A 288,358-nucleotide genomic window follows, 5' to 3' on the forward strand; every position below is an offset into this window, starting at 1 on the left:
TGGTGCACAACGGATCGCGTAGGCCCCGGCCTTGTACTCAGTCATTGTCACGTTCTGGCAAATATGTTACTGCCTTTTTGAGACCCTACTAGTTTATGTGCATTGTAGTTTGTTGAAACGCTTTTAGAGTCTTGAGTTGAACGTTAGATAAAGATATTATTTTTCTATCCCTACTCAAGCTGTGTCCTTTTGTGGTGTCATTACTGCCTTATTGTGCATGGTCATAAATGCTTCACACACTGCCTCTGAGATAGGCCTAACTGCTTGTGCTAGGTTACAACAGAGTTGAGCAGGGGTTGTCAAAGGGAGTAGCTCACTGCTAACCAGAGACCCCCATTTCTAACAGTTCCCCTAAAGATTCCTCACGGTTTTCCAGTCCTTAAATGCCAGTCCGTTGTTCACTGGTGTTTTTGGACATCTGCTAGTGCTGGAGACTCTACAGAAGAGATTTGGAGTGTGTTCCTGGGCAATTTGAAGTGTAAGTGCTAATCAGTGCCACAGCATGAATGCTCACTGTGTAAATATGCCTGTATGAATTAGGATAACCATGATAGCTAGCTCTGTGTAGCGTGCTCTAATAGCGAGTTACCCTCCATTTCACGGTTACTACTGTGAAACGATCCGTCTCATAGGCCAGAATGGGCGGAATCAGGATTACCTTCAATAATCCTAACTGACCCAGGAACCTGATAGGAACTTTGAGTTTGTTTAGGCTCAGAACCTCGAGATACACCTTTTAACGAGAACCATGTATAGATCCCATGTTTGGAAATGCCTCTTCTGAAAACGCAGTAGTTTCTTGCCTAAACTTTACTCTAGGCTTCATTTGTATGTGAAATGGCTGTCTGGTTTTGGAGCTGCAGGGCCCGCTGGGTCAGACCTGGCTGGAGGGAGAGATCGGTATTCAGAGCCTTTGGAGGGGTGATCTGAGCAAGGCCGTGCCTGGCAAAGTGAATGATGGCTCCTCCTCCCACGGAGTGTAGGACCCCCTCGTTCTGAAAGGGCAGGATGTTGCCTCATAAACCAAGTGCTCCCCGACCACACCAAACTGGTTCTGACTGGACGGAGTGATTTGTGACTTTAGAGAGCAAAGACTTTTTAGGTATAAAACGCTGCGCTGAAACTTTGTTCAGTTTGTTCCTTCTGGAGGTCAAGACGATACTCTGTCCGAGTGAACAGAGGAAAGGACTTTGAAAACTTTCACCAAGCTTGCTGAAGAAACTACCTGAGGACCTGAAGTCTCAGGGACATTACACTTCACCCAGTTAGCCGTCGGTATTTCTGTGCGAGAAATTCTGCTTGCAGGTGAGGCCTCCTTCGAGTTATCCGGAGCCTCTGGTTCTACTGTGAGCAACTCTGACTTCGAACCTTTGCACCATCGCTGAAACTGTGTGGGCTGCTGCAGCTAAGAGAGAGCTGCCACTACTGAGAGCCCGACTGAATTTGAACGTTTAAAACTTCGCTGTATCTGTGTGGGCCACTGCAGCTAAGAGAGAGCTGCCACCACTGAGAGCCCATCTGAATTTGAACCTCTGCAACTTCACTGGATCTGTGTGGGCTGCTGCAGCTAAGAGAGAGCTGCCGCAGCTCAGTGCCAACACCTTTGCCAACTTTGCATCGCCCTTCATCCTGTGGGCTGCTGCAGCTAAAACATAGCTGCCGCCACTGAGTGCCCGCACCTGTGCCAACTTTGCATCACCCTTCGTCCTGTGGGCCGCCACAGCTAAGAGAGAGCTGCTGCCGCTGAGTGCCCGCACCTTTGCCACCTTTGCATCACCCTTCATACTGTGGGCCGCCGCAGCTAAGAGAGAGCTTCTGCCGCTGATGGCCCGCACCTTTGCCAACTTTGCATCACCCTTCATCCTGTGGGCCACCTCAGATAAGAGAGAGCTGCTGCCGCTGAGCGCCCGCACTGTTGCCGACTTGGTATTATCGTGATCCGTCCTGTGGGCCTTCGCGGCTAAGAAGGAGCTGCTACAGCTGAGTGCTCGCACTTTTGCCGACTTTGCATCAGTGTGATTTGTCCTATGGGCCACTGCAGCTGAGAGAGAGCTGCTGCCGCTAAGTGCCCGCACCCTTGCTAACTTTGCCTCATCTAGATTTGTCCTGTGGGCCGTCACAGCTAAGAGAGAGCTGCTGCCGCTTAGGGCCCGCAGCTTGTTCTCCATTGTCGAGGATTGCCTCTACCATCTCATGAGCCGCCGCAGCCAAGGGAGAGCTGCTGCCGCTGTGAGCCCACCACGGAGCTGCAAGACGTGAGTCATGGCCCCCACCATCCCAGGCTCCCTCAGTTGCGTGCTGCAGCCGGTGAGAGCCCGCCTGTCCCCAAGTGCCCGAACCAATGTGGGTGCACACTGCAGGCCCCTGCAGCCAAGACTTGTGGTTGCTGGGAGTCCGCCTGTCACCGTCTCCGCTTCTTCGAGAAGCTGCATGCTGTGTCCCCTTTCCCCGGCAGGTACCTGGTGCACAACGGATCGCGTGGGCCCGGGCCTTGTACTCAGTCATTGTCACGTTCTGGCAAATATGTTACTGCCTTTGAGACCCTACTAGTTTATGTGCATTGTAGTTTGTTGAAACGCTTTTAGAGTCTTGAGTTGAACGTTAGATAAAGATATTATTTTTCTATCCCTACTCAAGCTGTGTCCTTTTGTGGTGTCATTACTGCCTTATTGTGCATGGTCATAAATGCTTCACACACTGCCTCTGAGATAGGCCTAACTGCTTGTGCTAGGTTACAACAGAGTTGAGCAGGGGTTGTCAAAGGGAGTAGCCCACTGCTAACCAGAGACCCCCATTTCTAACAGTTCCCCTAAAGATTCCTCACGGTTTCCCAGTCCTTAAATGCCAGTCCGTTGTTCACTGGTGTTTTTGGACATCTGCTAGTGCTGGAGACTCAACAGAGATTTGGAGTGTGTTCCTGAGCAATTTGAAGTGTAAGTATGAATAGGCAGAATTGATTTGTGGCTGGTGTACGCATTTATGAAGAGTGTATGTTCCTGTTTTTGAGGAATGGATTTCTGTTTCTGTTGTGAATTGTTCAGGTATGTAATGGTAACTTCCATAGTTCACTTTAGTTGGTGTATTGATCACAATTGTGTTGATGTATTATTCATATTTGTAAACTGAATTTACTTTCTATTTGTTTGGTTATCTGATTCATCAAACTCTAAGATCTTGCCATATATCGGTTTTACTTGTCTTTAAAAGATGGTGTGTAGTACGAGACTCAGCATATAAATGACCAGGGATTCTAAACTAAAGAGTTTTCCCTCAGTTTTCCTGTGCTTAATTCGGGTTGGTGGAACCTGCTCTTGAGTGCACTGGAGCCGGCACACGGACTAGGGTGAATTGCCACTGGACAGAAGTCTACCTAATGTGAAATGTGGTTTAAAAGGGTCTTTCTGTTCTTGGTTTGGGTTTTATTCTTGTTTCTGAAGTTTCATGTTTTGAAGTTGAATTACCTTACTTGATTTACTGCCTTTTTTTCTATCTGGAGTAGAATAAAAAGGGGTTATTTAGTTTATTGGCTTAAAAGAGGTTTTAAAATTGTTTCCTGTTCATGGAGAAGTTGTGCTGTGATTGATTAGTTAGCCAGGGAGCCATGCTGGGAATGGTGAGACATCATACAAAAACAAAGGAGGAGTATCCCCTCGTAAGTAGAGAAATGTGTTACTCTAGTCCTAGGCTTGAGTGCTCCAATCAGCACATTATGCCCCAACCTGTCACTGGATAATGCATATCCTTATAGAAGACCCCTCACTCACCAACCTAGTTGGTGACATGCTTCATCATCGGGGTCCCACCCCTAGGCCGAGTGCCTATAGGGTGTGCTGCGACACCTGACTACAGTGGAGCTGGTTAGTATTCTTCTTTTATGTGTTCAGAAAACTATCAAAAAGTGTTTTAAAAAGGGCCAATACTACTCACTGCAAGTATTTTTATTCTTGAGTGCTTGAACCCTTGTTAAAATATAGTGTGGCACCTGTGCCTAATTAGGTAGGCTTTGGTGTCATAAGTAGGATTCAAGGTTTAAAAATAGCCATAAATCGGTGTTATAATTGTTTGGTTGCTGACAAAGCTATGCTCTAATTGACTGACCTTTGACAGAGTCGCGCTATGATTGGCAGTAGTTTGGTAGATCGTTTTTTATGATTTCGAAGTGATTTTGAGTTTTTTTAGGTGGAAATAATGGAGGAATGTGTTAAGAAAGCCGAAGGTTTCTTTTATATCGGATATGGAGGGTCTAAAATGCCTGCAGAAGGAATACCTGCATTTGAAATGATGTTGGACATTGGGTTTCACACATGAATTTGAATCTCTGAATGGCATGAATATACAACTTCTGACAAGGATTTACAGTTTCTGCTAAAGGGTCATTTTAGTACTAGAAAGTTAGAATTCCTTACACAAACTTTACATGATATGAAGCCGATGACCAGACCAACACAATTTGAATCTCTCAATAGGGGGGATTGAAGGTGATAGAGAGAGAGAAAAAAATTACTTAACAGGTAAAAGGTTTATTTAGACAGTGACTGTAGAACAAGTGGGACAAACAGGGGAAATGCTGGAGGGAGGACATGATTAAGTGTCTAGGGATTACGTGAGTGCCACACCATGAACTTTCACAACACAAATCATTACAACACCAAGAGAACATCACACTCAGGAAGGGTAGAAGTACCTCAGCAAACATACATTCAGATTAACCATCACCCACAGATGCTCAACTAAGGGAAACCCAGGGGCAAACAACATGACTAGAGGACTGTGCTACTCAAACATATGCACTGCACATACGCAACCATGACAGCAAAACTGTAGAAGAAAATAACACTTTACTAATTGGAAAACTGTCCTGAGTGGCACATTGGTCATGTACACAGTGCAGCCTCAAGCAGCATAGTGTCACACTATGAAGTGGTGGGGAGGCTCACACACTGGCAGGCCATGGGGTGGAAGGCATGAGATTGAAGTGTGTACTCAAGTAGTGGACAGATGAGGAGTGTACAGTACACAAACACATAGAGGAGTTACTCACAATGTGTAGGCATCAGAAGCACCTATCGGGGATGACATGACTCCACATACCATACTGGAGCCAAAAATGTGTCAATGCCTCAGAAAACTCACAAATAATGTCAGTGTGGATGAGCAGGTCTGCACAGTGAGCACAAATAGTAACAAGACACACGGCGGATCAACAAAACACAACACAGACCTGGCAGTCACACACTGTGCATACTCACAACTAGCAGCAACAACAAGTAGGTGTCCCCCGGGAGTGCAACGACACACCAACACACTGCACAGTGCGCAAACTACAACTCCCACATGTGCCCACAATCTGAAGCACATGGTAGACAATTGAAACAAACATGCACTCATTACCTTGAACACACGTGTGCAGGTGGCATTGCGGGGGCACACACACATCAACACTACTGACAATGACAGCCTATTCACACTGTATGGCCACTCAAGTTCATATATTCAAATGTACCCATGTGACTAGGAAGACAGGCCTACACATGATGACCACACTTCAACACCACTGTTCACACATCAAGAAAGATCCCTCAGATATGATGGATCCTGGCCACCCCGCAAGTAATCCTGTGGATAGAAGTCACCTCTGTTGTGGTATTACATCATAACATGACATGTGTATAATTTAGCAAACATGACCATAGCATGATTAGGATAACAGTAGATCATAATTACACCCTCAAGCCTCAGAGTCAACAAGAACAAAAGTGCATGTCACCTCTGGCAAACTCTGAAAAAGTAAAACAATCAATGTTAAAGTGGCTTACAGAGCATGTGTCACATGCAACCACACCGATACAGAAAACATTTTATTTGGCAAGAACACTGACAAAGCAGACAACATGGGTAACTGTCTTTATTACATATTACCCAGATAGGCATCAAAAGTAGAAAAGAGTAAGGTCATTAGCCAGTCACTAGTTCAAATTGCCCACTCCACTTCCCACTCCTACCAAGACAATTCTTACCTACTGAGTCCCCAAGAAGTGGAGAGGCTGCCCTCCACATTCACCCTCACGCAATGGGTCTCACTGTAGCATGTCTCCTTCCCGTGCCACCAGGCCACCGGGTCCAAACATCCCTCCGGCACCCAAAGACACTGATACCAGAGACGTAGGTTCAGTATAATGCCATACTCCCAAACATCATATGCAAGCAAAGCAAAAAACTAGAATATGATACCCCCTTGTTGCACACCACCTTGTGCAGTCTGCATGTGCAACCTTAATGCAAAACTCAGAAGATGCATGGAAACATGTATAGTTGGCATTAATGACCCATGTGACGTTCACACAGCCAAATAGCTTGTCCGTACCTCCTTGTAACCTGACATACTGATTTCTGTAAGCATATCACGTGCTTTTAGTTGAGATAGAAGTACATCTCAACATGTTGTCATAGTCACATATGGAGTCACTTTAAGGGGACAACACAGATACTGACTCCAGAATGTCCTTATACTATGGCCATGAGCTACTGATGTCCACCATGTTGTGCTTTGAAGCACAACGACCATTGCACATTGGTGTCAGATGTGTAGTTCTCACAATTTCCAAGTCAGGCACGGCACACATCGACGAAAGCACACTAAGATGAGGCTCACTGCTGTTCACTTCCCAGTGATGTCGATGACACCCATAATGCAGTAGATAGCATAAGGCCACATCTCATCTTGCAATGACAAGGGCCATTATATTAAACACATGGGAAAGGACATGAGGCGAAATGCATGACGGCTGCACTCAACACAGAGGCCACTTACAAGCATTTGCATCACACTAGAAACATCACAGAGCTCCGCACTGGCTCAGGGTTGAGATACATGCAGTCACTCACACCCAAAGTCACCCTTCGCAGAATACTCCCCCCAACTTGCTGCTGATGGACCTCAAACATCCATCCAGCTCTGGCTGTGTCACTGCCAAGATGCTGGCAATTAGTGGTGTCATGCTCCTGCGCGCCAACCTTTCAGTCCAAGGGAGCAGCCCCGGCGTCATCTCTGCCACGTTTTTGCTCAGCCGTCAGATGTCATCCCACCTCTTGTGACAGTGACAGTGTGTGTGTACCATCGTTTGGGGACAGCCAGAGCAAGCACCTTGTGTGCAATGACCCTCCATAAGGCCTTACGCTGGCGGTAGAGAATGCTAGAGTGATTCTGGTATTTTAATGACCTCTGCTGGGTGTTTTCTATCATGAAAGTTAAATAGAGGCAGTTGCCTGAAAAAAAAAAAAGTCCCTCAGCAGAAAGCTATTCTGGTATTTTACTGACCTCTACTGATCGTTTTCTTTCAAGACAGTTAAAAAAGTTAAATAGAGGCAATTGAACAAGCAGAAAGCAGTTCTGGTATTTTACTGGCCAAGACAGGTAAATATAGGCAGTTGAACAAAAACAAAGTCTCTAAGCGGAAGCAGAAAAGTCCTAGGGCTGATTTCCTGAGCCCACACAGTATCTACACATATAAGTATTTACTAATGTATATGCAAGAGGTCTTGAATGCTCGACCTAAAAAAGGTGCAAAGGCATGAATACAACGGAACGCATACCCTTCTGAAGTGCAGAGAAGTAAGTTTAATGCTTGACGCTTTTGGCATCTGCAGATCCTGTGAATTCTCATGACGCTGCACCACACACGCCACCTGCTTTCCAGCACTGCAGAATTGATTACGGCTGCTTATTTTGTGAATGCAGCTTTGAACAACTTAACAAGATTATGCCAAAGGGATAAGAGTGTGTGTATGAGAGGAGGGGCAGAGTCTGTTTAGGTTCCCTTACATGCAAAACCTTAAAAAAATAGTTCCACAAAAGCATATGGAAACACTACTTAGAAAGGAATATATGACGTTACAAGACATGCAATTAGAAACCCATGCTTTTACAAAGCAGTCTTTACATCGCAACTACCATTACATTGCATGATTTTACAACATATGCCATTACAAATCATTTTTAAAAACTACCATTACAACGCATTCTAACCCAACGCACACCATTACAATGCATACCATTATAACGCATAATACTTTTAGTGCAACAGTAGGGTAAGTGTTTTATAGTTTAGGGGTAAAAATGTCTAGGTGTTTGATACTGTAGGTGTAAAAATTACTATTCCCACTCCAGTGCGTGCAACAGTAGGGAAAGTGGTGGATAGTGTAGGGGTAAAAATTACTATTCCCATGTACCCCAAAAACCATACCCACCCTAATACTAAAGAAATCTACATTACTTACCTTATAATGTGCGGTAATGGTATGCCTTGTAATGGTATGCCTTGTAATGGTATGCGTTGTAGTGGCATGCTTTGTAGTGACATGTGTTGTAGTGGCATGCTTTGTAAATGCGTGCGATGTAAGGGCAGTTGCGTTGTAACAGTTGCATTGTAAAGGTAGGTCGTTATAATGACAGCAATGTAATGGATGTTGCCCCTGAGAAAGTGATGATGGCAAGGTGGCTACTGCATGAGATGGTCGCACAGCAGCTCCCTGACCTTCGGTGCAATGTAACATTGCAGGAAGGCCGCTTGATGGAGTAAATGCATAAGATACCCTGGAAAAATATTCATAGTGTTGTTGGGAACTGTATTGCCCTGCTTATAGCTCTGTCCGGGTTGGTGTGGGCCAGCTATCTACCACTCGGAGCTGGTTTGGGCGTTAAAGCATCTGTGGAAGGCACTGGTAAGCAGCGAGAAGCGTGGAGACTGCCGAGGCTGTCAGGGGTGACAGCAGCTCTATCCTCGGCGAGGCATGGGACCGAAGATCCCTGTTGGGGGAAACGCAAAACGGAAGTCATGGAGTGGTGTGGCGGCGGCTCCCTCTCCGAAACTGGGGAGGCCGTTGGACCCTCACGGAGGCACAGGAGCTGGAATGGGCACCACTAGCCAGGTGAAAGGAGAGGGCAGAAAGTAGCCATCAGGAGCTCTGAGACCCAAACTGAGACCACAGAGGAGAGGAAGTGCAAAGGCAGGGCTCCACCCCAGCAACGTTCGATTGAACCCTCCGTCTTGGAAATGCTGAGAGCTGCCACAGGAGAGAGTCGAAATGCAGATCAGCAAGTGCAGCCACAAGACGAACAAGGATCGCAGGAAAAAGGAAGCCAAGTGGAGAGCGGCAATGTCAATGCAGGGGGCACTGCAATTGACCAGACGAGGCCAGATACAAGAACGAGGTAACATTACCCCTTCCTCATTCTATGGAAGCAATGTCTGGGGAAGACTGTGGGGAACATGCTGTTAGATCTGGGGGCTATGTTCCAGGGCAGATAGGGGCAGTGGAGGAAGAAGAGCCTAGAGGTAAGGATATTGAGCTTAATGCCCTACATTCTTTGCAGGGAAGTGTGCTGTCAAAAAATCAGACTACTGCTTCAAACCATAGCGAACAGGACCCGGAGGCCAATGACTGTTTCTTTTCCCTATCGGACGGGGTTCGGCTGGAGTCTGTATCGGACTCACTATGTGAATCTAGTGAGGATGGAAATTTATCAGACACAGACAAAAAGGACCATACGACTACAATGCACAAAAGGGCAGGTCGACCTAACCCACATCGAAAAGATTTAAAATGGGAGTATTAGGGGCAGAGTTGCTTTGTAGCACCACAACACCGCCCCCTCCAGACAATACTGCTACCCCCGCAGTATCCCCCAACCCTATATACCGTCTTACAATGTATACTTTGCCACCGCAAGGATACCCATCAGGACAGTAGGTGGGCACAGACAGCTATGCGGAAACTTCAAGGGGCAATAAGGAAAGTGGCAAAGACTTGCAGCATAATGAGAGAATGCTTGACAATTCTCGAAACCAGACAGAGACTCTGGAGAGTTGCTTGGCTGATACACAAATACAAACCACAGCGCATGAGGCACAACTGGTCAACATTCAATGGAAGTTGTAAAACCAGAAAAATCAGCAGCGCCGCAATAAGCTGCGGGTTCTGGGAGGTCTGGAGGGCAAAGAAGGAGCGGATGTCCGGACATATATGGTAGAAATGCTGGCTAAAGAATTCCCTGACTTGGAAGGCTGGAACTGGTTGTTGGAAGTACAGAGGGCATATCGGGTACCATTTAACCTAAGGCAACCAGTTAGGCCAGATACGAAACCCTGCGCCATTCTTGTTTACTTTGGCAATTTCCTTTTGCGGCAGAGCATTCATGAGAAGGCTAGGTCAGAGGAAGTAATCAAGGGCGACCAAACCCAGTTCTTTACCTCAGAGATTAGGGCCAAAGAGTACCTAGAGGGATGGGGACAAACCCTTAAAGAGGTTAAAGTAGTATAGGGGGCGAGTACAGACCACAAAACTACTAGGGAAGGGTTGGATATTTACTATTCACGCTTTGCAGGAAGTTAGCCTTCTCCCATAGTTTCTCCTTCTCATCTTTTTTCTTGGCAGTACTGTATGGGTGGGCTTTCCTTTGTATTGTGCTGCCACAAAATAACGCAGGTAGTAGTGGTCAGGGAGCAGCACTCATCACTGACAAGCGATTTGTATTAAGTAAATGGGTAAAATAAGTATATGTTCAATCAATGTGGGGGTCTAAAAGATAAGATGAAACGTATTAGGGTCACAGAAGCTTTAAGAATGCAGAGAGCCAACATAGTATGCCAGCAAGAAACACATATTCCATGGGGGAGATGGGACACCTTAACAATTAAAAGGTACACTCTTGTAGCATGCTCTACACAAACTTCCACTATAAGGGCGGGTAGCTATTCAAGTATGGAACAGAATCAGCCCTGCTCATGTGTTGGAGGATAAATGGGGAAGATGGGCTATTGTGTCGCTACTCATAGGACTGACTAGTCATGGGTCAAATCAAGATGATCCGAAAATATTATTTGACCAAGAAATTGAGTTGGCATCATGGCCAGGCCCACTAGTAGTTTGCAGGGATATGAATATTAATTATTAGGGGAGCAGAAACCAAACACAAAAATACTTGGGATGAAAGCCACAAGTGTATGAGGCTCTGTCTGCCTTAATGGCTAGTTATTACCTGGCTAATGTGTGGGCCGCTAAATATCCTAGCGACCCAGGGAATACATATTTTTCATGCCCTCATGAAAAGTATTTCAGTTTGGACTACTTTCTTGTCTCCTCCTCCATGCTCATGGCGATAGGAATCAAGAAGCTGCCTAAATTATTGTACTATCATACCCCCCTAAATATGGAGCTGGTGTCACAAGGGGGGACCCAGGCCCAATTTAAATGGACATTTGACAGAAAACTACTTACTAATAAGTTATATGTGCAATATATTAGGCAGTGGGTGGTACAATATTTTGAGATGAACTGGTATAGCTCATCATGTGGTATGGTTTGGGATAGCTTCAAGGCGGGACTGTGGGGAGAAACAATCAGTTTGGTAGGAAAAGCCAGGAAACAAGAAAAAGAGGAACTCAATGGTCTCATTGAAATATGGGGGCGTTGGAAAGAGAGCACACCCTAGCCATTAGGCAAAAACAAGTAGCTGCTGAGTTAACATTACGATCAGAAAAAACAAGGGTGGCTGGGCCCGGTGGGATGGAGGGTAGGCAGGGCCACAAAATTGTAAATAAAGAATTATTTGCCTATGCCTCCAAATTTTTGAATTACACACTGATTCGGGTGAGGATAAACAACAATTTATTAGTTTACCCGGACATTGATTTCTGTCTTTCAATTGTCGCTCAGTTTACCCAAAAAAATTTTCATTTTACAAAAACAGACCTAAGACCACTATCGACCTCATGTCTAGCCATATACAATTTGGAAAAACAATTTGTGCATATGTACAGTGAAAAAGAAAACAATAATTAACGTTTTTACAAAAAGACTTTTTACCATAAGTGCATATTCATGACATGGACAAATTAGTCATACACATTGTGAGTGAAATGTGACTTTTTACAATAAAAGGATCACAAACATGGGTAGAAAAAGAGAAAGATAATATTTTTCATTTTATAAACAAAATCAACTCCCAAAACCTGAACCAGATGAAATCATTTTTGTTCAGGAAAATTGCCCATTTTTGCATCAGTATCGTTGACCTAAATGTAAAAAAAAAAAAGTGCCGACGCGTTTCGAATCCTGTTTGGTGACTTGCAGGATTCTCATCAGGGCGGTGTGATTCTAGTCCATGGGAACTTGTATTATTAATGCCCAAAGTTGCTCCTGCTTTAATGAAGTATCGTCTATGCCGTGGGGTTTGGACTTCAAAGTTCCTGACCCATCGGCTAGTGTGCCGGTGTCTTGAAACTAATCGAGTTGTTGGCTCGTTTACATCTTTGTGAATAACTCCGCGATGGCGGGAGGAATTCTTTACCAATATCGGTTGGTCTCCTATTTGTCTTGTTTTTCAAATCGTGAATGCGTATGGTAAACTCCTCTTGTGGAACTCACTGCAGCCCGGCACGCTGTGATTGTAGGAGTTAACATTACAGCAGAAAACAGTGGTCACGAAAGCTGAAATCAGCAGCTATTATAGCAGGAAGGGGGCGGCAGGTTTTCAAATATAAAAATGAGAGCTATGAATATGGGGAGTCATTGGGCAAGCTGCTGGTGCTACGTACTAAACAGAGGGCCTCCAGGAATAATATCATTGGGGTCAAAGGACAGGATGGGTGGCAAGTCATAGATTTAAAGGATATCATCATGGTTTTTGAGAGATTCTATCAGGATATATATCGGCCAGACAACCTTGACCCCATAACTTCCGACGATATTGTAAAAATTATGGGGGATCAATGAAGTATTGATGTGGTCATTTTAAAAAAATGATTGCTTACCTGCACACACACATCACGCAACCCCCGGAATTCCGGTGGGACAACCCAGGCCGCTATCTTGCTCGGGCCGCGCTCTAGTTGTTGGGGGGCATTTTAGCATAAATCATGCGGGCTGCGAGGATGCGCCACTGGCATACCAAAGGCATGCCTAAGGCAAGCCTGTCTGCATCCGTCAGCGACACGGACGGGCCAGCGCCAGCCATGCTGCCCGTTTTTCATCTGATTTGCACACTGTTTGCAGCTCCTGGAGCCACGCGGTAATGGTGTCGATTGGTGCATCCGTGAGTAAGTGCGGCCATAAATGGGCGGTTCTGGACAATATTTCTTGTACTTGTCCGACTTGTAACTTCCATTTCATTCACACCCTGGGCTCTATTTCTCTACCCAGACATGACTTTTCTGCCCCATTGAACGCTTGGTGTATTCAAGCTGCCTTAAATAATGCACAGTCCATGGTTAAACATGCTCCTGACATCTTTGAGTTGCTGGTGGATAGTCCGTTAGATCTGCTATTCATATCAGAGACATGGCATAACAAGCTCTCGGCTCCTGTTATTGCCATGGCTATCCATGTGGGGTATAAAATTGCCAGGGTTGACCGTAAAACAGGCAGAGGAGGAGGGGTTGCGGTAGTATTTAGGGAAAATTGTATTTTTTCACATGTAGAGTCACATGGTATCATGGAGGAGGAAGCTTTGGACTTCTCCCTCACCATCTCTCCACACTTTTTATTGGGGGCCATGTTGCTATATCGCCCTCCCGGTCCCGCTAATTCCTTCCTGAAAGCCTTTGACAAAACCATTGTGCATAGAGCCCAGCATGACTCCAATTATTTACTTCTCGAGGACCTCAACATTCATTTGGACTGTGGGGAGGCTTCTGACACAAGATATCTGAATGATTCTTTGGATCTCGCCCATCTGACTCAATGGATTCATTCACCTTCACACAATGGGGGGGCATAGCATAGATGTGGTCTCCTCCAACTTTCCCTTAGTTATCCAGGATCCTTTCCCTGTTCCCTGGTCCAATCATTTCCTAATTCAATTCTCATGGACCATCAAACCATCCTATCCGCCTACGGGGACTTCGAAGGTCAGACCTCCCCCACGCATTGAGCCTATTGCCCTGGGCAGAGTCCTCACCGATACTCACCCTGGTGTTTCTGGGGGTCTGTCAGAAGCTGTAGGGGGTTTTAACAACTGTATTTCAAGAGTAGTGGAAAATTTTTCTACACCTCTGGTCCATAGAAGAACGAGAAACTCCCCGTCCCAACCCTTGTTCTCCAACAAACTAAGAGAACTAAAAAAATCATGCAAAAAGCTTAAATGTTATTAGGGGCATGGCAAAGCAGGCTACGATGGCGGTCGTGCCCTGCTGAGGCACCGAGATCGGGCTCGCATATTGCCCATTTCCCCACATCGTTCCGGACTGCTAAGACACCAGCCAGCTGACGGACCACATACTGCGCCCAACGGTGCCGTGAATCCTTAACAACTGGGCGCACTCCCAACAGCAAGTCAGAAATATTGGAAGCAGGCTCCCGACTATAAGATGGCGCCTGTCCGTTCCTGACTGCAGGCTTAGGGAGACTGGACCGGTGCCGCGAGCCACACGCCTGCAGACGGGTGCAGTAAAGTAACCACAGCCATAACGGAGGTGAGGGGACATTCCGAAACTGCTGATACTCGGAGCGCCAATCACTGTCAGCAGTGACTCAGAAGCAGGGGGCAGATTGCTGCCCCAGCCCAGCAGCAGACTAAGAGACAGCCCTCGGCCGATGCCGCCTGACCCTAAAACGGTGCCCTGGGCCCGCAGCAGACAGCGGAATTGAAATTGAGTCACTGGAGACCCCTGGGGGCATACGACTCTGCTGAGACAGAGGTGAGCAGAGGATTCCCTGCATCGGGAGGCAACACAAAAGAGCTCCCCTCTCACTGTTGCAGGAACTTAACGCGCTTGAGGTGGATGCTGCCTGACCTTAAAATGGCAGCCCTTGACCCCTGACTATCCCTGCATCAGTCTTCATGCTAGAGAACTAGTGTGGCGCGCAACCTGGCTGCCAGATCACCTGTGTCCTGTGCAAGGACCTCTTCTCTGCAACAACACGCAATTCAGATCACGCCTCTCCTGACAGCATTCACCCACCCTCCACAAAAACATGAAGGCAAGCTGAGTGCTCCTAGACCGAAAGTCCCCCTCTTCCAGATGTCCACTGAACTGCTGCAAGCCTCTTCCCATACCCGGTGACTGCCAGTTTCCCAACGGGACCACCCAACTCAGCATCGGGACGTTCTCACAGAGAGTCGCACACTTCACCACCATTGGCAACGATCGCTACGTGCGAAATCCCCTCAGTCTCTACAATGGTGAAACCGAGAACATCACAGAATACCACAGTACCCGAGACTGCCCCAGAAAACATGCCAAATACCCGGACATGAGTCACACCTACAGCACCTCAGTCCGACCTACCAATTTCGGACAAACTGGATCAGGTCCTGACAGCCATTGAACTCTCCAGGGTGTCCATGGAGGAGAGACTTGGCACCCTCGCGACCGATATCAGCCTTTTCCGGGACGACCTTAGCAAATCACCAGACAAAGTGAAGGAGGGGAGAAGACTCTAACCGACCTGCAACCCACCATCAAGATGCACCAGAAGATGCAACAAGACGTCCCGAGCCGTCCGACCACTATGGAGGAACGTCGAATGATTTAGAAGGGCACTCGAGGCGCTGCAACAACCGCGTGCTGGGTCTACCAGAGGGAATTGAAGGCTCTAACCTGCTGGAATACCTAGAAGCATGGGTGATATCCTTCATCCCCGCAACAGATCGAACAGCATTCTTCTCCACTTCTCCACAGGGTCCCGGCCCGCAAACCTCCACCAGGAGCAGCCCCCAGACCAATGCAGGCAAAATTCCTACACTTTCGAGACCGGGATGCGGTTCTCCAAGCATGCCATTTGGTCTGTAGTTTGCCTATCTCGGTGGAGGTGTGACGCATCTCCTGCAAAAACGGGATCCGAGCGTTTTGGCGTTTTGTATATGAGTATATAGCATAACGTTTGCTCGGCGTGTGGAGGCCTCTGGTGTTGAACGTAAGAACGCTGATGTCAGTGTTCTGTGTTATTATAGCCATGTAGTGTTATTAGCACGCGCCAGAGTGGCAAGTATCAGTCGGAGTATAGCGACCGATGGTTCCCCGGTAGTGTGAGGTACATATGTGATACCTAATGTTGTCCATACATGTGTTTCGGGTACCCTGTTTTGTGAAGTTCCATGAGGGGGAGGGACGTTTCTGAACAGGGGTAACAAAGAATGAGGGAGAGCTAGGGGAGGCGCAGGGGAAGCAACACTTTGTGCCACGTCATACTCCGCATACACACACAGGGCCCTGATTTGGATTTGGCCAGGGACTCCATTTCAGGAACTCAAATGGGTGGTGGACAAAGTGGGTAGGTACCCCCTTCTAGAAGGGCTCCTGGATGGGCAATCAGTACTCCTGGGTAGTATATACGCCCAAAATGAAGAGCAAGACAAATTCTGGGACTGCCTCATGGGGGTTCTGGCCCAATTTGCCTCCATACCGTGGATTTTAGGGGGCGACTTCAACTGTACATTGGACATCACTTTGGACCTATCCCACTCCCCTCCTATAAGCAAACCAAACGGTTTAAGGCTTGGGTCACACAATGGGCACTCACAGACACATGGAGAATACATCACCCAGAGACTTGACTGTATTCCTTTCACTCCATCCCACATAACCTGCGGGTCCGTCAAGACAGATTCCTATGCTCCGCGGCGGTGCTACCCAAAATTCAACAAACAGACTACTTGGGTAGGAATATAATACAAAAAGAACGGGAAATAGGGTCAAGCACAATTGAACCTATCGTTAGTGATTCGCATGTATAAAGCTTGGGTGCCGCGGACGGGAGATTCAATAACCCCTAAACATCCTAAGACAAAAGTGTCTTACTCTCCAAACACAACAGACAATGGTCTAGCATACTAATTATGATTAGAACTCAATTTTCAAACAGTAATGGCAATTCCATTTACAGTGCTTATTCAAAATAGATGATAGTAATTCAGTGGTGTTGTTTGTAGTGTACTCTTCACCTGCCACTGTTTCAGCAGGCATCCCACTTAAATTGGATTATACATCTTTTAAGATGGCCACCCAGAAGTGTATTAGCACACATGTATGGTGATCAACGTAAAATGGGTATATAATATTTGAGCAAACTCTTTCAAAGATGGCTGCTGTAGATGCATGTGCATCCACAATGGCCATGTTTGAATGGGTCTGGTCAAATAATAGGAACACATTCTAAGATGTTTTCCATAGATGTATTTCATCCACTCAAGAAAGAACATATACCTTCTTTTTAATTCTCTAGAATCTCACTAATACACCATAGCAGTAGACAAAATTCTAATAACTTGGGCTTGAAATACTTGATGCACTTCACTACGCAATAGCCATCCAGGAATTCTATGTGATTTAAATATGCATCTGAATATTCGCTCAACAGTAGAGACCCCAGCCTTTGTCAAATACTGTGAAGACTGTTGTTCATCACAACTGATTTCCAAGCACTCAGCTGTTGATACTTTAGATGCACTTAGTTAGCTCTTTCCAACATGCTTCATACTCCACAGGCTATGCTTCTACTCTGGACAAATCATTTCTAAATCATCCATGAGAACACCATAATTTAATGAAAACTTTAAATTTGAAGGTTATTTTATTATGAGGTGACATCCATTAGAACTTAAAAAGTTGGAAAAGTTTGCTTGTGAATCTGTGTTCTTGGATCATGATAGTATTGCAAACATGGTCAAAGCCTGCCGGTCTGAGTTAAAAATTAAAATGAAAACTGACCAATTGGCCTTGCCAATACTTATTAAAACATAGAACTGAAACATTGAGCACATGGTTTAATAAAGTTCGTTGTCTAAGCATTCATTGCCAATATCACTGTGTGACCTAAAAGTCACATGTTCAAATTTGTATTTTTTATTTTAAGCATATGGCCACCATGTTTAGAAGTCTGCATGTAAATTCCATGACTTTCCTTATTTTACATTTGTGGTGTTAACATAGCAAGCCTCAGTTTGCAAATATTTTTAATGAATACACAAAATCAGGTGAAAATGCTTAACAATTTATTGGCTGAATAAGTGGAGAAATATTTTTAAACAGAACAATGAAAACAATAAGCTTCAGTTTATTAATTCACAGATGAAAAGTAAAGTAGGGGACACGTATATGCCAATTAATAAAAACCACAAAATTCTAAAAATGTCAACGTCATCTCATTCTGATGGCAGATCAAGCACAAGTAGAAGAATGTTTAATTTGTTAAGCAGTGTATCAGCACAGTGAGCTTCTATCAAGCTTTGGTTAACCTACACAAAAACAAGAAGTGCCCTGCATTTGGACACCTAAGGGCCCATTAGGATGACGGGTGGACGTGGTCCGCCCGCCATCCTAGCGGGGATTGGGACCGCCCGCCATAATTATGGCGGGGGTCCCGTGGGGGGTGGCGGGCACATCCTGCATTTCTACCATTGTGGCGGAGCACAATGCTTGAAATGCATTTCAGCATTTGCATAAACAAAGAGGCAGGCACGGCGCGGTGCCTGCCGCTTTGTTTTTGCAAATGTTGGGGGGTACCACAGGTACCCCCATGTGCAACACCCACCCCTCCTTCACTCTGGGGGCCCGCAGAGTGACGACCGCATGCCTTTCTGAAAGCCCATTGTAATATGGCTGGCAGTGTCTATGAGACACTGCCACCATATTAAACATTTTCCGCCCTGGACGCAAGGCGACCGGGGCGGAAAAGTGGCGGACGGTCTTTCCATCCGCTGAGGTCCCCCCGCCATACTAATATGGCGGGGGGGAAAACTAGTGTGGATGTCGGGCAGATTGCCTCCGCCAGGCCGGCGGTGGCTACCGCCAGCCTGGCGGAGGCAATCCGCCCGACATCGTAATGGGCCCCTTAATCGCAGTAGGTTGAGTCATTCTATATAATTACATTTTCTTATATGACAAGCATTGATTTATATTCAGATTAATAGATTAAATATCTGTGCAGTTTGAAAAACATATTCCAGTGACAGAGCTAAGTAACTTAAACATGTATTGCAATGAGCTCTGCTGGGCCCAAAGACCACAGATTAAGTGTGAGACAACCAGAGTTCTTTCAAAGCTAACATGTTGAGTACTGTTAATTGTGTAGTAATAACAATACATACATCATTTGCAGCATTATAAAATGGCAAAACCCTAAAACCAAGTTTTGTATCATTATAATGACATAGGGGCATATCAGCAACAAGTAGCGATAAACATCGCTAAGTGCCCCTAGCATGTTTGAACTTAACACCGGCTATCGCTGGATTCTATCGCAGAGATAACGCGCTATCAGCAACGCCTATCTTCAATGCTATAGGAAATCCAGCGATAACAGCACGAAGATAATCAGAACCTTGTTGATAGGGTAGGGCGTACTCATTTAATACATTCCACCTCCCATTAGATGTAATTGGTAAGTCAGTTCTGAAGCAGGTGTAAACAAAGCCTCAATAAGCGCGGTTGGTGATATTATTACCGACACTACGCGGTTTGCGCCCTGCTTGCTGATTGGAGTAGCTCGTGTTACCCACTTTTCTCGAGTTTATTTAGTGCTGAATGCTTACTATGCATCTCGTTAGCAGTGAGATGTTGGGCGTTGAGGAAACAGGCGCTGAGGCATGGATTCACGCGATAGCGTGACCTTGCTGATCATGCAATACTATTATCACCACTTTTCGCCCGAAAAAGGACGCTAAAGCTCGATAATTTTATCGTGGCGCCTTGTTGATATGCCCCATAGTTTGATAATACAGAAGTTCTGAATGTAATGACAAACATATTTTCATATCATGATATGATCAGTTGTTTCCCAAAACCGTTTACTAAAATGTAATGCAAAGTAAACAATGTATTAATTTTGTTTGCAATCAAAATTATTCAGGAGATGGACATGTACATTGTGGGCTGCTGGATTGTCATGGATATGACATTTTAATACCTATTTTCCATCTGTGTAATGCCTAATCCAGTCATTCAAAAAACATTGTTTTCTGGTGTGAACAATTTGAGAAGATTACCAACATTGATTTCTTCCAAAGCCACACACACAGGGTAGGGTTTTAAAATATGAAATCCTATAGATCTGTTGACCCCACACATGCCATGGAAGCAGTTTTTGTCGAAATTGATTCGGCATTTGCCAAGACTTTAGTTTTCTTACGATTTGATTACCTAATATTCTTTTTCTTCAAGATAAGTCTGTATTTGCAACAAATGTATATGCTTTTGCCACATTCACAGGTAAAATTTTAAATTAGTGTAGAAGTTCACAATTCACTAGGAATAGAATTTGACATAAAATACCACTACATGTGCTTTACAGTGTAAAAGTAAATTCTTCCATGCTCTATAAGGACATTGCGATTTAAAGGCCTTTCACCTAAGGCAACTAAAACTACCAGGAAAATCAAATTTACAAATCAGAGTCCTGGCAACTGGGAAACTAATGTAGGAACAATGAGAAGTTTTGTGGAACTAGATAATTCCGGTTACATATCACAAAACATCTCAAATGAGTACAGGTTTGGAGAATTCAGGACATTACACCTGTGGTAAATACAAATAAATGCTGTAGCTGGTGTTTTCACTCCATCAATCTGTTTGCCTTCATGCCGTCCACATGACACCCCCACAGCCAGCAGCCTTGTTCTTGAGTGATCAGGAATTGGCTAGGGAAAGAACAAATCACCCATTTAGCAAGAGGAATGTGGGATGAGCAGCACCAATATTTGTATACAGCAAAATATGTGTCCATCTATTTGCAACATGTGAAGCAAATGATTATTGCGCACCTGAGCCTGCACCTAAATAGATGTTGGCGGTATTTGAGACTGCTGTCTGTAGATGCTGTCAAGAGCAGTGGCTTAGTAGTGTATCATGGGTGCCTCTTATCAAGGATTACTGTCGGAACCTTCCCTATTTGCTGTACATACCGGGTCATTTGCTGCCGTTCTGCAGGTGTTCCCGTGGGGGCTACAAGGTGACGAGGGGTGCCGACAACAGCTGGCAGTCCCGTCCAGGTCTCCCCCGCTGCCGTTGCACTTCCATCTGCGTGCGCGGCCGCCGAGGGGGGAGACCACAAGCCCCACCACTCCCTGCGGCTGATTTCACATGTCCCGCCCACCTAAGGATTGCGCGCCAGCCGGCGCTTTAAATCTGGGAGAGAGGTGCTGAGGAGCGGGTGCCTCTTATCAAGGATTACTGTCGGAACCTTCCCTATTTGCTGTACATACCGGGTCATTTGCTGCCGTTCTGCTGGTGTTCCCGTGGGGGCTACAAGGTGACGAGGGGTGCCGACAACAGCTGGCAGTCCCGTCCAGGTCTCCCCCGCTGCCGTTGCACTTCCATCTGCGTGCGCGGCCGCCGAGGGGGGAGACCACAAGCCCCACCACTCCCTGCGGCTGATTTCACCTGTCCCGCCCACCTAAGGATTGCGCGCCAGCCGGCGCTTTAAATCTGGGAGAGAGGTGCTGAGGAGCGGGTGCCTCTTATCAAGGATTACTGTCGGAACCTTCCCTATTTGCTGTACATACCGGGTCATTTGCTGCCGTTCTGCTGGTGTTCCCGTGGGGGCTACAAGGTGACGAGGGGTGCCGACAACAGCTGGCAGTCCCGTCCAGGTCTCCCCCGCTGCCGTTGCACTTCCATCTGCGTGCGCGGCCGCCGAGGGGGGAGACCACAAGCCCCACCACTCCCTGCGGCTGATTTCACCTGTCCCGCCCACCTAAGGATTGCGCGCCAGCCGGCGCTTTAAATCTGGGAGAGAGGTCCCGCGTCGCGGGACGCGCGCGGGCTAAGCCCGGGCAAAGGGCGGGCCCTCTACGACCCTCATCGGCCAGAGGAGGCCGGGCTGGGCCAGAGGTCCTGGTTTCTGATCCCCGTAAGTTGCCCTCTACTTTTTTTATTGTTCCCGTTTTTTTCTATTGAACTCATGATGGCAACCGCTGCTACTAGTCCTGTCTTAGTGGGAGCAGATAAAAATGTGGCCACGTCAAACCGTACATTGGATGATTACTTCTTGAAACCAGCCCCTGAGGGTAATAAGGAGCTGCTGTTAGCAGAGAGGAGGGCAGACCGTCGTCGTTCAATAGAACGTATAAAAAACAGAACTTTCTCGGAACCTATAATGTCCGTTACTCTGGATGACGATCCGATTATTAGCTCTGCAGACAACTCAATACTAACACCCAGCGTGCCCTTGCTCCTTCAAGACTGTCTAGCCCCAGTAGTGTCACCCACTTTAAGTCAACAAGACTCACTACCTGTGTCGAATGGCCTCAATAACACCCCTAAGAACTTGATTTCACCTACAATCAGAACTGGCAAAGTTGTGAGAGGAAAATGTTTGCGGCCAGTGTCTCTCAAAATAATTGGCCCCCCACCGCCTAAAAGGAGACGGAAAACAACATTAGTAAATAAGCCCAAACTAAGCCATTCAGAGTTCGGCAATAAAGCAAAGATTGACTCTATAACGTCCTTGGGAGGCCCCGCCACTCAACAAGCAATAGTGGCCGTTTCTTTGCCTCCAAAAACTCCACCTCAAGCAACCACAGAACCAGATATTGCCTACACCCAATTGGAAAATGACTTACAACCAGCCTCTTTTAAGTCTCTTTTGGACAATATTGAGTTGATCGTACGCACTTACACACTTGCATTGGCTGAAAGGTTTAAAGGGTTGGAGCTAAGGTTGGGTAAAATAGAGGAGGATCTGACCAAGTTAGGGAATCCTGTCCAGTCAGAAGGGCCTACAAAAGTGCAACAACAAAAAGTTGCCACACTAACGCACCCTCCCAATAAAAATGTTGTCGTCCCTACAACTCTGGTACCTCTTAACGTTAATACCCAGGCGGTTGTAGCACCCCCAGCTGCCCCTATCTGGCTGCATGCGCCCACGATAATACCTGACGGCATCAGCTCAAATAAATCTCTGCCAATAGAACCGTTACTGGCCCAGGGAAGATCAACTGTTGCAGCTACAGAGAGTAACGTTGCCACTACAGTTAATGCCCTGACTAGAGAATCTAGCACCCTTACGGACAGACACCCGAGATCTGTTGGGAATGTGATCATCCGGGGGAGAGGCGAACAAAATAGGATACCACCTATGGAACTTCCACCAGAAGCGTTGCCGTACGTGGTTGTACTTACTGGGGTCCCAGAGCTGACGAAAGGAAAAAGAGAGGGATTTTTCCAACTAAAAAACAAAATAACGCACTGGCTTTCGTTGTACAGACCCAAACCCAACCTGGTAAATGGGGAAATAGTTCATGTCCGGCGCATGCCCTGGCTGGGGGGCAGAGTAAAGGATATAGGGGGAGACATCGTGGTCATAAACTTTAGGGATATAAAAGCAGTACAACATATACTGAACTGGCCTTTTGCCAATGAGAATAGTTGTATTGTACCACGTCCCTTGACGTACTTTTACCCCAGATCTGTTGTACTTCCCCCTCAAAACCCAATTAACAGCACCCATTTTCCCTCCCAGTCACTAATTTTGGAGTCCGCTTTGAACCCCGCATATATGCCCTATTTAGTACCACCACCTGCAATGCAGGGGTGGAATACGATACCATTAACCCATAAAATAGATGCAAAGGGTAGCATATCACACCTGATGCCATTTACTCCCCTAGAGCTTTATAACAGATTCGAGGCCTTTAGTGGTCTTGAGGAATGCGATTGATGTTTAAAGCGCATAGAGGGAGTTTGGGAGGGTGAAATTGTTCACTGTGATACAACGTCACAGGAAGAGAAGGGTACCAGTTGTGATGAAACTGAAACACATACTGCTGTAACATATGTTGACATGAATGGTGGTTTACCCGCTGTTTTATCTGCAATGCCTTATAGGTTTAATGCGGTGTCTCCACCATCTTTACCTGCCACTGTGTTTAATAATGGTGCTCTTGTAAGTGATGTTACCAAGGATACATGCAAGAAAAATTGCCATGACGAGCTTCCTATTACATCATTTGTACCTTTGGCCCTTTCACCCGCAGATACCAACTCTTCTGTCTTGTATGAGGTTCATGCTCTGATTCAAGAGCCCTTAGTATCGGCCGTAGCAAGCACTGCGGACACGGGGATCACACTCTCTGAAACACCAACCCCAACTCCTGTACCATTTATCAGTGAAAGTCTCACATGTCCAGCATTAGCCGACTGCGTGAATCTAATTTCATGGAATATAGCTGGCTTGGCCGACAAGTTATGTGACCTAGCCTGGTTATCATTTATTAAAAAATTTTCCATTGTATGTCTTCAAGAGACGTGGTCGGAGGATAGAAACACCCATATAGAAGGGTACTTAAGCTTCATCACTCCAGCGGTTGCCTCGACCAGGGGCAGAGCAAAGGGGGGATTGGCCACCTTTATAAATCTGGGATTACTCTGCAATATCAGTGTATATCATACTGATAATTCAAACATTCAGATGCTTGATCTAAAAAATGGCAAGAAAGCCCTGACTCTGGTCAATTTCTATAATGCTAGTGGTTCTGGTGGCTGTGACATTACATCGCTAACAGACCTATTGAGAAAAAACACACATACTACATCCCGGAACCTGCTGATAGCAGGTGACTTTAACGTTCACCCTTGTGGTAACCCAGGTTTTACCCCAATGGGCTCCTTGGGATGTAATAGTGTCGAAGGCTTTCATTTTTCTCATACTAGGGGTGGTAAGAGCCTGAATGACTTAGTAAACAGGAATAATCTAACAGTAGCTATGTCTATGGTTCCTGACACAAAAATCTTTGATATTCCGACTTTTAAAGGACATGGTCAGGGATCCTTTATAGATCACATACTTTTATCCTCAGATCTTGTACAACGGGTCCTGCAATTTACCATTCTCCTCAGTGTATACAGTGATCATAACCCCCTATCTATTGGCATGGGTGGGTCTTTGTTCACCAAACGACCGCCTGGTATTGATCGTGGTACGCTGAGTTGTATAAACGGTAGACGCCGTATCAAATGGACAATGATAAATCAAGACAGTTTATATCTTAATATAAACAGTGCATGTGAGGAGGAGCTGATAGCATGCTCATCTCTTGATTCATCCCCTACGAACATTTTGTCCGGGTTTGCGGGTATGGTCTCTAAAATAGGTGAAATGTTATCAGCACCAATAAAGGGGCAAAATAGTAAGCAGGTCAAATGGTTTGACCATAACTGCTCTAAGGCAAGTAGAGATCTGAAGAATGCTTTAAAAACTAAACCTAGACATCCTGACTTGATAAAAAGCCTTCGTGTGTCCTATAGGAAAGCATTAGCCGTAAGAAAAAAGGAAATTAAGGCTAATACCATAGAATCTCTCCTTGACCCTACAGTATTGGGGAATAGTAGTAAGTTCTGGCAAATTATCAACAAACCATTGTTTGATAACCCAAACGACACAGTTTTAGGTACAAGTATCTCAGAAGGAGAGTGGGTATCTCACTTCAGTACAATTTTTAAAAGTAATGAGCATAGGGCAGAAAACGCCTTTTTAATATCACCTGCAAACCAATTATGCTTTACAGTAAACGAGGTTGTAAGGGGGATCCAGGGTCTAACCAGTAACAAGGCTCCGGGCCCGGATGGTTTACCTCCGGACCTGTTTAAGTCTAGTATCTCTTTTTGGGCTCCCGTCCTCACGGCAGTAATAAACGCAGCTGCCACAACGGGGTGCCCAAAAACGTGGGGCCTATCGACCATAGTCCCCGTTTTTAAAAAGGGCGATCGCAGCAGTCCATTATGTTACAGGCCGATATCCTTAATAAATTCAGTAGTTAAAGTGGTAGGGGGGGTAATACTTAACAGGCTATCCACATGGGCTAAAGACAATAGTATCTTATCTCCCATACAATATGGGTTCAGGCCGGGCCATTCGACCATAACGCAATGTCTGAACCTATATTTGATTCTAAGTAAATATACCCTGGCTAGACAAGGTACCGTCTATATGGCATTTATGGACCTGTCGTCCGCCTTTGATTGTGTGGACAGAAGCTTACTATGGGCCACTTTGTTGAGAATGGGAGTAGAGAGGAATCTTGTCAACTTCCTAGCCGACTTGCACTCGGATACTAAAGCTAACGTCCGTTACACTCAAGACCTTAAAGTAACGGACGATTTTAGAATAAATCGGGGAGTCCGACAGGGCTGTATTCTGGCCCCATTCCTCTTTAACATGTACATAAACGAACTGGAGGAATTTCTTTTAAACACAGATGCAGACTAACCCCGTGTCGAACACAAGGGGGTGCCTGTGCTTCTTTATGCAGACGATGCAGTACTTATATCTAGGACAGCAATCGGTCTCCAAAAATTATTAAATTCCTTCTTTAAGTTCATGGAGTCACGTGGCCTTGGCATAAATAATTCCAAGTCCTACGTCATGAAAACAGGAAAGGGCACCCGGAAAACTGACTCCTTTAGTATAAATGGGGAGAAAATCCCTTTAACCAATTCCTTCTCATATCTTGGGGTCCTCTTAGACCATAAATTAACGTGGGGCCCCGCAATATCCAAAAAGAAGGGCGAAGTAACAAGGGTAAACGCGGCTATCCTTGGCTTTGGGAGAAAAATTGGCAATTGCCCCATGGCCGCATTGCTCAAACTTTATCAGGCAAAAAACGTTGCTGTTGCCTGTTATGGTAGCGAGCTCTGGGGCTATTGTAGGATAAAAGACCTAGAGGTCGCAGAAAACAACGTCCTGAAAAAGATATTGAGGTTGCCAAGGGGTACTGGGACTTACTCCGTACACGAGGAGTTGGGGGTTCCATATTTGAGTGATAGAATAGCAGTCAACCCGGTTTTGTGTTGGCTGAACTGTTGGCTTAACACCGACATTCCGCTTACACATGCCTTGTTGAAAGATGTCCTTTCCCTAGACGGTAGGCTTAAAATTCCGTGGGTGAAATATATAAGGGATTGTCTGTTGGCAATAGGCCGTTCTGATCTGTTTTATGCCCCTAACCTAATTACAAAACCTGATGTTGCCTTAGTAAAAAACGCCACACTATTGGCAAGATGTACCGACAGAGAAGAGGTGGAGATACAGAAGGGCAGTGTCAGGAAACACTTATTACTCAAAACCTGCCCACAAATGGAGCCTTATCTGACATGGCCTATGACCAGCTATGAACGGTTTCTGTTAATAAGGTTCCGTTTTGATTTATATCATCTTCTACTGGCGGTACCAAGTGGGGCACAACGGGGAGAAGTGTTGCCAGCTTGTGGCTGCGACAGTAAGTCTCCTCAAGATCTGGCACACTTTCTTTTTATCTGCCCTTACTACTCAAACCCACGGAACTTATACCTTAAACCATGTCTAAAAAAACTGAATTTTTTACAAATTAAGCCTGCACTTTATGACCTACAACTACTGAATTGTGAATGTACCTTATTTGTCTGTAACTTTTTAAAAAAAGCTATCTGTTTTAGGAAAAGTATGGACGGATAATTACGCTGCGAATATTTTAGGTGTCTTTTAACTAATATAGTAATTTATTTTTTTAACCTTACACTGCTCATGCTCATAGCACCCGCTGTACCTTCTCTTTTTTGTACTGTATACTGTGGCCTTTATTTGCCATATGAAATGTACTGTTTGGAATTGTTTTTAAAATGTGTATTTACGAAATGTACTTTTATGATTGTATGTTTACAATCGAATAAAGACTTTTGAATTGAATTGAATTGTATCATGGGCCCTTATGTAGGCACCAGAAATGGCCCTCGTTTGTTAGTAAAATACAGTCTTAACTGAGGTGCAGATGGCAATTCACTGCACCTGCTGCACCAATGATAGATGCACCTCTGGTCATCAGCAAAGTGCGCAATGATTGATGTTTCCGTCTCTGTTTTTACCCTGCCGTTGGTATTTAAATAAACATTTAGGATATTTTGGCATTAGACTTTGAAGCCCTGCTGACCATCTGTACTCCCAAGGATTGAAGCGATGTGCAGCGAAGGAGAGGGAGACTTGTGTGTGGTGGTCCCTGGGCAAGGAGCCTGCGACTGGAAGCATGGGAGTGAAGGGGTAACTTGTGTTCTGTCCCTCTGGGCCTTTTCTGTTGCTGTACACTCATCACTTTCTGTCTTGCAGAGGACAGCTCTGCCCTTTTCTTTTTCTCTGTGGCTTAACAAGATATCCTCACACCACGAGCCGTATTTACAACATTTTGCCGTAGGATATTACCGGTGGCCTTCCTGCTGCGCTGCCCTATGACAAAAGAAAAGAACAGGAATGCGCTGTATCTATCAAATTCCTGACCTTTTCCCCTGGGCTGGTGCACAATGGACTGTTATGTGCCAAGCAGGCACCTTTTCGCCATGGTGCAGGGTACCTGCGTTGCAGGGATGATTGTTTTTGTGCAAAAAGGGACACCTTCCTTCACAAAAGCAATCACAATAGTCTTTTTCGTCCTTCACTCTATGCTGCATAATGCAGCACACATAGAAAAAGGAAAAACAAGGAGAAATAAAGGTATTTTTGGCACTGCCTCAGAGTTCCAATTCCTTGTAAATCTGGGACAGTGTCAAAAAGCCATTGGTGATGCTGGAAACTCCCACAGCAACACCCATTGCATGGCCCTTGAAAGCAAAAAACTGGGCAACGATATGTACAAGGCCGCATTAAGCCACGCAAATTGGCTTAGTGCTCAATCATAAATAAGGCCCCATATGTGCTGGGTTATCACAACACACATAGGAGCTTATTTACAAGCCCCTTGCATCGCCTTGCATGGCCATTACTTCACTTTTTTGACGCAACGGCAGAGCTGCATCTGCTCCATATTTACATAGATGTGTCACTTTTTTACAGGCTGCGTCGGTCTTCACCTGCTTGAAAATAGCCTGTGCCTCTTGGGATTTTAATTTATGCAAGGTAGGGGTTCCGTCAGAAACAACTACCTTAAAATTGATGCAGTGTATTAACCACTTTTTTTTGTCAAGCTGCCTGCCGCTGCTCTGCCACTGCATCACAATCCCTACACCTACCAAACCCAGGCATAGGGATGATGCATTGGTTGTGCTCAAGGCACAACACCAACTGTAGTGACCGGATTGCAATATGCAATGAAGTCACAAGGTAAGTGAAAACATATGGTAAGTATGTGCACGTAATTTCACAGTTTGTGACATTACGTGCTGATATCACACAGACAAGACGTGTATGCGTCACAACCAGGACCAATATGTTTGGTCGCAAACGTTCTCACACTTAATCACATAGGTCCCTATTCAGTAGGTGATGCATGAGGCCCATAAAGTCCAGCCCTTTGTCCTCTTTCATTTCAGCATTTGAAAGAGATGCTCTGGCAGGATGTATTTTCATAGGTTCCTCTGATAAGGAGCTGATATGCTCAGATGCACGTTGGGGTTTCTTAAGTGTTAGAGTGCAAAAGAAAAGAGGTACAGTAATACATACATCTTTATAGGTGTCCCTCATGAAGGATGGTCACACAGAGTTCATCAACTCGTGCTTATTTTGTCCCTACAACCTCTGAGAACTAAAGTCATTTGGGTACTTTCCATTCAGATCATCTCATTTGCTAACAGACTTAAACGAGAAAATATAGTTTAATATAGTGTAAATGCCTTGTTCAATGTCAGAAAGCTTCTTCAGCCAAAAACTCATGATCAGGTCATTCAAGCATCTTTGAAAATCTGGACATGAGTCTGTAGAGAGCACCCGAATTAAGGCCCACGATAGACCTGCTTCCAAAATGGAGCCAATCAACAAATCCACCTTTGCTCGCTGATGTAAAAAAATGTGACTCGAAATCTAAAATATCCAGTAAAGGATTGTACAACGTCCCTCAGCTTTAAAGGTTCCCCTGAAAAATGTCTGCTGTTACCAAAAAAATCAAAGGTTCGGGTAGCAAATGTTCTGTCTTAGTGCAATAGAGTTCCTGTATCTCTGTTGTTGCAACAAATTAGGATCCATAGTGCTGGGCCATGCAAGACGCTGGCACCACCATCTGTAAGTGCAGGGTGTAGTGGGTGTTTCAACCCTCCTGGACTAGCCTGCTTGAAGAAGGAGTGACACACTTCAGTAGCCCTTTTGCCTGACCACTATAAAGTATGTGATATAAGTATTCTTCAAAGGGTCAATTTCAGGGGAAAAGGCTCAAAAGCAAAAAATAATCCAAGAAAGGCAAGGCAGCTTGATCAGCAGATGGGAGACAGAAGAGAGACCAGGCAGGGATCAGCCTTAACCAAAACAGGGAAGGACCAGGACACTCCAGAGAAGGTTCATTATAAAGAGAAAGTGAATCATGAAAAAACAACTTGAAACAGTATAAAAATATTAGCAGGAGGACATCGATGCCAATGAAAAGTACTTTCAACTGTGCTGCGGTGCAGTTTATCTTTTAAATCCTGTCATTGTCCATGTTCTAGAAAGCAACAGCTGCCCCATGTGAAAGGATACTGGCAAGAAGAGGGTCAGTGCCCATCTTACTTTGGGTAGTATTTAACAGGTGAAAATATGCACCATCTCTGATCAGACCTGTAGGAATGTGCCTATGGTTATATAGAAAGGACTGCTGCCTTTACAACCTTTCGGGCCAAATGTCTCTCAAGCACATTATTCTAAAACCAGCCATTCTTCCAATTCCTGATGGTGGAGAAGCAATCACTAAATTAAGAAAAGATTCAGCTGGATGGAAGAGCATGCCCCAATTCTAAGCGGTGTCCAACAGCCTCAGAGCGCAAAGTTTACCCAGGATGTTGTGGTCCCGCCAATCATGCACCAACTAAGGGAGACACGAGAGGACACTTACCCATTACCTAGGTAAAAGAGTAGAATATGCTCCCATGGTAATACAAGAACTTGAAGGCCAACTACAGAAAGGAGTCCCAGCCAAGGCACTGCATTGGGTTCATGTGAACAAGTCCTGAGAAACCTACAGCTTGCATTCAGGATTTATTTGACATGTTTTCCTAAATTTGACTCTTGGACATAATAGGGCCCGTTGAGGTAGTTTTGAGTCAAACTGTGTCTGTTGAACTAGCATAGGCTCTAGGCTTTAGTAAATACTACATTCAGTAAACAATTGCCATGCAGCATCACCTGCGCACTGCGTCTACAACTCACTTATGTGTCGGTTTAATCAACATCATCAAACTCACTTTGTTTTTCATTACCCCAAACGAGAAACTCAGCACCCTCAAGTTGGCTATAGGACGTTATCACCAAAACTCTAAGGCTCTAGTTGGTGTTTTTTGAGCCATCATACCAAATAGCCATGATTTGACATTACTTCTTTTGATGGCACACCATGGCTTAGAGCAATACTTTAAAACCATTTAGTGACATCGGATTATTTTTATTTGTATTTATTATTTTGCCGTTGTTTCTTTTTTGTTCATTTCTGTTCATCTTTCCTTAATTTTCGACATATCGTAGGTTGATAAATTGTTTACACTTTGACATACCAGTACTGTTGGGTAACTAGCTGTTGTATGTATTCTGCAAGCTCTTACTCTGAGGACACCTTGCTGCTTAGGTCAAGCTACCAAGAATGGGCCAACATATTCCTTACCGATTCAGTTTGAATGTGCACCAGAGTATTTGGACCTAATGATAGCTCATCAAGTTTGTTCTCACTCTCTCTCCAGGTTAGCATGCCTATTTAGTTTAAGTTTAGCTTTAGCTCTAATAAATGTAATCATAGATCCTTTAACAACAATTGTTAATTTTTATGGATATATTTCGCCAACATAGATTTAAACTTTGCAGCCATATTATTTAGTACAATTCAGGGCTGTTCAATTTTCACTAAGCCTAATTTTCTTTCTTTGTCACCTAAAATAAAGGTTACTCAAACTTTTGAGTATCAAGTTCTGCAGTCATCCAATATCACATAGTGGCTCATAGATTTCAGCAGACATGGTTAGGAAATTAAGCATTGTCCCAAATGAAGGATTGATATTGCATTGCCTCCATAAAAAATCCATAAACAATCATCCAGTTAATACCTTGCTTTCTGTGGACTTTTTCTCAGTGCTAAAATAATTCTTACGTTGAATTTTGTATAAAGCATGCATTTACACCATTTGACAAAAACATACTCATACCTAAAGATTCTTTCTGTTGAAAAACATTGGCATAAAAGCAATATCCTCAAATATCACTTAGAGGGATTAGACAAATTATATACAAGTCTAAGACTAATGAACAGAAAATGAAACACATGTATTTTAAAATACAAAATAATGCAATTGTTGAAAAGATATATAAGCTTGACTTTACAATACAACATGCTGCTTACATCATTGCTCGTATTTTGCGTTTATTGTGGAGATATGAAGCAGACTCATTGAAACTTAAAATCTTTAATGTAAATAAAAATACTTTTCATATACTTACTGCAGAGTCCCTTGTCACAGTTGTCAGGGCATTTACTGCATGGGATACCTTTTGTGTATGGTGTTTTAATTCTATCTTCATAATTTCCCCTAAAGCATTGGAAAGAAATATAAAAATTGAGTGGCATCTCCAGGTCAGGTGTCAGCATTACCCATCTCATTTCTAGACCTTTTTTGGCTCGGGTCACAAAGTTTTTTGGAGAGCAGGTCTGATTTACCTGAAATATAGTTATCACATTTTGTAGTTGTCTGTAAAACTAATTTTTCTACCAGTGTCTTTATGAATTTGGCTGTGAGGTGCTCTGGTTGATGTCATACTGGGTCAAAACTTGTGTTCTTCAAGTGGTAGGTGAAAGGCTGGTGATGGTATGTAAGGAGGTATTGAGCCTTGGATATGAGTTGTAAGAATAGAGTATTTATTCTCCATCAGTGGATGATATAGAGGCTGGGTAGGGGAGGTGGACTTGATGGGCACATTTCAGGAGCTTATGCCTGGTGTGAGCAATAACGTGGATATCTGAGTGGGAGAAGAGATGAAAATGAAAAGGGTGATAAAAGTAATGGGTAAAAGTGGCGATTAAGTGATGGTGTCTAGCGTGGGTTTACGGAAGTAGGACACCGCATGTGTGAGGATGGGGAAGTAAGTTAATAATGGGAAAGGTCTGTGCATGAGAGCCAGTGTCTTGAGGCCACTTGTATTAATCCTTCTAGATAGTTATTAATGCTAGTTTTCCATGGTGCCTAATATTGATGACTGTAAGGGTCTATCTTGTGTCATGGATATTTTAGTAATGTCTGTTTGGTGCCTATTACTCTCTCTGTTTTACCTAAAAAATGATGGTGCTGCATTCCATATTGAGGAATAAGTACATGCAATAACAAAGAGTGTCATTTTCCTTCCTACTTGAATCACATAGCCATTAAGAGGGGGAAGGATGCTCTAGCACTTATGGCCAAATAATGAGGACTTAGCCGAGATTCAATACCATGCCTTTCTAGGAGGTTTTGACAATAACATATTCCAATCCATCAGTCCACGTGGGACCCTCATAAAAGGGAGCTTATGCACACACAGAACATTCAAATGATTTGGACCATATTAAAGCCCTTATACCCTATCTGTAAAGGACCACAACATTAGTAAACAATGATATCATAATAGGTCCGTGACCCAAACCAACTCAATAAAGCAATAACTTTTAAAACCAAAGACAGAGCGGATGAAACACTTAGGGGACATGTATGACCGGTTTTAGCGGCATGCACCAACCCTATTTTGCGAGTCTGTCACCTATTACCAACTCGCAAAATAGGGTTTGTGAGTCTGTATTAGGAAGGGGTGTGCCAAGGGTGTCCCTTCCTAATAGCGAGTTGCGGATGTAGGATTATTTTGCAACCTGAATGCGGTCAGAAAACAATCTCTGTTTACCACCTACTTCAATTAGGTTGTAAGCCAGTCGCAAATAGGAAGGGGACCTCTGGGAATTGGGAAGGTAGCAAAACATGTTTAGGAGCGGGCACTGCCTAATTTTTAAAAATGTTGATTTTCCTTTTTGAAACGCATCCCGTTTTCCATTAAATAAAACAGGCTGCATTTAACACAAAACAGCTTTATTTAAAACTAAACACAGACATGGTGGTCTGCTGTCCCCCGCAGGCCACCATTCCTGTGTTTTGAGCGATTCCCAATAGGTTTGCAAATTGGGACCTACCTCATGAATATGAATGAGGTATGTCATTTTTGACCCTATTTGAAATCGCTAAATGTGTCTGAGACACATTAGTACATCGCATTTTGCGACTTCCTAATTGCGAGTCACAAAAAGTCGCAATTATGAAGTCACCAAAATGCTTCAGTCATACATGTGGCTCTTAATTTCTCAATGAGATGAGTGTATATGTGATACAAGCTTATTTAGTCTGTTTTACCTAAAAAAATATGGTGCTGCATTCCATATTGAGGAATAAGTACATAGCAATAACAAAGAGTGTCTTAGAACTCAACGCCAACAACAATTGACCCCACAAGTGCACTATCTGAAATAAAACAGCAAAGAACCAAAACGTCAAAAAAACCTGACTCAATACCCAATAGTAACCAAATATCCAAGTTAGATGAATGAAGTTTGTTTATTTTTGTATTGATTTTGGAGTTTCATAGAACACTGAGGTTCTTTCTTCAATTACTTTAGGGCATTGAGACTTTTGATATTTATATATGGTTCATTAGAATCTGATCATTAAAACATTCTCCTATTTGTGACCCATTTGCTTAGTTTAGCAAATTAATAGATGTTTTGTACCCCATTGTCCAAGGACTTGGACTATTTTTGTTGTTGAAAGGATTTTTCAATTATGTGATATGCAGCGATTAGAAAGAAAGTGAGAGTTTGTTGAGTAGTGGGGGGTTAAAGACTGCAAATATTTTTGCCCTTTTTATCAGTAACTTCTATCATAGGAACGTCAACTCTTCTCACCCACAATAAGTCAATGAACTCGGGGCTGGTTCCATGTGACTTGCAATGGTTCAGGACATTCTGTCAAAATAGTTCCATGGGAGGCAAGGCTTCTAGCCGCTGCAAATCTAGGTTTAGTTACTGCCACAGGAATGCTGAGAGAAACCATGTAGCTCTGAAGCATCAACAAATGCTGAATACCAGCACAGCACCCCCTAGAACAGAGTTCTCCAATGAGTAGCTCGGCTGCTGGTAGTCACTCTCCAACTACCTGTGAGTAGCTCACCTAAGTGCAGTGAATAAAAGCTTTTAGGTTGTATTAGGTATGTTTCCAAAACTAAAACGGATGTTTCTAAATCTAAATTTCTTCAGAACTGATAAGCTGATGTTTTCAGAAAACATATATGTCAGATTCATATTTAAAATATCATTTATAATGGTAGTTCAAGGTCTCTGCTCCAAGATGGCTCCCAGAATGGTCTAACACATCAGAGCTCCCTTGGCCCAGAAGAGTGCAATTGCTGCTGAGGTCCTGCGTAAGAGACGGAGTGCCTCTTTGCAAATGTGCGTGAAACGAGAGGACCCAATGTACAGGCAAACCAAGGCCACTGGTGCGCCTCTGGCCGCCGCAGCCACAGTGCCACTGCAGTAATGGGCCTAGTTACGATCCACACCGGCAGCCAGGTTTGGGCAGTAAAAAGCCCATGGGCTTGCTGACTCAATGAGATGTGGAAAAACATTAGAACTAACGTTGGAGGCAAGGCCCTGAATGCCAGGTGGCATTTGAAAGTGCAAATGAAGATTTCTGGTTATTACTAGGCTGATCTGCAAATAGAGTTGCCCAGGCTTGTGAAACGGACTATATGTTCTTGTAGGCCCGACCTGATGTAAAATTCCTCCAATGGGCGTGAAGGGAGCTTGAATACTGTGGCAATTACCTGCTGGGAAAAACTGGTAAACTTATCACGGTGATTAGTGGGGCATTTTGAAAGTTGCCGCTCTGCCTGCGAGGAAGGCGAAGAGCCATTCAAGATTACTTTGGAGGTCCAAGACACATCTCCAATTGAGCAAGCCCAGTGTAGCGCAGAACACATCAAAGTGGACGTAAAAACAACATGCCTGCCTTTAACGTTTGCAAAGACAGTCATTAGCCAATCAGCTAATGACTTGTCATCGCAATATACCTCGGTAGCACCACGGTTCTACAAAAGCAACAAATATAACTACATTTAAAACACTTAAAAGTTAGAAAAATACTTACCCTACTTACCTGCCATACCCCCACAGAATCATCTGCGTGCCACAATATATCATCCTGCCAAACTTCATAAAAATCAAATTGACGGTTTTTGCTTTAGACGAAAAACAAACTCTATGTAAAATGTGTTGGATTTTACAGCCGTTTTAGGACTCCCCTTTTTTCCTTGCACCCCATTGGCCAAATGCCACAAAACGTTCAGTTCTCCGAGAATGAAACGGGGCAGTAAGTCTGAAAAGTTTTGAGGGCATTTGTCAAATAGGTTCAAAATTATTAAGGGGCAAACATTTAAGAAATCCCTGTGTCCGGTCACCCTAACTATAACTAGAGAGTGGCTACTATCATACTACCACACTGTAATTAATTAATAGTTATGTATATATGTATGCATGTATATAAATATGTGTATGCATATATGTATATATATATATATATATTTATTTATATATGTGTATATGTGTATATATATATATATATATATATATATATATATATATATATATATATATATATATATATATATATATATATATATATATATATATATATATATATATATATATATATATATATATATATATATATATATATATATATATATATATATATATATATATATATATATATATATATATATATATATATATATATATATATATATATACTACTAGCGATAGCCAGTAGGTAGTTATAGTTAGGACCAAAGTTTCCATCCAAAAAGTGCTTTTGGTTTTGCCAATAACATTGGCACTGCTTGACGAATCTCTACGAAAATGTAACAAAACTTCTCCTTTTTAGGTCTCGCACCTGCGACACAGGGCGAAAGCCCTGTCGCAGAGAGATCTATTGCTGTCAGCTCTGCTTACAAGAGCCAAGAGGGAGACAAGAGATGGGCACGCGCAGCATGCCGGAATCGGATCGGGTCACGCAAGTGAACACGCGCTCCGATTCCGGCATGCTGTTGACACTCACAAGGGATCAGGACACGTGCATGCACACACAGACACATGCACACACAGACATACGTGCGCGCGCGCACAAACACACACACACACGCGCACACACACAGGCGCACGCACATACGCGCACACACCCTCCCCCACTCACCGGGCTCTTTCAGCTACAGGCTCCGTCACATCACCCGGCACACGCTCTCTGCGAGAGGGCTCCATGCCTCCATCACACGGGCTACAACACGCGGGGCTTCCTCAGCTCACGGGAGCCCCGGACACTGCCGCGTGCTCCATGCCCCAAGCAAAGTTGGCCACACGCATGCGCAGTGCGTAATGACTGCGTGTGTGTTACTGTGGTGTTGCGCGCTTTCGCTTTCACTTTGGCTAAACCCTTCTGCTGGTCCTGCCTAAGGAACACTCATCTCCACCCTCAGTGCACCAAGCTTTTCAACACGACCCACATCGCGGATTCTGATCAGGGCGGGCGGGCATGTCTCGAACCGGCGAGCGGCAGACACACCCACCTCGTTTAGTTACAAATCGGTGGCATGCCGGTTTTTAGGCTGAACGCAGCCACTGACATTTCCTCATTTCGCCTGGTTTCAAATTCGTATTAATGCAACTCCACCAAATCACGAATGTCAGCTCGTAGCACTTCCGGATAGTTTCCCGCACTAGTTTCTGGAGTCACTAGCAGAGGCTTTTAATAGGTGTTATCAGCTAGAGCGGCCGACTTTGGAGCCGAAGAACCGGGTCCGTGTCTCGGCGCGAGGCTCAACATCCTGTGAAGCTGGACAAATCGCTCCGTGCCTAAAAATTAATGTGTCTGCAACTCAACTGGTGATCACATAGAGCGCCCCAATATCTGCGGGTCGAGTTCGCACTATATAAAAAACAACTGCAAAAAGAAGAAACCAACAATGTACGTGGCAAGCAACCCACATCACAGGGCGGGGGTCTCGGATCGGCTCTCAGCAGTTGATTTGGGCAGGGTGTGTCTGTGTGTGGGGAATAATGAAAAGCAGAGGGGCTTTGCGGCTCGGGGAGCTGCCGCGCAGTCACCCGTTCATAACAAAAGGCCCTATGATCCCTGCAGGGGAGTCAGGCTGTTTGGGAAGGAGGCTAACCGTGATAGTGTACGGGGTGGGGAGAGGCAACAGGACATGTTTTCTCTTTTTTGGGGGCATGTTATTGCGTGAAAGTGCTTTTTTTTTCTGGATGTGCGATAACTTGGTGTGAATGCCTCAGCTTGTTTTTGGTAGGCACGGGGAGATTAAGTGAAGTGATTTACCCAGAATCACAGGATGCTGAGCAGAAGCCAGAGGCTCCAACCTGGTTCCCCAGCACCATGGTTGACAGCTCTGGCTTAAGCCACATCTCCTCCTGGCAGCGGACTCGAGCCCGGTTCTCATAAACAAGCGCAGTCCTGCGGCCCCATCTCTTGTCCACTTGTCCGGCTTCCATCAGGACTCTGCAGTGTGTCACGCACTGCACGTGCTGCGCTGCTCGGCACGTTTCAGGGGGGCTGGGAGGGGGGTGATTAGACACAAGGTGTGCTTAGCTGTATCCTGCCGGCCCAGACATTAACAGCCCATAAAGGCCTTTTAATGGCCCTCCTGCCTTCTTCAAACACCCCATCCTCGGATCAGAGGAGGCGATCATTGTTGGATTACTGACACCCCCCCTTTCTGCCCCCTCCCCCACCAGGCAGATGGCACGGGGAGCCCCTGGTGGGGCTGAGCGGGGATTATCCGGGCAGGGGGTGGGGGTGTCAAGTTACCACGTTCAAGACCACCTGGCAGAGGCCCCCCAGCAGTTGTTAGAGTTTGAGCCATTGCCATTGTAAATGGCAATGCCTTTTATTTATGTGTTGGTTTGTAAAACGTAAAATAAAAGGCATTGCCAATTACAATGCCAATGGCTCAAACTCTAACAACTGTGAGACCTATTGTATTGCAAATGCTTGTTGGTTCAGCTGCAGTGCTGAAAGTTTTGGGGTAATACCTCAAGCGGGGCAGAGAATAATGGGGAGTTCAAAATTGAATTTTCCCTATGTTAAGTCTATAGGGCTTTTTCACTTTTTGAAGACGACTACAGCTCGAACTGCTGAACAGAATTACACCAAATTTGGCAGAAAACTACATGTTGGTCCAGGAAGCATGCTTTTTGTGATTTGGTTTAAATCCGTTCAGTAGTTTCAGAGAAATTAAAGTTTAAAAAATATAGATCTCTAGGGACACGAGTCCTTGCAGTATGCACGCAGATCCTACTAAAATTTGATTAGCTGCCAAGACTTTAACCAGGAACTGTTGGCAGCCATCTTGGGACCCGGCATGAAGCTAAATCCACAGAAAAAAAGTATAACATAAAGAAAAGGGGGCAAAGTATGAATACCCTGACCCCCCCCCCCCAGATATGGTTTAAAAGCTTTTTCTTTTTTTTACTTTGCCGTGGACTCGCGGAATGATCCTCAAAACCAAGGCAAAATTTTAAAAATACGCGTGGACTCCTGCACATATTTTTTCTAAGCCCCTGGGTGGGCCTAATCTCGGGGGTATGGTACAAATAAAGGGCTATTAACCTCCTTGGGGCAGTGATTTAATTATATGCGGGGAGCCCCGTGGCTCCCCTGCTGCCCTGGGACCACCACCTCCCCAGAGCACAAATGTTATAATAAAATAATGCATGGGAGGTCCTATGGCCTCCCTTACAGCCCCAAGGACTGCCACCTCCCCGGGCAGCAAACTAAATATATGAGAGGAGACTCACAGCATCCCTGCTGCCCTGGGCACCACCACCTCTCTGGGGCATATGTATTAAATATTCTTTTTGAAAAACAATGCCGGGAGGCCCTGCACCCCCACACAGCCCCATGACCCTCTAATTTCCCCGAGACCGCCACCTCCTCGGGACAAATACAATCATAAAGGGGGTCTATTGCCGACCCCCAGCCCAAGGGACCACCACCTCCCCGGGGCTTACTTAACGAACGAGGGGAGCCACGCTGCCTTCTCATGGAGCCATAGGTGGCCCTTGGGACTGCCCCCTCCCAGTCCCCTAGGACATTGCAGTTTGCAAAGGCTTGGCAGGAGAACCACTTCCGCCAAGCCATAGTAAACACTTCTCTGCTTCGTGGAAGCAAGAGCATTAAAAATGCTCTCGCTTCCATGAAGTGGAGCAGAAGTGCTTTTGGACAGACGGAGCTGCATGGTAGCAGTTCTTCTATCCAAAAGCAATGCTGGCGGGGACGGCAGTTGCCTTCAGGTTGCCCATGCGGTCCCCAATGAGATGGTCATGCCCCGTGGGATGGGGTCTCTGGGGGCGATATCGGCCAAGGGAGGACGACCCCCTCCCCATTTTACAAAAATTATGAAGGCCTGGCCGTGGGAGATGGGGTTCCCGAGTCCGAAATAGACCTGGGGAGGTGTGCCGCACGGGCCTCGTTTCCTATTTTGAAAACCTATTTAAAGGCCTGGCCTCGTGGGATGTGGTCCCAGGGCTGAATGTGGCCTCAGGAGGGAGGCAGCATGGCCCCCATACCATGAAAAAATAGTAATAACATAGAGGGCATAACACTAGGGTTCCGGGGGACAAATTTGGCCCAGAAAAGGGTGGGCCACATGGCCACTGTACCTTTATTGAAAAAAAGGGGAAAAAAGAAAAAGGCTAGGCCATGGGGGATCGTGTCCCTGGGGCTGTAATTGGCCCAGGAAGGGGGGGCCACATGGCCATCCTCCCATTTCATAAAAGACTGGCCCTGGGGATGGAGCCTTGGGTCTGAAATCAGTCCAGGAAAGAGGGACTATGCACCCCCTCTTCCCTAAAAAGAAATATTTAATTAGAAAAACTCTGGTAAGTCACCGGACGCCCCGCCCCCTCTAACACCGCTCTGCAACCGCACCTCCTGGCATGCTTCTAATTGGGGAATGAATTCCACTTTACTGCGGAGGGCCTCAGGACTAAAGTCAATTACTTCTCCCATCCATTAGTGCACCAGGAGGCGTGTTTGCTGAGTGATAAAGAAAGAGGGCATGGCCTCTGACAACCTCTCAACAATCCAGCTGTGTGGGACTTATTGGCGGTGACAGGAAGCGTAGTTTGCCCCCAAGGACCCTCAAAAGCAAAGGGGACTTCACCCCCCAACTGGTAGTCCGCCAGGAGGTGGGTTTGCAGAATGGTGGAGAAACACCGAACGCCTCTCAGTAAACCCATTTTAATGGACTTACAGGAGTTAACGGGAGAGTTAGTTGGCCCTCAGTGATGTCACGAGTGATGCAATATGTGAGGCCATAAACAGTGCATTGCGGGGGTGTAAGTTATGGCTAGCTCAGGTAACTATAACTGCTGAATTTCACTGGTTTTATACAAGTGAAATCTGGCCCTAACTATAAAGTTCCTCTAACTTTTGGTTTATATAGGTAGATAGATAGATAGATAGATAGATAGATAGATAGATAGATAGATAGATAGATAGATAGATAGATAGATAGATAGATAGATAGATAGATAGATAGATAGATAGATAGATAGATAGATAGATACACAGTGAGGTCTAAGTTATGGTTAGGAAAGCTTATTTTCATATATATTTTTATATACAAACCCAACTAAAACTATACACACTGGAGAAATTATTACGTCATAGTTATAACTTAAATTTCTAGTTTACGCACACATGTCATAACTTACATTTATAATTCACGCTTCACCTTCAGTTTACTATATGTCGCGCACCTCCAAACACATTTTGTCGCATCAATCTCCACATTACATGCACTGGTTATACCCTTGCATATTATAAACTTATAGCACAATAGCACTTGAAATCATAGCAGTCAAAATAAAATTTATGACATCTAAAATCACATAATTTCTCAGAACATAGTGCATGGTAGAGTGGCGAGTTATAGGTATTGTAGTCTGGCTAGTGGGGTTTGTATATAAAGAATACATAAAGTTTTCCTCACCACAACTTAGATGCAACCTTTTTTTTATTAAATTCAATGTTTATGAAACTGGGTTTAAATCATAGTGTTGAGTGTTATTTGATTGAGTGTTGTTAAGTGAAGTGTTGTAGAATATAGTACAGTGGACAGTGTCATACAGTGTAGTGTCATAGAGTCTAGTGTTATGGAGTGGAAGACAGCGGAGTGGAGTGGCGTTGCATATAGTAAAGTGTTATGTAGTAGAATGGTGTGATGTGTCATATAATCAAGTGGAGTATTGTAGAGCGTAGTGGCATGTTGTACAATGTAGTGGCATGTTGTACAGTACAGTAGAGGGTCCTACAGTGGAGTATCATCGACTCTAGTGTTTTGGAGATAAGTATCATGGAGTGGAGTGTCATTATAGATTTGAGCAGAGTGTCATAGAATGGCATAGAGTAGAGTGTTGTAGAGTGCCGTTTAGGGGAATATAGTGTAGCACAGTGTTGTTCAGTGTCGCACAGTGGCATAGAGTGCAGCAGAGCGTTGTAGAGTGGAAAAACATACACTAGAGTGTTATACAGTGGAGTACAGGGGGCTCAACTGTCGTATAGTGTAGTTGAGTTGAGTGGCATAGTGTAGAGTGGACTAAAGTGTCATTTAGTGTACGGCGCTGTTGTGTGTAGTACACTGTTGTTGCATCACCAGTGTAACACTGTAGGAGACTTAGAGTCTTGATGGTGCTCCTGCCTTATCTGAGGCACTACGAAAAACTAATATGAAGTTTTTAAGAACCTCAGATGATTCTAGGGGGTTGTTTTATGTCTGTATGCATTGGTATTTATGTAGTGTAAACCTAGCTAGGTAGCACCAAACTACCTTACTCAGGTGGGATGGGAGACCATCTACAAGACTGTGTACATTAAATGGGGTGTACACAAATACAATTAATTTTACATTTACATTACATTTTTTGGGCATGTCGAATTCTGTGATTTGCCCAGAATTACCTTATGTGTAGTCAAGAGCCAAAGCTGTAACTCAAATCTGGGTTACCATGTTTCAATATCAGCAGCTAGACCCATTTAGCCCAAACCTCCCGGTCCGTTATCATCTAGCTTGCGTATTTTATAGGCAGCTTTGTGCCACTAATGATGATATGTTATTTCCTTCAGAAAATCAACCTTGCATCACATCTTTTGTTGAGGACGCTTGCCCCTGTCTCTCTATTGGAGCACTAGGTGTGCATCTGACTGGGGCTACACAGGAACACCACTCCCCACTTGACCTGCACAGCTCTCTGTGTAAAGCTTGAAGCTGCCAGCTTTTTGGTTCCCATTCCCTCCCATGAGAGCAGCAGCAATGGCCCTGTGCTCCCAGCCCTACCAGGCACGGACACAGGAAGCAAGGGGAAGCACCCAGTGTAGCTCATCGCTGAGCACTGGTAGCCCAGCGGACAAACTATTATAAGCGCTCACTTGTTTTTAAGGGGTGTAAGAAATTTGTGTTATTTGTTTTCCCATAATTACATGAAATTAGTTTGGCCTTAAGGAAAGCCCACTGCCCAACCCCCATTCTTTTTTGGGTGCAGGGTCCGGTCTGACAACCTACACTGCGTATATCCAAAGATGTGCATAGTGAGGGGCGGCCACTTGTGGAGCATTGGGTGCAGGTCGTGGCCACATAATGTCTATAAGAAAAGTATGCGAGAAAACAGTTTTTCACAGGGCGAGAGCACCTAACAACACCCAGACTTCCTAAAATGAGTATAACCCACCAATAAATGAAATATATTGTGACTACAATCTGTTATCACCTTTTATATGTGGCCCTTTTTGGTTGGCCCAATAAATTCTGTAATGTTTTTTAAGTGACATTTTGAATTATTTATGTATTAAAGCAACTGCAGTATTATTTCAATTTACATCAAGATGCATCAACGCAGTAGTTATTGTCACCTGTAATACTTGCAAAAGTTTATCCTTTTAGATTACATTAGTTAAATATTTCGGAAAGAGAAATTTGTTTAAATAGTTTTCAGATGAATGGTAATGTTATACTTCAAAATTACTTGCAGTGCAATCATATATTTTTATAGGTACTGCTTAGTAATAATGAACATAATGAGATTGTAAAGCGCCTTTCTCAATATATTCATTATTAATGAAGTAGAAACTGGTAATGTAGCTTCCAATGTCTTTTTTTCACAGCAATGATTTCTTATTACCTCTCTGTTTTCGGAAAAGTCAGATATTTACTGATGTAGGCTATTGACTACCTTTGTGCAAATGTCTTACTTCTTGGGAATTTATCAAGAATTTTCTTGGAAATCCACAAATGTGACACATTCTCAGGAGGACACAGAAATATGCACCACTACATTTCTGCATGTAGAAATACAAAGCCAAGGAGATTTTTGATTTAGTTCCCCTAAGCCATATTCCTCCACTTATATCACCAACATGTTGCTAGGTGCTCCATTTCCTTGTCCATTCTAAAGCAATATGTACTCCTTCTCTTATCAGAATTAAAGTGATGACCATTTTTAAACAAGCATTGCAATGCAGTAGGTCTAGCATTTACGAGAGTTTGAGCTATTGGCATTGCAAATGAGAGGCCTATTACATTGCAAATATTTTGTTTGTTGTCAAAGCCCCCATGCCGCACTTTCACGTGCATGAAGGCTGCGCCCCTTTCTGTAAAAAATCAGTATCTAACAAAAGTTGTGCAGAAGCTATTAAAGTGAAACCGCGGAATGGGGGCTTTTGCAAAAAAAAAAGCATCTGCTTTACAAATCTTCTTAATAAAGTGTCGCGGCCTTAACGCATGTGAAAGTGCGGCATGGGAGCTTTGACAACAAAAAAATATTTGTTTCCACAACCTTTATGAAGCTACCGATCTGTTGCAGCAAGCGCTATGAATAACAAATAGGAGCAGATTTTTAAAGCAGCAACACTCCATGCTGTACAGGGGATCCAGCAGCAGGGATGTGTGGGCACCGACTCCTTTAAACTACTACAGCACTGCCTTAGAGTCCTGATTCCTTACAGTGCTGCAGTCCCTTTCGTATTACCTCTGTTTACAGTGCATTTTCTAGTGATTACATAAACCCTTGCACAGAGCTGCTCTATCAATCCAGGTCCCAAAAACCAATGACATTAGAAAAAACATTGTCATTTAGACCCTTGCCTATAAAATAATCTGGGGAAGTCTGAGCTAGACAGTTCCTGACTACAGGCTGTAACTCAGTCTAAGGACAATACATCCCAAAAGGCCCACTGGCTTTAACATATGCTTTTCACAATAAACTGAGGTACTGGGTTTTTCCGAACCGGTACCGAACCGGTAACCCAGCGGTGCCAGGGTACACCCAAAGACCTCGGGTACTTTCCTGATTCAGACCACAGAAACTCAGAGTCTTCTAGGTGAAGTCAAGGATCGATTTTATTGGCTGCAACCAAGAAACAAGCGTCCTAGAAGTACAACAGCACAGGATGTATATTCTCAGGAGACTGCTCAAACTTACAAAGTCAGGCTTCTCTTTTTATACAAAATATTGTGCTTTAGGCAAACATTCCTCGAATTTTAGTATACCATTCAAATATTTTCGCTACAAAGGAAAAGCAGAGTCATGATGACAGCCCACATTTCAGTTCGTCCAGCCCACAACAAATCACCCGGCAAGGCCCAACATTTCATCAGATATCGGTGGACCCCCAATAAAAATGGGCACCTCCCCATAATAAAGCTAGTGAGAGAGAAAAGAGCAGGGACAGGTGTGAGCAAGATTCGGCAGGGTGTGAGTGATGAAATGGGTTTATGGCCTGTTGTGCCTTGATGCTATCTCATTTGGCCACTGGGAGAGGAACTGACCAAACAGGTTCGGCCTGGGGCAATGGTTCCAACTTGCCCAGGTCACAGGAAAGTCAATTAAGGTGTATGTGTCCTTTGGAATCGAATTTAGCTGTATCATAAGCCTATGTAAAGGGCAACTCACAAAATGGCTGCCGTATACAAAATGGAAGCCAAGGGTTCCGAACGAGAATGACGATTTCGAGGTGAAATCGTCACTGGAATATGACGAAAATGCTTGTACATAGTGTACTCGTCATTTTCGGTCTTTTGATACTAAATTCGTCATGTTACGACGAAGTTTTATTCTCAAGTCCAGAATTTTCAGAACCACAAACCCTCCTTTTGCCCTTACATAGGCAATTTAACCTAATCTCATGCTAATCTGAGTCCAGGTCTATATTCCTAAAGTCATTGAGATGTTGCTGTAACATCATTCTAGTACTTAGCTCGTCTCTTGATACAGGTTTCCTTACACATGATGCAGCACAGAGGCCACATATTGCAGGAACACACTGCACGCACAGACAGAACAGGAAAAGAATGGCTAGGACCATCCCAATGACAATCAGAATTTTCCATCCCCAGGCGGATATCAGTTCCCAGAACCATCCCATTAAAGACCAATCTCCTTTATCCACATGAATAGATTCGGAAATCTTATGCAGTTTAGAGATGGCCTGGTACACTGTTGGAGCGTTATCTGGAATGAAAACACAGCAACTCGATTGGATCAATCTACATACCCCACCTCGGTCTGCAAGTATGACATCTAATGCGACCCTGTTCTGAAGGGTCATAAGTCGATCCGACTGGAGCTCAGCAGTCAACTTACTAAGGGCACCAGCAGTTTCAATCACGGTGGATTCAACCACCCTTGTCAATTGCCTTATGTTCCTGCTGTTAGTCATCGGTCCCCAGAACGGCAGAAAACCCTTTACGAAGTCCCCAAATTCTTGTCCTGCAGTATCTTCTTGACTCAAGGCACCTCTAACTATCCTTGTCTTGTGGTAATCTGCCACTGCTGGGTAGGTGGGAGGCAACAGGAACGAAACAAAACATGAGCCCGAAAAGTCAGGGGGCAACCATGTATAGGCTCTATCATGGCAGATGAAATAGGTACCCTTAGCTGCTAAAAACGAAAGGGAAGTCTGGGCTGAAAAAACATACGTTTTAGTGCAGATACTCTTCCCTAACTGAGCTCTGGGATTCGTGCCATTACCTTGCAGACACAGATGACCCTGATGGGGTACAATCCAAATCGGGGAAGATCTCTTAGCTTGCTGTTTCTCACTCAGAGTAGCTCCATATCCGGTTACGTTCCATCCTATGTATACTAGTGTCTCATCTCTCGGGATAGTCTCATAAGAAATACCTTCCCTAATCATGTCTACTATACCCTTAACTAGAGCACTATTCTTAGGATGGTCTGTTACAGAACGTAGGGGGTAGACTTCATGTGCGTATATGAACATTGTTCTGTATGCCCACACAGAACCATTGTGGCTGAAAGGCAGGACTAGATAAGGGATACCTTTATCCGTTGTGTGAGGCATAAGACCACACACCCAACAGTTAGTTGTGTTCATTACAAGTTGGTGTTGGTGCAAGAGCTGAACAAAGGAGTTATTAATAAACTCTAGTCTCCTAGCTGATTCATGTTCAGGAAGGGGTTGAAAAGAGTGTGGGGAAACAGTAGAAGGAGGAGGTATAGGCGATGTAGTGGGTGCAAATGTTACTCGAAAAGAGAATAACACATAACTTATTAAAAATATCATCACACTGAATAACATGAAAATGCACAATATCAAAAAGCTTTTAGTTGTCATTATTTTACAAATCTTGTGTCTAAAGTTCATTTCCTTGGCAGGTCTCTCCATCTCGAGAAACTCCATCCTCTCTAAAGTGCCGCCCGCGATGGGAGGTTGTTTCTGCTAAGGAATGCTTCTGTCAGTCTAGGGCAACTCCCTTGGACCAACCAGAACTGCCGACCTAACGTCGTCAGCTGCACCCCAAAGACTTTGGGCAATCGCGGCCCTAGCAGCGGAACCCGGATGGCGGTTCGAAAAACAAAAATGAGCAAGTTTCTCAGATGGGAGAGCTGCACTTTCAAAAATAGTACTTGGAGGGAAAAAAAACACTTTTATTAGTTCGTATTTCTTGGCCTCAAATTATACCGTTGTTTTCCTGGTATTGTATTATCTTGGAAAAGGAGTTCAGGTTCTGAAGTGTCCAATCGAACTGATGGTTGCAAAATTGTATCACTCTCTTGTTCGGTAACTGTTCCTTTTACACGTGCATCACTGAAAGGCAGAAAACGTGGCACGGTTTCAGTCTCTGAGTCGGCGACACCCTCCTGGACCCACCGGTCATATGGCAGAGGCAGAGGGATCCGCTTGCAGTGGATCCCGTGGATCCAGGATTTCTTCCCCTTCACTCGAACAGCTGATCTTGTGGAAAGGAGAACGAGGTGCGGTCCGGTCCACCTGGGCTGGTCGTTCTTGGTTCGCTGGAAGTTCTTGACCAGCACCCAGGATCCAGGGTCAATCTGGTGTCCTGGAGCTTCAGAGACTTGAGGCAGTGAATCATGCACCTGTTGGTGAAAAACACGCAATTTAGCCGTCAATTCGTACAGATAATCAAGTAAAACAGGGTGTTCAATTTCACTGAACTTGGTGGGCCTTGGCACTCCCCATATGTTGGCCGGGCGGCCAAAGACTATTTCATAGGGACTAAGTTTCACTCGCGAATGCACAGTCATTCTGTTGGATAGGAGTGCTAAGGGTAGAGCATCAGGCCATTTAAGACCTGTGCTCGCTTGAATTTTGGCAGTTTTAACTTAAGCGTGCCATTGTAACATTCTACTAATCCAGCTGATTGGGGGTGATTTGCAGCATGGAACTTTTGCTGAATGCCTAGCCCTTCACATACTCTCTTCATCACACGACCCACAAATTCACTCCCATTGTCACTCCAGACCAATCTAGGCATTCCGAATCTGGGGAAGTACTCTTTCACAAGGGCTTTAGCTGTGGATAAGGCAATGTTGTCTTTTAGGGGATAGGCTTCCACCCATCTTGAAAAGGCACAAACAACAACGAGTACGTATTTTGAATTGTTGCACCTCTCCATGTGGATGAAATCTAGCTGAAAAACCTCGAACGGATACGTAGGAGGTGCAAAATGACCAGCTGGAGTTGGGGTTCCCTACCAGGATTGTGTTTCAGACACACCATGCAATTCTTGACGACGTTCTCTGCACACTTGGGAATTCCTGAATTTTGCCATACTGGAGCCAACAACTTACAAATCCCTTTCACACTGATGTGAGCCATTCCATGAGCCATTGTAACCACTGCAAGCACATATGCATCGGGTAACAACCATCTCTGATGCTCTGACAATTCAATCCAACAACCATTTGCATCCATTCTACCCGTACTTTCTCTCCACATGTTCAACTCTTTCTCTGTAGCCTCAGCTTGAATAGACTTCACACTCTCTATCGTGTCCTCACACATTCCAACATCACCAACCCATCTTGCAGGGCCTGCAACATACATTCGGCTCATCACATTCCTTGCAGTTTCTTTCGCGATTTCGTCAGCAAATGCATTTCCACGACCAACATCATCAGTCACCTTCTTGTGGGCACTACATTTCACAATCGCCACTTGCAGAGGCATGGTCAGTGATTCAAGAAGCTCATTCACCAACTGACCATGCTGAATCTTAGCTCCATGCGCGAAGTCAGGAACCCACGTTCTTTCCACCATCGTCCAAAACTGTGAGCCACACCAAATGCATACTGGCTATCGGTATAGATAGTCACTTTCATTCCTTTAGACAACACACATGCTCTTGTAAGTGCAATCAATTCTGCTGCTTGAGCTGAATTATGTGGAATACGTGCAGCTTCAACAATTGTATGCAAAGTCGTGACAGCATATGCTGCAGTCGTGTCACCATTCGGAAGCTTGAAGCATGAACCATCCACCCACAATATACCATCACATTCAGCAAGAGGAGTGTCTAGGAGATCTATTTTCCCTTTCGTTTCTTCTTCTGTTCTAAGAAAACAATCATGCTGTTCAGAAGCATCTAGTTCCTCTACAATTGGCAACAACGTAGCTGGGTTTAGAGTGTTGCATCTTTTTATATGCACATGACTCGCTAACAATGTCAATTCGTAACCTGACAATCGAGCACTAGTTAAGTGCTGTGTCTTGGTTCTGTTCAACAACGTGTCCACTGCATGTGGAACCATCACGACTAACATATTATTCATCACTAGACCAGCAGACTGTCGAATAGAAACAGCTGCTGCTGCTGTTGCTCTTAAACAACTCGGCAATGCTTTAGCCACCGGATCCAAAGTCGACGAAAAATATGCACATGGACGCTGCTTGTCTCCAAACAACTGAGTCAAAACTGACAATGCACAACCTTGTTTCTCATGGACATACGATGTAAAGGGCTTACTGTAGTTGGGGGTACCCAACACAGGAGCCAAACATAATGCTGTGCGCAATTCAGAAAAACTTTTCTGACACTCTTCAGACCAAGGAATGGGATTGGGTGTATCTTTTCACGTTAATGCCACCAAAGGTTTGGCTAATAACGAAAAATTTGGTATCCACTGTCTGCAATATGATGTAATACCCAAGAAAGCACGCACTTCTCTCTGTGTTCTTGGCACACTCAATTTCGCTATTGCCTGAATTCTTTCTGGGGTCAGTTTCCTTCCCTCCTTCGATAAGAGATGACCTAAGTAGGTCACTTCTTGTCGACAATATTGCAATTTTGAGAGAGACACTTTGTGGTGCAAATCACACAAATGATGCAACAATGACAATGTGGCTTCTTTACAGATTTCCTCAGTATCTGCAGCAACAAGCAAATCATCCACATACTGAATAAGGGTAGCACCTTCAGGTAAAACAATTGTATCAAGCTGTGTTTTAAAGCTTGACTATATATTGATGGACTTTCACAGTAGCCCTGTGGAGCTCGTTTAAAGCGGAAGCTGCGACCTACTAAACTGAAGCCAAAAATATCCCTACTCTCCTCAGCAATCGGGATGCTGAAGAAAGCATTCTTCAAGTCAATCACCGAAAACCATGTTGCAGAGGCTGGAATCATAGTCAATAGGGCAGTAATGTCAGGAACAACTGGAAATTGTGGCACAACTATTTTATTGACCTCTCTAAGATCAATCACAAATCTGTAAACAGGTGGCTGGGAAGGATCAGTTCGTTTTAAAACAGGCAGAACAGGGCTATTGCAAACGTTGCCTCTTGTCTCTTCAATGACATCTTTTTCAATTAGATCGTAAACGATCGCTAGCAAAGCTTTTTCACCTTAACTAGAAATTCTATATTGAGGAATTCGTGGTATTTTAACATTGGCTTTCAATGTTACAACATATGGTGGTATTTCCAAAAGATCCACATCATTAGGACCAGTAGCCCAAAGAATATTAGGGAGAGATGACAATTCTGTTGGAAGTTTATCCCTCGACAAATACATTGGAGAAACCACTTTCTTACCCAGTGTAAGTTGTACTCCAGAAGGAGAACAGTACAAAGTCGCATACAATCTTTTCAGCAAATCTAATCCCAACAAGTTTTCACCACAACCTGTTGTCAGAATAAGGGGTGCTTCGAATTCACAAGGTCCAACAGAAAGGGACAAAGGGTCAGAAATCGGATTTCTAACTGGGGCGCCAGAAAAACCTACTGATACATTCATTTTGCCAGACAAGGGTGCGCCAGGGAGTTTGGAGTGCATAATAGAACTCTTGGTAGCACCAGTATCCAACAGAAAAGGCTCTGACACACCTGATGTAATCACCTCAACGTAAGGTCCACTCTGATCTACTGGAACTGAAACAACTCCCTCTCTTTGTCTCTGGCTGTCCTAGCAATCATTACCTTCCCAATGCTCATCTTCTGTATAATAATCATCAGTATAGTACTGAGCTGTCCTACCAGATGCGTTATTCTGCTGATCGAACCTATTCATAGAATTTTGAGGTGGAAGAGACTGTGTGTTCTGGGGGAAATTTCCACGTCCTCTACCTCTAGACGCTTGTTGCACACCTCAACCTCTTACACCAGAAGCACCATTTGCACGCTGTAATAAAATGGGACAACTATACTTGAAATGACCCTCTTCCTTACAATATGAACACTGATTGGGGCCTACAGTGACACGTGGTTGAGTATACTCGATTCTTTGCGAGTTCCTCTGATACTGTTGAGGCTGCTGATAATTATTCTGATAGTTACTCTGACCACCATTATTTTGACCACCATTATTCTGGCCACCACCACCACGTGGCGGATATGCTTGCTGTAACAAAACCTTCGTTTTCAGCTCCTTCGTTTTCTTTTCTGCTCTATCTTTCTCGTCTTTGTCTCGATTTTCGTAATACTGTGCAGTAGCCAATATCTGTGCTGAAGAGGAAACTGCCCATGAACTCTCTGAATCTTTTAACTTCTTACACAACTCCGGAAGCAGATTGTGCACGAATTTATCGACGAACAAACGCTAACCACCTTCTGTGCTCATATCTTGACCACTGTGGTCGACAAAAGTCTCTTCAAACCTGGTGAAGAAATCTGAGACCGTTTCATCTTACTTCTGCTTACATGCAGACAAATTATCCCAATTTACTCGCATGGCAGGCATTAAAGTCTTCATGTAATTAATAATCCTACCAGGGAGGTCTGCTACTAAAGACTCGGGTTTAGCACCACCAACCTGTCGGCCATCTGCAGCAGTAATATTAGCCCATGAGTCACCTAACTCCTGATCATGATCTGTATGACGAATCTTTCCCCACAAAGGCTGTGGAACAACGTTCCCAAACAACATGTCTATGTCTGCTAAATTCATGATACATGATCCAGCAGTTTGTGACAACTCTTTGTAATACCCTGCGGGATTTTTACGGGGATCAGGCAATGTCTGTTTAAGGGCCAAAACGTCAGCTTGCTTCCAAGGAACATGTACCCACACACGCTGAAAATGTGCTGGCACAAGTGGTGGAACATTACCAGGACCAGCTGCTACTTCTTCCTTCCATACTGGAGGGACTTCCCTCATGGGGTACTGTCGCGCCTTTTCGCTACCGGATGCGTCATGCTCAAATAGTGATTGAGAAGTGCCCCCCTTACTCCGATACGACAACAATGTCTCAACCGCTCTCTCGACATCGGGACCTACGATCCTGCCCTCTGCGAACTCGAACCGCACAAGACACAACTTGGGCGGGTTGTATTCCAGATCATTGTCTTCCAAATCCTCACAGAGAAAAACACACATTTGTTCAAAAACATATCTCTGCTTCGGTGCTTCCCATTGACGGAAGACTTCCATGACAGACTCTACATCATACCTTACAGCGTCGATAACCCATTTATGCGCTAAACGATTCAGTAAATCTCTCTCTCGATAGTCAGGCAGTTGACTTCGCAACTGTCTTCGTTCCATGTTAGGGGTCATATTAGGCGACCCGAAAAAAGGTGAGAAAAGATTAGTAACAGTGTTGGCCATTCTTTGTCGAACAGAAGGAGAAACTGACGGAAGAACGGGCGGAAAAACAGGGTGAGATAAGGCAGGAGCAGAGGCAATAGCAGAGGGATCATTAGGAGAAATAGAAGGTGCACTAGGCAAAGTCGTAGAAAGCACAGGTGAAGCAGATGTGATCGGTGGGCCTTGAGGAGGCTGCACCGAAGGAGCAGGAGCCAGCTGAAGAACAGCTGGTGGGTGCGGTGGAGGAGCAGGAGGCAATGCAATCACAGGTTGCGCAACTAAAGGTTGCGGAGGTGCCGTGTCATTTTGCGCATAGGGGGGTGGCGAACTTAATAAATGCGACATTAACGGATCTTTTTCAAGCCCTTCGGCTGCATCTTGCTGAAGAGGCGGCAAAACTGGATAGCATTTATCTATCACCATTTTACGTTGCCTGTGCAACTGCTCACTCATCTGTTCTTCTTCATTGTCTTTAAACTGCATAGCAGCTTGCATTATCGAAATACCCCTTTCTCTCTTATTTTTCTTCGCTAATTTAATTTCCTTCTGTTTGTCTTCCTTACGCCATAGGCGGAAAGAGTCAAACATCGCCGGCCGGGCTTTCTTTTTAAAAAGTTTAACTTCGAGGTTATCTAAGATTTCTGTATCAAAGCTACCATATTGGGGCCATTTTAAAACACCATCTTTTCTGGTGTATTTGATCCACACTTCATTATATGTGATGGGACCCACGCCATGTTTTACATATAATTCGTAAGTTGGAGTTCCAATCGGAGGAACCGGACACGAGTCCTACAATCGGGGGTCCCTATTATTACAACCAAGACAAAACACATTTCCAAGTCTGCTAAGACCAGGCATCTTCGCTCACTAGTCTAGTTTCAAACTTCAAAGGATTATCGATTACGATATTGCTCGTGAATACACGAGTCCTTCGGCTTTGGCACTTGCAAGTTCCAAAAATGATCCCAAAGGGAATACCCAAACTAAGACCAACTAAGGACTTAGAGACGCTCCACTTATACTTAACTGAGATATCGATGACGTCACCAGAAGACTCGTCTTATCGTTTCGCTCTACCAAACTTCAAGGGTCCAAATCAGGGCGATAGCCAGGGCAGCAGTCCTTTGTAGCCGTCGGGAAGCGGGGAACCTCGCAGCAAAGACTTTCGGACCACGTCGACATGCAGGGGTCATTCCTCCAGAATTTTCACACAAAGCTCCTCACGAACCTCTGGCTGGACCGGAACCGCTGGTATCGCCCCACGTTGGGCGCCAACTGAGGTACTGGGTTTTTCAGAACCGGTACCGAACCGGTAGCCCAGCGGTGCCAGGGTACACCCAAAGACCTCGGGTACTTTCCTGATTCAGACCACAGAAACTCAGAGTCTTCTAGGTGAAGTCAAGGATCGATTTTATTGGCTGCAACCAAGAAACAAGCGTCCTAGAAATACAACAGCACGGGATGTATATTCTCAGGAGACTGCTCAAACTTACAAAGTCAGGCTTCTCTTTTTATACAAAATATTGTGCTTTAGGCAAACATTCCTCGAATTTTAGTATACCATTCAAATATTTTCGCTACAAAGGAAAAGCAGAGTCATGATGACAGCCCACATTTCAGTTCGTCCAGCCCACAACAAATCACCTGGCAAGGCCCAACATTTCATCAGATATCGGTGGACCCCCAATAAAAATGGGCACCTCCCCATCATAAAGCAAGTGAGAGAGAAAAGAGCATGGACAGGTGTGAGCAATATTCGGCAGGGTGTGAGTGATGAAATGGGTTTATGGCCTGTTGTGCCTTGATGCTATCTCATTTGGCCACTGGGAGAGGAACTGACCAAACAGGTTCGGCCTGGGGCAATGGTTCCAATTTGCCCAGGTCACAGGAAAGTCAATTAAGGTGTATGTGTCCTTTGGAATCGAATTTAGCTGTATCATAAGCCTATGTAAAGGGCAACTCACAAAATGGCTGCCGTATACAAAATGGAAGCCAAGGGTTCAGAACGAGAATGACGATTTCGAGGTGAAATCGTCACTGGAATATGACGAAAATGCTTGTACATAGTGTACTCGTCATTTTCGGTCTTTTGATACTAAATTCATCATGTTACGACGAAGTTTTATTCTCAAGTCCAGAATTTTCAGAACCACAAAATAATTCAGGCCTAATGCCTTTGTCATAGCAGATCAGAGCTATTGGATCTGGCATAACTCCCAATGAATCAATCAGTTTTACATTCTTAATTAATTGGCTTGTCACCATAACCGCCCCATGCCTCCTGTGACTGACAAGTACTCTTTCAGCGGGAAGCACACAAATCCTGCTCAAACAAATACAGTAAGAAGGAAGATTAATATGTGGGCAGAGGCAATGGCCCTCTGTGCAGTATGTTGTGAAGTTCTCTTTCTGTTGATTAAATCAAGTAAAGCAACAGCCACACCAGTCAAGCGAGGCCTAGAAAGCATGTTGGGTGGAACTTCCCCTTTAAAGACTAGTACCACAAAACAGCCTCTGCTGCCCAGTAATGTGGTTGTTTATGAATCAAAGTTGACAAGTGGGTTGCTTTAATGGCCGTCTTAAGGTGTTTTCTCATCTTGGGGCTCCTCTTTGCCCAAGGTACACACTGTAGCTGCAGGTGGACAGAAGGGCATGGGTGGCTGCAGCACTGGGATTCCTTGCTGCCGTCCCCGTCGGTAATGAAGAGGAACCACAGATGGCATTGGCGGAGCTATGCCAACCACCATCACTGCTGCGGAGGCTGATCCACTGCCCGCGGCTGCCGGCACCTCCCCACACTACACACGGTGAGCGCGGGCGCTCTCGGAGACCACCAGGACTTCAACGAGCCTCGCATAGCCACTCGCGGTGCGGGAGATCAGAGTGGAGTTGGCGGCTGGCGATCTGCTTCTGCAGGGGTGATCGCAGCGCTGGATGCATGGGATCTCCACTGTCTGCTGTCACGCACCATGGGATGGTAGACGGTGAGTGGGGGCACTTCTAATCACCATTGTGTTCCACCAGATGTTCTGGTATTGAAGGTGCAGGGCTCTGATGACGTGTCCCCTCTGGGTCAGACGCACACTTGCTGAGCACAAGATGGCGGAGTGCTCCTCGGTGCTCTGACGGCATCACCCCTTCCACCCCACTTAATGGAACTCTGCTCTCATGGTTTTTGGGTCCTGACCTGGGTGCATCTTGCCATTTTGAGATGGTTTCCATCGATGCCCACGACCCGGGTCCGCCATTTTGTGGATTTGTGTCCTATCCTTTGGTTCATTGGATTCCATCTTGCCGACTGTCAGTAATTTCTCTTTTGCTGGACTGCTTTATCTCTTACTCCCCCTCAGGTCCCCCTCTCTCCTCTCACCAATCTCAGCCTCCGACTCTTCTCCCCCACCTACCGCTCTCTACCCCTTTTGATTTTTTTTTATTTCCCGGTTAACTCTGTAAATATGTGATATATTCTTCTTCAGCCTAATCGCTAGTAAAATGTAATCCTGAGCAAATCTACTATTTATAGATATATGTATATAGCGATAACTCTAACCACTAGTATATGTAGTAGACCCTTGTACTCACTACCATTCCTATGTGATTCTTAGAGTTTATCCATTGTATCTCTTCCTTGAGTGACTTTACAACTTGTACATTTGCAATTTTTTCTGTTTGTATCTTTTATGTAACTCATGTAATCCTAAGTCCTTATGTATCACAACTGGCTCTTTTGTAAAGCGCTCTGACACCTTCAGGTACTGTTCGCGCTATATAAAAATCGCATTAAATAAATAAATAAATGGCATTGGCGGAACTACGCCACCCGCTATCACTGCTGCCGAGGCTGATCCACTGCCCGCAGCTGCCAGCACCTCCCCACACTACACACGGTGAGCGCGGTCCCCCAGCACTTCAGCAAGCCTCACCTAGCCACTCGCTGTGCGGGAGATCGGAGCAGAGTTGGCGGCTGGTGATGTGCTTCTTGAGGGGTGAGCGTTGCGCTGGATGCATGGGGTCTCCCTCCACTGTCTGCTGTCACACACCGCGAGACATGACGGTGAGCGGGGGCACTGGCAGTGGCACGCACATGATTTGCAGCTGTGGGAAAATAATGCTCCATGGTCTAAGAGTTTCTTTCCAGAACTTCCTGTGAAGCCTACTGTGGAGTTCGAGCAGGCATGGCCGTTGCCCGGTGGAGCCGCCTGGTAAGCTGTGGGGGAGTCTGACCTCTGGTGTATCATTGCGGCCGACACCTACCCAGCCAGGCAATGGGGACAGGTCCAGTCGCGACATTGCCAATGCCTCTGTGCTTTCTCTCGATGGCCGCGGATGAGCCGGGCTGGAGCTCTCTCCTCCTGACCCTCCTGATTCTGCGGCCGCTGGTTTTCGCTGCCGCCCCGTCTGCCTCGTTGGAGGCTTTGGCGGGGATGGGAACTGTGGCGTTGCTCTCCGGGATTTTCTGAGCCTGTCTGTTTCCATCCCTGCCAGTGAGGCGCCCGCTCTGGCTCGGACTCTGCAGCGTCCCGTTCTCTAGACGGCTGCCCTGGAGCCTGTGTCGATCTCCCTCCAACCTGTGAGAATGGATTGGGCACTGTTGCCACTGCTGCCCGGGACCTGTGCACATGGATGGCACGGCTGTGCTTCGGAGACCGCCTACCCCCCTCTTTTGTCTCTCTGGCTCCTTTCCCCTTCTTGTTCTTCCTCCGTTGGTTTGGCTCCATGGTTTTCTTTGGACTTGGCACTCGTAACATTTGGACTGGAAACACGTGTGCGCCCCGCCATTTTGGGACCATCTCCTGTTGTCGCTCTTGTCCTTGGTCCACCATCTTGCGAAACAGCAGCCATACTACTGCCCTCCCTTGGTGCTGTGACTGCGTCCCCCCTCCGACCCCACTTAATGGAACTTTGCTCTCTTGGTTTTTTGGGTCTTGACCTGAGAAAATCTACTATTTGTATATATATGTATATAGAGATACCTCTAACCACTAGTATATGTAGTAGACCTTTGTACTCTCTACCATCCCTATGTGACTCTTAGAGTTTATCCATTTGTATCTTTTCCTTGAGTGACTTTACAACTTGTACATTTGCATAAAAAATTCTGTTTGTATCTCTTCCTTGTGTGACTCTACAACTTCTATATTTGTAATTTTTTTCTGTTTGTATCTCTTCCTTCTTTGACTTTACAACTTCTACATTTGAAATTTTTTCTGTTTGTATCTTTTAGGTGACTCACATAATCCTAAGTCCTTATTTATCAGCAGCATTTACGGTATCATTTCACACAGAGTCTCAATCTTCAAGTATCGGGGTTTGATGAAAAATAACACTTGCGTTAGGAGGGTGGGGGGAGGCCTTATAACATGAAGCGGAAGGGAGAAGCAATCAAAACAAGTTATGACTGGCGGCAAGCAACAATAAAATAAACAAGCATTTGCAATGCAATAGGACACGCATTTACGTGAGACCTATTGCATTGCAAACGGGAGTGGGTGGGGAGCAAGAAGGCATGAACAACGGGAGTGGGGGGGCAGGAGAGAAGGCAAGGACAGTGGGAGGGGGGTCCGGGAAGAAAATAGTGCTCATGAAACACAAAGTAAAGGGGCCAGTAGCCATGGAAGGATACAAATGACGACATGGCAGTCATAAGGAGGGACTAGCAGCCTATAAACCAATCATAAGGCAGCATTTAGGAAGGACAAAGACACAAGCCAATGAAAAAGTGGGCGGAGTGGGCAGGGCTTCCCTCACGTAGTCAACTACCACAGATCAACCCCAGAGTAGTGCTTGCGCGATGGCTCAAGGCTCAACCTGAAAATGAGAATTATCTGCAAAATACTTATGAATATTTACAAATTCTTCACCAGCTTTTCTAGGTGGACCTACCATTAATCAACTTCACACAGGTCTCTGTGAGCTAGTTTGCTCATGTGAAAAGTCCTCCACATAATTTCCTTGCGAGAAAGCGATATTTACACATTCAAAACTCGACCATGGCTGAATACTTGATTCAGGTTTTACCCTCACAAAAAGATGCATTTTCACAGCAAGTTTTAGTTGTATCTCAGTACATCAAGATCAGTACTATCCAAGTACTTTATAGTAGGGTAGTAGCTTCACATCGACATAACTAGAAAAACCTTGGGATGTAGTGGTCAGATTGATGTACAGAACATGACACTAATGTAATGCAACATAACACATTTGATATATTGGTGACATGCTCAAGTTTTCATACAGGTGGGAACATCTGTTTGTGAACCAATCTTTAAGTGTTTAATTATATCTAGTAACCAGAACAACCTATGTGATGGTTTTGATGACTGATGCTGAAAAATTCACTGTATGTTTGAAAAGCTCAATGTAATATAATATATTTTATACTTGATATGATCGTTTTTCAAATCATTAATCCTTATTTATTTAAATGTAATTAAACAATAGCTACCCATGGACTCACTATTAGGGAACTTGATTGGGTTGTTATTTATTTCCTGTAGGTAATGCATTGAACTCTATAAAGAGTATCATAACATGTTTAAACTATTTGTTTTTCTTATAATACAGTTTGTGATGCATGATGTCCTTTTATTTCTTGACATCTTCGGACACAAATGCATGTATATCAATAAAAACAATTCAAATTAAAAACTGCAGGAATCCATGTTAAGTACTATCAAAGTACTTTAAAAAAATATATATAAGTGTAGTGTAGATAGTTATATACATCAACATGGATGTGGCACATTTGTGGCACAGTATAATACAAATGTAAAATAACATGTGAAGAAAAACAAACAGAGGGCTGAGGCAAAGGCAGAGATTTTGAATGGACATATAACTTATGTGTGTGGAATCCATATATTTTTGTAAATATAAAATGATGCATCAGCAAAACAAAATAAACAAAAAAAGATTCAGCCCTAGCTTTCAGGTTAATAAAACAGGTTATTCAGATGATCCTTATAAATAATAACATTCAATATCATGTTCAGCTGCCTTTATTACACTTATCAAATGGCAATATTATAAAATATAAATCAATTTAGATAAAAAAAATACTTACGCAGGGGCGTAATGGCAGACACCCAGAACAAAACCAGAACACTGCTGACTTGCGCAACCGATTTTGGAACTTTCATTCCAAACGACCTTTACAGTTAAAGATAAATAATAATTATTATTAGAGCAGCGGTATGTCCTCAAAATACTCATTAGATGCATTTTAACATTTATGTTTTCTCTAAGTTATGGATATACCTACTTGTTTTTTTCTTTGTAAGTATTCCATCCGGTTTTATTTTTGTACCAAAATGTAGTTACTTTGCTATTTATTACATTATTGTGTTAATACTTTCTTGTTTTTGAAGAGTTATGCCCATTTTCCAGTTAATCTATCATTTGTAACATCATAACACTACTTAGTCTATGGAATTAGCAAAAGTGACACTATTTTGTGGTCATCAAATTGCTCAAATTAAGCTCATCGTTGGCAGATTGTTTGTGAGAATGCATTTTTATTTTTTCGACTATCATGTTATTTCACTGAATCAATTTACCGCTGTTCAACAGAATACAGTCTTATGTGATGTATAAAGTAAAATCAGCACAGAGGGGCTGATTTATATTTTCATGAACAGATAGTACTCTGCCAGAGCGACAGTGTAAATCTCTCCACCACCCTGAAGGAGTAAACGTTTGCCAAAGTTAGAAATGTCTGGCAGCCTGATGGACATTTCTAACATTCACAGGAACCACTGTCAAGTAGTATTAATAGTAAAATAAAGATTATTAGGACAATTGTCAATAAATATTCGAAAAGAATAAAATATCTGTACATTGTAATATCAACTAAAACCCACAACCCCCAAAAACTGCACACCTTATTCAAATACATCCTCACAATTCTGGTTGACAGTGAGAATAAAACGTGCAATTCCTACTGCCACATCAGAATAGTGCATTTCAGACAGCAGCTCCATCGCCTCCAACCTGAAATATTTAGTAATTTAAAAATAAGGGTCTTAAAAACTTAATACAAGCAGAAATATAAAAGACACAATCCATAAGTACATAAGACAAGGAGCATTTTGCTTTCAATTAGTATGCATCGAATCCATTACCATTCCAAACCACACTGCACTGTTTCTAGGACAAAAAAAATGGATTTCACCCTAACCTTACCTTCAGAAAAATGTGTTTCGTAGTATAGGTTCAGGGATCTGGGCCCTGTAGAAGTATCCCGGCCAACAGTTTTTAATGAGAAGCTGATGGAAGGCTTTTGTCTCAGATAGGCCAGGTCCAGAGAGTTGTCAGTCTTTCTCACAGAGTCTCGCAAAGCCAGTTTACTGGGAAAGGGAGATCAAATTTCAATTGTACCCCAAAGGGAATGCATTTTTTCGAGATCCTGTCTCCTAATTCTTTCATGCCTGACCACACTCTTTGGCTACCACAAATTTCTTCCCAGCACAATTTAGACACCTTTGGGACTTCGCTATTCACAGTTAGCTTATTGAAAATTCTCAAAACACAGGAGTTCGCCAATGAGTTCCAGGCAACCAGATTCAATTCTCTTCCTATACCCTGAACCAAGCTTCCTAGTGGCTGTGCCAGAAGTATCCTAATAACCACTGTGACGGAGGTTCCTGTGAATTTATTGGAATTTTGTTGAATGGCTCAGTCAAACATGACATCGAATAGTAAAGTTTCAAAACGTTTCTTTTAAAAACAAAAATCTCCAAAGTGGGTTTTTGTTTTTGAAAATAAAAAAAGCAACGCTCCTCTCATCATTGTAGCCATCTCCCATTGTGAGGGGGTCATTTTTAGTTTTTTACTTCTGCTTACCACCAGGGTTTGCCTTGTGTCCCAGCCCCTTAGATCAGGGATCTGTTGCAACCCAGCTATTCTTCTAATGATCATTTTCTAATTTTTTATTTTTGAGGCACATTTCATTGGTCACAACTTAGGTTGTTGACAATATAGTTTTTGCTCCTTTCTGACAATGAAGTCAATTGATCGGATTGGTTTGATTATTTTGGACTGGCTCTAAGCTGGACATATTCATCACTGTCACCCAGCTTATCCTCCTTTTCCCCCTTCTTGATGTTGTGATATGGCACAACATGACATATAGGTGTCACAGACATGCTTTTGGTTTGTTTCTGTTTCATCGGTTGACAAGATGTGTTTTTTTTACACCTCGTCTCTGTAGATGTGTTTCCTTTCCAAGGATTTGTGTGCCTTGCATCCCTTCAGGTTTTCCGTATGGATCTGTCAATTTCTCACATTTGGGTGTCCTTCTTGACCACATATCTCTCCAGTGGTGCCTATTTTCTGGGTTGTTAGTATAGAAATGAAGCTGGATTTGTGCTTTGGCTTTCCCTATATCTTTCATCTTAATTTAAATGTACAATGGCCTGTTTTTTTATTTTATTTATGAAGCAGTTAGTTCTGCAAAAGACCCCTTGTACTTCTGAATTGTCTGATGAGATGGGTAAGTATATATTTGTCTAGTTATTTCCTCCTGGTATGTGAGTGCATTGCGTAGTGTTTCAAATTAAGTTCTGCAACTTGGTATGTTCTCCTAAAGATCTTCAGCAACAAAAGAAGTAAAGAGATAATATTTTGACTAGTTATTGAAGGATGGCCCCATCACACACCCACTCAGAGAAGGTGTGAGAATGAAAACTGCAGTATCCATCGCAAATGTATACAAGCTGTTTTTATGTGGATCCATGCAACTGTGTCAAGGATTAAGACCATGAATATCTCTTTCATTTGCTTCATGCCTGGCAGAGAAAAGGGCAACTCCTCCCAGTAGCCCTGGTGGCACCTTATGCTTAACACTAAAAGTTGCCGTGTGTCTTTTTAAGGGAGTCCTAAATAGGAGAAAAAGCTACAAAAGGGCAGAAAAAACTACTTTAAATACTGGTAGGTCTTCTTACATTCCAGCCCCGTATTCTGGATCATGTACGGAGAAGCCAGAGGAAAGCCTTGAGGCTGCTGTGGGCATGCTAGCATTGGCCCGTGGTGCTGGGTAAGGCAGACACGGAATCCTCACTGGGCCCCAGGCACATGGATCTCTCAGGGATTTTTTTAATTCAGGACATATCCATTTTTGATAGCTTGCATGGCTTGGAGAAGATGTTTGGTCTGCCCAAGTTTGCACAGATCTGCTTGATGTAATCCACCCAGGCAATAAGATGGCCCATTTGACAGCACAGACAGTCTTTATTGACCTCCCAGTTAAAGGAAGCACGGAATAGTTCATATTGAACACAACAGTAATAATAGGGCCAGTCTGGTCTTCCACATAATCAAGACAAAGCTCCTGGTGTATTACAAAGGTAGAACAACTTGGAGGAAGGACTAAAAGCTTTCTACCCACTCTGTTCTCCTCAGCCTACAATCAACTAACCTGTTGATAACCCCACAAACTTAATCCATAGTTTAGGACAGGTAAGCATTTTCTCCTGTACACTTCTAAAAAAGAAACTAAAGTCTTCTTGAGTATGGTCATGCCAAGTTAGTCATAAACCCAACACAGTTTGAAAAACGTAACCTGGCCTTTGCTATAAATGGGGCCCACGTCAAAAGTGATCCCAAGATACAAAAAGTCATTAGTTCTCACTATGGGTTTACCCAGAATGGACAAAGACCACAGTTTAGACTTCCTAGGCCCACAAGCCATAGAAAAGGTTTTAATGGGGTTTACTTTCAAATTGAGCATGGCCATGGTATCAGTTTAACTATTCTTCAGGTTTTTGAGCCAATTAGGTGTTCTAGAAAGCAAAATGGCATCATCTGCATATGTTAAGATGGGAATGGGTCTATTTCTAATTCTGGCACATTGCAGTCCTTAGATGCCAATACATTATCTACTCTACTAACATATAATAGGAATGATAATAGGAAGAGATTGGAAACAAGCGCACACCCCTGCTGGACCTCCCAGCTCAAACGATTCAGTGCACTCTCCATTTCCACCGCATCTCATGAGACCGGGTGGTCATAATGTAGGGCCCGCAAGAAACCTCACGAGAGGTCCATAAAGCCAATGAGTTTTGTCTTTATTTGCAACAACGTTTAATCCTTTTATTAATTAACTGTAATCTTCAGTGCTCTGAACTCCATCTTTCTAGGTCGGATTTCTGGATTGTGTCTCCCCTAACCTTTTATGTGGTCTGCATCATTGACATTAGGGCCTGACCATTAGTACCACAATTTAAAAACATCCAGGCTCACTACATTGCTTATCTGTACACATCTCCATCTCCACTAAACATGTGTGACCACTCTGCACCCTGAAGCACCTAGAGGTGATAGAGGCTCACTGTGTTCTCCATGTCATGACTGACCATGACTTCCACCAGAGTGTACAGTCACTACGTGTATTCACTTTTCTTTGCACGCAAGTTAGAACACAGTGTGCAGAAGAGTTTATCCTAATCAGTAACACTGACAGCTGAGAGGGCACTTCATGCTTTGGCACTTTCTTTGAGCCGTTGTCAAAATTGCCAGGCAGCTTCCAGTACCTCCCAATAGTGAAAATGGGCTTATTAGGCAGTTTCTTCCAAAATTTCTGAAGCGTGTTGGGCATAGGACTTGGATCTTGTCTTGAATTAGTGGTAATTTTGCCTCTGTATAGGGTCAGATCAGGACGATGGAGGTCTTACAAGTCAATGCTGATTGTCCAGCATTTATGGCATTTGGGATCCCCATGTTCCACTTGCAATGACAGGGCAGAGTATGTATACCTGTGACCATCTCCTGTTTGCTCACAGTCATCTGTCTAGTATATGTTGCATCACCCCAATCAAAGAATTACTATATAAGCCAGTCCAAAAAAGACTTGTCTAGGTTCCCAGGTCAATCGTATTTTTGTCCGCTCTTTGTGGTGTATAGCTGGACCTAACACATAACTTGATGGAATTCTACACTTTTTAATATGGGAATGCAAGTGACCCTTAGGCCAGAAGTGTGCACTCATATCATCATCATTTCAGAGGCTGCAGTATGTCAGAGTGCCAAGGCTCTCTTTAGAGTGGGAATTACTGATGAGGCATGTAAACAGGACTACTTTATTTTCATCCATTTCCGAAGCATTCTCTGCTCTGTGATTAGGAGCTTGTACTCATGCATGGTTGCCCAAGCACTACCATTGGAAGGTGATTTACTCATCTGTGGTGACATGCAGATGGCCTTCATCATGGGACAATCTAGCAGGCGTTTCACATTGATCTTTTGATGTAGTGGCAGTTTCCAAGTGTAAGTCTACTACGCAGTCTCACCAGTCTCCACACTCCCAAGGTACTAAAATCCTTGGAAAGGTAACAAATCTACCAAGCGGAGGTTGCAAAAAGAACACTTTGCTCCCATCTGTACTGCCAGGTATAAACTACTTTTGGTTGTACTTGGGTTACTTATCTATCATTTCCTTGAGGGTTGATGAACAGCTACCTGGTCCCTTTACCATATCCTGTCCTCAGCTGCTTCCTCCTGCCAGGATTAATAATCTGGGCGCTCAGGCTGATGATTCAGCTGGGTGTAACAAGCAAGTGCCCAGCCTTGAACCTCCCAGGTGCCCCTACCCACACACAACAAGAGTAACCTTCACATATTGTCAACATTCGCTTTTAGCAGCAATTGTACCTTTTAGTCATCTGACCTAGACCACTCACGTCTATGGGAGTGGTGGGAAAGCAAGCAACACCAAAAGATGACCATCCATCCTTCAAACTACCACCTATGTACCGACCTCTTGAAGGGCACCTAAGTGACTAATGCTCTGCCCTGTACCAGCAGGGCCACCCAAAGCAAAATTACCTTTCTTGGGTCTCATACACTATCGCAGCAGGCTTACTCCAAGCAGATCCCTTCTTATGGCAGCCACTTCCCTGTGAACTGCTCAATGTACTGCATGACACCTCTCCTCAAGATAGTGCTGCAGAGAGCCTTATGCTTACGGTTAGGAGGCATGTACACGCTGGACAGCTCTTTACAAAGTTTAGTCGCAGTGGTCTGGGAGAGTGCAGGATTACATCACAGACTCTACAATATAGCAGTACACATGCTGCACATAATCAATTACAGAAAACAATGCATATAGTTTGAAAGCACAATGACTACAACAAGCAGGTCAAATGGAAAAATACTAACAACTGGAGGGGTCACCTTCTAGTTTCATGCCCCCTCTAACTTTCCCCAATTTTCCACTGTAAAAGTACCCGAGTCTGGCACCACATGATGTGCATGGCTGGGCATCATTTTGTCTTTCTCTGCCTATAAATGTTCTGAGCATTTCCTGCAAGCCCCCAAAGTCCTAATCCATCAGAAGCTAGATGCAAATTAAAACGAGTGTGCATCTTGTTCTAGGTTCTCGGCCAGCACTGATGGTGGCTGAATGGGTGATGCAGGTTGCCTTGAAGCATAGACTATCTTGATGAGCAAGGGTAATGTGATCATACTTCTGGAGATGTAGAATCTATCTAACATTAAGTATGATTGTGCTGAGTTGGTGTCGGCCAGACATACATTTCCCAAGGTATAACCTGTTGACCTCATCTAACCTGGAGAGAACCACGGCGAAGATTGCCTGAACCCTGAATGGGGGAAACAAGGTGTGTAAAAATATGACATGAGGTCTTTAAGGTGAGTTAATAGGGTTTGGCAACCTACGTCTGATGGAGAAGAATGGAGGATCAAAATGTATGGTCATTTCTCAGGTTCCTTAATTTGTTGTCAGTTGTCAGTGGAAATTCTAGTTCCAGTGGGGTAGTAGGACCAACTTCCCCGGATGAGGGTTTATGGTTTTTGACTAGTTGAGCTTAAGGTGATTACACAACATTCATTGGTTCCCTGCTAAGAGTCAGGAGCCTAGGTCAGAGAAGTCCAGATCCAAATTCTTTTCCAGTTTGAGGACACTCTAAGTGTTGTGAGTGTGAGTGGAGCTGGTGAGATTGAATGATTTGATGATGTCCTGTTGTGTGCGAGCAACTGTGTTTTATAATAGTACTTGTCATAGACTATGAAGAGCATGAACGGAGTGTGAAATAGTGAAACTAGTTACCTAAAGCAAATTTTTGTTATAATCATTCCCATAGTGCACATGAGTCCATCATTGGAAAATTATCCCACACAAACAAGAACATATGCAGACCTGCAAGCAGGACACAACTTGGCGCACAATGGCTCACTGAAGTATTGCACCAAGAAAAAACAATAGGGCCCAGTCACTGGTCAATCACAGATGTCCATTGCAATTTCTGGATGTAGGAAAGGTCATATACTTTGGTTTATTTCAGTTACATTATAAATATAGATTAGTACCTTTTAATAAATATTATCTGAAGTGTAAACTAGGGGATTGTCTAATAGATTGGAGTGATGCGAATTTTTAGGCAAGACTGGGGGACGTGTGAGCATGCTTTTCCTACATGTTTGATAATGTTATATGTGGACTTGATGCATGCCAACATAGTCTAGGCCTGTGCTTCGAAAAGGGTTGGATGGTTGACTTATGTGTTAGGCTAGGAATGGTCTCAAGTACTGTGAGTCTTGAGATTTGATTTTTAATTGAAGAAAATGTTTGTATGTGATAATCAGTTACATATTTCATGTTACATCTAATGGATATTAGTAGGAGGGTAGCGGTTATAATTAATATTAAATTCGGGCCATCTTAAATGGTGATTTTGGTTGGTGCTTGGACCGTACCCAATCCTGGATCTGCCCAGATGCACAGCTTTGCCCACAGAAATGATGTTCTACTTGATAATCCTTAAATGTTGTCCATCTGGATATAATGGCCGTGTACCTCGTCATCCTGGTTGAAACCTGTCATGATCCTTTACCTCTTCATTCTGTGTCTGTGATACAGTACGCACTAGCTAGTGTTTCAAACACCTGGCACCCTTTTGAAAAGAAATATGACCAATTAATAAAACTTATTTTTAGAACTACAGTGCACCTTAAAAAAATGTATTCTGTAAATTAAAAATGAGGTGACTATGTCTTTTCCATTAGATCAAAGACCTGTGCAGAAATAGAATACACAACACAGGCCACGCACCTCTCCTAAGCCTAGGAGGTCCTTGCAGCTCACTCATCCCTCAAATCCAGTCTGTTTTCCATCTCCATCTCCCATAATGGCCTAACCTCTCCATTTCATTTAAACAACCAGAGTAGACAGACAATGGGTTTTAGTATCCAGAGTAAAATTTGGATTAAACCAGATTAAGGTCACAGCAAAAATAAATGTTTTGGTGATCACTTATTCACTTTGATTTTTCTCTGCCTGATGAGCTATCAGTCTGAGTACCTACAATTGTATCATGGTCTGGTGAGGCATGAACCAGCTGGGGAATTATTTTCTCCCAAACCCCAAATCCCGCTCTGCATGCGTACTCCCTCACACCAAACGTAAATAATGCTCCTCTGTAACCTCCCATTTGTACGTATCTGCACACCAGGAGTGGAGTCTCTGTGGTAACGCCGAGAACCTGTGCATGGCTATCCGCCTTTTAGCTAACAATAACCCCAGGTGAGCAAATCTATTACTAATTCAATGCCCTTTGTTGCTCTATGTATTAATTACAAAAGGCAATGTTTAATCGTTTCCTGCAGATGTACGGTTATCACCCCCTAATACGCTATATCACTGTTGTTTAATATCCCTTGCATTTACAGGTCAAATGAGGAAAAGGCTTCAACCAGTACTGCACTTTACACAAGCTGCTGACTTAGATGGGGATAGTCTCTGTTGTCTCCATGATGTAAAGTATGTGTGATGTAAAAATTACTCAGTTTAAGTTTATTATTACTAGCCACATCTGCAACAAAGTACACACATTGACCCATTCTCTATCAATCAGAGCCCTTTTTAAACCTGCACTTAGGTGCCAAATTATAGCTCCGCTGGACGATGCATCATGTGTCAATTCCAAAGGATGTGACTCTGGTGGCTCCAAAGTCAGTCTACATCTCTCAAATTATACTAGGGAGCTTTGCAATCTGGAGAAACTACCTCAGCCCAAAAATGTGGGTCTCACATCATCAAAAGTAATAAAAGTGTAAGGCATTACGCCTCAGTCTATTGTCTTACACTCATCACATTCTTCATGTGAGGGATTGGTCATAGCCATGAGATGTTCAACAACCTGGCTTAGGTAGAGTGCCACAGAACTACCTAATAGCCACTTCCAATGCTCACAAGACCTGTCACACCACTAATGGACAGTCTTCCTTTATATAGGATCCACACATAGGATACCTAGGGAGGAAACTTCCTTATTTCATTCCCTCTAGTAGCTTTTGATCCCACATGTGTCCCACAGCACTTCATTGTCTGTGTACTGCAGTAAACCAGCAATATAATGCTATCTCAAGTCTGGTTGCCCAAAGCTTCCCTGCTCTCTATCCATTTGCAGGGTCTGCACACAGACCCTATGTCTCCTGCCAGCCCACAACATGAGGTTGTTAAGCTCCATCATAGTCGACGATGGCATCATACAGAGGGTGTTTTGCATGACATGTGAACATCGGGGCAACAGTGCCTTTTTACTGAGGGTTATGCTGCCCACAGCCGACAACAGTAAAATGTTACCGAATTTTAGGGATTCTCCCAGTCCCTGTATTACCCTACACATATTGTACGCATACTGATTTTCTGGGGTGTGCCCTACCTTAATATCCAAATATCAAAACACCCTTGTCTCTCAGGATAAGCCTACACCAAGAAGCGGCAGGAGATCCCTGCCCACCAAACTGGGAAGTGGGAAAAGCACTGTTTTGTTTTTATTAGCATGGTGATCTGAGGCAGCAGAAAATGTATCCAGTGCCTGCAGCAGCAGAGGCATTGATTATGTGGATACTTCAAATTGACTGGGGTGTTATTGGCATACATTGAAACAATGTGTATATTGTTTTCAATCTGTATTTCCCATTCTCTTAGCTGACTCTGCAAATATATTGCCAGTGACTCCATTGTCAAGGCAAAGAGCATAGGGGACAGGGGGCATCCCTGTCTTGGGCCTTTTCATATATCCTAGTTCTCTGATACTAGTCCACCAGTGCGAGCTCTGGCCACAGGTTTAGTTTATAGTAGTCTTACCCATACTAACAACTGTGGCCTAAATCCCATTCTTCTCAGCACTGCCCAACGATATTCCAAATTTAAAGTCTCAAATGCTTTCTTAATGTCCAGCTTGGCAACTGCACCTTCCATTTCTTCCTCTTAGGTCATAAGCTGGACATAAGAAAGTCTCTGTAAATTCATCTGCATTCCCCTACCCAGTACAAACCCAAATTGATCATCACCAATCAACAGCATCATCACCCGTCGCAAGTGTGTTGCTAAGCCCTTTTACAAAACACTCATATCCACGGTCATCAATGAAAGGGGTCTGTAAGAACCTTCGGGTCCCACCTGGTTTCAGCACCATGGTAGTTAGTGCTTTGCACATGAATGGCGCAAAATATGCCGGCACCCTTGGCCTCCGTGAACTGTGCCAACAGTCTAGTAGCCGTCTAGGTCTGATACAATTCTGATGTTAAGCCATCAGGGCCCGGGGATATGCATCAAGGCTCACTTCTAATGGCCTATGACAATTCCTCTTCCTGCAGTTCAGCCTCCAATTCAGCATTCAGGTCTCCACTGATCCTAGGAACATCTACAAAGTCAAGAAAGTCACACACCTCTGTACCAGTTTGAGTTGTGAGTTTCCTGTACAGCACTGCCCGATGTTCATAGAGCATTTTGTTGGTGCTCGACTGGTTGGACACCACTGTACCATTGGGCCACTTTAAGGCCAATATCGGGTACAAGGCTGCTCTCTCTTCAGGAGCCATGCTGACAGTCGACTAGTCTTGTCTTCCTCCTTGTGAAGCTTCGGTGCATAATCACAGCGAGTAAATCAGTTTAATCTCTCCTACAGGTCTTCCACCCTAGCCTACCAGCAAGTCTTTCCTCATCTACCGGTTAGCTGTTGGAATGCTGAAACTGAAAGCACACCAGATTCAGCCCAGGTTCTCTGCAAAGTTTCCATGAATAGAATGATATATCATGTATGATCTGGGTATGTAACATCTGTTGCAGCAAAGAAGGTTGAATTGCTAAATAAAAAGGTTGATTACTTGTATCTTCCTCCAGTTGACACCAGGCGCTGCGTGTACTGGTAGGAGTGGTGGGGCAGTGGGTGGGGGGCATGGCAGGGGGGAAGTCGACAGACAATGGAATAGGGAAAATAAAATCAATAAATAAAACCACTTAACTTGCACTCACCGCATCCCCGAGTCGGCGATGTGGCGAGCGCAAGGTAAGAGGTTTTATATATTTATTTCTGTTATTTTTTCCTATTCCATTGTCTGCCGACTTCCCCCGCCTCTCCCCTTCCCATTGCTCTTACCTGTACCGGCTGCGCCTGGTTGCCACTATTGGAAGGTACAAGTTCTGACTGCTAATGGGAGTGGCTTATTGTGGTCCAACTGCTTACACAGATGCTAAAAGCTATCATGGTAACCCGATGTGTCTGTGTTTGGTGAAGTCACGTCAGAAGCTTTGGCATGGCCCAGGAAAACAATCTGAGTTTGAGCCCTCACCAATGCAAAACATTAAAAGCTAAAATCAGCAATGTTTTATATACATATTTTGGGCTCACAATTTTCCATAGTAGTCCGTGGCTCACAAGGGAACTACTTTGTGTGTGTATGTGCTCATTGGGAATGCCTTAATTCACAGTGAAGTCAGCCAATGGAAGAAGTGGGTGCCTCTTCATGCTGTATGCTTTAGTAGGCAGAGGAAAATCTGAATGATACAGCAAGAGGCCAATGGATAAAGATGGCTGGATGCTAAGTTATTTCATTAGATATATATTTAACTAAAATCAAAAGGTCTTGCCTAAGACCAGACCTAAATAAATAATAACTGGCAAAGTCAATAGGTCTGGTGTTATCTGCCAGACTTTTGGCTTTGCTAATGCTTGTTTTGTTTTGCCATGGTTTTGCCAAACTTCATTGTTCAACTACCAGGCCCTCATGAAGCTAAAAAAAAGACTAATGGCACAAAAAAATCAGACTTTAAAAGCAAAATATTGCTCAAGTACAGTCCCTTGCACTCAATATAACTACTGTGTGTGTGGATGTTCTGCTTGTGAAGGGTAGAATACCATTGCTCACAGTGAAGTGAGCCAGTGTCTGAAGTGTCCTGAACCAGTGAACCATGATGTTTGCTCTAGTGGGTGGAAGAAAATGTGAATGACATAATAGCAGATCAATAGATGAAGAGAGCTGCTCGAAAGCCCCCATAAGCATATTATACATATAAGTTTAGCTAAATCAAAGGGTCTCGGTTAAAGCCAGGCCTAAAATAAAACACGTATTGGCAAAGTCAATAGGTCTGGCCCTTAATGTCACCCTTTTAGCTTTTTCAATGGGGGCTTTGTTTTTTCATGGTTTTGCAAAATGTTATTGTCGGGGAAGCTGCTAGGACCTTATCAAGCTAAAAAAAAACAGGCTGAAATAGAAATATGTTTTTATCTCAAAAAGCACATATGGCCATAGTAGTCCCTGGCACTGAAAGGAGGTTTTTTGTGAGCTTTTTGTGAAAGGGAAGAATCCCATCCTTCACTGTGAATGTAGCCAATGGTGAAGTGGACTGACTCATTACCCCATGCTGTATGCTGTATCACGAAAAATGTGAATGACCTTACAATAGACCAATGGATGAAGAGGGCTGAATGTTGGCTGCATGGCTGAAAGTGGAAACAAGCATTTGCAATGCCATAGGTTTGAGCTATTGGCATTGTAAATGACAATGACTTTTATTTATGTGTTTTGAAAACCTGCAAGTGGTGCGTAAACACACACTTTGTACTTGCAGTCCTTGCTTATGAGAAGCAAGGCTTCTCAGTGGGGCCCGGCTGAGCTTCCTGTTTCTCGAATTTGTCGAGGAGAGCAGAAGCAGAGACACTGGACCCGGTGGCAAGGGATTTTTTTTTTAATGGATTGCCCTCCGCATGACTCCCATGCCTGACTCCTCCCCGTACCCCCTTCCTGCGCCCTCCCTGCCACCTGCGAGACATGCCGGCCACCGCTGCCCTCCAGTAATGAAATGACATTATTATTTATGCTAATTACATCTCCACAACATTTTATTGCACCTTTGTGGCCTAAAAGCACTGGAGTACTTTATAACAGAACCAGACTATGAGATATATATTTTTCAACTTTTTTAGGCACAAGAGATACAGTCAGTTGCCTAGAATCACAAGATGTTGAGCCGAGGTCGGGATTCAAAGATGACATTTGTAACAACTTCTCTGATGAAACACCACTTCCAATGACTTGTTTCCTACTCTCTGGGCTCAATGGGATGCAGCTTGGGTGGGCAGAACTAGATGGTTGGTGCTATACAAAATTAATAAACAAGTGACGTATCCACAGTCTTGAAGTCTGCGTCATTCATTCATAGACTGGTTCCCACTCCAAAACGTATACAGGACTGAGGGTATCCCGTGGGTCACCTTGATGGAACTGCCAATGTGACCTGGTTGGGCCCCATCAATAAGTCAGTGAATCCGTCTCTGATTAAATAGATTTGAGAAGATTACCGTCTTATGCCATCCTGTTGCTAGTTCTCAATTAAGAGGGAACATAGAGAAAGGCTTAGAACTTTGTACCCTGTGGCACCAGCACGCAAGCACAAAGATACGAGAAGTTCTTAGGGAACGACATGACTTACACTTTTGCAATACACCCTTCTAGAGATCAAAAGCTGCCCTTAATGACCCATGTGACTGATAAGTGTCAGTCATGCAGTTGGGATGAACTGCCGGACAATCCAAAGGCTGACAACTAGGCTCCAAAACAAACACAAAAATACAAGTTATAATTCTGGCTTCTCCACTTGATCACAGGTGTGCTCCTCATCAGTTTCCTTTTGCCAAGATTACTTTACCCTCTAAAACTGGGTGTGTTTGAAACAGCCTAAACGCTATAAAGAAGCATGGACTGATATATTTACAAAGCATGTTTTCCTGTGCATTAAATGAAGAAGTTTTGGTTGCAAAATAAATAAGTGTGTGGCTTACAAAACTCAGCCAAGGAGCAAAGAAATCTGCAGCTATAGAATGTTCCAGGCAAATGAAAGAGGAAACAAGTTGTAGGTGCTGTACCAAATAGCATTACCCAGATTAATAATACAGATTTCGCCTTTCTGATGGTTCAGCACTCTGACACACCCTGACTGGCACATTCTGTGGGTTCCATAAGGGTCTGTAACAAAGAGGAAAAAGTGTTGCTTTCATTTTTAAGTTGAGCCATGCAGTGCATGCGCTGTCTGTAAGACCTGAAGCAAGCATTATAGCGAGTGTAATCCCGCCTGGTGCTTGCCCATTGGTTAACTCCTGAGCTACTCTTAATGCCTGGCTCCTTAATGGTTGATGCCCCCAATGCATCACTTCCGTTTTATCGGAAGCAACACCGACCAACTACAGTCTAATGCTCTAAGCGTTCATGTTTTATGTCAAGGGACTACTTATTTTTTGTGTCACCATGCTGCCCAGCACGGCACCCGCTTCCATCATATTTTTTTTAAATAATGTGCTTGGGTACTGTGCTGCATAGCACGGCGCCCTTTTTAATATTTTTTTCATGTTTCCGTAACCTGGGGCCCTCCCGCACCCTTAGACCACCCGGGAAACCACATGCCCCACGCTTCTCTTCTGCAAGCCCCCTCTCCGGAGGGCGAGCTGAAGTTGAGCACGAGGGGTCTTTTTCCCCTCGGAGTAACTCCCTTCCCTTCTGCACACAGTGATTTATTTATGCAAAATGGTCGAGTGTATCATGCTTTTGATTGCATCGCTCCCTTCTCGAACACACTGTTCCTGAAGCACCACTTATCTGCTTCCCTCCTTTAATGTGACACTCGTGGGGTTATTTATTGGAACAGTAAACAATTGTAAACCCAGCAGTCACACTCCTGTCATGCAGGACGCTGCATCCTGACTAAGCAAACTAACGAGAAAAATTGACTGTAAGCAGAAGCAGCAAGTTGTGTGTCTGCAGTTCTTATTAGCTATAACTTCAGTGTGAGTTTCTGAGCAAAGTTTTGTCATTCATCACCGACTGCGTTCCCACATGACAATACCCTGTTATACAATTTAATGTGAAGTGCGTGTTCTAAATCGCCATTATAAAACGCCTCTAGGAATTAGTTTCTAGAGCAGTTGCTATATCATAGTCATAATACTTTGAGGCAAATGTGTATGTTTCATGATTACCTACAATAAGTGACTCCACACGGATTTTGTTTCTAAGCTCCATTCATGTTTTTCACTTCCTTATTAAAATGCTGAGTGTATTTACGGGATGTCAAGGAAGACTGAGGTGACCTAAGCTGAATCGACCATCTCCAAATATTGTTTAGAATCTTGTGTTGTCTTTTGAGAGTTCACTTTGCACCCAGACTCCATGGTCCAGAAAAAACTTGCTTCCATACAGAAAGGCGAACCCTGCAGTTGATGAGGATTTTCCATAGGAGAGTGGTGCACCCCTTTCATCTTGAGGCCTAAACGTACACAGAAGTTAGCCTCTACGATACTGGGGCCTGCCAATGACAGTATCCAAGCGCCACATCCTTGCTGTCACAGGAAGTGATGCTGGTAAGGGGATGCCAATACCCAGGTGCCCCCTGCATTCTAATCTAATACCCCCCTAAAGTGAGCAGTGTAAGAGAGGCATGAGGCTACCTACGGTGGCACAAGAGGCAACATTAAGTTACTGTCCCCTGCTGTCCTACTTAACACGTGGACAGCTTCTGTAGTGCTTGGTGTGTACTTGTTTAGTAAGAGTCACAATCCTTCAAAACCTTCCTATCCCTTCGGGAAGAAGCATTAGGTCATGTGTTCACTTTTAAAGACTGGTAAAGCTGTGCCGCTAGAGGGCAGTGGTGTTTTGGATGGACTATGTAAACTTGTGCCTAATCATTTTGTCTGTCTGGCATTCCTGGCAATAATAATCCACATTTGTAAGCACAATCACCCTTAAGGGTCTCTAGGCGCTGGGGGCCGTCGGGAAGATTAAGCAAGCTATTGCCCAGAGTCACATGGTGCTGGGCTAATCTGCCGCCGGAGCCGGGGATCGAACCGTGATCCCCAGATTACAACGTCAGTCGCCCTGGCCGCGGCGCCACACCTCAATACACACAGTGTGTGTTAAAACATTCGTCAGGGCTTAGTAACTAATGTATCTCATTTATTTTCCGATATCGGTCATTCTTATTAGAAGTTGTTTAGTAAAAACATGTAAATGACCTTTCTTGGAGTATTTCTTGAGAATCGTTTCATTCTACATTCAAAACCATTATGTGCATCTTTGTACAACTTCTAATGAACTCTGAAAGTAATTTACTTAAAAAAAAATCCTGCTTCTGTATGAGGTGTCCCTCATATTTTAGAAAATGAATACAAGGGAAAACGTTACAAGGCTAATAGGTAGGACAATATCTGTAGCAATTATAATTTCGTTTTGTTTATTGTGCGATGTGTTATTGTGACCCCTTAGATAAAGAAATGTAATGCCTGGATAAAAAACTCCTTTAATGCTTCAAAAGATTTTTTTAAAGCTATATTCAACTTTATTCCTAACTATAAAAATGTATGTTGGTCAGCAGCCCTAATAGCCCATTGGGAATCTGAGAATACTGTTAGGTTCCATTTCATTCACTGCAAATGCTTAGACTCCATTTGCTTAACCATGAACAATTGTGGCAAATAAACAGAGCCTCAAATCCTGCACGTCTCCAATGCAATGCTAGTGGGTGATTTCCTCCACGCGCTTTGATTTTGGTATGCGTGGCTCACCAAACAATTAAAACCACCAGGGGGGCGGAAAGATAACCATGCCGGTGGCAAAGGGGCACGCGGGAAACTGGAACGTGCAAGAACGGAGTGAAGAAGATGTAACAAATTGCAGAATGAACTGTCAAGAGCCAAACTAATTAAAGCCAATGTATATAATGCTTGACAACCCCCCACCCACCCTCCCCCCGGTGCGTTTTTCTTCTTTCTTTTTCCCCATGTGTTCTCCACCCAGTACCATGTAAATATGCTCTATATTTTCAATAAAAAATTACGGAAATAAAAAAATATATATATATATTATATTTAATTTTTTAACAGTGCGACACACCATTGTCATCTTGCGCGTCGGCTGGTTGGGTGGTACTATATGGAGAGGGCGGACAGAGGGAGCACAGCAAGGAGCAGCAATGTGGGCAGGCTCTCCATGGCAACGCAGCTGCCCGTGGCCACTCTGCACCAAGTCAGCGAGTGCTACTGGCCACCATGAGACATCCACAGCATTTTGTTTTGCATTCCAATAGTATATTTTTAAAGTATAACAACACAGGGTGACGCCAAATTATAATCAGTAGCTTTGTGGGCAGCTTCACCCTGGCAATGCTTTTTACAAGTATCCCCTGCCACCAGCATGTAACTCTACCTTTCTCTAACTCTCTTTCACTCTCTATCTCATTCTCTCTCTTCACTCCACCTCACACTTTTATACACATGTAACTCTAACTGTCTCTATATATCATCTCGCTCTACCTTTCTGTCATTTTGGCACTTGCGTTGTTTCTCACATTGGTAAAATACATTTCCATTTCAATGCCAATAGCTCTAACTCTAAAAGAGTGCGAGACATATTGCATTGCAAATGCTTGTTTAATATTTGCACCGAAGGCAGCTTCAGAGCTATTGGATAGTCAAACAGAATTAATCAAACAACCGCCTGTTGACGCTGTGGTGTTGCTCACTCAGGCAGGCGTCACAGCACCTTGTGATGCGCCCTAAGTCGCAGCTCAGAAATCAATGCACACAGACACTAGTATTTCTTTATGGGCCGGAAGTATTATTGTATGAATGTGACAAGCTGAAAGTTCCTTATTTTTTCCACAATTGTTGTGGGAAGGGGTATCCTTGAAATAGGCCGATAGTTGTTGGTATCTGTAGCACTAAGCAAAGGTTTCTTTAGAAGGGGAAATATCGATGCCACCTTCCATTAGGAAGAAAATACACCACTGGTAAACATATGGTGGAAAATAATTGTGAGAGATGAGGCAATTATTTATGGTGCCTGCTTGGCCACCGAAGGGAAGCAGCAGAGAGACAGACTTAGAGGATTTTAAACTATAGGTAACCTGCTCTATGGTTGGATCATTGAATTTACAGAAGAAGGTGGTGTCAGCATGCTTAAGGTGATGGAGCAAGGTCTCATACGTTAAGAAACTTGCTTGGATTCAATCCTCTCGAAATAACATGTAACGAATTAACCAACATGTTTTGTATTTACTAAAAACTGGATTACATGACATTTCAGTATCTAGTGGAAGCTTTCCTATATCCTAAAATGGCCACCTAAAATGCAGGAACATTTCTGTGCATGCGTCTACTACATCTACGTAGTGTAAAGTACTTTTGCTGGGAATATCTTGCAGCTGCGCAGTAGTTCCAAAGATGGCTGCTCTATACTTCACATACTAATACACATGCTCATGCTTGAACTAAACCTTGTGTGTTCTGCTAAACCATTAATGCTGTAGCTAAAATAAAATAATGGGGTTAGAGTAGAAATAAGTGGTATACAGTGCATTCATTTTTTTTGTATTCTAATATGTCTTTCTTTGACTTTATTGATAGCTCGCATTTGGGCCTGAAAGGTGTCTCAAACGCCATTTTGAAAATGTTACGCGTGCGCATAAAGAACATTGAATCACTGAAGCTTTGTCATTGAACTGCAGCCAATTCCCATCCTACCCGCGATGTCCCTGGGAACCTCATCCTTTGACCTGAAGAAAGAAGGAAATACTGACTACATTAATATATTGTATATGAATTGAAACTAAATATTGCTGGGTGGAATAAAATGGATAGGAAAGTAAATTATGGGCGGGAACATTGATCAATTACATTAAATTAAAATTATTTCATACTGGTATGATGTGATCACTTCTCCCCGTCTTTCTGACCAATCAAATTACAGGAGATGCACGAATTTGCAACACTGGGGGGTGGTACATGCCCTGGAAATGGTATAACTAAGGTAGGCTTAGTCAGTTAGTTTGTCCAACTTGTCACAGACCTGTCACTGATTTAACGTATACTGAAGGAGAATCGAGAGCAGAGGGCTGGTCGAGCACTCTGACAGAAGAATCGGGGATTTACTGAGGGAGAAAATCAATCTATCCAGTTGGGTCTGAGTTTAGCTGCGGAGAGGGGTGTGACGCTGGCGTTGCACTTAGCGGAGGTTACCTTTCCTGTCCTGCACCTGTCCTGACCTGTTGGCTCCTGATTAGTCAGGATCCCTTTCTTTCCAGCCCTTGGCCAGGGGTTGGTCCTCGCACCATTGTAATTAATATGAATCTGTGTGGTATGTCCTTGTACCGTTTTCCTTTTCTCACCATTCCCAGGTACCAATGTCTAGAAATGGTATTACTAAATCTTTAAACAATTTTACATTGATTGTTATTTTTCTACTTGAAAAGTCTTTGGTAGTACTGTTCTGGTACCTGACTCACAAAATATTACATAGATAAAGTGTTTAGAACTTCCCTAAGTCTGTGGTTATTTTATGATAAAGGTAAATTGTCATACTATTAACCTAACATCCTGATCCAAATTTCCTAAATGACATAAGTAAGTATAAGTGACAAGGAATTGGTAAGTTATGGTATACAGGTATTACAATATGAATCACTGATAGGCAGGATGGAAATAGATTACCAGTTTAGAGGTGTACATTTTTTTATGGGCCTAGGTGAGTATGTTAGTCCTGAACTGGTAATCTCGCGCCATCAAGGGGGAACTGGTAGTGCTGTCTGAGCAGAGACTGAAATGAAATGAAATGAAATGAAATTAAATGAAAAAGAAACTTAATAAAGCGCACTGCGGCCAAGCGGCTTCCTGGCTGTGATGGAAGAAAACCTGTTGTATGTTTCTTTAACTTTATTTTGAAAGAAGCCTGCCAAGTTGTTACAGAAGTCTTACTGATATTGGCTGTCTCTGCTTCTATAGTTGCAAGTTTCTTTACCGTAAGCAAAAGTTCTTTAACTGAATTCTTGGTGGCCTCGATCTTTTGGGTAAAGTACGAAGACTTCTCTCTCACTATCAATGCTGTGAAGGGGGCGAGCTCATGCTTTTATCTGATCTTTTCTAAATCAAGATACTCTTTCCTCTAGATACTTTTTTTCTTACTGCATTATTGTTTTTGGTTTCCAAGGCCTTCGATAAACGAAGGAGCTCGGGGAAGGTGTCTCTTGCTAATGGAAGCCTTTGCCGGGGCTAAAGATTTGACGGCTGAGGATAGCCACGAAACATAGTTGCCTACGTGACATTGAGGTCCTCAGATATTAAGGGCAAGGAGGCTGCCAGTTCCTGATTCAAATGGTCTGGATGTATTTTATGCCAAGGATGCCAAAGCAATTCCTTGGGGAGTGTTCTACCATTTTGAAGGGGTTGCGCTAGAAACAGATCGAATCTCACTGCCAGGGTGTCTGTTCAGAGTAATGGTAAAGTTGAAATAACTAACGTAGAAGAATTGTTGATAAATATAGTATCAAGATAGTACTCAGCAAAATGAGTGGATCTTGGAACTACCTGGGTAAGACCAAGACTGGCTGTCATTTCAAGAAAAATCTTCGTGTCATTATCAGTAGGATCCTCCAGAAAGGAATTAAAGTCTACTAGCAGAAAATTCCAAGATAGTGCTCAGGTCCTGGAAAAAGATGTGCCTATAGCCGGGTGGGCGAAAGATAGGTGGCCCATTAAAGGAAGTAGGTTTTTTTCAATACTGAAGGAGAGAGCATCACAATGTGTGAGGTGAACCGGAAGATGTGGGATCGATAAATTATTGCTAACTTGGGGGTGTAGCAGTGACAAAATCTGGGCCAGAGGACTGGTTGGCCCAGGTTACTGTTATAAAGAAGATGTCTAGCGCTTGGGACTCAATCAAGTCAGAAACTTCGAGCTCATGCCCAATGCAATTTATTAGAACTAGAGGTCTGAGTAGGTCCAAGCGAGGAATTGTCCAGAAGGTACCTCTTCCTCCCACTCCCCTCCTAATCTATATGAAGCTTACAGTGCTTACAAGAGAACATAGAGCAAGCAGACCAAGAGTTTAAGTCTAGGTGTATGCAGCCTGTGCCCTTACCTAAGACATTGTGGGCTAAAAGTTCACTTCTGGTATAACAGAATCTGGGAGTACAATCTGAAACAGAACCAGCAAGGGGACGGACCTTAGGTACGATCCGGGCACGGATGGACGTAGACGGGCTTGCCTTTGGCACTGTTTCTGCGTTAAAATATCCCGCCATGGAAGGGGCTGTGCCAGTAGGTAGAGCTAGAGCTCAGTTAGTGATGTATCAGCAAAGAAACAGGTGGGTCAAAGGTATTACATTGAGTGATAACTTTCAATTTGGAGCAGGTAGGGGAGGGGAGTTGAATTTGGTCTATAAAAATTGTAAATTAAAACACTCTTTAATGGTAAAGTTGGATTTTAAGTTACAATTCTAAAAATTCCACTTTTAAAAAGTTGTCATTTTCATGTCCCAAACATTTGGCACCTTTGTGTGCTGTTCCATAATAATATGCACTGACATACACAGAGTCCTACCTGTGTTATGAAACTGTGTGCCGTAAACACTATTATATACAGTGCTTAATTTGAGCTGGTGGTTTCAGGTGCTCAGCACCGGCACGTAATTGTCAACATCAGCACTTATGACAGCCTGACACATGGTGGTGCTGTTTGTGTAATTTGGAGATGAGAACAACACCAGTAGTTTATTAATTCAATATACAATAATAAATGACTAATACATGCTGTTTAAGCCCTTATTTTAGCTTTTGAGGTCTGGAATAGTCTGAATTAGCACACCTGTAGGAGTTTGATGGTTAATAGTTTTGTTGTTACAGGCACTGGCTGCACTGGCGGGGACAGTGAGTGGTGCAAGCTGCAGTGGGCTCCTGATGAGGGCTCTGGCACTTTTTAAAACACATTAATGATATGTATTTTTGTACTGTATTATAGTGAGTTTTTAAAGCAATACAGAATATAGTGCCAGCATTAACTGCTGAAAACAGTGAAATACTAAGCACGCGTTCATAGTCAATTTGGCTTACATTTATTTCTGAGGAAAGAACAGGTCAAAGTTAGTCCAATAGAGAAAGAAATAAAGAGCACAAAGTTTACATACCTGGGTGTAATGTCCAATCATCTTCTCTGGATTTATCGCACCAATGCCGTACTTGAAATTCTTGTACTCGTTGAACCAGGTTTGAATAATATGTTCCCACGGCTTCGGTTTTGTTGACTTATATAGGTTCTCCCCACATGCGGTAGCTGAAACATGACAGTGTTAATAAAAACACGTACAGTTACCTCTACTGCCACCACCAATGTACATTTTACATTAAAATTTGATGTGATTAATGTAAACAATGCATTGCTCAATGTAGGTAGAAAAATAGATTTTTCAGCGAAATGGGGCCGGCCGGCCATATAGGGCTGAAACAGGAACCAGACGAATGGCATTCGTACATCACAGCATGTGCCTTCTTGCAATCACCTGAAAGCTTGGGTTGTATTCCTAGAATGGGTCTGAGTGGATTATACCATTTTCATCAATTTCAAAGGGTATTCAATAGGGCCTCTTTTAACAGTTTACAATTAATAAGTCAGGCCGTCATAGGGGACGTTACAGGTGCACGTGTTCACAGGTCTTTTCGCTTTTTCAAGGCCCTGCTTTATTGCTGCAAGATCTATTGATAGATTTTACCTGTTCCTAACATCTAACATGGCTTAAAGCATTAGTTGGCACCAGACACTGGCTTGTGAGCACAGAAGGACATTTTTGACCCAGCCTCTACGGAGACATCAGACATACCTGCAATTAATGGAGTCAATTGAATTACACATTTTCTCATCTTAGGTATTAAAATGCTCCAGTTCCTATATGCAAGCTGCTTCATCACCCATTAGCAACTTTGGTGGGTGTGGTTGTTGGGGGACTTGTTACACTTGAAAACCCATGAGAATTAGTTGTGCAAAGGTTGCTTCTGCAACCATCTCAGTTTGTGGAAACCATTGAGTTAGGTACAGAAGCAGAATTTGATGGAATAAAGAGCAAAGGAGTTTCAAAAGTCAGCTCCGTAAGCAATACAATATTTGATTGCATCTTATTTTAAAGCTGAAATTGCGCCATCTAGCTCAATAATACAGAAATATCCTCGTGCCTCACGTTTGTATTTCATCTTCAAATGTGGCGCTGTCTCTGTCTGTTACAATGGGCCTCCTCATCCAGTGAAGAAATTATGGACTAGTGGGCTTTTCTGATTTTATGGGCCCTAAGTTGCCTAACAAAACAACTCCTCTTTATAATATCAAACATTCTAGGACTTCTTTGTCTTGCTACTTTTATGTTTCCCTGATTTTTTGGGATCTCTCATTCAACATAAAAATATAAGAGTTCCACCTATTTTCTTTCGCTGTCCCCAGCATCCTGGGTGCACTGCGAGCATAAAGGGTCCGGTACATAAAACCAGGGAAATTTCCTAAAGGAAGCTGTTAATATCAGGTAATGTACTCTTTCCGATTGCTTGATTTCACTGATTTAATTTTCTTTTTAACAGTGCATGAATGAAAACATCAGATGCTTGGTTTCTGGAGGATAGCAGGTCTCTCTTGCTCAACCAATCGTAGACCCAGTAATTCAAGACAGTGTATCCATTCCTTAAATCTCTAGATGGATTTGACATATCAGTGTTACAGGAATTTTCCATCTTAAGGATTTCTGATTCAATTGTATACATTAGCTCTCTTTTTTCCCCAAGTGCCTAGGATATAGCCTGCCTTCTAACCACCTTGGCCTCCCACAGTGCTACCCCTTAATTAAATGTATCCAACTTTTCAGCAAAGGTCTGATCAGACCCCTTTCTGTATTTTAAGTTTTCCTCTTAATTTTGAAGTATTATGGGTTTATAAAACACCTCTCCCTCAGGGCCCACCATAAATGGGGTGAAGTAAACCAGGCGGAGGTCAGAAGAGGAACTCAGGATGTTCGTGTCCTATGAAGGGGTGGATTGGGAAGTAATCAGGCCTACTCTCACCTGATGGAGCATGATTATTTGAGAATAATTCTTCTTGATCAAGTCTGCTCATTAAGTGTGTTTTAATAAACATATCTAACAGTGTGGAAAATTATTAACGTGGGAAAACGTGCAAGAAAAGACACGACACATTTAGTAATCAAAAGCTGCAAGGAAAAGCATGCTAAAAGATAGAAAACTAGTGTTTTGAGAAATGATAATAAAACGAGAGAGACATTTAATGAATGTACTAAGTAACTTACAAGTAGAATTGTAGAAAATTCGATAATGAAAAATGCGTAAAGTAAAAAGTTTTTGATTATGTTTTCTTTTGCATATTAAGAAAGTGATAACCTATAATTCAAAAACTAGACTATACTTATGAATTTAATTGAAATGATGATTTCAGTATATCGTTTTCTTGTGCATTTTCTCTATTTTCTTATACATTATTAATGATAGTGTTTTTTATTCTTATAAAAACTATGATATTATGATTTCTTTGCGAAGCTCTCAAAACCTGTTAGTGTTATTTCCTATGTGTAACGTAGGCCTCAGAAGGAATTTAGTTTGTCCTTTATTATTTCCCCGAAATTTTGATTTATTAGCTTTAGTTGTGCACATCATATCACTAGAGTTTCCTTCCTATGGTTAGAGTATTTCTCTCTATGAGTAATTGTGTCGGCTATATTGCAAGCCGATGTGGAAGCGAGCGCGCGGATATGGAGACATTTCAACTGTTTCCTACTTCCGAGGTGACTTGACATCTTGCGGTTGAACAAAAGACTATTTTGTAAACATTCCAGCTGAATTAGGCTGGAGAATGATCACTTCATGGATCCTAAACAATAGAATTGTGTAAACTGAAAAAAAAACTGTTGGAGATTGAAATTATGAGCATCTTGGAGTATAAATCATTTTGTGGGAAAAGAACACGTTGGCAAGCTTTTTGCTGCTGTACTCTCAATGCTACTCTGTCTGGCTACATCCTTGCAATCCTGTGCGTGACATACTGTCAGTCCAAACTTTAAAGTTCCCCTGAACAGAATTATCCCGATAAATTGCACTCCATCAGCTGGTGATGTTGCTCAAGCTATACCTTTTCGGCCAAAGGGTTGGCTTTTTCTGACTGTTGCATTAGCTCATTGATCTTAGGTTCCTAAGAATCTTGAATTGCATATTGATAATGCAATGTATATTTTCTTTTTTGTCTCTCTTTCTCTCCTCTCATGCTAGCTATTGATTTTATGATGTATTGACCATGAACTGTATTTCCTATTGTGATTTTACCTGTAACATTTGAAATAACAACAGCATTCACAATCTAACATTGTCTCCTGTATTGAGCATTCATAACTTTATGATTTAGATACAAGTACCTTGATAAGTATACAGATTTTGTCTTTATTTTGAAATGTGCTATTGACATGATACGTATTTTTGACTATTGTTGTTAGTTAGGCATTTATTTCGTTACAGGTACTCATGAACGAAATAGCATCCTTTTCTAATTATTTTAGTCCCTATTAGCTCATACAACGATCTATCGGAGGACCTTATGTTTGTAAGTGGTTATAGAGTTTCTATGGGCCCAAACTCTCTGGTATAGTAAACAGCAGATTCAGTGTTGATATCAGTATTTTGCTTCATGAAAAGTGGGTTGGGCTAGACAGAGGCAACATGTATCAAATGGACTGCTTCCCTTTCCTGATGTTATTTCTGCAGTTCTTTCTCCTGTGACCACTCCCTGTATCAGCCATTGTATACCATTTTTGTGTCTGATAGGAACTCCCTTTCATATCAGTGGATCAATATTTGGACTCATGAGCATAGAAATGTGGCAAAGGTCAAGGCCAATGCAAAACACCCTCTCAAAAGGGGTGTTCTGCCTGTCCACCTGCCTCATCATATGTCCAGCTCTGACAAAAAGAGAAACAGACTGATTTGCAGATGCAGATGTCCAGGCAGCAAATGATTACAGGGGATAATATGGGATGCCTATGTTCACCAAGGACACCGGAGTGACTGCACATTTCAGGAAGCTGGCTTTGAATCCAGGTGGTCACTTGGTTGGTCCTTACCTGTCACTGCTTCTAAACGTGTGCTGGCTATCTGAAAACACGATACAGAAAAGGGGGTGGTGATGAACAGAGTGTCTGAATTAAGCAGACCACTCTTACCCAGTCCAAAGATCAGGGCTTGATCCATCACCGTTATTTATCTCACTGCCCCATCCCAGCTCAGAACCTGGCTATATGCAAATTAGTCTGTCCCTGGCCCAGTGCATCATGGGAACAGGGCAGACCAAACTACCAAGCCAATTCTTCACCAGAAAGGAGACAAGCTACCGGGGACCGGTTTCTGGCATTTCAGCCTCTTCGGCCCGGCTTGCTTGAATCCTGATGGAGCAGTGAGAAAGGGACTCATGTCTGAGTATACCCTGCCACACCTATAGTGGCCAAAAACGATACAGAAAAGGGGGTGGTGATGAACAGAGTGTCTGAATTAAGCAGACCAGTCTTACCCAGTCCAAAGATCAGGGCTTGATCCATCACTGCCCCATCCCAGCTCAGAACCTGGCTATATGCAAATTAGTCTGTCCCTGGCCCAGTGCATCATGGGAACAGGGCAGACCGAACTACCAAGCCAATTCTTCACCAGAAAGGAGACAAGCACCTGCAGGATTCAAGCAAGCCGGGCCGAAGACGCCTGAAATGGCAGAAACCGGTCCCCGGAAGCTTGTTTCCTTCCCAGTGTAAGAATTGGCTTTTGTAGTCTGGTCTGCCCTGTTCCCATGATGCACTGGGCCAGGGACAGACTAATTTGCATACAGCCAGGTTCTGAAACTGGGATGGTGCAATGAGCTAAAAAACGGTGTTGGATCTAGCCCTGATCTCTTGACTGGGTGAGAGTACTCTGCTTAATTCCCATCACCACCCCTTGTTGTAAATAATTTTGTCCACCCTAAGCGTGGAAGGGTATACTCAGATGTGAGTCCCTTGCTCATTGCACCATCAGGATTCAAGCAAGCCGGGCCGAAGACGCCTGAAATGGCAGAAACCGGTCCCCGGAAGCTTGTTTCCTTCCCAGTGTAAGAATTGGCTTTTGTAGTCTGGTCTGCCCTGTTCCCATGATGCACTGGGCCAGGGACAGACTAATTTGCATACAGCCAGGTTCTGAAACTGGGATGGTGCAATGAGCTAAAAAACGGTGTTGGATCTAGCCCTGATCTTTTGACTGGGTGAGAGTACTCTGCTTAATTCAGAGACTCTGTCTATCACCACCCCTTGTTGTAAATAATTTTGTCCACCCTAAGCGTGGAAGGGTATACTCAGATGTGAGTCCCTTGCTCATTGCACCATCAGGATTCAAGCAAGCCGGGCCGAAGACGCCTGAAATGGCAGAAACCGGTCCCCGGAAGCTTGTTTCCTTCCCAGTGTAAGAATTGGCTTTTGTAGTCTGGTCTGCCCTGTTCCCATGATGCACTGGGCCAGGGACAGACTAATTTGCATACAGCCAGGTTCTGAAACTGGGATGGTGCAATGAGCTAAAAAACGGTGTTGGATCTAGCCCTGATCTCTTGACTGGGTGAGAGTACTCTGCTTAATTCAGAGACTCTGTCCATCACCACCCCTTGTTGTAAATAATTTTGTCCACCCTAAGCGTGGAAGGGTATACTCAGATGTGAGTCCCTTGCTCATTGCACCATCAGGATTCAAGCAAGCCGGGCCGAAGACGCCTGAAATGGCAGAAACCGGTCCCCGGAAGCTTGTTTCCTTCCCAGTGTAAGAATTGGCTTTTGTAGTCTGGTCTGCCCTGTTCCCATGATGCACTGGGCCAGGGACAGACTAATTTGCATACAGCCAGGTTCTGAAACTGGGATGGTGCAATGAGCTAAAAAACGGTGTTGGATCTAGCCCTGATCTCTTGACTGGGTGAGAGTACTCTGCTTAATTCAGAGACTCTGTCCATCACCACCCCTTGTTGTAAATAATTTTGTCCACCCTAAGCGTGGAAGGGTATACTCAGATGTGAGTCCCTTGCTCATTGCACCATCAGGATTCAAGCAAGCCGGGCCGAAGACGCCTGAAATGGCAGAAACCGGTCCCCGGAAGCTTGTTTCCTTCCCAGTGTAAGAATTGGCTTTTGTAGTCTGGTCTGCCCTGTTCCCATGATGCACTGGGCCAGGGACAGACTAATTTGCATACAGCCAGGTTCTGAAACTGGGATGGTGCAATGAGCTAAAAAACGGTGTTGGATCTAGCCCTGATCTCTTGACTGGGTGAGAGTACTCTGCTTAATTCAGAGACTCTGTCCATCACCACCCTTTGTTGTAAATAATTTTGTCCACCCTAAGCGTGGAAGGGTATACTCAGATGTGAGTCCCTTGCTCATTGCACCATCAGGATTCAAGCAAGCCGGGCCGAAGACGCCTGAAATGGCAGAAACCGGTCCCCGGAAGCTTGTTTCCTTCCCAGTGTAAGAATTGGCTTTTGTAGTCTGGTCTGCCCTGTTCCCATGATGCACTGGGCCAGGGACAGACTAATTTGCATACAGCCAGGTTCTGAATCTGGGATGGTGCAATGAGCTAAAAAACGGTGTTGGATCTAGCCCTGATCTCTTGACTGGGTGAGAGTACTCTGCTTAATTCAGAGACTCTGTCCATCACCACCCCTTGTTGTAAATAATTTTGTCCACCCTAAGCGTGGAAGGGTATACTCAGATGTGAGTCCCTTGCTCATTGCACCATCAGGATTCAAGCAAGCCGGGCCGAAGACGCCTGAAATGGCAGAAACCGGTCCCCGGAAGCTTGTTTCCTTCCCAGTGTAAGAATTGGCTTTTGTAGTCTGGTCTGCCCTGTTCCCATGATGCACTGGGCCAGGGACAGACTAATTTGCATACAGCCAGGTTCTGAAACTGGGATGGTGCAATGAGCTAAAAAACGGTGTTGGATCTAGCCCTGATCTCTTGACTGGGTGAGAGTACTCTGCTTAATTCAGAGACTCTGTCCATCACCACCCCTTGTTGTAAATAATGGCTATCTGAAAACAGGCATACAAATTCACCTTTTGACTTCAAGAAGTTATGTGCACCATCAAGAGGAACGTACAGAAGCAGGTGCAGAATTCTTGACTCTGTCCCCTGAAGGAGCAGGAATTATACTCCAAGACGTTTATTATGACCCCCAGCTTCTTTTTATTTTAAATAGAGGTCTTATAATACTAACCCTCCAAGGTGGAGCTAAATAGCCACAATGGACTCAAATAAATGAACAACAATCCCACCAACTTTGTAGATACTGTATCACAATCCTGATTATTCAGTTTGCGTTAGAGGCAGTATTAGATTTGAGAAACGTCATTATTTTTTGTCATATCATTTGTCAAACGTTTTAACAAATTATCATCCCGATGTGGCTTGTTGTACTACCAGAATACTGAGTTATTCACATCACCCTACAAAATATCAACTACAGACTACCAACTACTACTAAGTCGTTAGTGCTGTTAGTATTCTTAACTTCACATGTACATTCAAATAAGATATATGCATCTTTTACGTACTTAGATGTGGAGTTAAGAATTGTAAATCTCTAATGATCTATACATACCTACCTTAATGACAAAGTGGTAGTCAATATTGTACAGTTTGTAGGTCAGTATGTGTGACCATGAAATTCTGACATACAGCCTCTTGTAGCACTGGTGAACCATCAGGCATATTTCCTGCAAAACATTTAGCTACATAATCAGCCCAGATACTTTCTAGGATATCAGAGTCAGGGGTAGTTAAAACATCCAAAGTCCCTTGTGCAATCAGTAAACAAAAACCCTCAACAGGCAGTCAAATGAATCACATCTTCTAATAAATTCCAATGATATAATCAGTGAAGACTTTTTTGCCGAGTTATACCTTAACATTCTTTGACCTCCTACACTGAGGGATGCTTGTCCGTATGTTCTCTTTGCCAGTCATGAAGAGGATTTTGCAGAAAGTGTTTACGTTTCAGACAGTCTTTAACAAGCCTGAATGGATGGCTCAGTTGACCAAAACATCATCCATCAATAATTAACACATTCGGAATTCAGTTTTAAAATAAAAATTGTTATCAGGAACAATCTGATGATTGCTGCTATAATTTGTTGTCTCTATATTGTATCTTCCCTTCTCTGACAGCTGCTTATCTACAAAGCTGCTATTATCTAAGAGCAGTTTACTGCCATCAAGCAATTAGGATGCCGAAATAGCCACTTATGTCCATGCTAGGATTTTACAATCCCTAAAGTTGATAAAGTCCTCATACATATTAGCATGAAAGTCAATTAGAGAGTAAGTCCTACAGCTAAAAATATATGATCTGTTGGTCTATTAGATTCAAAGCACCCATTAAATAACAATGATGAAACTCCTTCCACAACTGCATCAAAATGTATCCTATATAACAAGATTTATATAAAAGATAAAAAAGTGGAAGAAAAAAGGAATCCTTTATAGCCTCAACACTAATATCTATTTCTGTTTACACTATTAAACCTACATTTCACTCCTCTCCAGTAACAGCACTGAAGGAAAAGAGAGCTTAATTTGTTGCCAGGTTGTCCTTCAAACTGTTTATTAAGCAATGTAGTTTTCCCCCCTCAAAACAGTCGTGGGTAGATATTCTAATCAACCCTCTACCCTGTTTTTTAATGTCTGGCAACCGGATAGCAACAGTCTTAGAGACCTTTATGTCAATTTCAGTCTGTTTGATTGCCATAATGAAACTAGGCTTTTCCAAGATTGCTGCCTCACCAATGCAACATCCATTTTGATGTTTATGAGCACAATGTGTTTGCACCACTAATTACATTTTTCATGTTATGGCAAAAGCTTGCCCAATCACCAAACAAATACAATCGAAGTTTTCATCTTGTGCTAATGTGTGTGTGTTTGAAGTGTGCTCTACTAACCTATGAAGGAGCGCGGTTAAAATATGAGTGGAAGTGAATACTAAGAACAAGAAGTAGTTCAGAAATTATTATCACACCTCATTGCTCCTCACACTTGCAGAAGTCAGATTAATACTCTATATGCATGTGTTTCTTTCCGAGGTTTTACACGGGTGCTTTGGCGACTGTTCAAGTTGCTTTGGCTGCTACTCAAGAAGTGTTGCTGCCTGCCAATCTGCATGAACAAGGAGTTGTGCCTGAGGCCTCTTCAGTATGAAAACATCCCAGCAGCCTCAGATATGATGTAACAGTTGATACAGCATAGGTGTGACTACGGGTTAAGGATAAACACCGGGACTAAAATTACATGCCAGTCCCCTTTCTGTAATTTGAACTGCAATATGTCATGCTGAGATCTTTGTCTGTCATATAAGGTACTTGGTACTTTTTAGACCTGCATATCAGTGCACATGTTCGCTCTGATCTTCAAATTATATTATTGTAATTGGATTTGAACAAATGAGAGTTCCTAAGTGGTGCCGTCCATAACTGGAGAGAGTAGATACATGCCTTATATCAAACTCTGGCTTTAGAGAATTAGGGTGCAAAAGTCTGCAGGTCAATGGAGTGCTTCTTTATTGTCTCAGCACATGTTGAGCGAATGATGCAGACAACTTACACACAGCCTGGTGATCCAACTTAAGACCACAAGGCGGTGTGTATACTGGCTTTCTTGTAGAATATGGAAAATTGGAGTGAAGGCCACTACAGGGCATATTTGTTCTGCTCCTCCTGTTGCTGATAGTTATGTGTGTCTATATGTATACTGCCTTTATTTAGCAAATTTACTAAACATTGATTAGGATAACTAGAGTAGGGTCTAGTTGGATTCGAAATTAGTGTCTGGGGACATGTTACCTCAAAGATGACCCAGCAATTGCAAATCAGCAGTTCAGCTGAACTTCCAGGCCAGGTGCTCTCTGAATGTGACACAAGGAACCCCAGACCAGTTTTCACCTAATTTGGAGGAAAAAATTGACGACTGGATTGTTCTTTAGGACATTACGTTTAAGGGACAGAACAATGTCTTTCTATAATATGAGATTAATTAACATCAACTCGAGTCTCAGGAGGGAGATACATCACCAAGCCAAAAATTCTTAGAGGAGCATAAAGCTTATGATAACAGTATCTGTCAGTTTTATGTTAAAATGTACCTTTGTAATTGAGGCGTTAGGTGATGCCTTTATCGAAGGCAATAAAGCTATATCAAACAATTAGATAATGAATTTTGAGAATAATCTACAATAGATTATGTCTACTAAGGGGATATTTGCCTTTGCTCAATTTTTGTATAGCTGAAAACAGTAGTGGAGTGGGAGAACCCCTTTTGAGGTCATCCAAACAGCAATTATCGAACTATTCCCCTTTTTAGGCACTTAATATATAAAATAAAAGAAAGAGAAACTTTTCCTGGAAGTATTTCATCAATTGGAACTCAAATTCAAGCTCTTTATTTTGCTGTTACCATTTTTAAATTCCACAGATTTTATATTGTTTCTTTTTTTGGTAAGCGTTGGGAGTCTCCTTTTACATTCTTTACTTGTTCTAGAAGTGGTGAATGAAAAATATCAGTTATGGAGCGGAAAATAGGGTTCAGAATAACCCTTTCATTTCTCTCATTGAGGGATACTTTGAGTCTAGATCTCCAGGTACTCCATCAAAACAGAGGTACTTTATCAATGACTTTTCTTTAAAGTTTAGAACTGGAAGCACTTCTTTCATGTACTATCCGAACTACACTGGCAATGTTTGAGGACTTTGCGAGTCTATACAATCCTTACACAGGTAACTTTGAGACTCTCTGGATGTACTCTAGTCCCATTCACTATGTCCCACCCCCATTTCTTACCGCTATTTTGGCTGATATCTTGTGTATTTTGAATCGATAGATGTAGCTGGACTGAGCCCAATGGTACCTCCAGTAATGTTTGATTAGGCCCATTGCATATTCACTTATTGTGTGCATTGGAATCCCGTACTATGGCCTTCTCTACTTTAACACTATATTTTCTGTGCTCTCTTTTAGTCCTCTATTTTTCTTGAGCTCATATAATCTTAGAGTCATGATGAAGATCCTTCTATATGTCTAAAGGATTGAAACAATGCCGACCAGTTCCATGAACCCAATTTGAATGTATATTAGAATAAAATGGGCTGTGTTGTTCTTACTTGATACACACTCATGATCATGTATTGTCACACATGTTTATCACTTGATGAGAACATCAAGTACATTTCTCACCACACCTCTAATGCGACGTCACATTGTTGTTAATGTTTTTTATATATAGTTGAATAAATTGATCATTTGATGTATTTGTATATTGATTGTGTTATCTTCGATGTAGGTACAACTGCTCTTTATATAAATGCTTCCTCAAGGTTTCAGACAACACTCGGGTTCACTTCTAACCTATAACCTTTTAAAGCAATGAGACAAATATTTCAGGACAATGGAAACTGTGATAATTGCACAATTGAAATCGATTTTCACAGGCTAAAAAGAATGTAAATATATAAAACAAATCCATGGAAATAATAAGAATGTTTTCAGGACCTGCAATAGTTCTAGAACCTATAGATACATTCTGACAGCTGTATTATGAGACAGAATTATTGGATTCCTCAGTTTTCCCCTGTTAGAGTCTGGCTGGTCAAACCTTTTGACTTTGTGTGGCCCTAGCCTAATTTAGAAGAGGGAGTGTGGTTCTCTTCTCCTTATAGCACCGTCCTAAGTAATTATTCACTGAGAATAACATAAGTGGATTTTCCTTTGTGGCGCCGATACCTAGAACCAATACCACCAATTGCGACCAAACAAACCTTTTGAAATGTATCAGTTCTGTAAAAAAGACAAACCATGTAGAATTTGGTGTGTTAAACACATTTTCTGTATGTTATGCATCATTTTCAATTCAAGACTTGGAGTAGAAGGTATCTACCACATTTTGTAAATGCATCCCCCGAGTAATGATATTTACCAATAGTGGTAATACACTATTCTATTTCATCCAAATTGTAATGAGGGCCTTAGAAGCAAATTACCCATAAATTTTCATCAGTGTGGTTTGCTTACTTATAAATTCGGTGAAACATCAGGCTTTCCTTCTGTTAACTACTCATATGAAAACATACGTGAATCAGGGCTATATATTCAGATGTAACTCCCATCTACAGGATGTTCAGGGGCAGGAGTGCGGATTGTCCGTGGTGTGGTGCACATGTGCCTCCTTCTTGCATCTGGCCTGGACATGTTCCAATGTGCGCGCTTCTTGTACGGGGTGGTCCAACCTCTGATCTCAGTATCTGGTATTACCATAGATGAGGGGTTGTTGCAATGCCTCCTGTGGGTCATAAAGCCTAGAGGGAGGAAAATACACTGGAAATGTTTGCAATTGGCCCTGCTACTGGCTAAAAGGCCAGTGGCAATAGGGTGGTTGGACAACAGGGCTCCCTTGGTTACACTGTGGTATAAGGACATGACAGAGTGGGCGTTTGCAGAGACGATACACACTAAAGACTACAGGCGGGACGACAAGCTGCAAGACAATCTTGAAGCATGGACTACACTACTGATGATGTTTCAAGATACAAATGGGGAGGGGTGCCCGCTAAGTGTACACACACAATCGCTTGAATCCCCTGGTAGCACACTTAGGCTACACCATAAGGAGGGGTTATAGGATGGGTTGAGTGACCTGGTGAACTTTGACGGCAGGGGTGGGGATTGCGGAGTCGACTGGTGGAGCAATTGGCTCTGGCAAGAAACCCTACCATATCCATGTATACAGGGAAATTATGAAGAATGTGGTACCCCCTAAGGAGGAGGACTCTCACCTGCCACTGATGATGTAATTAATGCAAATGTATTTATTTAATGCAATTTGATACGGCACAAACATTACTCAAAGGTGTCAGAGCGCTTTACAATAGAACAAAGCAAGTTACATAAGGTATTCGTGATGACGTTTACATATTAACAAGTTACACATACAACCACGATTATACAAATGGAGGGTGGCATAGTTAGGGTGAAACAAGTATAGAAAACATATCTACATAATTGAGCTCATGTGAATGCCATGCAGCCATGAGGGTCATGACCTGGATTTAATTATTCCTGGAAGTGTCTTTGGAAGAGAAGTGTTTTAAGATTGGTTTTGAAAGACCGCAAAGAGGCAGTGGTGCGAAGGATTGGTTTGCTAAATAAGTGGACACTGATCTATATGGTTCTTAATGATCTACTGCTTATTGTTGGTATAACATTGCATGTCTCTATGAAAATGGATATATGTATTTGTATATGCCTCACATCTAAGAAAGGAGAAATATTACTACCATCGAGGCCTGTCACTTTAAAATTGACCCCAATCACAAGATAAGAAACCTACTGGGCAGGTCAACATTTAAGAAAAGCCTCAAAACAGAAACATCACCCCATAGGAAAATATTTAACAAAATGATTCTCTGTTTTTGCTCATTTCTCTCATTGTGGCGGTAAGTTTTCAAAGAGCTTAGAAGAAGCTACTATGGCACGCAGAGTTCTGTTAAAATTTTGAGTGCAATTAAAATAAGAAGTTTGGACTCACTGCCAATCATACGTTCCTTATCAGAACTGTGTTTGAAAATGCATTTCTCAGCAACCTTTTTAGCATTCGCTGCAGATTCTTTGCTCCACACCTGCAGTGAAAGATAATACACATTGTATGTTATGCAGTTGGGGTATTGAAACTAAATGCCGCATAGTTTATAAACGATTAGCAAACAATTACTTGGAATGTCAAATATAGATCACAATGGTACTGAGTGATTTTGAAAGTTGGTTATATGTAACCAAATTTGAGTAATACCTTCCGTACAAACCACAAGAAGCTGAAGAAAGAAAGGGCAAGCACAGATATGGCAGGATTATTTATTCTAGTACAATTGGTATTCAACAGCAGTGCACATTTTTAGCTCTGCCTTAGCCATCAGACTGACCTCATGTCACCACACAAACCACGAGATTTCCAAAGCAAAGATCCACCCGGGACAGACAGACACGGTAAAGGTATTATAATTTGGTTGCCAAATTAAAATTGTCATGAAAGAAGAAATACAACTGTGGAGTATGCTATGAAATGTGCAACGTATACTCTAATCATAACATATTACATAAATGTATTTTCAAAAGATTTACTTCTATGGTAATGTATTCATGTTCTATTCAAAACACATCAAACATACAAAAAGGTGAACGGAGGAATGCTGACAAATTGTCTAACCACGGGCAATTGCTAGGGTAACTTTCCAACCAATCGTTCTTTTTCCCACCAAAACATATGATCGCAGATAAAGAAATTGATCGACTTGTGACATACTTGAAATGACCAGAGCAGCATGGGATTGGGAAGGTGGATTGAGAATTTGACTAGTTAATCTGGTGCAGTTTGCCTGAGATATACAAGGCTTCCGGGTAGGCTGCTGATTTAGCCACCAAGGTAAAAAAAATTCAGGGAACGCTCCCTGCCTTGGAAGGCTGGGATAAACGTAGTAGAACACCAGGTCCATCATGAGCTGCTGGAAGATGGTCACCTGAAGTGACCTGATATGCTGATGCTCTTGTAGATTGATTTGGATCCTATTCCAGAATGGGACATAACACATGTATTTGTAAAGCGCACGTATTACCCAAGGGTATCTAGGCGCTGAATAACAGATGTTTATTGTTAGCCAACGGTACTCATTTTATCAACCTCACATGGACAAAAGGCTGAGTGGACCCAATGGGATTTGAACCTGTGACCATGAGGTCGAACACAGGCCCCCTAGAGTGGATGCATCAGTCCACTGACCCATCAGCCCCAGCCAGTATGAGGGCAAGACCTCTGGGCCATCAAGCAGAAATGCCAATGCTATGAGTGTGTGTGGGAACCTGGACAGTCCCCTACCTTTTTTTGTAATTATAGATGCACCATTAGACCTTTCTTGCAGGCACAGCCAGAGTGGTACTAGTTTCAGAGAAGCGGTCACAGCAGCCTATTAAATGTGTCTTATTTTAAAACGTTATAAGGGAAAAGACAGGGCATTCTCACAAAAGATTAATCAACACTGCAGTGGACTACAAAATACTGATCCTTATGCTTCTACAGTCAGGAGAACCCCCTTGTGATCCTCTGACTAGGGTATGAGTCCCCTATGAAAGTCGTGTGATCAAAAGTAGGATAGGGTCCTGGCCTCACTATGTTGATGCATTTATGGAAGGATGCTACAGGCCAGTATGGCAGCCTTCTTCCGAGAGAGCATATACACATTGGATAATAGAAGAAGAATGTTTATTGTACGGTTAATAAAAACCTTAACAAGCAGACATATCAATAAAACAGCATGCAGAGTTCAAATGTCACTTAAAGTACAATTGGACTGAACTGGTTCAACGGATTAATGACTATGTGGGACATACCTAAGTTAATTCATACCTGGACAAACGTACTCCTCTACTAAAAGAAATCAACATTTATTCAGTTATTAATTTTCATGTTCATGTCACAGAAAAAAGAACTTTCATACAAATTCCCCCTACGCCTCTGGATATTCCATTAACTTCTTATGTCCAATAAAAGTTGCGGAAAGAGCCCAATTGGCTGCTCTGAAAAATTTCAATCAAGGATGTCCCCTTATCACCCGCCAGATATGCTGACATACCCATGTTGATCTATCCTGGGCTCCTATTGATAATGGAACACCTGATTCCTTGTAAGCTAAGGAAATTAGAGGACAAATATACCAGTTCAAATTTGGAACAGAAGGCTTCAACTGCCTTTTGGCTTGGCCAAAATTGATAAACAAATGATGAAGATAGTTTAAACTCTCCTACACTTTTGAGATAGGCAAGAACTGCTCCTTTTATGTCCAAGGAGTGAAGGCTAATATCCTTTCGGTGTTTCTGGAATGGGATATAACACTAGGAGAATTCACTCCTGCTAAAGATGGAAAGGAGAGTTCATTTTAGGGATAAATGACTGTCCGCGAAAAAGCAAAATATTGTTTTTGAATATTCTAAAGGAGAATGTTTATAAGAGAGTTAGCCTAGCTCACCTAATCTCTTTGCTGATATGAGCACATTTATGGTTGGGATTCTGATGTTGATAGACTGAAGGGGCACAACAGGAGGGCTTCTCAGGGGGGTAGAATAATTGAGAGCTTGCAAGTTGGAAAGAGACAGGGTACTCAGAGACAGATGTTAAAAAAAACTTGAATAGGCTCTACATCAGCCCTTGGTCATCCTCCAGATTACCTTGGGAAGCTCTGAAGGCCGTTACTGCTTCCAACTCTGTATTTTTAGGATTGAAACTCTTTGCCCAAGTGAGACGCCACCCTGAAGAATGTTCAGAGTCTGTGCTACACCCATGGACTGTGGAATTAGATGCCTAGCAGAGCACTGCTTCCTAAAAGTCGACCAGTGCTTAGCACAAAGTTAAAGGTCTCCTTGAAGCCTGAACAGAACTATCTACTGAATCAGAAATCCTCTTTATGATCAGCCCTGCCAGTTTATTCTCTTCGGCAATCAGCCTGAGCCTTTTTAATACTTCGATCTAGAGAAGAGAGAGAACTAAAGGGGACAGCACAATCAGTAAAAGCCATTCTTGTTCTGTCTTCATCGCTATTAGTAGATACAACCAACAAGAGCAAGCCAAACTGAAGCAATCAAGATAACCTGAGCACACTCTCTCCTCATTCTGACAAGATATTGGAGGATCAAAGGAAACAGAGGAAAGGCATTGAGACTGGCCATGGGTGTAAGGGGGCATCAATGTTCAAAGACTTGGGGCCCAATTAGGATGGCGGGCGGATCGCACCCGCCGGGAAGGCGGTAGTCATTGCAGGCCCGGCAGGGAAGATCCATCCGCCATCCTTGCAGAAATGACCCCCGCCATATTACAATGGCTGGGGGTCCGCGGCAGACGGAAAGACCGTCCGCCGCTTTTCCGCCCGGTCCACAAAGGGTTCAATATGGTGCCAGCCATATTACAATGTGTAATAATGCCATATTACCATGTGGCTTTGGAAATGCCTTTAATGCCGCCACTGAAAGGCATAAAGAGTCTTCTTGGGGGGCCTGTTGCGGGCCTCCAGGGACTCTGGGGGTGTGTGGGGTACACATGGGGGGTACATATGGTACCCCCCTGCATTCAATGTACAACGTGGCAGGCACCGCGCGGTGCCTGTCACGTTGTGCATTGAAAAGCACAACATGCATTTTTGGCATTGCGGCAGGCGGTGGTTTCAGCGCCGCCTGCCGTAATGTTAAAAATGTGGGATGCGCCCGCCAGTGTGGCCGGCGCATCCTAATGGGTTGTACGGGACCGCCGCACCCTAAGCGGGCAGTCCCATTTCCCATTGGTATGGCGGGCGGACAAAGTCCGCCCGCCATACTAATGTGCCCCTTTATCTTTTTTGCTTTTGAACAAAATCGATGAAGAGGAGAGTGTCAAATTGATGCAAACAAATCTATTGCTGGGAGTCCTCATGTATTAGGAGCAAAAGAACACCTCATCCACCATAAGAACAGGGTTTTCAGAACTGTCTTGGCAATGAGAAAGGCTGCACTGTGGCCGGGTGCATAATGCTGGTTCCTACACCGTCTGCGATGAAAGGGACCCCAACACTTCAAAGGAACTCGTTTCAACCAAATGTCATGTATGACTGTGAGATACGGGCGTCTCAGGGTGCCCTCACCACTTTCTGGAGCCCCATCATGCTTTGTAACATCACTGACTGTGGGTGATTGCGACTGGCACAATGCCTACCAGGCAGGTTATCAGCTGAGGCAACTCCATCTATTTTCGGGGTCAGTTCTGCTTTGCATTGAAAGGCTACATTTGTTTAGCATAAGCTTGTTTCTTGTTTTTTGCGGAATTATTGATTATACTGATGGGGCATTTGTTTTTAATATGGAAGGCAATTCCATTGCCGGGGGCAGTTTTGTGCCACTCAAGACGTCACATAAAAAGCAAGGATGCATCAAACCTAGGCCCACTGCAAACAAGGAGCAGTCTGAAAACTTGCCAGCCGAGTGTATTAATGTGGTAATTTCAGGGCAGGTCATGTGTGAGCTGGTTTAAGCTCAGCTACAGTGCGCATGCTCATTTGGTCATGCATTTGTCCTGTGCTCTCTAATGAAATAACACTGCTAGGGCATGCAGACAGGCCATTATACGTTTTTCTAAATCCCAATGATCCTATTTCGAAAACTTGCCCAATTTTTGACACATGCAGAAAAAAGACTGAACACACTCACCGGAGGCCCTGTCTATTCAGATATTAATATCACAGACTAAAATCGGCATACTTAGTGTGGTAAATGGTTCTATGTATTTTCCCTCTCTACCACTTTATCAGAATGTCCTGTGACATCATGGAATGTTAGTGTGCCTCCCTGTGTTGAGATTGTCAGTTGGTCATCTAAGGCTGAGGAGCTGGTAGCTCTCTCCTGGTGGGGTTTCTCCTTGTAACTTCCTATCCTGTAACCTGCCACCTAACTACCTGTCAATAAAGAGGGATCTACTACTACACTTGGACTACGCATCATTGTTTGTGTACCACAGTTTGGCGACGTTTCTTGGACTAACCTACGCTGCAAAGAAAGAAGATAGCAACTCAGCTATAAGGAAACCAAGGATTGTCCTAGTACCCAGTTAAAGAAAGACAGAAGTAAACTAACCTTTTTTTTAAAAAAAAATTGGAGTAACGCCCAGTAAACCCCACCAGCGTCCTTTTCATCTTGGACAGCCTCTACCCTGGGCGTTTGTTGTGTAAAGGAGCCAACTGCCATCTTGCTGTCATCTGGACATTGATTGTTTCCAGCTACAAAAGCGTTTGAGATACAACTGGCCTGATCAACCTACTGCATCTCTACGGATTTTGCATCTTGACAGTTCGCCTTCATTGCAACTACTGTGGGACAAGTGAGACTAGTGAGTACTCCCACAGTGTGGGCATGTTTTCTCATGTAAAACGCTTCTTGTGTCTATTTTCATGGAAGTGCTCCGGCGCAAGCAGTACTCCTTCCCTCACAACAACCATCACTCCTCGAACTAACATGCATGTATGGATAAGCATGTTTTACCTACATTAGAGAGATTTTTCTTTGACTATTTACATGTTCATTATGTTGCCATGGACCAATGACAGTTTAACGGTCAACTTTCGACCTGCCAAAGAGATCGCTATTTTCAAGCGATGTTTCTCACACTCAATGGTTTGTTGTCGGCATCGGTGAAGACGTAAAGAAACTGTCTGACAAAGTGATGAGAGATTAAATCTTTATATTCTTAAGTGACTGTAAGGAAGATTTGGATACTTTAACTTATCTACATCTCTTACCCCGTGTGAATGGACACACAACTTAATTTGTTTAATCTTTCACAGACAGTATTCTGGGATTCAATCAGATGTCATTTTTTTTTTACTGTACCTACTTGGTTGCTTCGCAATGACATTGATACTCGTCATGCATCTGTCCGCTCTCCAACGGCATTTCTGTCTTCTGTTGTTCCGTTCGCTCCGCTGACTGCTGCATTTCTCATGACGTATTAGAATGCTCGAGGGTGTTGGTGAACAACAGTGATGACGCTCTCATGAATCTTCGACCAGCGTCTACTGTGCTAGCTTCTCATTCTTTCGACGTCGCACGTTTGTCTACGTGACTTTGACCAATCTCTGTTCACGTTAGGCTCACGTCACCAGAGAATCCATTTTTTTGCTTCAATCTCCAGCAAACGTTTCCACAGCAACGGACTCCGCGCGTTGTGAGTTATGGAATTCATCACTACAAGCTGTTCTTGCGCACCAAGTCTGCCTCTGCGATACACACGCTGTTTGTGTGTCTGTCAGCTACAAGTTTCAAGATACTCTTTTCTGTGCATATGTTACAGACCTCGAGGTACCTTTTGTTATTAGCAGTGTTTACCTCAGCGATACACACGCTATTTGTGTATCTGTCAGCAACAAATATTTTGATCTCATGCACAGAGTTTATACCAGCGATACACACGCTCTTGATGATTTTAGTAGTGGTATAAGTGATTTACAGTAATACTCTAAAAAAATAATTTCAATTAACACCGGTTATATACATTAGTTTTTGTTTTACGAGGAGAGTTTATGTATACTCTTATCTTATAATTTTGTGCAGTCTTACAAAGTATAACCTTTTATTGGGGAAGTTATTGGTTATGTCTTATCTTTATATAGGGAATATTGTAGTTTTACTTTCACAGGATGGTTATCCTGTGTTTCACTCTGCTTGTGCAGTTACGGTGTTTATCTCTTATTAATTTCCCATCCATGTACTTAGGGTTAGTACTTATGGTGTACCCTTATTTAGGGGAAGTTGTGGGGTTGTGGTGCCAGTTAGTCCCTACTTTTGGTTTCCTAGGGCCTTGTTGTTACCCTTTTGAGAAGTTACGTTGCGCACTTTCACGTATTGTATCCTTTCATTAAGGGAGGTTGTCTGCATGTAACTAGTCTGTTAAAAAGTTTCAAAGATAAGTATCTTTGTGTACCCTCTTCTGGGGAAAGTGGTGTGCGTTGTCAGCGCCGCCATTTAGTGATGTTATCTTGAACAATTCCTACATTGTTCAATAGTGTACCCTTTTGTTAAGGGAGGTTATCTGAGTGATGTTATCTTGAACAATTCCTACATTGTTCAATAGTGTACCCTTTTGTTAGGGGAGGTTATCTGAGTTGGTCTAATTTGCATCACTCTGTGTGGGTAGTTGAGGTGCGTTGTCAGCGCTACCTCTTGGTGTAGTTGTGTCACAGTTGTCAGTCAGTGACTACTGTGTGCTTTGTTCCAGGGGCGTTTGTATCCTCTGGTGTACCCTTTCCTGGGGAGTTGTTGTGTTCCACAGTTTAAAGGTTACTCTTCTAAGTGTACCCTTAGAAGGGAAGTTATTAGTACATGTCATGCGCTAATCTTTATTACAAAGCATACCTTTTTCTATGTAGGTTAACATTTTATATCATTGTGCTTTCTTCCATCCGCACACAATTTGTCAATCAGTTGTTACACCCTACTTAGTTTACCGGGATCGCTACCTTGTTTTATTAAGGAGGGTGGATGGGCATGTTATATAAATTGCATTCTTGTGTTTTGTTCAACCATGACCAATTGTGCATTTTGTAAATATCTCTCTACATGCCTCTTTTAATTCTCTTATGTTTCGGCTCCCACGCTTGTGTTTCTTGCTTTTCAAACTGTCTCTTTGATTAGCTCTTACTCTATAGTCTTCTCTGAATTATTCTGCTCCGTCTTGACTTCTTACTTGCTGTTGTTTGTTAACGGAAGAGGATGTGTGGTAAATGGTTCTATGTATTTTCCCTCTCTACCACTTTATCAGAATGTCCTGTGACATCATGGAATGTTAGTGTGCCTCCCTGTGTTGAGATTGTCAGTTGGTCATCTGAGGCTGAGGAGCTGGTAGCTCTCTCCTGGTGGGGTTTCTCCTTGTAACTTCCTATCCTGTAACCTGCCACCTAACTACCTGTCAATAAAGAGGGATCTACTACTACACCTGGACTACGCATCATTGTTTGTGTACCACACTTAGCACTCCACGATTTTTAAACCTTGTGAGTTAGTTTTATTGATTGAGTGAAAATGTGATTACATATAATTTTTTTAGGATTAGTATGGACTGTCATGCAAAGATTTTAATTATTTGTGCATGAATAAATACATTTCAAATTTGAATCATGCATGTGTGTTGATGTGAGTGACTGCATGAGTAAGGTTCTAGGGGGAGCCTCTGTGAGTGGGAGGTTATTGAGAGTGAGTGAGTGCATGAGTATCTTGCTGCAAGTGAGCACATTGGGTGAGCTGGTGTGAGACAATGAGTGAATGTATGAGTTAGTATGAGTGCAGGGCCTTAGTGAGCTATTGTGAGAAGGTAGTTAGTGTGACAGTGTGTCAATGAGTGTGTGGTAATGGGTTAAAATGACTGGCAGCACAAACACAAAGGAAGTACCAAATCCTTACATATGTTAGTGGCAATGTGATTGTTTATTGTGATGGTGTAATATTGGCAATAACATTGCAATAGAATTATAGCACATATATCCTTTGCTAATTTGACAAAAGCATTTCTAACAAGCATTGGATTGGCAGAGCCACCATATACGGCTTATAACTGGCTTTGCTAATGTATTTTTCTTTGCAAAGCTTTGAGACCTTCCATTTTCCCAATTTAGTAGTGTTGCAAGCATTCCCATTTTAAGCTTGACTGTGCTATTATTTTCCGTGCCTTGCTAGGTAATTTTCATGATAGTCGTTAAGAGGAATCTATGCATAATTTTTATCTGTAGGTTTACTTTTGCAGAGTTTCATATACACAATGGCAAATGAATACAGAACTGTCTGGGCTGGTTCTCCTTCTGCAACATCAGTTGTAGAAAAAGACTGTTTTTCATATCTTTCTTCTTAAATCATAAAATATTGTAACTTCTCAAAGTTGAAAAGTTTCCAATATAACTTAACACAGCTTGCAAGACAAAAACTTGGCAAAAGCCACAGAGTGCTTTTTTATTGTTCGTGTTGCTAGTCATGGCCTTTGATAAACAGTCGACTCAAATACATCTATGATGCATGGGAAACCTCTGCTTTCAAACATCTACTTTTTATCTATATAGTCCTTGTCTTGCTGGCTACATTTCCTGTTGTCACACTTGAACGATTCAAACTGTGGGGCTAAGTCACAAACACATTTGGACACTTACATTTAATATAGGGGCACAAGTTTCTTGATTTACAAACTTGAAAGAACATTCCCAAAAATGGGGTGGGAGTACGGAAAGAGGTTACTCCACATGGAAATATATTTTCAACATGAAGAAAAAAGACAAAGCTGTAAAGTTCAATTGAACTACAGTGTTGCATTTATGTATCAGTGCATGTAAACTATTTGCTTTTACATTGGCCTAGGTAGAATACACAAAACTATTTCAGAACATCTACTGTGAATCAGTGACTGTTGCAGATTCAATGGCGTAGTCCTGAACTCTCCTTTTTTGGTAATGGGAGTCCAATGTTTACCTAGTCCTACCAACATTTCTGATCAAAGATTGGAAAAATTGAAGCATGGGTTCTCAGATGTCTCCTTCCAGTCGAGCCACAATGAATTAATGGGGTCATTGCTACAGTACCTCAATGAGTCATAACACAACGTTAGGTATATAACACACCATAAATCTTGTAGAACTCATTGAGAAACAATTATGATGGTGCAATACATTACAAAGATAATTTTTCTATTAGTCCTTTGGATGGATTTAAATCTTGCTACTCCAAACACTTGGGTACAGAGTTTTGTGGATTGGTTGCGCCCCTCTTTAGATTTGCTTCCAAAGTGAGGAACAAGCCTATAAAACAAAAAAGCTTCCCATTTATAATAGTAAATGTGTATCTGTGGTATTGTAAGGAGCAGGCTCTGGGGCATTCAGGGATTTAGCTCATGCAGAGAGCGGAAAACTATTTTGGGAAATAGTTGCTCTTGATTCCTGGTGGGTGGTCCACCTTTGTCTGCCACAATGAGCAGGTGCTTCCTCAGCCCAGGGATTAAATTAAAATCCAATCACTTTTATTGGGAATCATCATATTTGCTATTCAGGGGACACACTTTTCACAAGCTATGCTAATGGAATGTTTGCCCCTGGATAAGGCAGTATATAACCACTTGTTGGGTTGCATAAAATAAACTTTTTATATATTGGGAGTTCCAGGGCTCTTTTCAGACCTGGATTTTATGGGGCCTAAACCAAAGAGAAGGTTAAACAGCTGTATCTTAATCATTGTGAAAATGTTAGCCTGGTGTTGTGAAAACATCTGTGCTCTCTCACAGTGAATTACTAACATTTAAGGGACGAGAACCCTATCCTTTTTATGTAAAAAATCCTCAGCATAGGTTTTATATGACACGTCTCAGACTGAACAACATAAACAATCTTGTTCTGTTTCCTTGTAGTGTCTCCACCTCTAGAATCCACCTTCTATGGCAAATCAATGACCCTTCAAAGCAAAGGACATTGTACTGTTTTTTATTTGGTGCATTATTTTCTGCAGCTTCGAAACATTATCTATTTATGACTTTGAAGATTATTTAACATTAAACAATGCAGGCCAGAGCTGAAGGCACTACTGCACTACTTGTTTGGAGACAAGGAAGTTCCATGGCAAAGCAGACCACTAACAACAGGATGAACTATATTGAAACCTTAAGTTTTCGTTTCAGTTGCAATATATGGCGATGAGGTTTCTACTTGAAAAGGTTTATACATTTTTTACTTTTTTTGCATACAATCTGGAAAATTATACATATCTTAATGATGATTTCATTTCATTTCAATTTGAATCTGTACTTTTATGACTTTTTTAGGTCAAACAAAGATAAGAGGAGTATTTTGGGGCATTCAGTGACTGTCGTGGGGTCTGCCGACACAGGGGTAAGAATAATTTTGTCTTATCTACTTACATATGTTTAACTCCTGGGAACCACTTTAATTGGATGAGAATAATAGAAGATTCTCATTTGATAGACATTATGCTAGAGCAAAAGTTTGGCATATTTAATTCCTTGTGGTGGATTTTTCGCTCAAGGCAAATCTTCAGACAGAGGATTTGGCACTGCCACCAAATTAAAGGATTTTCCATTACCCAACCATAAATATTTCTCTACTGATTGTGGTGTAGCTAGAACAGGTTTTGGTGTTCTCAGAATATTAGATAAACAGGCATGCATGGGTAACCATGTTCAATGTGGGATTGTATATGTGTCTAACACTTACAATGAAGATATAAAACAGCCTCCTTTAGAGATATGCACTAAGGACATTAACAATTTCCTTTGATATAAGGTTAGAAATACTGAAGGTGAATATATTTTCCTTTACATCCATGAAATTAACATTTCATCCCTATTTGTTAATTTAAATATGAATGTAAAATGTATCTCACCATTTTTTGCATGTCGCTGGCAGGTGGGTCGACGCCTCGCCTCAGTTAATTGCATTTGTCCAAAATCGCCTTTTGAATGACAGCATTGTCAGTTTCCAGTCCAGGAACAAAGCTCTGAAAATATAATCAATGTAAATAATTGACCTTATGCTTCCAAATAGCATGCACTGTTGAAACATGCTGTGAGAACAGCATGCATACAGTTTAATGTACTCAGATGAGGTTTTGTCAACCCCATAAAGTGTACAGAAGAAATACAGTTCCCCTTATCCAGTCCTGCATCCCTGGAAATCACCAACAATAGGCATTGCAGAATGTTCCTTTGTTTGATGATGTCTGTTTGGGCTTTGACATCTTTCACAGATTGGCCCCTTTAAAGTACGCTCACAGGTAGTGGATGACATAAAGCTCAAAATCTGGTCCAATCAAAACAAGACAATGGTGGCTTTGTGGGCATCCACTCTGTCAGTGCTACAAATCCCTTATCATGTGCAGTATTTTTTGCAAGGCCTTATTTACCACATAATATGAACAGTGGTTTGCTAGCCAGTTTATAATGGGCCATACACCCTCATTTGAAATATTTGATGGAGCAGGGGAAGCAAAATATCGTGTGTGCCCCTTGGAAGTTAATGACCTCATAACTTTAATGACACTAATTGTTTGAATGCATGAATTAATTAACAAATGCACCTTGGTTAAACAGTACATGCGGCCAACTTGCTGAATTTGCAAATTCTAATTCATTTACAAATGTGAAGTAAAATAACATTGGAAATGTGACTTGCGTAGTAAAATAGAGCAAATTGCATGATGTTGTGTTGCGTAAAATGGTTTTAAGTGTCACTTCTGCTATGTAATAGCTACCACGGGTCTTTAGAATGGTGGGTGGTAAACAGAAGGGCTTATTTTCTATGTCTAATTTTAATGTGTTTTGTTCTTATACTAGTTCCAATCCGGCCTGTTAGGCCACGTTTTGAAAATGGCCGTTGGAAATGGTTAAGGTTACAGAAGGGCCCGCGCATGAGCAGAGTGAATGCTCCAGTCACGTGTATGTGGCCTATGCCCAGAGTGAGAGACGTCAAGGCCAGCCTGACCTGCAGCAAGAGTCGTGCCAAGAGCGCAGCATGAATGCATGAGAATGGATGAGAGAATCGAACTACAGAGGATGAACTAGTGTGTGACCATCCGGCTTTGTTACAAAATACACTAACAAGTTAAATTATCTTTGGACATTGTAGATCATGAGAACTACTGTATGCGTTATTGTCTGCAAACCGGTTCTAACAAGGAGGGCTATGAGGTGACCATCACCACCCCTCTAATGGAACAATTAGCATGATTTCTGCCTCCAAAGATTGCAACTTTTGAGTGACGTAAGAAGGAGAATAGGGTATAAGAGAGTCTGCCCTTAAGCAGTTGTCGTTGCAGCCGCTTCACCTATCCTGATGCTGCCAGAGACTCTGTCATTCCGGATGTTTTGAACTTTGACTGGGGAAGGAACGAGATCGTTGCGGGAGTTGCTCCAGGAGGGAATTGCGTCCGAGGAGGTTAGTGGGACAGACAGTCAAGTTTTGGGAGTCCTATCCTGTGATCTGTGGTTCATCTTTCTATCCTGGTGAACCTTTCTTGTCATCGCCCTATGGCCAAGGGTAAAGAATATTTTCTGTTTCTATGTTCTAAATCTTACCTAAATGCTGATTAAAGTATTAAATGTATTTTGCCTAATAAAGAACTTTACTTATCTGCTCAAAGAATTTAGATACACATGATATGCTAACTCTAAATGAGTCTGGTTCTTTGAAGTAAAACTATGAATTATAAATGTCAAAGGGTTAATCATGATTGAGCTGAACTTAATCCCTATCAACTAATTCTACTAGTTGGTTCATCGACCAAATAGCGGAGTACTTTGATGTTTGAAACTGACAGGACAGTGTTATGTTAGGGAAATTCATGTATGAATAGCATTGAGTGAAATAGCAACAGGTTGTCTTGTGAAACTTTGGCCTTAATTCTCAGGAGCAGTGTAGTCTCCGTATGTGTTTTATCCCCAGAGAAATGCGTTTACCTCTTGCTTGAGAGAAGGGTAAGGTAGAGAGAAGTGCTACACTTATCGAACGAAACAGTATTCTTGTAAGTTTGAATAGGCTATTTCTTTTGTTTAGAGAAACAGACAATGGTAACGTGTTTTACATTGTAACTAATCGTAGTCTCTCTGGACAAAAACTCCACCAAAGCAGAACAAAATCTTAAGATCTGCTTGACAGATGTATTCCGTTGGATAGACAATAACCATTTAAGATGTAATGCTGACAAAACCGAGATTCTACCTTTGGGTAAAGAGGCCTCCTTTTGTTCTAAGGACTGGTGGCCTGAAGAGTCACCCGCCCCGCCTCCTTCAGTCGAAACTGCAAGAAATGTAGGGGTCTTATTTGACTCCTCTCTGTCTTTCGATCAGCATGTAAGGAACACAGCTGGATGCTGTTTCAGCATTATCAAATCCCTTAAGAAGTTCTTTGACTTCTTTCCTATAGACTCTCGAAAATCGGTTGCAGTGGCTCTGATACTATCGCGATTAGATTACTGCAACGGCCTAATGGCCGGTGTTAAGAAAAACACGTTAAAAAAGCTACAGAGTGTCTAACACGCGGCATCCAGATTAGTACTGAAATTATCTAGAAGATCCTCTGCCTCTACCGCTCTTCAGACCCTTCACTGGCTGCCCCTACATAAAAGGATTCTTTTTAAGACCCTGCTAACCGCCTTTAGATCCCTCAATAAGACAGGCCCGAAATATCTTATGAGACGTTTCACTCGTTATGATCCTTCGAGATGCCTGAGGTCATCGGGAGGTAATCTAATGAACATCCCTAGATTCAAGCTTAAAACCAAAGGAGGAAAGACGTTTACAGTACTGGCCGCTAAGGCCTGGAACACCATGCCCTTGAACCTCAGACTCCTTGTACAGGAAAATGCCTTCAGCAGACAGTTAAAAACTTGGATCTTTAGCTTGCCAGACGGTTTCGTAATGGCAGCCATTTAGAGCCTCCTACTTGGTTTGTACACGTGTTTTTCAGCGCCAGGACGCTCCTTCCAGAGCGATAGTTAGCGCTCTAGAAATACCCTATACAAAATACAAATACTAATCCAAACAGACAAGGTAAGAAATAGTGCCGATAATTTTTGTAAAGGAAGGGTCAGCAGAAGCAGGAGTAGCGATGACGTCAACAAGGTCCGCACTGGGATTGGCCAGTTGTGGAGAAACAAAGAGCTTTCTGATTGGTGCGTTGGTGTGAGACGCGATGGAATAGGTAAATGCGAGAGTGACATAGAACTTTCTGATTGGTGCATGGGTGTGAGACATGCTGGTATAGGTCAGAATAGTCGGACAGTAGAAAGAATTATGGCTTATTGCTATGAGTGAATTATGAGCGAGATGGAGAGAAACCGTCATGGTTTGAGAAGTTCAAAAATCTTTTTAAGAAAGATAAAAAGGTTGTGACTAGGGAAGGAGAGGTACTTCCACCACCGAAAACACCAGCATCTTATATGATGGCTATCATACTTGTATGTGGTTGGAAAATTGGGTGAAATATACTAAACATGATGGGGTATTGGCATTTCCAGAAACTGGTTCATTTAGCACAGCTGTACTACAAAATTTGAGAGAAAGAATGATGAGACTTGAACCGAGACCTAGACCGACTTAGTTTGAAGCCTTAAGTGAATGAGAAGATGAGATGTATGAAGGAGAGAGACACAGAGGTGCAAAGAATTATAATTTTGTTCATGGAGCAGTATGGGGTTTGAGTCATGAAGACAGGATGAGACGGTGGCAGTGGGCTAACATGACCGATGGTATGTTTCCTACCAGAACGGTTGAGGAATTTGCAGGGCAAAAGTGTACGGAGAAAAAGAAGCATGCAGTACCAGATAAGTGTGGGTATGGAGTTAGTGACACAGATGATGAGTTATTGGAGGACATTTTTAAAAATAAAGCCCTGAGAAATTTTTAGTAATAAATAGTCCATGTAATAGAACAGAAACACCACAGACTAAGAAACATGATAATGATAATATGGCCGAACTAGCCAAAATCACAAGAAAGTTGACTGAAAAGATAAGAGAATTGACAAAGAATATGGAAGCTGTAACTGTGCTAGTAACTATAGGTCCAGTAATCCCAGTTTTTGAAAATCAAAAGATAGACGAACATTCCTTAACTATTCCATTAAATTCTAGCATGCAAACAGTACGAGAAGGGACAATTACAGATAATAAGAAGGCAAAAGATTCTGTTAGATCAACTCCACGTATGAATTTGACAATAAATCATAGTCCCATAAATCAGAATCCTATATTAGCCAAGTCAGCAACTGAAACTCCGGAGAGAAGTGTAAATAGGGTAGAAATAAATACGACCCCAGTGGGTCCAACTGCATAAGAATTAAATGAATGGGTAAGAAGTTTGCAGAAGAAAGACACAGAACCGCAGCCCTTGGATGTGGTTAGATTAAAGATAGACATGGAAGAGTTGATTTTAGGGGACAGATCGACTAAAGTCCTATCAAGATGATGAATTCATGTTTAGGTGTAAAAGTATTACTTGGAGAGATAGGAATTTGCATGATAACTTGGAAGAAACAGCAAACAAACTGCGAGTAGATTTTGAAAAAATTAGGGGATTGAAGAAGCCATACAGGGTAGATTTTACTGATAAAATGGGGAGATGTAGACAAGTGGAGAAGTTGGTGGATAAGGAGAAAAGAAGGAACGACTGATTAGGCTTCATTGGCTTTTCCAGTAAGAGAAAAGGAACCAATGGTAGTAATATGTTCAATGAGAGAAATTCCAGGAGGAGGTTATGTACACGTACCATGGTCCAGACACAATATATTGTCATTTACAAATGATTTTCCAAGATTGAGAGAAAAGTCTGTAGAATGGTATAGACAGGTAGAAAGGTTTGTAAAGGTTTTAAAGCTGTTGTGGGAAGATCTGGATGGATTGTTTGAGATTGTTGTTCCTGCTGATTTGTGGACAGAATGTAAAATTACAATTGGTTGGTCGAAGGAAAAATATCCTAGAGATGCGAAAACAGGAGCTCCAAGTTCAGAAGTGATGAAAAAATATGAGCAGGCAATCACATTCCTGAAAAATAAGATTCCACCGAAAGAAACAGACTGGGTAAAGATTGATAGAACAACTCTGGAAAATACAGAGTCTGTGCATGCTTATAATGAAAGGTTGCTTTTAGATTTTAAACAGTATAGTGGATAGGAGAATTTGAGTGAAAAAGGTATGAGCCATTTTGTGTATTGATTTGTGTATGGTTTGAAACCCTAGATAAGTGAAATGATTAAGCAGCATATGTTATGTTGGCAGACTTGCACAATAGATGAGGTACTACGGTATGCAAAATATTGCAGCGATGATATTGAGGCCAGACACCATAAACTCAAGAAAAAGACAATGTAGGCACAAGTAAAGGTTGCAGAACAACAAGAAGCTCAGATGAATAATCAATCTAGTGGCGCAGGACAGACCAAGTTCAAACCTAATATTGGTAAGGGAAAAAGTATGGAAGAAGCCAAAAAGAAATGTCCATGTCATAATTGTGGAAGATTAGGATACTAGAGGAACGAGTGTAAATTACCTCCGAGAGTTAACACCGAAAATCAACCATTGAATCCACAGGTGCATTGGTGAGTTACCAACAGCCGCAACAGCAGCAGGTAGTTACTCAACCGTATCAGGTACCGAAACCACCTCTCCCAAAGAGTGTAAATCCTCAAAGATACAGTACAGAGGCAGGATTCTTTGGAGAAGAGCAGGTAACAAAATTGCAACGCGCTGCTGCTGTTTCACAATATTGGTTACGGCAAGATGGAAATGAATCGGATGAAAGTTTATGATGGTGCCTAGGAGAGGAAGAGGAGTGCATGCTTGGCGCAACTCTAGAGGTAGATCAGTCAGGTCCATTTGTGGATGGAAAGGTGAATGATGTAAATGTTACTTTCCTTGTGGAAAATGGTTCTACCGGTTCTACTGTTAGAACAGTGGTAGTTCCAAACTTTCCTCTATCAGGAGAATACATCCAAGTTGTAGGTGTTTCAAACAGGCAAATTAAAACCCCACCTCCAAAACTAGTAGATATGTAAATTGGTCCATTCACAGATATGCACCGCTTTGTGGTGTGTGATTGGAGTCCTGTAATTTATTAAGACGCGATCTGCTTTGTAAAATGAATTGTACCATCTACTGTACTCCAGATGGTATTGCTTTCCAGATACCAGACAATGATGTTCTGTATAAAATGACAATGGCAGAACTAGAACGAGGAATGTTTGATATGTTTTCTGTGTTTGATGAGTTGAAAGGAACAGTTAGGTCTGACGTATGGGATTTCACAGGTAAAGATATTGGACTAATGAGAGAAGTTGATCCTATAAAAATTTCTGTAAAAGAAGGAACAAATTACCCAAACACCCTGCAGTACAAACTGACGCCAGAAATTATTGAAGGAATAACACCAGTAATTAATAAGATGATTGAACAAGGAATTTTGAGAGAAATAATGAGCAGTCCATGTATTTCTCCTATAATGGGATTGAAAAAGCCTAATGGAACATATAGGATAGTGCAGGATTTGAGAAAAGTGAACAAAATTGTTATTCCTTGCTGCCCAACTGTGCCTAACCCTGCTGTAATACTGTATCAAATTCCGCATGATGCAGAATGGAACACAGTTATTGATGTATGCCATGCATTCTTTTCTATTCCATTACATACTAACAGCCAGCCATTATTTGCATTTCAGTTTGGAGAACCTATCTTGGTGTGGTGTTGAATTCCTTAAGGGTATACTGAAAGTCCTTCTATATTTAATTAAATTCTGAAGAAACCCTTAGAAAGTTTGAAAATGCCTGAAAAATCTGTGATGGTCTAATATATTGATGACCTATTTGTGGCATCAAAGACCAGAGAAGCATGTGTTACGGACACAATTGCTTTACTGAATCATTTGGCAAAAGGAGGACACAAGGTGTCCCCATTAAAACTACATTTCTGTGAACAAGAAGTACAGTATTTAGGTCATAAGATTGAAAAAGGGATGAGGAAAGTAACAACAGAAAGAATCAGGATTATTAAAGGAATGAGAGCCCCAATGGCACAAAAAGAGGTGAGACTGTTCCATGGAATGGTTGGTTATTGCCGACAATTTATAAGTGGAGTTTCATTGATTGCAAAACCTTTACAGCAATTAACAAAAAGTGATGTGAAAGATCAGATTGTGTTGGATGAGGAAGGGATAAAGGCTTTTGAGCAACTGAGATCTAGTTTGTGTTAAGCCCCAGCATTAGGAATGCCTGATTAAGAGAAATAATTTGAGCTGTACTGCAGTGAAAGAGACGGATGTGCACTTTCAGTATTAGTGCAAAGGCATGGAAAAATAAGACGACGGATAGCTTACTTTTCAGCTGTTTTGGACCCGGTAGCAAAAGCGTTGCCTGGATGTCTGAAAGCAGTAGCTGCTACTTGTGTGGTTCTAGAACAGATTGAAGGCATTGTGTTGGGATATCCTTTGAGAGTATATATCCCACATTCAGTTGAAATTCTCCTGACCAGAACAAAGACACAATTTATGACGCATAGTCGGCTGATCAGATATGTGAAAGTGATCATGGGTGCAGACAATGTAACCATTGTAAGATGCACAAATATGAATCCTTCCACTTTACTACCTGATGCAGCAAATGCAGAGGTCAAAGATGAGATTGATCATAATTGTTTGGATGTGCTTGAATTTTGCATAAAGCCCCATTCTGACATACGAGATGAACCTCTAAAACAGTCAGATTATGTGATATTTGTGGATGGATCATGCCTGAGAACAAAAGAAGGAGTTATATGCGTCACGTATGCTGTATGTAAAGTGGCAACCATAATGGAAGCGTCTTGTTTGAGAGGAATAAGTTCAGCCGAAGTTGCTGAGCTGATTGCTTTGATTCCAGCTTGCAAACTGGGAAGGAACTCCGGATTAATGTGATCATGGATAACCAGTATGGCTTTGGAGTGGTCCATGACTTCGGACAGATCTGATCCCAGACGGGATTCCTGACTTCCTCAGGGTCTCCTATTAGGAATGCTAAGTTTGTAAGGATGTTGCTTGAAGCTATACAGTTGCCTAAACAGATTGCGGTGGTAAAATGCACTGCTCACAGAAATGGAACTGATTATATTGCAGTAGGTAACACATTTGCTGATGAATTAGCTCAATATTGTGCCAGAAATATGACTTCAATGAATCGGAGGAGGGGAAAAGAACATGTTTCATGTCCACTGTTGTTTACTACCCCAGTTGAAACGTGGGAAGAGGTGAAACAATTTCAGGAAGAAGCAAGTGATGAGGAAAAAGATACATGGATAAAAGCAGGCTGTAGACGAAGAGAGAGGAAGATGAAATCTGGGTTTACAGAGATGAAAGACCAGTTATGCCTGATAGCATGATCTCTAGCATGGCACGGATGTACCATGGACAGGTACACATAGGCAGGGATGCCATGATCAGACTTTTCAGACAGACCTGGTACAATCCCAAGTTTAGAGCTATAGCTGAAAGCCTTTGCCAAAGATGCCTTACATGCCAACAGATAAATCCTGGAAGGAAAACAGTAGTGAGTTTGGGAACAATAGGACGTGAAGGAGGGCCTTTTACCAGAATGCAACTGGATTTTATTGAAATGCCCCCAAGTAACAGGCTGAGATATGTCTTGGTGGTTGTCTATTTGTTCTCTCGTTGGGTGGAGGCCTATCTGACAAGAGTGAATGATGGAGTTACTGTAGCTAAGCTCCTACTGAGAGAATTCATTCCTAGATATGGCTGTCCAGTAACGATAGAAACAGATAGAGGAACTTATTTCCAGAAAGAAATTATCCAACTGATATGTGAAGCCCTAGATGTACAACAAAAGCTGCATTGTGCCTACAGACCATAGGATTCTGGAGTGGTTGAGCAAGTAAATGTCATGATAGGCTAGGGAAAATGTGTCAAGCCACAGGACTCAAGTGACCTGATGCCCTTCCCTTGGTGTTGATGAGCATAAGAAGCGTACCTGACAGAAAAACAGGTCTAAGTCCTCATGAAATAATAATGGGGCGAGCAATGAGACAGGCATGTGTACCTGTCAACAAACTGCTGACTATAACTGATGATCTCATCCTGGACTATTGCAAAGGATTAGCTGATGTGGTGCATTCTGTGTTTCATCAGGTTGGACCGGATGCAACCACTCTTGAGAGAAAACCAGCTCATGATCTGAGTCCAGGTGATTGGGTCTGCATAAAAGTACACAGAAGAAGAAATTGCTTGGTTCCTCGCAGGGACAAGCCACGTCAAGTGATTCTGATAACCACCACAGCAGTAAAGTGTGCCAGTGTGAAAAACTGAATCCCCGCCAGCCATTTAATCAGAGTTCCAGATCCTGAAGATCGACCTGTAAGTTGACATCTGGAGATAACGGATACCAGTTCAGCATCTGAATCAGACCACTCTGAGTCCAGTGAAAGACAAACACAATAATCTGAAAAATAAAGAACTTATATTGAAACAGGAGAAACTCAACCAATAGTCAGTGACAGTGAACAGCCAAGTACAAGCTTTGGGGAAATTCCTCCAGAAATTAAAGAAACAACTAAAGAAAATTCAGATTCAGACCGAGAGGTTGAGGAAATTGCGGAAGCAAAACAAAGAGAATTTGACTCGGAATTACAAGCAGAAGAAAACGAAGGGGATTCGAATTCAGACAAAGAGACAGAAATCATAAGATTCAGGGTTAAAGAAAGTGAGGTGAGATCTGAAACAGAATCTGAAGAAAGTGCAGAAGAAATAAGACAAAAAATAGGACCGAGAAAAATAACTTGGAGAGCGAATCGAAGAGAAAAGGAAAATTAACTGAAAAGACCAAGAGAAGGAGACAATTGGCCCAACAAAACTAAAAGACTGAGATATAAAATAGTAAACTTGAACAAAGACAAAGCAGAAGAAGTGAATGAAATAACCAGTCAAAGAAAACAGAGAAAATCACATAAAGGACAATTACAGAGACTAAAAAGAGTGAAAAGACCTAACTTGAAATACAAGTCACCTGAATGGGTATACATAGCACTGCCTGACATTAAAGAAGTGGATAGCAGTCACAAAAACCCAGACAAAGACTCTGAAGTACAGGGTGAGAGTGAACTGCACCCATCCTGAGGAGGAGGAAAGAAAAACAGGACCAGACACACTAACTGATAAAGTCAAAGAAAACTTTGAACGACCAAAAAGTATGCTAAAAGTATTTGGCTCTACTCAGCAAATGAGGGAAGGGTAAAACGGCAAGGGTCATTCTGAGGTGAGGAGATATACATTTTCCTGTATATATTTTAGATTATAGTTCACCATGGCAGACCCTGACAAAAGAAGACCTAGTTGTGAGTTCTTCCGTAGATGGTGTAAAATGTGTTTCTATTGTACAGGTTTACTGATGCTTATTTGGTTGATTTTAGCAATAATCATTCCACTTAGATTAGTTGGAGAAAATACATCTGAAATCAATGACACAAATTGGGACAACAAACCTAACATCAAGAACACCGCAACACTGATAGACAGTACTGAACTTCATAGAGACCAATCAATAACTGATTTTTCCAGTAATGTTTTTACAAAACTTTTGTACGAATATGTAGAGACAATGCATGTTTGAGATTGTTATGTATGTATGCAGTTACCTGCATCTGTGACAGAAGGTGTAAAGTGTTTGCATATGCAGACGATATTGCTGTAACCACCTCTGACCCCCCTTAGCGTTACAAGAGATAGAACGGCTTGCACTTCTGTTTGGTCAGGGGTCCGGTTATAAATTAAATGTCGCCAAGACACAGGTCTTAATTACTGATCAGGTGATTAAGCAAGATCCTCGTGTGGTAAAAGAAGTGACCTATCTGGGTATTAAAATTAAACTATCTATGGAGCAATTGGTTAATGCTAATTGGAATTCGCTATTATGGAATATTCAATATTCATTAGATAAATGGTCCAGAATGCAATTTACTTTGATTGGTTGAACTAGCATTATTAAGATGAATGTCTTACCAAAGGTGTTGTACATTTTCCGAGCTGTTCCATTAGAGATTTCTATGGCACAACTGCAGCATTTACAGTCAATTTGCTCTAAGTTTCTTTGGGGCCCGGGGAAACCCAGACGAGCAATGAAGTTCCTGACTTTACCCTTGGAGCGGGGAGGGCTTGCCATTCCTGACTTTGCTCTTTATTTTTATTCTTGTTTTTTGTTGAGAATGAGGATCCTACTAACCTGAGAAGATGTGGGTAATATGGTGGAGGCTCCGTCTATTTTTCAGATTTTGTTGGGTCCTGAGGCACGTCAATGCTTTTTTAAACAAATTGATGGTAGCTACTACAAACGCACAAGGTTTAAGGTCCTTATATCTGCTTTTAACGTGTGGAAAAGAATACGTAAGTTTTGTTCAGTAGGAAAATTATCTCGGTATACCCCAATTAACGCTGTAAATATTCTTCCGCCTATATTCTGGGATACTATTGCTAAAGGATGGAGGACAAAGGGTGTAGATTCACTTGGGGATCTGTTTTGTAATGACGGCTCCCTGATGTCTAATGAAGAAATATCCTGACAGTTCAATTTACCTCAAAACCAATTTTTCAAGTATCTCCAGGTTAGAGATTTTATTTTGGGGGAAAATGTTAGAGCAGACTTCAGCCCAATAGTTATTTCGGTTCAACAACAGCTCAAAATTGGGGCCGTTTATCAAATACTATCTTCTTGTAAAAAAGACGATCTTGATAAATATAGTACAAAGTGGACTGCGATACTGGGTATTGAGCACCGGAACTTAAAAGATTCTATTGTTAGATCCAGGGAGACTCTTTTATCTGCGATCCTGAAAGCTCAATGTTTCAAGACCTTTTTCAGTTTATGTTACACACTGGCTCGTATGATAAATTGGGGAATCGGGCAAGATGGAAAATGTTTTCGATGCCGGGGGGATAATGCAGTTATGTTGCATATTTTTTTTTCATGTGTCTGTTTGGCAAAATTATATTCGATGTATTGAGCACTTTTTGTCAAGAGTACTAACAGTTCCTATTATTATACCACCCGTAATGATGCTTTTGGATATCGGTCCGGAACTCGGCAAGGGTACTCCCTTATATAAACACATACATTTTCTGTTTATCGCAATGACTGTTGCTCGACTTTGTATCGCAGCTGAGTGGCTAGAGGTCGAACCTCCATCTTTTGAGCGATGGAGGGCTAAGTTGTTTAATTTATTTTCTTTGGAGTTTAGTATGTATTCGGTTAAAGGGATCAAGAATTGTAAGATTGGTTTAGGTATTTGGGGGATGCTTTCCGATTATGTGTCTGACTGAAATTACTTTGATCTGCTACTGTATGTAATGGTCCATTGAGCTACTGTGAAAAAAAAAGAGGGTGTAATGTATCATCACCTTCCTTTGACTTATGGAATCATTTGTAGTGTTTTAGCCAGCTTATTTTATAAGGTAGGTAACTTAGAATATTATTACACTGACATAGATGCTGATTTTGCCAGTAGTCCCAGAACTAAATAAGGTGAAACTTGCTATGATTTTTGGAGAATTTTTCTTGGAAACAAAAGAATTAACATTAGATTATGCATTTAGACACAATCTTACCTGTAGATTAGGAAGGAAGAAAAGGTCTTGTTACATATGTTAGAAGACAAAAGGGTTAAGTTTCAAAGAAAAGCCACAGGAGAAAAGACGAAAACCCCACCTTGGAAGTTATGGCAAAGGTGAAACAAATGCAGCCATAAGTTTAGATTGGCCACAAACTGTGTATTAGCAAAGATAACACTACGTATGATAACTATTTTATGGGTTCTAGTGAGTCTCGAGATACATACAAAATTATGGGGGCATGGGGATTTAAAGCAGGAAAAGATCCAGTATTCCCGGGAATCTATTATATTTGCGGGAACCGAGCTTACTATAGGTTGCCAGACCATTGGTATGGAACATGTTATCTAGGCCTGGTCTTTCCAAAGATATTCCATGTAGATACAGGAAGGAAAGGAATTCACGAGATAGGTAAACCATTAACCCGAAAAAGAAGGGAAAGCTTCTCAGAAATAATAGGTGACATTTTTGGAGCATTTATACCAGCAGTGGGTATATCATTTAATGCATACAAAATTCGGAAATTGCCTACTGTTGTAGATCGTTTGTCAAGAAATACTGCTAGGGGGTTCTTGATGGTAAGCACCGAGATGGTTGCCATGAGAGCTATGGTGATGCAAAATCGACTCGCCCTTGATATGCTTGTGGCAAAAGAGGGTGGAGTCTGCGGCATGTTCAAGGTGCAACATTGTTGCACTTACATTCCAAAATATAAAAAAGTATATAAAGAACATTACTGAGTTGCATAAAGAAATTGCCCCACTGGAGGTTGAAGGTGCTTGGGAGAAGCTTGGTAAGAGTTTTCCTCAATAAAGAAATGGTTCACCGAAATAAGTAGTTCTCTAATTGGGAAAATATTAATTCCACTGATATTAATAGTATTAATAACATTAATGTTGAGATTAGTATATGTGTGCATTAAAAGGAGACAATGACAAAATAAAGCAAAAAGGGAAAATAAGAAAAATAAAGAAAGTAAAACAAGAGAACAGGAGGTGGAAGAGATTGAGTTAGAAGAAATTAAAGAGGACATGTACAACAGGTCGAAAAAATCAAAATGGAAAGAAAACAATTGTCTGAAATAACAAGAAACAAGTGGACAAGAAACATATTCTAATAAATTTGTGGAAATAGTTTTTAGTGGTGATGTTAAAAATCACCAAAGGGGGGAATTGATGGAGCAGGGGAAGCAAAATATTTTACTTGGAAGTTAATGATCTCATAACTTTAACAACATTAACTGTTTGAATGCATGAATTAATCAACATATGCACCTTTTTTAAACAGTTGGAATGTTGATCGCTTCTTTGAAGACAATACAGTGCTCTGGGCTTCTAATGGCTGGTAGAAGCCCGGAGCATCAACATTCTAATGTTGCTGTGAACAAAGGCCCCATGGAGCCTGAGGGGATTTCCACTCCCTAGGTCTCCGTGAGGCCTTTGTTTTACAAATTAGAACATTGGAATGTTGGTAGCTCCATTGAAAACAATGGAGTACTCTGGGCTTTTAATGACTGGTATAAACCCTGAGCTCCAACATTCCAATGTTTCTTTGTTCACATCTCTGGCTGTGAACAAAGGCTTCAGGGAACCTGAGGGGATTTCATTCCCCTCGCAATCCCTGAAGGCTGTGGCAGAATGTTCTAAAAGCCTTATAGCCCTTCGTAGCTAGGTTATACCAGCTATTAAAGTCCCTCTCCCTTATTAAAGGCACTGGACAGGGATTTTAATAGCCGGTATAGCCCGCGCCAGTGGCCTATAAGGCTATATTAAAACATTCTGCGCTCTAGGGGCAGAATGTTCTATTCGTTTTAGAGTCCTCCGTAGGGGGCTCTATCGGACATTAAAGGCCCGCTCCCTTGATTACACTGGAGGGCTCCTTCAATGGCAGATAGAGACTGCTATATCAGCTCTACAGTTATAATATGTTTTTGTTCATTTATTGCAGGCAGTTTTTAAATAGACGCAAGCCGCTGAGTCTTGATTGTGTCTGTGAGGAAGATGTCTCTCTTCTGCTCTATCATCAACTGGCCTAAAAAGTGAAATGGACGCACAATATTCAGGAAGGGGCAGGCTATATCTTTAACAGGTTTAATATAAAGAGGGACAGGGGATTAATACTTCAGAAATGAAATTAAGTACTGCCTGCAGGATCCTCCAGGGTTGAACTTCATGCTACTACCGAAGTCTAGCACAGGGCTAGCTGTTAGGGTTCAAGGGATTGAATAGCTGATACCTCAGAGGGACCATACCTTAATGGCTATTGACCAGGATCCTTCAAAAGAAGCCCCTTGTAGCGTAATATTTAAAATATTGTTCCAAGGAATCCTTCGGTGTAGAGATGTTTGTTGTACATTGCCATGATCAGTTGAAACATTCCTTATATAGGTTCTGACTGTGACCACTTAATGAGGATAAAGTCTGCATAACAATAGTAGACACTGACACAAGCATGCCTGTGTTTGTGTATGCGACTCCTAATAGGAGCTAGGCTTGATGCATTTTACAGAGGCTTAGAGAATGCCAAGAGAAAGAAAGAAAACAACAAGGCAGAGAAAAGAGGCCCAAAAAATATTACAGCCCAGGAGGGTACATAGAGTCCACTTGCAGAAGCTGTAAAACTGTGCAGCTAGAATGTACAAGGCAGACTAAGACCTACGGCTATTGCGCCCTTGGGAGAAGCGACTCAATCGACATAAAAAAGACAAACCTAAGATCAATTCCTCGGCACAAATGCTGAGGGCTACAACTCACATTGGCACCCTCATTTGTGTGCCTCGGATACTTTTGCATTTTAGAAGGTTCCATAGACACTTGTTTTGACCCTTCTATAATATGAATCACACGGGCACACATATTGAGAAAGAGTTATTACAATGGAGTGTTCCCACATTGTTTTTTGCACCATAATTCAGACACGGAAGCAGAGGCAAAGAAGGTGTTGGAAGGTGTGCTGATTGAGCGGCACTTAGGGTTGGCACACGATCAGTGTGCACCCGATGGACATCCCAAGGAATGGATGGGCTGCCACTAGAGAGGTTTTCAAATACCCTCCTGGATGGGTGGATACCAACCCCCTCTTCAAACAGGAGCTCATCTGTCTCCACTGAAAGATAGAGTTCTGGTTTCAAGACTGTAGTGTAGTTCCTATCTTCCCAATAGGCTCTGCGCATTGGAATAATACCTACAGCAGTAAAGGCCTAGGCCAGACGTTAACTAGGTCTACTACTGTCGATACTAGACTTAATTTTTGGGTTTGCCAGCATAGCTCAGAGTTCGCTAGAAACTTTCTCGAATGTTCAAGGAGGAATTAACTTCCCTGATTAGACAAGAAGGGATTTAGTTTCTGACAACCATAGGACATAACAACTTTGCTCTCCCCTAATCAAGAGTCAATCTCGAGAGTCGTGTGAACAAAAGGCAAATTATTTTACTCAGTCAGTACGTGCATTCTTAGTCTCATCAGAATGTAGAGAAAAGGAAGAGACGGGCGTTTTCAATAAAAAGGTGTTATTTATTGATCAGTCTCTTTTCTCATACAAGAGAAATGGATCGATATTATTGCAATACTTATAGTTAAGTAAAGTGCATACATTAAAAGCAATAGTATAAAGTAATACTGTAAAAACATTGATATGGTTTCTAAGCCATATGAAGGTTTAAAATGATTAAAATATATTTACATACATATATACATTTGACTAAACGTACTCAACTGGTGTTTCTAAATACGCCTACCCCGTGTACCTGACCTAAGTCTAATACGTGGGCGGGAATAGAAAGTTACAGTTTAAGTTAAGTTTGTTTTTGCCAAGTGAATAACTAAAGAATTCTCTGCGAGGGGTTATTCAGTTCTGTACCTGGAAGTTAGGATGAATGAGGAATGGTATCTCGTTCTCTGCTCTCGATATTCCAGGCTGCCTGCGAGGGCTGCCCAGAAACGCCGGGGCTGGATTCTCGGCAGGAGAAAGCAGCGCGTCTCTCAGCGCGTCAGGAAGGCGGGGCTGCTGCCAGCGGGGTCTGCTCTGCTCTTGGCTTCGGCAAGTATGGCTGCTCCGTCTCGTCACCACGCGTGTGTTTGCATAGGGCAAGATCGGTAATATTTATACCTTTAAGGTGCCGAGATTGACGTAAGGATGGACATAGATACGTCAATAAGGATGTCATACGACTTGCTCGTTAGCACATTCTTTTACTAAAGTTCTCGATGAAATCAAAACAATGGCCGCAGGGTTTTGCCCAGGTTGTCATAGGTTTGATTTGTTATGAGAACTCCGTATGCCTTATCTGGGGCTGGAGGAATATCGCTTGTCTAATTAGATCGCAAGCGTTATGACCTAATCAGATAACACATTCCTGTGCCGTAGTGTGACTGCGTCAGATAACGGTATCTGCATCATGGGGGTTTTCTGCCTCATGGGCTGACTGCTAGTTAACTTGTTGGTTTGTTTAACTAGAATAGGGTCAGGAATAGGGGGATCGATTCAGAACCGATAGGAATACATGACACCCACTCCACGCTAACTATGGACATATTTACTAATCTAGGCATAGTATAACATAGTACAACATACTATAGAGTAGTGTGTATACCTTACCACCCCAAAATACATAAATGCATTTTGAAAATTTTCAAATATACTGAAAAAAATTGCAGACATATATATATGGTATGCACTCAAGCTGTAGAAAAATGCCAAAGTAATTGCATTTGTATACATTATTGCTTATTTGGTATATGAGAATTACACATGAAATGGTTTCTGACAGAAAAAAGTTTCGAGACCATTCCATCACAGAATAAAATATCTTTATGAACATGCCAGCGGGCAGCTAATGTCTATAAGCTATCTAAAATTTAGAAACCTTAGTTCTCTAAGAATAGTTCTTACTTTAAGCAGAAGATTGTGTCCCGAAAAATATGCAAAAATATTTGGGGCTGCTGAAAAAACTGCTGTCCGTGAACTGGAGCGAAAATGTTCATGTGACTTTATTTTTAAAGTTGAAGGCCTAATTCAGGGAACGCCGTGTGCGAGCTTGCTCCAAAGTTTCTATTTCTGTTCGGGTGAGAACATCATATCATTTAGGCTTTCGAAAAAACTGTCAACAGCTTCCTGGGAAAGTTCCACTAACTCGGAAATAGGTGTAATCATGCATTCTTGCGCATGATTGTCTCCATTGACATTCTGATTTGCATTACTGACAGAAGGTCGTACCTGTTCGATGCTGCTTTCATCTTGAACTTCACTACCCATCAATCGTAGTGGTGAAGCTTCCACGAATGCCGTCATCAGGATTGGTAGCCTTTGAGGGCAGCACAAAGCATGAACCTTTATCGGGCTCAACAATGTTTCTGCATCCATCGGCGCATCCGATTGTAGCGTCAGACAGGTGTCTAACACGCATTCTTCTCCGCATAGCAGACACCTCAATACAGGTAAAACACATCTTTGCCACATTGGTCGAAATGATAGAAACCAAGTCATGTTCAGGTCTCTAAGCCGGGAGAGTCCCAGGATTTTTGATATCCGGTCCCGGTATCCAATGGCTAGGATTGTTTCTTCCCTTGTCGCAAGAGTTTTGTCTGTGACATGGGTTGCCATAACGAAAAATAAGGACTAAGAATAGGATTCCTGCAATTAGTCCCAGGATCAGGGGAAGTCCGCCAAAAATCGAATGGACGAAATCTGGAAAAATACCCAGTATGGCTTTGAATGGTGTTAATGCCATCGAAAATACTGTCTTAAATACCCCTGAGATCCCATTGGTATCAGAAATATTTAAGATTTCGTTCAGGATTTCCGCGAAATGTACGGGGGAATTAGTTGATAATAATGTATGTATCTCTGCAGTCGTCCTTGCGACTTGTAGATCATACGTTTCTTTTGATGACGAGAGCCTGGTAGGCGTCTGAAGAAGGACTGTTTTCATTCTGCTTAAAGTATCTATTCGAATAGAAGTAATTTTCAAATCGGGCCATGCCCTTGCCTCCCTGTCTGGAAAGGAGCTGGGGAACAAAGAGTGTCCACAGCACTTGACCTTCGCAGTAGTAGTTACTAGATAAGGAGTCCCGGGCATAAGACTACAACATCTGCGGTCTACAATAAGAATGTAACTCCCATTATAGAGTCTTTGAAAGAATGGTTCTATTTCAGTTGCAGGTGCGCCTTGCTGGTGACATGAAAGGTTGTATGAATTCCCTTCACAGGCTCCATGCAAACTAATTCCGTTACACAGAAGCGTGCCGCTTAGTGACATCGCACAATTGTTGCCACTAAGAAACACTTTCTGTCCTTTATTACTGACACATGCATGTGAATAGGGCAGGTTCCAAGTTGTTTTAAGGTACCCCTTACCCAATTTCTCGTACATGCCAGCCTGTATATATTTTTGGCAGTATTGAAACCTGAAGGTTGAGATTGGAATATTTATGATTCCGTGTATTATCCATTCACTGACAGGTCGTTCTGACATTGTCATTGGTAATCTTTCAAGTTTTTCAATGCTCAAGATTGTATAATCAGCACCCTTTTGCGCCATACCGATTTGTCTATCAGTAAGGTTAAAGATTTGGAATAGTGACGTTGTGTTGATTAAACGCCAAGGCACATAGCCTGAATGCAGATTTTGTAACGTCCAGCCAAGCTGTACAATAGAACGCAATTGCGACTGACCATGTTGTAATAACAGTAAGTCTTGCGATAATATATCGATTGCTGAAGACACAATGCTGTCCAAAGAAAAAATTCTGGAGGACAGAGTCATTAACCCATTGTCCACTACAGAAAGTGATTTTTCCAAATGAATACGGTCAATTTCCCGTATTCTCTCTGCTGTTTCAATTTGAGTAACCTTCCAGGCCTCATTGTATGCTGCATATACAGAGGCTGCTATGAAACGCTTTTGACGCTGTTTGCGTGGTCCCATTATGAAATCACGCAAGTCAGCACCATCAGTAAGTAAAGTTAGGTGTTGCTTAATTTCAGGCAGTGTGGAAGTTTGTAGCCATTGAAGGCATATTTTGCCCACACTGTAGGTGGTAATTATCCCTGGGTGATGTCTTTGGGGATATCTAGGGTCTGGCCTGGTCATTTTGAACCCCTGTGTTTTGTTCAGGAATCTGTCTTGACAGTTATTAGTATCTGTGGGCCAGATCAACCACTGTTTCCAATTTGGATGTGTTCTATTTTGGTTTAATATATGGTTTACGTCTATCTCTTCATCTGTATCGGAGTTATTGCTAAACATTGTTGGCTTTGGAATAGACGTTTTATTTAATTCTTTGATTTTGGCTAGGCCAAGACAGGTGGTTTGTTGAACAGTGTCATTTAAAAATATCATTTGTTCTGGGATCATGCAGGCTCTAAACAGTGATTCTATACCCTGTACTTGCCATTCTTTTGTACCCCAAACACTTTTCAATTCAACATTTTTGTCCCAATAATCAAATCCAAAAGTATTCATCTGTTCAAAAAATGAGTCTGAATATATCAATTTTGTGTTGGTTATCATGGTCTTGGTCCCTGTTTTGTTTGACAATTTAAAATAAAATGTTTCAGCATTACTTGTGTTAAAACCAGAAAAATATGAATATTTGTCATAAACGGTTCTAGAGCTCCCTTGTGGAGGTGTTGCACAATGTTCCCATTGATTATAATTTAAAACATTTCTAGGTTGTGCAGATCTATGTAGAAAATGGTTACCATAGTGGTTATAGCAATACATACTATCATAATTTGTAGAACCCTGCAAATAATCATGTTTGGTAAATTTAGCAGACATTACTAAGTCAGACATCATATTATTAATGCTTTCGAAGTCCCAATCATCAGCAAATGAGTTTGGTTTTACAAAGTCACTCAAGGAGATCTTAATTTGGTGTGGATATTTCAGGATCTCGACTGGACCATAAATTTCATAGTCAGTGTTGTCCCAGGCGACCCCACCAGGTATTGGATTGGCTGTGAAGTTGGCTGAAGAAAGTTCTCTTTTCTCGACGTGTGAAGATGTGTGTGGTTTGAGGATCAAGTTGATGTTCTGACTTGCTGTGTCCATTTTAGCATATTTTCCCTCAATGAAGCGTCCCAAAGTAAGTACCATGATGAGCCAAAGTATGAGGATAAATGCACCAAAACCCACCCAAAATTCAATCCATGGAGAAATTAGATATGTTCCTTTCAGTTGTTTCAAAAGTTCCTTAGCTTTATCTTTAAAGGTTTTTGATGATGGCTGTTTCTTTGATTCACTGAAGCCTTCAGAGGAATCATCGAAGTTCATGAAGTAGCCGGATGCAGTTCTGTCAATTGTTCCAATTGGTTCAGGATTTTTGTTTCTTGCATTGTCACTTGGTACTTCATTATAGATTGGTGTGTCTCTGCTAAATGTTTTTATTTGGGTTTTCAGAGGTCTGAGTTCTATTGCATTGTTGCATAGTCCTTGTTGTTCTTCTGTAGGCGTTTCGAATGTGATGAGCCTCTTCGTTAGGACCTCTGTACTGGTAGCAAACCTTGGTGTTCTGCTACTTATTGGGAGTCCACTTGGCCTACTGTTTGTTATCGGCCACATGTTGTGGTTTTACCAGGTCGATGGATACAACTCGGTTCTCCTTTTTACCAGCAAGGGGCGGTAGTACTACTGATCTTGTCCCGTTGACAGACAAGACAGGAACTGCTTTTCTGTAAGAAGGCCCAAATTCCTTCTTTACCGCGATCTTTTCCCTGACTAGATCCCCGACTTTTGGAATCCAGACAGGTCTTGCTGGGACAGGTGGTGGTTCTTCAGTAGTTGTTGGCTGTTGTTTCAACTTTATGTTGCTCAGGTCTTTTCTTGTTTTGTTTAAGTCCTGCAAAATAGCCAAACGGTCTTTGATATCAAAGCTTTTTTCTTTCACCACTGAAGTCTGACTATCAAGGTCAGAGATCAACATCCTAGTTCCAAATAATAATTTGTACGGACTGAATCCCTTCAGAGAATTTCTTGGCAAGTTATTGAGACTACGTTGGACACTTATTAGATGTTTGACCCACCCAGCTCCCGAACCTAATACCTTTGCCGTTATAGATTGCTTTATGTCACGGTTTTTTCTTTCAACAATTCCGTTCCCCTCAGGGTGAAATGGACAAGAGTACCGCAATTGCACGCCCATGCTGACCATGGCCTCCTTATAAGCCCGAGAGCTAAAAGCAGGACCATTGTCCGAATGCAGCATGCCAATTGCGTATGTGCCGATAAAGACTCGCAAATCTTTTATAACAGTTCTGGCGTCAGCCGTTCGCTGGGGCCACATCCATATGAATCTAGTGCATGAATCCACTGCGACCAAGATATATTTATAGTTACCATCCCTTTGTAAGGGACCGCAGTGGTCTAGATAAACACAGGCTAATGGTTTATCCGAGATTAGAAGGGGCGTCTGAGCTGGACGTCTCACCGTTGATACTTTCATTTTTTGACATATTTCACATTCTAGAACATAGTTCCTAGTTTGTCTTCTCATTTGTGGCCACCAGTATCTCTGCTTTAATAATGATACTGTGGCTGACATGCCAGCATGTATAGAAGCAAGCCCTTCGTGTGCCGCTATTATTAGTCCTAACCTATGTTCCATGTTTGGAATTGCCCTATCCCCCACTCCAGGGATTCGAGCAAAAGGAACATTGTTTGCATCAGTTATGTATGAGTATTTTACTGGAAAGCCTTTCGGGAGTGGTTCTATCGAATCCTTTTCTGAAGCGCTGACAGCTTGTAATATTTCGCTGTCTATTTTTGTTTTTGACCGGGTGATGGCAGCTACGGAAGCCGTTTGCACAGCTGCCTTCGCGGCCTCATCAGCCAATGAATTCCCTGCAACGTGAACGCCATCACGTTGATGACTCAGCGTATGTATCACGTGAGTCTTTGGTAGTTCTTTTTGTAAAAGAACTACTTGTTCCCAGAGCATTTTATGCTTGATTGTGCCACCTTTCGCATCCTTGAAACCATTTTGAAGACAGATCTGCAAGTATTCATTGTAAGATTGGACGCAATAATACGAATCGCACACTATGAGTGTGGGGAATTCTCGATCGGTATTTTCAAGCGCCATTTTGAACGCTAGTAGTTCAGCTCGCTGAGCTGTACAATCTCCTAAAGATTGTGTTTTAGTGATTGCTGGTTTAAATTTTCCTTCGTGCCAGCGACCTTTAACGATCGCGCACTGTAAGCTTGTTTACCCCCAACTGCGGGTTGTGCTGATCCGTCTGTATATATTATACAGCCGTAGTGATCTAGAGGCAGAATTTCGGTCGGCGGAGGACATTCAAATTCATATTGGAGAAATTCTTGTGTTTTTAAGTAAGGATCAAATTCGTACGTCACGTCTGTTGCAGCAAGAGAATTAGCCCATTGTATCCATCTCGGATGGAGTGCTTTCGCATTTGGAATGCTTGCCTTTGTTACCGCCTCTAGGGCTGGTATCGGTGTCACGATTATTATTCGTTTACCTTGTGCCAGGGCTCGTTCTTTTGCTATAGCTGTCTGTGTTGCAGTTAGAATTTTTTCCGTTGGGCTGAATTTCATTTCAGCTTTAGTGTACAAGTGTGATTTGAATGCAATTGGTACCTTTTCTCCCTCATTAGAGGTCAGGTATGTGAATCCGCATCTCCCTGGGATGACTCGAATCACAAGATTGCGTGTGTTATCACGTGTTTCTAATTTTGTTTTAATTAGCATGTCTGTTTGTAAGGATCTCAGAATTTCTGTGTGTATTTGAGTCCAACTGGATCTTTTAAAGTCTGGTTTAATTAGATCATAAAGGGGTTTGACCCTTTCTGCGTAGTTTGCAATGTATGTTCTTCCGAAATTTAGGAAGCCTAGAATCGACTGAAGATTTTTTAGTGTTCTAGGTGCTTGGATTACGGCGCATTTCTCTAGGAAATTGTCAGCCAGGCTTTTGCCTTCACTTGATAATTCATATCCTAAGAACAGGACTTTCAGATGGGCAATTCTGGACTTTTTAAAGTTGAATTTGTAACCCTCTGCAGCGAACCCAAGTATTATGGTGTTCACTCTCTTCAAGTGAGTATCCAAGTCATCATCTGTTAAGTAAATGTCCTCGACATAAAATAATGCTTCATCATCATATAGTTGTAGTAATTCTGTTACTCTCGCTGAGAATACCCCCGGGCTGTTCTTGTACCCCTGGGCTAACCGACAGAATTGTTTTTGAGTGCCATTTACTGAGAATGCAGTTAAATATCTGCTCTCTGGTGCTATGTTTTGACAAAAGAATCCATTGGAGATGTCCAAGGTTGTTTTGTATTTTTTGCGCACTATGTTATTCATTAGTGCAGCACTGTGTGAGTTTTGCACTGCAAAGGTTTTGCAACATGTGTTAAGGTGTCGGTAATCCAAAACTAGACGATATGAATTGTCTGGTTTGGAGACCGGAAACAAAGGGTTGTTCATTTGTGAGGTGCAAGTTTCAATCACCCCCTGGTATTCTAGCTGATCTAGTATTTCATTTACCTGTTTTTTAGCTTCTTGCTTAATTGGGTACTGCCTTTGTGCAGTAGGTTGTGATTTTAACTGGATTTTGTGAGGAGGAGAGTCCTCATCCCATCCTACATGATTTTTATATAAAGCAGGTGCTAGAGCCACTGCCCACTTTCTAGCAAGTGTGTATTTTTTATGAATTGGAATTTGATTTGAGAAGGCAGGCATAATTACTTCTTCGCCATGAGGGCACTCCCTGACAAACTCTGGTGGCCAGTCTTTTTCAGCTAGAAGGATATCATAGCCCTTGGAGAGATTATCCCAAAATAGTCCCCTTATTTTCCTAGTCTTATCTCCCTCTATACGTAATGTTATCTCGTATATCTTGTGGGGTTTGCTAACCCTGGTGTCTGCAGTTTCCACTTGAAGATATTCATTCGTGTCCACTGTCTCCAGATGATTCATAAGGACTTTGCGAGCTATGCTCACTTCTGCTGCGCTGTCTAGCATTGTCTGAGCCCACTCTCCGTTTTTCAGTTGTGTCCTCAGTATTCTCGGCATTGTTAACTACCTTGATACTGGCTACCTTCTTTTTTGCAAATTGTAATTTCTTTATTAGATGAGCAGGTTCCTTGTCTTTGGACTTGGCGTGCTCTTCTCTTTGTTCTGATCGTCCTCTTCTTTCCGATTTCTGCGAGGAATTCTGAAAAGATTGAGAGGGACGTGTATCAATGTCTTGATATCTATCAGGCTTTTTTATATTATCCCTATTTCTGAGGTTATATTTTTTCCCAGAGGGGTCACTCTGGTTTGGAGATTTCTCCCTTCACCTAGGAGACCTTCCTCGGGACTGGAATTTATTTTCTTTAGGATTGGATTGTTTGTTTCCATCCCAGTTCTTTTTCTGTGATGTTGAATTATTATTAAAAAATATTTTTTCAGGACTTTCAATCAATTTTGGTTTTACTGGTATTCCACCTAAACTATCCCTACCTAGTTCCTCATAGGATTTTTCTATGATTCTGGCAATTTCAGCTGGTTGGTCTGCTATATCTGTCTCTTTTAACCTCTGGCGGATCGCCACGTTCGCTGCTTCTCCTTTTATGTTGGCTAATAGTATAGCCGATACCTGCTTGAAGTCTTTTAGTAATTTCATACCAAGAGTTAAAGCAGGTTCTGGACCATATTCGTCTTGAATTTGTTTTAGCACATCTGGTATTACCGAAATGGATGGAACACCGTGCGTTTTTGTGTAGATGGAAGCAAAGACTGTACCCCAAGTGTCACAGTCCTCAATGTGTGGTGCGATTCCCATTGGAAGACAGATAGTCAGAATCCTGTGTTTTTCTAATGGCGTGGTGTCAGGAAACACCGCCTCTATTTGGGTGATTTTTTGTGCCAACCAGAATGGTATTTGTTCCCGTTTAGCCGGTACTTTACCTAGGCAGATTGGATGTTCTGTGGTGTAATTTTATTTGTATTCCCCTGGTGAGGGGTCAGCTGTGGAAGTTTAATCGCTGGCTGAATTGTTGAAGTCCGCATCACATACTGGACTAATTGTCTATGTACTTTTATTAATTGTTTTAGCTGTATTAACAGCTCTGCTGCAGCCATCCTATCGATGTCTGGATGTGGTGTGTATCCGGCTAAGACCGGCCACGTTGCTCCTGGTCTACCTAAAGGACCGAGCCTTGTAATGTGATTGTTATGTATTAGGGCGCCATCAAATAAGAGCAAATGCTCTTGAAATTTGAGTGGTACTTCCACCTCCTCGAAAGGAGTGTAAATGTCAGGTGGTACCTCTATTTTGTAATAGTGGAAGTACTTTGTTACAGCATTTGCTGCTGGAAAATGTATCCATGTATAATATACCTCTGTCTGCCGATATTCGTGTGCCTCAATTACGAATATGACTGTGCCACCTCTAGGTGTCAGTCCATTTTCTATAAGTTTTAAGGTTATAGATTTCCTTTTGGTGACCGGGATTAGTATTATATCCCCGTCTGCATCTTGTAGTGCAGTATCAGCTGCTGCTATTTCAGCTGCTAATCTAACTGCCTCTCTTTCTTCATCACTGTCTGTCATTTTACTGACCGGATGGTTATTTTGTTTGTTTGCAGATCAGGTTTCTTTATGGAAACATAGATTAGATGCACAATATTTTGGAACTGTTTATCCTTCAACGTTGACTATACCAAGAACCATACATAGGAGTTCCCTCCTGCGAGGTTTTGGAGGATATAACCTTTCACCCACTCCAGACGTCTTTGGAGTATAATGGGAAAAGGGGTCTGAGTGAGAAATCACGACTGAGTTACTCTAAGTGTCTTACGTTAGTTTTATCGCCCTTTCCAAACGCGTTGGGCGCCATGTAGTGTAGTTCCTATCTTCCCAATAGGCTCTGCGCATTGGAATAATACCTACAGCAGTAAAGGCCTAGGCCAGACGTTAACTAGGTCTACTACTGTCGATACTAGACTTAATTTTTGGGTTTGCCAGCATAGCTCAGAGTTACTAGAAACTTTCTCGAATGTTCAAGGAGGAATTAACTTCCCTGATTAGACAAGAAGGGATTTAGTTTCTGACAACCATAGGACATGACAACTTTGCTCTCCCCTAATCAAGAGTCAATCTCGAGAGTCGTGTGAACAAAAGGCAAATTATTTTACTCAGTCAGTACGTGCATTCTTAGTCTCATCAGAATGTAGAGAAAAGGAAGAGACGGGCGTGTTCAATAAAAAGGTGTTATTTATTGATCAGTCTCTTTTCTCATACAAGAGAAATGGATCGATATTATTGCAATACTTATAGTTAAGTAAAGTGCATACATTAAAAGCAATAGTATAAAGTAATACTGTAAAAACATTGATATGGTTTCTAAGCCATATGAAGGTTTAAAATGATTAAAATATATTTACATACATATATACATTTGACTAAACGTACTCAACTGGTGTTTCTAAATACGCCTACCCCGTGTACCTGACCTAAGTCTAATACGTGGGCGGGAATAGAAAGTTACAGTTTACGTTAAGTTTGTTTTTGCCAAGTGAATAACTAAAGAATTCTCTGCGAGGGGTTATTCAGTTCTGTACCTGGAAGTTAGGATGAATGAGGAATGGTATCTCGTTCTCTGCTCTCGATATTCCAGGCTGCCTGCGAGGGCTGCCCAGAAACGCCGGGGCTGGATTCTCGGCAGGAGAAAGCAGCGCGTCTCTCAGCGCGTCAGGAAGGCGGGGCTGCTGCCAGCGGGGTCTGCTCTGCTCTTGGCTTCGGCAAGTATGGCTGCTCCGTCTCGTCACCACGCGTGTGTTTGCATAGGGCAAGATCGGTAATATTTATACCTTTAAGGTGCCGAGATTGACGTAAGGATGGACATAGATACGTCAATAAGGATGTCATACGACTTGCTCGTTAGCACATTCTTTTACTAAAGTTCTCGATGAAATCAAAACAATGGCCGCAGGGTTTTGCCCAGGTTGTCATAGGTTTGATTTGTTATGAGAACTCCGTATGCCTTATCTGGGGCTGGAGGAATATCGCTTGTCTAATTAGATCGCAAGCGTTATGACCTAATCAGATAACACGTTCCTGTGCCGTAGTGTGACTGCGTCAGATAACGGTATCTGCATCATGGGGGTTTTCTGCCTCATGGGCTGACTGCTAGTTAACTTGTTGGTTTGTTTAACTAGAATAGGGTCAGGAATAGGGGGATCGATTCAGAACCGATAGGAATACATGACAAGACAGGCTCTGCCTCTCACTACCAAGTTCACCTTAGCACAGGCACAAACTGTCAATGTTTGCACTAGCCCTGAGAGCAATTTATTTTTCAGTGCGACAGAGCAAGCGGTTCTGGTCTGCCCGAGTGCATTGAGTTAGAGGTGCAATCCAGTGCAAACGGAGACAGTGCTCTGAATATGTAATCCGGGCCTGGTCTTTTTTTTATATGTTTATCATCATCATGCCCTCCCAGACTCCACAATAGCAACACTTAAAGACATTCTACAGTGCACAGCATGTCTCATCTAGGGCCTGGATAAATATAATGACATCCCCCCCCATCTTGATGGAGCTCCAACTGCTTCCTTTGTTGGCCTGAAACCATCTTCAAAACTAGCTGCATCATTTACAAGGCCACCACGACTGGCACCACTGCTTATCTTGCAGACACGCTCACCATCTTTAGCGACTCTTGGCACAGGCACACCCACAGCCAAGACACCATGAGATTGCAAATTATGAAGTGTAAAAAAATAAAAAATAATGCAGCAGGCCTTTTACATCTATGTACCCAGGATCAGTAACAACATCCCCATATCTCCCTGGACTGCCCCTCTGCTGCGCCAATTTTTGAAAGATTTGAAAGCTCAATTCTTCAAAGAACACTTAGGGCCTGATTACGATTTTGGAGTACGGTTGCTCCATCACAAACGTGACGGTTATCCTGTCCACGTATTATGAGTTCCGTTATATCCAATGAAAAATATTGAAAAAAATTGACAAATATAGTTAGGCTTTCCACTTTGTAGTGTCTGTTGTGAATTTCCTGGAGTTTTATCAGTGTTTTCCAATGTTTTTAAAGTTGCAAAAACAGTGGTTATCAGTGTATGCTCTTGTATGCTCTTTTTACTCCATTCATTTTCAGTGTTTATAAAGGATTTTGCTTTTATTTAATTTCTTCCCTCAATTATTCCTTTGGTCACCTCCTTTCAGCTTCTAACTCTGGTAACCTTTCATTATTTATCTGACCTCCCTGCCTGTCTCATTTCTCTTTTATTCAAGCTCATTTTCCCAGCCCACCAACTCCAACCCAATGTCAAGCATGTGCAAGGATTGAGAAGTTTTTGCACCTCATTAACATGTGATTGCTGCATGTAAAATGTTATTGGTGAACATTTAACCATCTTCCTGCTGCTCTATTTTTCAGAAAAAAGGCAACGTTTCTATTTTAAATATATATTGTAGGTACTTCGTATATTATTAATGCAAGTCAGTGTCACACTGCCTTGTTTTTTATCTTGAGACACCAAGGAATGACAGTGCTAATAAATGTACTATTTCCGCCCAATTTGCCCTACTGCATATTGTAAACAGTGCTGGTGTATACAAAAGCTGCGGAGGTAGGAACGAAACTTCATGGTGCTGCATAAGCTCAGAAGGTGCCTGTGCCATAGCTCTGGTTGAAATGTTGGTGTCGGCGGCATGTACTATGAAACAACGAGCAATGTGGCACCTGCATGGGACACAGGAGATATTTGTGATAAGGTGCTTGACCCTCCTGTATGAAGCACAGCAGCTTCTATAGTCATGTGTTTAACACCACAACAGTATCAAACTAAGGACACATGTCTTTGGTGCAGCTCTTTATTGAAAGACATTGATTCTGAAGGCTTCAATAAGCACGATGATGTTTGTTTTCCACAATCCTGATATCTGAGTTTCAGAAAGTAAAACTCTATGATAATGATAGTGCCCCTTGACTTAGATTGAGGGTTTGCTCTGAGGAGTTCAGCTGTAAACAATTATTCAGAAACATGAAGTGAACAGAGAACTGAAGCCATATGAGGTGACCAAGGCTTACAATTTGAGAGTGGAAGTAGGGCATGGAGGTCCATGGACCTTGTGGATGGTCACAATGGCATGCTAAGTGATTTTCAATGGTCAAAGTAGATCATTGAAGCAGCATCCATCACAGAAAGATGCTTAGAGAAAGGCCTGCACTAGTACTGTTTTGAAAACAGATAGTACCAAAGATTAGACATACAGTGAATTTCAGTGCTTTTCAGTTGTTCCTGAAAAGCAAAAACAATCCTTTGGGGTTGTTTTATCTGACATACCAGGTCTGAAAACTGGAAACGCCAGATATATCCCTAAACAACGCAGGGCTCTGCATAGTTGTAGCTTTGTGATTAGTTCATTGAGTTTATGTACTCAGAAGTGTTTCCTTTTCTTTGATCACACCTTTTATAATATTTATTTTTCTTACCTGTGCAGTAGAGCAATGCAGTCCCAAACCCAGAATCACTGCTAGCAGTAGGGTATTCATTTCTGAAAAGGAGAGCAACAGTCTGTTTACCATTTACAAATCATCAAGTTACATTTCAAGTTCAAGTTTTTTCAAGTTTATATATTTAATTTGATTTGGTTCTCCTCTGAGGACCACACATATTTAATACAATATAATCAATTTTGAACCATTTTGTTAAAAGCTTTCATTCGAATACAAAGATAAAAGTGGTTTTAAAAATTGAAAAAGATTATAACATACAAATTCATTTGGCGGAGCTTTGCATAGATTAATCATTTCATTTACAGAGTTGATTTTACATTTAGCATAGACTGGGTCTAGAAACCTTTTCCGCGCTTTAACAACTGTTACTTTTGGGCAGGTAAACAAGAGATGCTCTAAATCCTGCTCTCTACCGTTACACAGATTACAAATAGTGCTTTCTTTTGGGTGCCACCTAGAAGTTACGGTTTTTCCAGGGAGTATTCCTAATCTAAGCAGGACAATCGATCTCCTAGCCCCGTGGTTAAGATTATATTTAATGTACTGTTGAGATTTCTTAAATTCAAAAGATTCTGCAACATTTTTATAGAGGGGCAGTTTAAGACAGTGCTGAGAGTTAAGGTCAAAGCTAAGTCTTGGCGTAAATTGCTGTAAAAAGAGTTTCAGGTGGGCAGGTGTCCAGGATAATAACAAGTTAGTGTTAGTCTGTGAGAGTTTGTAAGCCGTTAAAATGTTTCTTGAGAATACGTACTTCAATGATTCGTGGTCGAATGTTTCTATTTTAAGCAAGGCTCGGAGCGTTCCTTCCTCTGCATGTAGGAGATTGTATGCCCATCTGATTACATTGGCAATTCCTCGGGCATAAGCACTAGTTAGTGAATACTCTAGGCGAAGAGCTTGTACTGGTACTGCCTGGGACAACCTCGTTAGTTTCCGTAGTATCTTTCCTTCTCTTAGATCTAAAAAGTTCCATTGACTTATTGGCATGTATTCCAAAGCGTATGACAGAACTGGTGGAATTTTAACGCTGTATACTTTAAGCATGGAAAAGAAGTGTCTTTGTCCAGAAGCGGCGTACAGCCTAGAGAGTGCTCCCACGTGCATATCCGACTTCCGGATCAATTTCAAAGTATGAGGCCTATTCTGTAAAGACTTAGTAAAAATTCGACCTGGATAAGTATATTCGTTTGCGACTTCGACCCTTTTTTCTCCTAGGGACCAGTGATATTTAATACTCCTTTTCCTTTCTGAGAACGGGACTATTTTTGTTTTCGCAATGTTTGGAATTAGAAAGTTTTGCTCCGAGTATTTGTGGAGTGCCTGAAGGCTCCTTTGCAGGCCAAATGGGGTTAGATCTAATATAATTACATCGTCTGCATATAACATCGTGTGTATTTTGTGGGAGGCGATTTTTGGTGGAAAATTACTTATCTCCTGGAAGCGATGAGCCAGATCACTAAGGTACAGGGAAAACAGTAGGGGAGCAAGGAGACATCCTTGCCTTAAGCCATTTGGAGTCGAGATAGAACTGGTGAGACCCTTTTCCCTTCCCATTTGAACCTGGCACCAAGTTTTTGTGTGTAGTGATATTAGTATATGCAGTAATTTGTCTGGGATGCCCATTTTGCCGAGTTTTCTCCAGAGGATTCCTCTATCTACTCTGTCGAATGCAGTGGAAAAGTCGATAAATGCAGCGTATACAACCTGAGATTTAGCAGTCACGTATTTGTCTAAAATGGTTTGTAACACTGCAATGTTATCCGTGACTGAATGCTTTGATCTAAAACCAGCCTGATATAGCGGAATTTGACCAGATGAGAAGGCCCAATTTTTAAGGTGATCCAAAACCGTTGCAGTAAATATTTTTCCTGTTGCATCCAGGAGGGCTATTTGCCTGTAGTTGCCGGAATGTAGCCTTGTGCCCTTTTTATGTACATGTATTACTATACTCCCCTTCCATGATTTGGGAATTTCTCCGGTGGTGTAAATGTAATTAAAAAGGGGAGATAACACCTTGCTCCATTCTTTAGGGTTGCACTGGAGGACCTTAATCGGGATTTGATCTGGGCCTGATGCTCCTGTTGTGCGTGCCTTTCTAATGTGTATCTCAATTGAGAGAGGACTCGTTACTCCACTATTTAAAGGATTTGTTTCTTCGTTCATGGCAAGATTGTGGATCATTTCCGAATTGGTGTTTAATTTGTATAAATTGGTGAGGTAGCGATCCCATTCCTTTGGAGGGACCGGGATAGCTTGTAAGATTTTTTTCATACCCGTTTCTTTGGCAATTATATTCCAGTAGGCTCGTTGGTTATTTTGCTTTGCTGCGATCTGCAGATCTATCCAATTTTGATCTTGTGCTATTCTCTTGTTTTTTTCCTTTTCTCTCCTGCGTTGTTTTTTTAGTTTATTGATTTCAACCTGTTTAGATGGAGAATTTTTCTACAAACTGTTCTCTGATCAGTTTATTCAAATGTTTTGTGTTAGTAGCTAACTTTGGCCTTTTATTTAGATTCTTTATTGTTCTTGATTGGTTTAGTTTTTCCTGCAATTTTTGTGTTAACTTTTTGATGATCAGTTCAAAATTTATTATCGGATTTGCAGAATGAGATACTTGTAGAAGTTGCATTGAATCTATTATGTTGATTATTTTATTGAATGTAGCCGAATTCCAATAAATACGTCTTTGGTTAGGATTCACCAGTACTGAGCTGTGGTTATACATCATTCGGCTGGAGAGTTTGGATAGGGTTGTCCACTCTGTTTTTGCTAGTAGAATAGCATGATCACTACCATGAACAAAGTTTATATTAAGATGTAAGACTGAGCCGTATAGATCGTAGCTACAGATCATGTAGTCCAGTAGAAATGGGCTACTATTACCCTGCCTGGTATTTGAGGCGGGAATGTCGCCTTCTACATTGCCATTCAATATTACTCCATGAAGTATAGGGAGTGATGCAACTAGAATTTTTCCTCTTTTATCCGCCTTGTTTTCTTTCAGAAAAAGTGGTGGGGAGATTCCCAAGGCCTCCTCTTTGTGCCAGTCTGCCCATTTTTGTAATAACTCATTGGAGATTTTCCCGTTTAGGTCACCCAATATTAAAAACGATGGATACCCTTGACTTTCTATTGTTTGTTCAATATCTTTTAGGGTTTCAATAGCGAGTGTGTCCATTTTTGCTCGAGGGGGAATATAGATATTATAAATTAGAAGATCTTTTAAAGTTTCTAGAGGATTTGTCCTGAATTTTACCTTAATGCATTGATGGTTATTTGAATTAGTTGGTATTATTTCTTGGGCCCATTTGAAATCTTCATTTAGTAAAATCGCTATCCCTCCTTTCGCATGTCCCTGTTGAACCTTCTCTGCAGTGGTATCATATACAAAGTATTTCTCTTGATTAAAGTTTTGTGTGGACCATGTTTCTTGGAGGGCCACTACGGTTGGGCAATCTTTTACTATTTCATCCATTTTTTGTTTAGTTTTACCCGCTATGTTCCAGGAGGCGATCGACAAGCCTGTGCTAAACAGGGGACTTTTTGTCTTTGTTTAGATTATTGCAGTTCAGGGTCTCCGAGAACCAGTTCCATGAATATTCCTCCTTTGTTGTTTCCTCGCCTAGGGTATTTTTCCTCCAGACTTTTCTTTCCCCGTTCTTTATGGAGACGAGTATATTTTTTGAAGTTAGATCTGGAGGATTGGTCCTGACGTTGGAGATTTGCTTCGACCACTGTGTTTTAAGAGATTCTTCTATTTTGGGTTTTTTGTGATCGTCGTGCTGTACTACGGGGGTCAGATCATATCCATATTTATGGAGTGTTTCGCTCTCCTTCAATATAATTCCTGGTATTACTGGAGACCAAAATTCTACAATTGCTGTCGTTGTTTTGGATTTCTCCGGGAACGTAACTAATTTTATTTCGTTTCGTGCTAGCGATTGTAGAGGTTGAATCTTTTGTAACAGGCTAATAATTCGGCCGCGGTTGAGTGGTGCGTCGTCTACCGGAAATAATTCCGTAATTTCCAGAGAATTAGACCTGGTTATCTCTGCCTCTAGATGCTTTTCCTGAATAGAGACCGATCGTATTGGGCTTTCTTTTAGAGCCAGACTTGAAGATCCTTGACCTCCTACAGAAAAAATGTTTGCCTTTGGGTTTAGTTTACTCCGATGGTTAACATTATCAGTTTGCGTTAATACCGATGTGTTCTGCCCCTTTATTTTCATGGTCTGGAGGAGATCTGCTCTTTCCTCATTATCCGAAGATCCAGTTGGTAACAAGGGATCATTCTGGATTATTATTTTACGTGCTTTCTTTTTCTCTATTCTTCTTAACGCCTTTCTCCTTTTCAGCTTGGTCCTCTTTTGTTTTCTTTTGCCTTTGTTGCTATCTTGGCCCTGTGTGTCATTGCTTAGTAGCTCGATCTCAGTAGTGAGTTTGCATTGAGATGTGTCAGGGCTATTCACCGTAGATTTTGTTTTGCTTATTGTAAAAATTGGGTAGTACGCTTTGGGCTGATGATATAACGTAGATGTGGTTTTTTCCTTAAAGACGCTTCCAAGGGAATAAATCTGTTTGTTTTCCTGAGATTTCAAGAGAGGTTTTCTTCCGGTTTGAGTTGCGATTTCTTTTTTTATAGGGTGAGGCGTTTCTGCTGAATCAGCTTTTGAAGTATCAGAGTTTTGCACTTTACATTTTTCGCAGACTCCTACTATTTTTGTTGAATTCATTTGCTCTTTCTTCTTTTTTTCCTCTACTAGAAATTTTAATATTCCTAGTTGAGTATCAAGGGTTTGATCGGAATTTTCCAATATATTCCCTAGGTGAATGAGGACCGACTCCAGTATCTTTGGCAGAGTAAACATAGATTTAGAGACTGGGGTATAATTATTAGAGAAGCCTGTATTTTTGAAGAGACAGATCTGGGGATTTCTCCAGGTATCCCTCTATGTCAGAAGGTTTTTGCGGAGTGCTATTCTGTATTTTCTCAGTCTCCTTTTGGGATCTCTTATGAAATATTAGGTCTTTGATAATGATATCAGGGCAAGTGATATTGTACTCTTGAGATCGTTGCGTTTTGAGTGATTCTAATGTTAAACCTGGGGCATCGTGGTTAGTGATAGAATCCTCCAAGGCAAGTGGAATACTTTTTTGAGGAGCCTCAGGTGTTCTTTGTATTTGAGTGTTGGTTAGATGTAGACCTTCCTCTTCTTCCTCTTTACATCCTTTCTTTTCCTTGATTGTCTGGTCTTTTGTTAATTGCCCCTGTTCGTCTGACTTTAGGTTTTCAAAGTACTTTTTGATCTCTGGAGTTACTATAAGCTTTCCTGCTCTTGTTGTCTTGTTAGTGCTCCTCCGAGTTGCCTCTTCCGTTCCCATCCTTTTCATAAAGATGGTTCTTGACCTTAGTTTTTTATATGCCATAACAGTTTAAGAGGTCACTCGGAATTATTTTGGTTGTAATTTTTAATTGTCCTGTTTATAATGAAGGGACTTTCTCTAGGGGTATTAACCCACGGTGTAGTCGGAGTGCTATTACTTACTGTCCCCTTATGTTGGTCCTATATTGAGAAAGGGGTTATTGCCCGGTTCCAGGCTACCCTACCGGAGGGGTAAAGCTCCCAAGTGCCAGGTGACCGGTGCGCCGCTCATGCAACACCAAAACTGGCGCTCAGTTCGCGTCCCCTATCCCTGTTTTTCCCGTGGCTGTAATTTTTAAGCAGGTTTGAGGTTAGTTTGTAGTCGTAGTTCACTTGATCACCACTGCGTGTAAATCCAAAATAGATTATGGTCTATTTCCCAGTGAAAGTTTATTTAGTAGGTGGTTGATAATAGCTGTGGTCCACTTAAAATAGTTATATCATTAAAAATGAAATGGTCAGTTGGATGGTTATATGCTCCGTGCAGTTAATTAGCAGTGTTCTTTATCAACTTCATAGAGAGCAGAAATTGCTATCCTACTGGAACAGCTTTGACGAATAGCCACGTACCTGGGTCAGTTAGTATGTTCTGCACGTCCCAGGTACCCTTTCAGGCAACAGTCCCAGCTGGCCAATCCCAGGCCAAACCTCTGCCTCCCGTGGGTCCCACTGTGTCCGGGGGGGGGAGCCCCAGGGCACCTCTCGCGTCAACCTCTGCCCTCAGCTCGCAGAGGACTCGCGCTGGTCCAACCAGTCCCAAGTCACCGCTCACTTTTCTTGCGAGCGTTTGTAGAGATACCAGGCACAATTGCAGCCGAGTCCTGGGGTTTTCGCGGTTGCTGCGGCTACTGCCAAATCCGGGAAGTTCACTCGGCTCCAGCTGCTCCCAGGACCGGCCGCTCCCAATACTCCACTCGTGGCACCTTCCGCTAGCGGCCGAGATGCTTTTAGCGTCCTGGGAAAAACCTCGAGGCGGGGTGGGCTCTAAGTTCAGCCCTTCTTGTTCTGCTTGCCTTTCAGTTCAGGTGCAGACTTCTTCCCGCTTTTCGGCGCCGCTTTTCCGTGCCGGGAGCCAGGGGCTGCAGCCGGCGTCTTCCTCCTCGTTTTCGGCGTCTCGTTCCTCTCCGCTGTCAGACTCGAACAGAGTTTGCACAACAGCGACATCAAGTTACATTTGTTTATGTTTCTTCTGTTGGGCCATTAATGTGCATGGTTTCACCATTCTTAGAACTGGAATAACTAGCAATCCCATAGACCTCCCCAAGGTGCCTCCTCCTAACTGCGCACCTTAAGACATAAAACACATCCTAGTTGTGGCCGTATAAGCACACTACTTAAGTGAGCATGTGGGCTCCTGAGAATGCCCATTGGAAATTGTGGTGCCAATGCCACACCCTGACAGTGTGATGGAGCTCTTCCATGAATTCCGGCTGTGTATTGTGTCTGGAGAATCAAGCAAGAGTCGGTGTATTCCTTGATTGCATTCAAACTGGTGAGGTCCTTCTTGCCCCTTGAGTAACTGGTATATTGCCGGGCAGATCAAGATGGAACACCTATGGGTATTACAATCTAAATCTGTGCTGGAGGCTCTAAGCCTGCTTATTCAAGGGCCAGTGTTTGCAACTGATAAAACGAATTGTGCAACTCTTTCTGAATTGCAAATATTGTCAAGGAGGCATCTCCTTCCTCTTTGAGGGCCACATAGGCCCCAGATGCCTTTCCTGTCTGAAGTAATTGTTTTGTTGAAAGCAGCTCCTGTTCCTTGAAGGAGCAAAGGCAAATTTTCAAACAAAAAAATGTGTTTCCAGACAGAGAATGTGAAGGTAGGGACATAGGTATGCTGCCCCTCGTAAGACAACAGTTTTGCATCTGCAGCCATTCACAGAGGACACAAAATTCCTCTTGCCCATTTAGTTTCCACAAAGCTTAAGGTTTTGCAAACTTCTACCCATATACACTTTAGTGCTCCTGATTACCATATCAGCAGCATTGCAAAACACAGCCCTGCTTGCAATTTGAACCTTCTGGTTTGTGAACAGAGCTTCAAAAATCAGAGCAACAGTATCCTTAGGGCACAGTGGCAGGAGGTGAAATCCTAAATGTCACCTCACAGCCCCATTCTAAAGCCACTGGTACGGAGACACATTATGCCCAACCCAAAGTCATTTTCTCTTTTCTGGATACATGTCACATGGTGAGGTTTGGGCCTGAGAAAATGCATGTTTTGCATGAAGCTTGCCATCATGTAAAACAGGAAACTCCATTCAGTGAGTGAATCCCCACAGTATCCCCAGCAGCAATCAGTGTTACAGCAGCTGCAAAGATGCTTTTTTAACACCAAAGTGCAAAGTTCATGTGACAGTCCTGCAATACTTCTGTTTTGATGCCACGTTCTAGGCATAGGCCATTATGTATTAGGGACCACAATGTCGTTTGTTGTAAGAGGCTTTCAGGAACTTTTACAACTTATTTCTGGCTTGCATTTCTTTTACTGCATGAGCAAAGTATTTATAGAACTGTTTGCTGTCACCCACCAATGCAATATTAGGTCAAGAATTATGGACACTTTAAAAAGGACACATTTTCCACTAAGCTGCACATTTTACCTCCATTTCATCTGTGAGAATTCAGTTTACCTCGAAAGTGTGAGATGCACATAAATATTTATATTAGTGCTAATTCTCAAACTCCAATCGAACTCCTTTCAAACTTGGAAATACTCAAAGATTTACTCCAGCATAAGGCTGACACGATTCCCCTTCCAGGAAGGTGAGGAGCAGAAATTACCCGGGCATTTAGTGGAAGTGAAAGTGAAAGGGAAAAGCATTCTCCATGGGGGAGCGTTTACCCTGTAGATGACAAAAAGTGTGAGTTTGCCCACAGGGCTGCATTCCCTCTTTGCATACTTCACTTCAATGGAGAATTCTACATGGGGGTAGCATTGAATTGACCTTCCCGGTATACACCTAGAAACATGCACATAGCTCAACTTTCAAGTACTACTTCTGTGAATATTTATAAATAGATAAAGCTCTGAAAAATACACTCAAGCAGACACCTGACTCTCTGTCCCTACTTTTCTGTCTTTGCATGTGAATAGGGCCCTATGTGTGCTCTTGGACTAACTATGCACGTGTCTGAAATGAAATGTATCTATACTAATTCAAAGAAAGATACCTCTCAAATCCCTCTAGAGTATAAATCATAATATTTCATAAACAAGTTAACACCCTCTTAAAATATTTCCCAATAGTTATTTTCTTTCCTTGCTGCATAATTCACAATCCTTTTTAGTATCACTGAAGCATCTATAAAAGGTCAGGGACTTTAGTACCCGTCATGGATTACCTTGAGTTCTACTCCTATTATAACATGTAGTTTTTCAAAGTTCTCATTATTGTTGTTACTATTGTTAGTAGTAGAATTATAATTAGTAGTAGTATTAGGATTACTAGTATTAGAACGATAGGAATTGGTATTACTATCACTAGTATTGTTATTATTTATATATAATATATGACTTGGTTCTATGTGGTCTGTAACCACTTTAGAGATCTCAACAATATGCAACACTTCCAGCCACAAGTAGGACATTTCTTAAAGTTCCAGTGATAATCAACCATTTTCCACCGTCTGAGCTGCTAAAATAGCACTGTATCAGGTCTCCAGCTATTAAAGATACCAGTCTTCCCAAAACTGTGGCAGAAACATTTCTTAAATATTACTTTTGTGCCTGTGTTGCAAAAAAAGGCTTCACTTCCACAATTTGACTTTCTTTGTGGTAAGGAAAGGCACTTCTTGGTGTAAGCACCTTTTACCACTGTATTATGAAAGCAGGATTCTAGAAGTGGTCGTGTGTGATTAGAATGTATGTGCATATTTGTTTTAACGTATTTGCTGTAGTGGCTATGTAAATGTAAATGTAAATGTAGTTGAGCTTATATAGCGCACAGCTACCCGCAGTGGGTTTCCCGGCGCTTGCTTAGGGAACCCTTCCTGGTATTCCCCTATGAGATAGCAGGGTATCCACAAGGTGAAAGTCAGGCATCCCGCCGCGAGGGGCCGTTGTGGAGATTAAGCAAGCTATTGCCCAGAGTCGCAGAGTGTGAACCCGTGAGTCGGGTAGGCACCGGGGCGAGAATTATCGAGTCCGTGGAATTTTTAGCCCAAGACCATTGAACCCTGGTCCAGGACCGATCTCAGCTTCCGGGTCTGCTGCCTCTAACCCCTGAGCCACACTTCTCCACATGTGTAATGTAGGTTTTTGTAAACTTACCACTGTCCAAATTGGTAAAATAGCTCTGTTACAGCTCTTCAGCTAGTTAAGACATCAGACAACCTCAAACTGTTGGGGAGACTGTGTCGTACATTAGCACTTCAAGTGCTCACTTTGTAGCATACTGTCCTTCTTTATAAATTAATGCTTGGCGATGCCCATCTTATGCCATACAGTCCTATGGTAGTTAAAATGTATTCCTTTATGGAGAAAAGGACTTTCTGAAGCATGCAACTACATTTGTAAATAGATGAGTCTTTTAACAAATGCTCCTGCATTTGTCTCCTGCATTTGGATAACGTGGAACGTTGAACCTAAATTTGTGGGAATCACAAAAATAAGATACTTCACAAGTTTAACGGGAAATTTCTAGCTTCTCCAAGTGACAGTTAGTGAAGGGTTACATAAGTTAAGCATTGTGTATTTGTATCCCTGGAAACATAATAACTATAGGTTCTTACAGTCATATTTAAGGGATTTTTTGAGTCAGACACAGTGCAACCATCTAGAACACGTCTATGGGCCTGATTTAGATCCCGGGGGATAGGTTACTCCATCACAACAGTGACGGATATCCCATCAGCCAAAATATAAATTCTATAGGATACAATGGGATTTATATTTTGGCAGATGGGATATCCGTCACCTTTGTGGCGGCGTAAACCGCCCGCCAAGATCTAAATCAGGCCCTAAGTTCTTTGGACTGATGCATTTAATCATGAGAGTGTTAATAAAAGCGTACACTGAATAATAATTACATGTACTGTATGCCCATGGGAGCAAACATGGGAAATAGAGCAAAAAAGTGTGTGCACCCAATGGTGTGTTAGTTAAAGGCAATTGTATTTAAAAAAATAAAGAGAAATTAAACTGCCTCATTTTAAATGATGGATGAAATGCTTGAATTCATTTGTCGGTAATTACGTTGGGCAACATGCCAATCTATCATTATTCTGCACACCATGCTACCTCAGTTTGGACTTGGTAATATGCAAATCAGTATTGACCCTGCTCCAGTGGAACAGTCAAGCCTGAACTGCCAGGGCGGTCCTTCCCGAAATGGAACAGAAGCAGCCCAGGACCGGTTTTGTCCTGATTAGAGATCATCATCCATGTATAGCTTGGTTCCAGTGACACAGTGTGCACAGGACCCACGTCTGAGTATACCCGTCCCACTTAGATTGACAAACTAAAGAACACAAATAAGTGATTAAATGCTTGAATTAACCTCAGCGACTATTGATTACTGGTACTAACTAGGTTGCTTGTGTTGCATTTCAGGGAGGACCTGGCAAAGGGTGGGCAAAATAACTATGGACTAGGATAGGGCTGAGTAATTACCAGGGGCTGAGATTTATTCAAGCATTATCCATCACTTTTTGTATACTTCATTTTAAATCTGAGTATTGTTAAAAGTGTTAACAAAACCTGAGACATTTTCTATTTGGGTTATACTTCTTGTATTTAAAAAATGTCTTAAATGTGCTGAGAACTGAGCAGCATTGAACACATTCTGCCAAAAAGCCAATAAATATATAATCCTCCAAAATCCACATAGTAGTATTTCACAAATAACTTTTTACACATTACTACTCACCGTTTGATGGCAGGGTTAGTGGTGGGATGTCTAGATCCTTCAGAAAAATTCTATTCTGATGGCTTGGTGCTGTTGGGGTACTGAAGGTTATATAATTACCATAGATCCTGTTTGGTAATTTGCAGATTGTTCAAAGCAACCTTTAAAACTCACCCCAGGGATAGATCACAGGATGCCATGGAACAATATCATCAAATCCAGTTCTCAGAAGGCGTGCTATCTTTGCATGAATTATGTTAACAGACAGGGGGGCTCTCAAAACAATATGTTGGCACTGTTCTGAGAGCACCTGTTCATTCCTTCAGGTATTTCCATCTCAGTGATTCTAAAAGAACACGTAGGAACAGAGTTTCTAGATTTTCAATCAAAATAGAAGTTTCCTGTTGGAGCATTCATTCTGCATGCACTTAACATAATATTTTTCAGTTAATTAGGAGTAACTTCTCATTGCCACCAGGTGGTGTCTTAAATTTGCTTGATGTCTTATCTGTAAAATGAATGAGTGCCATCCAATCCAGTGGTTCTTAACCTTTTGACTTCTGAGGACCGCCGCTTAATCATTACTGATACTCTGGCACCCACACTGTATCATTATAGGAATCTGGGACCCCTCCCTAAATTATCACTGGCAGCCATGGACTCCAGTCAAAGCAGTTTTGATTATTTGAACTGCAAAACAACACACAAAAAATACAAAAATAATCATTTGTCACACAACATTTTAATTATAATGCAATGGTTGGAGTGTTTCTAAATACAACTAAAGCCACTGATTGTCCCTACTATATTCTGTTTGATTTACTTGCACTGCTCCCACAAATTAATCTGAAGATACAAAAATATTTTTTAGCCTTCAATTTAAAATTCCTTCACCTTTACAGAACGTTTAAATATGTATTGTGTACATTTTGCTTCTTTATCTGCACTTTAATAATCTCTTAATATTATTAAATTTTCTAGTCAGCTGCATGTAGAGTCTTGTGAATTAGTGGAACTGTGACATAAATGTTTGGGTTTGGTGAATAGAGTTAATGTTTAGAATGCTGGGTTCACAGTTAAACAGAAGGCAATAAAGAGGTGCACAACTAAGCTCCATTTGTGTCATATTCATTATGAGTACCCAGGCTGGGGAGGATACTACAAACTGGCGACTGTAACCTGAAGATCAACAGTGCTCTTCCAGAGAGTTTGAGAGTTTGCCAGGCCACACATGTCTCAGTCTTGGTGAAGATTGCTGTTTGCCGAATGTGGAGTCAAAATGTCACTCCATTCAGTGTGAAACTTTGGAAGATTATGAAAGCCTCACTGACGCTAACTCATGGCTAGCCAGAAACCTGCTAGTAAGGCCATGAAGAAAGTACTGTGCCACAATGCAACACTGAGCTATAAGTCATACTAAACAATAACACTAAAGGTGAACAGAACCAGGTACAGGGAAACACTAAAGGCAGCGACAACCAAGTGCTGACGTGCAACGAGTGGCAACAGTCAGGCACAAGAGAACGCTGTGGTTAGAAGCAGAAAAACACACAAAAAAGTACAGTGCTAAGAGGTGGGTGTGGTGAAGACCCCGTGCAAGAAAAAAAGCTGCTACTCACTGTCAAAGAGAAAGATAGAGCCACACAAACAGAGAGCAGGTGAAATGACCCAAATGTTAGCACACAGTTAGTGCTCAACGAAGGTGCAGATCCAAGTGGGCAGCTGACAATGCTGGAGTGGGCTCCACTCTTGTCAATAAGTAACACAGCTGGTTATAACACTGCTGCCGTCATGAAACCACCACTTCCATTCCATACAGCCAAGATTGGTGACAGATGGACTGCCTGGATGGAATCATTCAATGATTTAATCGATGCACTGAAGGAAACAAATAACGAAAAAATATATACCTCAAAAATCTTGCCAGTGAAGGAGTAAAAAAAGTAATGAAGAAACTGCTGCAAACTGATGAAGTCACATACTGTCAAATCAAAGAAGCATTAAATCTCAAATTCAATCCAATAGTGAATGTCGATCATCAAAGATATATTTTCAGTCAGGAATGACAGAAAGCTGGTGAAACAATTTGTTGAGAGACTTGATACGCTCATCAAACACTGTAAGTTCAATTAATTCAATGATAAAGAAGCTATACATCTCCAAGTTATCAACATATCAACAGATGTCTGCCAAGTTAATTGAGATGACAAATTCTGAGAGAAACCCTCAGTCTGGAGTGAGTTCTCATGGCTGCTGATTGACAAGCCGCTGACCTGGAGGCCGGAGGTGCCCAGAGTGAGTAGAAATACAAATCTGAAGGATGCAAAGTGATGTCTCTGAGGAAAAAGAAGCTGCGCTTTAGATGTAGGATCTTGGACAAGTATGCAAAGGCTGCGGGAAAGAGAACCATTTTAGTTTGCAAGGTGAAGGGAAATCTAAGTGCGTCACACCGAGAATGTAAAATGCATGCCCAAACGTTCCAGAAGCGATGTTCTACGCATGTCCACAAGAACACGTGGCAACATCAGATGAAGCAAATCGACACTAAAAGAAGTCGATCATCATCCAATTCTTTGTCCAAGAGTTCTTCAGTTTCTTGTGCGATGTCTACCTCAGAAAAATGTATGCATGCTAGACTGGCTGCATGCAAAGAAAAATATGAGTCAAAAGAAAAGTCGGCAAGTAAAATCGCAAACAAATTTCAAACAACTATGCTCAAAGTAAATGGTTGCTCAATACCTTTCATTATTGACATTGACATTATGCCTGAGGATGCCTGAGGATAAATGCAATGAATTTGTCTCCATTGCCTCATCTCACTCCACTAAAGTACATGCATGGGCTGCATCAACACCATTAAAGATTCAAGTTTCATTTGTAGCAATCATGAGACACAAAAAGACAAAAGTACAAGCACCCATTCACTTACTTCAAGGTACTGCGTCAAGTGCCTTTTTACTCTTTTTCAGTAGTGCTGCGGATATGGGAGTGAAATCTGTGAACTACAATATGAAGGCTCATCATGAAATAGTGATTCAGTTCCCGTCATTTCATAGATTAGTAAAACTCAAGACCATGAAAGTGCAATGGCATATCAATGAGAAGGCTCATCATGTTGCTCAAAGACAAAGAGGAATTGTATTTCATCTATAAGAAGCTGTTGAGAAAGAGCTTGAGACATTACTGAAGCATGATATAATTGAGCAACCTACTTATCCAACTCCATGGGTTTCATCAATAGTGGTAGTGCACAAAAAGGACAGTGAGTGTCAAGTTAACAAGTGGGTGTGGCTAACCACCAAACATGGTGGACGTGTTGTAGCTGAGATCCGGGCCGGTCCGGGCCCTGAATCCTGGAAATAACTGCCCCATTGCTTGGCCATCCGACCCCCTACTCTGCCTGCCGAGCTACAGGTACCCCGTGTGACACTGTGAAGGCAAAAGAAGTGCATGTGCGTTGCTGGCACAGAGCTCAAGATTTGCTAGGGCAATGCTGACACTGTGGCCTAAACCACGAGGGTGGTCGAGGCCACACTACGCAGTGCCCGGAAACGAGCAAACCAAGAGGAGGCTGGTGTGCGGAGGGACAGCGAAAGACCGAAGCATGCATAGCACCCCCACTGGAGGCGCCCGGGCTGCCGGTCCGGGTGTCACACACAGCGAGAAGGAATCGATGCCGGCTGGGGGTCCTGGGCGGGACGGAGCAGTGGAGTCTGCAGGACCAGACCGCCCTGCTCGGGAGAAGGTGAAGTACCAGCAGCTGCCACTGCCCGGTCTGGCATGTGCAGACAACCCAGGGGGGTTGGTAACTGTGACTACTCAGCAATACCTCCCCCGGCCTCGGAAACGTACACCACTGAGAATGGTCTACACAGAGTAGCTCCTGAGGCACAGAGCTGCCCCGATCGAATCGAGAGGACACGCTGTGAAGCTGATGCTGTGGACACAGCGAGAGCGGGTACTGCTCTGCCACATTTGCAGTGGGGCAAAGGACAATGCCCTGGGGCCCGCGCTGATGCCCCGGAATGGGAACTGCTGACTCTCTGCCTTTTACACTTGGGATTCAAGGAATCGTGAGTATGGTTCCCTGTGAGGCCCAGCGGAGAGTGCAATGCCCCAGCACTGAACTGAACGAGCTGAGCATACGCAAGCTGCCGCCTGGCTCCCTTTCCTACAGCCTACTGGGACACAGCAGTGCTAGTATCCCTGTCAGAGCGCGGGAGATTGTGATTGTGGACGGGAGACCACCCTACGTGCGCAAGGCCCACTGAGGGGTATTTGATTGGGCTCTGATCTGGCGCAGAGGGACTGGGTGGAATACACACAATGAGTAACCACAATCTGCAATCGGCCCGCGAGTGCGCGAACTGCTATCCTAACGTTACGTGGGTGCATCCACTGCGCGGAATGGGGCTCACCAGGGGGGAGCAACTAGAGCCCCTTGCTTCAGGAGGGCCTGACCACACTGAGCAGGACGACGCAACTAATGCCCCATACCCAGACTGTGTTCCACAGCTCTGGGTGGCCGCGCAGGAGGTACGCGCCTCCAGAAAGGCAATTGAGCAGCAAGTGAGCGGCCTCACCATGGGCTTAATGATTTTTAAAGCCGCCCTAGTAAAGTGGCGGAAACTGTTAAAACTAACAAAATGCACATTTTGGAGATATTGCCACAGCAAAAAGCTTATTCAGCGCAAATTGAACAATTACGGCAACAGGGAGAGCACGGTGCAACAACGTGCGGAGAGTGGGCATACCGGAACGCAACGAGAGATTGAATCTCACCCAATATATAGAGCAATCGTTGCCGTACACGATTGCGCCAGAGGGACTCACCGAATTCTTTAGTGTGGAAAGAGCGCACAGGATACCGTCGCAACCTCCACCCACTGGTGCACCGTCTAGGCCGATAATAGTGCACATCCTAAACTTCAAGGAGGGACACTTTACGACTCGCCACCAGAGAAAAAGCCCCGATTCAAAGGGAGAATAAGCTAATCTCACTGTACCCGGATTTTACACAAAGCAGTTTAGAGGCCACAATTTGAAATATGCTCTTCTATTCCCAGCCAGATTAAAGGTGATTCATGAGCAGAAATCCTACTTCTTCGACAATCATCAATAGGCTGTGGAATAGATGGAGGTCATGTTGTCACAGTGCCCGTCACAGAGTTAATTTCGAGCCACAAGCAGAAACCATGCACATCTCAGAAGGCTGGGTGTGAGAAGTCCAGCCTTAGAATGTCGCCCCACCGAACGCTAAGGCAAGCCCATCCCCAGAGCAAATATGTGAAGGTCAGAAGTCGGCAAAACTAGCGGCTGTGGCGTTGAATGAACAGGATGTATTATCAATGGCTGGGTTACTTGATTCTTTAGAGGACACTACTTTACATTCAGATTCTGAAAACAGTCTGGCCCTCTTTCACTCTGTCACCCCACAGACAGTAAATTACTATTTAGGTTGATGTGCTTGGTTTGTATACACGAGGGCTTGGGCGGCCAGCTGAAGGTAGACACTAAGATTCATATTACACATATTGTCCTAGCAATGCTTGTTTATGTGTTGTGTTAGTGCCTGAGCTCGGCCGGCTGTGGTACTAGTTCGGGGTATTGCACCCCTATACTTACTAGAGATTATGGTTTCCACCTCCCCCATTGCAACTGCACTTCTGTATCAGTTGTTTGGATTTTCAATTGTTCTTACTGTTATGGTTTGGTCCTCTGTGGTTTTGTGGGGGAACCTTGTATTGGTGATTGTTGTGGGGAACATTCAGATAGACTCACTAACTGAAGATTCTGTAATAGTTACTCAGGGCCTTACGGGGATAAGTTTGACACAACATCACTCACTGCTACATGGATACGACGGGATAATACATGGTCACGACCTGGAATGTTAGGGGATGGAGTCTGTTCATAAAAGGCATAGGATTTATGCCCTTCTAAATAGGAGGAAGGCTCACATTGTGCTAATGCAGGAAACGCACCTCACCCACTCTGAAGCCACTAAGTTAAGGAAAAAATGGAGAGGACAGCTGTCCTGTACACCTTATTCTGCATTTGCGAGGTGGGCAGCCATATGGGTTAGGAGCGGCACCCCTATTGTGGTCCTGGAACAGAGTATAGATATTAATGGCAGGAATGCGCTGCTCCATGACATACTGGATGGGGAACACCTAGTGCCTGGTAGTATATACGCCCCCAATGCAGAACAGGCTACGTTTTTGGGGTCACTCACCATGGTAGTAGCGGACTGAAAGGGATATTCCTGGATCAAGGGAGGGGACTGTAACGCAGTCTGGAACATAGACTCAGATCACTCACATTCACCACTATTAGGTACCAGCAGTGAGAAGGCACGCTGAGGCATTGAAAGGATGGGTGGGGGGACAAGCCAGGAATACTCATTGTATTCCCTACTGCACATGTTACACTCACAAATTGACAAGGTGCTCTGTTCTATGCCTTTAATTGCTCACATTACGCACACTACTTATTTTGGGAAAACACTGTCGATCATAATCTTCTGGAGGTGGTGCTTACATGGGGAAGAATCCCCACACCAGTACCAACATGGAGAATGCAGCCCCTAACCTGTATCCCGCACCACCCTCTCCACCGCCATATCTAATTACTTTACAGAAAATATAGACACTGCAAACTCGATACAGGTGGAATGAGAGGCCTTCAAGACGGTCATCCATGGGGTGGCCATTAGTACTAAAGTGGGAGCCCGCATTACATTAGATAGAGAACTGGAAGAGCTAGAAGATTGATTGGGTAGGCACGTACAGGCAGCAGTATCGGGCGATACGAACAAGGCTGCCCTCCAAGGAGCTCATATAAGACATGCAGAACTGTTAGAACAGTTGCGAACCATTGACTACAGCACTTACACTAAAAAACAACAGGCAGAAGCGGATAAGGGCTGGTGACCTACTAGCGAGGATTATAAGGTATACACCGGCCACTGCCCCCATACATGAGGTCAAAACATTAGAGGGAACCATAGTTAATACGCAATAAGACATTAATACGGCCTTTAGGAAATATTATGAAGCACTGTATGAGGCTCTAACACAGCTCCAGGAGGAGGAGTTTGTAAACTTCCTCGATGGCCTAGAGTTCCCCCAGCTTCCGGACGCACAGAAAAAAGACCTGGCAGCACCCATAACAAAAACCGAAGTTCAATCGGCAATCAAAGTCCTCCCACGTAACAAAACCCTAGGGCTTGATGGCCTACCTGTAGAGTTTAATGAAGCATTTTCGATACAATTGATCCCCCATCTAGAAAAACTATAGCATGCAGCACTAGAGACAGGTTTCCTACCCCCACTCCACGGCAGGCATTGATTGCATCCCTCTCGAAGCCACCAACATGTTGGGATATCGTCCCCTTTCATTATTAAATACAGACTATGAGATCCGAAGCAAAACTTTGGCTCGTAAACTACTTCACTACTTACCACAGTTGATACATATAGATCAGTGTGGCTTTGTCCCAGGCAGGAGTACCTCTTTTAATACCAGGCACTTACACCAGGTACTAACCTGTGTACTGGCAGACAGTGCTGCAGTGGGCTGTATCTCACTAGACCCGAGACAGGCGTTTGCTACTCTGCAATGGAGCTACATGCTGCGAGCTCTTCCGCAGTTCGGGATACCAGACAAGTATGTGAATTGGGTTAGATTGCTGTACACAGATCCCACGGCATGGGCCCGTACCAGGGCCCACATCTCGCAGCCCCATCCAGTAGCTAGAGGAAAGAGGCAGAATTGCCCTCTATAGCCCCTGGTGTTTGTGTTGGGGCTTGAACCAATGGCCATTAATATACGTGCTGTTGAGGTAGACAGAGGTATTAAAAAGGGGGTCATCACTCATATTCTCTCCGCTTACGCGGATGACATAATACTCTACCTTAACAATCTTCAGGGTGCCAATGAGCCCCTACCCACGGTGTTTTAACAATTTGAAGCACTCTCAGGCCTACCCATAAATGAGTCAAAATCGTATGCTTATTATTTTAACCCCTTGGCCGCGGCGGTAATTCCGCCGCTGCGCTGGAGGGGGAGGGGGTTCCGCGCGGCGCCGCCATGTTCATGACGGAAACACTCCGTCACGAGCCACGGGCATGCTGTGCTTGTGACGGAGTGGTTCCGTCACAGCCCCGCCCGCTCAATAGAATTCCTGCAGCGTGGGAGGGGCGGCCATGCCGTGACGGAACCACTCCGTCACCAGCACAGCGCGTCCGTGGCTCGTGACGGAGTGGTTCCGTCACCAGCACGCAAGGGGTTAAGGACACACACGTTTGGAACCTATTCACTTTGGCCGCTGAACATTTCCCATTGCACCTGTCACATTTAAGTATCTTGGCATACAAATATACAGGGAGCCATTGGACCTGTTGGACGACAACTTGGGCCATGCTATCAAGGCACTTACAGCTAGATTCATCAAAGACTCGTTTTGCGAGTCTTTAATAGCGATTCACAAGGAATCGCTATTAAGGACTTGCAAAACAGGATTCATGTAGGAATCGCAAAATAAATTGCGATTCCTACAGCTTCCTTATTTGCGATTAGCAAATTGCTAATCGCAAATAAGGAATAACTCCCCATTCATTCCTATGGGCCAAAGGCCCATAGAATGAATGGGGAGTTATTCCTTATTTGCGATTAGCAATTTGCTAATCGCAAATAAGGATGTGATTTCAAGGGTGCAGGGGTGTCCAAAGGACACCCTGTAGCACCCCTGAAATGTGAATTTACACTGATGTTGTGCACACACATGTCCAAAGGACATGTGTGTGTGTAACATGCAACTTAGAAAAATGCATTAAAATGCTTTTTTCTAAGTTTTCGCTATTTACCACGAGGTTTGACTTTGTGGTAAATAGCGGTCCTAAATTGCAAATTCGCGATTTTTAAATGTTTCATGAATGGCATTTAAGGAATCTCTAATAGAGATTCCTTAAACGCTGATCCCCGCAAATTTGCGAATTCTTTATTAGCGATTTTTGCATTTGGGATGATGAATCCCAAATGCAAAAATTGCACTCGCAAAGGGCCAGATTCTCAGAATCTGGCCCTTTGCGAGCGCAATTTCCTTTCAGGAATCTAGCTGATAAAACCCAACTAGCTTTCTGGACCTCACTGACGCTTTTGGTGGCGGGGAGAGTGGCTATTTCTAAAATGGTTATGCTCCCTAGACTGCTTTTCTTCTTTGCTAATTTACTGATACTAATCCTGGCGCACATCTTTACACCACTAAACACGCTCCTATTAATAGTTAATATGGGATAAGTGGCGTAGGAGGGTGGAACTTTCAAAACTTCAGCTGGGCACAGACCGGTGGGGGCTGGGTGTTCCAGAATTGAAGGCATACTGCTATGCGAGCCACCTCATGTGGCTCTCATACTGGATAGCAGGATGCCACTTGCAGTAAATAGGGATGTCACAGAGAGCATGGGAGAGAGGCACACCTTGCTTTTGCCAAGAGGAAGTCCCCTGTTGACAGCACCACCACTGTTAAAGGTGGCTATCCCCTACTGGAAGAAAGCTGTCAATTATACTAATGGTCTGCCTCCCTATACTCCTAACATCCCAATGCTAGGGATCCCTAACCATCCAGAATAGTCACCACAATATGTCTGACCAAATGGTCAGAAGAGGGAGTCACCACGATTGGGATGCTGCACGCACATAACATGCCAATGGATCACAAACCATTTTTTCAGGGAACAAGGGATTCCCAATTCGCTATATATCCTCCACTCTAGCATCAGCAGATATGTGAGAAGTACATGGTAACCAGATGGTACGGAGTCCCAGGCACATGATCTTGTACACATGCTATATCCCATGGGCAATGGAGAACACTTAACTAAGTGGTTGTATAGAGGTATCTTTTCTCATGCGACAATCCCACTCCAGGAGTTTAGAGACAAATGGACCGGAGATATCAGACGTATATTGTCAGACAAAGAATAGGAGAAAATACTGGAACACCCTAAGAAAGTATCCCGGAACGCCAAGTTTAAACTAATTCAATACATGTTCTTACACAGAGTGTACTTGACTCTGCACAGATTGAGCAAGATGTTCCCAGGCACAGCAGATATATGTTCCAGATGCTAAACACAACCTTGATATGAGCATGTCACAACTGACATGATAAACTTGATATGAGCATGTCACAACTGACCCCCTTTTGGGCAACCATGCTATAAATCCTTAGTGAAGTGGCGCCTGTTGTGGGAGGAAAATACAATTGAATACTGCATTCCGGGGTTGTGCAAAAAGCATAAGAAGCAGGGAACGCACTCTAGGTTTGCCAACCTGGTGTTAATTTTGGCAAAAAGATCAATCACTATGCGATGGAAGTCTGCAAAGCCCCCGGCAGCTTTGGCGTGGAATGGTGAGGTATCCGATGGGGGAGGGCTGAAAGCATGGAAATTAGAAGGGAGGAAACGAGAGGATTGCGAAAGACTTCAATTTCTTTGGAGTGGGATGCAATGTTGGAGTTGTTTATTTCAACAGAACCGTCGACACATTGAGATTCTGTGTCACTCCAAGGCCTCGTGGCATCAGTATGGGCTCAACAAGTAACAGACCCCACATGATCCCTACGGGACTGCCATACATAACCTGGTATGCTGAGTACCTGGAGCCATGTGCCAGAACATGACTAGTCTGCCTTCAACTAAGCTATGTTAACACAGTATTGAGTCTTGGGTGGGAGGGTGGATGGGTATCTTTAGTTAATTGACAGAGGGAGGGGGAGGGAACTTATTTGTTGGCTAGGTCTGTCCGATTGTAAACACAGTAATGTTACTCTGCTGATTATAAATTGACGTACTTCTACAATTTTGCTACTGTACCATTTATGCCATAATGGAATGTTCTTCTTTTGAAAACGTAATAAAATATGTTTTAAAAAAAAAGTAAGTCAACAAAGCAGTTGAAGGAGAACGAAAACCCGGTCCACACATTGCTGACATGATCACACAGCTAAATAGTCCTAAAGTCTTCTCTCGCTTTGATCTGAACAAAGAATATCATCAATTGGAACTCAAAAAAAATTGCAGGTACATTACCACCTATTTTACCCATATTGGTTTGTTTGGATATAAATGATTACATTTCTGTGTGTCATCAGCTACAAATCCTTTTCGAGATGTCATTCGACACATCAAACAACCAGTCATGAATGCAATTAAATTTATGACATATTGATTTTCGGAGCTACCCAAAAGGAACATGATAAAGCTCTTATACAAGTGTGCTGATGCAGGTTTAACTTTGAATGCTGAGAAATGTGAGTTGCACAAAACAAAACTCAAATTCTTTGGCCATATCTTTTCTGACTGAGGCATGATGCCGGATCCAGCTAAAGTACAAGGTTATTCAGCCACTAATCTCCCCCAAGAGGTTACCATTTTACGTTAATTTCTTGGAATGGACAGTTACTGTTCTGGATACATACGTGACTTTGCCACAGTAAGTGCTCCCTTATGAGACTTAACAAAAATAAATGCTTCATCTTACTGGTCACACGAATAGGAGCAACGTTTTAAGAAAATCAAGCATGCAATTGAGAACGCCACTCAAATGGCCTACTTTGATCCAAAGCTTCATGCAGAGGTTGGTGTTCACTCAAGACTGTTTGAGTTGGGGGCGATCCTTGCCCAACACAGTGGACACCCAAATGCTTTATGACATATTGTGGCATAAGTAAGCAGAAGTTTGTCACAGAGTAAACATGCTTTTTCACAACCTAGTTTAAGACTACAGGAATATGACTACACTATCATAGGAAAAAGGGAAAGATTAAAGCCTGGTTAAGTACTTTTGACGAGTGCCAGTACAGTGTCATGATACCCCTTCCAAAGTGGCTGTAGCCTACATTAACCTTATCCCGAAGTCCAGTGCATCTGCCACTTATTCATTGGCAGAGTGGGCTAAAGAACGGTGATGGATTAAACCCAGATCTTTTGACTGGGTGTGAGTGTTTGATTGGTTCAGATGCTCCGTCCATTACCACCCCCTTTTGTACCACTTATTCATTGGAGCAAAGAATTACTGCAAATAGCAAAGATAGTGACCTGTTGACACTAAAAGACATTGCACATCAATACAGGAACAGCACGCTCGACCTCTCACATGTGACAGCGAATATCAGAAGTTCAAAAATGTGAAAGATGAACTGTCCATTACTAAACAAGCTCTTCAAGACCGAGTTTGGTTTCCTCATCATGATGATAGAATTAAAAGAGAGTTGAAACTGTTATTTATGCAGTTGCATATCCAAAATTACTTAACATACCTCGAACTTGTCAGATTTATCAAAGTTTGTATAGGAGAGAATCGTTGTTGTTTCTTTGGTCCTGTTGAAAATGGGTATCTCCTATTGGTGGTTATAGATGAATACTCTCATTTTCCATTAGTAAGAGACCTCTCATCAATTACTCAAGAAAGACTCATTGAGAGGTTAGACGGCATTCTTTAAACGTATGTGTTACTTTAAATTTCAAGTTTCTATTATAATGATTTGAAACTCAAAGAGGTCCACATAAATATAAAAAAGATTTAAAAAAAGGCAATTCATACAATAAAATACACATAATTATATATATTACAGAGTTTTATATAGGGCAAACTTGACCCGAAGATATCGGGTATCAGAGCGCTTTGCACGAGCACCAGTTGCATAACACGAGGACACATTCATTTTTTTTTTGTTAAACATGGGAGAGAAGGTGATTTTGCCCAGAATCACAGGATGTTGCGCATCCTTGCCAAGACTCAAACCCGGTTCCCCAGATTTGAGGTCGTCCACCCTAGCTGTTACGCCAACTCCTCTCTCCTATAAAATGCCGCAAGAAGCCTTTCAGTGTACAACCATTCTCAACTTTAGATGAAGGGCCCCTCAAACAAAAAAGTACAAATGTGCAATTAAATCAGTTAAGCATTGTAGTACAATTCCTACAAAATGTGAGAAACTATGCATGCTTAATATAATAAAACACATAAATGGTGCAAAATATTTTACAGTACAAGACTAATATAGTACTTCTATTTATGCAATACATTCAGCTTTGCAGAACAATACTAAGGTGGTACATCCAATGATGCTGTATAAAATCTTTAATGTAATATGGAATTACAGCGTACAAGCATATCTAAAAAATATTTTTATAATGTCAAAAAAAAAATTCCAAACTATTTCTGATGGAGGTGCAAAGAAGAATTTTTGGGCCTCCGCTACCAAAGTTATGTTATACGTTATGAACAGTGGTCTGAACAATTGATGTTGCAATTAGTGTAGGAGAGGACAAACAAATAGCACATTATTTAAATATTGGACATAATTCCAACATAGATCACAAAGCCTCACTTGCTTAGCTAATCCTTCCCAGGATCCAGTGATAATTCGCAATCGAAGCAAGTTCAACCTTAATAACAAAAAAGTTCTGGTCCCCTATGGAGAAAGTACCATAGAACATACAGTTGTGTTTTTTTAACAAATGGTGCTCTCCGCTACTATTTCATTCTAAGAGTACCAAACACAAAGTGCAATGTCCCTTTTCCAACTCACTTAATTGATTGATTTTTTTATAAAAAATTTCAGAATAAGCTTTTGAAGGGGTGCCACCACACTCTCAGCAATTTGAAACATAACAAGAGCTTTCATATAATTTGAAAAGACAGCACTTCCTCCCTTCAAGCTATAAAAAATGTCAGCTTTTAATGCAGCCTAAATAGAACCCCGGTCACTATTTCGTATGTTATTCCCCCACCTTAGGACAGCTAACATGGCAAACACATTCTGAGAGAGGAGCCCAAATTCAAGCCGGAAGGCCAACGTTACAGCTTAGCAAATCAAATTGCAGATTTCATGCTAAATACGCCACTCAACCTTCTCGAAAAAGGACGAATACCGCTCTTCCATTATGCCACAGGCATTGCTAATTGAAAGCATCATTTTAATCATAGAAATCGGCAAAACATGGGCAAAATGCCTTTGCCCGTAACACTTGCATAGTCTTCAAATAGCGGAAGCTTGAGATAATGCCTTAGTTCTACACTGATTGATCCTTATATAATCAATTATTAGAGAAGATTCTACCAAGATATGGGTACAACTACACCACTTCCAATTTATAATTCTCCAGGAACCAGTGCAAATCCCTCCTAACTCTGCAACCCCAAACCCTAAAAACCATAACTTTACTCTTGGAGATGTTTAATTTTAAAAAGCATTCATCAACATAGTTTACCAACTCAGAAAGGCGCTCTGTAGTCCAATCCAACAGAACAGCATCACCTGCAAAGAGTAAACAACCAACACTCATTGATCCTAGTTTAGTAGGTCCCCTTTAGCCTATCTGACTCTGCACGTTAAATCATGGATGTAAAGGGAGTAAAGAAGGGTCCTAAGTAAGCACCTTTGCTTTAAGCCATGATGTATCTCCACTTTGCTGGACAGACCCTGGTTCCCTGCCATCAGAACCTGAGTTCAAGTTGAAAAGTGCAGAGCAACAATCACTCTTAACCGTTGAGCCGGGATCCCCAGTGCAACCAATTTCCCCCAGACAGTCCCACGGTCAACCCTATCTAACGCTGTTGAGAAATCGATAAAGGCAGAATATAAAGAAATGCCCTTACCCACAGCATACTTATCAATCAGTGTTTAAATGGCAGTTATATTATCCAAGGTTACACAGTTCTTACAGAAATTATCCTGCTGAACGGGAACAAAGTTATTACAAAATGCCCAATCCTGTAGATGAAGAAGAATGCTCTTGGCGAACAATTTGCCAATCGCATCCAAAAAGGCAATCTGCCTGAAACTAGCAGGAGAGGTTTTAGGACCTTTTTTATAAAGAGTCACAACATTTCCTTTCTACGATGAAGGTATGACCCCATACAGATAACAATGTTGAAACACTGGACACAAAAAGAAAGCCCACGCAGAAACCTCTTGTTTGATAGATATTGGGGGTACATCTGGGTCCATCGCAGCAGAGTACCCTGCACCCTTAATACAACTCTCTATCCCCTCACTAGAAGGTGGTCTGTATCTGTTCAATAAGTAGGGCTCATCATTCAACTCCAACTTAATCCTCCAACTGGAATTGGTGGCATATAGCTGTTATACATATAGGGTCCACTCTGTTTCGGATATTGGAATGGCCTCAGCCTCAATTCTGGAATCACAGTATTTTGCTATTAAATTAAAGTCCAATATTTGAGCGAGTCACCAGAAAGAGCGACGTTTCTCAACTTAATTCATTTCTGGTACTCCTCCATTCAGACATCTTCAGTATAGTTCTCTCCTGCTTCAGTCAATTGATTTCCTTTTACCTCAATAACATTGGATCTTTAAATTGTTTCTTTACTAGGGAACTTAAATTGTTGTTTACCATTTTTACCTCCCAAGAAATAACCACTGAGGATTTAACACTTGTGATTCTACTTTTACTCCCCCATGATTGTCAGTCAGTCAGTCAGTCAGAATACTTTATTTCGATAAATCAATATCATAAAAAGACAATGGCACAATACAACACTTACATTAAATACATTATTTACACATAATAAAAGGAAAATTATTAAGCCAATTAAGAAGATGTTCTCAGCAATTTCATCGGTTAAAAACCCCCCACAATAAATAGGATAAAAACATCAACCAATTTGGGTACCCTAGCAGTCAGTTTTACAGTGCAAACATTATTCTAATTTACATCCATGAACATTTATGTACAATTAATCATCCTCCTGTTCTTGGTTCTGACAGCACTCACTAAAAAGCTAGCAACATGAAAGGTGATCCGGGGGTTTTTAGTAATTGCAAGTACAAGAGAGCTGGCTTGACTTGCAGGAACTCCGCCTCCCTAAGTATTGGGACCAAAAATGTCATTCTTGATTCCGTAAAGTGACCACAGAACATCACAAAATGCAATGTGTTCTGAGTAGAGAAATTGTCACAAGAACACGGCAAAGCATTTTCAGGAGTGCTCCATTTTGGAAAATGACCGAGATTCAAGTGGATCAGGTTAAAACGGAAACGAGTTAAAAGAAACCTATGGTAAGGACGGTTTACCATATTCAGATACATTTCTGGACCTGGTAAACTAGCAACAATGAGATTAGCCCTTACGGTAGGTTTTCTGAGCTCTGTTTCTTCTCTTTCCATGGACAACAACTGTGCCATGGCTCCCTTAATTAGTGTAATGTCCCTGGGAGTTATTATCTCTGGGGAGGAGAAAAGCTCTGGTCTCCCTAATTTAAAAAAGCTATTTTTAATATATGTCAACCACTGAATCTTACTGGAATTTTCTAGTAGGAGACAATCTTTCAAGATAATATGGTTCAAGGAGATTTCCTGGTTCAACCAGGTCTTCATCTAGCATATTACAGGAGCCATTCATGTCAGAGATGAACCCTACCCCCAATTCGGAATGAATAGTGTATGAGGGAGCGGACTGTGAGACTGAAGGAACTGATTTCAAAAATTTGTTTTCGGTCACCTGTAGGCAATCCAAAACACTATAGCCCCATATTGAGCTACCATAGGTCGCTGCTGCAATACATTTCGCTTTGTATACCTTCATCAGTGCAGCTATGGGTCTTGCCCCCAGTTTTTTTTAGAATCCCTGGAGTGCAGAAGTAGTTCTAGCAAGGGAGATATTTCTGTTTTTAAGTTGCGGGCCCCAATTCCCCCTCTCATCAAAAGTAATCCCAAGATAAGGGAATGTGGGCACTCTGCAAAGTTCTTCTTTGCAACAGTAACAAGTTTTAGATTGCTTCTTCCTGCTGCTCCCCCCTACGATCATGATTTGTGACTTCTTTGCATTTATTTTAAGGTCCAGGGAACCCATAAAATTTCCAAAAACATCTAGCAGCCGTTGGAGTCCAACCCCCGTCCGTGAGAGGACAGCGTCATCCGCGTAGAGGAGAACTGGAATACCAAGTTCCCCTATACGCGGTATATCAAGAGTTGCCTCCTTTAATGCAGGTTCTAGGGCATTAGTAATACATTCTTTATTTAGATATATAAAACATATCTTTAAAAGATTCTTTCAGCACATTAACACAATTTTATAGATTAAAAGAAATTAAGAAAAAGGAAAAGTAAAAACAGAGTAAAATTTAGCCTTCTTATCAGTGCTTACTGCAGCGTATCAATTTAGAAATTAGCACTCCCGCATTATGCAGATGAGGTTAAAGTACATGTTTGTCTGCTAGGGCATTAATATATACTGTAAAAAGAAGGGGGGCCAAGATACACCCTTGCCTGACCCCCCGTTCTGAGTTAAAATGGCTAGAACATCGCCCCTCAGTGGTAACCCGGACAGAGGCCAAAAGTCCCGAGTGTAAATCCGCCAAGAGGTTAACTAAGGCCCGATCTAGTCCCCTGTCAAGTAAAATTTGCCATAGCTTTGACCGATTTACAAGGTCAAATGGCGATGAGAGGTCCATGAACCCCAGATACATTGACCCCTCTTTAGCCTTGGTATATTTATCTAAAAGCAATTGCAGGTTGATACACTGATCTAAAGTACTTCTTTTTGATCTAAACCCATATTGCAGGTTCGACAGAACCCCTCTATCTTCGAGCCAGTCCGTTAGTTTATACAGAATTACACGTCCTAAAATTTTTACCGAAGAATCTATTATTGATTGAAACAGACGCAGCTGCTTTCAAATCCAGGCAATAGGATTATCTAGTGTAGTAACAGAAGAACATAAACTCGCTGGTTTAACATGCGCAGCCAAATTCATCATGTTATTAATTGACCTTCAGATTTACAGCCCCCCTACAACTACATTAATCATGAGTGGACTTCTGGATGCCCAATCTCAGGCTATCAGGCTTAGGGGCTATGGTCACTTCATATGACAAAACATCAATACCTTTTTACCGGAAATGGTCCACATTGGATAGGATTGACATTACAACAATTCTAAAGCTAAACGTGACTCTAGAACTTGGAGATGGAGCAAGGGGATCCAATTACACCCAATATCTCTACTTAATACCAGGCACAGGGCCTCAGTTTCTAACAGAAGCTGCAAGATAAAACTTCTATTCAGTGGGCCAATTCATTATCAAAGAAGTAAACAAAATTCAAGGTATTATGGAAATGGCCAAGACCAAATCCTTCACCAGGATTATTACTACTTCTTGGCCCAGCCCCCATATTAGCCATGTGTGCTGATGGAAAAAAAGGGGAAGCCTCTCCATCTTAGATTCCTCACTAATTTGGGGGCAATATATAAAAAAGTAGGGGCCCGATGTAGGTAATTCTTATTTACCACTTCTTAAATACCGAATTTTACCGATTCGGTATTTAAGAAGTGGTAAATATGAAGGGGGGAGATGTAGGTATTTCCAGATGTGTAAATACCGAATCTTTAAGATTCGGTATTTACCGAATCTGGAAATACCGAATCGGTATTTCCTATTGATTCCTATGGGCTGTGAAGCCCATAGGAATCAATGGGCAATACCGATTCTGTAATTACAGAATCGGTAATTACCGATTTTAGCAAGGGTGCAGGGGGTGTCACTTTGACACCCTCTGGCACCCCAAAAATAGGCTTGGGTGCCATGTGGCAGGCATACATGCCCCAAGGGCAGGTCTGCCTGTCATATGGCAGAGGTGTGCATGCACACATTTGCATGCACACCGGAATCGGTATTTTACCATCAAATTGGATTTGATGGTAAAATACCGATTTGGTAAGGCTTGTGGGACTCAGAAGAGTCCCACCTTCATCTCAAATTTACCGAATCGGTAAAAATACCGATTCGGTATTTTACAGAATCGGTAAATTTACCGATCGGTAAATTTACAGATTCTGTAAAATTAAGGGCCCTACATACCATTTCTGAAATACCGGTCGGTAACGGCCGAAAATACTGATTTTCGGCCGTTACCGACCGACCTACATCTGGCCCTAGATTCTCCACAAGAGGGAGCTGGAAAAGATCTTCTAGGGACCACTTCAACCTATTGGAGGATTACACAACCTTTCTCATCGGTGCTCACTAATTGGACATCCCCATCCCCAGCATCATTCTTCCCTATACTGGAGAGTTACCCCGATATGCGTGAGCTCCTTCTCCAACCGATGACATTGAATTGATACTTCAAGGATATTAGAAAATTAGATCATACTAGTTACTGCCAGGGACTTGAACTAATGAAGGATGGCGTTTTTCGGCTCTTCTTCTTTTTGAGGCTGAATAATGGGAGGGGACTATTCTTTTTTTTTCAATATCTTTATTATTTTAAAAAGTAAGAATTCATACAGTTATAATAAAGTGCAATACAATAGAGTAGAATGGTCAATAGACAAGTACTTTTTGAGGATGAATAATGGGACAGGACTATTCTAAACATTATTTTTTTAGACTTACATTTCATAATACTGCGATTTCTTTTCTTTTTTCTCCTTCTGGCCTTTTAATCTGTCATGATCCAGGGTGGCCCCCATCACAGGAAAAATATCATCTTGGTGAGCCCTTGACAAATTAGCACTAGAAGGGTAATCATGCAAAACTACAACCCAAGAAGTGAGAGGAGCCCTTTTTTAAATATCGGAAAAATAGGAAGAGGTTTCTCAATTACAGTTACATTTGCACTTTGGGTTACTGAACATCGTTCTTCAAATACATTATTTAAAAAGGAAGAACAGGACAAGCTTTTAGTCTCCTTAGTGGCCTCAGGATTACCATTAGACTGCCCATGAAGAGTGAACCCAAGTACATCATAGACATCTAACTGAATTCCAATTTCTGCCACCCCATTTCCTGCCTCTAAGTTATTCTGGAAGGCCTGAGATTTCCTTTCAGCACCCCTTTCTTCAAAGGCAGTGAAGTGCTGCACCTTCATTAGAATTGGGGACAACACATCCAGCACAAGATCAGAATTTGCAACTGATCTTTTCAGCAAAGCCAAAATCAAGGATAGGGCCTTCACCACACATAATAAAATAACGGAGTGGGCCCTTTCACCACCTCCCCCAGTCCACTTCCAGATTAAATGACTGTGAAAGTACTTGAGCCCTTGTGGACACGGATAAATCATAATTCAAAGAGTCCATTGAACCCATTAAAGAAACACTTGAAGATGGTATACAACTATGCAAAAGCCAGTAATGATAGACCGCTAGGTAAGCAATCCAAAGGCAGCCTCAAAACCACGCCCAGGCCAATGAGTGAGTTTAAGTTAAACTCCCTAATCCGATTCTTATCGGTGAGAGCAGCAATATCTTCGAGGGAATAGTCCTCCACTACACCAGGGTCACCATTACACAAATCAAGGAGTCCACCATGAGTCACCCGGGAAGTCTCCTTACGTGGCAACATTTACATCACAGAGGCAGCATCTTGACCACCAAAAGGAGCCATAGAACTCGTAGGACTGGACTTGGACTCCAACTTGTTGCCAACAGTATTCATCTTATGAGCACTCTCTCTGTCCATTTCTTCCACTACTTCATCTGGACAACACCATTTATTGGACTGACTTGGTAGATCAGACCGAACCAGGCTGTGAACAAACCGACTGGCTTTATGTAAGGCTGTGCCTTGGGACAAAACAGTAACTAAACTTACATTGTCTTCTCCATTTGCGCCAAACATCATCTTCAGTCCCTTATTTCCTGCCCGCTCCCCCTCTTTAAGAACAGGGACAGCATGGAGAGGTCAGACTTCAGGAGAGACAAATAGGACTAAGGCTTCTTTCGACGAATAATATTTTCAGTTTTTTAAAAGTTTGGGGGCACTAATAGAGAAAGCAGATAGACCAGAAGTAAATTGAACGGCTTGAGCACAAACACCTAGATGGCATCTTGTAAAAGTACCCAACCTCAGAATCCTTGGGTGCCCCAGATGCCTGCTCTTCCACTCCTCCACTTTCTCCTGCAACTCTGCTACTAAGTTATCCTGGTGATTCCCAAATGTGCTCAAATATGCCCAATATGCCTTGTATGCCTTCAAAATGTCTTAAAATGGTATTCAGACAAAATATCGAAACCAAAATATCATCATACCAAAATATAATTTCTAAAATATTGTGAAATAGAAATATCATCTGCGAAATATTGTGAAGAATATCGATTTTAAGGTAAGTAATATCGATTTTGAAAATATCGAAATTATTATTATTGTTTACAAAAATATAGTTGCTATAATATCTTTTTAAAATATTATGTATTTTAGTGTATAATTTAAATATATATGTAATAAATGTTATGTATAAATATAGTTTGTTAATTAATATAGTTGTTACATTTTTAGTTATTTTTAAATTTAGTTTAATAAATGTTTGTGATTTTTAGCACCTTAGCAGGTTGTGGGGTTTATAGGGTTACAGGGTGGGAAGTAATGTAATTATAATAATTATTAATTCCTTTTTAATTAATTATGTTAATAGTGTAAAATTTAATTTTTTCTTTAAACTTTAGCTGTGGGTTTGTAGAGGTCTAATTATAACTAAATAATGTTTTTAATATTCATAATTTAATTGACAATTAATCATGTTAATTGAGTAATGAAAAACTTTTACATAAAATTTGAGGTGCAGTTTGTGGGTTTTGGAAGGGTTTACGGTGGAAAGTAAATTAATTGTAATTCATTAATAATTAATTTTTAATTAACAATAATTACTTAACTCATAAATATTTAAATTCCTTGTGTAATTAATTTTTTTAAGTTAAGTTCCAGGTGCGGGTTGTGGTTTATAGGGTGGGAAGTAAATGAATTTTAATTATTTAATATCTATTTTTAAATTCATGTTAATTTAGTATTTGATAAATAATTATGCTAATTATGTCATAATTGTTTTTTTTGGTTAAGTTTTAGATGCACATTGTGGGTTTTATAGGGATATAGGGGTCGAGCTGACTTGAGAGGCAATAGTACATTTTACCCCTTCGCAATCCAACACTTTCCCAACTGTTGCACTGCGTGAAGTTCAAATAGGTACTCGCGTATACATTGTAGTGGGAATAGTATATGTATTATTTATAGAATGTTATATCTTAGTTTATTTTATTTAAAATGAAATATTATGTTTTTAAGTATGTAAAAATATAATATTTATAAATAATAATACTTAAAAAAGTAATAATAATAAGATTACATTTTTTGTAAATTGATGATTGTTTATATTATTTTTTTTTAATTGTTATGATATTGGTACTTTTTTAATGCTATTATGTTATGGGTATGTATGTATATATATATATATATTCACTGAAAAAACCATAGGTTATAGACCATATATAGTTAGGAATTAGCATTTACAAAACCTTGAAAATTCACTGAAAAAACCATAGGTTATAGACCATATATAGTTAGGAATTAGCATTTAAAAAACCTTATTTTATTCACACAAAACCATTGAAATTCCATATATAGTTAGTTGCACTAACTATATATCGCGCACCCGCAATCCACTGCTGATCATGTCACATATTACATCATTCATGACATGGTCAGTGACATCACTGATGACATCACTGATGACATCTCAAATGACATCACTGATGACATCACTGATGACAACATCCAGTGACTGTATGTTTCTGTAAAGTTAAAATATGTCTTACATATTGAAGAATGAGTGGATGTATAAGTGTCTGGATGAAGGATTTAGTAGGTGCGTGACTGACTGTATGAGTGAGTGATTAAATGTGTCTCACTGAATGCATGGGTTAGTGACTAAACTGTCTTAATTTGTGCATCATTATGTCTGTTGTGATGTAAACTGCTGCATGTGTTGATCATTAGCTATACGAGAGGCTATATGTGGTATTGATTGGTTGCCCAAATATTTGTATGGGAGATTGAGTTTGTGTAGGGGTGGCTGGGAGGTGTGTGACTCTGTGCATAGATGTGTGAGCAGTTGATTCACTAGGTGTATGAGTTCAAGAGTGCATGTGGAAACAGCTACATGGGCAGTTGACTGTGTGCATGAGTGTATTGATGAGTGAATGGATATCTCAATGCTACATGTCATAGTAAGTACATATGTAAAACACAGTACATGTGAGAGTTGGCATATATAAATAACTGTGCATGAGAGCCACTGAATGTGTGAGTGGTTGTATGGATCATTGTGAACTTGTATCAGGGATTGTATAGGAGAGTAAATATGTGTTAGTATATGTTTGAATAAGTAAGGTGTGTATAACTGTATAGTTGAAGAAATGGAGGTGAGATTGTTTCTTTGCATGACTGACTAGGTGTGTGAGTAACTCCATGGATGAGTGACAGTGTGTGAGTGTCTGTATACACTGAGTGTATCTAAGGTTATATTAGAGTCTGAAGAGGTTTATCGTATTAGTACAAGAATGATGTCAAATGAGATGTCATCATTGATGTCATCAGTGATGTCATTTGAGATGTCATCAGTGATGTCATCAGTGATGTCACTGACCATGTCATGAATGATGTAATATGTGACATGATCAGCAGTGGATTGCGGGTGCGCGATATATAGTTAGTGCAACTAACTATATATGGAATTTCAATGGTTTTGTGTGAGTAAAATAAGGTTTTTTAAATGCTAATTCCTAACGATATATGGTCTATAACCTATGGTTTTTTCAGTGAATTTTCAAGGTTTTGTACATGCTAATTCCTAACTATATATGGTCTATAACCTATGGTTTTTTCAGTGAATTTCAATGGTTTTTTAATAGCAAATATCATAAACTGTTGAATGTCAAGTACGTGGTAAGTAAAAACATTTTCGTGTTTATGCACACTGATCTGCTTTGAATGCTGCCCCCCACCCCTCATTTCTATTAGGAGTACTCTCTCTTTGCAGATAGTGAAGGGTAGTTAACGCAGGCCTTTGCCCCCGTTGTAATCCGTCGTGCCTGCTTCTCTCTCCATTTGATTGATTGTTCTCTTTGGTTCATTCTCTATTTACAAACAAGCACAGAGTCGCAATACTCTGTTTAGTCTTTGCAGATAGCGAAAAATCATGTAAAAAAAACAAAAGGAATCGAGCAAAATCAGTAGGCCACTAATGGGATCTCTTTTTGACCTCGCTAAAATAGAAACATTAGGAACAACCTGTTGAAAATAGCAATGTGTATGTACATAAGCGGCGTTCATTTGTGTTCACAGTACCCCTTGTTGATTGTTTGAATCGAGCATTGAATTGTTCGAAGTTGGTTCTCTTAAGGATCTTCTCTGCCTGCAAACGAGGAAGAATAGGAATATTCTCTCTCCCTTTGCAGATAGTGAAGGGTAGGTAACGCAAGCCTTTAACACGTCGTACCTATTTCATTCCTCATTGATTGATTGATTGTCCGAACATTGACTGTTTGGGAATTAGTTCTTTTTGGAGGTATTCCCTGTTTGCAAATAAACGTAGGAAAATCTTTGCAAGTAGTGAAAGGGTACGTAATGCGGACCTTTCTCCCCCGTTGTAATCTGTCATGCCTATCTACTCCCCACTGATTGATGCACCTGTTTCACCCGGACCATTTACTAGAGATAGGTCATCTGGCCCGACCAGAGAGCACCCCTAGTGAAAAGGACATATGCAATAATAACGAAGTGATCACTGTATCCTGTTAACAGAAACTTTAGCATGAAACAACCTGGAAAGAAAAGAATAGGAAAACGAAAATCAGTAGGCCACTGATGAACTTTTTATTAAATAACAAACAAAGAAACGATAACAATACGTAATGATAAAACCTATTATTGTCCTAGAAACAAGAAACGTTAGAAGTAAGCCCGTAATAAGAAACCTGAAAACATCGCCCCTCACTGCCCCAAAACGTGTCTGTCCCACCGCCTGCCACAGCCAAATAACGGCAAACTGGGAAAGATAGAAGTCAGCAGACATCCGCCCCATTCTAGAAACTTCTAAAGGGCAACAGGTTTTCGGCTACGCCCAGCCGGAAGCAACACATATAAGGCGGGTCCTGCTGCCACGCCTCGGCCAGGAGATCATCACGTCGGGTGTAGCCGGAGGAGAGGCCGAGGCCAGCGGGACCCGGCCAGGGGGATTGACAACACTGGAGAGTTTCAGGGGGGGGAATGTCCGTATCCTCGACCCTCCCCTCTCTCTCCCAGTCCGGCCGCGGTGGCCCTTGAGAGTTGCAGGTTGTCCCTCCACACTCTCTCCCGGTCCGGCCACCAACGGCCGGGGGCTGGGGCCGACGGGATCCGGCTGCAGCCGATGAGCCAAGGAACCCGTTCATGGGGCCAGAGCAAAGGGCGTCCGGCCGCCATCCACCGGAGGTGCGGCCCAAAGACGGACGGGACATTTCTTCTTTCTTTTATAATGGCTGCGACAACACTGGGGGGGGATGTCTTGCACATGCCTCCGACCCCCCCCCCCCTCATCCTCATCGCCTGGTCCGGCCATAACAAATGTCAAGCGAGACGCCGTGGGGTGCACTGGGAGGGAGAGACGGTGCGAACAGGCCTCTCCCGCCTCCCCAGGTGGAGGCTTCCCAGCTGCACCCTCAGCGCTCCAGGCGCCCGGAAAAGGGTTCTTCCACTGTGGCGATGCTGCAACGTCTCGCCCGGCAGGGTGGAGCCCGTCCGCTCATTTGACCCCGCGATCGCCAGTAGCTACCGAACTCTCAAAATGGCGGTCGACCTGGCAAGAGCGGGCCCAGCATAAAGAAATGGCCCGGTCACTGGTTGACTCCACCACCGTAGTCCTCCACGACCTTGAAGATTCTAGAGGAGCCGCGGGAGTCTCCGACCCCCGCAGACACCCCCGATGGGGAATGACTGCCATGATCGCCCGTGGAGTGACGAAACTGTATCCGCGGGACGTCGGCGCTCCCATGCTGCCGCCAGCCTCAGTTTGAATGACTAGAATCCTGCAGACCTCAGTTCCGGTGAAAGCACAGTGTGACCCGGTAGGAAAAATTGTTGCACCCCCTCCCCTTTTTGACTGATAGTTCAAACCACCGATCCTTTCCTTTGCCCTTTTACCGGAACTATGGACTGCCTCCCCCTCTTTTACATTTTCTAGAGAAAACAAAACATTAACCACTACATTAGCATAGCAGTTGACACCAGAACTGTTTTCAAATTGAAAACCAACAACATCTTCAACAGAATCCTTTTTGTTTCTGCTGTGACCCTGCTACAGCACAGGCATTGTCCCCAGCAGTAATTCTGCAATGCCGGTAAGTATAGCTGTGGTGCCTACTGGACTCACTCACCCCCGCAGCGCCCCACGCCGTTATTTGCTGGGCGGCAACTTACTAGACATCACCTTCGTGACATCCAGATTTCAGCGCTTTCTGCTGCCTTGGAACTATTCGCACAACAGACCGCTACTGACAATCCACCCCCCGGGACGCCCCACGCCGGATACCCAAATCAGTGCGGCACCCAGGCAACATCTTCTGAATTTTCATAATTTGAAAGAACTAGTAACATGTCCTCATCAGGAATTTCCTCATGAAAAGTCTGCAATGATGATTCTTGTAACTCTATGGTCTCCAAACATTCGATAAATTCGCCATCAAGAGATTGATCAAAAAAATCATTCAAGTCATCTCCTCCTTGTGAGAATATTTCATTATTGGTGCTGTCAATTTCAATAAATGTATTGGATAATTCAAAAGAAATTGCCACGATCTCTTCGTTGTTTAAATGTTTTTACTGTTTTTGTTTTGTTGTATATATTTATAAGTTATTAAAGTTTTATAATCCTACTACTTTGTTGGAGTGCTATATATTTTTAATATGACACATAATTGTAAAAACTTTGATGTACAAAGAGTCATCCCTGGAATCTTCCGCTTCAGGCTCGGTCCCCTCCCCAATCACAATACAGGATGGTTTTCAGATAGTAGGAACACGTGTGGTGTGACGGATCTCATCGGGTGTGGGCCTTGATCTACTATAACTCCTTTGAAGAGGGGTGATTCTTTACAGCTGGGGCCATAAACTACATCTGCAGGGCTAGCTGATAGCCTGGACAATCGGACACAGAGGAAGAGGAGTGTCAGAGGGTGCGGTAGTGAATAGGGCGAAAGGGAGGTGTCGGGCGGGCACAGAGTGTGATTCTCAGGGAAGAGCAGCGCAGATGGGGGGAGGTTTATTGCCCATGCATAAGACAGAGAGCGGGGGTGACCAGTGCCTGGGGAAGATGCTTGCGAGGGTGGGGAGCCATGCTAAGGATCGACAGCGTGCAGAGAGTGGGTCTGGTCAAGGCATCTAAAATGGCTGCCGTGCACGACAAAAGTGTGGCATTTCAAAAAAGGCAAGATGGCGCAGACAATGTTTTTCAACACTTCCTCATTTCCTTCGAATCGAACGTTAACAGACGTTGGTGCATATTACCAAAGTTAAGCGATATTTATCGCTAACGATGCTTAGCAACGAATTTTTTACCGCTAAGCATCGTCAGAAATTATCGAAGATAAACCTTGCTATTATCAAGGTTTATCGCAAATGCGATAAAAAACGGCCGCAATGCATGAATATCGCTAAAAAGTCAGCGATATTCATGCATTACCGAGCTAATGCTCTTAGCCATGTTATCCACCTCCCATTGGATAACATGGCTAAGAACTGCTCAGGGCAGGTGTTAGTTTTTGGAGATATTCGCGCTTAGCGCGAACATCTCCAAAAGTTGGTAATAGGAGATAGATATCTTGCATGTTGTAATGCAAGTTATTGTGGTATATGGAACTCATACCATAATCTCTCAGGAAAGCAGAAACTGATCCTTTTGGGACCGCCTGAGAAGGCCTAGGAGGTGAGGGGTACTCTACTTTGCCCCCTTTTCACGTTCCAAACTATTTTTTTTTACTCTCTTCTGTAATTACACAAAATGGCAGCGATAAGATGCATCAGAGACAGACAGTGAGAGAAAGGAGGCCGGAGATGAAGAAGAGATGTCAAATACACATTGGAGATAATATAGTGGGAGAAGGGAAGTAAATATGAGTAAACTTACCATGTAACATAAAAATGTTGCACTCTATACTATAAGTCTCATTTTATACTACAATCACTTCGCTACAACCTCATAAATTAAAAATAAAAATGAATAATGTCTCAAACAATTTTTGATTTCTAAATATAAATTTATTCTTCTGAATTTTCAAAATTTGAAAGAATTAGTAACTTGTCCTCATCAGGAATTTCCTCTTCAATCATCTCATCTGGAATCTCCTCATGAAAAGTCTGCAATGATGATTCTTCTAACTCTATGGTCTCCAAACATTCGATAAATTCGCCATCAACAGATTGATCAAAAAAATCATTCAAGTCATCTCCTCCTTGTGACAATATTTCATTATTGGTGCTCTCAATTTCAATAAATGTAGTGGATAATTCAAAAGAAATTGCCACGGTCTCTTCATTGTGAGCCATTTTATTTTGAAATTGCTTGCTGTAAATTGCAGAAAAAAATAATCACTTTCATTTATCGTTTTTAGTAATACATAATATAAAACTAACTTTATCAAGTATTTAGTATAACAGAAGGACTGTAAATAAATAACAGAAAACATTTTTCAAATTATCTTCAAGTGTACAACATAGTTCCCCTTACAAATTAACAACTCACCTTTTTAAAAGTAGGAGAAGTGTTAGTACTGTGTAAATCAAACAACAGCAATTGACCACCAAAAATTCCTCACAAATGTACCTTAGACAGTAGTATCACAAAATGGCTGTGGTTTCCTCTCATTTTAGATATATACATAACCAATTAACTTTCATCACACACAAATACAAAACCAAAGTAACATTTTAATTGGTTCTAAATTTCAACACTTTCAAATGTGTTTTCCCCATGCAATTTTCCATAGGACATTTAGATACGTCTACAGCCTGAATGGCTGAACGGAATTACACCAAACTTGGCAAAATGGTACATCAAACCTAAGAGGTCAGGGAGGATCTACTATGCCCCCTTATGGTCTTTTGCCCCTTCGCTTTGGCCTCCTCTTGTCTCTCGATCCTACCGAGAGACAAGATGGCGGCCGCTACGGACTGTTTGGAATGTTTACAGACGCCGGAGAACCAATCAGCTTCGCAAAGCTCCGTAACGCGAAAAGTACGCGAAGCGGAGCGCTGTTACAGATATATATCTTTTTTTGAACGTTAATTTCTCAAAATCCACTGGAGCACATATATTGAGACCTAGCAAAGGCACATCGGGCTACCAGTCCCTACAATTTTGCCAAGTTTCGTGCAAATCCATTCAGCCGTTCGATTATTATTATTTTTATTTTTTTTGCCCCGCGGGGCCCTTTTAAAACCTCCACATCAAACCTAGAGGGTCAGGGAGGATCTACTATGCCCCCTTATGGTCATTTGCCCCTTCGCTTTGGCCTCCTCTTGTCTCTCGATCCTACCGAGAGACAAGATGGCGGCCGCTACGGACTGTTTGGAATGTTTACAGACGCCGGAGAACCAATCAGCTTCGCTTCACAAAGCTCCGTAACGCGTAAAGTCCGCAAACCGGAGCGCTGCCTGGTCCGCTGTTACAGATATATATCTTTTTTTGAACGTTAATTTCTCAAAATCCACTGGAGCACATATATTGAGACCTAGCAAAGGCACATCGGGCTACCAGTCCCTACAATTTTGCCAAGTTTCGTGCAAATCCATTCAGCCGTTCGGGCTAAAAGTGAGGCCAACCGCCCTATGGAAAACTCAATGTTAAAAACACGTTTTGGGACCCCCCTTTTTCTCGGCCCCCCCTTGACGAACCCCCCCCAAATTTTCAGGGGCTGCTCAGAAACAAAATGTTCCATTTTCCTGAACATTTCAGCCAATTCCGTCCACAAACGCCACAGTTATTAGACATAGAATTTTCAAAAATCCCATAGAGAAAAAATCCTAACTATATATACCTACTGGCGACCGCCAGTAGGTAATATATATCCAAACCTGCAAGTTGCTCTAGAGGGTTGCTCGGTGGCCCCGTGGGAGGTGGCGTGAACGCCGGCAGAGCACGCCGGAATTTCCAATCATCCAACAGTTCGAAAGTTATGTCCCATGCTCTCAGGTTCCCAAAAACACCACACAACTCAGCAGAATCCAAGGGTGTTTATTAACACCTACTACATGTTTCGGCTTCCACGAAGCCTTGATCACGTATATATATAGATATGTGTGTGTGTGTTTATTTATTAAATTACCGAATACATTTTTTATTAAAATATCAATTGAAGGGGCCGTGGCTTAGCGGGCGATCATGGCGGACGTGGCTTCTTAGAGCTCCCGCCGGCCCGACGATTATCCTACCAATTCTCCTGGCCCCCGGACCCGAAAAGCATATCAGAGTTGGGGCATAGGTAGCGGACGACTCAGGGCGCATTCCGGTGCCAGAACTGGCGAGCCGTGACCCTCCCTGGTGGTGTGGTGTGCTGGTGCGGCGGGCGGCCTAGAGCCGGCCAGACGAGCCGGGGCCTCGATTTTGGCGCACCTGGATCGGTGCGCTCGGCCTGGGGCCCGCGGCGCCGCTCTCCTGCCACGATCCGACGCCGCCTGCAGCGGGCGGACCATCACGGGCCCCCCTGCCCTTCCGCACAGAGCAAGCAAGGAGAACTGGTGCTGAGGAGCGCCTCGGCGACGCTGCGGCCTACCTGGCCTTGGAGGAGCCGGGGTCTCGAGTTTGGCGACCCCTGCCCGAAATCGCCTACACAGATCCTTGGCCCGGAGGTGCAGGCGCCTGGGAGCCCCGGGGACCGAGGGGCCAGTGGCGAGCCCTACCTGGTCTGCTGCCCTTCCCAATCCGGGGGTCGCCGGAGCTGTGGGGCCCGGAGGCCTGGACTGCAGTGGCCCGTGCCGCATTGGGGGTGCCCGGCGTGGACCTGGTGCCGACCCGCAGCAAGACCCGACGAACAGTGAGTGTTGGCCCCCCCCACATTTGGTGCGGTGGTGATTGCTGAGGGACGCTGTGCCCGGGGGGGTCATTGGGGGCCTGGCCCAGACTGCCGGACCTGGGGGATTCCCTGGCGGCCGCTGGGGCGCACGAGGTACCCCGAAGCAAGCTGGCATAGAGAGGAAGGTGCCCCGGAAGAGGCTTACACGCGCTGGGACCTGGCCTGCGAGGGTCGGCGGAGTCGCGTCTGGAGAACACTCCCCCCCCCCTATCACCTGGGGTGTACGACAGCCGGGAGCGTGAGGAGGCCATCGCTTGTGAGGGTGCCCTGCTCTTAATAGCGGTTGGAGTGAAGGTTGCCCCGCCGTCAGCAGCCGCCGGCGCATTTGGGGACAGCTTGGCCGGACTCAGCCTTCGCCATGACCAGAGGGGGAGGAGGGCCCGCTAAGCAGGGGCCCATCGACAAATTCACGGAGCCACAAGGCGGCCCCGGAGCGCAGGGCGGCCAGGGACCGGGGCCGGACAACGCGGCGCTGATGGCGGCTATCACCCAGTCGAGAGACATGCTGGATGCTAAGATTGGGGCTGTTGGGGCCGATGTGACACTCCTACGGCAGGACCTGCGCAACGCAGTGGAGCGCATAACTGAAGCAGAGTCCAGGGTCTCAGTAGTGGAAGACGATGTCGGGACCCTGAAGAGGAAAATGGCGGCGATGGAGAGTATCCAGAAGGGCCTAGCACTTAGGGTGGAGGACGCCGAAGGGCGGGCGCGCAGGAACAACCTTCGCTTTGTGGGTTTTCCGGAGGATTGTGAGAAGGGGGACATGGGACGCTTCCTTTCTCGATAGCTGGAGAGCTGGCTCCCTCCGGATACCCTGTCCAGATGTTTTGTGGTCGAACGCGCGCACCGGGCCCTGACGCAGAAACCGCCGACAGGAGAACGACCCAGGCCGGTGATCGCCAGGATTCTGAACTTTCACGATCGAGACGTTATCTTGCGAGAGGCGAGGGCCAAGGACTCTCTTTCATTTAAATCCCACAAGACCATGGTCTTCCCCGACTACACCAGGATGGTGCAGCAACAGAGACGCTCCTTCCTGGACGCCAAGGCTAAACTTCGGGGCCTAAAGATACAGTACTCCTTACTCTATCCGGCCCGCTTGCGGGTGGTCTTCCAGTCTAAAACTCACTTCTTTGCGACGCCGGAAGATGTTTTCAGGTGGACAGATGAGACAGTGAGGGTCAGGCCGCATCCCCAACCGGGCCTCGATCCAGGCCACACGAGTGATTCATCGCAAACTCAGAGTGACCACCAGGCCCGTAGCCGGAAGAGTAGGAAGTCCAGGTCCAGGCACCGCAACGCCTCCGACACTGGGCGCAGTGCCGCTGAGCCGGCTGATCCGGGAACTTCGGGGGGCAGTGGATGAGGTGCAATGGGTGGTCCTGCCCGCCTACGGATACCAGCCGCTCCAGCGGTGGAACTGGCTCCACTGGTGCCTTGAATACCTGAGGACTGCATCAGGTGCTAACTGTTACGTTTTCTAACTGTCCCACAACAGGTTCAGACTTTGGGATGGGTTCGGGGTGCTCCGATACAGGGGCTGCTAGCCTCCTGCATAGTTGGGAGTAGATAAGGGGAGGGGGGAAGCCTTAGAGTAAGTGGGTGTTCGGGATCCATTGGTATGGTAGGCTTTGGGCGCTCTGTTTTGGGCCCGAAGCCGCCCATATCGCGACAGGTACTTCAATGTTTGGTGAGGTATAGGGGGGGGAGGGGGGCAGTTGGGGAGATTGGTTGGGGGACAGGTTGGGGTTGGGGTAGTTGGGGGGGTAGGGGAGGGTGGCACAGTGTCTGCATTGTTTAGGCTATTTTCTTGTGTGTGTGTGTGGCTCCGAGAGCCCGGGTCTTTACATCTCCTCCCCATTGACTATGGTTGATCACCAACGGTCAGGCCTACCAAGGGCAAAATTGCGAGTGGTGAGCTGGAATGTCCGGGGGATGCTGGATAAAATTAAGCGAGGGGCGGTGCTGCAGCTGGGGAAGAGGGAGGGGGCGGATGTCCTCCTCCTCCAGGAGACGCACCTTCAGGGCACCAAGACCCTTAGTTTACAGAGGTATGGGTATCAGCAGGTGTTTCATGCCGGGTTTGCAAGGGGGTCCCGGGGGGTGGCGGTCCTGATACACCGAAGGCTCTCATATGTACACGAAACACATTGGGTCGATGCACATGGTAGATACGTGTTTGTTAAAGGAATGGTTGGGAGTGAGCCGATGGTCTTTGGTAGTGTGTATGCCCCGCCCCCGCTGCAAGATGCCCTTGTTGAGAAGTTGTTCGAAGTGTGGATTGGTATCCCGGATGTTTTGGCGATTGTGGGAGGAGACTGGAATGATGTGATGGATGGGCGGATGGATCGCTACAGGCCCGGTAGGGAACCCCAGACAGCGGCGCCGACGAGGCTTCATGGCCTGGCACAGGGCATGGGTTGGACCGATACGTGGCGCTACCAGCATGCCTTGAGCCGAGAATACTCCTATGTGTCGGCTGTGCACAAGTCCTTCTCTAGGCTAGACTACCTGTTCGTGCCGACTCCTTGGCTGTCGAGGGTCGCTACCACGACCATACTCCCCCGTGGCGTCTCGGACCACTCCCCCGTGTCCCTTGACCTGCTGCTGGACAGGAGGCGACAGCCCTTTCGCTGGCGCCAGTCAGCGTGGCATCTACAGCAGGATGGATATCGCACACGTTTGCGCGAGTCTATCTCCGATTATTGGACAGAGAATGGCGGGCCAGAGGTCGACGCCGTCACCCAGTGGGAGGCGATGAAGTCGGTGCTCAGGGGGGTAGACATTGCCTGGTGTGCGGAGGCCCGAAGGACCCATCTGCGCGAGGTGGAGGAGGCGGCAGGGCGGGTTCGGGACCTGGAGAGGGACTGTACCGTGAGTGACACGGACGAGGCGGTGGGGCCGCTCCTGCAGGCACAGCAGTTGTACTCCTCCCTGCTAAACAATGAGGCGCGCCAGCTTTGGCTGGCCACTCAGAGCAGGATCTATCAATGGGGGGATAAATCCAGTACCATGCTATATAGACTTTGCCAACACACCTTCCGGCCCCAGGCTCTGCCGGGCATTTGGGATGACCAAGGTGTCCAGTTGGCGGCCCCTGAGGCCATAGCTGCCAGCTTCGCGAGGTACTATGCCGATCTTTATGCCCCCCGTGAGGTCCTCCCTGCGGAAGATATAGACAACTTTTTGGCAGATATCCCGCCGCGCGCCCTCCCAGAGGAGGCCAGGGATCGGCTGGACCTTCCCCTTTCTTTGGAGGAACTGGGCACGGCACTTGGGGAATTAAACACCGGCAAAGCCCCGGGACCGAACGGATTTCCGTGCGAGTTTATGAAGACCTTTCACATCCAGCTAGAGGGGCGCTACCAGATGGCACTGGAGGCGGCCAGGGAGAGTGGACACCTACCGGCGGATTGGCGGCACGCAGAAATTGTTGTTTTCTGTAAGCCAGGGAGGCCCCCGGAACAGCATTCTTCGTACAGGCCTATTTCCCTCTTAAATTTCGAGGCGAAAATATTGGCCAAGGCCTTGGCCAACCGCCTTCTCCCGTACATCACTGACTTAGTACACTCTGATCAGGCGGGGTTCATGCCCCATAGAGCAACTCGGCACAACATTCGCCGGGCGCAGGTGGTGGTGGAGACAGCCCGGGCCGCCGGGATCCCAACGGCGCTCCTCCTGGCAGATATCGACCGAGCCTTTGACTCTCTCAGCTGGGTGTACCTTAGGGCACTACTGTCCCGCCTTAACCTCGGGCCGGTCTTCCTCTCGTACTTGAGCTTGCTCTATACGGACCTGACCGCATCGGTGCGGGTGGCGGGAGCGGCGTCTGAGTCCTTCCCCATCGGACGGGGCACCAGGCAGGGATGCCCTCTCTCCCCCTACCTATTCGCCCTGGCCATGGAACCTCTGGCTGCGTGGGTGAGGATGGATGCGCAACTCCGGGGACTGGAATGGGACATGGGCCCCTCCGACCGTATTGCGCTCTACGCCGACGATGTCATGTTCTTCCTCACGGACCTAAATAGGTCCGGACCCAGGGTCCTGGAGATAATGAAAATCTTCGGGGAGGTTTCAGGATTGCATCTGAATGTGCAGAAGTCCAAGCTGTGGGTACTGGGCGGCGGGGAGAGGCCGGGTGATTGGGCCTTGACACTGCAGAGCGCGGTGGGGGGCCTCAAGTACCTGGGTATCTTCCTTACAGATGTTCCGGATTTGGCATGGGAGCGCAATGTGGTGCCTGTGTGGGACAGGGTGCGTTCGGACATAAAAACCTGGTCCAGAATGCCGCTGAACATATATGGCCGGTCGGCGATCTTTAAAATGGTGGCCCTGCCGCGCCTTCTCTACCAGTTGCAGAACCACCCATACCCCATTGCGCCGCAGTGGTTTCGCCAAGTGAACGCCGCTCTAAGTCAGTTCCTTTGGGCTGGGGGAGTGGCGAGAGTGGCTCTCCGCACCTGCTTTCTTTCTACGTACTGCGGGGGCCTGGCCACCTCAGACATTTTATCTTACTATCAGGCGGCGCACCTGCTGGTGCTCAACGACTGGTGGTATGGGGATCGGGGTGACCCGACCTATGCCCTGGAGCGGTACTTGATGGACCCAGACACGATCCACACCATTCTTTATTCGGCGGCTATCAGGAAACGACTCCCCATGGTCACTCAGGTGGTCTTCCGGGTGTGGCGCGCTGCCTTGCGCCGTATGGGATGGTGGAACAGATTGACGAGGGAGACCCCGCTGTGGCAGAACGGCCGTCTCCCGGAGCTGGCGTCCCTACAGGGATTCAGGGGCTGGGATGATATCGGTATCTCCACGCTCGGTAGCGTCATGAGGGGCACCACCCTTAAGTCTTTCCAGATGTTGAGGGAGGAATACGACATGCCCAAAACTCAATTCTTTAAATATTTGCAACTACGTCATGCACTATCTCCCTCTCTGGTGGGCTTGGAATCTCTGCCCGAGTTTAGCCCCCTGGAGGCCAAAGTGTTCATGGGGAACTGGAGGAGAAAAAGATCTCCAATATATACCAAACTCTGGTCACGCACTGTTCCTCCTCTCTTGATGGATTGCGTACTGCATGGGAGAGAGATCTTGGTGCGTTCGAAGAAGAGGACTGGAGAGAGGCCCTGGAGGCCCCTAAGGGGGTGGCCATTGCGATGCGCCTCCGCTTTATTCAGTTTAAATACTTGCATAGGGCCTACTTTACCAGAGAGCGGTTGTGGAAAGCAGGTTTGATTGCCTCCCCCGAATGCTTGAGATGTGGCCGGGTGGTTGGAACGTTTGTCCATACTGTGTGGTCATGTGCGAACTTGGCCAGGTACTGGGTGGGGGTCTGGGACTGTTTGGCTGAGGTTCTGGGCTGGGACCTTCCCCGATCACCGCAACTTGGCTTGCTTCATGTTATGGAACAGGTGGGAGGCAACGTATACAAGCGTCACTTACTGGTCCTAGGCCTTACTGTAGCCAAGCGAGACATAGCCAGGGCCTGGAAGGACCCCAGGGCCCCTTTGTTGGAGGTTTGGAGGCGGGGATTGGACTTTTGCATGGGACTTGAGCGCCCGATCTTTGAGGCCAGGGGATGCCCCAGAAGCATTTTAAGATATGGAAGAGATGGGCGGACTACAGGGGACTGTGGCTGGAACCACCGATGGCCCAGGACACTGGGGAGGACCTTTAACTACTGTACCCTGGGTGGCAGGGAGTGCGCGCACAGGATGTTATTATACTCTATGCCGTGGGATTAGCAGACACTGGGTGGGGGGCGGGGTTTGGTCAAGGGAGTTAGGGAGTTGGGGGTTGGGGGGTTGGGTGTCTAATGCAATACTGCTTGTACTGAATGCATACCCTTTTTTCTATATGCTTATGCTCATTGGTCCTGCGTTGTGATGCGGGACGATGTCCTTATGCTCTGTGCTATGTCAGTACTTGAAAATAAAATCTTGTTCTGAAAAAAAAAATATCAATTGAAAATATTAGTTCAATATTATTTTTAATTATATCTATGCAACTAAATATATATATATGTGTGTATGTATATATATATATATATATATATACATATATATGACTGGGTTTTAATTTTGAGAATAAGGATAATAGTTATATTTATTTCAAAATTAATTACATATATATTTAATTTGTATTATATTAGTGTTACTTTTTAATATATTTCATGTTTAATATTCATATTTATATATATTTTAAAAATCAATATTTTGTACAGCAATATTAACGACAACGATATTTTACAATCAACATTTTTGTCATTTACATTATCAATATAGGATGACAATATTTTTGACAACAATATTTTTGTGACAATATTTTGGTATGGTGATATTTCCAGAAGTGATACTTTGTCAGTCAACGTCCTAAAATGTGCCCCATTAGTGGGAGTTTAGCATCTCCAACAATGTGCACTAAGGCGCTGCTGCCTCCACTGCACTGAAAACACTGCACGATCAAACAGGATACTCGCCTAAACTGAGCTTGTTACTCAGAAAACCAGAAAACCAATTAACAAGCTGTGACAGCAGGCAAAACAACAAACTGCAGGCAACAACATTCAGAAAAGGGCAAAATCAAATGAAGAATCAAATGCCCAATATCAATGTCAAGCATTTTAAGAGCATTTTAGAGGGCAAAAGAAAGTGGGCAAAAAAGAGTGATGCATACAGGGAGTAGAGCCCCCATGGGCACAAGCTGCACCGGCCTAATGCCAGCAGCCTCTGTATCACCGAAGGGACCTGTGGACTAACCCTCCCTGTACACTACCACTAGATACCTTCCTAGACCTCAAATCCTCCAGTCACAAGACCCAGTTACATAACGCCGACTCTGCACTGTTGGCAAAAATACAGCTGTCAACAGTAATAAATCTTCTACCTTTCTTTTCCGACCTCCATGGGCAGCAGAAGGCCGGCAGAGACAAGGAGGTACAAGAAGGTGCCAGGAGGTGCCAGGAGGATTTAAGGTATTCTAGGGTCAGGTTAGCAGGTGGCAGGCAAGCGGGCCTGGGCAAGGAGTGTATGGAGCGCTGTTTAAAATCTGGTAAGTTGTGGCTGCAGCAACAATGAGCCCCCCTTCACCATAAAGGCTAAAGAGACACAACAGGGGGTCTCGGCCTATGCTACACTCGACTACACTCCCTCCGGTGACGCCTCCACCCGCCGTAATCCTCGAAGCCACTCTGTCACTCCCGCTCCAGCTCTGCCTTGCCTCCCTGCAGCTTGTACCTCAGACCTTATGGCCTCACGAACTCCTGGCATCTGATGTTAGTACCTCTCAACTTCCAATCAGAGTCGACAAAGTGCACTTCAGTACTAATGTCTGAAAATGGCCTACCTTTTAACAGTCAAGACTTTCTTAGTCAACTCTTTCTGGAGCATCAGAAAAACACACCTCTTTGGCTAGAAGCGAATGGGGTTGTTCCCATTATGAGCACACTAAAGTCAGAAATGTCCAGCGTGCTACAGTGGAGAAGCTTAATCTGAAGTTAGCTCTGCATGCTGCTCCCGCTTATTGAATCTGCATTCAACGACAGATCCTGCTATCCTGATGTTCAAGAGGGTGAACAAGTTACCACAATAGACCAACCGAAGATCTGCACCAGATGGTGAACTTCATTAAGCAGAGTAGCGTCACAAGCAAAAGATAAAAGTATATGCTGACAAGCATTGATGTAGTAGATCAAGTCTTTGTGCAACATCAGGGAAAACACAAATGTGATGCTCCCTTTGATGCTGTACTCTTCAACGTTGTGACTAGTAAAGGACTAATGGTGTCTGTTCACAGTCCTTTAAAGTCCATTATGCAAGATTATTCACACTTCAGGCATCTGCCTCATCATTCTCTGGTTCCTGTTATCAGAAATCAGACTGGTTCAATTGAGAATGTACAGTGCATCTGAATGCATCTGTCCCTACAGCACCAGTGCTAGTCATGGACGCTTCGAGCCTTAGAAGACACCATCTGGGCGATTGGTCAGAGCTCCACGATGGCTTATAAAGGAGTTGTATTGTGTGTGTGTGTGTGTGTGTGTGTGTGTGTGTGTAGAGAGGTGCTGACTTGTGAGTTCTCGAATACGGGATCGTTTTGGATCCTGATGTAATCCTTATAACTGTGACGTAAGTCTTTGGGTGTGGTGAATAGAGTTCATGTTAAGAATGTTCAGTTCACAGTTACACACAGAGCAATAAAGATGTGTATGACCAAGCTCCGTGTGTGACATTATTAATTTAGAAGTACCCAGGCTGGAGCGGACGTGACACTGCGGACCACCTTAGTAGGTTTCGCATTTCGCCACGGGTCCCTGGACCACAGGTTAAGAGCCACTGATCTACTGTGTGTGAGTGCATGTATGTGGTATTTACAGTGCAGTAAAGAACTAGAGACGTCCCACTACACTCAGCTGTTAAGAAACCACTTTATGGTGTATTTTCCCTATAACTCCAAATACCAACGGAATCCAAAAATATACATTCATTAAGCAACAGAATCATATGATATACAAATCACAAATCTTCTACAATATGTTGTTGTATTAAAAACGGTACAGTTTATTACAAATCATTAAAAACAATTGAAGGTGACATAATTATAGTGCCATATAGCAGATACAATTCTGGTTAAAAATTAACATTGTAAAATACACACAATTTTGTTAAAAAATATATGCAAAAATCACAGTTGTTGGGGTTGTCGACGCAGCGTTTCGGTGTATAACGATACCACCTTCATCAGGACAAACAGTTCTGTGAATTAATTTTTACTGACCCTCTCATAATCAATTTGGAGGAAGTATTGGATCGATGTCATTCAATTAATCGTAGATCTGGTCTGTTTGTTTCCAGAATGATGTTCCTGTTCTTAATAACTCAGGAACTCAATGGTGAAGAGCGTGTTGCTGGAGGGGGGCCACCGTATTATTGCACAAAGTCACCACAAATCGGGGTTATATGGCCCTCAATGCAGCGTAATTGGATTCTTTCAACTTTGTTCTCAGCATTGAGATTTCTTTTATACAGTGTCTTTGTTTCAATTTGACCTTTTAGGAAGTAATCGGCCTCCCTGCTCCCCTCGCAGCTCCTCTCGTCGTTTCACTCGTGTACGATCCGTCAGTAGTGTTTACAGTGCAAACATAGCTGAAAGGTTGCAGAGTGCTGTACGCAGTCTAAGCCTGTGTGATTCTAGGCGAAAGTGCTGGGTTCTGTGCGATTGTTGAACTATTCATGGCTCATGATTGAGGTCCGACAGGGATTGTTTCGGAAATGGGACTGCCCAACAAGGAGTCGGAGATCTTGCTTACCTTTATTATGATGGGGCCACCTTCACAGCGATCGGAAGGTGTATATTTCCTACTGCGGCTTATGCTGGTGCCATAGCACAAGCCGCAATAGGAAAGATACACTTTTGAAACATCCATGCACTATGTGGCAGGCACCATGCGGTGCCTGCCACACGATGCATGGATGTTTCGGGGGCACCACAGGTGCCTGCCAGGTCCCATAGCGTTGGCCCAGGGGAGGACGGGGGGCTCTGCTAGGGACCCCCAGAATCCCTTTCTCTTCTGCCTTTCTTTCTTTCTATGGCAGTCAGCCCGCCATAGAAAGGCAGAGTGAAAGGAACATCATAATTCCTACGGTCCGTCTGATGGGCTCCTTGAGCCCGTTTGAATGTGTCGGTCAGTCCTTCTGCCTGTTGCCTCTGAACGCAAGCATCATAATGCGGCCGTCAAACTGCAGCAGCAGATGCAGGGTGGACCGCCACCAACGAGCTGTCAGATGGCCTTCCGCCCGACATCGTAATAGGCCCCTCAGTGTTCTTTAAAGGCATGTGTCCGTGACAATAGTGCAGATCAGCAACATCTATAAACATACTTGACAAATGCAAATAAAAAAAACATTGTTGGTGTTGTAACTGGTGAGTTACATTTATTGGTCTATTCAGTTTTTCATTTAATAAATTGATAGACGTTTTTAAGGCTTAAAAGATAAGATTGCTTGGAAATGAGTTGTAAGATTCAGATACCTTAATTTGCCAAGCCACAAGTCAAAATAAGGTATACTTTGTAAAGCACAAAACATTAATTTTAGGGGTCAAAATAAATGCATCCAGAAAGTTGACAACCAAGTAAAACATTTTGAAAAGAGTTCTTTAAACAATATATGTGGTGGAATATAAACTCATCTTCCACCGGGATGGATTAGCTGCTCTAGGTGTAAAATAGTGCTTTGATAACATAAGGTGTAACTTACAATGATGATTGTTTTACCAGTGACAGTTGGTGATGTTGCGACATGTTGCTGGAGTTACCATCCTACTCCCCAGATGTTGGGGAAGAGAGCATTCAGTTCACTTTCACCACTGCATTAAAACCACAGGTTTTAAAACCTGTAGAGTCATAGGCAGATGTCTGTGGCAGATCCACACTAAGGGGCCTATTAGGATGGCGGACGGACCTGCGTCCGCCCGCCACCCCCGAGGTGGAGGGACCGTCCGCAGGGGCAGCGGCGGTCCCTCCGGTGCAATTAGGATGTGACCGCCACCCTGGCTTGAAGCAGCACCCACCGCAAGGTGGGGTGCCTGCAGCTTTGTGCATGTAAATGTTGGGGGGTACCATAGGTACCCCCCATGTGCACCCCCCACCCCCAAACACCAAAGACCACATGCTTTCCCACGGCGGAAAAGCCACCGTGGAAAAGCATGTGTCAATGCACATCCTAATTTGGCTGATGGTGTCTTGCAGACACCGCCACCAAAAAGCCGTCCACACCCCGGGGATCAGCGGCGGACGGACCTGCCGTCCGTCGCTGGTCCCACCGCAATCCTACCACCATCCTAATCTGGCGGTGGGTGATGTCTGTGGCCGCGGCGGTGAATCCGCATCCTCCAGGCCGGCGGTGGCTTCTGCCGGCACGGAGGATGCGGATTCACTGCCATCCTAATCGGCCCCTAGGTATGTGTCTGAGGACAGGTCACAACCCCACGACCTGCGGAGACCATCAGAGAACTCAAGGGAAAACTTTACATCAGCAAGCACAAGAAGAAGCAGTCCAGGGTCCGCTCTGCCCTTGGTCCGCCCAAGCCTAAGGCTTGATTTGGTCAAATTCTAGTTTACAGAGTCAATGAAGTCGGCCTAGAGGCCAGTCTTTTTCACACTCCAAGTCGGCACAGAAAATATAAAAAATCAGAGCAAAGTTCTCCTCCTTCATGTTATTCCCACTACCCCGAAAAAAAGCCATCACCACTCTTGCACTGTGGCACTTAGGGCCCACCTTGCAGCTGGGTCCTGCACAACTTGAATGTCCATGGCCTTCAGCCAGGCCGTGCCAGACCGAACAGTTCTGCGCAGATATGCTCCGTTTCTTCAGATCCTTGCCAACTCCCCCTGGCATTTCTTCAGGCTCCAGGGAGCTGAGAGGACCTCCACCTGGTATTCCGCTGGCAGGTCATTGTCGCCTGGACCCTCTGAGCCACTTCTGCCCTCAGCTCCAACCCCAATGCTACTCCCTGTCGCTAAGTCCACTTTCAGGCCTGTGTACATTGATACCAAGACTGACCTCGACCCCCCCAAGGAGGGAGTCCTTATTGTCCTCTCTGACACCGAATTAATGATGGTTCAAATTCAAATGACACCGCACCCGAATCCGACTGAGGCACCGGCACCTGTCCTCATCCATACACAAGGCAAACACCATTCCTTCCATTCTCTCTTCAGCACTGATTCAGATAATGAATATGATCTGGGTGATGACTTTGCTCAGCCCTAAACTGAGAACAATTAGTATGGGAACTTGCAGCAAGCTAGCATGCTTGAGACCTCACTGGAGTCAGCCCTTTTCTCTTCCCCTCCACCCACCAGGAAAGAGCATTCTTCCTAAACTATGGTTATGTGTAGGGTAATTAGGCCAACTAGGTAGTCATTCTTTGAATTTAAAGTAGATTGTCTGTTCCCAAAATTACAGTGAGGATTAAATATAAGGCACATGTCCACAATCAGTTATCATGAGGTTTAATCGAAAGGAAACAGGCATACACAATAATCAAGTTATTAGAAAAATGTCTGTGTTCCTTAAAAATAAATTTAAGGGTGGGCGTAGTTCACGAAGTAGCGCTACGCGAAGCTACGCGAACTGCACTTCGCACTACGAGAACTTCACGTAGCACTACGCGAGCTGCGTAGTAGCATGTTCGCACTGTGCAAGATGCATTTTCAATGATTGCACACTGCGAACAATCATCCGGCACTGTGCAATCATTGAAAACGGCATCTTGCACAGTACGAGCTGTAGTTTTCTGCCGCTGGAGTAGATTTTTACTCGAGCGGCAGCTTTCTCAACGTGAACTGGTAGTTTTTCATCGAGAGCGGTCGCGAGCATGCACGACCACTCGCAATGAGAAACCTGACCTCCCTGCGTTGAGAGTCTCGCCGGGACGTCATTTCGCTTGCTCGCGGTCGCGAACATGAAGTTGAGGACCGCGAACAAGCAAAAAATGACCGCTGCACTACGCTACGCTGCGCTACACATGTTCGCACTGTGCTACGTGCAGCTCGCGTAATGCAAAGTTGCGCAAACTATGCGAGCGTAGCATAGTGCTTCGCCCAGGGTTAAAAATAATGAAGGGCACATAACAGAAAAAAATCCCATCATGCATTAATCTTTGTGCATTTGAACACAATCAAGAGGGAATATCAAAACCCTTAGGTCAATGTATGTGAAGTCCCTTCTTTGTTTGAATATTATCCGTCCAATATAGATTAATTGATTCAGTGGACTTTGCGTTGGCGTTTCTGTGTTCAATGTCAGTAGTACGAATGACCATCCTCAGGACCGTGACAGTTAATGGACTATAAAGATGTCCCCATAAAACTAAGATTTTAAAAAAATATATTAAACAATTATTCACAAAAGTACGTCTGTACAATTTAAGCTGCCTGTCACATGGCGATGTGCGCAACACTTGATACACATCAAACTAGCAAAGTGCAATTGTGGTTTTTAAGTGAAAAACTAAAGGTGAAACATACAATCATGAAAAAAGATTTTTCTTAGCTGAAACTAAAAGCAACAAGTAAACACATACTTGCAACAGGATGTCATGATAGACTTGATAGTTTATAATGAGAAATATGAAGGCTAGGAAGAAGGATGGATAAAAGAAGTTAATTCACTGACTGGTGTCTTTTTAAAGTTAGAATTGAGGACTTGAGTAATGAACTCACCTCATTTATAAATAAATCGTGGATTAATTTTGCAGAACCATACACAGCTGATTAATGGGGGAAGTCTTACAACAAGCTGGATTGTTGCACACCATGCACATGGCCAGTTATATGTAAACATCACGTTCAGGACCAGACAACCATTACTACAGCCTTAACCTTTTTTCATGCCAGTCAAACCTACTTGCCCCAGGTGTGCCAACATAATCAGCTATGTTCTTAGAGCAACTAGTGAACTAAATGTTCCAGCCTAACTACCAACTCCCCATCTAAAATTAATTTATCTTGCACCTTAGAGTTCCTTCTGACCTTCTTTTGAACACAACCTTCTCTGGGTGACCCTTTATCTATGTATCCTGTAACAAACATGAGATGCAATCAATTGTTTCACTATTTCATCCAACTCACGAAAGCTTCTTGCATCCTCGGCTAACACAACCTTATTAACCAGTCCAACGACATATTCAATGTCATTATTGTAATCTTCCTCCCTCTCCCTTTTAATGAGACATCTGGGCAACAAATCCATCAAAAAGTTTTGCCTTGTGCAATATGTTTTATTTTGAAAGTAAACTCTTGCATCTTAGAAAGTGGTCTAACTAGCCTTGAAATAGCCCTGCCCATACCATTGTCACTCACAAGCTACATCAGAATTTTGTGGTCAATGAGTGACATAAATGATATCCCGCCCATTTACACACTAGCCTCTCAATCATTCTGTAGTATGTTCAGCCCCATCAAATACTGGGATGAAAAGACTGTATTTTATCTACCATATCTGATCTAGCTCAGATCTGCCCAGTCCTATCATGCTAGCATCTACAGTGAAAAAAACCATGAACATAGCCTAAACGGCTATGATGCAGGAGTTTCAACGATTTATAGATTTATTTTAATAAGGTCCCTTCAATTGTTTGCCATACATAATTCATTCAATTTCCCAACAATGTTGTGACTGGCTCAATGTGAAGTATAAAACTGTCAATGGAAGACTCATGATAATTGCACAAATCGCAAAACTACCTAAATTGAGCTTTTTCTGAGTGGTGGACGGTTCCTAAGTCGTAGCCTCTATTAGATATTTTTGCTATATTATACCAGTACTAACATGTGATGTCCTAATTACTTAATACTTTCAATCATGAACTGACACTTTTCTATTTTTACCAACATTCTGTTATCTTCTAAAATTCCTAGCAACCTCTGAAGAGTTAACAAATGTTTTCTCCTTGATTTCTGCACCCCTTATCCCCCGTAAACAGTTGTTACACAATATACTATCAAACGGATGCTGCGGACACATTTTGAGAAAGCTGAATGCAACAAGAGGTATGATGAACATTGGCAGCAATATTGAGTCTGCACTAAGTTGTACTTATTGGTATACTGCTGTGAGGTCTATGGTTAAAAAAATCTTAGCTGCTCCCAATTTTCCTATTATCTTCTGGATCTTAGGTAGCATAAAGAAGTCTGCAGTGATGCATCTGTTGAAGGACCTAAAGTTTGCACATATTCCTATCTCACCAAATTTTCTTTCCACAATGGCGACTGGGGCTATCCACTTAGAGGAATCTAAGGCTTCAATTACTCCCACTGCACAAAGACTATGCAGATGCTCTTGCAATTGGTTTCAAAACCGAGATGCAACTTCTGTACCATGTGAACAACAGGAACAGCATAAGCCTTTAATATTATCACTTGTTCATGTGAACATTGGTATCAAGTATAAACATGGATCAAGCGTTCACATAGAACTAATTTCTAGAAAAAACATATAGTAACACAGCAGAATCCTTTGTGGATTTAATCTGAACCATAAGAATTAAAGTTGGACCGCAGGTGGGCCCGTTTTGCGCCCTTCAGTGCCAGGAAGAAGTAGGACAGGGGAATAGCACTTGGTACAACGCGTACCATTAAAACACGGGTATTAGTGCGCGTTGTCAATTACGAGATACAATTACAACGCAAATTTTTACCCGACTATGCCTTTATCATGCATGCCATTACAACACAAAAACATGCCTGGTAAAGGTGTAGTCGTGGTAAAAGTTTCTAAGGTAAGTGACAGTCCTCTTACTACATTTACCCTACCTAGCACCACCCCCCCTCACTGTCCTAAACTCTAATACACTAATCTATAATACACACACACGACAAGACTACCCTAAACCCTAAAACACTACCACCAGCACGACCCCTACAACACACAAACACCACTACACTATCCAACACCCTAAAACACTACCCCCAGCATGACCCCCTGAACCCCAGTCCTGTCCCTACACTCAAACACTACCCAGCACGACCCCCTACACTACCCTAAACCCTAAAACACTCCCCTACACTACACAAACACCACAACACTACCCTAAACACTAAAACACTACACTGCACCACCCCCAATACTACCCTAAACCCTAAAACACTACCCTACACTACACAAACACCACAACACTACCCTAAACCATAAAACACTACCCCAGGACGACCCCCGACCCCCAGTCCGGTCCCTACACTCAAACACCACCCTGCACCACCCCCCAACACTAGCCTAAAGCCTAAAACACTACCCTACACTACTCAAACAGCTCAACACTACCCTAAACGCTAAAACACTATCCCAGCACGACCCCCTACAATACACAAACACCACTACACTATCCTAACCCCTAAAACACTACTCCCAGGACGAACACCCAACCCCCAGTCCGGTCCCTACACTCAAATACTACACTGCAACACCCCCAACACTACCCTAAACCCTAAAACACTACCCTACACTACACAAACACTACAACACTACCCTACACTCTAAAACACTACCCCCAGCACAACCCCCTACACTACACAAACACCACTACACTACCATAACCCCTAAAACACTACTCCCAGCACGACCTCCTACACTACACAAACACCACTACTACCCTAAACCCTAAAACACTACCCCCAGAACGACCCCCTACACTACACAAACCCCACTACACTACCCTAAATCCTAAAACACTACCCCCAGCATGACCCCCACCCCTAAACCCTGAAAAAGTAACCCCCACCCCATGCCCAAACCCGCTTACCTCTCTCTCCTCGTGGTTCCTCTTCCCTCCTGGTTCCTGCTCAACATCGTCTTAGAGGGGTGGTGCACGTCGTTATGAGCAAACGGAACAGCCTCTGTTTCCTTACAGTGACGGGAATCGTCTACATTTTCATAGAACGTATGGTCATTTACTATACATACCTTTACAACAAAATTCGTTATAAAGGCATGCGTGGTAAATGACCATGAGTTCTAAAAAAATGTGTAGTAATGATTTTGCGATGTACAACGCATGCGTGGTAATGCATGCGTTGTAATGGTATCGCGAAGTAAAAAACACGAAGACATATCTGTTTACCGGACAGGGCCTCCCCAATGACTTGAAGCTGAGATGGGATAGTATTTCCCTGCTCTCTGGTCTGATTGCTAGGACTGCACTACGACTGTGGGGCAAGTGACAGTGCACCCAGCCCTTGGGAGAATGGTTTCCTGGCTGTCCTAAAGGCAGTGGGTGGGCACTCCTTCTGTGATATAGCCTCGGTGTGGGCTTCATCGTTTATGGACGCGAAGGGTCTGCTAATGGAGCAACATGGAGAACAGAATGTTGACCTCTACAAAACCTATTGATAAAAGCCAAAGGACTAGCAAATCTAGCCTATCCATCTTAAACAACGCAGGTGGAGTACTCGCCTAGGAGATAACCTCTGTGAAGGATGAAGTGGCTATGACACATTTTGAGCCCAATATCGTCTCAAGGCAGGGGGCTTCTTCGGCGCCACTTTCTGGGCCTATTGACAGCTCTCCCATTCAGCCATCCCCCTTGACCATCTGTCCGGAAAGAGACTCATCAAGGGCCCCACTAGTCCATTCTTTACAAAACCTGGTCTACAATGGACAAAAAAGGAGAATGCTTATTGTGAAGGAGAAAGGTCTAGAAACAATGAACTGGGGCCACATTGTAAATCAAAAGTGGGCACCAAAGCATCCAGATTCAACAAAAAATTGATTCTGCCCCCTGAAATATCAACAGCTGTAGACTCATGTGCCCATCTTGACTCTTTTGTGATATTCAGACTGCTTATTACACAGGCATTTTATGATTTGGTGGCTCACATTTCTAAGGCAGAAAAGTGTATGATCAATTTGGATGACTCTGTGACTGCACTTCCTTTCTCTTGCCACTTCCAATAGACCGGAGACTGGGCTGGATAGGACGTTCTCCTAAAACCGTGGCTGGTGATTGTATTGTGAACAATTTCTCTAACACATGGGGCCGGGAATCATTCTAGGCAGAATCACTTTGCTCAAAAAATCAAACGGACCGAGAAGAACTCCTATTTGTCTTGGATTTTTAAACTAAGTCTAACTTATTAAACAAGTGTGCTGCATGGTGGCACGTTTGTCAAAACTGTGCCTAAAATCAGACCATCCTACCTCGAGTCATTCCGGCTCGACCACTACGCACTGTTGCTAAGGTTGGTTACCAGCACAATTTTCATAATATTAATTAAAGACCAATTTTATACTGAATAATTTTACATAACTCTTGTAATGCACTCAAAAGTATAAACTCAACGCATTTAAAAGCTTCTACTCCAGCTTTTTACTTTTGTTCACATAAATTCAAAATAATTCACCACTAAAACAATAAATAAATATACACATGAATTTGTTCAACGGTCCGAAAATTATTCGAACGTTTCCTTGTGTGCCCAATGCATTTCGGGCCAAACAGGCCCTTCTTCGGGGGCCTTGGATATGACGATTAATGTAGCTTGACTCAATTACACTATTCGCGAAGTTCATAAAATGTATTTTGCACCATTACCAACTTTCTGCCGCTACGAGGATTGTATTATGCAAATTGTGTTGGTAACCAACCTTCGCAACAGTGCGTAGTGGTCGAGCCGGAATGACTCGAGGGAGAATTACTTTGCTCCCCATGGGTTATTTTTACATACCCCTCAGACTTGATTCCCGAGAGGAGGATTGAGGTGAGAGAATTGTTGCCCAGGGGGTTGACACTTATTGGCCACGCAGGATCATACAAACTCCTAGCTTTTTATTGATCAATCGCTTTAATCCTCTATGTGAGCGGGACACTCAGGACTTACTCGGTCCCAGACTTGGGTGATCTCACCACTCCTAATCAACAACATCCCTCTGGTACTCTTAAGGTGCTGAGGTGGAATATCGTTGGGGTTTGAGGGAAATTACTGGACAAGGAGTGTTTTGACCTATTGACTCTTTCCAATTTTATCTGTTTACAAGAGATGCAGCATATTAGTGGTATCCTTGTTTTGAATGGTTTTGCCTCATTTGTGTCACCTGCCATGTCCTCGCCTTGCAGTACAGCTACTGGGGTCTTAGTCACTTTTATTAAATTGAACCTTAGTTGCAAAATGGAGGGGGTTGTCACACAATCTCGTCTCATTTTGGGCACAGTCCTGACTTTGGCGAACCAGCTCAGAGTTATATTTGTGAATATATATTTTGTGGCTACCCCTTCCAGTTTTACAGTGTTTTTATTGATGAGAAGTTTTAATCTACACCCTTGTTCAGACTGCTTTTGGTATTGGGGTCATCATGATAATGAATCAGTGCTTGCATATCAGGCACATTTGAAACATACACCACAGGGGGATTCCTTCAATACTATGTTTATTGAGCACACACTTTTGAATCTTCTTAATAAGGGGATTTAAATTGCATAAGATTAATTCCTACCTTTAAGGGAGCAGGCTTCAGTTCGGTAATTGATTAAATGTTTTGTCTCGTATTGCCTTTATGCATCTTTTTTCATGACTGCAGCTTTTGACAACTTTAAGCAATCTGATCAACATCCTGCTTGAAATTGAATACTGATGAACCAGAGGTATTGTTTTTCAATCAGTCCTCTCCTCTGCTATCTGACCTTTGGTGGCCGGCGGAGCTAAACTTTTCACCGATCCCAGTTGATTCAGCTAGGAATCTCGGGTTTAAGTTTGACACTCGCCTTTCTTGTAAGGCCCAGATCTGCCAAGTCTCTTTGTCAGGTTTCTGGAAATTGAAAGCCCTGCAGAGATTTATTTTCCTCCTGCGGACTGTAGGAATACAGTGGTCCATGCTATGGTCACACCACAGCTAGACTATGCCAATAGTCTAAAAATTGGTCTTCCAGCCTATCTGATTTGAAGACTGCAAATCATTCAAAACACCGCGGCCAGACTCATTATGAATCTGCCATTTCATCACCACATCTCTTCCCACATGCAGAGCCTCCATTGGTTGCCTATCCAAAGAAGGATTGATTTCAAGGTGTTGTCCATTGCCTGTAAAGCCACCAGCAACAGGGGACCGGATTACCTGAAACAGAGACTCCAGAAATATCACCAGACTAGGGCCCTAAGATCTAATCATCAGGAACTACTCAGAATTCCTCGATTATCTAAGCCAGGATTGACGGCTGAGTTTTCTCAGTGAGAATGGTGTCACTCTGTGCTTGACCACCTTCGTAAGTCTGAGACTATACAAGCATTTAGGAAAGCACTGAAGACTTGGGTTTTCAGCCGACCTTAAGTTCCCTTGTCTCTTACTGTTGAATCCGCTGCTAGACCCGGGACACCTCCATTGGGGGTAACCTTGTGCTGAATAAAGGTCCTATTGATTAATTGATTGATTTGGCACACCTAGTGTGATCATAACACTCTTCTGCCCGTGTGCAGGTGCTTGCACACCTTACACAGAGCTGATAGTTTATATCAGAAAACTGTCAATCCCACAGCACATGGGAGAAGACTAAAATGGTCAGAGGTGGTTCCGGCCAATTTCAATCATCTTGTTTATCTTTTTGTCAATCAGATTTTTCTACCTGCCTAGATGAACGCGCTATTGACATTAACACTCCGGCTGCCTTTTCTAATCTTACTCAGTGTATCAAGTCAGCTCTTACACTCCCTAATATCAAGCCTTTGATAGTGCCCTCTAAATGGTTTAAAAAGGCTTTTTCTCTAGCCCATAGAGTGCTTATGGCGTCCCTGCAAAATCAGCCTTGTATTCGGGAGGAGGTAAGGAAAGCCGGGGCTACTTACAGTAAGGCACACAGAGAAAGAAAGAGGACTCTAAAAAAAGGAATTATGGGACAATCTAATGGAGGCAAGTGTCCTACAGGATAGTGTGGCATTCTGAGGGGTAGTGAATCATCTGTTTTTTTCTCCACACCAGGTATCTGTCCAAACCCCAATTATCAACCCTCAGGCCTGGTTAGACCACTTTGGGGCCATTTATGACCTGGACACTGGTGAGGCATCGCCCTTTGACAATCAGGAGGCAATTGGTCTTTGTTTTCAGTGTGAGATAGTTAGGAAAGACATCATGTCTCTCCCAGATGGCAAGGCCTCAGATGCAATACTGAGGGACCTGTTTAAATCAGAGATTGATCTTTGGGCCCCTTTGTTGACTCAGTATTTAAATAGCTAACGACATTTGGTTATTGTCCCTATTTTTGAGAAGGGAGACAGGGCTGACCCTGTTTGTTAAAGACCTATCTCTCTGATGGCAAATAAGGTTAAAAAAGGGTGGGTCCTGCTGGATAGCCTAACTACTCGGGCGAAGGAAAACAATGTGTTATCTAAGGTCGAATATAGCTTTCAGGTAGGACAGGGTACTGTTGAACAGAACCTGAACATTTATGTGCTGGTTTTGAAAGGCAAATGAGGGGCCTGTTCATTTAGCCTTCATGTATCTCAGCTCAGCTTTCAACAGGGTTAACAGAGCCAAACTCTGGGCTGTGCAGGTATCCATGGGTATCAAGCCAGCCCTGGTCTACTTTTTGTGCAACCTCTTTGCGGTACAGGGCAAATGGAGAATGCACTTAGACTTTTAGTTTGAAGAGAGGAGAGTGCAAGTGGTCTATTCTGGCCCCTTTTCTCTTCAGGCTCTATATAAATGGTCTGGAATCTAAATAATTGGATCAAGGGTTAGATGTCCTGAGCATGGGCCCTTGTCCCCCTGCCTGTTTTTTATAAACGGACAATGTCATTTTAATTTCACGCATGGCTAGGGGTCTGCAGCACCTTTCGGAACTTCTTTTTATGGACGTGTTGACATAACCACCAATTATTCGAATTCTCATGTAATGGTGGTTGGTCCCAGAAACTCCAGTTCCAAAGGTTTTCTGATAAAGTGCCAACCCCATTAGTAGGGTTGAGCATTTCTCCCATCTTGGGACCCTTACTTAAAAAAAACATCCTGAGGTGAAAAAAACAGCCTGAGGTGAAGAAGAGCCATTAATGGCCGATATGTCAAAATTTCTTCTTACTTGCCTTTGTGAAAGGCTTCACTATTGAGTCTCCGGGTTTGTTGGTAATTTGGAACACTACCAACTGTGGGCTTTTCTGAAAACCTAGACATCGAAAGGAATCTAGGGTGTTACATTCATGGATTCTAGCATATTTTCTCACCCATAATACCCTAGAAACATAAAAGGATTGGCCCACAAATGATATTTTTGTTTTGCCATATTTATGTGACCGAAAACTCAGCACTTCCATTCAATGACCAAAATCCTACCACAGTACATTCCCAAACTTCTTCCTGATTGAAACACTGCTTCTTGTGTGTGGTTAGACCTAATGCAAGTCATTGAAGTGGATCAAGACTGTGATCATGTGAAGCCCTCATTCAAAGCACATTGACTTCAGTGTCCAAGGTTTGACTGGTTATTGTTACGCGCAGAAAGCCCAGTCACTCAAATAGAGTACAATTTTCATTGGAAGTGTGGGTATATTGCGTTGTATGACTTTTGTGCATACCCACACATTTCAGAACTTTCCATCTCAGAAATGTGGGAGAAATCAGCGATTTTAGCCACCATTTACAGGGTATTCTGTGTAACAAAATGCAGCAGCTTCCACACAAGTCACACAACTCTGTTCTACAATGGATGTATAGTTTTCATAAATCTCTGGGTTTTGTAGTTTTTTCTGCATGCCGCCTGAGCCTGGGAACCACAACTGCCCATATTGTCAAAAAGGACAATCTGCAGGGCAAAATCTTGATAGATTTTTCTTGTATTTTGGGTCCTTTTCTTTTGTGGGCCCAAATACATTACCAATCTGAGCCGCCAGAATGTGTCACATTGGGGGCGAATACTCTCAGGGAACACAACTCTACTTGACGTCAATAGTTAGCGTTTGGCTGTAAACAAGATATGTAGAGCACTCATTCTCCCTAAGAAAATCAAGTTATTCTAATCCATGCTCTCACAGTGTAGCGCCCAGAAGAGAACAGGCAGGGCGAGATGGCTCCCAGTTGGCTAGACTAGAAATAGCCGGTCCATAAGTGTTCTGGGCCACATATGAGCTTCTCTGTGTTATCAGCACGTAACTTCACCATAATCCTGCTCATCCAAGAATGAAAGGCAAGATTGAAGGGTATATTTAATCTCCTCTATGGCAAAGACCAATCTAAAGGTGAATTGGGTATCATTTGTATTGGACATGCAGTCTAGTCCAAAAGAGCTGATGATGAAGAGCTGACAGATACTTCTAGGATCAACGACACACGTTTTTGGGATTACTTGAAACCTCAAACTCTGGAACCACAGGCTGTAGCACAGGCCGAACTCTACATTTGGATAATTAAGAAAAACACTGTCAAGTATCATATCTTAGTCATATCCTGCTATACATGAAGAAACAAGATCGGTCGCTGTCCCAGAAAATGAATAAGAAAGCCTTGAGGAAGTTACTGGATGTGACGAAACATGTGTCGGCTGTTCTCGCGCATCTTGATCAAGACTGTTTAATTTTGATTCTTCCTTTCAAAAATTACTCAATCTACATGTTTTCTGTAATAGGGGATCTTACAGTCTTGTATGAAATTGTGATGTTTCAAACTATTTTTTTTAAGTAAAAGGAACATCTTTTGTATAAACTTATCTCTGCTGTTTGCCTAGGATATATTGGTGACAAAGCTTTGTGAAGTTAATATATAAAAGTCATACAAGAGATGAGATATTATGTATAGAGTGACGGGGTATTATCATGCTACCCCTTAATCCTATGGCCATCAGCCGGTTCACTAAGCTTGAGTGAACAACCATATTAAAGACTGGAGTCTAGTACAATGAGTCCAATAGAATTCCCAGCATACAGGCTCATCCTAAAATCTTCTAATATTGACACAAGTACTATCTCCATATCAATGCATGGATGGAAGTTGTGCTGTATTGCCACTAATATACTATAACATTCAAGGTACTTTGAGTCAATTGATCAAATATGTTCCCCTTATTTAGCAATAGCAGGGAATAACGATATAGATTTATAACAGCAAAGATTCAAGACTAGGGGCTTGATTTCGAGTTTTGGAGATGTGTTACTATGCCACAAATGTGACAGATATCCGTCCACCTTATTACAGGTCCATTACATACAGTGGCACTTGTAATAAGGCTGACAGGATATCTGTCATGTTTGTGACAGAATATCCATCCACCAACTCTAAATCAGGCCCTAGGGTTTTTTAGTGAGGGTTTCACCACACTTTCATTTATAAGGGACTGTACCAAAGGAGAAAGAACAGTTTACAATTGCTGTTTGGGCTGGACAACAGAGGTCACTAATTTATGCAGGATCCTGGTAGGGCAAATAGCATCAGACACTACCCTAGTGCCAGATACCACAGGAGCAGAAGAATATAACTCTATTCCCACCTAGGCACACATGCAAAAGAATGAACTTATTCACAATGCTATGCATCCACGGGGCAAAGGATTGGGATTAAAGAGAGCCTGCCTCTGAAGTCTGCTCTGCCCTCTTCTAAATGTTTAATCTGCACCCACCTTCTAGTATCATTCAGGGTTGGGATTTGATATGGCAAATTATCTAGAAATATAATGTAAAAATGTTCTAATATTGTTCTTTTACTTAAGTCAAAGACTTTTCTTTCACGCATTATTCTACTCAGGACTTCAGAGGGATTAGCATCTCTCCTACACGGTATTTTTGTAGTTGTAGGTTTCTAGGGTACTTTGAAAAATAAATGTTCCTTTACTTATTGGCATTATCTCTACTGGTCCTAACAAAATGGAAGCCTGTAGAGAGGGTTTCTCATTTAAGTTCCTCAGAAATTTTGCAAGCCTTTTTTTATATATATCTGAATGTAAGTCTCTGGAAACGCATATAAATGGCTTTTCCTTGCAATTCACTTTATATTATTTGTATCAGTGCATCAAAGCTTTGTGAAATTCTCTCAGGCAAAAATTCTCACAAGCCTCTTGAGCAAATAAAGGCTTAAAACGAGGTAAACATAAACACTAATCTATTGCAGTGTCTGCTGTTGACATTTGAAAGCGGTAAAGGAGCAAAAGCTGGGTATGACTTTTACATAGTGAGCAAACTTAATGGACAAACGTGTGGTCCAGGGTGGGTCCTCCTCCTAAGAAAAAATTGATAAAAGATCGGCAAATGGTGCATTTTAAAGCAAATTAATCTAGTGATAAAGCTAGGCTTATAAAGTAGTGGGAACATATAGTCTTGACATATTAAACACATTCAAAACAACCCCATTTATTGATGTTGGCGTTAATGTTAAGGGCCTGAAGATAGGGCCAGTTTTATCGCTATACAGCATGTAACTGTCTTTACCATAAGCACATATTTCTCCCTTTGCGATTGGCTCGGATATTTGGATCAACTTTCCAAGGGTACAAAAACCCTGCTCATCCTTTGGATCAATTTCACGAGGGAACAAATAATGCAGCTCAACAGGTCAGCAACATTCAGCCAGGGCCTGGGTGGCAGTGGGGGAGGTTAGCATTACCAGGGGTCTCAGCACATAATAGATAACGCAAGGTTAGCATTATAACACTGACCCTTACCAGGGACAAGGCAACAAAACAAAAGTGCTTGCATCCACTCCTACCTGTGATTAATGGGGAAAGGTGGGTTCAATGCCATGTGAATATTGATCGGAGGACAGGGACGGAGACTCTTGAAAGCGCCACTGACCTATGGAGGATACTATCATAGACTACAATGGAAATTAAGGACTTTCAATCAGTTAGTCCTGCGTGGTGCATCACAGTTCAGAAAGTTGATTTACTGTCTGACTTCCATCTCTTGCTTCAGTGAGGAGGGGCAGGCAGCCGGTGACATACAGCCCAGACTTAAATGTATTGATTTGTTTAGAGATACGATTGTGTCTCTAAATAAATCAATCTATTTAATAATTGTGCAGGAATGTGTAGGAATTTCAGTGGGGCGCAGCCCCAGAGTCCCAATGGAGAAACCTTCCCTGCTCTATTGAGGGCTTACCCTGTAGTGCATACCAACTAACTAGAGGGCAGAGACCAAGATGAGGAATGCCTGGTCGAAAATTCCTCTCAGAAGTAGGAGCCAGGTAAGGAAGCTACTCTCAGGGATACAAAAAAAAGACAGTTGAAGTGCACAGCGCCAACATCATACCTGCACAATGGCACATTTTTTACACTAAATATCAGAATACAGAAATATCCGAAATGAAATATCTTGATGCATAAATTTTGTGATGCAAGAATATCATTGATTGAAATCTCCTTTCTTGAGGTAAGTATTATAGTTTAAAATAATATAGTTGATTTAATGTTATTTTCAATGATATAGTAGTTACAAATATCATTTTCTAATGTGTTTTATGGATATATTGATTTATGTGTTTCTGTTGTTTACATAAATGTTAATATTTTTTAATATAGTATGTCATTTAAAGTGATTTTAAAAAATATGTATATTAGCAATTATAATTTCATAGCGGGTTGTTAGGTTTGTAGGGGGTAGGTGGGAAGTTACTTAGATAACAATTAATTGTGAATAATTTAATACATTTTATTTAATGATTTGATTGATATTTATTATGGAAATAATGTAACACTGATGTATTTTTGTTGTATGTTATTTGCAGGCTGTTAGGTTTGTAGGGTTATAGACTGGGTATGTTTAATATTAATTCATTAACAATTAATTATTGATTGTTAATTAATTATTTAATTGATTTTTAATTATGTCATTTAGGCAAATGAGGGGCCTGTTCACTTAGCCTTCATGTATCTCAGCTCGGCTTTCAACAGGGTTAACAGAGCCAAACTCTGGGCTGTGCAGGTATCCATGGTTGTCAAGCCAGCCCTGGTCTACTTTTTGTGCAACCTCTGTGCGGTACAGGGCAAATGGAGAATGCACTTAGACTTTTAGTTTGAAGAGAGAAGAGTGCAAGGGGTCTGTTCTGGCATCTTTTCTCTTCATGCTCTATATAAATGGTCTGGAATCTAAATAATTGGATCAAAGGTTAGATGTCCTGAGCATGGGCCCTTGTCCCCTGCCTGTTTTTTATAAACGGACAATGCCATTTTAATTTCACGCATGGCTAGGGGTCTGCAGCACCTTTCGGAACTTCTTTTTATGGACGTGTTGGCATAACCACCAATTATTTGAATTCTCATGTAATGGTGGTTGGTCCCAGAAATTCCAGTTCCAAAGGTTTTCTGATAAAGTGCCATCCCCATTAGTAGGGTTGAGCATTTCTCCCATCTTGGGACCCTTACTTAAAAAAAACATCCTGAGGTGAAAAAAACAGCCTGAGGTGCAGAAGAGCCATTAATGGCCGACATGTCAACATTTCTTCTTACTTGCCTTTGTGAAAGGCTTCACTATTGAGTCTCCGGGTTTGTTGGTAATTTGGAACACTACCAACTGTGGGCTTTTCCGAAAACCTAGACATCGAAAGGAATCTAGGGTGTTACTTTCATGGATTCTAGCACATTTTCTCACCCATAATACCCTAGAAACGTAAAAGGATTGGCCCACAAATGATATTTTTGTTTTACCATATTTATGTGACCGAAAACTCAGCACTTCCATTCAATGACCAAAATCCTACCACCGTACATTCCCAAACTTCTTCCTGATTGAAACGCTGCTTCTTGTGTGTGGTTAGACCTAATGCAAGTCATTGAAGTGGACCAAGACTGTGATCATGGGAAGCCCTCATTCAAAGCACATTGACTTCAGTGTCCAAGGTTTGACTGGTTATTGTTACGCGCAGAAAGCCCAGTCACTCAAATAGAGTACAATTTTCATTGGAAGTGTGGGTATATTGCATTGTATGACTTTTGTGCATACCCACACATTTCCGAACTTTCCATCTCAGAAATGTGGGAGAAATCAGTGATTTTAGCCACCATTTGCAGGATATTCTGTGTAACAAAATGCAGCAGCTTCCACACAAGTCACACAACTCTGTTCTACAATGGATGTATAGTTTTCATAAATTTCTGGGTTTTGTAATTTTTCCTGCATGCCGCCTGAGCCTGGGAACCACATCTGCCCATATTGTCAAAAAGGACAATCTGTAGGGCAAAATCTTGATAGATTCTTCTTGTATTTTGGGTCCTTTTCTTTTGTGGGCTCAAATACATTACCAATCTGAGCCGCCAGAATGTGTCACATTGGGGAAGAATACTCTCAGGGAACACAACTCTACTTGACGTCAATAGTTAGTGTTTGGCTGTAGACAAGATATGTAGAGCAATCATTCTCCCTAAGAAAATCAAGTTATTCTAATCCATGCTCTCACAGTGTAGCGCCCAGAAGAGAACAGGCAGGGTGAGATGGCTCCCAGTTGGCTAGACTAGAAATAGCCGTTCCATAAGTGTTCTGGGCCACATATGAGCTTCTCTGTGTTATCAGCACGTAACTTCACCATAGTCCTGCTCATCCAAGAATGAAAGGCAGGATTGAAGGGTATATTTAATCTCCTCTATGGCAAAGTCCAATCTAAAGGTGAATTGGGTATAATTTGTATTGGACATGCAGTCCAGTCCAAAAGAGCTGATGATGAAGAGCTGACAGATACTTCTAGGATCAACGACACAAGTTTTTGGGATTACTTGAAACCTCGAACTCTGGAATTACAGGCTGTAGCACAGGCCGAACTCTACTTTTGGATAATTAAGAAAAACACTGTCAAGTATCATATCTTAGTCATATCCGCTAATACATGAAGAAACAAGATCGGTCGCTGTCCCAGAAAATGAATAAGAAAATGTTTTAGAAAGCCTTGACGAAGTTACTGGATGTGACGAAACACGTGTGGGCTGTTCTCGCGCATCTTAATCAAGACTGTTTAATTTTGATTAAACCATCCTGACTCGCTCTGAGGCGGTCGCTCCCCACGCTCCCTGGCCTTTGGGTATCGTAGCGCTGTACTGCTCTGTTTGCTGTTTGTGCATTGCTCGCATCGATTGGAAGTCATCTGTGCCTCTTTAGCATTGCAGCGCTCCACTGCTCTGTGTACTCTTTGTGCATTGCTCGCATTGTCTTGCTTATCATTTGTGCCTCCTCAGTATCGTTGCGATATATTGGTCGCATTGCCTGATAATTATTATTTGCGCCTGACTGTGGCCCCAATCTCGTCCTGTTTTCGCTTTCGTATTTGCTGCCATTTTGTTGTTGTGCCTCGTAGCCCGCCCCTCCACCCCGCTCCCGCCTCCCAGCTGCTCCTCCCTCGCTCCCCCCTCCACTATCCACATATGACAGACGCATTTGCGCGCAGCGTTCACGTGCAGCGGACGCGCCCCATGCGCGCCAAAGGCGCGCCAAAGGTAAGCCCGTCTACGCCCGTCCGTGCCTGGACCGTGCCCAGCACCATACCCCCTGGCCCGCGCAAAATCCACTCCCCTCGCGTAACGTATAACGCCGCTACCCTCTCTGCACTCAACCCCGGCCGACTCCCAAACTGCTACCAAGCCGCCCCAGGACACACCCATGGACCCTTCACCTGCCACTTCTGCAAATTCGACTGCATTAAGACCCACAACAAATCCACATACTCCAAACAGAGCCCCAACACTAACCACCTGAAGTGCATCCTACTCCACACCCGCTCGGTCCACAAACACGCCATTGAACTTTGGAACCTACTCGACATCACATCGCCGGACGTCGCCTTCCTCACAGAAACTTGGATGAACACCTCATCAACGCCCAACATCGCCATAGCCATCCCGGACGGCTACAAAATCATCCGAAAGGACCGCATCAAGCGAACAGGAGGAGGAATCGCCATCGTCCACAAGAACACCATCCACATCACAACCAACTCCGATGACAACCTCACAACCGCCGAACACCTTCACTTCCAGATCCACACCGACCCTAAGACCACACTCAGAGGCACCCTCATCTATAGACCACCTGGACCCTGCACACAATTCAGCGAAGACATCACTGACTTCCTCAGCCCCCACGCCCTCCCCTCTGAGGACTACATTCTACTGGGAGACCTCAACTTCCACCTGGAAAAAAACAACGACAGCAACACCACCACCTCTTGGACAACCTCGCCAATCTCGGACTCAAACAACTTGTTGACACCCCCACCCACTATGCCGGGCACACGCTCGACCCAATCTTCACCTCCAGCAAGCACATCTCCTTCAATCACACCACAGCTCTCCATTGGACGGACCACAGCTACGTTCACTTCATCTTCAAAAAGACTACGACCCACAACCAATTCCACGGAGAAACTGGAACAAAATTACCTCCGACCAGCTCTTCACATCGCTTCACCAAAACCCTCCTGCAAAATCATCGGACCCAAACCAAGCAGCCACCAACCTCACACAATGGATCACCCACAGCGCAGACGAATTAGCACCCTTGAAAAACCATCAAATCAAGCAAGGCACCAAGAAAGCCCCCTGGTTTAATGATGACCTTAAGAAATCCAAGAAGATCTGCCGCACCCTCAAAAAAGTATGGCGAAAAAACCCAACCTCTAACAACCTGGCCACCTTCAAGTACGCCACCCGCAAACACCACCAACTGATCCAATCCACCAAGAAATCCTCATTCAAGGATCGACTCGACAACAACGCCCACAACAGCAAAGAACTATTCAACATCGTCAAAGAGTTTACCAACCCCACCGCGGCACCAACGACATCACTCCCTCCCAAGACCTCTGCGACTCTCTAGCATCGTTTTTCCACAACAAAATCGCTGACATACATAACAGCTTTGGAGACCAGTCCACCCCACCCACCTCCGAACCTGAACCCCCCCCAACAACCTTTGCGCCTGGAACCCAATCACCACCGAAGACACCATCCGCCTAATGAACACCATTCACTCAGGATCACCAACCGACCCATGTCCCCACCACATTTTTAACAAAGTAGACTCCATCATCGCACCCCATCTCCGAGACGTCATCAACTGCTCCCTCAACTCCGCTACCTTCCCGGATAGCTGGAAACATGCCGAACTCAGCGCCCTCTTGAAGAAACCCACAGCAGACCCCACTGAACTTAAGAACTACCGCCCCATCTCACTCCTTCCATTCCCTACCAAAGTCATTGAGAAAGCCGTCAACAGTCAACTCGCAGCCTTCCTCGAATCCAACAAATCCCTCGACCCTTCACAGTCCGACTTCCGAGCCAAACACAGCACCGAGACCGCCCTCATCGCAGCAACAGATGACATTCGATCCCTACTGGACAACGGAGAAACAGCTGCCCTCATCCTACTTGACCTCTCCGCAGCCTTCGACACAGTCTGTCATAGCACCCTTATACAACGCCTCAGCAACGTCGGAATACAAGGAAAAGCATTGGACTGGATAATCTCGTTCCTCGCCGGTAGAACCCAGAGAGTCCGTCTCCCCCCTTTCAGATCAGAGGCCACAGAAGTCATCTGCAGCGTACCCCAAGGATCTTCACTCAGCCCCACCCTCTTCAACGTATACATGAGTCCCCTCGCATCCATTGCGCGCCAACACAACCTCAACATTATCTCCTACGCAGATGACACCCAACTGATCCTCTCCCTCACCAAAGACCCAAACACCGCCAAAACCAATCTACACGAAGGGATGAAAGAAGTAGCCGAGTGGATGAAGAACAGCCGTCTAAAACTGAACTCGGACAAAATGGAAGTCCTCATCTTAGGATCATCCCCCTCCGCCTGGGACGACTCATGGTGGCCACCGGCCCTGGGAACCGCACCCATACCAACGGACCATGCACGTAACCTGGGCTTCATCCTAGACTCCTCCCTCTCGATGACCAGACAAGTCAACGCCGTCTCTTCATCATGCTTCAACATCCTACGAATGCTCAAGAAAATCTTCCGCTGGATCCCCACCGAAACAAGAAAGACAGTCACCCATGCACTGGTCACAAGTCGACTGGATTACGGAAACACCCTTTACGCCGGAACCACAGCCAAACTACAGAAAAAACTCCAACGAATCCAAAACGCCTCTGCCAGACTCATCCTTGACTTTCCCCGCCAAGCTCACATCTCAGACCACCTGAAAGACCTCCACTGGATCCCCGTCAACAAGAGAATAACGTTCCGCCTTCTCACCCACGCACACAAAGCCCTCTACGACCTAGGACCCGAATACCTCAAGACGCGCCTGTCCTTTTACACCCCCACCCGCAAACTTCGATCATCCAATCAAGCCCTCGCCGCAATCCCACGCATCCAAAGATCCACCATGGGGCAAAATCCTTCTCCTACTTAGCGGCCAAGACCTGGAATTCTCTCCCCACCCACCTCCGCCTTACACAGAACCACCTCTCCTTCAGAAAACAACTAAAAACCTGGATATTTGATAAGTAAAGCTCCCCCCCTCCCTCAAGCGCCTTGAGACCCTCTGGGTGAGTAGTGCGCTATACAAATTTAAACTTGACTTGACTTGATTCTTCCTTTCAAAAATTTCTCAATCTACATGTTTTCTGTAATAGGGGATCTTACAGTCTTGTATGAAATTGTGATGTTTCAAACTATTTCTTTTAAGTAAAAGGAACACCTTTTGTATAAACTTATCTCTGTTGTTTGCCTGTGATATATTGGTGACAAAGCTTTGTGAAGTTAATATATAAAAGTCATACAAGAGATGAGATATTATGTATAGAGTGACGGGGTATTATCATGCTACCCCTTAATCCTATGGCCATCAGCCGTGTTAGACCTGGCATCATTGGCATGAGTCTCTCCTCCATTTTTTCTGTTTGCCTCCTCTGTTTACGATGTTTTTGCTGGTAAATGCTTTGGGCACTGTGCCACTGCTGATCAGTGCCACAGTGCAAGTGCTCCCTATGTGAAATTGCTGTATTGATTGAATTCCATGTTTGGCTTATTTGGTTTACTGTCAGTCCCTAGTAGAGTGCACCAGGAGTGCCAGGGCTTGTAAATACAAATGCTGCTAGTGGGCCTGCAGCACGTGTTGTGCCACCCACAAGAGCGGCCTAGTAAAAGTATGTCTGAAGGTCTACCATTGCTAGACCACGTGCAGTCTGGTACTGTCACGCAGACTGCGCAAGTACACCTACTTGCCAGTCTCTAAACTTCCCTTAACTTCATGTTAGTCACCCCTATGGTAGGCCCACGGGCAGGGTGCATTGTAAGCATAAGGTAGGACAAGCCTGACAAGGTTGGCATGTCCTAATAGTGAATTACAGCCATATTCGTTTTTCACTAGTGTAAGGTAACCTGCTCTCCATCAGTTAGAATGGGCTGCCAGGATTATTAATGCTATAATCCTAGCGGGCTCGGGGAGCATGGTGCAATGTCGAGTTTGGTATCCCTGAACTCAGGGTTTAATAACGCATCCGTTTGTGTGGATGGTTTTTGGACTCTGTGTTTGAAAATAGCACTTTTAGAAAGTAGCTATTTTCTTGTCTAACTGTTTACCGGTCTCTGCTGGTTCTGGTGTGCGTGTGACAGGAGCTGGGTGGCTCCAGAGGTCTGAATGAGTCAGTGTGGGGTGAGTGGGGCATTTGCATTGAGAGTAGGGGAAGAGTAGCTCCTGATAGCCTGCCCTGCCTGATACAATGATGGCTCCGCCCCCCTGCCAGGTGACTGATGACTCTGTGCCTGCCTGGGACTTTCCTGGCCCACCTCCTGCCGGGCAACTGATGGCCCTGCCCCTGCCAGTGACAATGCTGGCTCCGCTCCTGCTGGGCGGCTGAAGACTCTGCCCTGCACAGTGAATAGGCCAGGTGCTTCGGCCTGGCAACACCCACAACAAACCCAAGATGGGGGGAAATTCCCCTGCATGGACAAAGGGATCAAAGCCAAAAAGGGGTATAAGAGAAGGACCCCTGAACCAAGAATTTAGATCACTTCTGACAAGGAAACCTGAACCAAGGACAAGAAGCCTGCTGATCTAAGGACTGCCTACCCCTTCTGCCAGAGTGCTGTTTGTTGGGGGAATCCTGCATTGCTTCTTTATTTTTTGCCAAGGAACCAGGAGAGAGGAACTGTGTGTGTACTCTCAATCTTTGCTAAGAAAATCTCCTAGGGCTGGAAGAGTGCCAGTCTCCTGTTGAAGTCACAGGGCTAAAGGACTTCATCTGCTTAAAGTGCTGTTTGCTGGAAATTGTGAATCCAGCACCTCTGAAAGAATCCAGCAATCTTGACGCCGACGGACGCTGCCGAATCCAGCTCGACATCGTGAGTAACGGCTCCAGTGTCCCGCTTCCTCGACGCCGGCTGCCGGGCCCGATCGACGCCAGCAACAACGCCAGTGAGTAGTGAGTTCGGCTCCAGCTCCAAGTGACCTCGTGTCTGCACCGCTGCTGATCGCATCGACTTCGAGCCCTCTCGACGCCGTGAGCGCTGCTCACTCTTGCAACATCGATATCGACGACGCCGTATCCTGCTTCATCTCGTGAGCGCTGCTCCTGCCTGACTTCGGTCAACGCCGCTGCAGATCGCCCCGACTCCGAGGCCCGATCGACGCCGAAGACGCGACGCCGGACATCTCGACGCCGCTGATCATCGAGTGCTTCACTTTTCCAAGGTACTGTGTTGTTGGGGTCTGTGCGACTCCGGGCTCGACGTAGCGCTCCTCGCGGTCGACGCCGAACCTTTGGATTAACTTTGCCTCGACGTCGTGTGACTCCCGTGTGGGTTACATTGTTGCCAAGAACTGTGTTTTAAAGAAGAAGAGTTGCTTTTGATACTAAAGACTTTGTGCTAAGAAGAAACTACCTTGAACTATTATTTTTCCTTCCAAAAGTATTTATTAAGATTGTGGTATATTTTTGTCGTTATTTGGTCTTGTGCTAAGCCTTATATAAAAATCCTTATTTTTATAATACTACTGTGTCGTGTCCATTTGTAGTGTATTCACTTTATTACTGTATGTGGTCATAAATGCTTAACGCACTGCCTCTGAGATAAGCCTGTCTGCTTTGCCAAGCTACCAAGGGGGTGAGCAGGGGTTATCTAAGTGTGTGATCCCCTTGCCCTGACTAGAAAAGGTGTGTCCCTATTTTTCAGAAGTGTATACCTCTGCCAACTAGAGACAGCCGCTTCTAACAAGCCGGTTCACTAAGCTTGAGTGAACAACCATATTAAAGACTGGAGTCTAGTACAATGAGTCCAATAGAATTCCCAGCATACAGACTCATCCTAAAATCATCTAATATTGACACAAGTACTATCTCCATATCAATGCATGGATGGAAGTTGTGCTGTATTGCCACTAATAGACTATAACATTCAAGGTACTTTGAGTCAATTGGCCAAATATGTTCCCCTTATTTAGCAATAGCAGGGAATAACAATATAGATTTATAACAGCAAAGATTCAAGACTAGGGGCTTGATTTCGAGTTTTGGAGATGTGTTACTATGCCACAAATGTGACAGATATCCAGTCCACCTTATTATAAGTTCATTATATCCCGTGGCACTTGTAATAAGGCTGACAGGATATCTGTCATGTTTGTGACAGAATATCCATCCACCAACTCTAAATCAGGCCCTAGGGTTTTTTAGTGAGGGTTTCACCACACTTTCATTTATAAGGGACTGTACCAAAGGAGAAAGAACAGTTTACAATTGCTGTTTGGGCTGGACAACAGAGGTCAGTAATTTATGCAGGAGAATATAACTCTATTCCCACCTATGCACACATGCAAAAGAATGAACTTATTCACAATGCTATGCATCTACGGGGGAAAGGATTGGGATTAAAGAGAGCCTGCCTCTGAAGTCTGCTCTGCCCTCTTCTAAATGTTCAATCTGCACCCACCTTCTAGTATCATTCAGGGTTGGGATTTGTTATTTTTTTTAAAACTCTTTATTCATGACTGTTCCAATTATCACACGTTACAGTTATACATGTTATCCTCAAACAGTCTTTTCTCTTTTCCTTCAGATAACTTACGGCAATTTAACAAGTGATTCTTCTCAAGTACAATAGCATCAATAAGGAAATATCTTTTAGTACTTCAATGTTCTCGTCATGCTATCATTACAGTGCCGTCATAAACCTGGACCCCATCCCCTCAACTCCCACCCCTCCCCCTACGTCTCCTGGCTCTTCCAGTGGTTAGGTACTGTGTTCGTCGACCGATGGACACCATCTTATCCATAACAGTGCATTTGCGCGGGGCTGGCTAACCTGTACACTCGGCAGACCCTGTCCAGTTTTTGAATTCCATTGTTCACCACCATGTAGGCCCAACTATGGGATATTCGCCTGAGAGGGCATCAGGTCCACTTCCTTCATCTGCAACAGCATCCGCTCCCATTCCTGCGCAACTGGATGCTTCCTAAGCCCCCGCTCCTCCTCTCTACGCAGGATTAAACCTTCTGCCCTGCCCCACTTCAGCAAATCGGACCGCCACACCTCCACCCCCGGGGGCCTGGCTGATTTACACCTCATAGTTATGACCCTAATTGCCAACACTAACGCCAGGTCTATGAGTTTCAGCGAGGCTTTTTGGGTCTTGGGTCTTTTTCTGTGTCCTATCAGACAAGGCAACGCCCCCTCCGGGATCTGCAGGGTTGTAACTGTGTTTAGAGTATGGAACACTGTCCCCCAGTAGCTGCGCAGTCGTGGGCATGACCAGAGCATATGGAGGAGTCCGGCCTCATCCATCTGACACCGGGGACAAGTATGGGAAGAAGCAGGGAACATTCTATGGAGCCTCTGTGGGGTGAGATACGCTCTGTGCAATACCATGGCCTGTATAAATTTAAACTTGAAATTTCTAGACACCCTTCTGTGGTGTTCTAGGACCCCCTTCCAAGCCCCGTCTGTCATAGCCTCTCCTGTGTCTAGGGTCCAGGCGTCTCTGAGTGTAGTAAGAGATAGGGCAGCGTGTTCCCTAATGCCCGTGTAGAGCCATCGTACTAAGTGGCCTCCGGTCCCCATATGGTGAAGGAGATGTACTAGTTCATGTTGTTCTGGTTTGCTGTGCTGTGGGGCCCATGTGCATTTTACATAGTGTGTCACTGTAGCATGTAGGAAGTACAATCGCGGTGGGGCCCGCACAGAGGAGGCATGATCCAGTAGTGTGTCATCCCCAAACAGGTCGCCCACACTGTCGACCCCTGCCTCTGTCCAAGGTTGTAATCTGTGTTGTGTCAGACGTCCTTGCGGCGTTGGGAGACCTAACAGGGGGATGTTATCTGCGTAAGGTACAGTCCCTGCCGTGTACGTCAGTGCCTTGCGCCAGCACTGAAGTGCCGTTTGCAGGAGAGGGTGGCAGTCGCGTGGAATCTTGGCTCCAGGAAACAGAAGGGAATGTAGCTCTCCCCTTGCTAATCGTTCTCGTGTGATGTTGATTTCATATAAGTTCCTGCCCGCCACCCACCGTGACAGCCATTGCAACTGGCTTGCGTAGTAGTAGCTGCGGAGGTCCGGTACTCCAAGTCCCCCCTGTCTGGTGCCTATCTGTAGTTTCCTAAGGCTTATTCGCCGTCGTCCAGGGCCCCAAATGAGAGTAATCAGGATCGTGTTTAGTGCCGCAAATATTTGTTGTGGGAGGGGAACCGGTAGGTTTACAAAATAATACAGTATACGCGGGAGCATGACCATCTTAGAAATTGCTATCCTACCCATGACGAGGAGTTGCAAGGACGTCCAAAAGTTTACGCTACTACGGAGGCGAGTAATGGCCCTCCAAATATTTCCGTCAATCCGGTCTTCCGGTCGTCTATAAACATTAATGCCCAGGTATTTGAATGTGGTTGGCTCTATTTGGATGTGATAATCACCAAATTGGACGTGGGAGTGGCGTTGCCCTTCTCGGAAGTAGAATCCAATTGATTTTGCCGGGTTAATGGCCAGGCCAGACACGGCCGTAAATCGGTCATAGATGGTTGCTAGAGTCGAGTGGTCCGCATCCAGATCCCGAAAATACAATAGTATTTCATCGGCGTAGATTGACAGGAGATTATGCGTTCCTCCAATCGAGATGCCTATTGCACCTGCCCGGGTTCGGAGTGCTATCAGCAAAGGCTCTAGTGTCAATACGAACAGCAGGGGCGATAACGGGCAACCCTATCGGGTGCCCCTATAGATATCGTAACTGTCCGATACGTATCTGCCAGTTCGTGCTCTGGCTGTCGGGTTCGTATATAATAGACAAATCCACTTGATCAGGGAGTCGGGAAACCCGAAACGTCGGATGACCTCAAACATAAACTCCCAGGTCAGGGAGTCGAAGGCCTGTCGGAGGTCTAAGGCGATGCAACCGGCTTGAGGAAAGTCCAGCGGCGTGGCGGCCATGAGGGCGTGGAGCCTCCTTGTGTTCTGGGAAGTGCTCCTCCCTGGGAGGAAGCCACATTGGTCCGGATGTATCAGGGAAGGGAGATGGGCCTGTATCCGCATGGCGATAGTTTTGCTAAGTATTTTGTATTCTGTGGAGAGCATTGAGAGGGGTCTGTAATTGGTCAAGTCAAGGGTTTCCCTGCCAGGTTTCGGTATTGATATAACCGAGGCTTGCATGGTGGAGGCAGGCCGGTGTCCAACCTCATAAGCCGTCTCGTAAACTTTCTCTAGGATGGGTACTAGCATTGTGGAATAAGTCTGGTAAAATTCTACAGGAAACCCGTCCATGCCAGGGGTCTTGCCTCGGTTGAGGGACCGAATGGCTAGTTTTATTTCTTGCTGCGTGATTGGACCGTCCATCATAGACTGATCCTCCCGGGTCAAGGTCAGAAACGGTAAGTCTCTTAGAAAGTCTAACATCTCGTCTTCACCGCTCACGGGGGGAGGGGAATACAACTCTAGATGGGCTCTAAATGCAGCGTTAATATCCGCCTGCGTGGACAGCTCTCTGCCTGCTCCATCCCTAATTTTCGTGATCACTGTGACTTCAGGGCTGTCTCGCACTAGGCGAGCCAACAGGGCCCCAGACCTATCCGATTCTGCCTGCTGACGTCTCAAGTAATCTTTGTGGTCAATAACCCGTAGTGTTTCCAGGAGTTCCGCATGTTCTATGTTACATAACTGTAAATCCCCTTTACACCCAGGGTCTACTCCCGCCGCTGTCTCGAGATATTTCAGTTGGTCTTCTACCTCACATAGCTTTCTGTGAATTTCTTGTCTGGCCCCTACTAACTGTCCAATGGCCGCCCCTCTTATCACTGTCTTCATGGCGTCCCACACCAGTAGGTTCGAGGAGGCAGAGTCCCAGTTCTCCCGAAAGTAATTATCCAGTGTATCCGATATGTATGTGCGGAATGGGTTATCCTCTAATAACAGTGGGTTAAGTCTCCATGTGAGTACCGGTGACGGCACCCTTTCCCAGTGTAGGTCCAGCGTCAGCGGTCTGTGATCAGAGAAGGTTTTATCAAGGTATTCCGAGGACATGCATCTGGACAGCAGAGAGCTGGTACACACGAATCTGTCCAGGCGAGTGTGGAGGTCGTGCACCGGGGAATAGTATGAGTATTCCTTATGTGTCGGGTGTAGGGCGCGCCATAAGTCTGTCAGTCACCATCCCTGGATCCAGGTTCTGGAAGAGTCTGACATCTTGTGTATCCCTGCTGTCTGGAGGGGGGGGTGCGATCTATCCAGACCAACATCCAGAACTAAATTCCAATCCCCCCCCAGAACCCAGGGGATATCCATCCAGTCAGCTAAGGCCCGGCCCACAGCCACAAGGAATCTGTCTTGATCAAAGTTCGGAGCAGAACGAGCAGTGTACCAGCTAGTGTGCCTTTCACTAATATATATCATCCTTGGTCGCCAACTTTCCTCTCAAGTTCCACAAATGGTGTACCGTATCGCACCCATATGGTAGCCCCCCTGGAAAAGGCCGAGAATGATGTAGAAAATATCGTGCCCCTCCATTTCTTACGTAGTCTGTGTGCCTCAGACAATGTTAGGTGGGATTCCTGTAGGAACACTATTTGAGCCTGGTGACGGAGTAAGAAAGCATTTATTCTATGTCTTTTTTGTATCGCACCGAGTCCCCGTACATTCCAGGTAGCCAGCCTATATCGCCCTTTCGTGTCAGCCATACTGGGGTGCAGATGCCATATTAGACAGTGCCCTGTACTGTAATGTGTGTGTCAGCAAGGTTAGCCAGGAGACGTATCCTACCCCACCCCAAACTTGAATTCTGTAGGCGCAGCTGAAAAACATTGCTGTGCCGAACAAGTAAATACAAAACATTACAAATAGAACTTCGGTGCATACGCTCTTGGGGGGTCGACTAAGCTTGTACCATGTCCACATGATCCTACATTGTGCGCTGCCAGCTCTACATTGCCGCCAGGGGAGTCTGTTTTGTAAGGTGTCCATTACTTGTGGTCCCCAGGGCCCCAACTCCCTACGGGAAGTTATGTTGTGAGGTCCACCTATCATTCCTGTCACACAGTAAACAAATCATACTTATAGCGAACCTCAGCATCCGGATATTTCGACAAAACCTTTAGTTTCCTTCAAGGTCCTCTCCCTCCTCCCTCCGAACCCAACATGACAACAATTATGTAACAGATAAAGGATATCAAGGGGTCCTAGGGCTGTCGGCCCCATCCAGTCGGGCAGTTACTCTTGGGCATTGTCCAGGATGTCATCCGCCGCCCTCGGCGTTACAGTCGGGAACAGGACCATGCTGTGCTCTGAGTCTGAGTGCAAGGTACTGTCTTCTGTGTCCGTGATGCTTATCTCTTGTTCGTCTCGAAAGGCGCCCACCAGCGCGACAGCATCCATCTGCCCTTCTTTCTGTTGGGATTTAGTAGGTTTACAGCCTTTCGGCCGCGCAGTCCGCGAGGCGGAAGCTCCTCCTGTGTGTCCTGAGTCATCCTTGGAGCCGTTGGACGATGATCCTTGCATCGGGTCGGCATGCTCCTCAATGTCCAGCACTTCTAACCATTCCACCACATCCGTTGGACTCTCGAAGAAATGAGCCTTATTGTCATGGATCACCTTAAGGCGGGTCGGAAACAGTAAGGCATAGCGGAGGTTGGCCTTTCGGAGCCTCTGTTTGATCTCAAAGTAGGAACACCGTTGTTTTTGTACCAGATTAGTGTAGTCCAGATATAGCGAGATGCGGCGGTTTTCGTATTCTATGTTGGACTTCTCCCGGGCCTTTTGAGGCAACATGTCCCTGTCCAGGTAGTTAAGAATTTTAACAATCAGTGGCCGTGGTGGCTGTCCCGGTCTCGGCTGTCCAGTGGGAATTCGATGCGCTCTCTCCACACAGAAGAACGGCGAGAGTCCCTCTGTGGCCACATATTCTCGGAACCATTGTTCCATAAACTCCGTTGCGCGGGTCCCATCACTTAGTTCCGGAAGCCCAATGACGAGTATATTGTTTCGTCGATTGCGGCCTTCCGCATCCTCCACGCGCTCCATTAGGGACATCACCTGTTGCTGAAGCTGTTGGATGGAGGTGGTATGCTCAGCTACTGTCGGGGTGAGATCTGTTAGTGTCACACCTTGATCTTTGACCTTTCCCGCTAATTTGCCATGGTCAGCTTTCAACAACGAAAGATTGGTAGTAAGGGTTCCCAGTTGCGTATCCATTGCAGCTCTGGAATCCCTGATTTCTTGTAGTATCAGGTCTAATTTGTCCGTCTGTTGGTCCCCAGTAGAGGCCAGGCTATTTGGTGGCCACCCGGTCCCTTCTGGTCCAGCCCCCGAAGTGTGCTCCATCGTCACCGGGCCATCCTTGCCGTCCACTGCTTTCACTCCTTTCCGGACCATGCCTGCTCTCCCCTTGGGCGATCCGTGTTCAGAGTTAGGATTCGGGGCCGGGCACCCCTCAACCAGAGCGTCGGCCCCGCGCGATCCGGACCACAACCCTGTGTCTCCAGATGTCATCAGTCAGGCTATGCCACGCCAGAAGGGGTATGCCGCGGGTCCTCCCGGTCAGGCGGCCACTGGCGTCCGCCAGCCGCAGACTCGAGGAGGGGAGAGGGGGCGCACCGGCATTAGGGTAGGCCCACAGTGGTCTTTCCAGTCTCTGGAGCGGGGGTCCAGACAGCCTCCACACAGTGCAGGGTGGCCGTAGAAGTCCGCAACACCCCAGGGGCACTCCGCGGTCCACAGCAGCAGTCCCAACAGCCAGCAATGTCGCCGTCTTCAGGCCGCATCAGGGGAGGGGCAGGGGGGGTGAGGGAAAGGCAGGACTGCCCAGCGTGTGGCACCCTGAGGCCTCCCTACCCTCCTCCGGATTCCAGGCCGTCTCCCGGGACCGCCGAGGCAGCGCGGCACTCAGGCCGTCCCCGGCCAGGCCCCGTCGCGGCAGTACTGTCTACACTGCGCAGCTAACCTCCCGTTCAGCTCAGCACCTCGACCGGTGCGTGCGCGGCCCAGTCCAGGTCCGTCCCAGCCGCCACCAAGAGCAGGGTCACGAGCGGCCGCTCCGGGGCCGGCGCGGGCAGTCTCAGACTTTGGTGCACCGCGGACCGGGTACGTCCGCCATGCAAGGTCCCGGCTGCCCACGTGAAGCCAGGCCACAGGTTCCTCGGGCTCAGCAGCTCGACAATTTTGGCCCCCAGGTTCTCCAAAGTTTCATCAAGTCTGCCGGGGAATCCACGGAGTTGGGGCCCCCGCTTCCAGGCAGTGCTCCGGTCCTCAGAGGGTACCTACAGGATCTTTTCTCCCGGCGGCACCGGAGCTCTAGCAGACTCCGTCCGCCATCATGGCCAGCTAGCCACGCCCCCCCCAGGGTTGGGATTTGATATGGCAAAATATTTAGAAATATAATGTAAAAAAAAATCTAATATTGTTCTTTTACTTAACTCAAAGACTTTTCTTTCACGCATTATTCTACTCAGGACTTCAGAGGGATTAGCATCTCTCCTACACGGTATCTTTGTAGTTGTAGATTTCTAGGGTACTTTGAAAAATAAATGTTCCTTTACTTATTGGCATTATCTCTACTGGTCCCAATAAAATGGAAGCCTGTAGAGAGTGTTTCTCATCTAAGTTCCTCAGAAATTTTGCAAGCCTTTTTTTATATATATCTGAATGTAAGTCTCTGGAAACGCATATAAATGGCTTTTCCTTGTAATTCATTTTATCTTCTTTGTATCAGTGCATCAAAGCTTTCTGAAATTATCTCAGGCAAACATTCTCACAAGCCTCTTGAACAAATAAAGGCTTAAAACGAGGTAAACATAAACACTAATCTATTGCAGTGTCTGCTGTTGACATTTGAAAGCGGTAAAGGAGCAAAAGCTGGGTATGACTTTTACATAGTGAGCAAACTTAATGGACAAACGTGTGGTCCAGGGTGGGTCCTCCTCCTAAGAAAAAATTAATAAAAGATCGGCAATGGTGCATTTTAAAGCAAATTAATCTAGTGATAAAGCTAGGCTTATAAAGTAGTGGGAACATATAGTCTTGACATATTAAACACATTCAAAACAACCCCATTTATTGATTTTGGCATTATTGTTAAGGGCCTGAAGATAGGGCCAGTTTTGTCGCCATACAGCATGTAACTGTCTTCACTATAAGCACATATTTCTCCCTTTGCGATTGGCTCGGATATTTGGATCAACTTTCCAAGGGTACAAAAACCCTGCTCATCCTTTGGATCAATTTCACGAGGGAACAAATAATGCAGCTCAACAGGTCAGCAACATTCAGCCAGGGCCTGGGTGGCAGTGGGGGGAGGTTAGCATTACCAGGGGTCTCAGCACATAATAGATAACGCAAGGTTAGCATTATAACACTTACCCTTACCAGGGACAAGGCAACAAAACAAAAGTGCTTGCATCCACTCCTACCTGTGATTAATGGGGAAAGGTGGGTTCAATGCCATGTGAATATTAATCGGAGGACAGGGACGGAGACTCTTGAAAGCGCCACTGACCTGTAGAGGATACTATCATAGACTACAATGGAAATTAAGAACTTTCAAACAGTTAGCCCTGCGTGGTGCATCACAGTTCAGCAAGTTGATTTACTGTCTGACTTCCATCTCTTGCTTCAGTGAGGAGGGGCAGGCAGCCGGTGACATACAGCCCAGACTTAAATACATTGATTTGTTTAGAGATACGATTGTGTCTCTAAATAAATAAATCTATTTAATAATTGTGCAGGAATGTGTAGGAATTTCAGTGGGGCGCAGCCCCAGAGTCCCAATGGAGAAACCTTCCCTGCTCTATTGAGGGCTAACCCTGGAGTGCATACCAACTAACTAGAGGGCAGAGACCAAAATAAGGAATGCCTGGTCGAAAATTCCTCTCAGAAGTAGGAAGCTACTCTCAGGGATAAAAAAAAAGACAGTTGAAGTGCACAGCGCCAACATCATACCTGCACAATGGCACTTTTTTTACATTAAATATCAGAATACAGAAATATCCGAAATAAAATATCTTGATGCATAAATATTGTGATGCAAGAATATCGTTGATTGAAATCTCCTTTCTTGAGGTAAGTAGTATAGTTTAAAATAATATAGTTGATTTAATGTTATTTTCAATGATATAGCAGTTACAAATATCATTTTCTAATGCGTTTTATAGATATATTGATTTATGTGTTTCTATTGTTGTAATAATCCAGGGAAGCTTGGTATTAAAAGTAGGTTTATTTTTCAGCACAGCATCAAGTCCTAACACAGCAGTGTCCAGGTTACAACTGACAAACAGTGCAGAATGCTGTGGGAGGAAAACTCTGTTAAGAATACAGAACATAAGAGGAAACATAATATGGCACATGCAGTTAAAGGGACAGGGTTAAAGATAACATAATACTTCAGCTATACAGAATATAACACATCTCCCTCATTAAAAGAATGCACACAATATAAATCATACAAAATCCTGTAAAGTAGTAGGTCTTCTTCTGACACGCATATCATCTTTGACTCTTGATGCTACTGAGTCAGAAAAAGAACTCGAACCGGTCTTACTACTGAAATTGTCGCACTTGCCAGAATTATTTTGATACTGGAAAAGTACATCATGTTGAATTGGACATTTTGCAACCTTGCTCAAATTCCAGACCTTGCCATCTTGGGTGATGATAGAATTACTGAAAACTTTTTTTAACCTGAATAGGCCTACCATACTTACTCATACCCTTGCTAACCATGAAAGGTTTCACAATCCTGACCCAATCACCCACACACAAACTATGCTCCCTTGTCTTCCACTTCTTGTTGTACCACACAGCTGATTTATTTTGTTTACAACTAACTCTGTTCGCAACTCTTTAGACATCAACTTCAATCTCTCCCAAACCTTTACATTTTTCCTTAAACCACCAGGGACAAATGTTAGACGCAGGATCCCTACCTTTAAGTAATTTGAAAGGACTAACCTCCGTGGTGGTATGAGGAGTTATGCGATAGGTCCAAAGTTTCTCCCTTAGCACATTTAACCAATTTCCTTTCTCCTTAATAGCATCAGCAACAAAACTTTTCAAAACACGGTTAAAGCGTTCAACCTGTCCGTTCTCATATGGTTCATAAAGGGATGTTCGAATGTGTTTAATATTGCAAGTTTGCAAGAATGACTTCATCTCAGATGAAACTAACTGTACACCATTATCAGACACTAGCACAGAGGGACAACCTTCCCTTGCAAAAACTTCTTTAAAGAAAGCAATAACGACCTCAGAGGTCACCTTAGCCACAAATTTCACCTCTGGCCATTTAGAATGATAATCAATCATCACTAGTGCAAAACGTGAGGCTTCTGGTAGAATATGAAACGGGCCTGAAATGTCAAAAGCTAATTTACTCCAAGGAAACTCAGGCCATTTTACAGTTTTAAGGGGGGAACATACAACTTTAAAATTTTATCCTTGGTACAACATTCACTACATTCTCTAACTGTGCGGTCAATATACCTGTCCATCCCTGGCCACCAAAAATTCAACCTTATTAACCGCTTCATGGCTGAAATCCCAGGATGAGTTCTGTGGGCTAACCTAAGAATCAAATCCTGTACACCAGCTGGCGGGATGCATTTTCCAGATTTGAAAATTAATTCACCTTCACAACACAACTCATCAGCAACATTATAGAAAGGAAGTAAATCATACCTGACACTGGTTTTATTAGGCCAACCCTTAAAAAGTTAACCTTTTAACATTACCAATTTCTCATCCTCATTTTGACATTTCATCCAAAACTGTTCAGTGATATCTTGATACTGAGGAGAAACCACATCAGATAAATTTAACACAAACTCTAATTCACTAACACTGTTGACCTTGTCTTCCTGACTACTACAAGGAAGACGTGATAGGCAGTCAGCAGTAACATTTTTTTTTCCAGGGATGTATTCCACAGTAAAACTATATTCCTGTAACCTTGATGCTAATCGTGCAATTCTTGCTGTGGAGTTCCAACCTCCACCAACCGATAAAATATGTACAAGCGGCTTGTGATCAGTTCTCAGAACGAACTTGCTGCCCCAAATGTAAATTCTGTAATGTTCAATGGCCCAGACACAGGAGAGCAGTTCCCGTTCAATAACAGCATACCTGCGTTCCGTCTCACTCAATGTCCTAGATGAAAAAGCCACATTCCATTCCATTACACCATCCGTCTGAGATAGTACACAACCCAAACCATATAAACTTGCGTCAGTGGTGATGATACATTTCTTGCCCATTCTAAAAGGTTTTAAAGTTGGCGAATTAACAATATCATGTTTAATTTCAGTAAATGCTTTATCTTGCTTAGCTTCCCAAACAAATTCATTATTTTGCCTCAATAATCTTCTTAAAGGTTCCATTTTAGTGGCAAAATTGACTACAAACTTGCTGTAGTATTCACACATGCCCGAAAAGGACAGCAGTTGTTCCTTATTGCTTGGAGCTGGAGCACTAAGAATGGCTTCAACATTCGATTTTTTGGGAACTTAACCTTCCCCAGATAACATGTGTCCTAGGTACTCAACAGATTTCCTAAACAGCTTGCATTTATGTGCTTTGAGTGTGAGACCATACTTCTCTAACCTACTACACACTTCGTCCAAATGTGAAGCATGCTCCACCTCATTTTTGGAGAAAATTAAGATGTCATCCTGAAAACACTTTACGAACAAATCAAGATCTCTGAAAATATGAAACATAACCCGTTGGAAAACGGAGGCTGCCGATGCCAACCCAAAAGGCATCCTTTTGTATTGAAAGAGAACCATGGGAGTAATGAAGGCTGTATACTTTTTGGAATCTTCAGTAAGCTCAATTTGATGATACGCAGACCTAAGATCCAACGTGGAGAAGATCTGTGCACCATCAAAAAGAGAAACAAGCTCATTGATGTTTGGAAGAGGATGCCAATCAATAATAATATTGGAATTTAGAGCCCTCAAATTAATGCAAACTCTCAATTTCTGATCAGGTTTCCGCACTAAAACTATGGGCGAAACCCATTTCGAAGATTCAATGGGCTCTATAATGTTGTCTTTCAGTAAATCATTCAACATTTCCTTTAATTCATCTCTGACATTTAGAGGGACCCCTCTTAGTTTTTGTTTAACAGGAAGTGCTCCTTCCTTCAGCACAATCTTATGTGAAAATATTTCTAATTTCCCTAACCGCTCACAGAAAATTTTGTCAAATTTGTTGCTCCTAAATGAAATATCATTTTTGCTTTCATCACTAGAACAAATGGAATTTATCATTTCCTGCTCACTACAAAGAGATATGGGATCCTTGGCCCGTGGATTTAGTTTAATACCAAGTTCCCATTGGTCATGCCAACCCAGAACATTGACTCCCTTAACGGCAATGTATAATTTGAGAGCTGATCTACCTCTAAAACTTAGCGTTACTTTAAAAAATCCCTCAATATCGATCTTAATCCCATTGAAACCTTCTGCAAAAATATCCGAAGGTTGTAAGATAGAAATATCACACACATTTTGTAATTTTTCATTAAAGTATTCCTTGGTAATTATGGTCCACGGAGACCCAGAATCCACCATAAGTTCAATATCAATATTTAAAACTTGAAAAACACATTTTGGGGATGTCTTACTGGTTAAAACTATACACCCACTTTGGACAATAGAAACAACATAACCACGGTCAAGATCTTGTTTTACTTCTTCATCAACCATGCTAATGGAAGAAACTTTCGTAGGTGTAATATTGTTAGAGATTGTGTGTGATTGTCCTGCTCGAAACTGGGGATTAAAACATTTTTCTCTACACACATTACTAAAGTGTCCAATTTTTCCACAAATATTACATGTTTTGTTCAAAGCAGGACAACCTTGAAAAGAAGAATGTGTGATTGGTTTCCCTTCTATAACATGAAACAGAACCACTAGGAAAATCTGTTCTTCTAATATTGGAACTAAAAGAATTTTTAGTTCTCACTTGCGTTGGAATATAATTCTTGGCCTCTACTTTAGGCTTACCAAGACATACTTCTTCTTCAGTATTATTTTTACTAGTGTTAGAACTTTGTTTAACCACAATGTCCATCCATTTTTCGGACATTTCATTGGATTTGGCAATAGCAATAGTTTATTCCAAATTAGGGTCACCTATACACCACAATGTATCTTGAACCTTTTTGTTCTTGACATGAACAATGATCTGATCACGGATCATTTCATCCGACATGGCTCCAAAATTACAATGTAACGTTAGAGCTCTTAAAGTCGTGAGAAAATCATCAAAAGATTCTACTTGTTTTTGTGCCCTAGTATAAAATTTGAAGCGGTTCAAAGCAATATTTGCAGTGGGTTTAAACCTTTTTTCTAGTCTACCAAGAGCCTCAGTATAAACAATCATAGTATCACCACTACCAGTGGGAACAGATAACTGGGGTAAAGTTCTAAAAATTTCTTGTCCCTCGGAGCCTAAACAATGCAGTAAAATACTTTTCTTTCTCTCTGCTCCCATACGTTCTCCATCTATGGCCCTCATATAATTGAAGAATTCCTCCTTCCACCTTGACCAAGGCATGGGAGGATCACCCTTAATTTGCAAAAATTTAGCGGGAGGGTCAAACTGCATTGTGAAGTGAAATATTAGCAGTTATGAAAGTAAAATTAAAATGAGTTATAATAAAACACAGTGAATAAATCGGAATACTTGTCTAAAAGAGAACAAACTAAATAAAATAACAGAATAAAAATGAGTTAGAATGCACCAAGAAATATAATAAATGGTTAATGTACTTAAGTTTGTGGAGGGTAGCAAATAAATCCAGAAATTTCATTAAGTATTTGAATGCAGGGAACTTAAATAACGAAGCTGTACATGTCTTCGCAAATCCCGTGTAATGGTTGCTACGGGACGACCAAATACAAAGGGAAACAAAATGGAGGCACGTCGTGCGTAGACTCGTGTCACGTGATGAGCGTTGCGCAATGAAAATTCTTTGCAAGCTGATGTTCCTTGCTTCTGCCAATAATACGCAATCACGTTGCTTCCGTCTTTGCGCGATGACGTTCTCTTGCTTCGTTGTTCCGTCTTCACGAAACATCGGAAAGGCGCTTCATCCCGAACACATCAAAGATGACGTTCCCTCAGGATGACGACTCCTTCGCCCTCACAAACAGGTAGAATGAAGTTTGATTTCACACACTCTCGTCACAGAGTGTAATGACGATGCGAGTGTGGTTGCCAGGTATCAGGAAACACGAGTGGTTGCCAAGGAACAGAATGACACGTAGAATAGTGACGATGGTTGCATCAAGTAGCAGGCAACAGCCGAGTTGAAAGATGCACACGATGTAGAAAAAGGTAGAAAATACCTTGAAACTCCAAAACAAGGTGGACTCCTCGTGGAGGCAGTATTCCAGGCAGTGGAATAAGATAACAGTTCCTAAATGAGAATGAAAGTCAGATAAGATGCACGAATTCCCAAATTCTTCCAAAATTGCAGGAATGGGTCCAAACTCCGCTCCTGTGCTGAAGATGGCTGGAGTAGGGTTGTCCTCGTCGCCAACATTTGTAATAATCCAGGGAAGCTTGGTATTAAAAGTAGGTTTATTTTTCAGCACAGCATAAAGTCCTAACACAGCAGTGTCCAGGTTACAACTGACAAACGGTGCAGAATGCTGTGTGAGGAAAACTCTGTTAAGAATGAACATAAGAGGAAACATAATATGGCACATGCAGTTAAAGGGACAGGGTTAAAGATAACATAATACTTCAGCTATACAGAATATAACAATTGTTTACATAAATGTTAATATTTTTTAATATAGTATGTCATTTAAAGTGATTTTAAAAAATATGTATATTAGCAATTATAATTTCATAGCGGGTTGTTAGGTTTGTAGGGGATAGGTGGGAAGTTACTTAGATAACAATTAATTGTGAATAATTTAATGTAAATAAATGTAAATGTGGGATACTTGTAAAGCGCACTGTTACCCTACCCGAGTGTCCTTGCGCTGTAGACCGCTGGGGAACCCGTCCTGGTTTTCCCTGTGAGATGGTCCCTTTCTGGGTATCTCCAGGGTGAAACCAGGCATCCCCAGCGTCTGTGGGGGGCCGTTGTGGAGATGAGGCAAGCTTAATGCCCAGAGTTACCGAGTGTGTTCCCTGGTTAGAGTAGGCACTGAGGCGAGAATTATCAAGTCCGTTAACCCTGGTCCAAGACCCTGCCGCGTCAGGAATTGAACCCTGGTCCCGGGCCGTTCTCTGCTTACACTTCTGCCACCTCTAACCAGTGAGCCACACCTCTCCACTACATTTAATACATTTTATTTAGTGATTTGATTGATATTTATTATGGAAATAATGTAACTGATTTGTTTTTGTTGTATGTTATTTGCAGGCTGTTAGGTTTGTAGGGTTATAGGCTGGGTATGTTTAATATTAATTCATTAACAATTAATTATTGATTGTTAATTAATTATTTAATTGATTTCTAATTATGTCATTTATGGAATACCTTTTGATTTTACTTACATTTTAGTTGCTGGAGGCTAGGTTTGTAAGGGTCTGGGGAAGTTAGATAAGTAATAATTAGTTAATTTATTAATAATTATTCATTAATCATTGTATTGATTTTTAAATATGTGCAATATGGAATACTGATTTAGTTGACTTATATTTTAAGTGCAGGATGCTAGGTATGTAGGGGTATATGGGGGAAGTAATTAAGTAATAATCAATGAACTACAAATTAATAGTCATATATGCGTTCCCTATTGTTGCACGGACTGTAGTGGGAATAGTATGTTTTACCCCTTCCAAGTCCACTACGTTCCTTACTGTTTACTGTTTAGAATGAGGATGTTAAATGTAATGCATCTGAAGTTGAACGCTTTCCCTACTGTTGCGATGTTTGGAGTGGAACTAGTATATTTTACAAACTCCAAAATCCAATACTTTTCCTACTGATGCACTGTTTGTCGTGAGAACAGTAAATTGTACCCCTATGAAATCCAACAATTTCCCTACTGTTGTGCTATTTGGAGTAGGACTCCTAAATTTAACCAAAGCTTTAATCAACGATTTCCGTACTGTTGTATAAACTGGAGTGGGAATAGTACATTTCACCCTTCAGAAAGCCAACTCTCAGGGGTGTAGCTCCCTAGGGTGCAACTGGTGCAATTGACCGGGGCGCAGAGCTGGAAGGGGATGTAACTACCACAGCCCCTTGAGAACCGGGAGGGCATCCAAATAACCTTTTTAAAGGTACAACGGTGAAGGAGCATTAAATAGGACTTTAAAGTTAGATTTTTCCGTATCACATTTGATGTGCGTTCAAAGACAGGGGTCAAATGTCAGGCTAGGCTTCTGTCAAATTTGTATCTATTTTTTTTAAATGGAGACTAGTGTTTTACTTTTTTTCCGCTTACTGCAATGTGTGAGGATTTTGTAAACTGAACTATATAAATAATCTTGTTGATGTGAAAGGAAAGGCTGTAGGATGCCAGTTTGATTTACACACAACAACATTTAAATACCTATTAATGTACTGTACAAATATTTAAAAATAAATAAACAGGAAAGCACAAATGAAGTGTTTTTTCTCATTCTAAAGTGTGATGGAAACAAAAGATATTATTTGGGTCAAAGCAAATCAGGACACTTTACTTAGTGAAGTGCAAATGACAAATATTCGCTGAAACCTAACTCCACACATTATTTGTGCACTGTCTAGTTTTATCAGTAGAATTGTATGTCTGTGCTAATTTAGTGCTCAATTCAATGGAAAATGCACAGTCTGTGAATGAAAGTGGATACCATGCTTTATTAATATAATTGTGTCAGTCTGCTTATAAATGCAACACCATTTACTTATTACACTCTTGCCATTCTCCTGTGGAATAGGCATGGTTCAATTGGGACACTTTAGGGCTCATTACTATGTTGAGTGGAAAGCCTCCGACTCGGAATTGGGACCGACCAACTTGCGGTCAGCGGTTCTAACCGATGGATTATAATGCGACTGAACACTGTACGGTCGGAGTCCCATTGTTCCCTAAGCGAGCTCACATTCTGTCCGAAAACCGGCCGTAACAGGCTCCTGTGGGGAAATGGGGTGTTTGTGAATAACCCTGCACTCTGTCGCAGGCACCCCGCGATGCCTGCCACAGAGTATAGGGTTTTACAGGGGGACCTCGTAGGTCCCTCCTCGGCCATCAACCATAGGCTGCAAGCCAGAGAGGCCCTGCCAGGGGCCCCAAAAGTCACTTCCCAACAGAAATTCCATGTTGGACAGGCCGATGTGGAAATGCTTTAGGAAATTGACATCATAATCCCGAGGGCGGATCGCTGTCTGTAGGGGTGTAGCATGCACTTCCGACCGACACGAATACTCCACAAGCCGCTCTCAACCGATATGGAATGACCGTGGAGAGGTGTGGTGCAGCGGCCAGGTAAGCTGTCTTCGGAGCACAGGGTTCACGGTTCGATCCCTGGCTCGGGTGGCAGCTTAACTCAGCACCATGTGACTCTGGGCAATAGCTCACTTAATTTCCACGATGGCCCCCAGCGCCTTGAGACCCGTAAGGGTGAGTATTTCACGCTTTACAAATACGGATCTACATATTTTACATTTACCGTGCGGTTTACATTCCGACTCGAAACATTGTGATCGGGAGGTCGGAATGTAACCTGACCAAGTTGGCCGGGCTCGGTTGCGGTCGAGGAGATTCCGACTGTCGGGAGGAGGTTTTCCGCCCAACATCGTATGATGCTTGGATTTTTCAGAATCCTTCGAAGTTCAGTAATGTAAGATTCAATCAGGGTTCATTTAGAGCACAGCAAATCACCGAGTTGGTTCTCAAGGAGCTGGCATATTGATGGCAGCACCACCAGTCTGAATATTGTTCCAGCACCACTGCCTAGTAGTGCCACAGGAGTTCTCACCGCACTTTAAGCGTGCTGTTAGCCCTGTCCTTTTCCATCTACTGGAGTAGTCACACTCTGGACAGCAGAATCTCCTGAAGCACCTGCATGGATGCTGCAAATGCCTCATTGCGTGCACACTGAATGATAAAGCACTGCGCATGGTCACTTGTAAATGCAGAGTGGGTCATTTGATCCTGGCTGCCTTACACCATCAGAGGTCACAGAAGAAGTTATTACCCTGGTTATGTGTGGCTTCTGAAGACAATCAATCAAAGTAATCACTGCATTCAGCATTACGGTTGGCGGGCAGAAAATGGCAGTTTGTAAAAGAATATTGCTTATTTAGGACAGAGTGCTGGAGTTGGAAAAATTAAAGATTTGAGGGTTTTTGTTTTATTTTATGCTACAGAAATGCACAAGTAACATTAAACAACTTCTTCGGGTCACTAATGCACAATTTTTCGTTATTAAAACCATAAGTAGGAATAGTTATCCTTCTGTGACCTGAGGAAACTGGCCAGATACTCTGAAAACAAGATGTTGCTCCCCAGATCGAGATTTTGAGAGAGGGGAAACTCATGTAACTGTTATACACAGTGCTGCAGTAGAGGTGGGAGAGGGCAAGCTGAATTAAGAATCTGTCTCGGCTCTAAGAGCTCATCCTGGCTCTAAGAACCCTGGCTCAGGTTGAGCCATTGCTACATTTGACCATGAAAATCGTGAAACAAATATTAAGTACAAATTTGATAAAGTGTCTTCAAAGTTCAAAAAAGTATATTACTTTGACAAGCGTTTCATTTTAGTACATCACATCATATCATAAAATTCATAGGTGTTTATTAAAAGTGATAGTTTTTAAACATGAACTTAGAAGAATTTATGCCCTCACTCCCAGTTCGGATGACAATACCATTAGTGACCAAAAAGGTAAGTCAACATATAGTCCATGAAGTCAAACACAAGAAATATTTTTGTATAGCACACATCTTCACAATTTTCAAGGAATTCTCAAATACAGTATTGTAAAAATAGGAGGAACAATAAAATGAAATTGCCTAAAATCACACAGTTTGGTCAAGTTGCCAAGTTGGAATTGGTCCCAGATTTTCTGGTCTCACATTGTGTAATTCAACTATTAGACAGGTATCCCTATCGTGCTCCTTTTTGACATCAAAGTTTAATACTTGCTTTTTCATTCTTGGTGCATGAGGTTTGAATGTGGATTACAGCAGAAGCCACTAGAAAGCTCAGCTCATTTTTGGCTTGCGGGCTAAAGAGTACCTCAAGCTGAATCAGAGTCTAGCATCTGGCTCGCACCTTCAGTAGCTCACCCACCTCTATATTTTACTCAATTTGTACCTGTTATGTCTGTGAGGGGGACGTATACTGCTGTGTGTGTTTACGCTTTGACTGCTGATGCAGATTGTGTCCATGTTCCTTGCATGTGAGCTCTATCTATTTCTGTGTGTTTTAGGTCTGATCAAAAGACTGTTTTGTCTTTCTCACCAGCCTCATGTTTTCTTAAAAATAGATCTTAATCTGGCTTTTGAGAAAATTAGTTTAAGGTAAGATCACTGCAGTTATTTATCATCAGAGTGTCATTCATTTATTGGTTCAGCCCCTCAGAACAGCCTGTATACAATTGGGCAGTGGATAATTCCTTTTCAAACATTGAATTGTTGTCAGAGTTTGGTTCTGCCTAGTAGACAATCGTTGGTGTTAAGGATATCAGGTAGTCGGAGAAACAATATTTTGTTTGTTTACTCTGGCTTAATCTACAACCAGAGGGGTCTGACCTCAAGAGATACTTCCTTTAGTTCATCCCCCAGCAGCTCATTTTTAAATGCAGACTAGTGCTTATTGAGTAATGAGAGTACCAGCAGGCTTTTTGCCATCGCTCTTGGGCTGTAACTTTATTATGCAGAATGGCAGGCATCACTGCTGAAAGCTTCAAAGCCATGCCACTATTGTGGAACAATATTTTGCATACTGAATCATTTTTACAGATTCAAGATAGTAAACCAGTTGAAAGCTATACTTTTCATTTTTGTAGTGCAGCACATGCCATCCAAATTTAGTTTGCCTTTTTTTCTTTTCATTTCCTTTATTTCTCTTTTTGTATTAGGTTCTGCGAACACTACTAAGAAAAGTGGCAAGCGAGACTTTTTTTATGCCAACACTCTTTCCTGAAAAATTGCACAGAAATCAGACTCACATAGTCTGCAGAACTAGTCAAAGTGTGGTTATGGGGGATTAGATAACCTCAGTGGACATTCAGGATTTAGAGAAAAGTCCTTCAAGATCTTTGAATTAAACTAGCAGACCATCGCACCATATACTCAACCTGTGTCTCCTATGCCACCAACTGTTCAACCATTACTCCTTCCAAATGACCGGTGTACCTGTGTGAATGTAGGATTAACATTGTCTTTTGTGAGTGCAGAGTAAGTGGCCAATAAGTTGAAAGTTGGGCCTGTGTGAGTGCAGAGTGGGGGATTTGCCTATGAGAGGTCAGCAGTGTCTGTGTGGGGCCCCTGAGTGTTGCCTTTTAGGTTCGTGCCTTTGGTTTGCAGAAATACAGTACAAGGAATGTGTGTATGAAAATGGTAGTGAGTTTTAATATGACAGATGCAGACTATGTTGAAGAAGGGTGAGGATTGTCAAGGAAAGCTTACAGACTGAAATGTCACCATAGTGAGGGGGTCCAATTAGTGTGCCTACACTGGGACTCATTGCAACATAGCTACAACACTGCTAACACTTTCCCTACTGTTGCTTAGACTAGAGTGGAAATTGTGAATTTAACCCCTGCAAATTCCAGCGCTTTCGTTACTGTTGCCATGACTGGGATAGTAATAGTAAATTGAACCTTTCCAAGGTACAACACTATCTCTACTGCTGCAAAAACTAGAGTGGCAATAGTTTATTTATATTCTTAGATTCAAATACTTTTCACAATATTGGTTAAATAGTTTTGTTAGCATTAACAGTTTTAAATATATTTTAATGTTTAAACTATTTTTATTAAATGTGATATTAGGAGGTTTAAAAAGTTTAATACTGTATTGTATTCTAGATAATCAGTTCCTTGTCAGAAACCACCATGGTCAAGGCAACGTAAGAAGTGAGGAAGGCAGTAGATAGTGGGGGTTCAGCAGTTATGATTTTACTGGATTCATCTGCAGCCTTCGATTCTGTTGATCATGCCACTCTTATTGACTGTCTAGATGAAATAGTGGTGAAGGGGGTCATGCTTGATTTACTCTCTTCTTTTCTCAGTGACATATCCCAAACAGTAGCATTAGGGAAATGTAATTCTTCAACTTTTTCCCTGTCGTGCAGGGGTCGTCTTTAAGCCCTATTCTTTTTAATTTTTATATAGCGAAATTGACCCCTCTCTTTCAAAGCTTCAACTTGGAGGTAACATCCCATGCTGATGATACTCAGTTGATAATTGCAGCAAACAATAATGATTTATCTAGCCCTCTAAGAGGCCTAAATTGCATCAAGGCAGTCAGTGACTGGATGAGTGGGTACTGCCTGAAGCTTAACTCAAGTAAAACCGAGATCATTGTGCTTGGAAACCTAGAAGATAACCTCTGTGAAAGATGAAGTGGCTATGATATATTCTACGCCCAATATCGTTTCAAGGCAGGGGGCTTCTTCGTCCCCGCTTTCTGGGCCTATTGACAGCTCTCCCATTCAGCCTTCCCCCTTGACCAACTCTGCGGAAAGGGACTCATCAAGGGCCCCACTGGTCTATTCTATACAAAACCTGGTCTAAAATGGACAAAAAAGAAGAATGCTTATTGTGAAGGGGAAAGGTCTAGAAACAATGAGCTGGGAACATATAGTAATTCAAAAGTGGGCACCAAAGCATCCAAAAGCAACAAAAAAGGGATTCTGCCCCTGACATATCAACAGTTGTAGACTCATGAGCTCATCTTTACTCTTTTGTGATATTGGGATGGCTTATTACATGGGCATTTTATGATTTGGTGGCTCACATTTCTAAGGCAGAAAAGTGTATGAGCAATTTGGATGACTATGTGGCTGCACTTCCTTTACTTGGCCAATCCAATAGATCTGAAGTTTCATCTGATAACTTTGCCAAAATCCCCAGGGCCTCATTTATGAGGCCTTGCGTCAGTTTTGCTCTTCCGATGCGTCACTTTTTGTGACGCATCGGCGGCGTAAAACATGCCGCACTATTTACAAAGTGATGCATCTAAGCAGATGCGTCACTTTGAATACCCTTGCGCTACAATATACCTGTGTCAGATATAATGTATGCAGGGGGGTTTCCCCGCAAAAAGCCTCGTAGAAGTGACTCCGTCAAATCTATGAGATTTCACTGCGTCACTTCTAGGACGCCATTGCATCAAAATCTTGCGCCTGCCTCACAGCAGGTGTAAGACTGACATAATCCCTTTCACATGGGGCTTGCCCCATGTGAAAGGACGCATTGCTGGAGTTGCGTCACTTTTGTGACACACTCCAGCAATGCATCACTTTTGCGCTTACAGATACGTCAGAAATACTGACGTATCTGTAACTCCTTGCTACATGATGCGTTATACATTAAATATGACGCATCAGGTATGTCGCAAGGAGTGCGCACTGAGAAGTAACGCATCGCTGCTTTCACACAGCGATGCGTCATTTCTCATAAATTAGGCCCCCAGTATTTTCCCCAAGCTCAAGCCAAGTGCCACTGTCCCCCACAACTAGTTGTTGTGGGCCCGGGACCAAGACACACTGACTCCACTGCGAACCATGTTCTTACCTTCCCTCCCATGCCACTGCGTTTACACTCTCTCTCAAACAGGTAGGGCACCCAGTCTCAACGATCATCACCCATCCTCTGTATATAAGTGATCTTCAGCCCACCAGCAGACATGGAGATGTTGCCTTGTACCTGCAGTCCACTCGGGGGCCCTTTCTAATGATGCCATTATCCAGCTTCCACCAGCCGCTACGCCTTATGTTTTAGTTATGGCCAATGTTCCTCCTCTAAAAAAGAGGTTACAGAGAGTTACCAGTAGCTCAGTAACCAAGTTACACATTGGCTTTCAAAGTAAAGTCAATGTTGACCATTTCTTCGCTAATCAAATTATTATGAACCAAAGACTGTGCTGGGTGCTGGGTTCTGGGCGATTGTTGAACTATTATTGTCTCATGATTGAGGTCCGACCGGCATTGTTTCGGAAATGGGACTGCCCAACAAGGAGTCGGAGGTCCTGCTTACCTTTATTATGATGGGGCCACCATCATAGCGATTGGAAGGTGTATATTTCCTAATGCGGCTTGTGCTGGTGCTATAGCACAGGCCGCAATAGGAAAGATACACTTTTGAAACATCCATGCACTATGTATCAGGCACCATGCGGTGCCTGCCAAAAGATGCATGGATGTTTCGGGGGCACCACAGGTGCCCGCCAGGTCCCATATCATTGGCCCAGGGGAGGACGCGGGCCCTGCTAGGGGCCCCCAGAATCCATTTCCCTTCTGCCTTTCTATGGCAGTCAGTCCGCCATAGAAAGGCTGAGGGAAAGGGACATCATAATTCCTAAGGTCCGTCCGATGGGCTCCTTGAGCCCGTTTGAATGTGTCGGTCAGTCCTTCTGCCTGCTGCCTCTGAATGCATGTATCATAATGCGGCAGTCAGACCACAGCAGCAGATTACGGGTGAACGGCCACCGACGAGCTGTCAGAAGGCCTTTCGGCCAACATCGTCAAAGGCCCCTCAGTGTTCTTTAAAGCCATGTGTCCGTGACAATAGTGCAGTTCAGCAACATCTAAAAACATACTTGACAAATACAAATAAAAAAACATTGTTGGTGTTGTAACTGGTGTATTACATTTTATTGGTCTATGGAGTTTTTCATTTAATAAATTGATAGACATCTTTAAGGCTTAAAAGATAAGATTGCTTGGAAATTAGTTGTAATATTCAGATACCTTACTTTGCCAAGCCACCAGTCAAAATAAGGTATACTTTGTGTAGCACAATATAATCATTTTAGGGATCAAAATAAATGCATCCAGAAAGTTGACAATCAAGTAAAACAGCTTGAAAAGAGTTCTTTGAACAATATATGTGGTGGAATTTAAACTCATCTTCCACCAGGATGGATTAGCTGCTCTAGGTGTAAAATAGTGCTTTGATAACATAAGGTGTGACTTATAATGATGATTTTTTTACCAGTGACAGGTGGTGATATTGCGACATGTTGCTGGAGTTACCATCCTACTCCCCAGATGTTCGTGAAGAGAGCATTCAGTTCACTTTTACCATTGCATTAAAACCACAGGTTTTAAATCCTGTAGAGTCATAAGCAGATGTCTGTGACAGATCCACACTAGTATGTGTCTGGGGACAGGACACAACCCCATGACCTGCGGAGACCATCAGAGTACTCAAGGGAAAATTTTACATCAGCAAGCAAAAGAAGAAGCAGCCCTGGGTCCGCCCTGCCCTTGGTCCGCCCAGGTCTAAGCCTTGATTTGGTCAGATTCTATTTTATAGAGTCAATGAAGTCGGCCTAGAGGCCGGTCTTTTTCACACTCAGAATAATCAGAGCAAAGTTCCCCTCCTTCGTGTTTTTCCCACTACCCCAAAAAAGCGCCAAAACCATGATTGCACTATGGCACTTAGGGCCCACCTTGCAGCTGGGTCTTGCACAACTTGAGTGACCATGACCTTCAGCCATGCTGTGCCAGATCGAACAATTCTGTGCAGCTATGCTCCGTCTCTTCAGATCCTTGCCAACTCTCCCTGGTGTTTCATTGTCAGCTGGACCCTCTGAGCCACGTCTGCCCTCAGCTCCAACCCCAATGCTACTCCTTGTCGCTAAGTCCACTTTCAGGCCTGTGTCGGTAGACACCGAGACTGACCTCAACCCCCCCAAGGAGGGAGTCCTTATTGTCCTCTCTGACACTGGATCAATGTTGGATCTAATTCAAATGACACAGCACCCGAATCCAACTCAGGCACCGGCACCTGTCCTCATCCATACGCAAGGCAAACACCATTCCTTCGTTCTCTCTTCCGCACTGATTCAGATAATGAATATGATCTGGGTGATGACTTTGCTCGGCCCTAAACTGAGAACAATTGGTATGGGAACTTGCAGCAAGCTAGCATGCTTGAGACCTCACTGCAGACAGCCCTTTTCTCTTCCCCTCCACCCACCAGGATAGAGCATGCTTATTAAACTTTGGTTATGTGTAGGTTAATTAGGCCAACTAGGAAGTCATTCTTTGAAGTAGATTGTCTGTCCCCAAGGTTACAGTGAGAGTTAAGTATAAGGCACATGTCCACAACCACAAAAACAACAATTGATGGACAGAATGCAGAACAATGTCATACATTCACCCCTGTACAGAGATCTGGGCCTAAATCCATCGTTTTTTTGCACTCCACGCCACCCCATTTCAGACATGGCCATATGCAAATCAGCCTTGACCCTGTGCCTCATGCGAACAGTCCAGCCCAAACTGCCAAGCCATATCTTCCCTGGACCGGAATCAAGCATCCTAGGACCGATTTCTGGCTATCAGCCGTCTTCAGCCAGGATAGCTTGACTCCAGTGGTGTGGAGAGCACGGGACTCACGTCTGAGCATACCCGTCCCACTCGGGGTGACAAATGCAAAAACAACAATTGATGGACAGAATGCAGAACAATGTCATACATTCACCGCAGTACAGAGATCTGAGCCTAAATCCATCGTTTTTTTGCACTCCACGCCACCCCAGTTCAGACATGGCCATATGCAAATCGGTCTTGACCCTGTGCCTCATGGGAACAGTCCAGCCCAAACTGCCAAGCCATGTCTTCCCTGGACCGGAATCAAGCATCCTAGGACCGGTTTCTGGCTATCGGCCGTCTTGAGCCTGGATAGCTTGACTCCAGTGGTGTGGAGAGCACGGGACTCACATCTGAGCATACCCGTCCCACTCGGGGTGACAAATGCAAAAACAACAATTGATGGACAGAATGCAGAACAATGTCATACATTCACCCCAGTACAGAGATCTGGGCCTAAATCCATCGTTTTTTTTGCACTCCACGCCACCCCAGTTCAGATATGGCCATATGCAAATCAGCCTTGACCCTGTGCCTCATGGGAACAGTCCAGCCCAAACTGCCAAGCCATGTCTTCCCTGGACCGGAATCAAGCATCCTAGGACCGGTTTCTGGCTATCAGCCGTCTTCAGCCAGGATAGCTTGACTCCAGTGGTGTGGAGAGCACGGGACTCACGTCTGAGCATACCCGTCCCACTCAGGGTGACAAATGCAAAAACAACATTTGATGGACAGAATGCAGAACAATGTCATACGTTCACCCCAGTACAGAGATCTGAGCCTAAATCCATCGGTTTTTTGCACTCCACGCCACCCCAGTTCAGACATGGTCATATGCAAATCAGCCTTGACCCTGTGCCTCATGGGAACAGTCCAGCCCAAACTGCCAAGCCATGTCTTCCCTGGACCGGAATCAAGCATCCTAGGACCGGTTTCTGGCTATCAGCCTTCTTCAGCCATAATAGCTTGACTCCAGTGGTGTGGAGAGCACGGGACTCACGTCTGAGCATACCCGTCCCACTATTAGTACGTGTTGTCAATTATGAGATACGATAGCAACGCACATTTTTACCCTGACTATGCCTTTACCACACATGCCATTACAACGCAAAAACATGCCTGGTAAAGCTATAGTTGTGTAAAAATTTTCTACCGTGAGTGACAGTCCCCTCTCTATATTTACACTACCCAGCACCACCCCCTACACTGCCCTAAACCCTAATACACTACCCCCAGCATGACCCCTACAATACACAAACACCACTACACTACCGTAAACCCTAAAACACTACCCCCAGCATGACCCCCAGTCCTGTCCCTACACTCAAACACTACCCTGTACGACCCCCTACACTACCCTAAACCCTAAAACACTACCCTACACTACAGAAACGCCACAACCCTACCTTAAACCCTAAAACACTAACCCCAGGACTACCCCCGACCCCCAATCTGTCCCTACACTCGAACACTACCGAGCACCATCCCCCAAAACTACCCTAAAACACTACCCTACACTACACAAACACCACAACATTACCCTAAACCCTAAAACACTACCCCCAGCATGACCCTCTACACTACACAAACCCTACTACACTACCCTAAACACTACCCCAGCATGACCCCCTACACTACACAAACACCACTACACTACCCTAAACACTAAAACACTACCCCCAGCACAACCCCAACCCCCTAAATCCTGGAAAGGTAACCCCCACCCCATGCCCAAATCCCCTTACCTCTCTCTCCTCGTGGTTCCTGTTTCCTCCTGGTTCCTGCTCAACGTCGTCCTAGAGGGGTGGTGCATGTCGTTATAAGAAAACGGAACAGCCTCTGTTTCCTTACAACGATGTAGATCTTCTAAATCTTTTTAGAACACATGGTCATTTACTATACATACCTTTACAACGAAATTCATTGTAAAGGCATGTGTGGTAAATGACCATGAGTTCTAAAAAAATTAGTAGTAATGACTTCGCGATGTACAACCCATGCGTAGTAATGCATGCGTTGTAATGGTATTGCGAAGTAAAAAACTCGTAGAAATGGATGTTTACCGGACAGGGACTCCCCAATGACTTGAAGCTGAGATGGGATAGTATTTCCCTGCTCTCTGGTCTGATTGCGAGGACTGCACTACGACTGTGGGGCAAGTGACTTTGCATCCAGCCCTTGGGAGTATGGTTTCCTGGCTGTCCTAAAGGCAGTGGCTGGGCACTCCTTCTGTGCTCTAGCCTCTGGTGTGTCAACGCAAAAAAAAGCCTGGTAAAGCTATAGTTGTGTAAAAAATTTCTAACGTGAGTGACAGTCCCCTCACTATATTTACACTACCCAGCACCACCCCCTACACTGCCCTAAACCCTAATACACTAATCTACAATACACATAAACCACAACACCACACTAAACCCTAAAACATTACCCCAGCACGACCCCTACAATACACAAACACCACTACACTACCCTAAAACACTACCCCCAGCACGACCCCCAGTCCTGTCCCTACACTCAAACACTACCCTGCACGACCCCCTACACTACCCTAAACCCTAAAACACTACCCTACACTACAGAAACACCATAACCCTACATTAAACCCTAAAACACTAACCCCAGGACGACCCCCGACCCCCAATCCGTCCCTACACTCGAACACTACCGAGCACCATCCCTCAAAACTACCCTAAACCCTAAAACACTACCCTACACTACACAAACACCACAACACTACCCTAAACCCTAAAACACTACCCCCAGCACGACCCCCTACACTACACAAACCCTACTACACTACCCTAAACACTACCCCAGCATGACCCCCTACACAACACAAACACCACTACACTACCCTAAACACTAAAACACTACCCCCAGCACAACCCCAACCCCCTAAACCCTGGAAAGGTAACCCCCACCCCATGCCCAAATCCCCTTACCTCTCTCTCCTCGTGGTTCCTGTTTCCTCCTGGTTCCTGCTCAACGTCGTCCTAGAGGGGTGGTGCATGTCGTTATGAGGAAACGGAACAGCCTCTGTTTCCTTACAATGATGTAGATCTTCTAAATCTTTTTAGAACGCATGGTCATTTACTATACATACCTTTACAACGAAATTCATTGTAAAGGCATGTGTGGTAAATGACCATGAGTTCTAAAAAAATTAGTAGTAATGTTTTCGCGATGTACAACGCATGCGTAGTAATGCATGCGTTGTAATAGTATTGCGAAGTAAAAAACTCGTAGAAATGGACCGGACAGGGACTTCCCAATGACTTGAAGCTGAGATGGGATAGTATTTCCCTGCTCTCTGGTCTGATTGCTAGGACTGCACTATGACTGTGGGGCAAGTGACGGTGCATCCAGCCCTTGGGAGTATGGTTTCCTGGCTGTCCTAAAGGCAGTGGCTGGGCACTCCTTCTGTGATCTAGCCTCTGGTGTGGGTTTCATGGTTTATGGACGTGATGGGTCTACTACTTGATCAACATGGAGAACAGAACAGTGGCCTCTACAAAACCTATTGATAAAAGCCCAAGGACTAGCAAATCTAGCCCATCCTTCTTAAACAACGCCGGTGGAGTACTCGCCTAGGAGATAACCTCTGTGAAAGATCAAATGGCTACGATACATTTTGAGGCCATTATCATCTCAAGGCAGGGGGCGTCTTCATCACCGCTTTTTGGGCCTATTGACAGCTCTCTCATTCAGCCATCACCCTTGACTATCTGTCCGGAAAGAAACTCATCAAGGGTCCCACTCGTCTTTTCTTTACAAAACCTGGTCTACAATGGACACAAAAGGAGAATGATTATTGTGAAGGGGAAATGTCTAGAAACAATGAACTGGGGCCACATGGTAATTCAAAAGTGGGCACCAAAGCATCCAGATTCAACAAAAAAGGGATTCTTCCCCCTGAAATATCAACAGTTGTAGACTCATGTGCCCATCTTGACTCTTTTGTGATATTCGGACTGCTTATTACAGGGGAATTTTATGATTTGGTGGCTCACATTTCTAAGGCAGAAAAGTGTATGCGCAATTTGGATGACTCTGTGGCTGCACTTTCTTTCTCTGGCCACTTCCAATAGATCTGAAGGTTCATAACTAATGGTTGAAGGCCAGAGACCAAGACCCACTGACTCCACTGCCGACCATGTTCTTCCCTTCCCTCCCCTTCCCTCCCATGCCACTACCATTACACTTTGTCTCTCAACTAGGCAGGGCATCCAATCTCAATGATCATCACCCATCCTTTGTATATAAGTGATATTCAGCCCACCAGCAGACATGGAGAGGTTACTTCGGGGGCACTTTCTAGTGATGCCATTATCCAGCTTCCACCAGACGCTACTCCTTATCTTTTAGTTATGGCCAATGCTCCTCCTCTAAAAAAAGAGGTTACAGAGAGTTACCAGTAGCTCAGTAACCCAGTTACACATTGGGTTTCAAAGCAAAGTCAATGTTGACTGTTTCTTCACCAATAAAATTATTATAGACCCAAGACTGGGCTGGATAGGACCTTCTCCTAAAACCGATGCTGGTGATTTTAGAGTGAACAATTTCTCTAACACATGGGGGCGGGAATCATTCTAGGCAGAATCATGTTGCTCAAAAAATCAATCGGACAGAGAAGCACTCTTATTTTTCTTTGATTTTTAAACTAAGCCTAACCTATTAAACAAGCGTGCTGCAGTGGTGGCATGTTTGTCTAAACCTTGCCTAAAATCTGACCACCCTACCTCAAGTCATTCCGGCTCGACCACTACGCACTGTTGCTAAGGTTGGTTACCAACACAATTTGCATATTATTAATTAAAGAACAATTTTAAACTGAATAATTTTACATAACTCTTGTAATGCACTCAAAAGTATAAACTCAACGCATTTAAAAGCTTCTACTCCAGCTTTTTAATTTTGTTCAATGGTCCGAAAATTATTCCTACTTTTACTTGTGTGCCCAATGCATTTTGAGCCTAACAGGCCCTTCTTCGGGGGCCTTGAATATGACGATTAATGTAGCTTGACTCAATTACACTCTTCCCAAAGTTCATAAAACATATCTTGCACCATTACCAACTTTCTGCCTCTACAAGGATTCTATCTTCAACACGCCTATGCCCAAGTCACCAAGTAAATCTTATCAGACGTTGACGGAGAATAGGCGTGTTGAAGATAGAATCCTTGTACAAATTCATGTGCATATTTAGATGTTGTTTTAGTGGTGAATTATTTTGAATTTATGTGAACAAAAGTAAAAAGCTGGAGTAGAAGCTTTTAAATGCATTGAGTATTACAAGAGTTATATAAAATTATTCAGTTTAAAATTGTTCTTTAATTAATATTTTGCAAATTGTGTTGGTAACCAACCTTAGCAACAGTGCGTAGTGGTCGAGCCAGAAAGACTCGAAAGAGAATTGCTGTGCTCCCCATGGGTTATTTTTACATACCCCAGACTTGATTCCCGGGAGGAGGATCGAGGTGAGAGAAATGTTGCCCAGGGGGTTGACACTTATTAGCCACGCAGGATCATACAAACTCCTAGCTTATTATTGATCAATCGCTTTAATCCTCTATGTGAGCTGGACACTCAGGAATGACTCGATCCCAGACTTGGGCGATCTCACCACTCCTAATCAACAATGTCCCTCTGGTACTCTTAAGATGCTAAAGTGGAATATCGTCGGGGTTCGAGGGAAACTAGTGGACAAGGAGTGTATTGACCTATTGACTCTTTCCAATTTATCTGTTTACAAGACACGTAGCATATTAGTAATATCCTTGTTTTGAATGGTTTTGTCTCGTTTGTGTCATCTACCACGCCCTCGCCTTGCAGTACAGCTAATGGGGGCTTAGTCACTTTTATTAAATTGAACCTTAGTTGCAAAATGGAGGAGGTTGTCACACAATCTCCTCTCATTTTGGGCACACTCATGACTTTGGCGAACCAGCTCTGGGTTCTATTGACGAATATATATTTTGTTGCTACCCCTTCTAGTTTTACTGTGTTTTTTTATGAGAAGTTTTAATCTATACCCTTGTTCAGACTGCTTTTGGTATTGGGATCATCATGATAATGACTTGGTGCTTGCAGATCAGGCACATTTGAAACATTAGGCACAGGGGGATTCCTTCAACTGTATGTTTATTGAGCACACACTTGTGAATCTTCTTAATAAGGTGAATTCCTACCTTTAAGGGAGGAGGCGTCAGTTCGGTAATCGGTTAAATTTTTTGTCTTGGATTGCCTTTATGCATCATTATTCATGACAGCAGCTTTTGGCAACTTAAAGCAATGTCTGATCAACATCTCGACTTGGAGGACAGATACCTGCTTGAAATTGAATACTGATAAAACAGAGGTAGTGTTTTTCAATCAATCCTCTCCTCTGCTATCCGATCATTGGTGGCCGGCGGAGCTAAACTTTCCACTGATCCCAGTTGATTCAGCTAGGAATCTCGGGTTTAAGTTTGACACTCGACTTTCTTGTAAGGCCCAGATCTGCCAAGTCTCTGTGTCTGTGTCCGGTTTCTGGAAACTGAAAGCCCTGCGGAGATTTCTTTCTCGCCTGCCTATGGACTGAAGGAAGACTGTGGTCCATGCTAATGTCACATCGCAGCTAGACTACGCTAAAAGTCTATGAATGGGTCTTCCAGCCTATCTGATTCAAAGACTGCAAATCATTCAAAACGCTGTGGCTAGACTCATTAGGAATTTGCCATTTCGTCACCACATCTCTCCCCACCTGCAGAGCCTCCATTGGTTGCCTGTCCAAAGAAGGATTGAGTTCAAGGCACTGTCCATTGCCTATAAAGCCACCAGTGACAGGGGTCCGGATTACCTGAGACAGAGACTCCAGAAATATCACAAGACTAGGGCCCTAAGATCTAATCATCAGGAACTACTCAGTATTCCTCGATTCTCTAAAGCCAGGACTGACGACTGAGCTTTCTCAGTGAGAATGGCGTCACTCTATGCCTGACCACCTTCGTAAGTCTCAGACTGAACAAGCATTTAGGAAAGCACTGAAGACTTGGGATTTCAGCTCACCTTAAGTTCCCCCGTTTCCGTCGAATCCGCTGCCAGCACCTGGACACCTCCATTGGAGGCAGCCGTGTGCTGAATAAGGTCCTATTGATTGATTGATTGATTTGGCATGCCTAATGTGATCATATCTCTCTTCTGCCCATGTTCAGGTGCTTGCAGACCTTATATAGGGCTGCTAGTTTATATCAGAAAACTGTCAATCCCACAGCACTGGGCAGAAGACTAAAATGGTCAGAGGTGGTTCCGGCCAATTTCAATCATCTTGTTTATTTTTTGTCAATCAGATTTTTCTGCCTGCCTAGATGAAGGAGCTATTGACATTAGCATTCCGGCTGCTTTTCTAATCTTACTCGGTGTATCAAGTCAGCTCTTACTCTCCCTAATATCAAGCCTTTGATAGTGCCCTCTGAATGGTTTAATAAGGCTTTTTCTCAGGCCCTTAGAGTGCTTATGGTGTCCCTGCAAAAGCAACCTTGTATTCGGGAGGAGGTAAGTAGGGCCGGGGCTAATTACAGTAAGGCACACAGAGATAGAAAGAGGACTCTAAAAAGGAATTATGGGACAATCTATTGGAGGCAGGTGTCCTAAAGGATAGTATGGTATTCTGAGGGGTAGTGAATCATCGATTTTTTCCCCAAACCAGGTATCTGTTCAAAACCCTCATTATCAACCCTCAGGCCTGGTTAGACCACTTTGGGGCTATTTATGACCTGGACACTGGTGAGGCATCGCCCTTTGACAATCAGGAGGCAACTGATCTTTGTTTTCAGTGGGAGATAGTTCGGAAATACATCATGTCTCTCCCAGATGGCAAGGCACCAGACGGAATACTGGGCGACCTGTTGATCTTTGGGCGCCTATGTTGACTCAGTATTTAAATAGTGACATTCGGTTATTTTCCCTATTTTTAAGAAGGGAGACCGGGCTGACCCTGTTTGTTAAAGATCTATCTCTCTGGTGGCAAATAAGGTTAAAATGTTAGGGTGGGTCCTCCTGGATCGCCTAACTACTCGGGCAAAGGAAAAGAATGTGTTATCTAAGGTCTAATATGGGTTCAGGTAGTACATGGTACGGTTGAACAGAACCCGAACCTACATGTGCTGGTTTTGAAAGGCAAAAGAGGGGGCTGTTCAATTAGTCTTCATGTATCTCAGCTTGGCTTTCAACAAGGTTCAGTGAGCCAAACTCTAGGCTGTGCAGGTGTCCATGGGTGTCAAGTCAGCTCTGGTCTCCTTTTTGTGCAACCTTTGTGCGGGACAGGGCAAATTGAGAATGAGCCTAGACTTTTTTGAAGAGAGGTGTGTGCAAGGGGTGTATTCTGGCCCCTTTTCTCTTCATTCTCTATATTAATGGTCTGGAATCAGCCTATATAGATCAAGGGTAAGATGTCCCGAGCAAAGGCGGTTGTCCCCTGCCTATTTTTTTTATACAAGGACAATGCAGTTTTATTTTCATGCATGGATACAGGTCTGCAGCGCCTTTCAGAACTTTTTGTTACTTTCATAGACGGTGTTGACTTAACCACCAATTATTCCAATGCAGTGGTGGTTGGTCCCAGAAACTCCAGTTCCAAAGGTTTTATGACGAAGTGCCACCCCCATTAGTAGGTTTGAACATTTCTCCCATCTTGGGACCCTTACTTCAAAAAAACACCCTGATGTTCAGAAGAGCCATTAATAGCCCATATGTGAAAAAATTCTTCTTACTTGCCTTTGTGAAAGGCTTCACTATTGAGGCTCCGGGTCTGTTGGTAATTTGGAACCTGACCAACTGTGGGCTTTTCTGAAAACCTAGACATCAACAGGAATCTAGAGTACATAGGGTGTTACTTTCATGGATTCTAGCACATTTTATCACCCATAATACCCTAGAAACATAAAAGGATTGGCCAAAAAATGATATTTTTGTTTTATCATATTTATGTGACCGAAAACCCAGCACTTTTGTTCAATGACCAACGTCTTATCACGTATATTCCCAAACTCCTTGCTGATTGAAACGCTGCTTCTTGTGTGTTGTTTTTTGATAAACACATTTTTATTTAGTTTACAAAAGGAATGCACCAGCCATTCTGCACCATATCTCAATAGTCTAGGATTACATACACAAGTCCTCGTTACCCAATGTACAGACAATAATAAAACACAGATCAGATGGAAACAATCAATCCCTTCAAGACTAGACCCCCCACCCACTTCCTCCAAATTCTGCAATATTTCGTAGGGCATCCACATGCCACATACATACCTTTCTCTGTGTGGCACACCAATCCATCCCAGTCTGCCAACGCCCCACGCTGGGGGGTTCAGGGCATCTCCAGGAGGACGCAATATCACTTTTGGCTACCACCCTAGCTGTAGTGAAAAACAATTTTTTGTTGCGTTTGATGCCCAGGATCTGGTGCTTAGGGTTGTGGGGAACCCCCCACCCTAGAACCTCAGTGAATTCTTCTTTGATGCCCTTACAAAATACCACCTGGTGGGGGCTGGCCCAAAACATGTGAAGGAAGTCAGCGGGGTCATGGCCACATCTGGTACAGGCTGAAGACGTACTAAACCCCACCTGATGAAGGCATACAGGGGTGAGGTATGCGGCATGTAAGTAGTAGAGCTGGACCAATCTCAGTCTAGCGGAGGCGGTGACTGTTCTGGGGGCCATAGGGCATCAGGCCAGTCTTCCTCTTCCAAAGGGCCCACCCAGTCCTCCCATTGTGCCTGCAGTCGGTCCAGGGAAGTCAGGGTGTTGTTAATCAGTACACGGTAAATGCGGGAAATGACACCTTTCCCCAGATCCCCAAACATAATTTTGGCTTCAGGCGGGCTATGATCCGGTAACCGTGTGCCGTATATGGGGGTATCAAAAGGATTGTGAGTGATGCAGCGAGTATCTGGTCTGGAGATCGCCGGAGGAGAGCATGTGATCCCCCACCCACACATCACCCAGTTGTGTGATACCTATGAGGTCCCAAGCTCCAAAGCCCTGAAGCCCGGTCACTTCTTTGAGCCAGGTCCCGTGCCACAGGGGTGTACATTGGGTCAGTGTGTGTGTCCATTTGGTGTGCCGCAGTGCTGCCCGCCAGGCCAGTAACACCGAGCGCGTCACCTCCAGAAGACAGGAAGGAATCGGGGTCCCATATAGAAAGGATTGGATTCTGGCCAGGCCCAGCACCCCCAGTTCAAACCTATAAGCTGGGTCGGACCACCCCCACGTTGAACCAGTCATGCATAGAGAAAAGTCACATGGCTAAATAGTGTAGATAAAGGATAGTTATCCCCAAACCCCATTCGAACGAAGGGATCATGCAAGTACTGAGTGCCAGCCTGGACCTACCTTTCCCCCACAAGAAATTATTGGCTAAGCCGTCGAGCTTGCGGAACCAGCCCCTTCTTGTGTGTTGTTTGACCTAATGCAAGTCATTGAAGTGGACCAAGACTGTGATCATGTGAAGCCCTCATCCAAAGCACATACACTTATGTGTCCAAGGTTTGGCTGGTTATTGTTAAGCGCAGAATGCCCAGTCACACAAATGGAGTACAATTTTCATTGGAAGTATGGGTATGCTGCGTGGTAGGACCTTTGTGTATTCCCACAGATTTCAGAACTTTCTATCTCAGAAATGAGGGAGAAATCAGTGATTTTAGCAACAATTTTCAGGGTATTCTGTGTATCGAAATGCAGCAGCATCGACACAAGTCACACAACTCTGTTCTCAAGTGGATGTCTAGTTTTCATATATCTCTGGGTTTTGTCATTTTCCCTGCATGCCGCCTGAGCCACAACTGCCCATATTGTCAAAAAGGACAAGCTGCAGGGCAAAATCTTGATGGTTTCTTGTTGTATTTTGGGTCCTTTTCTATTGTTGGCCCAAATACCTTAACAACTGAAGCCGCCAGAATGTGTCAAATTGGGGGACAATACTCTCAGGGAACATGACTCTACTTGAAGCCAGATTGTTAGCATTTGGCTGTAAACAAGATATGTAGAGCACTCATTCTCCCTAAGAAAATCAAGTTATTCTAATCCATATTCTCACATTGTGGTGTAAAGAAGAGAACAGGCAGGGTGAGCTGGTTCCAAGTTGGCGGGACAAGAAATAGCCATCCATAAATGTTCTAGGCCACATATGAGCATCTCTGTTTTATCAACATGTAACTTCAACATAATCCGGCACATCCAAGAATGAAAGGCAGGATTGAAGAGTATATTTAATCTCCTCTATGGCAAAGTCGAATTTAAACGTGAATTGGGTATCATTTATATTGGACAGGCAGTCCAGTCCAAAAGAGCCGATGATCTTTATCAGAGGTTGAAAATAGATTCTAAACAGCAACTAAGACAACAAGGATCCTTGAAGGATGCAACACCTCACCGTATTGGGCTTGTACCTGAAGGAAAAAACAATAGAACCCTGACAGAAGACAACCATGCAAGTGCAGCACCCCTTAATCCTATGACCATCAGCCGGTTCACTAAGCTTGAGTGATCAAGCATATCAAAGACTGGCGTCTAGTAAAATGAGTCCAATAGAATGCCCAGCATACCGGCACATCCTAAGATCATCTAATAGTGAAACAAGTACAGTCTCCCTATCCATGCATGGGTGGGAGCTGGGCTGTATTGCCCCTAATAGACTATAACACCCAAGGTACTTGGAGCCAATTGTCCACATTTGGTTCCCTTTATTTAGCAATAGCAGGGAATAAAGATATAGGTTTATAACAGAAAATATTCAAGACTAGGGGCTTGATTTAGATTTTTGGGGGTGTGTTACTATGGCACAAATGCGAGAGATATCCAGTCCACCCTATTATAATTGCACTTGTAATAAGGCTGGCAGGATATCTGTCATGTTTGTGACAGAATGTCCATCCACCAACTCTAAATCAGGCCCTAGGGCTTTTTAGTAAGGGTTTCACCAGTCTTTCAATCATAAGGGACTGTGCCAGAGGTTAAAGAACAGTTTAAAATTGCTGTTTGGGCTGGACAACAGAGGCCGCTAATTTATCCAGGATCTTGGTAGGACAAATAGCATCAGGCACTACCCTAGTGCCAGATTCCACAGGAGCAGAAGAATAGTGCTCTATACCCACCTTTGCACACATGCAAAGGAATTTACTTATTCACAATGCTATGCATCCACGGTTGAAAGGATTGGGATTAAAGTGAGACTGCCTCTGAAGTCTGCTCTTCTATCTTCTAAATGCTCAATCTGAACCCACCTTCTAGTATTATTTCAGCTGGGTTGAGTTTAGATGTAGCAAATAATCTAGAAATATAATCTTACAATTTTTCTACTATTGTTCTTATAGAACAATCTTTTCACATTTTGTTTATTCACTTAAGGCAAAGACTTTTCTTTCATGCATTCTTTTACTCAGGACTTCAGATGGATTAGCATCTCTCCTAAATAGTATCTTTGTAGTTGTAGATTTATAGACTTTGAAAAATACATTTTCCTTTACTTATTGGCATTATCTCTACTGTTCCTCAGAAAATGAAAGCCTGTACAGAGTGTTTCTCATTTAAGTTCCTCAGAAATGTTGCCAGCCTTTTTTTATGTATATCTGAATGCATGTCTCTGGAAACGCATATCAATGGCTTTTCCGTGAAATTCACTTCATATTCTATGTATCAGGTCTTCAAAGCTTTCTGAAATTCTCTCAGGCAAAAATTCTCACAAGCCTCTTGAACAAATAAAGGCTTAAAATGAGGTAAACATACTCTATTTCAGTGGCAGCTGTTGACATTTGAAAGTGGTGAAGGAGCAAAAGCTGAGTATGACCTTTACATAGCGAGCAAACTTAATGGGCAAACGTGTGGCCCAGGGTGGGTCCTCCTCCCAAGAAAAGATTGGTAAACGGTGCGTTGTTAAGGAAATTAATCTAGTGATAAAGCAAGGCTTATAAAGCAGGGGGAACATATAGCCTTGAAATATTAAAAACATTCAAAACTGGCCCATATCTTGATTTTGGCATTAATATTAAGGGCATGAAGATAGGGCCATTTTTATTGCCATAAAACATGTAACTGTCTTCACTATAAGCACATATTTCTACCTTTGCGATTGGCTCGGATATTTCGATCAACTTTCCAAGGATACAAAAATCCTGCTTGTCCTTTGGATCAATATCCCGAGGGAACAAATAATGCAGCTCCACTTTTAACGGGCCACCAACATTCAGCCAGGGCCTGGGGTGTCTCAGTGGGGGAGGTTAGCATGATCAGCGGTCTGAGCACATAATACATAACACAAGATTAGCATTATAACACTTACCCTTACCAAGAACAAGACACCAAAACAAAAGTGCTTTCATCAACTCCTACGTGTGATTAATGGAGAAAGGTGGGCTCAAAGCCATGTGAATGCTGAAAGGAGGGCAGGGACGGAGACCCTTGAAAGCGACACTGGCCTATAGTGGATATTATCATAGACTACAATGGAATTGAAGGGCTTTCGAACGGTAAGCCCTGCGTGGTGCATCATAGTTCAGAAAGTTGATTTACTGTCTGGCTTCCATCTCTTACTTCAGAGTGAGGAGGGGCAGGCTCCCTGTGACAAATAGCCCAGACTTAAATTAATTGATCTGTTTAGAGATGCAATTGTGTCTCTAAATAAATCAATATATTTAATAAGTGTGCAGTAATGTGTAGGAATTTCAGTCGGGCACAGCCCCAGAGCCCTAATGGAGAAACTTCCCCAGCTCTTATGAGGGCTAACCCTGGAGTGCATACCAACTAACTAGGGGGCGGAGACCAAAATGAGGAATACCTGGTCGAACATTCCTCTCAGAAGCAGGAGCCATGGAAAGAAGCTACTTCTAGGGCTGAAATGACAATTGAAGTGCACAGCGCCAACATCGTACCTGCACAATGGCATTTTTTGACACTAAATATCAGATTACAGAAATTTCCGAAATAAAATATCTTGATGCATAAATATTGTGATGCAAGAATATCGTAGATTGGAATCTCATTTCTTGAGGTAAGTATTATAGTTTAAAATAATATAGTTGATTTAATGTTATTTTCAATGACAAACTAGTTACCAATATCATTTTCTAAAGTGTTTTATTGATATATTAATGTATGTGTTTCTATTGTTTATATCAACGTTAACATTTTTTTAATATAGCATGTCATTTGAAGTGATTAAAAAAAAGATTAGCAATTTTTAATATCATAGTGGGTTGTTAGGTTTGTAGGGGATAGGTGGAGAATTAATTAATTAACAATTAATCGTGAATTATTTAATACATTTTATTTAATTATTTGATTGATATTTATTATGGAAATAATGTAACACTGATTTTTTTATATGTTATTTGTAGGCTGTAAGGTTTGTAGGCTTATAGACTGGGTAAGTTAAATAATAATGTATTAACAATTAAATATTGATTTGATTGTTAATTAATTAATAATTTTATTGATTTTAATTATGTCATTTATGGAATACCTTTTTATTTTCCTAATATTTTAGTTGCCGGCTGCTATGTTTGGAAGGGTCTGGGGGGAAATTAGATAAGTAGTAATTAGTTCATTCATTATTAATTTTTCATTAATCATTTAATTGATTTTTAAATATGTGCAATATGGAATACTGATTTAGTTTACTTATATTTTAAGTGCAGGATGCCAGGTTTGTAGGGGTATATGGGGAAGGTAATTAAGTAATTATCAATGAACTACAAATTATTATTTGTAAAATATAAAATTTAATAGAATTTTAAATATGTAAATTCTGTAATAAATATTGTTTTACTTTGTAGGGATATAGGGTGGGAAGTGAAATAATAATTAAATAACAAGTATGCATTAATTGATAATTAGTGAATAGTAATCATGTAAATTGAATAATTATTTTTTACTTCTTTTAAGACATATACACACACATATATAGATATATGTATATATATATTTATTTCATGTTAAATAATACTTTTCATATCAACAGTTTTATTATTTTTTATACATTTATGGGGTTAATGATATCTGCGTTCCGTGAATGAAAGTGGATACCATACCCTGCTTTATTAATAATAATGAGACTGTGTGCTTATAAATGAAACACCAGTTACTTATTACACTCTTGCCATTCTCCTGTGGAATAGGCATGGCTCAATTGGGACACCTTAGGGCACATTACCATGTGGGGCGGAAAGCCTCTGCTTGACACTGACTCAGAATCGGGACCAACCAACTTGCGGTCATGGGTTCCAACCATAATGCGACCCAACACTGTTCGATCAGAGTCCCATTGTTCCCTATGGAAGAAAAGTCACTTTCTGACAGCCTTTCCGTGTCGGACAGGCCGTGTTGGAAATTGACATCATAATCCCGAGGGCAGAACGCTGTCCATAGGGGTTTCTGATGTGGTTCTGACTGACACGAATACTCCGCAAGTTGCTTGCAACCTATTTGGAATGACCGTGCGGTTTACATTCCGTCTCCGAACATTGTAATCTTATTTAATGCGATTTTATATAGCGCCAACTTTACCCGAAGGTGTCAGAGCGCTTTACATAGGAAACAGTTGCAAAACATAAGGACTAAGGATTACATGCATTACATAAAAGATACAAACAGAAAAAATTGCAAATGTACAAGATGTAAAGTCACACAAGGAAGAGATACAAACAGAAAGAAAAATTGCAAATGTACAAATAGTAAAGTCACTCAAGGAAGAGATATGAATGGATATATTCTAAGAGTCATAGGAATGAGAGAGAGTACAAAGGTCTACTGCATATACTAGTGATTAGAGTTATCTCTATATACATAGGAAAGGGATACAAATGGATATACTCTAAGAGTCACATAGGAATGGTAGAGAGTACAAAGGTCTACTGCATATACTAGTGATTAGAGTTATCTCTATATACGTAGGGGAGGGATATGAATGGATATACTCTAAGAGTCACATAGGAATGGTAGAGAGTACAAAGGTCTACTGCATATACTAGTGATTAGAGTTGTCTCTATATACAGAAAAGCAGAGTTCCATTAAGTGGGGTCGGAGGGGGATGCAGTCACAGCACCAAGGGAGGGTGGGAGGGATACACGGGTATGGGGAAAAGGCAAATCAGAAAAGGGAAGAAACATTTGAGGATCATCAAGGGGGAAATGAGGGTAAAGGTTTAAAGGACGAAGGAATGGGCAAGATGGAGGGTCAGGGTCTAGAGAAAAGCGGCGGAGAGCAGCAGCAAAATGGCGACCAGGACAAAAGAAGAAGTAAAGAAGTCCAGGAGAGTCTGTGGCATAGTTTCTTTCATTTGAATGTGGCTGCAGGGCTGCTGCCTGCATCTGGTGTTTTCACAACCCTGCTGCTTTGTTTTGTGGAGGGGTGTGTGCGCCCGAGTGCCGCTCCACACGGGCCCTCTCTACTGGCTCAGAATTGCGGAGGCTGCTGCAGACGTGGGGCGGCCGGGGAGCACGGCCAGGGCTCACCTTTCTCAGCAGAGGCTGCATGGTGATCCTGCAGGTCCGGGAGAACCATAAATCCTGGTGTGGAGAGGAGCCTCCGGTGCTGCTCTGGCCCCTGGGGGCACGGGGAGCCCGGGCTTTGCTTCCAAGCAGAGGTGAGTAGACTCTTCAAGGGGGCCTCTGTGGTACCCGCAGCTCCATTCTGCGTGACGCACGCCATCTGACGGTGTTCCTTCCCGCCGCTGTAGAAAGAATGCTCCATGTTCGCGGACGTATTCGTTCGTCAAAGCGCGGGATGCTGTGTGTTTCAGATCTCCCGAGTTGGTATGGGGTGAGATTGCAGGAATGCGCCAAGGAGCTGTCCCCTCGGTATGAAGGGTTCTGTGGGGTTGCACATTCTGTGTCAGGCTCCCGGCTCTGTTTGTCCGTTGCACTCTCCGCGGTCTTCAGCTCGCTTCATTTATGGGACCAAAAGAAGCGACCACATCACACCCATGCTATCCATGGCTTCCCATCAAGGCAAGATGTCGGGTTCAGTTGCTGTTGAGGGGATTCCGCCTCTCGGGAGGAGGTTTTCCTCCCAACACTGTAATGAGACATTTAATCTTTGTATGCTGCTTGGGATTTTCAGAATCCTTCTAAGTTCAGCAATGTAACATTCAATCAGGGTTCATATAGAGTGCAGCTAATCACCCATTTGGGTCTAAAGGCGCTGGCATATTGATGGCAGCACCACCAGTCTGAATATTGTTCCAGCACCACTGCCTAGTAGTGCAACAGGAGTTCTCACAGCACCTGGAGCTTGCTGTTAGCCCTGTCCAATTCCATCTGCTGGAAATAGTTAGACCAGAATCTCTGAAAACAAGATGTTGCTCCCCAAATTAAGATATTGAGAGAGGGGGAACTCATGTAACTGTTATACACAGTGGTGCAGTAGAGGAGGGAGAGGGCAAGCTGAGTCAAGAATCTGTCTCGACTCTAAGAGCTCATCCTGGCTCTAAGAACCCAGGCTCGGGCTGAGCCAATGGAACATTTGACCATGGAAATCGTGAAACAAATATTAAGTAAAAATATGATAAAGTGTCTTCAAAGTTCAAAAAAGTATATTTCTTCACATTATATCGTAGACTTGATAGGTGTTTAATAAAAGTGATAGTTTATAAACATGAACTCAGAAGCTTTCATGCCCGGGAGTCTGGTGAACGTGCAATTCAAAATGGTCGCCCCGTTTAGCTCCGCACGGGAATCGCCCGTTTGTGACGATTAATTACTAATTTCCAGTCAGAAATGTACTTGAAATTCTTGCTACTGTGTTCTGAGACCTCACCTGCTGCTGTGGCTGTTTTTAACAGTCTTCTGGACATCGGAGGTGTTGTTTTCTCCTTCCTGCTGTCTCTCCATGCTCTGCATCAAGATACAGCCCAGATTTCTTGTCAGGGGGCGGAGTGATTACTCAGGAAAGGGCCTGGATTTGGCCTAGCCGCTCCCACAACTTGATCTAGCTGTTGCACTAGCCTTTCTTTTGAAGCATTTTTTTCTACAATTGGCTCCTTTTTATTCAGTCTACTTATTTCTCCACCATTGTCTTTCACAATAAGAAAATAGATAATAAAATTGTGCAAGCTCCTCATAATAAAAGGAAGCAACACATTTCTCCTCCTCGAATAAACTCTAAAGTGGTGGAATCCAGTGAACATTCCTTAAATATAATTCTTGAAGAACTTGAAGCACTTCATGTTAACATTGACACTATAGCATCTGACATTAAAAACCTGTGCAAAGATATGGCTAGCATGTCAATGAAAGTTCCAGACAATTCAATTAAAATTCAAGACAACAAGTAAAAATTGATGCTTTCACACCACTTGTTGCAAAAATCTCTTCTATGTCTGCTCTACATCTGGATATGGAACATCGCAATAGGCAATATAATTTGCGTATTTTTAGTTTGCCAGAAGATGTCAAAGGTTCCAATTGCAGACTATATTTGGAGAATTTGTTACCAGGTCTCTTAAATATAAAATTCCCAGCCAAATTTGAGATTGGTAAAGTTCATAGGATTCCGTCCCATCGTAATCCTCGCCATACTAAAGCAAGACAAGTGATTTTTAAGGTTTTATATCACCATCTTTTTGTTTTGATAACGAAAGCAGCACGTGAAACTCTTTCCCTGATGGACAATGGCAATAAGATTTTTATTCACCAAGACTTTGCCAAAGACACTGTTAAGAATCGTAAAGAGTTCTCTGAACTTCGTCCTTAATTGAGAAGTCTTAGTTTTAAATATGGCCTTTTTGACCCTTCAACAATGAGAATTTAGAAAGACAATGTTTTTTAAGTCCTTTCAACGTCCAGAGGATTTGAAAGTGTTTCTGGACCAACATTCACAGCATTCTATGGATACGCAGGATTCTGTCACTTGAGCAATGCTTTAATATGTATTTCTGTATTTATGTCGGTTCTTCTTATGTCCAAAAGGTTTAAAATCGTTCCTGGACCAACTTTCGCAGCATTTTATGGTGATGCATAATTCTGCTTGTTGGACTTGGCCCGTATGGCAGGTTCGCCCCTGAACTTTTTGCCTTGAACTCTGACATGATGTTGGTTGATTTCTGGTCTCTGCGCACTTTAACACTGTGGCCCAGTGAAAAGTGTGTGCGTTCTCTGAGTGTGTGTGTGGTGAGATTGGCCTGCTCTCCTATAGGAATGCATGGGTGATATGAGTGTCCATGGTAGTTCCTGATGTGTGGGGAGTGCAGGGTCGAGTTCGGTATGTGCGAACTCGTGAGATTAAATGCAGCGCGATGATGTGAGCAGATTTATTGTGACTAGTGTAGAAGTGCCTCTTTTTAGAAGTTGGAATTCTGTGCAGTGAATGTGAATTGACTGTCTGTCTTGGGTTTGGCTGGAGCTGGCTGGTGTGCTTCGCTCCAGGAGTCAGGATGGGTCTGCCCGGTGGTGAATGGGGAGATATGCATGTAGATGGGAGGGAGGAGTTGCACCAGGGACCTGAATTGGGCTGGGCCTTCCCTCCACAATGGTGGCTCCACCCCCTGTGGTGTGTCCGATGTCCCTGGCCTGTCCTGTGAACAGGGAGAGGGGCTGAGCAAAACAAAGTGCTCCAGAACCACTTGCATCTGGTTTGCCCCTTGCCTGCACCTTTGGAAACAAAGGATTTTCCTGTATAAAAGAGGGGCAGTGGCCCCATGATTTTGTTCTTATTCCTGACTTGAATCTACCAGGGGCGTGCTGCTGCTGGGTACCAGGGGAAGGCTTGCCTCCCTGGGCCCTGCCCAGCCCCTGGAGGCCGGGAGGAATTTCCTTGTTGGGGAGCTGTGTTGCTCTATCGTTGCTGCCAAGGACTATTGGGACCTATGACCTCATTTTTGGATTTTGCCAAGGCTTGTTACAGCCTTCCTGTGCCTTATTTTAGGACTGGGCACTTTGATTTAACCTCCCTGGGAAAGGGAGAGCCTGGGGGCTGAGCAGCGTGGCGCTGCAGCCCTTGCAGAGGGAATCCCCCTGCCTTGGGATCCCCCCTCCTTTTGTGCCTTTGCAGGTTCCCACCCCGCTAATTCCGTTTGTTGTTGGCTCTGATTTAGCAGGAGCCTACCCTTCTTTATGTTTCTAATTACAAGGGAGCCCACCCCTTGTTCTACCAACATCAAGAAGTTCACCGCCATGGCCCTCGCAGAAAACAGGAAGTCAGGCCCGCGCTGGCTGACTGCGAGCGGGGCCGGGGGTGTTCAATTTCCGCTTCCCCCCTGCCTAGGGGAAGCCGTACAATGCCGCAGTGATGACCTATGTGTGGTTCTGAAGATTCTGGATTCATGTAATCGTTCTGGACTCGAGAATCAAAACTTCATCGAGACATGACGAATTTGGTATCAAAAGACCGAGAATGACGAGCACACCATGTACATATATTTTCAGCGTATTCGAGTAACGATTTCTCCTTTAAATCGTCTTTATCGTCCAGAACCCTTGGCTTCCATTTTATATACTGCAGCCATCTTGTGTGTTGCCCTTTACATAGGCCTTAATCCAGCCAAATTCATTACAGCAAGGACACGTACTCCTTAATCGACTTTCCTATGACCTGTGCAAGTTGGAACCATTGCCCCAGGCCGAACTCGTTAGGTCAGTTCCCCTCCCAGTGGCCGAACAAGGTAGCATCAGGGCTCAACAAACCATAAAAGCATTTCAGCGCTCACACCTGCCGTATCTTGCTCCCATCTGTCTCTGCTCTTTTTGCTTCACTAACTTTATGGTGGGGAGGTGCCTGTTTTATTGGGGGTCCACCGATATCTGATGAAATGTTGGCCCTTGCCGGATGATTTGTTGTAGGCAGCACGAAGTGAAATATGGACATGTCATCATGACTCTGCTTTTTCTTTATATTGGAAATATGTTAACGATTTACTTTACAACCAAGAATGTTTTGCCTGAAGCTTAAAATTGTGTACAAGAAGAGAAGCCTGACTTTGTAAATTCGAGCAGTCTCCTGAGAATATACTTCCCCGTGTGTTGTACTTCTAGGACACTTGTTACCTTGGTTGCAGCCAATAAATCGATCTTTGACTTCACCTAGAAGACTCTGAGTTTCTGTGGTCTGGATCAGGAAGAACCCGAGGTCTCTGGGTGTACCCTGACACCGCTGGGTTACCGGTTCTGTGCCGGTTCTTAAAAACCCAGTACCTCAGCTGGCGCCCACGGTAGGGGCGATTCCAGTGGTACCAGTCAGCCAGAGGTTCGTGAGGAGCTTCGTGTGAAAATTCTGGAGGACGGCCAACCACCTCATCGTCCCTTGCATGTCGACGTGGTCCGAAGGTCTTTGCTGCGAGGTTCCCCGCTTCCCGACGGCTACAAGGACTGCTGCCCTGGCTATCGCCCTGATTTGGACCCTTGAAGTTTGGTAGAGCGAAACACTAAGACGAGTCTTCTGGTGACGTCATCGATATTTCAGTTAAGTATAAGTGGAGCGTCTCCCAGTCCTTAGTTGGTCTTAGTCTTGGGTATCCTTTGGGATAATTGTTGGTACTTGCAAGCACCAAAACCGAAGGACTCGTGTTTTCACGAGAAAAATCGTAATCGATAAATCCTTTGAAGTTTGGAACTAGACTAGAGAGCGAAGATGCCTAGTCTTAGACTTGGAAATTTGTTTTGTCTTGGTTGTGATAATAGGGACTCCCGATTGGAGGACTCATGTCCGGTTCCTCCAGTTGGAACTCCAACTTACGAGTTATATGTGAAACATGGGGTAGGCCCCATCACATACAATGAAGTATGGATCAAATACACAAGAAAAGATGGTGTTTTAAAAATGGCCCCAATATGGTAGTTTTGATACCGAAATCTTAGATAACCTTGAAGTTAAACTGTTCAAAAAGAAAGCCCGGCCGGCGATGTTTGACTCTTTTCGCCTATGGCGTAAGGAGGCCAAACAAAAAGAAATCAAATTAGCTAAGAAAAATAAGAGAGAAGGAGGAATTTCAGTAATGCAAGCTGCTATGCAGTTTAAAGACAATGAAGAAGAACAGATGAGTGAGCAGTTGCACAGGCAACGTAAAATGGCGATAGATAAGTGTTATCCAGTTTTGCCGTCTCTTCAGCAAGAGGCAGCAAAAGAGCGTGAAAAGGATCCATTGATGTCGCATTTATTAAGTTCACCACCCCCCTATGCACAAAATCCCATGGCACCTCCACAACCCACAGTTGCACAACCTGTGGTTGTTATGCCTCCTATTCCTCTGCAGCAACCACCAGCTACTCTTCAGCTGGCTCCTACTCCTTTGGTGCAGCCTCCTCAAGGCCCACCGATCACACCTGTTTCACCTGCGCTTTCCACAATTTTGCCTACTGTACTCTCTACTTCTCCTAATACTCCCTCTACGCTTTTGCCCAGTGCCCCTTCTATTTCGCCTGATGCCCCCTCTGCTATTGTCTCTGCTCCTGCTTTATCGCACCCCGTTTTTCCACGTGTTCTTCCTTCAGTTTCACCTTCCATTCGGCAGAAAATGGCCAGCAGTGTCACTAACCTTCTTTCACCTCTTTTTGGGTCGCCTACTACGACCCCTAAAATGGAACGAAGACAGTTGCGAAGTCGACTGCCTGACTATCAAGAGAGAGACTCATTGAATTGTTTAGCACGGAAATGGGTTATGGACACCGTGAAGTATGATGTAGAGTCGGTCATGGAAGTCTTCCATCAATGGGAAGCACCGACACAGAGATATGTTTTCGAACAGATGTGTGTTTTCCTTTGCGAGGATTTGGAAGACAATGATCTGGAATGCATCCCGCAAGAGATGTGTCGTGTACGGTTTAAGTTTGGAGAGGGCATGATTGTAGGTCCAGATGTGGAGGAAGCAGTTGAAATGTTGCTATCATATCGGAGTAAGGGAAGTAGTTCTGGGTCACAATCTAGTGCATCTAGTAGGAAAAAGGCACGACAATACCCGAATAGAGAAGTTCCCCCACAATGGAGAGAGGGCGACACAACTGTTAACCCACCTATTCTGCCACACTTTCAGCGTGTGAGTATGGGTACATGTCCCATGGAAGCGAGCTGAAGTTTTAGCGCTCAAACAGACATTACCTGATCAGCGTAAAAATCCTGCAGGATATTACAAAGAGTTGTCACAAACCGCTGGATCATGCATAATGAATTTAACCGATATCGATATGTTATTTGGGAATGTTGTTCCACAGCCTTTATGGGGTAAAATTCGTCATACAGATCATGATCAAGAATTAGGTGACTCATGGGCTAATATTGCCGCTGCAGATGCCCGACAAGTTGGTGGTGCTAAGCCTGAGCCTTTGATAGCAGAACTTCCTGGTAGAATAGTTGATTACATGAAAACGATAATGCCTGCAATACGTGTAAATTGGGATAAGTTATCTGCATGCAAGCAGAAGAAAGAAGAAACAGTCTCAGATTTCTTCACCAGATTTGAAGAAACATTTGATGACCACAGCGGTCAAGATATGACCACAGAAGGTGGTCAGAGATTGTTTGTCGATAAATTTGTGCACAATCTGCTTCCAGAATTGTGTAAAAAGTTAAAGGATTCAGAAAGTTCTTGGGCAGTCTCATCTTCAGCGCAGATATTAGCTACTGCACAATATTACGAAAATAGAGACAAGGACGAGAAAGACAGAGTAGAAAAGAAAACTAAATAATTAAAAACGAAGGTTTTGTTACAGCAAGCATATCCGCCACGTGGTGGTGGTAATCAAAATAATAATGGTCAGAATAACTATCAGAGTAATTTCCAGCAGCCTCAACAGTATCAGAGGAACTCGCAAAGAGTCGAGTACACTCAGCCACGTGTCCCTGTAGGCCCCAACCAGTGTTCGTATTGCAAGGAAGAGGGTCATTTCAAGTATAGTTGTCCTATTTTGTTACAGCGTGCAAATGGTGTTTCTGGTGTAAGAGGTCGTGGTGTTCAGCAAGCGCCTAGAGGTAGAGGACGTGGAAACGTCCCTCAGAACACACGTCCCCTTCCACCACAAAATTCCATGAATAGGTTCGATCAGCAGAACAACGCATCTGACAGGACAGCTCAATACTATGTTGATGATTACTACACAGAAAATGAGTATTTGGAGGGTAATGATTGCTAGGACAGCCAAAGACAAAGAGAGGGAGTTGTTTCAGTTCCAGTAGATCAGAGTGGACCTTACGTTGAGGTGATTACATCAGGTGTGTCAGAGCCTTTTCTGTTGGATACTGGTGCTACAAAGAGTTCTATTATGCACTCCAAACTCCCTGGCGCACCTTTGTCTGGCGAAATGAACGTTTCTGTAGGTTTTTCTGGCGCCCCAGTTAGAAATCCGATTTCTGACCCTTTGTCTCTTTCTGTTGGTCCTTGCGAATTCGAAGCACCCCTCATTCTGACAACAGGTTGTGGTGAAAACTTGCTAGGATTGGATTTGTTAAAAAGATTGTATGCGACTTTGTACTGTTCTCCTTCAGGAGTACAACTTACTTTAGGTAAGAAAGTGGTTTCTCCCATGTATTTGTTGAGGGATAAACTTCCAGCAGACTTGTCGTTTCTTCCAGATATTCTTTGGGCCACTGGTCCTAATGATGTGGGTCGCTTAGAAATTCCACCATATGTTGTAACATTGAAAGCCAATGTTAAAATGCCACGAATTCCACAATATAGGATTTCTAGTGAGGGTGAAAAGGCTTTGCTAGCGATCGTTTACGAATTGATTGAAAAGGATGTGATTGAAGAAACACGAGGAAATGTTTGCAATAGTCCTGTTCTGCCTGTTTTAAAACGAACTGACCCTTCTCAGCCACCTGCGTACAGATTCGTAATTGATCTGAGAGAGGTGAATAAAATAGTTGTGCCACAATTCCCAGTTGTCCCCGACATTACCACGTTATTGACTATGATTCCAGCATCTGCCTCTTGGTTTTCGGTGATTGACCTGAAGAATGCCTTCTTCAGCATCCCGATTGCTGAGGAGAGCAGGGATATTTTTTCCTTCAGTTTAGGAGGTCGCAGCTTCCGCTTTAAGCGCGCTCCTCAGGGCTACTGTGAAAGTCCATCAATATACAGTCAAGCTCTAAAAACACAGCTTGATGCGATTGTTTTACCTGAAGGTGCAACTCTTGTACAGTATGTGGATGATTTACTCATTGCCGCAGACACTGAGGAAATTTGTAAAAAGGCCACGCTGTCATTGTTACATCATCTGTGTGATCTTCATCACAAGGTGTCACTTTCCAAACTGTAATATTGCCGACAAGAAGTGACCTACCTAGGTCACCTCTTATCGAAGGAGGGAAGGAAACTGACCCCAGAAAGAATTCAGGCAATAGCGAAATTGAATGTGACAAGAACACAGAGAGAAGTGCGTGCTTTCTTGGGCATTACATCGTACTGTAGACAGTGGATTCCAAATTTTTCGTTATTAGCCAAACCCTTGGTGGCATTAACGTGCAAAAATACACCCAATCCCATTCCTTGGTCTGAAGAGTGTCAGGAAAGTTTTCTCGAATTACGCACAGCATTATGTTCGGCCCCTGTGTTAGGTACCCCCGACTACAATAAGCCTTTCACATTATATGTCCACGAGAAAGAGGGCTGTGCATTGTCAGTGTTGACTCAGTTGTTTGGAGGTAGGCAGCGTCCATGTGCCTATTTTTCGTCGACCTTGGATCTGGTAGCACAAGCATTACCGAGTTGTTTAAGAGCCACAGCAGCTGCAGCTGTCTCTATTCGACAGTCTGCTGGTCTAGTAATGAATAATACACTAATCGTGAGGGTCCCGCATGCAGTAGACACATTGTTAAATAGAACCAAGACACAGCACTTAACTAGTGCTCGACTGTCCAGTTACGAATTGACACTGCTAGCGAGCCATGTGCACATAAAGAGATGCAGTACCTTAAATCTAGCTAGGTTGTTGCCAATTGCAGAGGAATCAGATGTTTCAGAACAGCACGATTGTTTTCTCAGAACAGAGGAAGAAACGAAAGGGAGGATAGATTTATTTGATGCTCCTCTTGCTGAGTGTGATGGTACATTATGGGTGGATGGTTCATGCTTTAAGCTCCGGAGTGGTGACACGACTGCAGCATATGCTGTCACGACTTTGCATACAGTTGTTGAAGCTGCACGTGTCCCCCATAATTCGGCTCAAGCATCAGAATTAATTGCACTGACGAGAGCATGTGTATTGTCTAAAGGAATGAAAGTGACTATCTACACTGATAGTCAGTATGCGTTTGGAGTGGCTCACAGTTTTGGGCGATTGTGGAGAGAACCTGGATTCCTGACTTCGCATGGAGCTAAGATTCAGCATGGTCAGTTGGTGAATGAGCTTCTTGAATCACTGACCTTGCCCCTGCAAATGGCGATTGTGAAATGTAGTGCTCACAAGAAGGTGACTGATGATGTTGGTCGTGGAAATGCATTTGCTGATGAGATCGTGAAAGAAACGGCAAAGAATGTAATGAGCCGAATGTATGTTACAGGCCCTGCAAGATGGACTGGTGATGTTGGAATGTGTGAAGACACAATAGAGAGTGTGAAGTCCATTCAAGCTGAGGCCACAGAGAAAGAGTTGAGTACGTGGAGAGAAAGTACGGGTAGAATGGATGCAAATGGGTGTTGGATTGAATTATCAGAGCATCAGAGATGGTTGTTACCCGATGCATATGTGCTTACAGTGGTTACAATGGCTCATGGAATGGCTCATATCAGCATTAAAGGGATTTGCGAGTTGTTGGCCCCAGTATAGAAGAATTCAGGGATTCCCAAATGTGCAGAGAATGTTGTCAAGAATTGCATGGTATGTTTGAAACACAATCCTGGTAGGGGAACCCCAACTCCAGCTGGTCATTTTGCACCTCCTACGTACCCGTTCGAGGTTTTGCAGCTAGATTTCATTCACATGGAGAGGTGCAACAATTTAAAATACGTACTCGTTTTTTGTGCCTTCTCAAGATGGGTAGAAGCCTATCCCCTAAAAGACAATACTGCCTTGTCCACAGCAAAAGCCCTTGTGAAAGAGTACTTCCCCAGGTTTGGAATGCCTAGAATGGTCTGGTCTGATAATGGAAGTGAATTTGTGGGTCGTGTGATGAAAAGAGTGTGTGAAGGGCTAGGTATCCGGCAGAAGTTCCATGCTGCAAATCACCCCCAATCAGCTGGATTAGTAGAATGTTACAATGGCACTCTAAAACTTAAACTGGCCAAAATCCAAGCGAGCACAGGTCTTAAATGGCCTGATGCTCTACCCTTAGCACTCCTGTCCACTAGGATGACTGTACATTCACGAGTAAAACTTAGTCCATATGAAATAGTTTTTGGCCGGCCAGCCAACATATGGGGAGTGCCTAGACCCACCAAGTTCAGCGAGCTTGAGCACCCTATTTTGCCTAACTATCTGTATGAATTGATGGCTAGATTGCGTGTTTTGCATCAACAGGTCCACAACACCCTGCCTCCGGTCTCTGAGACACCGGGTCACGCCATTGACCCTGGTTCCTGGATCCTTGTAAGGAATTTCCAAAGAACAAAGAACGACCAGCCCAGGTGGACCGGGCCTCCTCTCGTCCTTCTTTCTACAAGATCAGCTGTTCGGGTGGAGGGGAAGGCCAACTGGGTCCACGGGATCCATTGTAAGAAAATCCCTTTCCCTCTACCCTATGACCAGTGGGTCCAGAAGGGTGTCGCGGACCCAGAACCTGATACCGTGTCACATACCGTCCCTTTTCATGGCTTGCATGTAAAAAGAACTGACTCTGAACAAGAAAATGAGAACATTTTGCACAAGGTTGTGACACCATCCAATCGATTGAACACTACAGAGCCTGACCTTTTGTTCCAGGATCAGACAATACCTGGGAAACAACGATACAATTTGAGACGGAGAAAAATGAACTAGTAAAACGCTTTCTTTTTGCAATTTGAGACTAAGATCCATGGACTAATAAAAACCGGTATTTTCCTTTTCCCCAAGTACTATTTTTGAAAGTGCAGCTCTCCCATCTAGATAACTTGCTTATTTTTCTTTTTCGAACTGCCATCTGGGTTCCGCTGCTAGGGCCGCGGTTGATTAAAAGTCTTTGGGGTGCAGCTGACGACGTTAGGTCGATAGTTCTGGTTGGTCCAAGGGAGTTGCCCTAGACTGACAGAAGCATCCCTTAGCAGAGGCAACCTACCACCGCGGGCAGCAATTTAGAGAGGATGGAGTTTCCCGATGAGGAGAGACCTGCCAAACAAGCGACCTTAAAGCACAGACTGTGCAACGTGATGACAAGGAAGAACTTTATAATATTGTGTATTTCCATGCTATTCAGTGTCATGGTATTTTTAATAAGTTACGTTTTATTCTCTGTTCGTGTAACATTTGCACCCACTGCATCACCCATACCTCCTCCTACTGTTTCCTCTCATTCTTTGTAAATGTAAATGTAAATGTATTTCGACTTATATAGCGCACGAATCACCCAGGGGTCTCAAGGCGCTTGCTTAGGGAACCCGTCCTGGTATTCCCCTGTGAGATACCCCGGCAGGGTATCCACAAGGTGAAAGCCAGGCATCCCGCCGCGAGGGGCCGTAGTGGAGATTAAGCAAGCTATTGCCCAGAGTCACAGAGTGTGACCCCGTGAGTCGAGTAGGCACCGGAGCGAGAATTGTCGAGTCCGTGGAATTTTTGAGCCCGAGACCCGCCGAGGCGGGGAATCGAACCCTGGTCCACGGCTGATCTCAGCTTCCGGGTCTGCCGCCTCTAACCACTGAGCCACGCTTCTCCCACCCTCTGCCTGACCACGAATCAAATAGGAGATTGGAGTTCATTAATAACTCCTTTGTTCAGTTGTTACACCAACACCAACTTGTAATGAACACAACTAACTGTTGGGTGTGCGGTCTTATGCCTCACACCACGGATAAAGGTATCCCTTATTTGGTCCTGCCATTTAGTCACAATGGTTCTGTATGGGCATATAGGACAATGTTCATATATGCACATGAAATCTACCCCCTGCGTTCTGTAACAGACAATCCTAGAAAGAGTGCTCTAGTCAAGGGTATAGTAGACATGATTAAGGAAGGTATTTCTTATGAGACTATCCCTAGAGATGAGACACTATTATACATAGGATGGAACATGACCGGATATGGAGCTACTCTGAGTGAGAAACAGCAAGCCAAGAGATCATCCCCGATCTGGATTGTACCCCATCAGGGTTATCTGTGTCTGCAAGGTAATGGCACGAATCCCAGGGCTCAGTTAGGGAAGAGTGTCTGTGCTGAAACGTATGTTTTTGGATCTCAGACCTCCCCTGCGTTTTTAGCAGCTAAGGGTACCTATTTCATCTGCCATGATAGAGCCTATACATGGTTGCCCCCTGACTTTTCGGGCTCATGTTTTGTTTCCTTCCTGTTGCCTCCCACCTACACAGCAGCGGCAGACTACCACAGGACAAGGATGGCTAACAGCAGAAACATTAGGCAATTGACAAGGGTAGTTGAGTCCACCGTGATTGAAACTGCTGGTGCCCTTAGTAACTTGACTGCTGAGCTCCAGTCGGATCGACTTATGACCCTTCAGAACAGGGTCGCTTTAGATGTCATACTTGCAGACCGGGGTGGGGTATGTAGATTGATCCAATCGAGTTGCTGCGTTTTCATCCCAGATAACGCTCCAACAGTGTACCAGGCCATCTCCAAACTACATAAGATTTCCGAATCTATTCATGTGGATAAAGGAGAGTGGTCGTTAATGGGATGGTTCTGGGAACTGATATCCGCCTGGGGATGGAAAATTCTGATGGTCATTGGGATGGTCTTAGCCATTCTTTTCCTGTTCTGTCTGTGCATACAATGTGCTCCTGCAATATGTGGCCTCTGTGTCACATCATGTGTAAGGAGCCTGTATCAAGAGATGAACTGAGTACTAGAATGATGTTACAGCAACATCTCAATGACTTTAGGAATATAGATCTGGACTCAGATTAACATGAGGATAGATTAATTGCCTATGTAAGGGCAAAAGGAGGGTTTGTGGTTCTGAAGATTCTGGATTCATGTAATCGTTCTGGACTCGAGAATCAAAACTTCATCGAGACATGACGAATTTGGTATCAAAAGACCGAGAATGACGAGCACACCATGTACATATATTTTCAGCGTATTCGAGTAACGATTTCTCCTTTAAATCGTCATTATCGTCCAGAACCCTTGGCTTCCATTTTATATACTGCAGCCATCTTGTGTGTTGCCCTTTACATAGGCGTTAATCCAGCCAAATTCATTACAGCAAGGACACGTACTCCTTAATCGACTTTCCTATGACCTGTGCAAGTTGGAACCATTGCCCCAGGCCGAACTCGTTAGGTCAGTTCCCCTACTAGTGGCCGAACAAGATAGCATCAGGGCTCAACAAACCATAAAACCATTTCAGCGCGCACACCTGCCGTATCTTGCTCCCATCTGTCTCTGCTCTTTTTGTTTCACTTACTTTATGGTGGGGAGGTGCCTGTTTTATTGGGGGTCCACCGATATCTGATGAAATGTTGGCCCTTGCCGGATGATTTGGTGTAGGCAGCACGAAGTGAAATATGGACATGTCATCATGACTCTGCTTTTTCTTTATATTGGAAATATGTTAACGATTTACTTTACAACCAAGAATGTTTTGCCTGAAGCTTAAAATTGTGTATAAGAAGAGAAGCCTGACTTTGTAAATTCGAGCAGTCTCCTGAGAATATACTTCCCCGTGTGTTGTACTTCTAGGACACTTGTTACCTTGGTTGCAGCCAATAAATCGATCTTTGACTTCACCTAGAAGACTCTGAGTTTCTGTGGTCTGGATCAGGAAGAACCCGAGGTCTCTGGGTGTACCCTGACACCGCTGGGTTACCGGTTCTGTGCCGGTTCTTAAAAACCCAGTACCTCAGATGGCACCGCGAGGCTCCCAGACGTGAAGGGAAGCCCCGCACCACAGAAAAATGCCTCCGCCGCCAGCGAGGCTCTCGGGAGGGAGAGAAAGCCCCACTCGCTGCCGTGATGATGTCCACCGAGGCTCACGTGAGCGAGGGAGAGCCCCGGCAAACCGCCAGAAGAAGACGGCATCCCCCGCTGCCTCCTGAGAGAAGCCGGTGAGTAGAGATGCCCGGAGGGGGGGGAGTGCCCAAGTGATTCTCGCGCAGTGCTGAGCGGCCCCGCTTGACAGTGGGTCACTCCATCCCGCCTCCCCCGTGTGCGTGCCAGAGAAGGCACCACATGGGATTCCTTCTTTCCGAGCAGCCCCCGCTTGATAGTGGGGCTGCTCAGCGATGGGGGCATAATGATTTTAGGAGCCAGTGCGCTCCAGGGCGGCACAGCGTTCTCAGAGCCAGATGGCTCCCACGCCCCCCAGAAATTGTCTTAGAGCCCTGCGTGGCTCCAGCAGGGGCCATGCTATTTTAAAGAGCCTAGCAGGCCCCATTTTTTCCTTTCCCCTGCAGTTCATTAGGGGTCACCTAGTTGACTTCAGAGCCAGAGGGCTCCAACATTGGGGCGTAGTTTTGTTCCTAACGGCCAGTGAGGGTCCATGCTGCAGTTTTTCCTTTTACAGCTACCCAGCAAGTAGTGGGTAGCGGCACCGTTTAAGGATTTCTTTCAGGGGACATGTGCTTTTAAACCTAGGAGTGAGACGCACTCCTTCGCCCTACCTTGGCCTGCACAGCTGCGCAGCACTTAGTGCCAGCTGCATTGTTTAGGCCGCCCATGTTATTGTTCTCAGCGGCCCAGCAAGTAGTGGGCAGCTGCAAAGTTTAGGTTTTTGCGCAGTGGCGCAACCTTGACTTTCGCTGCCTATTCAGCAGCCCTGACTCTATGGACATAGGGCATGTGAGCCCCCTTTTTAGATGGCCAGTTGGCCAGGGGGATGGTTACTTTTATAGGGCGCCAGGTCCGAATGTGATTTATGTGCTAATACTTTTGGGTGCTAGGAAAGGTATTGTGTATAGTATGTTTTGCGCACCCTGTTTGATACCTCTAGATATGGTTTATCCATAGGAGTTTGTTTTACCTATTTAGGTTTGTGTTAGGGAGATTATACTTCCCTGTGTGATTTGCGCCCCTAGTGTAATTCTTACTTAGGTGGTTAGGGTCTAATGTATTTAGACTTGTGAGATATTGTGCCTGTGATGATTTATATTTCAGGTTGACACTGAGTATACTGTCTGCCAGTGATTACTGGCTGTGTTCTAAGTTCATTGATATTCTGTTACTATTGCTTTACCAAGTGATGATTCTGACAGAGGCCCACGTGACCCTTTCATGTGTAAATAATCCCTTGTAAATATTGCCCGTGCCAGTTGGCACAATATATATGGTGTGAATACTATCTGATGTGTTTTGAGAATACAAAGGCTATTTTTGATATAACCTTGTGTGGAGTTCCTTTTATGCGGGGCCTGGGATGTTGTTGCTGGTGGGTGCGTGTGCACATGCTTTACACATTGCCTCCGGGATAAGCCTTACTGCTTGTGTCACATTGCCAAGGGGGTGAGCAGGGGTTATTCGTGGCGTGTAACTCCCTTGCCCTGACTAGAGTGGTGGTCTCTGCCTGGATTTGGAGCAAGCCTCAGCCAATCAGAGATCCCATTTCTAACACCGCTACTTAAACGCTGCTTTAAATATGTATTTCTGACTAATTTTTATTATAGATTTCTCACTGGGCTCCAGCGGTTTGGTCATGCTTGTAAAGCATTTGTGCGTTTCATTCTTGTTATTAATGTTTATTTGTTGTCATCTTTTGTATGTTAGTTTGGTTATTCTTTTACCTACTCTTTCCTTTTCGCCTGTTCTGGAGCTACTATTTTTCATATTCTTTCCTTACTTTTTTTTCTCCTCTTCTTGATATTTTTTTTCTTTCTCTTCTATTATGGCTAATGTTCATAATGTTAAACTAGTCTCATTAAATGTTAAAGGTTTACGTCATCCTGTTAAGCGTACTAAATTTTTTGATTATTTAGGTAGTTGCAAAGCGGATATTTGTCTTATACAGGAAACTCATATCGATGACAAAATCTTAGATTATATGAAAAAAAGTGGGTTGATAATATTGTCTCTTCTCCTGCAAATGGAAAAAATGGTGTGGCTATTCTTTTTACAAAAAAATTACATTGCCAAATTTTGAGTACATTTATAGATACTGATGGAAGATATGTCATAGTTAAAATTAAAGCTCATGATTCAGTCATTTTTTACTAAATGTTTATGGACCTACTGCTGATGATCCTGCTTTTTGGTCTAATCTTACAACTGAAGTCCTAAAGTTGGGTAAAGCTCCTCTAATAGTTGGAGGTGATTTTAATGTTATATCTGATCCCTTATTAGATAGATTATCTCTTACTAAATTTCGTCCTCCTAAAGTTTTTTTTTTTGCTTTCAAATCATTTATTCAAACCACAAAGCTAGTTGATATTTGGTGACTAAACTTCCCTACAGAAAAAGGTTTTACATTTTTTTCTAACCCACGCAATTCTCATTCTAAGCTTGATTATCTATTGGTTTCCAAGCAACTAATTAACTCTGTGATTACTCCTATTATTGGTAACATTGACATTTCAGATCATGCTTTGATTTCTTTTGTATTGAATTTAAATTCAACTTTTACAACACAATCTAGATGGCGAATGTATACTGGTATTGTTCTAATTGAACATAATAAACCTACGCTCTTAAATGCTATTCAAGATTATTTCCATCTTAACCCTGAAGGTTCTCCTTCATGGTCAATGGATGGGACGCTTTTAAAGCCTATATAAGAGGTGTTACTATTTCTCTTATGGCCCATGAAAATAAAACTTTAAATGAAAATATAAAAAATCTAGAAAAGCAAATTGCAAAATTTGAGAGACTTTTTATTTCATCTAATGATCCTCAAAATAGAGTCAAATTGCAAAATCTTCGATATGAGTTTAACTCAATCCTTAGCAGAAAAGCTGGCATTCAGATTTCAAATTCTAAAGCCAAATTTGGTTTTAATGCCAACAGATCTGGAAGCCTTTTAGCTAATTATTTGTGAAAAGATAAAACTCAAATAAATTCAATGTATGTCCCTAATGGTAAAATTGCTTTATCCCAAAATGATATAGTTAATGATTTGTGGGATTTTTACTCCACTCTCTGTGACAAAAAACAATTGTTATGATGTTTCTTTAGTTGATTCTTTTTTGACTAAATGTGGATTATCCAAGATTTCGCAATCATATAAAATTGGGCTTGATTCACCCATTACTCAAAATGAAATTCTATCAGCCATAACATCTCCTAAAAAAACAAGTCCCCTGTTCCCGATGGCATTCCTGCTGAGTTTTATAAAGAATTTCAATTACAGCTCACTACTTTTTTATTTCAACTTTTTACCTTTTTTGGTTCCACGGGAATTACCTCGGGTTTGTCGTGTATTTCTATAGGTTCTGAATCAATCCCCCTATTCCTGACCCTATTCTGGTTAAACTAACTATCAAGTTAACTAACAGTCAGCCCATGAGGCAAGAAAACCCCCATGATGCAGATACCGTTATCTGACGCAGTCACACTACGGCACAGGAACGTGTTATCTGATTAGGTCATAACGCTTGAGATCTAATTAGACAAGCGACATTCCTCCAGCCCCTGATAAGGCATACGACGTTCTCATAACAAATCAAACCTATGACAACCTGGAAAATCCGTGCGGCCATTGTTTTGATTTCACAGAGAACTTTAGTAAAGAATGTGCTAACGAGCAAGTCGTATGACATCTTTATTGACGTATCTATGTCCATCCTTACGTCAATCTCGGCACCTTTAAGGTATAAATATTGCCGACCTTGCCCTATGCAAACACACGCGTGGTGACAAGACGGAGCAGCCATACTTGCCGAAGCCGAGAGCAGAAGCAGACCCCGCTGGCGCAGCCCCGCCTTCCTGACGCGCTGAGAGACGCGCTGCTATCTCAAGCCGAGAGACCCAGCACCGGCGCTTTCGGGCAGCCCTCGCAGGCAGCCTGGAATATCGAGAGCAGAGAAAGAGATACCATTCCTCATTCATCCTAACTTCCAGGTACAGAACTGAATAACCCCTCACAGAGAATTCTTTAGTTATTCACTTGGCAAAAACAAACTTAACTTAAACTGCAACTTTCTATTCCCGCCCACGCATTAGACTTAGGTCAGGTACACGGGGTAGGCGTATTTAGAAACACCAGTTGAGCACGTTTAGTCAAAATGTATATGTGTATGTAAATATATTTTAATCATTTTAAACATCATATGGCTCAGAAACCATATCAATGTTTTTACAGTATTATTTTATACTATTGCTTTTAATGTATGCACTTTACTTAACTATAAGTATTGCAATAATATCGATCCATTTCTCATGTATGAGAAAAGAGACTGATCAATAAATAACATCTTTTATTGAACACGCCCGTCTCTTCCTTTTCTCTACATTCTGATGAGACTAAGAATGCACGTACTGACTGAGTAAAATAATTGCCTTGTGCTCAGACGACTCTCGAGATTGACTCTTGATTAGGGGAGAGCAAAGTTGTCATGTTCTATGGTTGTCAGAAACTAAATCCCTTCTTGTCTAATCAGGGGAGTTAATTCCTTCCTTGAACATTCGAGAAAGTTTCTAGCGAACTCTGAGCTTAGCTGGCAAACCCAAAAATTAAGTCTAGTATCGACAGTAGTAGACCTAGTTAACGTCTGGCCTAGGCCTTTACTGCTGTAGGTACTATTCCAATGCGCAGAGCCTATTGGGAAAATAGGAGCTACACTACATGGCGCCCAACGTGTTTGGAAAGGGCGATAAAACTAACGTAAGACATTTAGAGTAACTCAGTCGTGCTTTCTCACTCAGACCCCTTTTCCCAAATACTCCAAAGACGTCTGGAGTGGGTGAAAGGTTATATCCTCCAAAACCTCGCAGGAGGGAACTCCTATGTATGGTTCTTGGTCAAGTCAACGTTGAAGGATAAACGGTTCCAAAATATTGTGCATCTAATCTTTGTTCCATAAAGAAACCTGATCTGCAAACAAACATAATACCATCCTGTCTGTAAAATGGCAGAGAGTGATGATGAAAGAGAGGCAGTTAGATTAGCAACTGAACTCGCAGATGCTGATGCTACCATGCAAGCAGCAGACGCGGATATAATACTCATTCCGGTCATCAAAAGGAGATCTATAACTCTAAAACTTATAGAAAATGGACTGACACCTAGAGGTGGCACAGTCATATTCGTAATTGAGGCACACGAATATCGGCAGACAGAGGTATACTATTCATGGATACATTTTCCAGCAGCAAATGCTGTAACAAAGTACTTCCACTATTACAAAGTAGAGGAACCTCCTGAAACGTACACTCCTTTCGAGGAGGTGGAAGTACCACTCAAATTCCAAGAGCATTTGCTCTTATTTGATGGCGCCCTAAAACATAACAATCACATTACAAGGCTCGGTCCTTTAGGAAGACCAGGAGCAACGTGGCCGGTCTTAGCCGGATACACACCACATCCAGACATCGAAAGAATGCCTGCAGCAGAGCTGTTAATACAGCTAAAACAACTACTAAAAATTCATAGACAATTAGTTCAGTATGTAATGCGGACTTCAACAATTCAGCCAGCGATTAAACTTCCACAGCTGACCCCTCACCAGGGGAACACAAACAAAATTACACCACAGAACATCCAATCCTGCCTAGGTAAAGTTCCAGCTAAACGGGAACAGATACCATTCTGGTTGGCACAGAAAATTACCCAAATAGAGGCGGTGTTTCCTGACACCACCCCATTAGAAAAACACAGGATTCTGACTATATGTCTCCCAATGGGAATCGCACCACACATTGAGGACTGTGAAACTTGGGGTACAGTCTTTGCTTCCATCTACACAAAAACGCACGGTGTTCCATCCATTTCGGTAATACCAGATGTGCTAAAACAAATTCAAGATGAATACGGTCCAGAACCTGCTTTAACTCTTGGTATGAAATTACTGAAAGACTTCAAGCAGGTCTCGGCTATATTACTAGCCAACATAAAAGGTGAAGCAGCAAATGTGGCGATCCGCCAGAGGTTAAAAGAGACAGATATAGCAGACCAACCAGCTGAAATTGCAAGAATCATAGAAAAATCCTATGAAGAACTAGGCAGAGATAGTCTAGGTGGAATACCGGTAAAACCGCAACTGACTACAAGTCCAGAAAAAATATTTTTTAATAATAATAATTCACCAAAAAAGAACTGGGATGGAAACAAACAATCCAATCCTAAAGAAAAGAAATTCCAGTCCCGAGGAAGGTCTCCTAGGCGAAGAGAGAAATCTCCAAACCAAAGACAGAGGTCACCGCAGAGTGACCCCTCGGGGAATAGATATAACCTTAGAAATAGGGATAATATTAAAAAACCTGATAGATATCAAGACATTGATACACGTCCCTCTCAATCTTTTCAGAATTCCTCGCAGAAATCGAAAAGAAGAGGACGATCAGAAGAGCACGCCAAGTCCAAAGACAAGGAACCTGCTCAGCTAAAAAAGAAATTACAATTTCCAAAAAAGAAGGTAGCCAGTATCAAGGTAGTTAAAAATGCCGAGAATACTGAGGACACAACTGAAAAACGGAGAATGTGCTCAGACAATGCTAGACAGCGCAGCAGAGGTGAGCATAGCTCGCAAAGTCCTTATGAATCATCTGGAGACAGTGGACACGAATGAATACCTTCAAGTGGAAACTGCAGACACCAGAGTTAGCAAGCCCCACAAGATATACGAGATAACATTATGTATAGAGGGAGATAAGACTAGGAAAATTAGGGGACTATTTTGGGATAACCTCTCCAAAGGCTATGACATCCTTCTAGCTGAAAAAGACTGGCCACCAGAGTTTGTCAGGGAGTGCCCTCACGGCGAAGAAGTAATTATGCCTGCCTTCTCGAATCAAATACCGATTCATAAAAAATACACACTTGCTAGAAAGTGGGCAGTGGCCTTAGCACCTGCTTTATATAAAAATCATGTAGGATGGGATGAGGATTCTCCTCCTCACAAAATCCAGTTAAAATCACAACCTACTGCACAAAGGCAGTACCCAATTAAGCAAGAAGCTAAAAAACAGGTAAATGAAATACTAGATCAGCTAGAATACCAGGGGGTGATTGAAACGTGCACCTCACAAATGAACAATCCTTTGTTTCCGGTCTCCAAACCAGACAATTCATATCGTCTAGTTTTGGATTACCGACACCTTAACACATGTTGCAAAACCTTTGCAGTGCAAAACTCACACAGTGCTGCACTAATGAATAACATAGTGCGCAAAAAATACAAAACAACCTTGGACATCTCCAATGGATTCTTTTGTCAAAACATAGCACCAGAAAGCAGATATTTAACTGCATTCTCAGTAAATGGCACTCAAAAGCAATTCTGTCGGTTAGCCCAGGGGTACAAGAACAGCCCGGGGGTATTCTCAGCGAGAGTAACAGAATTACTACAACTATATGATGATGAAGCATTATCTTATGTCGATGACATTTACTTAACAGATGATGACTTGAAAACTCACTTGAAAAGGGTGAACACCATAATACTTGGGTTCGCTGCAGAGGGTTACAAATTCAACTTCAAAAAGTCCAGAATTGCCCATCTGACAGTCCTATTCTTAGGATATGAGTTATCAAGTGAAGGCAAAAGCCTGGCTGACAATTTCCTAGAGAAATGTGCCGTAATCCAAGCTCCTAAAACACTAAAAAACCTACAGTCGATTCTAGGTTTCCTAAATTTCGGAAGAACATACATTGCAAATTACGCAGAAAGGGTCAAACCCCTTTATGATCTAATTAAACCAGACTTTAAAAGATCCAGTTGGACTCAAACACACACAGAAATTTTGAGATCCTTACAAACAGACATGCTAATTAAAACAAAATTAGAAACACGTGATAACACACGCAACCTTGTGATCCGAGTCATCCCAGGGAGATGCGGATTCACATACCTGACTTCTAATGAAGGAGAAAAGGTACCAATTGCATTCAAATCACACTTGTACACAGAAGCTGAACAGAAATTCAGTAATACAGAAAAAAACATTCGTGCAGTTCAAACCGCAATAGCTAGAGAAAAAGAGATAGCTGACGGCAGACATATCACAGTCAGAACAGCAGAATCAGCCTTTGAGGCACTAACAACACCGTGTAATTTACCAACAACAACATTGAATCCGGAATGGATACAATGGGTGAATTCAATCACAACGGACAAAGTATACTACTACTTTGATCCAGAACTAGAAGAATTAAAAAATCTAAAATATGAAAAGACGTATCCTCTGCCAATCGACATTCTTCCTCTACGACATTACGCCTGTGTAATCTATACAGACGGACATGCTCAACCCTCCGTTTGGGGAGAACATGCATACAATCCCACATGTGAGATTACAAAAGAAGTGTGGCGCGGAGGTAAACTAAGACCTCTATTAACAAAATCACACTCAGTAGAAACTAATTCAGAACTACAAACTGAAATAATAGCTTTGAAAATGGCGCTAGATAATGCGGATCGCGAATTCCCGACACTTATAGTGTCAGATTCATATTTCTGCGTCAAAGCATATAACAAGGATTTGCAGACATGGATTCAGAACGGTTACAAAGATGACACAGATGCACCAATAAAGCAGAAACTGCTCTGGGAACAAGTAGCTCTTTTGAAAAAAGAACTACCAAAGACTCACGTGACTCACTCACTGAGTCATCAGCGTGATGGCGTTCACGTTGTGGGGAATTCATTGGCTGAAGCAGCCGCAGCGGCAGCCACTAAACCGGCTCCCGTAGATCGAAAAAAGCGTACATTAAAATACATTGACGGTGAAACAATGCTGGCGGTGAAAACGTCATCAAAAGGCGACTGCTCAGCGTTACCGATCAACTATCCACTCAATTATACATACATAATCGATGCAAACTCCGTCCCTTTTGCTCGAATCCCTGGAGTGGGGGATAGAGTGATTCCAAACATGGACAGGAGAAACTTGTTAATCGCAGACGCACACATGGGCGAGGGTCTCAGACACCTTAAATTAAAAGATTCTCTGGAAGAATTACAATCACGGTACTGGTGGCCAGGCATGAGCCTGCACTACACCATGTTTGTAAAAAACTGCCCAAACTGCAACAGAGATCGCAGTGGCGAGAGAAGCAGTTTAATACCTCGTCGTATCAAGGCAGATAATATTACCAGCAAAAAGAATGGCTTGCGATTAACATATAAAGGCTAGTTTCCACTTATAATGTAGATCACCATCACTCGGCTGACGTCCGGACTATTATACAAGATTTGCGAGTCTAAATGGCATATACGCTAAGAGCATGCTACTTTCGACCATTGTTTTCACTCAGGCAATCCAGCCTGGGGGGGAAACATGGCCAAATGAGCACAGCCCAGCGGGAATCTTCTCACTTCCTTCCTGAGGGTACGGGATGGTGTAAAGAAAAAACCAAGGCAGAAAGCAATCTATAATAGAAAGGATATTAGGTTCGGGAGCTGGGTGGGTCAAACATCTAATAAGTGTCCAACGTAGTCTAAATAACTTGCCAAGAAATTCTCTGAAGGGATTCAGTCCGTACGAATTATTATTCGGAACTAGGATGTTGATCTCTGACCTTGATAGTCAGACTTCAGTGGTAATAGAAAAAACCTTTGATGTCAAAGACCGTTTGGCTATTTTGCAGGACTTAAACAAAACAAGAAAAGACCTGAGCAACATACAGTTGAAACAACAGCCAACAACCACTGAAGAATCACCACCTGTCCCAGCAAGACCTGTCTGGATTCCAAAAGTCGGGGATCTAGTCAGGGAGAAGATCGCGGTAAAGAAGGAATTTGGGCCTTCTTACAGAAAAGCAGTTCCTGTCTTGTCTGTCAACGGGACAAGATCAGTTGTACTACCGCCACTTGCTGGTAAAAAGGAGAACCGAGTTGTATCCATCGACCTGGTAAAACCACAACATGTGGCCGATAACAAACAGTAGGCCAAGTGGACTCCCAATAAGTAGCAGAACACCAAGGTTTGCTACCAGTACAGAGGTCCTATCAAAAAGGCTCATCACATTCGAAACGCCTGCAGAAGAACAAGAAGGACTATGCAACAATGCAATAGAACTCAGACCTCTGAAAACCCAAATAAAGACATTTAGCAGAGACACACCAATCTATACTGAAGTACCGAGTGAAAATGCGAAAAACAGAAATCCTGAACCAATTGGAACAATTGACAGAACTGCATCCGGTTACTTCATCAACTTCGATGATTCCTCTGACGGCTTCAGTGAATCAAAGACACAGCCATCATCAAAATCCTTTAAAGACAAAGCGAAGGAACTTTTGAAACAACTGAAAGAAACATATCTGGTTTCTCCATGGATTGAATTTTGGGTGGGTTTTGGCGCATTTATCCTCATACTTTGGCTCATCATGGTATTTACTTTGGGACGCTTCATTGAGGGAAAATATGCTAAAATGGACACAGCAAGTCAGAACATCAACTTGGTCCTCAAACCACACACATCTTCACACGTCGAGAAAAGAGAACTTTCTTCAGCCAATTTCACAGCCAATCCTATACCTGGTGGGGTAGCCTGGGACAACACTGACTATGAAATTTATGGTCCGGTCGAGATCCTGAAATATCCACACCAAATCAAGATCTCCTTGAGTGACTTTGCAAAACCAAACTCATTTGCTGATGATTGGGACTTCGAAAGTATTAACAACATGATGTCTGACTTAGTAATGTCTGCTAAATTTACAAAACATGATTATTTGCAAGGTTCTACAAATTATGATAGTATGTATTGCTATAACCATTATGGTAACCATTTTTTACATAAATCTGCACAACCTAGAAATGTTTTAAATTATAATCAATGGGAACATTGTGCTACACCTCCAAAAGGAAGCTCTAGAACCGTATATGACAAATATTCATATTTTTCAGGTTTTAACATAAGTAATGCTGAAACATTTTATTTTAAATTGTCAAACGAGACAGGGATGAAAACAATGATAACCAACACAAAATTGATATATTCAGATTCATTCTTTGAAAAAATGAATACATTTGGATTTGATTATTGGGACAAAAATGTTGATTTGAAAAGTGTTTGGGGTACAAAAGAATGGCAAGTACAGGGTATAGAAGCTTTGTTTAGAGCCTGCATGATCCCAGAACAAATGATATTTTTAAATGACACTGTTCAACAAACCACCTGTCTTGGTCTAGCCAAAATCAAAGATTTAAATAACCCGTCTATTCCAAAGCCAACAATGTTTAGCAATAGCTCTGATACAGATGAAGAGATAGACGTAAACCATATACTAAACCAAAACAGAACACATCCTGATTGGAAACAATGGTTGATCTGGCCCACAGATACAAATTACTGTCAAGATAGATTCCTGAATAAAACACAGGGTTTCAAAATGACCAGGCCAGACCCTAGATATCCCCAAAGACATCACCCAGGGATAATAACAACCTACAGTGTGGGCAAATTATGCCTTCAATGGCTACAGACTTCCACACTGCCTGAAATTAAGCAACACCTAACTTTACTTACTGATGGTGCTGACTTGCGTGATTTCATACTGGGACCACGCAAACAGCGTCAAAAGCGTTTCATAGCAGCCTCTGTATATGCAGCATACAATGAGGCCTGGAAGGTTCCTCAAATTGAGACAGCAGAAAGAATACGGGAAATTGACCGTATCAATTTGGAAAAATCACTTTCTGTAGTGGACAATGGGTTAATGACTCTGTCCTCCAGAATTTTTTCATTGGACAGCATTGTGTCTTCAGCAATCGATATATTATCGCAAGACTTACTATTATTACAACATGGTCAGTCACAATTGCGTTCCATTGTACAGCTTGGCTGGACGTTACAAAATCTGCGTTCAGGCTACGTGCCTTGGCGTTTAATCAACACAACGTCACTATTCCAAATCTTTAACCTTACTGATAGACAAATCGGTATGGCGCAAAAGGGTGCTGATTATACAATCTTGAGCATTGAAAAACTAGAAAGATTACCAATGACAATGTCAGAACGACCTGTCAGTGAATGGATAATCCACGGAATCATAAATATTCCAATCTCAACCTTCAGGTTTTAATCCTGCCGAAAATATATACAGGCTGGCATGTACGAGAAATTGGGAAAGGGGTACCTTAAAACAACTTGGAACCTGCCCTATTCACATGCATGTGTCAGTAATAAAGGACAGAAAGTGTTTCTTAGTGGCAACAATTGTGCTATGTCACTAAGCGGCACGCTTCTGTGTAACGGAATTAGTTTGCATGGAGCCTGTGAAGGGAATTCATACAACCTTTCATGTCACCAGCAAGGCGCACCTGCAACTGAAATAGAACCATTCTTTCAAAGACTCTATAATGGGAGTTACATTCTTATTGTAGACCGCAGATGTTGCAGTCTTATGCCCGGGACTCCTTATCTAGTAACTACAACGGCGAAGGTCAAGTGCTGTGGACGTTCTTTATTCCCCAGCTCCTTTCCAGACAGGGAGGCAAGGGCATGGCCCAGTTTGAAAATTACTTCTATTCGAATAGATACTTTAAGCAGAATGAAAACAGTGCTTCTTCAGACGCCTACAAGGCTCACGTCATCAAAAGAAACATATGATCTACAAGTCGCAAGGACGACTGCAGAGATACATACATTATTATCAACTAATTCCCCCGTACATTTCGCGGAAATCCTGAGCGAAATCTTAAATATTTCTGATACCAATGGGATCTCAGGGGTATTTAAGAAAGTATTTTCGATGGCATTAACACCATTCAAAGCCATACTGGGTATTTTTCCAGATTTCGTCCATTCGATTTTTGGCGGACTTCCCCTGATCCTGGGACTAATTGCAGGAATCCTATTCCTAGTCCTTATTTTTCGTTATGGCAACCCATGTCACAGATCAAACTCTCGCGACAATGGAAGATACGATCCTAGCCATTGGATACCGGGACCGGATATCAAAAATCCTGGGACTCTCCCGGCTTAGAGACCTAAACATGACTTGGTTTCTATCATTTCGACCAATGTGGCAAAGGTGTGTTTTACCTGTACTAAGGTGTCTGCTATGCGGAGAAGAATGCGTGTTAGACACCTGTCTGACGCTACAATCGGATGCGCCAGTGGATGCAGATACACTGTTGGTTCCTACCAAGGTTCACGCTTTGTGCTGCCCTCAAAGGCTGCCAATCCTGATGACGGCATTCCTGGAATCTTCACCACTGCGATTGAAGAGTAGTGAAGTTCAAGATGAAAGCAGCATCGAACAGGTACGACCTTCTGTCAGCAATGCGAATCAGAATGTCAATGGAGACAATCATGCGCACGAATGCATGGTTACCCCTATTTCCGACTTAGTGGAACTTTCCCATGAAGCTGTTGACAGTTTTTTCGAAAGCCTGAATGATATGATGTTCTCTCCAGAACAGAAATGGAGACTTTTGAGCAAGCTCGCACACGGCGTTCCCTGAATTCGGCCTTCAACTTTAAAAATAAAGTCACATGAACAATTCTTCCCACCAGTTCACGGACAACAATTTTGTAGCAGCCCCAAATTATTTTTCACAAATTTTTCGGGACACTTATCTTCTGCTTAAAGTAAGAAAATATTCCTAGAGAACTAAGATTTCTATTTTTAGATACTTTATAAAACTTTAGTTGCCCGCTGGGATGTTCACGAATATTTTATTATGTGATGAAATGGTCTCGAACTTCCTTTCTGTATAGCCATATTAAGAGCCATTTCATGTGTATTTCTCATATACCAATAAGCAATAATGCATAAAAAGGCGTGTTTACTTTTGCATTTAATTCATAGCTTAAGTGCATACAATATATATGACTGCAATTTTTCAGTATATTTGAAAATTTCGAAATGCATTTATGTATTTTGGGGTGGTAAGGTATACACTATACTCTATAGTATGTTGTACTATGTTATACTATGCATAGATTAGTAGATATGACCATAGTCAGCGTGGAGTGGGTGTCGTGTATTTCTATAGGTTCTGAATCAGTCCCCCTATTCCTGACCCTATTCTGGTTAAACTAACTATCAAGTTAACTAACAGTCAGCCCATGAGGCAAGAAAACCCCCATGATGCAGATACCGTTATCTGACGCAGTCACACTACGGCACAGGAACGTGTTATCTGATTAGGTCATAACGCTTGAGATCTAATTAGACAAGCGACATTCCTCCAGCCCCTGATAAGGCATACGACGTTCTCATAACAAATCAAACCTATGACAACCTGGAAAATCCGTGCGGCCATTGTTTTGATTTCACAGAGAACTTTAGTAAAGAATGTGCTAACGAGCAAGTCGTATGACATCTTTATTGACGTATCTATGTCCATCCTTACGTCAATCTCGGCACCTTTAAGGTATAAATATTGCCGACCTTGCCCTATGCAAACACACGCGTGGTGACAAGACGGAGCAGCCATACTTGCCGAAGCTGAGAGCAGAAGCAGACCCCGCTGGCGCAGCCCCGCCTTCCTGACGCGCTGAGAGACGCGCTGCTATCTCAAGCCGAGAGACCCAGCACCGGCGCTTTCGGGCAGCCCTCGCAGGCAGCCTGGAATATCGAGAGCAGAGAAAGAGATACCATTCCTCATTCATCCTAACTTCCAGGTACAGAACTGAATAACCCCTCACAGAGAATTCTTTAGTTATTCACTTGGCAAAAACAAACTTAACTTAAACTGTAACTTTCTATTCCCGCCCACGCATTAGACTTAGGTCAGGTACACGGGGTAGGCGTATTTAGAAACACCAGTTGAGCACGTTTAGTCAAAATGTATATGTGTATGTAAATATATTTTAATCATTTTAAACATCATATGGCTCAGAAACCATATCAATGTTTTTACAGTATTATTTTATACTATTGCTTTTAATGTATGCACTTTACTTAACTATAAGTATTGCAATAATATCGATCCATTTCTCATGTATGAGAAAAGAGACTGATCAATAAATAACATCTTTTATTGAACACGCCCGTCTCTTCCTTTTCTCTACATTCTGATGAGACTAAGAATGCACGTACTGACTGAGTAAAATAATTGCCTTGTGCTCACACGACTCTCGAGATTGACTCTTGATTAGGGGAGAGCAAAGTTGTCATGTTCTATGGTTGTCAGAAACTAAATCCCTTCTTGTCTAATCAGGGGAGTTAATTCCTTCCTTGAACATTCGAGAAAGTTTCTAGCGAACTCTGAGCTTAGCTGGCAAACCCAAAAATTAAGTCTAGTATCGACAGTAGTAGACCTAGTTAACGTCTGGCCTAGGCCTTTACTGCTGTAGGTACTATTCCAATGCGCAGAGCCTATTGGGAAAATAGGAGCTACACTACAGGTTTTTTTACTGAGGCTTTAATTATTGTACTTCCCAAACGTGATAAGGACCCCACACTTGTATCAAATTATCGTCCTATCTCTTTAATAAACCAGGATTATAAATTATATGCCAAAATACTTGCTTCTAGATTATCCCCTGTGTTAGATTCTATTATTCATCCAGATCAATCTGGTTTGATGAAGAATAGATACTCTGCCAACAATACAAGACCTTTGCTACATGTTATTGAACAAGGTTCCGCTTTAACTCTACCATCAAGAATTCTCGCATTAGATGCTGAAAATGCTTTTGATAAAATTCACTGGCAATTTTTATTCTGCACGTTATTATCATTTAATTTTGGTGACATATTTATCCGCATGAATTTTGCTTTATACTCCTACTACTCGTTTATTTATCAATGGCCAAGTTTCAAACCAATTCTCTATTTTTAGAGGTACAAGACAAGGTTGCCCCCTTTCCCCGCTTTTGTTTCTTATCAGTATTGGATCTTTTCTTAATTTCATAGGAAAAAGTGATAAAAGTAAAGGAATCAAAATTAAGAACGTTATTATTAAAACCTTAGCTTCTGCTGATGATGTACTTGTATTTATTAGTGATCCTATATCCTCATTCCTTTCCCTATTTGAGAATGTTTTGATGTATTCCACAGTTTCTGGACATAAGTTAAATACAAATGAAAGCACATTTTTTCCTTTGAATGTTTATTGTACTCCTGATATGATACCTATGAATGAAATTGTTTGGCAAAAGGATACATTGAAATATCTTGGTATTCTTTTCTCTTCATCCATAAAATCAACAATAATACTGATTTGTGAGTTTATCTTACATTATATTAAAGATAAAAAATGGTCTTCACTTCACCTTTCATGGTGGGGAAGTATGGACTCTATAAAAAAGACTATTGCTCCTAAAATCTTTTACACTTTTGCCATGATTCCTACTCAATTTTCATTAAAGTTTTATAAAGATGTTGACAAACGTCTCTCCAAATTTCTTTGGAATAACAAGTCACCTCTTATTAAATAAAAAATGCCCAAATGTAATGCAGGTTTTGGATTACCTGACTTTTTTCATTACCATAAAGCTTTTGTTTTAAAACAAAGTTCCCTATGGTTTAACCATTCCTTTTTGAGCAATCCACCTATTTGGCTTCTTATTGAGAAATCAATAGTAAAACCATTTCCATTGCCCACTTTGTTAACCATGTCTAATGAATCACATTTTTTTCATAAATCTGATACTTTAAAATCCACTAACCTAATTTTAAATGATTTAGATTCAATTTTTCGGTCACCCATGTTCACTACCAAAGATATGTCATTATGGCATAGCCTAGTCATTAAACTAAATAGAAAAATCAGTTTCTGGTATTCATGGAATAGTGCTGGTAATTTATTTATCTTAAAGATGTCTATTACAATAATGCATTCATATCATTTGAAGCTTTACAAACAAAATGTAGTTGACCTCATTCTGACTTTCCAAATATGAATGTTTGTGTAATTCTATTTCAGATTAATTTCCTCACATTATTCCTTCTAATGCTAAATCTGATATATCAATTTATATTCAAACTGTTTCCTCTTTATCTGATGGTGTTTCTATTTTATATAAAAAAGCTTTTTCTCTAGTAATCTACATTAATATGATTTACGTATTT

The 288,358-nt window shown here is 43.2% G+C and overlaps 1 protein-coding gene across 1 annotated transcript; it reads right to left on the reverse strand.

Annotated features, from left to right (window-relative positions):
* Positions 1-20,383: 20,383 nt before the first annotated feature.
* Positions 20,384-149,045, reverse strand: LOC144761977 (cysteine-rich venom protein-like). The gene is made up of 8 exons (XM_078647146.1): positions 148,976-149,045; positions 137,656-137,717; positions 107,451-107,564; positions 96,049-96,139; positions 82,577-82,722; positions 60,392-60,477; positions 32,344-32,432; positions 20,384-20,635 (listed from the first exon to the last, which is right to left on the reverse strand). The coding sequence occupies exons 3-8, from the start codon at positions 107,460-107,462 to the stop codon at positions 20,625-20,627; spliced, it is 435 nt and encodes a 144-aa protein (XP_078503272.1). The 5' UTR covers positions 107,463-107,564; positions 137,656-137,717; positions 148,976-149,045; the 3' UTR covers positions 20,384-20,624.
* Positions 149,046-288,358: the final 139,313 nt, after the last annotated feature.

This window comes from Lissotriton helveticus, chromosome 6, assembly GCF_964261635.1.
Source record: "Lissotriton helveticus chromosome 6, aLisHel1.1, whole genome shotgun sequence".
Lineage (NCBI taxonomy): Eukaryota > Metazoa > Chordata > Amphibia > Caudata > Salamandridae > Lissotriton > Lissotriton helveticus.

What these genes read in the sequence shown, in the direction of transcription:
- LOC144761977 (XM_078647146.1), bottom strand. An exon ending in TAAGGAACGTATGATTGGCA is followed by an intron (nt 82,723 to 96,048) that starts GTGAGTCCAAAC and finishes GTCATGTTTCAG; the next exon opens with CTACCGCATGTGGGGAGAAC. An exon ending in TGATTGGACATTACACCCAG is followed by an intron (nt 60,478 to 82,576) that starts GTATGTAAACTT and finishes TTAACTGTAAAG; the next exon opens with GTCGTTTGGAATGAAAGTTC.